At 39.9% G+C, this 288,358-nt stretch overlaps 2 protein-coding genes and 1 long non-coding RNA gene across 5 annotated transcripts; all 3 read right to left on the bottom strand.

Moving 5' to 3' along the window:
• Nucleotides 1-53,182: 53,182 nt before the first annotated feature.
• MRPS28 (mitochondrial ribosomal protein S28) lies at nt 53,183-160,150 on the bottom strand. Its single transcript, XM_078072287.1, has 3 exons — nt 159,898-160,150; nt 138,195-138,376; nt 53,183-53,473 (listed from the first exon to the last, which is right to left on the bottom strand). The coding sequence occupies exons 1-3, from the start codon at nt 160,111-160,113 to the stop codon at nt 53,308-53,310; spliced, it is 564 nt and encodes a 187-aa protein (XP_077928413.1). The 5' UTR covers nt 160,114-160,150; the 3' UTR covers nt 53,183-53,307.
• A 3,239-nt stretch (nt 160,151-163,389) lies between these two features.
• Nucleotides 163,390-270,064, bottom strand: TPD52 (tumor protein D52). Of its 3 annotated transcripts, XM_036097092.2 has the most exons (8): nt 269,589-270,064; nt 188,678-188,793; nt 182,570-182,718; nt 180,925-181,026; nt 179,831-179,857; nt 171,377-171,418; nt 169,842-169,890; nt 163,390-166,151 (listed from the first exon to the last, which is right to left on the bottom strand). In XM_036097092.2, exons 1-8 carry the CDS (start codon nt 269,605-269,607, stop codon nt 166,038-166,040), a joined length of 618 nt encoding a protein of 205 aa, XP_035952985.1. In that variant the 5' UTR covers nt 269,608-270,064; the 3' UTR covers nt 163,390-166,037. The 3 variants fall into 3 exon arrangements, with proteins under 3 accessions (XP_035952985.1, XP_077928411.1, XP_077928412.1); XM_078072285.1 differs by lacking the exon at nt 179,831-179,857; XM_078072286.1 differs by lacking the exons at nt 171,377-171,418; nt 179,831-179,857.
• Nucleotides 242,025-246,344, bottom strand: LOC118538841 (uncharacterized). The gene is made up of 2 exons (XR_013447505.1): nt 246,058-246,344; nt 242,025-242,512 (listed from the first exon to the last, which is right to left on the bottom strand). It is a non-coding gene; the product is annotated as an uncharacterized LOC118538841 (long non-coding RNA).
• Nucleotides 270,065-288,358: the final 18,294 nt, after the last annotated feature.

Raw genomic sequence — 288,358 nt, 5'->3', positions numbered from 1 at the left:
TCTTGGCTATTGTGAATAATGCCGTGATGAACATAGGTGTGTAAATATCTCTTTGAGATCCTGCTTTGAGTTCTTCTGGATATATACCCAGAAATGGGATTGCTGGATCTTATGGTAATTCTATTTTTAATTTTTTTTGTGGAACCTCCATACTATTTTCCATAGTGGCTGCAACATCTTATGCTCTCACTAATAGTGCACGAGGATTCCAACTTTTCCACATCCTCATCAACACTTGTTATTTCTTGTTCTTTTTTTTTTTTAAGCAGGTTCCACACGCAGCATGGCACCCAACTCAGGGCGTGAACTCACGACCCTGAGATCAAGACCTGAGCTGAGATTAAGAGTCGGACGCTGAATGGACTGAGCTACCCAGGCACCCCTATTTTCTGTTTTTTTGTGTGTGTTTTTTTTTATAGTGGCCATGCTGATGGGTGTGAGGTGCTATCTCTGTGGTTTTGATTAGGATACTCTATTTCATGTGAGGAAGCTGAAGCCCTCATTGGGCAGGCAAGTGGGATTTTCTTTCTGGTTACTAAGTCTAGGATTTGAACTTCTATACTGGAAAGTATGCCAGCCTAAGTAAAGCCCATCCTGGGCTTCTCAGGGTAGGAGCCGCATTGCAGGGAGTACTTCAAGCCATAAAAGAAACGTGGAATCTCTTCCAGTCCATCAGTTTTAGTCAACGATAAGTAAGTTAAAGCATTGTTTTTATATTAAAACAAACATAGATATATTCTGAAACATATTATGAAATATATGGGCATTTTTTAAAGATAAAGCCCAGGACCATACGGAACTTTCCCACCTGCAGTGGGATGCTTTAAGCCATACCCACCACCACCCTGGGAGGTGTAAACTCTCTCTTCTCTGCCACTAGATGACTGTGGTGGAAAGATTTGAAAAGCACTAGCATAGTCCATAGGGTACCATGAGCATGTTTTCCTTTTCTTATTTAGTTATGGAATTCAGGGGGCTTGGCAAAAACATTAGAGAACATCTCAACCCCCGCTGTCATTTTACAAATGAGGAAACAGAGGCCTCATCCCCACAGCAGTGATTCTGCGTTCTCCAAACACAGTATCTGTGCCTGATCACAGCTTAGAGGATGGAAGGGACTGAGAGAAAACGATCACAGGCGTAGAGGGACCACAGATGTACTCACACTCAACTCAGTTATGCAGAGAAAATTAGTTCATTTTTTGCTCTGTATTTGATTTAATTTGGCCTGATCTATCAGCCAAGAAGTGAAAGACAGTAAGTAAATCTCTGTTTTAAACTTTTAATCCCAAGCCATGCACTCAAACAGGTCTTCACGAGATGCTCAGTCTCTCCCTTTCTATTTCTCCTCCCTCGCTCCTCTCCAGAAGGGCAGCTAGGTGTTCCGAGTGGCCCAATGACCTCATAGAGGCAGGATGACTGGGTCTTAGGACTGGCCTGCTGTTCTCTGGACCAGCTGCAGAGTGGCTCTTCTGAACTCCGCCGGGGAATCTTTGGCTTGAGTGGTTCCTGAGCATTCAGCTGGTGTCTGTTGCTGACATCCTGCAGCTGATAAACTTGCAGTCTATTCTTTGTCAGCTCAGTCAGAGTGTGGGGCCCCCTCCCTGCTGACTTGGCCTCCCCTTGGCTTTCACTGGTGATCGACCCCTCTGAGTTTCTGCCCCATCCTCCATCTGGTCTTCGAGCCGTGCAGCCGCTAGCCCCACCCAGTCTTTGCTGCAAGGCCACCTCACCCTCTCATAGCAGGCCCGGTGTAGCCTCCCTGACTCTCGACATCCAGGTCCTGTGCAAGCCAAGGGCAGCTCCAGGGTGTACTGCACATTCTAACCACGCTGCTCTATCAGTTCTGTTTCTCTGGAGAACCCTGACTCACACAGAAGCCTACTAAATCTTACTTGATCTGGAAAAGCAGAAAAGTTCTAGGTCAAGTAAACAAAAGTCTAACCTGAATCAAAAAAACAGAGAGTCACAGCCCCTCAATCAATCCCCAGACTTGAAGCTAGTATATAGATGCAAAATCCCCTGAATGAAGGCGAGGTCAGGGCCCCTTAAAAAAGGACCCCAATCTACTGCTAAAAATGTATACCATTAATGTTTCTCCCAGCCTTCCCCAAAGGGATCTATGGCCTTTTACCAGGGTTACTGTGCATTGAGGGAAGGGAAATAATCAGAACTTCCAGAAACTACTGAACGCTGGCTCTGAACTTTACAGAGTTCCAGGAGACCCAAAATGTTGCTGTGGTCTATTGGTCAGAATAAAAGCTTAGGGAGGTCAGATGATCAATGGAGTCTGTCTCACAGTGGACCCAGTGGGTCCCCAAAGCCATCCTGGGTCATTTCCTGAGTTCTGGAATATATAATTGGGATAGACCTACTTGGCAGCTAGCAGAATCCCCACACTGGCCCCCTGACCTGTGAAGGGGACTGTGGGAAATGCCAAGCAGAAGCCATTAGAACTGCCTCTACCTAAGAAAACAGTAAACCAAAAGCTACACCACACTCCTGGAAGGATTGTAGACGTTAGTGCCACCAGCAAGGATCTGAAAGACACAGAGGCAGTGACTCCCCCCATATCCCCATTCAACTCACCCACTGACCTATGCAGAAGACGGATGGATCATGGACAGTAACAATCAATTATCATAAGCTTAACCAGGTGATGACTCCAATTGCAGCTGCTATAATGGATGTGGTTTACCTACTTGAGCAAATTAACACATTAAAAAACTTTCTAGTATGCAGCTATGGAGCTGGCAAATGTCTTTTTCTCCATACCTGTCCGTAAGGCCCACCAGAAGCAGTTTCCGTTCAGCTGGCGAGGCCAGCAATACACCTTCATTGTCCTACCTCAGGGGTATGTCAACTCTCCAGCCCTATGCCATAATTTAGTTCACAGGGATCTTGATTGCCTTGCCTTTCCACAGGATACCACACTGGTTCATCACATTGATGAAATTATGCTGATTGGACCTAGTGAGCAAGCAGGAGCAACTACTCTAGACTTCTTGGAGAGACATCTGCATGTCAGAGGGTGGGAATTAAATTAGACAAAAGTTCAGATGCCTTCTACCTCAGTGAAATTCCTAGGGGTCCAGTGGTGTGGGGCACATCAAGATATCCCTTCTAAGATGAAGGCTAAGTTGTTGTATCGAGCCCATCTTACAATCACCTAGCAGGCCATCTTCCTCATTTGGTTGTGTAACTCCAGCCCATCTACTGGGTGACCCAAAAGGGTGCTAGTTTTGAGTGGGGCCCAGAACAAGGGAAGGCTCTAAAAGGTCCGCACTGCTGCACCAGCTGCTCTGCTACATGGGCCATATGATCCAGCCGAACCAAGTGGCCGTGGCAGATAGGGATGCTGTGTAGGGCCTTTGGCCGGCCCCCATAGGAAATTCAGTGCAGGCCCTTAGGATTTTGCAGCAAAGCCCCGCCATCATCTACAGATAATTAGTCTTTTTTTGAGAAACAGATCTTGGCCTGCTCCTGGGCCTACATAGAGACTGAACACTTACCCATGGGCTTCAAGGTTACCAGGCAACCTGAGCTGCTCATCATGAACTGGGTGTTATCTGACCCATTAAGCCATAAAGTTGGGCACGCACAGCAGCACTTGATCATCAAATGGAAGTGGTATATACATACATACATATATATATATATATATATATATATATATATATATATATATAGGGCCTGAGCAGGCCCGCAAAGCACAAGTAAGTTACATGAAGAAGTGGCTCAAATACCTAAGTCCCCACTCCTGTTACACTATCTTCTCTCTCCCAGCCTATACCTGTGGTTTCATAGGGGATTCAGTTCACAGGGAAGTGACAGAAGAAAAGACTCGGCCCAGCTTACAGATGGTTCTGCATCATATGCAGGCACCACCCAAAAGTGGAGGGCTATAGCGCTACAGCCCTTCTCTGGGACATCCTTGAAGGACAGTGGTGAAAGTAAATTCTCCCAGTGGGCAGAACTTCAAGCAGTGGCCCTGGGTGTTCACTCTGCTTGGAAGGAGAAATGACCAGATGTTACATACTGATCGGTGGGCTGTGGCCAATGCTTTGGCTGGGGGATGGTCAGGGACTTGGAAGGAGCATGAGTGGAAAATTTGTGACAAGGAAATTTGAGGAAGAAGTATGTGGACAGACCTCTCTGGACAAAAAAAACAACAAAAACATGAAGATGTCTGTGTCCTATGTGAATTTTCATTAATGGTGACCTCAGTAGAGGAGAATTTCAATAATAAAGTGGACAGGATGACACATTCTGTGTATATCAGTTAGCCTCTTTCCCCAACCTTCCTGTCATTGCCCAATGGGCTCATGAACAAAGTGGCCGTGGTGACAGGGATGGAAGTTATACAATGGCTCGGCTGCATGGACTTCTACTCATCAAGGCTGGTCTGGCTGTAGCTACTGCTGACTGCCCAATTTGCTAGCAGCAGAGACCAACACCGAGTCCTCGATATGACACCATTCCCTGGGGTGATCAGCCAGCTAGCTGGTGGCAGGTTGATTATACTGGACCACCTCCATCATGGAAGGGTAATATTTTGTTCTTACTGGAATAGACATTCCAGATATGGATTTGTCTTCCCTGCACACAATGCTTCTGCCAAAACTACCATCTGTAGACTTACAAAATGCTTTATCCACCATCATGGTATTCCATGCAGTATCACTTCTGATCAAGGAACCCACTTCATAGGAAATGAATTGAGGCAATGGCCCAAGCTCATGGAATTCATTGTTCTTATCATGTTCCCCACCATCCTGAGGCATCTAACCCGACAGAACAATGGACCGGCCTTCTGAAGTCTCAGTTATAGCACCTGTTAGGTGGTAATAACTTTCAGGCCTGGGGCAAGGTTCCCCAGCAGGGTATGCTCAGAATTAGCATCCAATATACTGTTCTGTCCCATTGCCAGGGTTCATGGGTCCAAGAACAAAGGGGTGGAAATGGTAGTTGTATCACTTACTATTACCCTAGTGACCCACCAGCAAGATGTTTGCTACCTGTTCCCACAATCTTATGCTCTGCTGGCCTAAGGGTTTTAGTTCTAAGAGGAGAATGCTTTCACCAGGAAACGGAGCAATGATTTTATTGAACTGGAAGTGAAGACTGCTGTCCACCATTTTGCACTCTGCATGCCTCTGAACAACAGCAAAGAAGGGAGTCACTGTGCTGCTGGGGTGATTGATCCTGACCACCAAGGGGAAATTGGAGCACTATTCCACACTGGAGGAAAGGAAGAGTATGTGTCTAGAATACAAGAGATCTCCTGGGAAATCTCTTAATATTATGATGCCCTGTGATTAAAGTCAATGGAAACTATAATAATCCAATCCACACAGGACTACTAATGGCCTAGAGCCTTTAGGAATAAAGGTTTGAGTCATTCTACCATGTAAAGAACTATGATCAACTGAGGTGCTTACTGAAGGCAAAGAGAATATAGAATGGGTAGTAGAAGAAGATAGTTATAAATACCAGCTACAGCTTTGTGGCCAGTTACAAAATTGAGGACTATAATTTGCATGGGTATTTCCTTCTTGTGTTGTTATGAATAATATCTTTGGGGTTTTTTCTCTCTCTTTTATCCCCTATCATGTAACATAAGATGTATTAACTTTATATGATAGTATTTAAGTATCGTTAACTTTATGTCATAGTATTTAAGTTATGGGATATAAGGAGAAGAATAAACATCACTCAAGGACTTTACCTCCTCTTTTGAGGAAGAAGTTAGTACATTTTCAGTTGTATGTAGGATAGTTGTGTCATGTTAGGCAGAATTATGATGGTATTGTCTTTACTTGAAGACTAAATATGGTTTGAGAAGATGCATATGGGTGCCAAGAGCTGCACTTGACTGGACTACGAGGGTGCCCAGGTAGTTGATCAAACATTATTCTGAATGTTTCGGGGAGGGTGTTTATGGATGAGATTAACATTTAATCAGTAGATTGGGTAAAGCAAATTGTTCTTCCTAAAGTGGGTGGCCTCATCTAATCCATTGAAGGCCTGCATAGAACAAAAAGGACAATTCTCCCAAGTAAGAGCGAATTCTTCCTGCCTTACAGCTTTTGGATTGGAACCCCAGGTTTATTCCTGCTTGAACTTGAACTGTAATATTGACTCTTCCTGGGTCTTGAGCCTGCTGGCTTTCAAACTGGGACTACACCATCTGCTCTCCTGGTTCTCAGTCCTTCAGATTTGGACTAGAACTAAACCACTGTCTCTCCTGGGTCTCCCACTTGCTGACTCACCTTGCAGATTCTGGGGCTTAAAGCCTCTATAATTGTGTGAGCCGATTCCTTATGATAGATAGATAGATAGATAGATAGATAGATAGATAGATAGATAGATTATAACAGATCATTTTTGTTTCTCTGGATAACCTAATAGAAGAACCTAGAACAATCCTCCTTTCCTCTTGGTTGTAAAGTGTGTGGTTGAGGATTCACCTTAATCTACCTACCTGGCTTGGTTTCTAAAGGGTTGGGAAGCTATCAGATAGTGGGAAATGCAGAGAGGGAAATCGAGATGCATCAATTTAATATTTGTAAAAATGTTTCCCTTGTAGGTAGATGAGTTGACAGCAGTGAATGGCCACACTGTAAATGACCCATATAAATCTCCATTAGAAACAGATTTGCTTCAAAATGCTTCCAAGTTATCAAAATTACTCAGTATTTCTGGAGATCAGCTCTTTCCTTCACTTAGCTTCTCTCTGTGCAAGACCATATCATCTGAATCAAAGTTTGAAGTACTTGGCATGTCAAAGGATTTTTTTTTAAATGTGTGAATGAAAGTTAATTTCTCCTTCTTCCTTATTGAAAGAAGAGCCCTGGAGGTAATAGCTCTTGATCCCCATCCCAGGAATGGGGGGAAGGGAAATGTCCCCCAATATCACACCATCATTCAAAATTTAGAGGACAAGTTGTCCAATGGATAGGTTGATGGACCCTGGGCCCACCTCAAAAGGTGCCCCCAGGAGGGGCAGCACCTCTGACAGAGTGAATGAATGTCTGGGAACCCAACACTGAGCTCCCTGGCTTTGGGGGCTGTGGTTAATATCTGAGACTCTTAGTTGGCCCCACACTAGAGGAGTCACCTTCCTTTGAGAAGATGAAGGGGCTTCAGTAATGAACTTTTCTTCAGCAAACATGTTAAGCTACAGATTGGAGGCTCTTCCCTATCTCTTCCCTGGCTTGTATAAGCTCTAAGAAACTTGTATGATCTCAGGAGAGAGGAATTGAGAACCCTGAAACAATAACTGAAACTGGAGGTATGTCCAACTAGATTGTTGAGGGCTAAACGTCATTTAATGTATTTATAAAAATAAATGTGACATTTCTTGAGTCTCAGGGTCATGGAACAGTTTTTATCCATTACATTCATAGAAGAAGTCTTGCAAAGTCATAGAAACAAATCATCATTAATCATATAATTGATGGTTAACTTTATTGTTTTGTTGTTATTGTTGTCTTCTTAAAGATTTATTTATTTATTTTTAGAAAAAGAGAGAGAGTGTGCGGCCAGGGGGAGGAGCAGAGGAAGAGAATCTCAAGTGGACTCTCTGCTCAGCATGGAGCCTGACACAGGGCTTGATCCTATAACCCATGAGATCATGACCTGAGCCGAAACCAAGAGTCAGAAGCTCAACCAACTGAGCCACCCAGCTGCCCCATCTTTATTGTTTTTTTTTTTTAAATCACTGCATCTGTGATGGATCTCTCTGAGCTAAGCTTAAATTCTATGTCTAATGGCAATGCTAGGTGTACAAAGACCATTAATAAACTCAATCTTCGTGATGACTTGGTCTACGCATTGCAACATGCCATAATTGTTGAGCAGGGGTTCTGCCTTTCAATGTCATTTTGTCTTCACTCTCCATTCTTCCCTCCCTCTGTTTTTTAAAATTTGCCAAACATTTCCTGGTTGCCTTCTATGTACTAGATTTTGAAAATAAAAATAAAATAGGAAATCCCTGGTCTTGAGGACCTTACAGACCAGAGGCATAGAGGAAAAAGAACTGAGAATGTGCTAAATGCTCTGTAGATGGGTCAGGACACCGCGACAGCACAGCGGAGCAGCCCCTTAGCCCAGCCTTTTATCTCCATTCTTCAAAATAAAGACAGTAATATTTTCCAGCCAACAAAATCGTAAGACAAACTTGGTGAATGCTCTAGAAGCAGAAATTAGATTAGTGAATCGCATCAGAGAACTACTATGCCCTAATTAATACAAGATTGCTCCATGCTAGAAATATAGGCAGAATAATTTGGTAGTGGCCTTAAAAAGTGAGTATTGACATTATTTTAAATTTCAGTGACCAGGGATTTAAGATTCCATAGAGGATGACCACGACACTCGCAACAGGACTTTGGTCGCAAACCAGTCATTGTTGGAATTTAGAATCCCTTAACATTGTCACAGGTGTGGTTTGAAAGAAATTACATGCTGCCCCCCAGCCCCAAGTAGAGAATAGGAGAGAGGATTTGTGATTCCTGTCTCTACCTCCTATGCCCCTGCCTCTAGCCTTCCTCTAGGGCAAAGAGGAGGGGAGAAAGGAGAGTCCTCCCATGATCACACTTCTGTGATTACAGGAAGTATGGCCAGGTGGATCTCAGATTTGTATTTCTCATCTCAAATGTTATGTTTCCAAGAGACCTTTGAGGCCTAGTATCTGAAACTTGTCACGCAGTGGGTATGGACCTGTTTGAACTGTAATATCCACGTCTTTTTAAATTTTAAACTGAGTCATAGTCACCAAAGACTATTTTTTTTTAAGATTTTATTTATTTGTCAGGGAGAGAGAGAGAGAGCACAGGCAGAGGGAGAAGCAGGCTCCCCGCCGAGCAAGGAGCCCAATGCCGGACTCGATTCCAGGACTCAGGGATCATGACCTGAGCTGAAGGCAGACGCTTAACTGACTGAGCCACCCAGGCGTCCCAAGACTATTTTAATTATACAGCTAAACTCCCTCTAAAATCCACATAAGTTTTACATACAACACACACACACACACACAGAAAGAATTAAGCCTGAACGTTAGTTTTGTAAAAAGAAAAGAAAAACAACAAAAGGAAAATTAAGTAGGAGGTTATTAAGAAAATATCTTCATGTGTAAATATTTTGATTTTGTATAATTTGGCACTAGTTTCTACATCCCTCTTCCAGGGCACTTGTCTTGTTTTAATGCCTTTTTATGGAAAGTTGAATTGTTAAACGCATCTTTCAAACACCAAAACTTCTTTGAAATGTTTACATCATTGGCAAGTGGATTTTTGGCACATTATCTAATATGAATTCTTTGCTTTCAAAAAGTCGATAGTACTGATAAAACAGTGTTGGATTATTTGGTTGATTAACCTGCATAATAAAAAACCATTAAGTAGAAGGAAAAAGATAAGGCACAGTTTGCCATCATTCAAATGGTTATTCTTGCTCAAAATTTCAGACAAAGGCATAAACCATAGTAGGTAATTGAGAGCAAAACATCTTTATGTAGACTTTATTATTATTGCCGAGCAGAAAACCTCAGGGGCGGAGGTGGGGAATGGATTTTCAAAATGTGTCTGTTGACTAAAGCCTGAAATGTGGTGAAACTTTGGAAGTGACAATAAAATCCAGGTGCCATCATGAATTATACGTGGTGATCACAACTGAATCAAAATCATACAGAGCACACCCCTAATAAATAAAAATTTCAAATTAAAAAAAAAATCAGGCAAGGAGCACGTGTGTCCAAGTGTCACTGTTGGGCTATAATAGTGCCATGCCATCTTCATGTCTCTTTTTCCTCTCGAATTGAGACCCATAAACAAATCGGATTTGGATTTTGTCTGTCTGTGCTTTCATTTGGACAACAGGATGTAGGGAGAAACCAGGAGTCAGTATAGGCAGAAAACGGGGAGAGAAGACAAGAAGCAGCAGCAAGGGCGCCCCTGCCAAATCCTGTCAATGATGTACGGGCTGTCCGCAGTGGGTCACCGAGCACGGCCCCTCCCTCGGCTTCTGCAGGCTCCCTTCCCGGTGGACAGCCAGGCCAGCTGTCTAGGCAGCAGGAAGAGCCCTCCTTTCCCAAGCCCAGACCTGTGGGAAAATCTTCACTGGCCAGTAATTGATTCCACCCTGCCGGCTCCATTACTCCGCGCTCCAGTCAAACTGGCAGCAAGCTGGGGAAGGGAGCCCACTGAAGGGGTGAGGGGGTGGGAGCCAAGGTTATCAGGCCCCCCTGCAATTAACACTAATCTGAAAATTGGCCTCTGACAGCAAAGCCCTGCACCTGACAGCTAATTACTTATGTCAGACTGATGTGCACTTCATATGGAAAGGTTATTTATCAGAGACCAGGGTTTTCTTCTCCTCCCTCTGATCCTTTTTTTTTTTTTTCTGTTTGTCTTAGTTGAAAACAGTGGGGAATTGTTCCTGGTTGCTTAGATCCCAGAAACTGTGAAAGTTCTCATACCTCGAAAGGTTCCTAAATATCCTTTCTAAGACCCAGTGCCGGTGTTGTGTGCTGCAGACCAGAGAAAGACAAAGAAATCGCAGAGGCTGGGGCTTACCACCTTGTATAAATGTAGCCAAAATGACGGAGTGAAGCGAAATCCAAACAACCAAGGTAGGTGCGAGAAGGGATTCAAGAAGGGCAAACCAGCTTCATTCATCTCACTCTCAAAAAGCCAGTCCACAATGGGGAAGGTCAGTACATGGACTCAAAAGCCTACTGCCTTAAATTATTTTAAAATATTTTCTCTAATATTCATGTATCTCTATAGTAAGTGACCCACACAGGTATATTGTCTTTAAGTTGGTGACTGGATCTGCCTTGCCAATAATAAAAGTGGTTACTAATGGGGGAGAGGGGTTTATATAGCACTTTCCCTTTCTACTTTCTACTTTCAGTCAACAAACATGTTTTGAGCACCTTTTTTTTTCTTACAGAGAGTGCGTGCGAGCATGTGCACATGCACATGAGTGGGAGGTGGGGGCAGGGGCAGAGGGAGAGGGAGGGAGAGAGAATCTTAAGCAGGTTCCACGCCCAGCACAGAGCCTGATGCAGGACTCTACCTTAAGACCCTGAGATCATGACCTGAGCCAATATCAAGAGTCAACGCTTGGGCGCCTGGGTGGCTCAGTTGGTTAAGCGACTGCCTTCGGCTCAGGTCATGATCCTGGAGTCCCGGGATCGAGTCCCGCATCGGGCTCCCTGCTCGGCAGGAAGTCTGCTTCTCCCTCTGACCCTCCTCCCTCTCATGCTCTCTGTCTCTCATTCTCTCTCTCTCAAATAAATAAATAAAATCTTAAAAAAAAAAAAAAAAAAAGAGTCAACGCTTAACCGACTGAGCCACCCAAGCACCCCTTGAGCACCTTTTTTTAATGTTAGGCACTGTGCTGGGTTCTGGACATATGAGACAGACACATTTCTTGCTCTTAGAAAGCTCTTAGAAAGTGTAAGGAAGTTACAGTGTAGCATGCTACACGTTAGGTATGATGAAATACAAGATCTCACCTGAAGGAGGACCTAACCTACATTTGTGTGGCATAGAAAGTGATCTCCAGGCCGAGATCTGAATAACCAGGATGTAGACAGGCACAGAAGGGAGTGTGTGGTGGTAGACGATCAAAAAGATAAAGGAAATGTCATATACTCCAAACCTGATGTGGGAGAGAATTTAGCAGGGTTGAAGCCTAGAGTAGGCTGACATTTAAGGCTGATGGTTAATTCATCCCAAGGTTTTCTAAGTAAAAAGTATAAGGCGTCTAGTTTAATGGACATTTCACTATTCATCCTTGCTATCTCTTTCATCCAGTGGGGATTTACTCTACGTACCTAAGTACTGGGCAAGGCCATGTCAGGGAAACTGCCAGGGAAAGCAATATGGTTATTAGGTATGAGAGCAGCAGTCGGAAGACCTGGGACAGTAGACAAGGACAGTTACATGCCCACCAACTACCTATCTCTCCAAGGCGACTCCCTCTCCCCCATCACATGTGAGTCTGGGTTTTCATAAGGATTAACTTATTTATACAAGAAATGTTGAGTGTGTCCTCCGTGCCAGGTGATGGGGGACACCAAGGATACTGAAGTGAACAAGGCAGGCATGGCCCCTGTCTTTGAAGAGCTAGCATATTCTAAGAAGACAGATGTGAAACAGATTGTTATATAAAAAAAAATCAATTAATGTCCTGGGCAGTAAGTGCTAAAAAATTAGGAAGTGCCGTGTCAAAAATCATCTGCAATGAAACTGTTTGGAAACTATACGTAATGACTGAAATGAAAGATATTGCCATTAAGAGATCTGTGACATGAAGTCCTGGAGAAAAGACAGGGAAGAAGGGCACATGCGCTGAGTTCTCGCTGCCTGTCTGGTACTGGGCATACTGGGCTAGCGCGTTACACGTACCCTGTCGATGGTTTCTCATAACGAACTTAGGAGGGCGTCACCATTGCCCCTATTTTGCCAACGAAGTTACTGAGATGCTAGAGAGTTAAAAATAACTCACTAAAGAGGGGAATGGTAAGGCCTGGGCGGAGTGTGACACCATCCCTCCATCTCTACCCACCAGGAATGCAACCCCATCAGCAAGTCCTTGGACTTCATTCTCCAGGACTGGGGACCTGGTTCCCACCGGGCATAGGACCAGAGCCAACCTGACCAGAACATTCCGAGGCTCCTGCAGACTACCTTCTCAGTAAAAGTTATCGGCTTGTCTCATTTTTGAAAGAATAGTTACACTTTCCCAGGCATGATACCCTTTTCCTAAGACCTGGTAGACGTTGTAACACAAATGTAATTTCTTTCTTAATCTTTCCACCGCATCTACTACCAGGCCTTTTAAGAAATGTGATATTCAGTATAGAAAAACTCATCAAACTTATGGTTTCCAAAGGCAGAGAAATTGCTATCAAAGCAGAAAGGCAGGGCTATTCAGTGTTTCTGAAAACAGGAAATCAGAGGAATAGACGGAAAAGAAAAAAGACCTTGCCAACAGAGGTACCGTCATCCGAGTGTTAGTCATCCCGCACACGGTGGATTTCAGACGAGCCCCCAGTGGCCGAATGATTACTGTACAGGCAGCACGCCTGGTTATCAGTTAGAGAGCACTGCAGTTTGCACATTCACGGCCGAGTCTCTGGGCTCCGGCACAAAATAACTTTGCTTTCAATAAGTGATGAACAGAGAAGCACCAGTCCAGCTCAGACACAAAAAACCTGATGAAAGCAAGCAACCTCACACTCTGCATTATGCCCCACGGTCCCTGGTTCTGAAATTTTCTCAGGACACAAAGCCCACAGCTCCAACTCAAGTGACCCCTGAGCTGGGGCTCTTGTCAAAATGATGTCAGCAGCAGCTTCTGGAAACCTCAGAAGCTGTGATGTCTGTCCTTAACAGATCATTATGTTTGGGCTTCCCAATCGCCCACTTGGAGGACAGAAAGAGAACACTAACCAGAGTGACCAGGCTGTGGCCTGCACTTGGCCCCCTGCTCCCGGCTGGAGGCCACCTCCCCACGTAGGCTTTTTTTAGGCACACTGATGGAAACAGTCTGATAGTCTCTTGGCCCCAAGCGAGGTCTCCATTCCACCGCTCCTGCTATCTGGTTAGCAAGAAACCCAAGCGTGTGACACATTCACATCCACTTGTGTTTCCTAAATGCTTCTCCAGTCAGTGTTAAAAATGTTTACATCTTATCAAAGTCCTGTTTTTCCTTCATCTGTCTCTCTTTCACAGTGTCTTTTTTTTTTTTTCTTTCAGTAAAATGAAACACCTCTGGTGCCAAGAGCAAGCATGAATTTTTTTTTTTTTTAAAGCTTTGCTTTGTTTCTACGGAATGACCTCATGCCGATTTGCTTATAAATGGTGGGATTGTATGATTTCTGATTAAAGAGTCTATGCCATCTGTTTTATAAATAAAGGATTCATGTTTTGGTTCTTCTCAGAACTTAAGAAAGAGTGCCTAACACTAGCTTCACTCCAAGCGAGGTGTTTCTTGCAAGCCAGCCCATGGAATGGCCACGGGCAAGAATGCCAATATGTCCACCTGGCTCCCTACCACAACCACCAATTTCCATTTCCTTCTGCTTACCGCTTACCACATATCCCAAAACCATATGTACGCCCAAGACCCCAAAATATTTCTGCATGAGGGGTTCCCTGCACAGCCCTCTGGATTGCTGGAAATCGGCCATCACTCTCAAAGCTTCCGAAGTCCCTGGACACCATAGCGTGCCCCTCCAAGCCGAGTGACACCTGCTCTCTGCCTGTCTGGATGGGTAAAAGCCTGCTGCGAGATCACTGGCACAGTGGAAGACCCCCGGAGAACTCCCTTAACCAAATGGTAGGCAGGTGGGCACCAAGGCCATCGCTCCAGGGGCTGACTTGGAGCGCTATATTCAAAATCATAATCCTAAAAAAAAAAAGTATTTTGGCAGCCCAATATACAAACTCTCATCAAGCTTAATAGAGAATGATTATAGAGACAGGCTTTACTTCAATTCTCATTTGGCCATATTCTGATGTCTTTAGGGCCTATTTGGGACCCACGGACAACATGCATATTGTTTCACCTGGATCTGCCTTTTTAAAACTGGATTAAGTGCACCAAGAAGCTAACTTAGATCAAGATTTTCTTCGGCATGATGATGGTTTTAAAAGATAATAAGAAGAACTGTGGCTCTAGCTTATATGATGCCTATTCCCACAAAGAGAAATGCACGTCTTTCATAATGGTTATCTGGCACTAACTGATATGCAAACCCCCCCTTGCACCGCCCCCCCCCCCCCAGGGCACAGAGTTGTGTGCTACACAGCTGTGAGCCATCAGACATTAATGTGGACTTAATTTGAACTGGTGCTGAAGGTAGTGGGCCCAGCTCAAATTAGACATGTGGTGGGCGTTTAACTACGATATTACCAATTCCCATTCTGACATCTGACAGCCCTTAATAATTAACTGCATGTAAATGGTCAAACCCTCCCTCCCTGTTGGACCAGTCTCCGGCTATACCGGCCTCTGCATTGTAATTGCAAGTTGGGGCTGTCAATGGCACTTGAGACAAATCATAGGCAAAAGATCAGACAGCTTCAGGAGTCCTGTGCTCTCTGATCTATCTGCCTTTTAATTGGACTGGACGGCCTTCCCAGTAGCTCCCATATGCCGCCTCCTTAGAAAGACACAATATTCTCTCTGGATAAGAGGGAAATTGATTGTGCTTTGAGACTTAATTGGAGGCTTTGGGGAAGCATGCTTTTGCGGTGGGACTGTCAGGTTTCCCCTAAAACACACTGATGCATGCGTGATGCCCCCAACTCACACGTCACTTCTCCTCTTCCGAATCTGCATCCTTGTACGACTTTTCTTTCTTCTCCTTCTAAAATACCTTATTCAGATTTGAGCCCCAGACAGACAGGCTGAAATTCCTTTGGGTCCCCCATCGTAAAAAGATTGGAGCTCTCTGACAATCTAAGCGAAATGTTGCAAGATAGAGGCTATTAAGCCCAGAACCATATACCCATCATCTCTTTTAAAATTAGTATCAAATTGAAACTTAGAAGCCCATGAGCAAAACATTCTACTACTTCTACTCAGCCAAGCTAAAGTCCTAAAACTGCATTTGTCTTTGTTGGACGATACAAAGATTCAATTGATTATTTAGGAAGAGTATGACCGTCCACAAAAAACATCATGTTAGGAAAAAAAAAAAAAAAAACAGATCATGTTAGTAAAGAAAACCTTGAATGTTGATGGGTATAGCACACCTACGGGAACTAAAGACACAATTACGTTTATAATTTAGTTATGTGTGATGTGGATAGAAATAGAAATGAATTTTACTTTTGCGTTATGGATGAAAAAAGAATTTACTAAGCAAATGAATGATATAAAACTGATCAGAGAATTTGTAAGACAAGTAAAAGCATGAAATTCTCAATGCTGTGAACTTCTTTCATGTGCCATTTAAGTACCATTGATATGCTGATTATGAAGTTTGTTCTCCTTTTAGTAAAATAGATCCCCTAAGAACTTGTCCTAAACAGTATTTTATTACTCTAGTTGGATACTCTTCAAAGCATTAAATTTGCACTTTTTTTTTTTTTTTTTAAGATTCTACAATTGCGACTGGATTTGCCCAGGTTAGGCTGAGGCAGTCAGGTCTTACAGTGAGGCTAGGGGGTATCGCGCCAGTTGCTACTGAGTATAGTGAGCAGACTGATACTGGGCGTTAAGTAGTAAATAAGTAAACAATTAATGGGACTGCCAGGCTCTGCCTGTGTTCTTCATCCTATATTCACCCCTCGGGCTGAGTAAGCACACTTGAAGTATCAGCCCACTTACATCCTAATGGAATAAAAATGAGCTCAGAGGGAACAGGAGTAAGAAACAAAAATACATTAAAGAGAGAGAGAATAAAGAGAGACACGTCCTTTAAAAACCATCATGCGTATTTGTATAGAGAATGTGCGAAGCAAACAGATGTGAGAGCCCTTGGAACTTAAAATACGGTTGTGTCTTGGTCACTTCTCTGTCACAGAAGAAGAATAAGCCCTTTTCAAAGCCTGGTCTGAAGGAAGGGCTAACATCAAACAGCCCCAGAATAACCAGGAGATTAAAGCCTGAAGCTATTCAACTTCCTGCCTTGTAACCAACTAATCTACTTAGAGTTGGACGAAGATGAGGGGCACCATTGTACCAGAACTACTTTCCAGGTCAGATGCAGCAGCGTGGCATATTGAAAGGAGCCAGAACCAGGAGTAAAAGGACTTAAGCTGCTGTCCACCCGACGCCTGCCCTGGTGGCCCCGGGCAGGTTCATACATGTCCCTTTGCCGGGGTTCACGGGCTGGCCCCCCCCCCCCAGCTGTGCACCTGGGAATAGCCTCAGACCCAGGGAGAAGCACAGGAAACGCTTTCTGGCAGAGGAAGACATCGGCTCCTGGCAAGCCAGTTCTCGGACTGTTCTCCAGACCATTGGCGCAGGCTGGGGCCCCTCTAACATTTGTGTGTTCACCGACCCTTCCCTGTTCCCCAGACTCCATCTGTAACTGCTAGTTTCTAAGCACTCCCATGTCTTGCCAGCTCCTGGGTCTGGCTCTCCCTTATTCCATTCCCAGCCTAGCCTTGGCAGTCCCTTGGTCCCAGCCTCTGGTATCTGCCACAATTCAGGGTCCTGGCATGGCAGCCGTACTTTAACTAGAAACCTAAAAGTATTTTTGAAAATGACTGTGAGCTGATATGAAAGAGTAGAGCCAGTTCCACAAACCAGCAGTGCTGACCCACAGACCTGGCATCCTGTTATTTGATGAAACGTAGGAGAAAACTTGGCAGAAGTTTTTTAAGACTGCTCCTGCCCACCCCCCCACCCCCCACCCCGCCAAGAAAAAGTCAGGGATGTTTACCAGTCAGGCTTATAGTCATATATTTATATATATACAGTTGACCAGCTTGTAAAATTGAGAATATTGTTAATATTTTTTAAAATATTTATTTATTTTATAGAGAGAGAGCACATGCGTGCAAGCAGGGGGAGGGGGGCAGAGGGAGAAGGAGAGAAGCAGACTCCCCACTGAGCAGGGAGCCCAAGGTGGGGCTCGATGCCACGACCCTGAGATCATGACCTGAGCTGAAATCAAGAGTCAGACGCTCAACCGACTGAGCCACCCAGTCGTCCCGGGAATACTGTTAATATTTAAACTAAAAAAAATGAAGTGTCTATAAATATTGGCCTTGCAGTACCCCAACTATTCACCATATCATGAGAAGTAAATTATTATAATGTACTCAGACGTAATCAAAAGGTACCGTAGCAGTCTATTTAATGAAAAAATGTTGATGAGTTATAAAAGCAAATATATCATCAAAATCTATGGGATACTATTCTAAGGTAGCTCAACATTGAAATAGAACCATAAGAATTATATTATGCTTTCTGGATATATTTTACAGTTAAAACATCCTGACCAATCTGTCCTTCCTCCATCCCCCAACTGAATTCCATTCAGGGTGATAATGTTATTTCCCTAAGAATAGAAGAAAATAACTTGGACAATAATACAGAGATTACAACTACTTACTGGACAGCATTTAGCACAAAACTATTCATTAAATCCTGTTGAATTATAAATGGATGAATGAATGAATGTAAATCCAACTGTTGTGATTGTTGCTAAAAAAATTCTAAACCAGTATCTGGTCTTTTTTTTTTTTTTTTTTTTTTTAAGTCTGGTAGCTCAGAAGACTTTCCTCACTCTAAGGTGGCATTTAAATGACAGTCCAGAAATGATTTTCAAAGTGAAAAGAAACATATGATTCAGGTTCCTTTAAAAAGTCAAACTAGTTTGACCAGGTTGGTTTTTCTCTTCCTGTGCACTTGACCCCTGCCCTTCTTGGCTGCTGGAACTGATTAAGAGGTGTGAGCAATCCCACCATCCCACCCTAGCTGCTGTTTGTTCCCAGCGATGAACCCCAAGGCGGCCACTCTTTCTCTAGGCAACCAAACTCACAAAGAACACAAGGAGGCAAACTCTTCATTACAATACACTCCATACCTACAGAAGGCTTCTCTTGAAAGTGTCTTTGGTGCTCTATTTGTATTTCGTTTTTTTAAAATTCGAGAGTCGGTGGCTCTAAGCAGAGACAATTAAGACCCCCCACCTTCCACCTTACTAGAGTCATTTGTAAACCCAAGAAAGCAAGGGGGAGCTCAGAGCATTTACTCATTTTATTGGGCACGCTAAACACAGACTGGTAGGGTGGGGCAGTGGAAAGAGGGCCTGAACCAGGCTGAGCAAGGACACCCCTAAGAAACTATTCCAACTCTCCATCGTCAGTGAGATTCGTGAGAAATGCGGACAGTTCCTGCTTTTTCACCAATTCCCATTTGCTGCTCTGTTTATTCTTTGCTACGTAGTAAGCAATTAGATTTCATGCCAAATAGTTTTTACTCATTAATTCAAAGGTTCTACCAATGTACAGATGGAAACATTGGTTTGAAATCCAGCTCTAAGATTTACTGGCTATGTGATCTTAGGTGAGTTAGAGCAGTTTACTCCATGCCTCAGTTTCTTCATCAATAAAATAGAGATAATACCTATGTAAAAGGGTTCGTAAGGATTAAATGAAAAAAAATGTATAGAAGGAGCAGATAGCAATGCTAGCACATAAATAGGCATTTAATAACTATTACCGCTACTAATATACTATTGCAAGTATACTAAAGGCCTCGAAAAGTCTCAAGCCCTAGACAACTGTAAAATACTATTGATAATCATATGCTTGGGTTTGGCGTGTAGGCAATGCAATTCTGAATTTAGAAACAAACATACAGGTAATAACATAGGCATAGGTAGAGAGATCAAGGCACCTGAATAGAGAGTCCTGAAATAGATCCACATATATATGGACAATTGATTTCCAAATTAAGGTGCCAAGTTAATCCAATGGGGAAAGTCTTTTTAATAAGTGTTGCTGGAATAGCTGAATATCCATAGGGAAAATAATAATATCTGTTTCATTCCATAAACAAAAATTAATTTAATAGACCTAACCATAAAACCTAGAACCATAAAGCATCTAGAAGAAAACATGGACTATCTTTACAACTCCGAGGTAGGCAAAAATTTCTTAGACTGCATATAAAAAGCATTGACTATAAAAAATGATAAATCAGGCTACATTGAAATTGAAATTTTCTGCACCATTAGGAAAATTAACAGACAAGCCACAGAATAGCAAAAGTAACTGTATACAGATATCTGATAAAAGACATATCTAGAATATATAATGAGCTCCTATAAATTAGCAATCTACTTTGAAAAGGGGTAAAAGACTTGAACAGACACTTCACAAAATAAGAAATATGACTGTCCAATAAGCACAAGTAAAAGTGCGTGTCAGTAGTCATCAGGGAAATGCAAATTTCACACCCAGTAAAGGCCAAAACAAAACAGGCTAACAATTCATGCGGTTGAGGCTGTAGAATACTGGAAACTCTCATGCATTGCTGGTGGGAATCAAAATGTTACAGCCACTTTGAAGAGCTGTTTAGAAGTTTATGACTTTAAAGTTACATCTACCTTATGTACTAGCAATTTCACTCTTAGGTATTTACCCAAGAGAAATGAAAACATATATCCACAAAAAAAGAGCTTTATTCATCATGGGCCTATCAACCCAAATGTCCATCGGCAGGACAATGGATAAATTGTGATATATTCATACAGTGGAATACCACTCACAAAAGAACAAACTACTGATACACACACAGTGTGGATGAATCTCAAAAACATCCTATGAAGGGAAAGAAGCCAGATACAAAGGCTGCATGCCATCTGATTCCATTTATATGAAATCCAAGAACAGGCAACACTGATCTATAGTGGCAAAAGTCAGAAAGCGGTGGTTTTGTTGGGAATGGGGGCATAGGGAAAGGCGGAAAAGGGGCAGGGGAACTTCTGGAATAATGGAAATGCTCTATATCTTGTTTTGAGTGGTGGTCACATGAGTGCACGCAACTGTCAAAACTCAAAGGATTGATCACTGAAGATCTCTATATGTTGATATCTGTTAAATCATACCTCATCCAAACATACATTCACACACAAGGCCAAGTGACAGTTGCTGACCTCACAGAGTTTGCACCCGTGCTGAGGACAAAAGGTATTGCCCCATTCAGATTATTAAAGAAATTAAATTACATTTATAAAGTATTTGTGAAGCCTAGTTCATTCAAACAGCATGTTGCATGACACACAACAAAATGTTTTCTGTGAAGCCAGGAAACTGTGTGATCTGGACGAGGCTTTAATGCATAAAAAACCTCTTTTGGCCTTCGTTCCTGCTAGTTCTTGTGGTTTACTGAAAAGGACTTGGCAAGTGCCTGTGAAGGGGGCCATTCTCTGGGCAAAAGAGCCCTAGGTTATTAAATTCTTCCTCCTCTGGCCTTGTTCACCTCTACTGTTTATTGTTTTGTCTTGTTTATCTGTGGCTGCCAGCCCAAGGCAGGCCCTTGTCCTCTGTGTACTCCCCACGGGGATTAGCCCTCACTCAACACTCGGTAATGTTTTCACTACTGATCCTAGAGTGGTCACAATATGGCTAATAAAAACAGCAACCCTCCCCAACGCTCCACACTCTTCGTCCTGGGGCCAGAAAGCAAAAATCCGAATAGTTTTTCTCTTCTTTCAGTTTCGTTCTTACGTTAGCTTTCTGTATTTGTATCTTAGGGCAATCCTGCTTTTTAATTTGTGATGTTCTAATTGATAGTGACATTGGCCAAAACTTAAACACCACTCAACAGAACCCATTCCCGGCTCCCTGGGTCAGTGGATGACGGGAAGTGTCCTGACATAGTTCAAACTACTGTGCGGGGTGCAGAAAGGGAGAAGCCAAGAACAAGTCCTTTATTTGGGGCATTGTTTCCATTTCTAAACCATCCTATCGGTGTCCTCTTTTCACTCACAAATGGAATATTGTTCCCTTTCTGTCTGCCAACAGACCCAGAGGGGAGAGGAGAGGGAGAGCTTAAGAAATGGAGCAGGGAAAGGGTTTATAAAATGGTTCATTTTATGCATAAAATACATAGAAACGAGAGAGGGGAAAAAGACCTGTTCAGTTACATTGTTCCTCCCTCATTTAGGGCAGATTAAATCGCGTGGAGCAGATGGAGAGAGTCTGCAAGGGAAGAGCTAACACTTAGACCTCCCCTCTAACCTTTGGTGCGTGCTCCCTGTTCAGTAAAAACACTTACCACATGTGATTAAAGGTAGACAACAACCTAATTGATAATCCCCTGGAAACACCATTTGTTCGGGTGCTGTTACCATCCACCCTGATTCCTTAAAACCAGTGGGGCCTTCCTACTGGGAGATCAGTGCTCTTCTTGCCTTCCATATTTCAGTCTTTTAGAGATGGAATCCTTCAAGCTTTTTAGCCATCTGACTTCCAAAATGTCCACATGCCATCCATGTGTCAGGATTCCTGATCAAGTATCACCTTGCTCAAGAATTCTTTGACTGCCCCTTTTGTCTCCACCTTTTTGCAAGTTCTCTTGCTTTCCTCTGTCATTGCATTTGTACTCCACTCTCTTAGAGCACTTAGCATGTTCAACCTTATCAATCACCTTTTCTTCCTGCAACTCTCAGTTGAAGGTATGACTTCTCAGTGAAGCATATATCACCTCTTCTAGGTAGACTCCCCATGATTTCATCATACTTCATGGGTACTTCCATAAAACAATTATTTTCTTATATTGTAGGTGCTTATTTGCTCCTCTGTCTCTGGGCTCCGGGAGAGCAGGAATGATGTCTCTGCCCCATTGCGTACCCGATACAATCCCTTACATGGAGTTTACAATAGATAACCACACACACACACCCACCCATTCATTGAATTTATCTTTTTGGAGGTCATCATGGACATTCTGTTTTGTTTTGCTTTTCATTAAAGTAGAGAAGTCAAAAACAATATTGAGTGAGTATAATAAAGCATAAACAAAAGGAGTACAAGAGTAGCAGCTGTAAAGAAAGTAGCAGTGGTAAGGGAGGGACGACTCTTTTGAGGAATTTGATTGTAAATAAATGGAGGTGGAAGAGGGAGGTGGAGGATGGAATTTGGATAAAAGTAAAGACTTGAGGGATTTTTGAGGACTGAGCATGTGTGTAGGCTATGAAGGGGGACCAGTAGAGAGAGAGAGACTGAAGATAAAAGAGAGAAGTCACAATGAAGAGATCAAAGTCTTAACCCAGACAGGAGGAGCTGGGATTAAGCTGGAGGGTAAATTTTGGAAAAGAATAAAATGCCACTTGTTCTGAGATAGTAGGAGGAAGGAGAAGATGAAGAAATGAAGAGGAAGAAAGAATATTAGTGAAAATACGACTGAGTGGAAATCAGAGCTTCACCTTAATATACTTTCTTAATAAGCAGTCTCTGCTGGAAGTAGAAAAGTCAAGGGAAGGCCTAAAAGGCTTAACGGGGGAGAGAGGTTTGGAGCAGCTAGCGGAGCGGAAAAGGATCGTGCAGAGGTTAAGTTACCTTGTGAGGTCCTGCCTGTGCCCCTTCTCAGCTGGACTCCCCCAGTCCATATTAACTAAGCAATCACAAATAAAGAACAAAACTAGCAAAAGAGACAACTTTAAGACCCAGAACCATAGATTCAGGTTGAACCAGTAATTATGAAAAAGTCACTATGAAGTTTCACTTATTCAGTTAGATTTCCTAAAATATAAGCAGCTCTCTGGGAGAAACTTTTAGAAGTTGTACTTCCAAATCAGTAACCTGATGACCTAAAATCCATTGAGGAAAATTTATCTAGCACTTCTGATACACTAGGTCCTGTGGGGGCCTAGGATAGAAGGTAGTCTCTATACTTCTTGAGTTATAGAGACCACTGGTGGCATACTGGAAGAGATCTCTTTCTGTTCACTCAACAAAATCTGCATGCTACGATATGCCAAGCATGTTGCCCTTGCTGCTGTAGACAGAGATAGTATGTGCCCTCACCATGAGTGAGTTTCTCTTAGATGAAACATATATTAAGCAAATACCAATCAATTATTTAATTATAAACTCATAAATGCAGAAAGAAAAAATTGAGTGCTAGGAAAGCATGTAACAGACCTAGCAAGGCAGTCAGAGAGATTCTTTCTCAGGAATTCAAGGACATAAAGGAATTATTGAAGCCAGATAGATAGTGAGAGAAGCCTCCCAGGCAGAGAGAAGTGCATGCTGAAGGCTCCGAAGCAGTAAAGAATGCGGCATTTGAGAAAACGAGCGGATACCAGAGTAGCTGGCATCCCCACAACAAGGACAATGACAGCAGGATGAGGACTGGCCTGATGCGGGGCTCTGTGAGTCACGTTAAGGGGTTTGGATTTTGTCTTAAGAGCAGCGAAAAGTCACTGATGGTTTTGAACAGATCAGACTGCACTTTGAAAAAGGAACTCTGCCTGCAGAGTGGAGAATGGATTTGAGAGGCAGTCAGGATTGGATGCTGGGAGACCGGTTGGGAGGCTGTTGTAGAAATTGGGCATGAGCAATGAGGGTGGCTTGGACTGGTTGTGGCCCTGGACATGGAGAGAAGCAGATGGGCTTGGGAGAGGTTTGGCAGGGAGACTGGCAGGATCAGATAATGGGCAGGACGGGGAGAGCAGGGAGAAGTGGTCACCAACAGGCAAGTGAGTGTACAACATGCCATTCACTAACACAGGAACACGGGAGGAGGACCTCCTTCTCCAGCCACGAAGTAGCTAAGCATGAATCCGAAAATCTTATCCCAGTTCCCCAATCCAGCCCTGCATAGCACAGTGAGGACCCTGCTCCCTGGGGTACAAACACCGACAGTAGCTGGGTTTGTGGTAATTAAAAGGTCAAGCCGTTTGGCTCATATGTGTACTCAAGGGCTACCTGGCAGGGCGTTAGTCTTTCTTTCCTTCCTTCTTTCCCTGGCTCATATCTCAGCCTGACAACAGAAACAAACAGGACTCTGTGATTTGATTTTTTTTTTTTTTTTGAGCTCCCAACAGCCATTTTACATAATCCTCAACAATAACCAGCCTTTGAGTGTCTAGGCACAGGCTGTACTCTGGGCTTGGAGACACTTATTGTCCACACTTCGATGAAAAGATAAGCATCTAGTCTATAGATAACGCATTAGGCAGCTCCCGCAGCATTAGGCAATGTGTTTTCCCTTCTACTTTTCTGTTCAGCCATGAAAAGTGCGGGCCTCAGGATTTGCCTGGGTTATCTTAATCCCTCTTCACCTACTGTAGCTGTTTACTCTTGGCGATGGGTTTGACACCTAACACAGTGTTAAAAGGAAAATGCAGGGATTCAAGATTCAAAGGAGGAGCAGCTCAGATTCTAGTCGTAAGGAGGAAGTCTTCCTGCTACTTGAAGAAGTCAGGGCGATGGCAAACTCTTCGCCAGCGCCCACCTACAGAATCAGCATAGCCTCACCTGCGAGCCTGAGACGCAGATAATGCTGTGTCCTTAAAGTGCCCCAAACCTAATGTTGGCCGTAGAATTCCAAGGGGAGATATAGTGAGAAGACTCTGCCCATGTTCTAGTCCTGGTTCTGGTAAGCCAAGTGACCTTGACCAAGTTGCTGGGCCATGGTTGTCTCATCTTTCCAAACATGGGATGAAATGGAGCGTACTGTCTCCTCTCAAAGTTTATCTCAAAGTTCGGCAAAGCTTTAATTCTTTTGGCAATCAAAATTACATGCAGATCAATGTGTTACTTTTGAGGGTTTCATTTTATGATCATTTCTTGCTTTCCAACTAAATTGCATAGACAGAAGGATTCATAAAATTTTCATGATGCAGAGCTCATGCAGAATGAGATGAGAAGGCAGGGATGTCTGCTTGTAGTTTATTATTTCTCTCTTGACAAAGATGAAGACTCCCCAAGAGCAGGGAGCCTGTCTTGTTCACCACTCCACAGTGCCTGTCCCATAGTAGTTTCTCAATAAACATTTGTTGACTGGAAGAGTGAATGTTTGGGAACAAACGCCGTACAGAGAGAACAGGACGCTTTCCTTCTCTCATCAAAGGCAAGGTTAGGCCTTCATGAAAACGGAAATTTCATCAAGAAGAAAATTCTTTATTTTCATGGGTAGCACAAGAGTCTGAGTAACAACGCCAGTTGCAGAACAGGAAGCAGTGTCTTGGTGTAGAGCTAGGCTTCTCAAACTGGGGTCCAAAGCAGCAGCAACATGTGAGAATTATGTGAAACCACAGGGTCTTTATGAATGTCAGTTTTACTGGATATTTTGATATTAGAACAAAAATGCATATGTTATGAAGCAGAATGCAAAACTATCATGACTGAAAAATATGAAGTGAGACTTACAGCTTTTGTTGAACAGTGCAGGGGAAATAGCAGCAGACTATAGCCAGAGACCCAAGTCCACTCCAGCAAGCCGGCTATTTGGCTTTACCTCTGCCCTCCATTTCCCTATTTAGGGGGAGGAGACTGGAGTAGATGGATGTTCCCTAATACCTCTTCTAGTCTTAACATGTTCTGATGATGATTCCACAGGGAAGGGACGCAAACTACTCTTAGACAGCTGTAGCTTCTGACATATGTTATCACTTCTCTGGTCTGCTCTCTGGTCTTGGCAATGACTTGTTTTAGCCTCAGGGGAATGTAGAAAATCTCTAAGACCACATACTCTGACATTGCATTTTCCATTCCCCCATCTTCACTCTCCCTTCCTCTCCTATCTTGATAGATGGATGGATGGATAGATAGATGATAGATAGATAGAAGATAGATGATAGATAGATAGATAGATAGATAGATAGATAGATAGATAGATAGATAGATAGATAGATAGATGATAGAATGCTTCTAGGAAAATGCTCCCAATAAAGCCAGCTAACTCCTCCAGCTACTACTTTGTCTTAAACCAATTTTCTCCCCTTACCAACACAGGTCTTGGGAAAACCAGTCTGCCTTTCTCTCCCTCCACACCATTCCCTTGCACCTTAACTGCTTTGTCTTGCACCCTTGCTGCTCAACAAAAGGTGACTTTCTTTTCTCAGAACAAACTGTAATCTTCTGGCTCCCGGAGGACTCACCCTTCTCCTCTCACTTGCCTGTTCAGAGCCCTGTGCAGATTACGCCCTGCATCAGCATTTGTGGAATTGAATTTTTGATTGCCCAAGAATTATTTTATACTTAATGTTATTGAAAGTAACCCTACTTCTCTTACTAAAAAGCTTCCTCTTCAGGACAGATAACCCTTTGTGGCCAAATTGAACTTACAATAAAGCAAAGATGGCTAAAACATAACAAAACTACTCCTCCCCCCCCCCCCCGCCCCCACCACCACCAAAGAAAAACTTTCTAAGGATGATAAACTTTCACAAATTCAGCTAATAGCTTTTCGGTATCCCAATATCTGTCTCTACCTGTCAAATCCTCACCATGTTTCAAGGCTCATCTCAAATGTCTGTTCTCACATAAAGCTTTTCTCGGCCATTGTTATGGGAAATGTTTGCTCTATCCACTCTACCCTAAGAGCTATATGTATTGTCATGACTTTTGTTTTTTTAGTATTTATCTCCCTCATGTAGTATTATAGATATTGATAATCCTACTCAAAAGTAAGCTCCCAACCAAACAAGAAATTCTATTTCAAAGGAGGCCTTTTAAAAGGTGTTTGTTCACGAGTGTGTTTTATGCCTCACTCCTGCAGTTTTAACCGTGAGACACCTTTTTAAATATAAAAATTACATTAAATAAAATTTGTAAGTTATTTTCTCCCACCACACACTGGAAGGAGAGAAATGTGGAAAGAAAAGGAGCCCTATTTATTTTTGAGGTATGAATAGTTAAAATGTTAGCTCACTGAAGAACAAACACTATTATCTGGAAAGAAATCATGGGGGAATGTAGTGGTTTTTTTTTGTTTTTTAAAAAAGGAAATTTGATACTATGTGTTAAGTGCTTCCTAATTTTCTTTTTCACAAACCTAAACTTTGTTATTACCTTATTGTACCTCTCAGAATTTCTCAAACCTCTAAACAAAGGAGTAGAAAGTACACAACTACAAAAGACTCCAAATCCTTTTTCTATGTCAGAATACAATACCAACCACTAGTCCAATTACATGGGACTATTCCTCTTTGAGTTGCAGAAAGAACACAGTCACGTTTCTTTACTTGCACTTACGTTCATCAGGCAAATCTGACTGCATTTTAAGCAATTTAGCAATAATAAATGAGAAGCAGACACCTGACTTAATTTCTGGATTGATCTTTACTTTGAAAAGTTTGGATCTTTGCTGAAAAAGGAGGAAAAAAAGAATTCCAAATTTCTGACACTTCACTGAAATTCAGAGTCTCAAAACATATTCCATAAATTTTAGATGCTTACAGACTGGTATGCATCCAGACCTTGGAATGAATAAGCCAGTACAAGCAATGGAATCTCATTCTTATGGTAAGGTAGATGGTCACTGGCTTTGGAAAACACAGACCTAAGTTTGAAGACTAAGTCCAACACTTCACTACCCAAGTGAACGAGGGCAAGTTACCTTATCTCTTTAAGCTTTAGCTTCATCTAAAAAAAAAAAAAAAAAGATAATAAATACCTTTCTCATTGGATTATTATGAATATTAACCAAGATAACTCAGGTGAGCACCTATAACAGGGCCGGTGTTCAACCCTTACCACATTAGCAAGGCAGAGAAATAGACTCAGCCATAGTTATTGGAGAAAGGAGATATTTTGAGTGTGTTTTGAAATAGACATCACCTGCTAAAGGGAAAGCACAAAATAATTTTTCAAGTGGCTACATATTGTGGTTTGCATCTATCTTTTCTTAAAGTAAGGAAACCTTTGGCATTAGCAAATCTATTAACATAGCTTTGTGATTATCACTCCAGGGCAAGCTTACAAGCTTTCTTTCCCTTCTAAATTAGACATCAGGTAAAAACAAAACAAAACAAAAACAATATTTCCAAATTCAAATATTAGAATCGATTTTAGAAACATCCATCAGCTATCCTTGCAACTGAACTCATCCAAATGAAATCTTAATCTCAAATTTCACTTCTGAAGCCATATTTCCATTCACAGAAATTCTTTTCCTCTTTGTATTGTTCAGGAATAACCAAGTTCTTCTGATCTTGTCTCCTTATTGTTGTGTTCTCTAGAGAAACCCAGATATGCTTTTTTCATATTTGTTGGAACATGATCAATCATGGTCTGATGTGCTCTACGCACCTCCAGTGTAACTTTCCAGGTAATTCTTGTGGCTAGTTCTTAATTTGCATTTCCCAGATGCTTTCTGTAGTTTTATCGAACTGCCTCCCAACCCTTAATGGCTTACACAGACAACTTGGTGACCCACATTTAACATGCCTAGACCTCATGGTCTTTAGCCAACCTCCTCTGGATTGAGATCTCACAAACTAAGCAAAACAAGGCTTTGATGCTTCTTGGATAGAGAACCAGAAGGAAAAATGATGTGAGCTGAATTATTTAGTAGATGATAATATTCCCTACAAACATCATTGAACCAATCACCCCATGTAGTCTGAAGTTTATCTGGAGGGCATCCACTGGAATAACATATAAACCTAAGGTACTATTAGTTTTTCGTATTGCAATGCTTCTTTTGTCTAACATTCTTGAAAAATGAGGAATTCTACTAATATATTTCACAACCAACTGAAGCTTATTCCTTTAAGTGCTAAAACTTTGTATTTTATATCAAAATCTTCATGAAAATTACGATCCACTTCCCTGCCTTTCTAAATAGAGTGCAATAGGCATCATTTCACCTTATCTTATTAAAGTTCATAATTGTTGTTATTTATACTGATACATACTGATGAACTCCAGATCTTTTGTGCTGAAAGGTTTGCTCACACTCACAAAGGGTCCAGATGAGTATTTGTGTTTTAAATTCTCTATCACTTCTTTTTGGGGTCTTAAACTTCCTTTCAGGATTCAGTTACAGTCAGTATCCCATCATCCCCATTCTGTTTATTGTGTGGTAGATAATCAAAAAACCAAGACCATCAGAATCATGCTTCAAGAGAAAGCAAATAGGCTCTGAGCGGAAGCCTATGTGAACCTCCTAATAATAAGGTATGTAACCTTTAGTGCATAGCCTTCTTGAGCTTTTCTTCTTTTTTTAATGCTTCCTAGTTTGATAGTTGTGTGTCCGAGAATTAAGGTTGGCATCATTGTTTGAATGAGGTGTTACTGCACCAGAGCATTTCCTTATAAAAGAACACAAGGTATTTAGTCCTCATCACCTCCAGCCAGTTTTTTGACAAGCCCTGCTTTCTTGCATTTATTATTGGGAACAGACCAGTGAAGCAATTTGTACAAGGCCGGGAACACTAGGGACAGAACTAGATACAGAAATTTTATCTTTTAACTTTTCTGATCAATTCAGTAAACTCAAAATAATTGATACGACTCACCTCAAATTTCAATTGAGTATTTTTGGTATGTCAAATGCTGTGGATAGAATGGTACCTGGTCATAACAATGCTATATTTAGTGATTTCCCTAAATGTTTACTTTTCATAAATGGCAAGGCTAACAGAGGCTTTACAGAAAAAGAGAGGATAGAGCTTTATCAGTCGAGTTGATGGACTGGATGCCTCATGGTGCCTGTTTCTGCCACTTGGGATTTAGGGATCTGAACCCAATTTAGACTTTTTAAAAGTGAGAGTTACTGCTAATCATGTGGCCCTCAAGAATATGTAATAAAGTCAAAGGAAGTATGTTTCTTGTCAGCTGCCTATAACTTCACCTGATACATAGAAGGCATTAGGTTGATTTATTTGATTTTTAGGAGGATAAAATCATCACAAAAATCAACAGTCCTGTTATTTTTTAAAATTTTTTTAAAGATTTTATTTATTCAGGGGCACCTGGATGGCTCAGCAGAGTAGGTTAAGAGTCTGCCTTCAGCTTAGGTCATGATCCTGGAGTCCGGGGATAGAGCCCCATATCGGGCTCCCTGCTCAGCAGGGATTATGCTTCTCCCTCTGCCCCTCACCCTGCTCGTGTTCTCTCTCTCACTTTAATAAAATCTTTGAAGAGATTTAATTTATTCGTTTGAGAGAGAGACAGAGAGCACACACATGAGTGCAAGAGAGAGCACAAGGTGAGAGGGAGGGGCAGAGGGAGAAGGAGAAGCAGGGAGCTGGATGCAGGGCTTGATCCCAGGACCCCGAGATCATAACCTGAGCTGAAAGCAGAGGCTTAACCAACTGAGCCACCCAAGCACCCCCAATAGCCCTTTTATTTATTTATTTAAATTCAATTAATTAACATATAATGTATTATTTGTTTCATGGGTGCAGGTCTGTGATTCATCAGTCTTATATAATACCCAGTGATACTTACAACCCATACCCTCCCCAATGTCCATCACCCAGTTACCCCATCCCTCCACCTCCAACAGCCCTTTTAGCCCAAATCTTTAGAACACAGTTTTTATTAGAAATGAAGCAGTATTAATGTAAGATTATTACAAATTTATCAGGCTCTGTGTGTGTGTGTGTGTGTGTGTGTGTGTGTGTGTGTATATATTTTTTTTTTTTTTTTTTTAAATGCAAGCACCAACCACATAGGCCACGACAGGAATATACACTAAAGACATTATCAGCCCAGAAGTTTCTTCCTTGCCCTTCACCACTCTGATCTGGGAGCTTTAGGTTCCAGGAGTAGAAAGGAAGCTGAAAGCAAGGTGACTACTGAGAGCTGTGTCAGAGATTCTCCCAGGCTGAGTGGAATGCTATCTGGATAAGAGGACCTCATTGTCCTCAGCCCCACACTAAAACTTTTAGTATTGGACAGAGGGAATCGGTGAACTCTTAGGAATAGTGTCCAGTGAACTGTTAGCTTCACTCAGTGCAATTATTTATCTCTTTACATTAAATTCTGCTCAAGTCTCTTACAATTATTTAAGCACAGACCTATTTATTTGGATATGGGCAAGCAAGCACAAAGACAAAGAAAAAAAAACCCCTTAATCTTCACTTTGATGCTCTTGATCATTCAGTGATGTCTTCTTAAAATTAATGTAGCACAGATAGAAACAAATGTGAAATATGGGGCGGCCGAGTTGAAACTGAGACGTTCCTTAAATCTGTCAAACTTTAGGGGTTTCCCAGCTTGGAATTTACCTGGCTTTACTAGTTTGGAAGGGGCTGACGTTTATTCTGAATCTAAATCCTACCCGCACGTCCCCAAACACACACGCATGCCCGCGGGCACACGCATTTACACATCGGTTATATAATGATGCCAAAACAGACAAGGAAGGGAAGTCAGGATTAACAGCCGCGAGAATGGTGATGATTACAACAAGCTCAGCAAGTTGTATTGACACAGCATTTTCCTTCAAGAACCGCAGAGCTCCACACAGATACTATCTCATAATCCTCGGTGGAGCTTTCTCAAAGCGGCTTTATCCAGGCTCTCTCAGTGCAGAAAGTGAGGCCCAGTGAGGAGAGCTGGTTAAGTCTGTGGTAAAGCTGGGAACATAACCCAGGGCTCCTGACGTCCAGGCCATTGTCACTTCCACGCAAGCACGCCACCTTCCTGGCAGGTGTCCGGTGAACAGGTTCACCGATCCGGTGACTAGGCGCCTTCTGCTTACGCGCACTGACCTGTGGAGTGCGGCATTTCCTTATCAATTTTCAAGTACAAATCAACGAAGCTAGGGGTTCAGATATCGTCTTCAAGTGGAGAAAACTGGCCACACGCAGACCGGGCGGTGGGGAGCCCGCCGGGAGGCTGCTGAGCTCCTGGGGAGGGGAGGACGTGGTCAAGTCTGGGGACTCCGGCGCCGGCCGAAATAGAAAACCAAGCCTCATTTGTTAAAAAAAAAAAAAAAAAAAAAAATTTTTTTTTTGGGTACTTTCATATGCTCGTGGCACATTCCTTAAGTAAGGAAGGAAAGGAAAGGAGAAAAGGAAGGAAGGAGGGAGGGAGGGAGGAAGGACGGAAAGAAGAGAGAAAGAGAGAGAGAGAAAGGAAAGAAAGAAAGAGAAAGGAGAAAAGGAAAGAAAGAAAGGAAAGAAAGAAAGGGAAGAAAGAAAGAAAGAGAAAGAAGAAAAGAAAGAAAGGAAAGAAAAAAAGAAAGAAAAGAAAAGAAAGAAAAGAAAGGAAAGAAAGAAAGAAGGAAAAGGAAAAGGAAAAAAGTCCTGCGAAACGCCCGGCGCTGGCACGTGGGAGCGCGGAGGGAGACAGTGCCCTTCCGCGGCGCAGCGAGCGTGCGGCCGGCGCTTCCCCGCGGCGTCAGGGCTGCCGGGGTGACGGCGCGGCTGTGCGGCCCTTGCGGCTGTTGCGGCGCACGCGGGACTCCCGCTGCCGGCAGCTCCCCTGACAGGGCCTCCTCCGCGTGCACCCTCCCCCGCCGCCGAGGGGCGGCGCGCCGCCGTAATTGGGCACAGGGGCCTTTTTCAGAGTCGCTCAGTCGGTAAATGAAACGTCAGCTCCCCTGTGATCCCGCGTGTGTGGGGCGGCGGCGGATGCCGAGCCGGGGCGCGAGGCCGGCCGGCCGCCGCTGCTCTTTCACAGCCCCGGGGCCTGCGCAGCCCGCGGGCCGCTGAGGGCCTCCGTGCCCGTCCTCGGGGCGCGCCCCCGCCGCCTCGGATCACCTCCCCGGGGCGCCCGAGCCACGCCACGGACTCCCGCCGTCTCTTGGCCGGGCGCAACTTGTCTGAAACCCAGAGGCCAAGATGAACCCCGGAGAGAGAACCGTAGAGGGGATCCCCACCCAGGCGTCTAAGTCAGCCTTCGGGAGATAATGACATGCATCGTCGCAGATGATTAGATTTTCGCTTTATAACGTGCACCTGGAGGGGGGAATTTTCACCCAATTCAATCAGATCCTCATCCCTTCCTCTGAATCATTCCATGGGAAGCTGGCCGAGCAGGAGCACGCGGATCAGCCTTCCAGCCTGCCCTGCCTAGACTGTGGCTCCCAGTTCAGGGATCAGCGAATGGCCAAGGACTTTCCAGTCTATCCGCGCACCAGCAAAATGGCTTCTTTCATCATCGCCCTCATTCCGCTTCAGGACAGGGAGCTTGAGCTCTTGGGAAAGACACGAGGTCCTTGCCCCTCTCAACGTCACTCACTCTTTGGGGCTCAGGGGGTCACGACTAATTGCTGTGTGGTATCTGGACTTGCTAACCTGTGTGATGACCTCGGCAACAGGGCATATAGCTGGTAGGCCTGAGTGAATCGGGGCTCCCATCCCAAATTGAGGCCCCAGACTCTGCTTCACCTAATAACGAGCACAGGGCAACACCTCTTACTTCGTACCCACCACGTGCGTTTATTATTACCTCATTTATTCCTCACAACAATCTATTTTATGGATGGTAAAGCGAGCTTCTGGAGGTTCCAAAGGTTGCCCCAGCTGCAGTTAGTAGGTGTCAAGTTTGACTCCGTGCTCAAAAGGGTTCCACAGACTTGGGCTGGATAAAGTAGAAGCAGTCTTGGATGTGGCAAAGCAGCAGGAGGACAGAAGGGGAAGCAAGAGGGGAGAGGGCGTTTTATTTTTTGTTAGATATTAGTTTAGAAACGCAGCTTGTAGAAGCAATATTCACGTTCTCACTAGAGGGACCCTGCATTAGCTTTTTCCTCTGAAGGATTCTCTCAAAGGCTTGAGATTTTAACCAGCATCCGAGGCGCTTCTGTTTCTTAAATATTCAACAGGGAAGATCCCTGCTTTCATTTTTCACCCAAGACTCAGATAAGCTAGTGAAAAGTGTGAAACTAGTTGTATTAGCTTGAGTGCCATAACAAAATACCATAGAACGGGTGGCTTAAACAACAGAAATTTACAGCTACGGAGCCTGGAAGAATCAGATCAGGATGCCGGCATAGTTGGGGTCTGGTGAGAACTCTCTTCCTGGCTTACTGACATCTCTCTTCTCCTTGTGTCCTTACAAAGGCAGAAGGAGAACTCTGTCATCCTCTTCTCATAAAGTCTTGTCAGATTAGGACCCCACCCTTATGACCTCATTTAACCTTACTTACCCTCTAAAGACCCTATCTCTAGGTACAGTCACCCTGGGGGTAAGAGCTTCAACATACGAATTGGCGGAGGGGAGACACAATTCAGTCCATAGCATTAGTAGTATTGGAAAGGCTAAAAATTCAGCACAGTTCCCAAATTCAAAGCTGTTGGTACCTTCAATAGCAACAAACAATTAGATATTGATTAATGCATTGATATTAATGGAAATGGGGTAGGAGTAACAAGGAGAGAACAAAAATCATGCCCTTGTTGCTGCCATAGAATAATTTTATATTTTAGAATGCATGACTCAGTATTCATTATTTTGCATATACCTTAATTGAGGCATGGTGCCATCTTCTGGGTCTGATACCATGAGACCATCTTCAGAATGGAATTGTATCGCAATGCCTTGGACACTTCAAAAATTAGAACTTCTTTCAGGAAAGTCAAAGAAGATCTACTTTATAGAGAACTGTATTTGAAAAAGTTTCTCTCATAACTAGAAGCAACTTATACAAATATTTTTACAAAGTTAATCATTTCTTTAAAAGAACAATTTTTGTTTAAGCCAATATATCAGAAGAATGCCGTTTTGGTATGCTTTTCATTTATTTGAAAAACAAGTCCAGGGAGTCCAGATTGATCAGGAACTTGATTACCTTTCTCTATATATGAAAGAATAATCCTACTGAGAAGGCTTATCTTGGTCAAATATAAGGACAACAGAGCCGTTATTTCCTATTCACTTTCTAGTAACATTTGTGTGGGTTTGGTTAATGGTGGTAAAGAGCTAGGAACTGAGGACTGCCAAGTTTTAATAAAATTCCTCTCTGACCTTCATGCCTTGAAAAGAAAAATGATGCACTAGACCCAGAGTGGCCATGCACAAGAAGAAATGACAACTATAGTACTGGCCTAAGGAATCGCCTCCTTCTGCCAATAAATCCTTTGGTCATTTACATCTTAGTATGAATTTGTTTTCCTTTTAAGTGATGGATTTACAAATCACTGTATGTTCTATAGTAGAGAGGGTTTCTTTCCACCATCCAGGGCCCCTCTGAAAACGGTCATTAGATCACTGGAAGGTTTGATGGGTTAGAGCAAGAGGTGAAAATAGGGATAATTCTGGTTGATTGTGCCAGGCTTCCTGGATAGCAACCATGGGGGTGGGGTGGGGAATTGATGGCAAGAGGATTAGGGCTTGAAAACTTCAGGACTGGAAGGCATTTACTGCCCAGTGGGAAGGGGAAATAAGATTTCAGCAGGTGGATAAGGAGCACAAAATGAATTGGAAACTAGATTTAATTTGCTGTAACCAGATTAGGTCTTGAGTGTGGGCAGCAATCTCATACAACAAACCTGAGATGTGGCCGACTCTTGGTAGGAAGGTTCATGTGGCCCACAGCACTATTAAGTCAGAAATAGAGGTCACTAAACTGCTATTACTATGCATGACTGAGAAAAATACTGCTCAGAAATAATTAAAACCCTGCATACTATATTATAACAATTCCACTTCCTGGGTCTCTGGGCTATCTATACCCTAGGTTTATACATTTATCTTTTGTCTCAATAGATAGGCCCTATTAAGCCACATTTATTTCTTTAAAGATTTTATTTATTTATTTGAGAGAGAACAGAGGGAGAAGCAGACGCCCTGCTGAGCCGGGAGCCCTATGCGAGACTCCATCCCAGGACCCCTGGGATCGTGACCTGAGGCGAAGATAGACGCTTAACCAACTGAGCCACCAAGGTGCCCCAAGCCACATTTATTACTGGGAAGCTTAGGCTCTATTTCTTGACCAGCAACTACAGATTAATTTTTTAAAATATTTTTATTGTGGTGAAAGATACATAACATCCTAGAATTTGCATTTTAACCATTTTTAAAGTGTACAGTTCAGTGGCATTAAGCACATTCATATTGTTGGGCAACTACCCACCATTCACCTCCAGAACTTCTTCAACCTCCCAAACTGAAACTCGTACCGCTTAAACAATAACTCCTCATTCTCCTCTTCCCAGGCCTCTGGTAACCGTTGGTTTACTTCCTGTGTCTATGTATTTTACAATTTCAGGTACCTCATATAGGGAAAATAATACAATATTGTCCTTTTGTGTCCGGCTGATTTCACTTGGCACAATGTCTTCAAGTTTCATCCATGTTGTAGCCTATGTCAGAATTTCCTTCCTTTTTTAAGACTATGTAATATTGTACCTATATACCACATTTTGTTTATCCATTCATCCATAGGTGGAAGTAAATTACCTTCTAACAGGCACACCAGTACTTACTAGTAAAAATGATACTGCCTTTCAGAATAGGGCACTTAGAAGATTATACACTTACTCAGGGATGACTTGTATTATGAGCTAAATTGTGTTTCCTCAAAATTCATATGTTGAAGCCCTGACTCCAAGTACCTCAGAATGTGACTGCATTTGGAGCTAGAGCTTTTCATGCGGTGATTAGGTTAAAATGAGGCTGTTAGGGTGGGCCCTAATCTAATCTGACTGCTGTCCTCGTAAGAATAAAATACTTGGACACACAGAGACTCCAGGGATGTCTCCGACCAGGGATGCAAGGGCCGAGGAAAGGCCCTGTGAGGACACAGCAAGAAGATGACCATCTGCAGGCCAAGGGACAGGTTTCAGGAGAAACCAACCCTGCCAACACCTTGATCTCAGACTTCTGACCTCCAGAAGTGTGGGAAAATAAATTTCTGTTGTTTAAGCCACCCAGCCTGTGATACTTTGTTATGGCAGCCTTAGCAAACTAACACAACTGGCTACAAAAAAAACCATTTTGGGTTTTATGGAATGGCCTCAGCATCAGTTTGAGGCCATGCACCCAAACCAGCCTCATTACTTTATAGTCACAAACAATATTACTCTGCTTGATCACTTGGGGGAGGGGGTGTTTCATCATATTTGGCTTTAAATGGCTTTTTGACTCTTTAACAAAAAATTAAGTCCTCTCTTAAAGGATAAAATTCCTTCTACTGAGGATATTCAAAAGAATGCTCTGCCAACCTTCAAGGAAATTCCTAAAGGAAATTGCTTTGAGCAACTGAAATAAGCATTTGTCTACCATGGAAACTTGCATCAAAGGATATACCACTCATTAAGATATGGATGTTGTTATATTTGCTAAAGAATCTGTCACTTGACTTTATATTTCTGTGTCTTCTATCTAAATATGAATGTGCATTTGGAACTTGCCTCACACTTTTTCTCCAAAAGCTCAAGCTCTTCAAATAGTTCCATGACCTCTTAAACCAAAGCTTCAGAGCCTTCTGTTTCCTTAATCCGCAGCTGGGTTGCTTTGATACTTTGGTCAAAAGGATCCAGCTTTCAATGGTCTCAGTTCACGGGTAAGCTCCAGTGTAGCCCTCTCTCCCCTGCCCTCAGAAGAAACAAGTGAAGGTGGGAGTCATGACGAAAACACTGAATGAAAAGGAGAAGAGAGCAAGTCCTAGGAAACTAGGCTTTTGTTTCTTGAGGGAAAATAACTGAGTTGGAATCGGAGACCTTGAGCCATTATATGCACCTAGCTTGGTGGAGACTTAACATTTGTCAGGCACTTTCCAAAAAGCTTTCAATTACATTCTCTTATACAGTTATTTTACTAGGAAAAAGGAGTATGGAATAGGAAGGTATCAATCTCTAAGTCTACTGAGGATCCTTGTCTACAAATATCCCATTGAAAAATTTTCAAAAATGATACCAACTAAGAATCATTTATTTTTCTAAAAAACAAAGTCCTATTTCTTGCTGGGCTGAGCTTTTGAGGATAGTGCCTTTGTCATCTTTACATAGTTAGCATAGCATCGGGCACCTCATGGCACTCCATAAATGTTGAATGAATGACCAATAGCCCTTCGGTAAGGTCTCAGTTTCTGTAATTCCAAAGTCCACTATCCTCTGCTGTGGTCCTTATTTCTGTCTCATTCCCACTTTATGGGCTCTCATTCTGTCATCTTCATGTGGAAACCCAAATTTATAGCAAAACTTTGGTCATGGGCAGAATAGCTTTTAGCTTCATTACAGCTCTGAATTTGAACTTGTAAGATTGGTTAGGGTTATGAAAAGTAAATGGATGCTATATAAGCCTGGGTCTGAGTCAGGTGGAAATGGACTTGGACTGAAGTTCTGTTGTCTTCTTGCTGACCATCTCTCATGCAGGTGAAGAACACTGTCTTGGCCAAAAGAATCCAGATTAATTTTTTGCTTCCTTAAATTTTTGAAGTCAAATGGCTTTAAGGTACTCCTTCAGACTTCAGATGGTTGATGAAATTAGATTAATGCATGAGAACTCCTACTGCATAATAACAATTCTTTTCATCAGAAAGAGATGAATGGACTAAAACACCCATTAAAAGAGCTACCTTTCTCTCTCACCGTCTTGGAGCTCAATGGCTGATGTGAAATTCAAAGAACTCATTCCACTGTTACCCCAAAACATGCCATATACAAAATGACTGTATGTGGACAGAGACGAAGAAAGATATCCCTATACAGTGAAACAAGTTTGAATTCCCCATTCTTAGGAAAATACGTTTCCAATGAACCCTCATTCTTTCAGCAGACCACCATGCAGCCTGGCAGGTGGAGGTGCTTCCTTTGTGAACACCAAAGCCCTAAGGAACTTCTTAACTGTGCCTGAACTTGACAATCATGCCTATTGTGAATGAACTTTCTTTCCTGAGGACCAAGGAATGCAATATGAACAATTTACCTTTTTTCTTCAGGAGCTATTTTATTCCTCATTAACGGCAAGAGAAAGGGCTTATAAGGGCCCTTGACATGTAAACGTCTAATTAGGAAACTTTCAAAGCTGACATCATCTAAAATGCTCACAATTTTTTTTTAAAAGAGAAGAAAAAGAAAAAAAGAATTTAGCATTATACTGCTAAAGAAGTCCTCCAATAAAACAAGCTTCTTATTTGTACATTCCACTTGAGCTAGGCTGAGCCCGTCGCTCTCATCTATTAAGTTAAATGTTCACATTCTCATTTAGAACAGTCCTGGGGCATGGAGTATATATTCACACTCTCACTGTTTTAACTTGGGTTTCCCTGAAGGAAGGGCTGATATCAGGGTTTGTGTGCAGAGGAGATCATTTGGCTAATCCTAGGGAGGAAAAGACAGACCAGGGAGAGTAGGACAGCAAAGGCGGGAAACATCCTACTATGGGAAGCAGGGGCTTGATTCCTCCCAAGGACCACCTGAGAAGCCCACTAAATGCCTTCCAGAATTGTCTTCTTGAAACCTAGGAAGCAAGTCCATATATCCATTGGCTCCCATCTTATTGGTCAAGGTCATCCTCAGGAGTGTTAACTTCCTGATCTATCCAGATGCTTGGGCCAAGCCAACACTCATCATATCTGTGGTGCCACAGGGTAGAAAGCACAAATATGTGATATATTATCTATTGCTGCATAATAGATAACCCCAAAGATTAGTGGCTTAAAACCACAAACAATTATTATTTCACAGTTTCTGTGAATCATCAGGGATATAGGAGCAGCTGGGTAGTTCTAGCTCAGGGTCACTCATGATGTGTCAGTCAAGATGTCAACCTGGGCTTCTGTCATCTGATGGCTTGACTGGGGATGGAGGAACTGCTTCCCGATGGTGCATTCACATGGCTGATAGCAGAACATCTCAGTTCTTTGCTGGCTGTTCACAGTAGGCTTTATTTACTCATCACATGGGCCTCCCCATAGGGCAGAGGTGCCTGTGTGTCTTTACAGCGTGGCAGCCAGCTTCTCCCAGAATGAGTGACCCAAGAGAGCAAGCAGAAGCCACAATGTCTTTTCTGTCCTAGCCAACAGTATCTATGCTATTGGTCACACAGACCAAGCTTGACACAATGTGGGGAGGGACTATATGAGAATGGAATACAAGAAAGTAGAGATAATTGGGGGCTATCGTATGGGCTGGCTATCATATATACCCATATGTGGGTAAGTGCTTAAGGGGCGCTGTCAGCACAAATTGTGCCAACACCCATACAGAAGCATCCGCCCCAACAACAGCTGCGATAATACACGAAGATGGAAGCCGTGGCAATCCAGACGCCTGGCTGAGCTGTGCCTACCGCATGCTTTTTACCATTCATACTCAATCATTCCCTTGGCTCCTCAAGTTCAACCCAGGAGGATGTTCAATTAAATGAGGATTTCAGAAAATACTGATGGGAAAAGTTAATCTAGAGTTCTAAAACACAAGTACAATAGATGGTATACAGCTTGGATTGATTAAATCATTTAGAAAGTTTATTTCTTGGTTGTCTTTCACCCCCAAGCCACAACAGACAGGCGACAGAAGCCAACACATGACTGTCTGCCTTTGAACAGGGGAACAGAACAGATCAGATGCCCCAGTTCTGTGGAACAGGACAAGATACAGCCCTAAGTGAAACTAATCTGTGTTAAACACAAATGTCAATCAAATGCATTCACCACAAGAAGATTCATTTTGCTTTAACTGCAGTTAATATTACAACAGACTTCTTTGGACTATAAGGGATGAAGAACACATTCCCCAAAGTCATGATTTATTAAAATACATGTGACAAGGGGCCCTTGGATGGCTCATTTGGTTGAGTGTCCAACTCTTGATTTTGGTGCGGGTTATGATCTCATAGGTTGTGGGATCGAGCCCTCCGTCAGGCTCCCTGTTCCGCAGGGAGTCTGTTTCTCTCCTCCCTCTCCCTCTGATCCTGTGCACTCTCTGTCTCTCTAAAATAAATAAATCTTTAAAAAATCTTTAAAAAAATAAAAAAGAAATAAAACACATGTAACAAAATGATTTGCATGGATATAGAAAAAAGCATTTCCAACCATAGAGTAAGCTAAAAAACCTTAAGTTGCAAGGACAACTAATTGCCCATCCAATATCCATACTCCCCTTTTTCCTTATTAACAGAAACCAATTTTGATGCCCTGCTTAAAAAACACTTTTCCTCTTCTCTGGCAACTCGGAGTGGCCATATGACACTCTTCTGACCAATACAATTCATGTGAAGTCTGTTGGAGTTCCAAGATTTTGCTTTCCTGATACACACATTACTCCTACCCCTGCCTGTAAAGTTGAGATAGTGACTGACACTGGAACCCAAGTAGCCACCTTGTAGTCGTGAGGGAAAGGCCTAGAAAATCACAGAGACCTTAGGCCACCAAAAGCCAGCCACTGGTTCGCTTTGTACTTGTGTGAGAAAAAGAAGCCACTCCATGGCTTTAGCCACTGTTATTGGCTTTTCTCTTACTTGCAGTTGAACTCAATCCCTAGTGAATACAGCTCACACAAATATTTTTGGATTATCCCTAACCAAGTGGTAATTTTATTGCACTGATTGTTAAATTTTCAAATTTTTCATTATCTTCAAAGAAGCAGTTTCAAAGTCACCAACTTTGTAAAACCATCATTGTTGGCTTAGCCCCATGATGGTCCTGACACCTCTGCATATTAGCATTTTCTTCAGTCCTTGCAACTGGACAAGTTATCACACACTTCTGGGGCTTCTCATATAGCAGTGCTTCTATCTAGATGTCTGCCCCTTCTTCCTATTCCCTATTTCCCCTCTCCCTGTCCCATCCCCAATTTCCCCTGATTCCTCCAATCTAAACCAAGTTACGTTTCCATGTAAACTGAGTTTTTCTTTCTGGAACTTACCAAATTTATGCTTATATATTTATTTTTGAGAGTAAGTGTACAATTATCCGTTTCCTCACTGAAGTGTAAGCTCAGGGAGACCAGGGCCGTGTTCCCCCTTGTAGTCCTCATCCCCAGAATAGTGCTAGATGAAATGTTATGTCCACAGTGTCTTTCAAGGAGCCCCTGGAAAGTCCATAGTGGAGAGCTCTAAGGACTTATAGAATTTTTAGACATTATCAGAGATGATCCCCATACTGGATTATGCTAATTTAAACACTTAAGCTTTTCTGCTTGTTTCTCATTTTTTAGGGAGTAGGAATGGGTCCAGGGATTGCAACCTCCCCCCTCGCAGTCCAGGCGAACTTTCACACTGTCAAGCCAAACAATAGAGTTTCCAGAATGATAGGCCAGGTTCTAATCCTTCTTAGTTGCCCTAAATGGAGGAAAATACTAACTGTCCACAGTTAAGAGGCGAGAAACTCTTAATGCCTTTTTTCTTTCTTTTTTTAAGGGCTCCATTTTGAAGAGGTAAATACAGACTGGAAAATATCTGTTTACACTCTGGTGGCAAAGCAGGCATCTGGAGAGCATTTAACTATGGTGATACTTTGCACCCAAGTAAAGGTTCTGTTTGTTACAATATGACACAAAGTTATTTGGCTTCTCAGAAAGGCGCCATTCTCCTTCTGAGTTCTATACAAAACGGAAGTCAAGATTTCAAGATAAGCTATTTTGAGAATATTAAACCAGGGACAAACCAAAATGAAAAGACCAGGACAAACTGGAAAGAAATCCAACAAGTCATAAGAAAACTTGAAAATATAATACTCGCTTGTAAAATATATTACCATTTGCTGCTTGTTCTATTTGTTTCCTTTAAGCACTTGTTTCCGTGGAAATGCCTGTAGTGAGTCCTGCCTACCCAGAAAGCTGGTTAAGCCAGACTGTCTGGGGCTTGAACGACATGGCGGCAGGAAGTGGGATAAGAGAGGTGGGGAGGTAGAGAGGGGTTGGCTGGAAGCATTTCCAAGCACAGTCTATACTGGGGGATTCTGCAGCCTCAGTAACATTAGGTCAGCCGGAGACAAGGGTTCTGTAATATCTGGGTGCCTATATATCCAGATTACTCAGGTCCCAAAGCAGTCAGGTAGAAGGGTTTCTATTGCACAAATATATCTCTGACTCGGCAGTGATTTAATTGAAAGTACAATTTTTGTAAGTTACTCATTTTCTACTGGAATTAGGATATAAATCCTTAAAAATTAATGTTTTAAATTACTAAATAAAATTAATATAAAAGTAGACTGAGAAAGGATACAAATGAACTTAACAACCTTTAGTCATTATTTGAGAGATACCCACGTTAAGGGTGGAGGGAATGTATCATATATATATATATATATATATATATATATATATATATATATAAAATTCCTGGTTTTTAATGTAACCTCAATACACTAAAAGTACTGTGAGAAAGTGTCATTTTTAAAATTCATAATACTTTTCCACGCCTTCTAAACAAGATCTTTGAAAGTTTACTAGTAAGTTATCTAACACAGAGGTAACTCATCGTAACTCACCAGGGGCGCCTGGGTGGTGCAGTCGGTTAAGCGTCTGACTCTTGGTTTCAGCTCAAGTCATGATCTCAGGGTTGTGAGGCCGAGCCCCAAGTTACTGAGATGCTCTCCCCTCTCTCTCTGACCTTCCCCCACTCATGCTCACTCTCTAAATAAATAAATAAGGAACTTTAAAAAAATAACTGACCAGAAAATATCACAAACATGGAATTAATAAATCTAAGATAGGGAATTACATACTTTTGTACTCTCTGTACCACCATAACAAGGGTAATAGGTTTAGAGCCAGAAAAAAGGTGTTACCTTTGCTAGAGACAGAAATATTATCTTTGAATGTTATTCTACTGGAAAAAAAATCATGGGGCCACAATATTCATCTGGAAGTGATGACTTATAATTAATGTCACTTTCAAGTCCACGAAAACAAGGTGTACTGGTGCCTTCACTTATCTATTCTTTGGGGAATCAGCCTCATAAAGCTGAACTGGAGGTCAGAAAAATGGGTAGCTTCCAGCATAGAGCTTACATTGGTGCTAATAAAGGATATATGACTGTTGAAAATGTTTTTTAAATCACTGTTGCTGTTTTAACTATAACTTAGAATGAACATCACAAAGAGCAGATCTACTTCTCTGTTCTTAAGTCCTAATAAGTAACTAAATGAACAAATTCCTAGAACTTTCCCATGAAAGTACACATAAGAGGGCTAGCGCCCAATGTTAGATGCTTGAGTCTAGCTGGGCCTTTGTCAGTTTCCATTGCTTGTGTTTTCATCTTTAGGTAAATAGAAATCTTTCACCTGTTATGTCACAGTTTAATCTGTGGGGCTTGGCCTAGAAGAAACAGATGGAAGTGATGGAAGTTTTACTGTGTGGACAATGTGATTATTCACTCTGTTTGAGTGACACTGTTTTGTGTATATACATGGAGAAAAGTTTAACAAGCCATCACTTACTATGAGAATGGGGGTGTATGAGTGGTTCTCAAACCAAAGAGCAGAGATTATCTCTTTGTGAGGACAAATTTGATTAAGAGGCACCCCTTGTCCACTTTCTGTGGTACTAGACAGGGAGCCAAATGTTTAGCTTCAATGTAGCCATCTTTCCAGCATCCTTGAGGAAAAAGCTGCCTGTCAACACTTGTGTAAACAATATCTATGAGTGATGGAAGGAAAAGAACTCAGAGGCAGGAAAGCAGTGGGCATTGAAAGTCTGTAAGACCTGCATGCAGTTCATGAAAGAACCAGAAGGCTAAAAAAGGAAAATGGAATTCTATGCCTTCCCTTCTTTGGTCTCCTCAAACTGCCCACAATCTTTAGACTCAAGAAATTCTTTCCTGGCTGCAGTGAATACTCCAGCGTTTGTACAAACAGAGAGATAAAAGAGCACAGTTAACATAAAATAATGAGGTCTCCTTTCGAGTTACACACACAGGCACCCCCTGTCCTGCCCTGGAGGTCAGCAAAATGCTAAACGTGGAGACACAGGCCCAGCCATCAGCTTTCTGCTCTAAAATGACCAGGAGATATGAACCAGACTAAGATGGGTACTTGAAATCTGTATGCATGAAATCTGTTCATGTAGCACCATCTTTTAATTTTTGTTCAAAGCTCTAAAACAAAGTGGTGAAACAATGATCATTTACTCAGAAATCATGGGGTGGCAGCAGAGGTGAGGAGTGGGTGTGAAGACTGGAAGAAAGGAAGAGAGAAATGGGAGGTCATCTAGAAGATTTGTGCCATCTCATTGCTAAAGATGTCTGCTTCCTACCTGAGGGAGAAGAATTTGCAAAACAATTAGTCTTTCTCTTACTGACAGATAATCTTGTACAATTATGGCCACTGAATCAAGCAAATTACTCTCAACAAATATTAATGAATATTTTCTCTGTATTTGACACTGTTTTGGGCACAGAAGATTAAAAAAAATGAGTAAAAAGCAATTCCTTTCTTGGAGATATTTACAATTGATTAGGAAAGTATAAATGACCCTCTAACAGATAAATCTACAGAGTACAAATTGGCTTCAAAGTAGAAATAATCAATGACTCCAACCATCCTTTCATCTACTTTTTTATTTAGATACTTAAGGTCAAGGAAATTGTATTAGGGCACTCTTAAAACTGATTTTAAAAACAGTCTATTTTCTTGTTTTCCCTTTCTTTCTAAAGCCTTTCATTTCAGTGATAAACTGAAAACAACTTTAAAAAAAATCTTTTTATTTATTTATTTGAGAGAGAGAGATAGTGAGATCAGGGAGGAGAGGGAGAAGCAGGCCCCCCGCTGAGCAGGGAGCCCAACACGGGACTCAATCCCAGGACCCCAGGATCATGACCTGAGCCGAAGTCAAACACCTAACCGACTGAGCCACCCAGGTGCCCCTGAAACAACTTTTAACATCTAAAACACAGCTGTAGTTCTGAAAATAATGGACAAAAGGCTCCGAAATAGAAAATAGATACCACAAAATTTATGCACACGTCTACAATTTTACACAGTTACTCCCAATCCTCTTCCAGACTACTGTAAGGCAAGCTTTTAAGTTAGGCACGGAAAAGCACACAGACACTAATAAAAGTGGCAGCTGACAGCAGAGAAAAGAGGTGGCAAAAATGTTTAAAGCCAACAGAAGAACTAAAAAAAGAATAGTTGTCGCGAGTCAATTAGTCTATGACCCCAAATTAGATTAACACCGATTAAGAGCCGCAAAGGAAGAATTAGAAGCAGGTATACCAACATAAGCCCAAAGTATCAGCTGATAAGCAAAAGGGAGGTAATGGGTAACAAGTTATAAAAAATTCAAAGAGCACCAAGTTCTGGGGCCATTCAGTAGGAGCGAGCGGCTCTACCCACCTTAAAAATCCCTAGGAAATCACATCATCATGAAATTGTTTTCCATAATGGTAGCCCTGAGTCATCAAGGAAGGCTTTAAATCCTGTTCGGTATTCTCTATTTTAAAAAGCAGGAAATGTTTTGGGGACAGGCAACTGAGTAATACATTTTAGAGTTTTATGGGCAAGATTTGGTTGGGTAGACATTTACATATTCCTTAGCAGCTGAAATCTCTCTGATTATGCAAGTGTGCAATGTTTGTTTGGTTTTTTTTTCAAGATTTTATTTATCTATTTGACAGAGAGAGACACAGCGAGAGAGGGAACACAAGCAGGGGGAGTGGGAGAGGGAGAAGCAGGCTTCCCACCGAGCAGGGAGCCCGATGAGGGGCTCGATCCCAGGACCCTGGGAAGCAGATGCTTAATGACTGAGCCACCCAGGCGCCCCTGTAATGTTTTTGATCAAGAAAATTTTTAAAGAATTTTCTCTGATAAATATTGACTGTGCTATATCATTAGAAAAATAGATTATATTTTCCATATAGCCCTATAATTATTTTTAAATACAAACCTGGCCTATACTGATAAGGATCACAAGATCCTGGACTTTTGGCAGGTACCATGATTAAATGAACTTTTAGGGGGTGGGAGGCAGTGCTGTGGTATGGGAGTGAGTGAGTTTTGCATGCAGGAGGGATGTAAATAGTTATGACCAAGAGGACAACTGTGATAGATTGAGTAACTCATTTCACTGCCCTGTAGTAGAACCCTTGCTATGATCTCAGGATGAATAAGGTATAGTACCCTTGCCACTGGGGAGCTCGTGGTTTATTTAGTTGATGTACATTGAAGATATATAAGTAAATTCAGGAAAGGTTTAGATTAATCTATGAATGGTAAATCCAGATTTGCATATTAAAAAAACCCCAGGGAGTTTGAAACAAATCCCCAAACTTCTGAAGCCAACATTAATGGAATACTATGAGACTTTGAAACCACAGGCTGGTAGACCATTGGGCTGACCCAGTATTACATTTCTTATATTCATATCATTTGGTTTTTAAAAATAAATACACATTTTAGTATAAATTCCTAAGGGAAACATGCAGTTTATTTGAAAAGACTGTGACTTTTCCCCATGTTTCTTTTAAACTAATTACAAAGAACTCAGAGATGCCCTGAGCCAAGGGATGTAGGAAATTCTGTGAATGAACATCACTTATTTTACATTCTCACACCTGCATTCTACATGTAGGAAATGGAAAAACGGGATTTTAAACATGGGATTTTAGCCTCCAGGTAAGGAACTGTATGGCTCCTGAAATCATCCTGGGGACAGATGAATCTTTAGAAACCAAAAAGTGGCTCAGATTACTACCATTTGCTTCACAAAATTGCCTGCTTGAACAAACAATCCAACTCTTTTACCATCCTCTATAAGTCTCAAATCATTATGGTTTGGAAACAATGCACATGAGACCGTGACAGCAATAATTACTTCGAATGAATGAATAAAAGAAAGCAAGATATTGTGTTTTTTCCAGGCAACATTTAAATGCAAAGTCTTTCATTTTAGATGCAGTAAATACCACAGAAGCCAGTGGATAAAGATGATGTCCCAACTCTCAAAACCATACCAAAAGGAGTGGGAATTCCACTCAGGCAGGCAGCTGAGACAAGGACTGTGGGTAAATGCTGCAAACTCATCATTGCTCAGAAATAATGGTATGTCTGAGTTATGGTACTGCCTAACTATCTTTTAGATATATTTAGTGATGCCTAATATATTAGTAAATTTCCGAACAGAACCACAAAATGGATGACAATTTAGGGTAATTCCATGCCTATAATTTTGTTTTTAAAAAAAAGTCTGGTCCATTAGTCACTTCTATCTTTGTTTAACACCTTTCCCTTTCCCATTCACCCTCTGGTGCAGGTGTTAATGAAATTTGAAATGACTAATGGACCAAAAAAAGTCCTGGAAAATCTATCAAATGGATATTATAATCAGCCTCCACACAATCTAACTTAAATGTTACTTGATAGGTGTAGAGCAAGAACTAGAAAAACCAGAAAAGACATTCCACAAAAAGCAAAAAGGAGAGCGATTATAAAGTTCAATTCTCTGGTAAACCAGAAATTAAAGACTTACTCACGTGAGGTGAATTAACATTACAATGGTTATCTTCTAAATAATTCTCTTAGCCTGCCTCAGGGAGGTAGGAAGTTACCGGTCATGGACGCTTACAGACCACTTGAGAAAAGGCTGTAATGGGCAAGGAAGACTCTACAGTTTCCATGGTTCTTACAGACACAGATACACATGTCTACAGACACAGAGCTCACCTCTAACAAAAGCTTTAGCTAATTAGATAAGGCTTGCTCATCCTTATAGGACCCTAGGTGCTGTTTTGGCTTTGTTTCTGCCCTCCTGCCTCAAGACAGAGATCAGCTTCTGCTTTCATCAGTGTTCCCTCAAGCATCTCTAGATGGCTCCAAGTCAAGGTCCAGAGAAAGTTAGGTGTTCTCTCTCCCCTCTGTAAGGTCCTGTTTGTAGGGCTGATTTCCTATTCCGATGCCATCTCCCTCCACATGAAAGACAGGGCCTGTCCTAGGGTCTGAGCAGGATTTGCATATTGGGACAAAACAGTAATCTTCACCTTTGTTGCAGAGAGATATATAGAGGCATGGGGTCATTATCTTATGTTCTCCAAACCCCTTGGCCTCCCCTGTGGTGTCTCGCCTCCTTCTTCCACCACAAAATCTCTGTGTAGTCAGTTCACACTAGCGTTAGCGAATGTCCAAGTCACCACATATTCTGCATACCGTTTCTATTGCTGTCTCCTTTCTCCCTAGCATCTCTCCATCTATATAGATTCTACGCAAAATGCTTTCCCCAGTATAGGCCAGGTTTAGAATTTAGAAAGAATTTCAGGGATATACAGAAAATATAATCTATTTTTCTAAGGATGTACCGTGGTTGGTATTTATTAGAGAAAATTCTTTAACATTTTATTGATCAGAGACATAAACTCTTGATTAATCATATTTCAGCTGCTCAGGAATATGTAAATAGCTACACAACCAAATCTTGCCTGAAAATCTATAAAACCTTGCCCCTTCACCTTTTATCCCTCACAGACCTTTCTCCCACAGTTGCACTTCCTACTCTTAGCCTTTGCTTCCCAGAGGACCGGAGCGGACACAAACGCTGAGATCATCACTGTTCATTTGTTTGGCATGATTAGTTGACTTATAAAAGGAGTATTGACTTGATTCAAATATTTACCTTACTTTAATATTAAAGGAACAAAGATTGTTCACTGAAAACAGATTTTCTTGGAAATCTCAACCTGGGTGATTTTAATTAGATGACTGATGTTTGGGGGGACTCTCTAGGTTAAGACCCTGATGGAGGTTTTCACCAAGGCTGCAAATGGAGAACATGCCACATAAAGTGAAGCAAGAAAGAATATTACAATATGGAGCAGAGGAAACTAGAGATACAATACAGGCTGCCAATAGGATCGTGGGGTCAAAGCATAGGAGTGATGTATAGCTTTGCCTGAGTCAGGCTGGGAAATCAGTGCCTGACATCAGACTTCTCATATATGCCTGGTGTATCCGTTTTCTAGGGCTGCCGTAACATATTGCCACAAATTGGGTGACCTAAAACAACAAAAATTCATTCTCTCACTGTTTGGGAGGCCAGAAGTCTGAAATCAAGGTGTCACTGGGTTGTTCCCTTTTTGGGACCTCAGAAGGAGAATCTGTTCTAGAATTTTCTCCTAGTTTCCAGTGGTTGCCAGCAATTCCTGGCATTCCTTAGCTTGTGGTAGCCTAACTACAATCTCTGCCTCAGTTGTCACATGACATTCTCCCTGTGTTTCTGTATCTCTGTGTCCAAATTTGCCTCTTCTTATAAGGACAACAGTCATATTACATTTAGGACCCACTTTAATCCAGCATGACCTCATCTTGATTACATCTGCAAACTATTTCAAAAAAGGTCACCTTCACAGATTGAGTGGACATGAATTGGGGGGAGGTACTATTCAACCCAGTATAGCTGGGAACTTGAGTGATTAAAAACTAGCCTTTAGATTGGTGTCATAAGAGATGAAAAGGCATTTTCACTGCTCTCTTTAACTCACAATCCATATCCGATGTTAGGAAATACCACTGTCTCTACCTTCAAAATATATCCAGATTGCAACCACTTTTCACTGCCTGCATTGCTACCACACTCATCCAAGCTGCCGTCACCTCTCATCTGGATTACCTGCAAGTCTCCTCATAAGTCTTGCTATTGCTGTTTGTCTTCAATCTACTCAGAAGGATCCTGCTATAATGTCAGAGTATATCCCTCCTCCACTCAGAATCCTTAAAGACCCTCCATCTCAGAGTAAAGGCCAAAGTCCATAGCAGGACCTACAAGGCCTCTCCTACTCTCCAGGTTCATCTCCTACTCCTCTTACTCTCAGCTACTAATGGCTTCCTCCCTGTTCCTTAAGCTGGGCAGGCACAGTCCTGCCTCAGGGCCTTTGCACTAGCCATTTCCTCTGTCAGAATACTCTTCCCCAGAGACTCATGTGCTAGCTCCCTCATTTCCTTCAGATATCATTCAAAAGTGAATTCCTGGAAACTATCTATGGTGACAGATATTAACTAGATTTATTGTGGTGATCATGTCACAACATATACAAATATCAAATCATTATATGTTGTGCATCTGACACTGATACAATGTTATGTGTCAATTATAACTCAATTAAAAAGACAAGTTTGGGGGCACCTGGGTGGCTCAGTCGTTAAGCGTCTGCCTTCGGCTCAGGTCATGATCCCAAGGTCCTGGGATCGAGCCCCACATCGGGCTCCCTGCTCCGCGGGAAGCCTGCTTCTCCCTCTCCCACTCCCCCTGCTGTGTTCCCTCTCTCGCTGTGTCTCTGTCAAATAAATAAATAAATCTTAAAAAAAAAAAAAAAAAAAAAGACAAGTTCGTAGAAGACCTTTTTTTTTTAAGATTTTATTTATTTATTTATTTGAGAGAGAGAGAGAGAGAGCACATGCAAGTATGGGGTGGGGCAAAGGGAGACAGAATCTCAAGCAGACTTCCCAATGAGCATGGAGCCTGATGCCTGGGCTCGATCCCAGCACCCCAAGACCACGACCTGAGCTGAAACCAAGAGAGTCAGATGCCCAACCGACTGAACCACCCAGCTGCCCCAAGGAGAGATTTTTCTAAATACTGTATCAGTGGAAAAATAAAAATTATACATTACAAAAAAGCAGATTCTTCTGTGAGGATTTCCACTGACACTACACTTAAATTTCAATCTGTCACTCTGACACCTCACAACCCGATTCCCTGCTTTACTTTTTTTAATTGAGATATAACTAACATATAACATTATATTAGTTTCAAGTGTATAGCATAATTAGATATTTCCTGCAAAATGATCACTACAATAAGTCTAGTTAACATCATCGCCATACATAGCTACAAAATTTTTTGTCTGTTATGAAAACTTTTGAGATCTACTCTCTTAGCAACTTTCAAATATACGATATTATTAACTATAGTCACCATGCTGTATATTACATCCTATGACTTATTTATTTTATAGCTGGAAGTGTGAAGTATGTATTTTTTAACCGCCTTCATTCTGCATACCCCACTTCTACCTCTGGCAACCACTAGTCTGTTCTCTGTATCCATGAGCTCTTTCTTTTTTTTTTCCTGATTCCACATGTAAGTGAGATAATATGCTATCTTATCTTTCTTCTTATTTCATTTAGCATAGTATCTCCAAGGTCCATCCATGTTGTCACAAATGTCAAAATTTCCTTTTTTATGGCTGAATTTTATATATACACACCACATTTTCTTCATCTATTCATCCACTGATGGACACTTATGTTGCTTCCACATCTTGGCTATTGAAAATAGTGTTGCAAAGAACATGTGGGTTCAGATATCTTTTCAAGTTAGTGTTTTGTTTTCTTCAGGTAAATACCCAAAAGTGAAATTGCTAGATCATATGGTATTTCCATTCGTAAATTTTTGAGGAAACTCCATACTGTTTTCCGTAGTGGTGGCAGCAATTTACATTCCCACCAACTGTGCAAGAAGGTTCCCTTTTCTCCACATCCTCACCAACACTGGTTATTTCTTCATGACCTCACTGTGGTTTAATTTGTATTTCTCTAATGATTAGTGATGTTGAGCATCTTCTCATGTACCTGTTGGCCAACTGTCTTCTTTGGAAGAATGTCTATTCAGGTCCTCTCCCTTCCCTGCTTTATTTTGTCCTTAGCACATATCACTGTCTAGCACACTATATATTTTACCCATTTATTTTCTGTGCCCCCAAGTCAAAGGGAAACTCCACAAAGCAGGCAATCTTGTCTACTCGGTTTACTGCTGTTTTGAACAGCGCCATGCACATAGCAAGCACTCAAAACATATTTATTGAATGACAGAATTTCTTAGAATAGTTTATATTACCCCAATCAAAGGAAAGAATGGGTGTAAAAGGGAGGGGAGGAGGGGAGAAACAGCTAAAGAAAACTCTAACGAGTAAGAGCTATAATTATAGCTTTCATTTATTATGTCTTCTTTCAATCATTTATTCACAATTTTCTAATTGCATTCTTGATGAGTATCTGGGTTCAACAAAAAAGGAGTGAATGCACTAAGCAAAGTTTGTTTCTTATTCACGATGCTCCTCTTTTGATTTTGCGTCTTTACTCTCCTGGACTCCTAAGAGAATTGCATCCGCTTCTAGTATAGTTGTATCTGTAGTCGCTCCCAGGAACCTAGATGTAAGTTCAAGATCTAATAGCCGCAGTCGGACTCTGGTTCCCTTCTGGTATTTCCTAAATAGTAAGAAAAACAATTCCATGAATTCTGCACATCACAATATGAACAACTAGTTTAAAGTAAAATTCAAATTCTAATTTTAATGTGGTGGCTCAAAATAAAGAAGTTAATACATCTTTCTTTTTTTTTTTAAACTTTATACCAGTATCTGAAAAATAGTTGTTTTTGACAGAAAAGTAATTTAGATGTATCAGAATTTTTATGTTAAGGTGCCTCTTAAAGATTTTTATAAGCAAAATAAAAACATAGTGCAAACCAAAATTCAAACAAGTCAATTCTTGAAATTGACATTTATTTTAACATGTCATTCATTTTTTAAAATCAGAGAGTGAAATCAAGGGGAAAAAAAGATTTTCAGATACATTTTTTTCTTCTAACGTTAAAAATCTTTTAAAGTAAAGGAAATTGTGCAAAAGCAAAATGGAAAAAAGTCAAAATGTGAAGCTTAGCGCTGGGGCTTGACCACACTGTAATTAGTGTAATGACAGCCATAACATGCACGATGGCCCCCTTTGGTCAATAAAATCATATTTTACAATACCAAATAAAAACCTAAACTCACTTGCCTTCTTCCCTGATCAAGTATTTTAAGAGTGCAATACCAACATTACGAAAAGGTGCAGGAGAATGAAAATATTGCTACTGATTGAAATCCAAAAATCTTTAGAGATCTAAATATACAGGTATATCTTGTTTCATTGTGCTTCCCTTTGCACTTTGCAGATACTATGTTTTTTACAAAGATTTGCGGCAACCCTGTGTAAAGGAATGTATTGCTGCCATTTTTTCAATAGCATTTGCTCGCTTTGTGTCTCTTTGTCGCATTTTGGTAATTTGCACAGTATTTCAAACTTTGTCACTGTTGTTATATTTGTTGTGGTTATCTGTGATCAGTGATTACAACTGGTTGAAAGCTCAGAAGATAGTTGCAGTTTTTAGCAATAAAGTATTTTTTAATTAAAGTATATGCAGCTAACCTTTCAGGACGGTTTGAACTGCACAGGTCGACTTATATGTGGATTTTTCCCAAGAAATACAGTACAGTACTGTAAATATATTTTCTATTCCTTATGATTTTTCTCAATCACATTTTGCTTTGTTTTTGTTTTTTTTTAGAGAGAAAGAGTAAGCACAAGCAGGGGAGGTGCAGAGGGAGAGGAAGAGAGAGAATCTTAAGCAGGCTCCATGCCCAGAACAGAGCCCGAGGTGGGGCTTGATCTCACGACCCTGAGATCATGACCTGACCTGAAACCAAGAGACAGACACTTAACTGACTGAGCCACCTAGGTGCCCCCAATAATATTTTCTTTTCTCCAGCTTATTTTAAGAATACAGTATATATAATACACATAACATACAAAATACATGTTAATTGACTATTTATATTATCAGTAAGACGTAAGACTTCCAGTCAAGAGTAGGCTATTGGTAGTTAAGTTTCTGGGAAGTCCAAAATTATACACAGATTTTCTACTGTATGGGGGCTAGCGCCCTTAACTACTTCATCGTTCAAGGGTGAATTGTACATTGCTTTTTTAGATACAATGCTTTTATTGCACGCTTAGTAGGCTAAAGTATAGTGTAAACATAACTTTTATATGCACTGGGAAACCAAAAAATTCATTTGGCTCACTTTATTGCAATATTTGCTTCATTGTGGTGGTCTGGAACCAAGCCTGCATTATCTCTGAGGTATGCCTGTACACTCTGAGTATTCTAAGTTAATTTTATTATTTATTTATTTATTTTAAGATTTTATTTATTTATTTGACAGAGACAGAGATAGCGAGAGCAGGAACACAAGCAGCGGGAATGGGAGAGGGAGAAGCAGGCTTCCCCCCGAGGAGGGAGCCCGATGTGGGACTTGATCCCAGGACCCTGGGATCATGACCTGAGCCAAAGGCAGACGCGTAACAATGTGAGCCACCCAGGCGTCCTAAGTTAATTTTAAAATTAAATAATTTTACATAAATGGAAAGTAAAGAAACAAAGTACGCCAAAAAAGTCACTGGAAAAGGAATTTTGTAGAACATATAACGAGTAGTCTCCACACGATGTTTAATTAGGTGTTCTGAATGAATTTATAAATGGTCCATTAGGTAAAAATGAAGGCTATTCAGTTTTTTTTTTTTAAAGATTTTATTTATTTATTTGACAGAGAGAGCATTTTTACTCTGTATTATTACAGTTACTTCCATGTGTTATCTCCTTTATCAGACTATAAGATCCTTAAGGGTGGGGATTTCATATCTGTCTCTTACAGTACCATGGCGACATTTCACATAATATAGCCTTCTGAACAGTGGTTTTCACACTTTCCAGTATATCAGAAACACCTGAGGTACTGGTTAAAAATGCAAATAGAGGGAAGCAACCCTGAGAGTGAGGTGGCAAATCTGAGGTGGAACTTAGGAATTTACCTTTCTCGCAAGCTTCTCAGGTGATTCTGACTCAGGCTCCTCTGGTCACCACTTGAAAAAAATCTGGCCTAGAATTATGTTTATTATATACAGTCAAGTGCAGGAGGACAGGACAGTCTACATAAATACAAAAGGCCAGTAAAATGAGGACCTGTGACAAAACTTTGTGACCACCATTAACAAGCTTCAAGAGTAACAGATGTTTTCCATAAGTGACGAAAGTCTTCTAGGGTAATTTAGACAGGTAAAAAAAAAAAAAAAAGAAAAGAAAAGAAAGAAAGAAAGAAAGAAAAAAAGAAAGTCAGGAATGTATCATGGAGAAATGCACCTAAAAAGAGTTCCCTGAACAAAGCCCACTGACGGCCTGGAGTGGGACTGCCTCCCCTGCACTCAAGACTGTCCGTTCTGGAAAATCCAGGACATGGAAAGGTCAGCATACTTCCCCAACAGAAATAGCAGCATACAATTAGTATGGAGTTTATCCTTACTTTAACTTTGAAACACTTTTTAAAGAAAAAAAAAGAAATAACTAATGTATTTCTGAGAACTCCATTTCTTCCAATGTAATTCGAGGTAAACCTTCAGTATTGTAGTCTTTGATAATCACTAATATTACTTAGTCTTCCCATTTGGGTTTCCATTGTGCCACATTACAATATTTAAAATGAATATGCCAGGGGCACCTGGGTGGCTCAGTCTGTTAAGCGTCTGGCTTCAGCTCAGGTCATGATCTCCAGGTCCTGGGATCCAGCCTCCAGTCAGGGAATCTGCTTCTCCCTCTCCCTATGCCCCTCCTGCCTGCTCGTGCTCTCTCTCTCTCAAATAAATAAAATCTTTAAAAAAAATAAACAAAAAAATAAAACGAATATGCCAGTAAACTCTTTTCTCAGATTGTTTACACAGCCTTTTTTTTAAAAATTTTTTTGAAGATTTTATTTATTTGACAGAGAGAGACACAGTGAGAGAGGGAACACAAGCAGGGGCAGTGGGAGAGGGACAAGCAGGCTTCCCGCTGAGCAGGGAGCCCAATGCAGGGCTCGATCCCAGGACCCTGGGATCATAACCTGAGCCAAAGGCAGACACTTAAGAGTAGCCACCAGGTGCCCCTACGCAGACTTTAAATGGTCACTTTATTCAAAGATTTTGGCCTAAGTATAAAAATCCAGAAAAGGCAATGTAGTGATTGAGAACATGGACTCTGGAGTCAGATAACTAGACATGTGAAGTTTTATCACTTATAGATATATAACTCTGAGCTACTTTATCTCTGTTTCAGTGTCCTCATTTGTAAAATGGGAACCCATGTCCTAGGTTCTTGTGAGCATGAAGTAAATTAACACATGCTGAGCCCTTATAAATGCTCATAAATGTTAGCTATCACCATCACTCACCAACCCCCCAGCACCATCATCATCAACACGAACCCAGTAAAAACTGATCCTCTATGTTGGACTGATGCAGAGTACAAGAGCACTTTCAGTTACAATGGAATCAATAAAAGATTCATACAGAAGGGAAATTTGGAGGTGGGTTTTCTTCCCATTATTTGCTTTGATTCAAATTTTACTTATTTTAATGGTATAAGCACTCTTCTTTTAAAATATAACAAAAATGTTCTACAAAAATGAAAACCATTTCTTTTGAAATGAATGTTGAATTTCCAATAAGGATGTGAGGCAAAATAGCTCCGAACAAAAGCAAATAAAATTCAGAGAACTACACACTGAACGGTCCTCATTTCCCAGCACTGACCACAACATAACTAAAAACAAGAAAACCACACATACTGTCAGTCACAAAAGGGTCACATTGATTTATCTACTCGTACTTTTTTCGGGAGGGGCTCAGGAAGATTGAGGGGCAGGAAAAGGTATCCCATTTTACCTATCTGCTATCCCTCTTGCTTCATTAACTTTTGGTGGAGTTAAACCTTTTATGAATCTATTTGTATTTTTAGCACATACCATTTCTTAGAAGAGGAAGACAACAATTTCTATAGATTCATTATTTGTTCCTCCAAGAAGCAATCTTTAGCTTCATTTTAAATTCAATAGTAGCCTTAACTTCTAACCTAATCAACCATCCCCTTTCATGACTTTTCTAAACCTGAATCTGTCTCCTCTGTCTTCTTTTTATAATGGAGTCTTATTATTCTTTTATCTAGTTCTTCCTCATTCTTTTGATTGTATCAATGGACTCTTCTATAAATTGCACAGATACCCATAACAAAATTTTGCTACAATGTGAAAGGGGTTCACAGATTACCTGAAGGCCAACCATGGACCTCTAAGATTAAGCAGCCCCGCTCTAGATTTTAAGTCTGTTTATCTTTCTTGAAGGACAAGAAATGGGTTCTCATTTTATTGACACATCATGGCCCTGTGATAATTACTTCTGTTTTATTTCCAAAGTGCTTCTTAAGGAAACCCAGGACTTTACTGCACAAGCTCATGGAGCTAATGCTCAAAGCCATACAAAGCCATACAGCTTTATTTTCTAATGGATATAAAAATCCATAATAGGGGCACCTGGGTGGCTCAGTCATTAGGTGTCTGCCTTTGGCTCAGGTCACGGTCCCAGGGTCCTGGGATGGAGCCCCACATCGGGCTCCCTGCTCGGCGGGAAGCCTGCTTCTCCCTCCTCCACTGCCCCTGCTTGTGTTCCCTCTCTCACTGTCTCTCTCTCTGTCAAATAAATAAATAAAATCTTAAAAAAAAAAAATCCATAATAAATGTAAAGAAAAAATTTTCTTTTATTATCCTTGGTCACTTAATAAAGTCTACCCTATTAGGAATGAATAAGGGCAGGTGTTCTAAAAGAAGAATTAGATGCAGAGCAGCATTATGTTTTCAAATTAAAAATATGGAAGAAGAAAGATAAATCAATAAAAAGTATCCAACAAAAAACAGGTTTAAGATGATTATCTTTTAAGAGGCTGGATGGACCCACTGTCTTGAATACTGGGCCCACCATAAAGCACAGGTTTTCTAAAATGTGTCGGCAATGCTTAGAGGTACTTTTTGGTTGTCACAATGATCAGGTTGACATTTAGTAGGGGGTGGGCGGAATGCAGACATTCTGTAATATACAGAACTCTCTGCACAACAGAGTCGTCCTGCATCTGTGCTAGACACTGATGTGGGTGGAAAACCTACTTATAATTATCTAAGCCTAGAACTATATCTGCTAAAGATAACAAGTTATTTTTTTAAATAAAAGTTTAAGTATACACTAAATTTCCAGAAGTGTGATTACTGTGTAAATGAAGAGAAGACTGACTTTGTTCAGAATGTTCAGTTTCAGAAAAATCACATCACCATAAACAACACCGCCATTTCATTTTTGTGTTTTGCTACATGTGGTAAGTGTATCTTCTTTGTAGTTTAACCTTTGGCCTACTCTTTGCATTGGGATATCAGTCCCCTCTATACCTGCCAGCTAAGATACATGATTTATGTTCTTATATTTCATTGAAATGGAACGATAAAAACTTAACAAAAATATCAATAATACCAAACACCACAGCCCAACATAACTTTTCGTGAAAACAGAAACACTTTAGATAAGGCTTGAGCACTTGAAATATGGCTAGTGTTGAGTGAGGAACTGAACTTTTAAATTATACTTAATTAATTTAAATTTAATTTAAAAAGCCACATCACAGTGCCGCTTCAGACCATTTCAAATTGACAAGTAAGCATACTTGTCCCACAATATATAAATATACATTGTGGCAGAAAGACTAGTTTTGCAGGCAAAATAGCATTCTGAAATAATTTGTTATAATAAATACCACTAATTAGATTCAGCAATAATAAAGTCAGATACCTGTTTGCCGTCACTAACCCCTCAAACATTTCTCTCCTTTCTGTTACCTTTTGTATTCTTCCTCAATTCCATGTGTGACATTGTACTAGACCCATAAGCAGCTCAACTGTCTTATTAGATATTTTGAGGTTATAGTTAAGTTCTCCATAAAGATAGCTTTCCCCATATTACAGGCATAAAATTAAGATACATGGAAGTAAAATCACTTGCCTAATGCTACAAAGTGGTATGAAAGGATTCACAGATTTTTTTTTTCCTCTTCCTTTTCTCAAGTTCTCAATTACCTGTGACTTCTGGCAAGAACTATAAACTTAATCCCTTTAGGGGTGGTAAGAATTTACCACTTCATATAAGCTTATAATGTCTTCCCTTTTAAATAAAACGTAGAACACACTGTTGTCATCTGACTCATTATTTTGACTGCTCCCCCATTAGAAAAATGATGACTTTCAGTGGTAACAAATAATAACATCAAAAAAAAAAAGAAATCTCTGTGGCTTCATGCAATTTTGTCTCTTTTTTTACTTTTTTTTTAATTAGGAAAAACATCCCAGATATTATTTTTCAGAAATCTTATATTTCATAATAAAACCACTGAATAATACTGCTGTCTTGAAAGGCAAATAGGATGTCTCCAATGAGCACATTCAAAATAAAAATAGCCTGTGTTTCTACTGCTTGGTGTGTTTCTTTCTTTTAACTTCAAGTGCTTGCCTCTGACTGATCTTTGTGAACTCCAGCCTAAATGGATTCAATCCCAGCCTTCACCATGACTGCTCTCTTCCACTGTGTGCTTTCTCAGACCATATGCTGTAGTAAATGAGCCTGCATGGCTGAGCTGTTTAGGAAAAGGGCAATTAAATCTGGTTTTGCATTTCTTTATTAAGGACATGCTTTAAAGACTTTCCTTTGGAGAGGTTTTTGACATTCTTTCCATAGACATTCTTTAACATCTGTCAGTGCATGCTAGTGATGGTTCTTACAGACTTAAAATAGAGAGAATCCCTGTGACTAGTTCTTTGATATAAATATATTAATAATACAAAACTGACAAATATAAGGCTTGGATTAAACCTCAGTATCTAAAGAGAATATTGTGAGGAATTCTGCCTTTGCTAGTCAATTTAGCTGTCTTGCTGTAATCATAATTCTCAGAGGTTTTTAAAAATAGTTCTTTTGAAATCATTAGACATCTATGTTTTTATTCCAATGAGTTAAAATAGTTTAGAACTTTTTCTGATTTTCATATAATTCTTCATTTAAAGTTTTAAAACTTTAGAAGTAAATTTTTTCTTTTCCTTTTTGAAAAGGAAAAGTTAAAATATTTCTACTGGTTCAATTAACACCTATTTGATTTTTTCTAATTTATACAAATGTTCACAGTAATATTGATCTATATGTGAAGCCAGCAACTTGTCCGTGTGCATGTGTGTGTGAGAGAGAGAGAGAGAGAGAGAGACAGAGAGAGAGCACATGTGGAAATGTGTGTACTTTGTTCTTCAAATGAACTTTGTGGACATCAATTTCCTATCTTTAAAAAGCACAGTGTTATGGGGCGCCTGGGTGGCTCAGTCGTTAAGCATCTGCCTTCGGCTCAGGTCATGATCCCAGGGTCCTGGGATCGAGTCCCGCATTGGGCTCCCCGCTCCGCGGGAAGCCTGCTTCTCCCTCCCCCACTCTCCCTGCTTGTGTTCCCTCTCTCGCTGTGTCTCTCTCTCTCTGTCAAATAAATAAATAAAAATCTTTAAAATAAATAAATAAATAAAATGAAAAGCAGTGTTAGAAAAGATCTAAGATCTTTTGCAGTTCTATGATTTTGTTCTTTTATACAATGTTAAGTATTTGAAAACTGATATAGTGTAAAATGACTTTAAGTGCAAAACATATATACAAAATGCAAGATTTTAATAATTTTTATTAGCTACGTAAAATATATAAAATGTTATTATAGCCTTAAATATTCAATTAACAAGTGAACCCTATGCAAACTACTTGGTGCATTCTGGATTTGTCTCACTTTTTCAAAATACCATCTGCCATGTTTCCCTGACCTATCTGGTCTATTGCTTCGTTCTGTCCAGTCTGTTAGATGTCCTTCAAGATTTTCTCACCACCATATTATCCATACTGTATTATCAAGCACAGTAGCTATGGTTAACAAAATGAAGGTAGTAAGTGTTCATAAAGTTCTACAGCTCTCCAATATTTCCACTCATTAAAATTTAAAATGCAGGAGCGCCTGGGTGGCTCAGTCGTTAAGCATCTGCCTTCGGCTCAGGTCATGATCCCGGGGTCCTGGGATCGAGCCCTGCATCGGACTCCCTGCTCCGCGGGAAGCCTGCTTCTCCCTCTCCCACTCCCCCTGCTTGTGTTCCCTCTCTTGCTGTGTCTCTCTCTGTCAAAAAAAAAAAAAAAAAAAAAAATGTAAAATGCAGCACAAATCTTAAGTTCTAATTTATTATCCCAGGTCATCAGAAGATGTAAATGGGAAACAAAAATTATTATAACTAGAACTTCTGCTACCAAAAGCCCTTTGAAAAAACTAATGATTATCCCTTAAAAAAAAAAAAAACTAGAGAGCGAATGTGCTTATTTGCTAGGCCAAAATAAACAATGCAAATCAACTGGCAACTGGAAACCTACTTGCCATTGTGGCCAGAGCAACGGATAGTGTTCCTAATACCAAACTGCCCTCCAGTTGCAATCGTCCTAAATAAGGATTTTCATTTTTTTCTGTAATTCTAATATAAATGTATGATTTTGTTTTTCCCCTTAACCAAGTTCTTTTTAACCTTTACTATGCTAGCCAGTATTCTGTGTCACCATAAACAGAAGTTTTGTTTCATTCAAGCATTGATTTATTTTATGAAATGTGAAAACGAAACATCTTTAAATTATAATTACTTTTTAATAATGTGGAATATGCATACAATGTAATATATTGGATATAGAATCAATAATCTTTTCTCAGAGCTACAAAATAAGATGTATCAAGATTTGAGACACCTGAGATATGCTGATGACTCACGCTGGGATCAAACCTGGAGCAAGTATTTTGACAGCGAAGCAAAAAGGGATACATTTTGGGGTATATAATTTTTAAGCAAATATATGTATTTATTGCCAGAGAAGAGTTTTGTCTGTGTAGAACAGAGGAAGGAGTATGAGCTTTCTATAGTTATAGAAAGATCTAGGTTTGACTGTGATTGAGTACAAGAAACTTACCTTGAATGGACTGTTAATTTATCTGTAAAAGGAGGTTAATATATACCACCTGGCAAGGTTGATGTGAAGCTTCATGCATTATAAGGTATGGAATGTGCCTGGCACATAATACATACTCAATAAATACTAGCCATTATGAAATTCACCACATTCATACTTCTATAAAGTATAACAGACAACTGAAAGGATAATAACGTCAAATATGGATGTATAGAAGACACCAGAACACTGTTCAAATGAACAAGTCTAGTAGCAATCTTCAATGTATATAAAAGAAACAAAAGGAACATAAAACTCATTGAAGGCATTCTTCTGAGTCTGAATTTGGAGCTGAGGGAAGGGGCTAATAAAATCCAGAAATTACTTTACAATTTATAGGGACAGATTTGTTGACTCTACAGGGAGTCAGAACTGGAAGGCATAACAGAATTGCTCCTGGAAGCTTTTTACAATTTTTTCCCTTTTCTTCTCTTTTCTTTTTTCTTTTCTTAAGAGTACTTATGCCAGGGGTCCAACCCAGACCTACCCCATCAAAATCAATGGGGTAGAGCTGGAGATACATGTACATTTGGGAAAAAGCTCTTCAAAATGTGCTTGGTCCCTGACCTTGTTCAAAAAGCATTGGTTAATGTGTTCATAAGTTAGATTCTCTGAGTCTTTGTCTCAATCAAATTCCAAATGAATCGTTCATGGTAGTTTCTGGGCCAAGCTGAATCTTGCCCAATTCAAGCTTTAATTTCCTAACAAGTGCATGCAGTACAGATATTATGTAGAAGGTCAAAATTAGAACTGCACTTTTAAATGTCAAATATAAGATGAGCAAAGTTGTTTTGCCATTATGAATACTGAAGAGATTAATATGTATTTTCATCTAAGCAAAGGGCTGAATCATCTTATGTTAGCTATATAAGATTTACTGCAGTTTAGGATATATTTTCATGACCAAAAGATTTTCAAAATCACTTCCACAGTGCTTGAAAATCTAACACTTACTAACATATACAACAAGAGTAAATTTAGCTCAAAAATTACCTTATGGCAGGGGTTATCTCCTCATTACCTCAGCTCTAAAACATCTTTGATTATTTCCTCCACTGGTAGAACCTCTGTCTCCAGATTCCTAATTCTCTGCACTTTTGACTACATTAAGAGAAGAGAAGACTTCTAAATTCATTGTACCAACCCATTTTCAGAGTTTCCTTTTTTCTTTTAATCTTGTTTCTATCTCTCTAAATTAATTACTTATTAAATAAGTATTGTTGAATTTTCAACAAATACCTACTCAACATCTTTATGAGGTAAGGGGATACCAACAAGAAAGAGAGAAACTATCCTGTCCCCTCCCAACCCACAGAGTCAAAAACAGAGTGAAGAGCTATATTCCACTTTGGCGGGACATAGAACTACTTTAGCAGGTTGGTCCTGACTTCTATGCCCTTTCAACAAGAGATGAGACTATCAGATGCCTTTTGGAAAGCCAAATACTTAAAAGATAATTATTGCAGTAGCTTATGTGGGCTGGCAAGGGTGAGAGAGGAAAATCTTTTATAAAAGAATTGGACCCATACTGCAAATTTCACGCAATCCAGAGTGTTTTTAATTTTTAAACAGTCTCCGGTGTAGGCCAAGAACCAGTGTCGATGAGGAGAGAAGATGGAAGGGGGAGGAGGAGGGAGAGTAGAAGGTGCAGGGGGTGGGACATAAAACTCCTATCACAGACCAATACTGAAGTTAGGTTGGTTTTAAAAAGACCCTCAGACTTGGAATAGAGCTTGTGACTTGACACTGATAAGCCTTGGTTGATATTTGCCCTTCACACCTCCAAATCTGGGCATATTTATTAAACACTCTAGTTCATGCCCTTTAATTAAAAACTGAGGTCACAGAAGCTTAGAGAAGTTAGAAATTAGAAGTAAAAAATAAAACTAACTTTAGTTTAAAGGCATTTCAAGTGATAAGGTGGTTTTAGATTAAGTTCAAGCTCAATAAAAGTCAACAATGTGGCTTTGCTTCCCCCAAAAGTTAATGGAATTTTCAGCAGAATTAGTACAAATATATATTCCACATAATAATCCCAATCTCCTTTCACTTCTCTGACCATATCTAGAGAATTGTCATCTATCTGGGTAACACAATCATAGGGTCTTGTTATTTGAGGTCTATCCCGAAGAAGACAGTAAAATAATGTTATGTTGAATGATGAATTAAGGGAAGGAAAACATGTAGCAGGTTGAACAAAAGAAAACAAAAGAAGAGAAAGGACCTTATTACATGATGAGTGAAGAATCTGAAAGGCTTTAATATTAAAGAGGTCACAATATTTATTTCGTGCATCTATTTTGTGTACCTCCAAAAAAGAGAAATAAGAAAAATGGGTAGAAATTATAGGAATGGCCAACTTAGCACACTTCAGTTTACTATGAGGAAGAACTTCTAACAGAGTTGGCCGGAAAGAGAATCAGTTGTTTTGTGTATTAATGGAGGAAATCACAGGGAATTTTTTTCCTTCTGATTTAAGTTGTTTCTGAGAACATTGGTATCTCTAGAGTGATTTTGCTCTAAATGCTAACAGAGTAAAATACTGTCGACTCAAAAATCTTGGAATGGAATTCTGCAAAAAAAAAAAGAAATATTACATAGTTCAGAGTCTCTGAATCAAAATCAAAGCACCTATTTATGATTAAAATTATAAATAAAAGCTTTTTTGTTTGCTTTTGCTTTTATTTAGTAGGAGGCTGTGGTTAATTCCTTGGGGTTAGGTAATGATATTATTTTAAAGTTATTACTACCCAGAACACAACATTCAAAACATACTAAAATTCCAAAAGAACAGTGTTAGGTTAGCATTTTGACTAACATAAGTATCTCTAAATAAATTCTTATGCTTTTAAGGTAAAGCAAAGCAAGATAGAATAGTGACTTAATTTTTCCCTTTACAATAAAAAGGGATTAGTGGTCCTTAATAAGAAATTCTTAACTTCGGGGCGTCTGGGTAGCTCAGTCGTTAAGCGTCTGCCTTTGGCTCAGGTCATGATCCCAGAGTCCTGGGATCGAGCCCGCATCAGGCTCCCTGCTTGGCGGGAAGCTTGCTTCTCCGAGCTCTCCCACTCCCCCTGCTTGTGTTCCCTCTCTCTCTGTCAAATAAATAAATGAAATCTTAAAAAAAAGAAAAAAAAAAAAAAAAGAAATTCCTAACTTTGACAAGTACTCAGTTCCCCTCTCAAATTCTATTTACCTGCATCTAGATTCCCTTGCCCATGTAAATGCACTTCCTAAATCAGTGCCTACAAAATGGGAGAAAAAAAATCTCAAGATCCTGGAGCTTTTTAACTTGCCAAGAAAACGTGAATGAGCAGCTAAATTCTGTTCAGAGAACAAATGCCACGTCATATTAATAGCTAAAGAAAGCCATAGTTTATTGGTTTACTGACTAGATAACTAAAACCCTGGATAACAAACTGACAGCGTTTAAGAACAATTCTGTTTCCCAATTTTCTCATTTTATGTGAACAATTCTATGATCATTATGCAATCTTGGGCAAGGCTACTTCTTTTGTGAAATGGGAATCACCAGATTACCTACCCTACTAGGATTTCTGGTGAGACTGTGCAAGAGAATATGTCCTCACATGGCCCTTCCTCAGTGCACACGTAGCAAGTATAACTAGCAAGTAAAACTAGCTACTTTCTGTCACAATTAATGTAGGCCTGGCTTTAAGGTTTACTGTGGCTGGCAAATTGATGTGTCAGGAGGTTGACGCCTGTTGGGGACGGAGAGCAGTTGACAAAAAGTTTCCAAAGATGCCCTGTTCATAGAAATTGGATTTAACTTTTGATGGATGTCAATCAGCTAATCTACCAGATAGGCAATAGCAGCTGGACTTCTGAGGAAGTGTGTTTCTAGACCCTAGAGGGCCTCTCTGTTGAGAGCAGGACCCATGTGACTAAGCATATGGGAACAGAGTATGAGCGCTGAGGGAGATGGGCCTGGCATGACTGCTTGCTCTGGATCTGGTGCTCCAACCTGTCAATTTTTCACTGGTTTATTCATTCAACAAGTATTTCTTAAAAGCCCATCTGTGGCAGGTACTCTTCTAGGTGCTGGAGTAACCAGTGTTTAAGACAGGGTTCCAGCACTCACAGAGTTTACACTGTGGTAGGGAGAAAAGGACAATGAACAAACCAGATAGGAGTAAGTGCTGTATAGAAAATGAAAATAAGGTGATATGATGGAGAGGGATGACGTTAGCCTGGGTGGTGAAGGAAGGGATCTCTGAAGAAGTGACATGTAAATGGATCCCTGAATGACAAAAGAGTCAGCTGTGTAAAGATGGGGGTAGAGCATTTCAGGCAGAGGCAGAGTTAGTTCAAAGGCTCAAAGGTAAGACAAAGCTGGCATGATTGAAGAAGCAAGAGAAAACCAGCGTGGCTGGAGAGCCCTGGGTGACAGGGAGACGGGCAGGAGCCAGAGGCAGAGAGGAAGGCAGGAGAAAGGCCAGATAGTGCTTCATATGCCAATGTAAAAGGTTTGGGGTTTATTTTAGATGCTCACGAAGAGCCCGAGTAGAAGCGGAATGCATGATTAGATTTCTTTTTAAGACCACTCTGGCTGCTCTTGGGAAAATGAATTGTAGGGGACAGGGATGGAAAGACGCTGGGTGGGGAGGGCTCAAGGGCTAATCAGGAACTTATCCACAGGCAAATGCATTGCAGGGGGATCTAGGCTGTGCTGGCATACCAAATTGCAGACTTACAACAACCAGATCTAGCTCTATCGATAATACTGTCTGTCTTGGTTATAAGTCATTCAGGATCACAGTAGAGCTGCGCTGATTCTTTAATACACTGCTTGTATTCTTCTTAGTTTAACAAACAATTTAGGCAGGTGCACGACCATCTATTTCCTATCATAATTGGCATAGGCCTGGCTGTACGGTTCTCTGGGGCAGGCCAACTGACTTGGCAATAGAGTTGGATCCTTATGAAGACAGACAGCAGTTGACAGCTTTCAAAGATGTGCAGTGGGATCTAGGGATGCAGGACTTTCAAAATTTTCTAAAGCAGTATTTACTCTTGCACTTACTCATTTATATATGTGTGTCTTAGTCTGCCTGGGCTGCTATAAGAAAATACCACAGGATGGGTGTCTTAAACATCAGACATTTACTTTCTCACAGTTCTGGAAGCTAGAAGTCCAAGATCAAGGTTCTGGTTAATTTGGCTTCTGGAAGAGACTGTGCTCCCAGCTTGCAGACTGCTGCCTTCTCACTATGTCCTCACATGGCCCTTCCTCAGTGCACACATAGCAAGAGAGCGCTCATGTGTCTCTTCCCCCTTTTACAAGGACACCAATCCCATTGGATTAGGATCCCACCTTAATGATCTCACTTACCCTTTATTACCTCCTTATAGGTCCTATTGCCAAATATAGTCGCATTAAGGGTTAGGGCTTCAACATATAAACTTTGGGGGAACACAATTCAGTCCATAACAATGTGTTATTGTCATATGAATTCCTATTTGTATGAGTACATGCAAATATCAATTTGAAACATATATTTGTTATAATTATGTACCACACAGATACTCAGGATATGAAGAATAAGTGTGATCTTAAGGAGTTTAGGAGTCTAGCAGGAGAGACAAACAACTACAACAAAATATGGAATACTACACTAGAAGTATATGTAAATACAAATAGTTCTATTAAGGAAAAAATGTCAGGGAGCCCTAGGGAGAATAACTGGTATTTATATTAAATTTTATAGAGTAAGTGGAAATTCACCAGTGAGGCAGACAAGAAAATCAAGACCTACCTCAAAACCCAATTTCTTTTTTATTTTTTAAAGATTTTTATTTATTTGAGAGAGAGAGAGAGAGAGAGAGCATGAGCAGGGGGGAGGGGCAGAGGGAGAGGGAGAAGCAGGCTTCCCGCTGAGCTAGGAGCCTGATGTAGGACTCAATCCCAGGACCCTGGGATCATGACCCGAGCCTAAGGCAGTCACTTAACCGACTGAGCCGCCCAGGTGCCCTCAAAACCCAATTTCTATGAAAAAGGTCTCCCTCTGACTACCTTAGCCTGAAAATATATATCCTTTTACTGAGTTTCAAGAATTATTGTTGACATAGTTCATTTGGCCATTTAAGTAGTGCTCAGAGGTATGACTTCTACTATTGAACTATTTAAATCTTTCATTACCAACAACTTTGAATGAGTGCATGCCTTGTTTTCTAACTAGAATGTAGGTTTCTTCAAGGTAAGGATCATATCTGATGAATCCTTCAACAGAGTAGGAGCCTAGATAATAAATGTTGCTTTGATTTGATGAGACTAAAGGATACAGAAGAGAGCTTAAATGTGAGAATCGGAGCTTCATAATCAATTAGGTTCTGACTCCTCACTAATGAAGAGAATAATACTGGTTAATTTCTCTGGGTCTCACTTTTTTCTGGCTCTTACAAGCTCTAAACCTCCATGAACATATTAGTTCAAACTCTTATTCAACAACCCCATCTAATTAGGGGTGATTGTAAAGGTTCCAGTCTCTACTACTTTTGATAGTCTCCTTTCTTGTTCAGACTTTATATAACAACTAAAAGGCCATAAAAATTCATTCAATATTATATTTAACATAAAAGGGGGAGAGGGAGGGCAACTAAAAACAATTCAATGATCAATCCTTAAAGTTTAAATCTGAACCTTAAAATACAGTTAAAATCTTTGTTAACATCTAGTACAGCACAGCTAATTGTTCTACTTCAAGAAAATTACAGGGAAGACTAGGACAGGTAACACTGGCAAGCAAATTAAAAAATACTAACTTTTGCTTTCTAGTGATTAGATTTAAACATATGGTTTAAACATTTCACAATACAGTATTTATATATAAACAAAAAATACTCCAATGCTAATGTAAAACATTTAAGTTTTGCACCTTCTATTTTGTAACAAAACCTTATCCTAAAAGAACAAGTGGGCTAAGAAGAAGCAATTCAATTAAAAAGTATTTTCTCCAACAATTCTGAAATAGACTAGTTTAGTAATTGTAAAAATGAAAGAAATTAAAAAAAAGAAATAGTTCCATTTGAAAAGTGGTTACAGTTCTAACTTTATAGTGGCAAACTCCTTTGTTAGATCACATTAAATAAATTGGTTGTTAAAAACTCGTGCTAGCAACAAGTAATTCTGATGTCCAAGCATGGGACAAGCTCCATGGCCACAAAACGATGCCAGTTCTACCTTTTAAATAGAGTTTGCCAAGAGGAGTGTGTTACTAGCCAGGCTTGGGTGAAACAATCCGCTGCCCACAAAGCTACTTTAATGTACTGTCTCTATTGAAAATCACAGCAATCCAACAATACATGACGATACTTTCCCATCACTGCAGCAATTCCCACCACAGGCAACACTTTGTCTCCAACAAAGAGGGCTCACATTCTATGTCTGCAAAAACCCCAGTCCTGACTAGTACTGTATGGCTGCCAAGAGGAACATCTGTGTGCTCCACAGTACACAGCGCTGGCTCTTTTTTCTCTGTTTTCTTCTTTTTTATTTCCTAGACAATAAACTTTGTGATTGCTTGGTAAGGAAATTGTCTTTCATTCCTTTCCTCTTCCTTTTATTTATTTGTTTGTTTGTTTGTTTAACATGACAGGCAAACAACTACATCTGCCATCTATTATTACTTTGAGTCCAAATCCTGAACACATAGTAAAGTTAATTTGTTTTCTGACTTCATTTGATCTTAGACTTGTGATCCTCTGAAAATTGCTGACTTTAAAGCTGAGATCCCTAATAAAAAGCCACTCAATTCTCAGAATATTCTAGAACTTTATTTATATTTAGAAAGTCATAAATTGAAATAAAATACAAAAGAACGGCAATATAGTCTCAAGAATAAAAAACGTGTAAACTACACATTCCCTATAGAAAACTTACAATATAAGCTATTAGTTCCATAAGAATATTACATTTTGGTATTTTATACCACAAAAGACTTCTGTTATGTTTACCTTTACCTCAAATCAATATTTGGGCTTAAAGAAGTAAAAAAAAAAAAAAAAAATTAAGGCACACCAAGACATAAATGAACACAGAATATAATTAGCAATTTCCCAGAGATAAAGGACATGTTAGGGCCCCAACTTCTATCTGCTCCCCAAACAAAAGAAAAAAAATGCTCAATTTTATTATTAATCAAATGGATGCAAATTAAATCTAGATACTTTTGCTATTGATATGATTAATATTTGAAAACAGAATACCTATGTTTGCAAAGGAACAGACTAGCTGGGATTTTAAACCAGTACTACCTTGTTGGGATTTTAAACCAGTACTACTACCTTTCTAGAGGGCAATTCGGCAAGATGAGTGTTTATACCAGTTGGCCCAGAATTTTACTTTTAGGATTTTAACCAAAACAAGTGAGAAGAGATGGGCATCAAGATGTTTACTATAGCTTAAGAACAAACAATTTAGAAAGAGCCAAGTATCTAACCATAGCAGATTTGTTCAATAAATAAGGATACATCTCTACAAGGAATACTATACAACCAAGAAAAAATATAGTTTAAGAAACTATATGATAAAAATATTTTTACTATATAGTTAATAAATGAAAATAGGTTATAAAATATGAGATATGATGGTAACCCACCTTTTAAAAAATATGCTTGCTACGACGCCTGGATGGTTCAGTCGGTTAAGCATCTGACTCTTAATTTCAGCTCAGGTCATGATCTCAGGGGTCGTAAGACAGAGCCCCGTATCAGGCTCCATGCTCAGCAGGGAGTCTGTTTGAGATTCTCTCCCTCTCCCCTACCCCTCCCCTCACTCACAAAAATAAATTAATTAATTAAAAAATCTTTTAAAAAATATCCTTGCCCAGAAAAAATTAAAATGTTAATAATAGTATTATTTCATGGTGATATGACAAATTTCTCTATTTTGTAATAAATATGCTCTTAGTTTCAGAACCAGTGAAAAGCCCCTAAATTACTGCCTTCTTAAATGATGCCAAAATTTAAATTATTATCATTAATAATAATGGAAATAAAGGGTAACTCATTTCTTCTTAAAGATATATTATACATTTGGGGCGCTTGGGTGGCTCAGTCGGTTAAGCATCTGCCTTCAGCTCGGGTCATAATCCCAGGGTCCTGGGATGGAGCCCTGTGTCAGGCTCCCTGGTCAGTGGGGAGCCTGCTTATCCCCTTCCCTCTGCCCCTCCCCCCAATTCGTGCGTGCGCACACTTTCTCTCTCTCAAAATAAATAAATAAAATCTTTTTTTAAAAAGATACCTTATGTGTTTTCAAAACCTGTTCCACTGAAAATCATATAAAACTTCACATGAAAGGTATAGCAAGAGACAAGTAGGAAGAGGGAATTAGTACTTAAGGGACTGGGAATGGAAAAATCTCATAGTTTATCATTTTAAGTAGTAGTGGACAATCACAAAATTATAGTTCAGAAAGTTTAATGAAGATAGAGCTGACTTACACTACTTTACATAGCCTGAAAGACCAGTCCATGTGACGTGCATCTCTCAGTTTTAGTAGACTGAAAAAACATCAACAACAGATAACTATAATTTGTGTGTGTCATTACTGATAGAAATGGAGTAAGTGGAAAATAATGAAATTTTTTATTTCTTAAATCAAAGATAATATAGAGTGTATTTTTACCTTTCATAGTTTGATAGTGCCTTACACTATAAAACTGGGTTAGAAAGGAAATCACTTTCTGCTTTTTTTTTTTTTTTTTTTTTAAAGGTATTCTCTAATACTTTACATTTAATATGCTTACTCTCCTCTGACATCTTGCATAGGAGCCAGGAAGCTACAAAGAGAAGATCTAATGAGTTCTGAAACCATGTAAAATGTGGACTTAATCCCTTGATTTATATTGTTCTTTTTCCATGACACATTTTGTAAACTAGTATTAAAGCACATAGCTGTTTGTGATTCTGCTAACCTGTCCATGTATTTCTTTTGGAAAAAAATAAAATAATTTTTTTAAAATGGCCAAAAAAAGTGTTTCCAAAGCAGCTATTAAATAAATGAGAGAGATAGAGCTGTACTCTATTAAGTGATACTGATTTACTACATGGTGTTTAAAAACCATCACCGGAGGGACGCCTGGGTGGTTCAGTCAGTTAAGCATCCGACTCGTGATTTTGGCTCAGTTCATGATATCAGGGTCCTGAGATAGAGCCCTTGTCAGGTTCCATGCTCAGCAGGGAGCCTGCTTGAGATTCTCTCCCTCTCCCTCTGCCCTTGCCCCACTGGCACTCTCTCTCAGGAAAAAAAAAAAAAAATTAAAAACCATCACCAAAAAAGCAATGAAAAAAAAGTACCTGGTTTGTGATCTGGATTTCTCCTCACTGTATACAAGCAGAGTTCATGTTATATTTTTCTTTCTTTTTTTTTTTTTTTAAAGATTTTATTTATTTATTTGACAGACACAGCGAGAGAGGGAACACAAGCAGGGGGAGCGAAGGGGCAGAAGCAAGCTTCCCACGGAGCAGGGAGCCCGATGCGGGGCTCGATCCCAGGACCCTGGGATCATGACCTGAGCCAAAGGCAGACACTTAACCGACTGCACCACCCAGTCGCCCCTATTCATGTTATATTTTTAAAGTATTCTTATTATAGAAGCCAATTAATCTGTTTTCTGTATTCAGTAGTATACCACCAAATCATGTTCATAAATAAAGGCAAACTAGACAAATGAAGACCTGTCAACAAATAATACAACTTTTAAGAACATATAGACTCCTTCTGATTTAATTACTAAATAAACGTACTGTGGGGAAATGCCTATCAAGTGAAATGTAATGCCACATTACCAAGACAAGGGGGGGGATATGCCATAGATACACACATGCCTTCACTGAACACTGAACTTTTTTTTAATGGAGCTTTATTTACCTCCTACTATTTACATGTTATTTCACTTATCTCACACAAACAACTTTCAAGATAGATGTTACTATCACAATTCTCCAAGTGAAAAAACTTTCCCAAAGTCATACAGATAAAAAATAGCACAGCTCAAGATTCAAACCCTGATCTCTCTGATTCCAATCTGTGTTCTTTTCACTGTGTTAATGGGTCAAGAGAAGTAAAATGATTGAATGCTAACATTATGTGACACGTTATGGGTTGAAGTTTTAGCAGTGAATGCCACCAGATTACAAATACTCTATTTGTTGCCAGTGTTTCCTCTCTCCCCAAAGACACTGGTAAAGTCCATTTGTTCAGACAAGTTAAATCCAAACTAAAGTGTTTGACTGAGAAAACTGGTAGAGGGGAATGGGGAAAAAAAAAAGAAGAGAGTGAGAGAGAGGGAGGCAAGCCATAAGAGACTCTACTGAGAGGTGATAGAAGGAGGTGGGTGGGGGATGGGCCGAATGGGTGATGGGTATTAAGGAGGGCAGTCGTTGTGATGAGCACTGGGTATTGTATATAAGTGATGAATCACTAAATTCTACTCTTGAAGCCAGTATTACACTGTATGCTAACCAAGTAGAATTTAAATATAAACTTAAAAATTTTTTTTCATAAAAATTTAATGAGGAGAATTGATAGGAAACTGGACAATTTTTTTTTTTTTTTTTTTTTTGCAAATCTGTCAAAAAGGTACATTAATTGACTGTCAAGTTATGACCTAATTGATTTCTAGAGAAGCTGGACTATCAGTTCAGTGATATAAATGGGTTTTCTGTTCGGGGAACTCTGATACAATCACACACATAAATTAAAAAAGAAACAAAATAGTGTTTATACGCATTTACAAATATTAAGTGAAGCCAAACATTTAACATAAAATCTATGAGTGGAGGACTCTTTGGATATGCCGAGCCAGCTATGAGAGTGGGGAGGAGCGTGCTGAGGTGTTCTGTGTTGACTGCTCTGACTTTCCGTTTCTATCCACATGTACTAGCAATCACAGTTTCAGAGACACTTACTGAAAGATCAGGGCAGAGTTTCTCTACAAATTCCTAAGAATGGATTCGTTTACCTCACCTGATTTCACTCATGACTTTCATCCTTCCCTTCAAGAAAATTTTGTTCAGACTGAAAAAAAAAAATCTTTTGTGGTCACACCTCATCCTTACACATTTGGAAGCAGGACACACTCCTTTGACAAAGTTGTTGCTGGCTGAGCGACATATTGATTACTTAAGTATCATCATGATGCAGTCATGCAATCAAACATTTCATATGTCATCAATCAGCCCATTATTTTATTGATCCTTTTGCCTACATGATGGTTTTAACGCAAAAAGTTTACCTAATCAGAGATACACATACTTACTTGCCCTTTTAGGTCGCTGTGACCATAACTGCACGTAAAAATTTATTGTGCATGCAATAAATTATTTTTGTAATAAAAATAAACAAAAAATCAGCCTAGGTTCCATCATCATTAAGAAACTGTTACTAAGTATTCTTTTAAGGAAATTCCTTTTAAGGAGGACACCTTTTAGTTTTCTGGTCTCTTTCCACAATGTTATCAATTCCTCCTGCCATGCTGGAACCTGCCTCAATTTCCCACATGGCTTTTTTTTTTTTAGTGTTCCATGATTCATTGTTTGCGTGTAACACCCAGTGCCCCATTCAGCACGTGCCCTCTTTAATACCCATCACCAGGCTAACTCATCCCCCCACCCACTCCCCTCTAGAACCCTCAGTTGTTTCTCAGAGTCCATAGTCTCTCATGGTTCGTCTCCCCCTCCAATTTCCCCCCCTTCATTTTTCCCTTCCTGCTATCTTCTTTTTTTCTTTTTTTAACATAAAATGTATTATTTTTTCAGAGGTACAGGTCTGTGATTCCCACATAGTTTTTAGAAGTACTCCTCTTTGTTGGGAAACCAAATAATCTTATTAAGAAATACATGTTAATGAGGGTTGATAAAGCTCTTTAAAAAAGGGCCAGAAACATCAATTCTTAATTTTTAGCAAGTACTTGAAGTAGTTGGGGGATGTACTGAAGGCTGATTTCGGGGCCTCATCCGCAGAGACTCTGATTCTTTACATTTGGAGTGAGATTAATGGATTACATATCAAGCAGAAATGTCTGGTAAGAAGATACCAGGTTCTAATTCAGAGGTTCTGTGGCCACTGTTTTTAGAACGCCACATTATTTTCAGATTCTTTCCTCTGTTTTGGAAAGCTGTCATTACAGGAGTCTTACTCTAGACAAACTACTTCTAAGGTTTCTCTTACATAGTATGCTTTTGACCTCAGTCTTGCAGGATGGTTCTATACTACAAAATTCTGAAAGAACAACAGACAAGTGATTAAGAAGTCCTGCCTTTATTTCACAGCAAAAGCATCTATACAGCAGAGCCTTTCTTTCTTCACCATCTCCAAAGTTGCGTGTAGTTTTCCCACAGTATCGGATTGCTGGTCTAGGTACACACACAACCTAGGTGATAATTCACTTAGATTTAAACTACTTTCTTCAAAGCCGACTTTCCCAAACAATGCATCATCTACATTTTAAATGCTAGGTGAAATTCTACCACCACTCTCAAAAAAAGGGGACAAGGAGGTGCATTGTATTGGACAAAAGAAATGGAGGAAAGTATTGACAGTACAAGCAATCTATAGTACCCTTGGGTAGAAAGAATTGTTGAAAAGAGTTTTCTCACACATGAAAAGGCAATGAAGCTCACAACATTGATTATATTTCATGATTTTTTGGACCTAGTATTGAAATACCTGAAACGAAGCCATCGTTTGTAAATAGGTATAATCCCTTCTTCCTACTAATAGACAAATCAGTGATATAAACCTATGCTTAAAAATAAAATTTAAATTTTAAATCAGATTAGCGAGATGCTAGTCCCAAGATGCTAGAAAAAAAATACGTCTTTGAGAAAAAGTGAGACATATAATCTTTGGTAGTTAATTTATAAATTTAATCATTTAGAGAAATACATGAAAGGGGTGCCTGGGTGGCTCAGTCGGATGAGCCTCAGACTCTTGATTTCAGCTCAGGTCATGATCTCAGGGTTGTGAGATCGAGCCCCATGTCAGGCTCCACATCAGGCTCCATGCTCAGAACGGAGACTGCCAGAGATTCTCTCTCTCCCTCTGCCGCTCCCCTGCTCACACTAACGAACTAACTAACTAACTAACTAACTAACTAAATAAATAAATAAATAAATAAAATCTTAAAGTAATACATGAAAATCCTCAAATCTTCTAGTCCTTCCTCAATCCCAAATGAGGCAGTATAACATCTTGATCCATTACTCCCTCTATTCTTTCAGATCACCAGTTGAAAAAAGATGCTCAAATAGTACAAAGCTGTAACTACTATTCTATTTTCTTTGTGTATAACACATTGTGTTTGTATAAACTTAAAGCCAGAGATCTTCAACATTCACTTCCCCACACTACACAACTGTTAAGAAAGACATCTGTGGAACAAAACAAACTAAATGTAGTCTAAAAATTACATTCTTGAGGCTCTCTGAGAAGTCACCTAGTCAAACCTCCTGCCCTTAGTCCTCCTAAATCAACATGCTGCTTATAATGAAACACAGCTCTTCCAAGATTTTAGACTCAACTTTTTAAGTCAAATTAGCTAGCATGATTTTGAAAGGTTTGGTTTTAAGTGTTAAAAAATTAAGTTCAGGGGAGCCTTGGTGGCTCAGATGGTTAAGCGTCTGCCTTCAGCTCAGGTCATGATCCCAGGTCCTGGGATTGAGTCCCATGTCAGACTCCCAGCTCAGCAGGGAGTCTGCTTCTCCCTCTGCCTCTCTCCCCTGCTCATGCTTTCTCTGCCTCTCTCTCTCTCAAGTGAATAAATAAAATCTTAAAAAAAAAAAAAAAGTTAAATTCATTACGAAAGGTAAGTCTCTTGGAATGAAAGAGAAAACTGTTTCAACAATTTAATCAGATCTAAAGAGAAGGTAGATATGTATATCTTCCATTTTATTATTCAGCATAATTTATGACTTGAATATTATAAATTAGAGAGAAAGAGATTAAGATGAAAAACATTTTTCATGTTCATGCTCATGCTAATTACTCTGACCAGCTGCTATGGAAGAAGGCAAAGCATATGGGGTGCCTGGGTGGCTCAGTTGGTTAAGCATCCAACTCTTGGTTTTGGCTCAGGTCATGATCTCAGGGTTGGGAGATCAAGCCCCGAGTGGGATGGGCTCCACACTCTCAGTGCAGAGTCTGCTTGAAATTTTCTCTCCCTTTGTCCCTTCCCCTGTGTGCATGCATTCTATAAATAAATAAATAAATAAATAAATAAAAATTTTTAAAAAGAAGGTAAAGCATAGTATGTGCATTTAACTTATTTTAATGTGGTCAGCTGGCAAGGAAATTTGTTGAGGACGTTAATAAGTAAGCTAAATCGGATAAATCACCTGGAGATCTAAGACTCAACTAGTGCACACAGCTTCCTACTGAGGTGACAAGAGATCTGAGCACAGTGAACTTAAAATTGCAGGGTAAAAACTAGAACATATTTGAGTTGCTTGAGGAGGTTCAGGGACTATATTTTAATTCCACAGAAGTGGGTAAATAGATGGCAACAGAGTCCACACTGACTCCCTGGCCGATCCAGGCTGCACACTCAAGGAAGTGTGGTGGGAAAGGGTGGAAATAAAGTCACATTTTCAAGAGATTCACAAGTTGTCAATAGCAGGAACAGTGCTTTATACTTACCTCAGGATAGCTCAGTTTCAAGAACTGACTATGCTCAAATTAAAGACATGACTGACATCTCTGGGATTTTGAGGATGAGGACGCGTCTCAAAATCCCAGAATTATCCCCAAATTTCTGGCTAAATGAGCAACTGCAGGCAATGTCTGCATCCATCTGGTTCTGTAACACTAGTTTCTCTCATGAAATTTCTGTCAACAAAGCTGAGAGGACCAGTCCTGGAAGCCTAAAGTCAGAGCTGTTACAAGGTCAATGTGAATTTACCCAACAGTTCTCAAGTGTGTTCCCGGACTTCATCAAAACTGATCTCTGGACAACACTAGACCAGTATTTGTGCACTTTTATCATTTAAAGTTAATTAAATTGGTCTTTTAAAATATTAAAAAATTAATAAATATTCTTAAATTTTCTAATAAGGTATTATAGCCATAGTTAATATATGAAAAACCCGTCATATGCTGTCCATAGATAAAAGGTTTGACTGTGTAGCCCACTTTTGAATAAAACAAACAAAAAACCCACAGTTGTATGTCCCAGTCCTAAATTAGTCAGGAAGGGGAGATTTTGAAAAAAAGAGAAAGAAGAGAGAAAGAGAGAAAGAGAGAAAGAAAGAAAAGGAAAGAGAAAGAGAAAGAAAAGAAAAGAAAAAAAAAAGAAAAGGCTACCAGGAAACTCAATTAAAACTACTTCAATATCCTTCCATTAATTACCTATATTTTTAGGAGGAATCAATAGCCCCATTTCATTTGAACTGGCCAAGATCTACGATTAAAAGACTTCCCCCACCAATTGTCTTTTTCATACTTCTGTTAAATTTTGTTGCTAATACCAAGTGCTATTTCCCCAGCTGTGAAGTCAGACCAGCAGCTGCCTTAGCAAACCACGCCAACACTACACCAGTACATAAAGACAGCTGCCTTGCCTGTCCTTACAGATGAAAAAAGAGTGCTAAAGGCCTAGAAAAATCTCCAGTACTGGCAATGGCTGTGAAGGCAGCTGTGTGCCTGTCATACTGTTATAGAGTGTGCTATGTGACAATAGATATAAGAAATGAAGAAAAAAATAAATACAACTAATTTTTACGGATAACACATATTTCCAAATTATTTTATTTATGGGCTATGACATTATTTTTGACAATTTTATTTTTAGATTCCTCAGCATTCTATGCACAGAAGCAAAACCTTACTATTTATAAACACTTATATAAGTCCTAATTTCTACTTTAACAAACTAAGCAATAAAGCATCTTGAAGATTTGTATCCAAAATTTTAAGTTACTAACAGCAATTGATTTTTCTAACATTAGTATTGTTATAAAGCTTCAAAAATCTGAGAATCATACCAAGATACAACAGAATTTGAGGCTGGCAATGATCTGGTGGGAACTAACATTTCCAAGAAAGACTGTTTTGTTTCATTAAAATGGACCTCTTTCCATACATTCAGAATGGATTAAAAGCCTACATAAAGTTTGTAGGCAGAGCTGATATTTGTATTTCTCTTTTAGGAAATATTTTTACTTAAAAAAATACTGACTATACTTGATCATGATGTCTGCAACTTACTTTGACATATTAAAATATATACATTTCAGAGGGTGGTCAATTGTAGTCATAATAAAAATCCATATTCTAGGGGTGGCTACTATAAGTGCCTCTGTTGTCTATATTTATGTAGACAACTGAACCTTGGCTAATTACTACATTAAATGTCAGAGAAGGTCTCATTGGTGAAAACAGTGGGCTATAACTAGCATGAATATTAAAAATAGGGCCCCATTTTTTAAATAAAAAGCATTTGCAAAATATGGACTGGCTAAACAGTATTTTAACAACTTGCCCCAGCCTTTCATAAAAAAAGCATAGGAATTCACTGGAGCATGGATACTTTTCCCTTATGGATGATGCCCCCCTTTAAATTAAATACTTCTCTATCCAGCCATGAATGTGGAGGATTCTATTTGCCAGTTGCTGGTATGAAGAGAGCAGAATTTTCCCTTATGTGACCCCTTTCTGCCATGTTGGTCAAAGCCTCTCTGAGGACTCAGAGATGGGGTTTCCTCAGGTTCCAAAAACTGCCTTGTGCCTGCTTGTTAATATTTAGTTAATAAATCTCTATGTATGTGTCCATATGTGCAACAGAATTTGTCTGATACTTGCTTTTAGAATTTGTCTTGAGATTTTGCTAAAAACAGGGCATGACCACACTGGCTTAGGTCAGTGTGGAACAGTAGTAAGATATGTATTAAACACTTAAAAATAATCCTATTTAAAGCCACGATCTTGCCAAACACAAAATTTCAAATCAACATATGACTATTACTATCAAAGCACATTTATTAATAATATAGTTAGATTGATCTGCATAAGAACATATGACTTTACACCAAAATGTATAAAGCATAGTAAGTTTCAATGGAGCCAGTATGTAATTTTGCAAAGTCTAGCATCCTGGTCACGTGGAAGGCCATTCAGAGATCTGTTATAGCTTATTAGGGAAAAGAATACACACACACACACACACACACACACACACGAACTGATAGAGCCTGGCCAATAAAGCAATATATTTTATAAATATTAGAGAGAACTGAGAAGAATAAACAGCCCTTAAAAGAACACCTAACTATATGTAGGAAACTTGGTATACAATAGAGAAAGCATTTTGGGGCACCTGGGTGGCTCAATCAGTTGGGCATCTGACTCTTGATTTCAGCTCCGGTCATGAGCTCAGGGTCGTGGGATTGAGCCCCGCATCAGGCTCCGTGCTCGGAGCAGAGTCTGCTTGAGATTCTCTCTCTCCTTCTGCTCCTCCCCCCACTCACACTCTCCCCTTCTCTCTAAATGAATGAATAAATAAATTCTTAAAAAAAAATAGAGAAAGCATTTTACATTTGTGAAAGAAAGAATGGGCTATTCAATGAATCATACTAGGAAAATTGGCTATATATCTGGAAAAAAAAATTAGATCCCTATGTCAAACCATACATAAAAATAAGTTACCTAATGGGTACAGGGTTTCCTTTGGGGTGATGAAAACTTTTGGAATTAGACAGTGGTAATGGTTGCATAACACTGTAAATATATTAAATGCCATTAAATTGTATACTTTATAATGATTAAAATGTTAAATTCTATTTTTTATTACAATAAGAAAAATAAGTTGCAGATATATTACAAAATGAAAAATCAAGCTTTGAATATAATAAACACAAGGGAAATATCTGTTTGACCTCGGGGTAGGAAAGGCTTTTCCAGATAAGACACAAAATACTGTTATTCCAGCTGCATAACAAAATTACCCTAAAACTCAGTGACTTCAAAGAACAACAATCATTCATTTTGTTCAAGAATCTGAAATATGGGCAAGGCTCAGCACGGACAGCTCATCTCTGCTCCATGCCATGTCGCTGGGATGGTCTGACCGGAACTAGAGAATCCATTTCCAGGGTGGCTCACTCATGTAGATGGCAAGTTAGTACTGGCTGTTGGTTGTTGTCTACGTGAACCTTTCTGCAGGGTTTGGGCTCCCTCACAGTATGATGGCTATATTCTAAAAACATCCTAAGAGACAGGAAGTGGAAAAGGCCGGTTTCTTAAAGCCTGGGCCCCCACATCTGGCACAGTGTCACCTCTGCTATATTCTATTATTCAAGGAATCATTTAGCCCAGATTTAGGGGAGATACAGACTCTCTTGATGGAGGAATGTCAAAGGGTTTGGGGGCCATGTTTTAAGACTACACAGCAACTCATAAAGGAAAAGATAGCACAGCTGACTATATCAAAATTTAAAACCCCTGCATGACAAGTTACTGTGAAAAAGGTAAAATATGAGATAAACTGAAAAGAGGGAATTTGTAACACATATAGGAAAGAATTAATATGCAGAATACACAAAGAACTATAAATCAGTGAGAAAAAGGTAAACTATCAAATAAAAAATGCATGAAGACTATGAACAGTCAATTCATGGGAGAGGGACCTCAACAGCCAACAGACATGAAAAAGATGTTTAATATCACTTTATAGAGATTAGGAAAAAGCAGATCAAAATATCCCACATTAGACTGTCAAAATAAAGTCTAAAAATTTCCTCAAGTTTGGTGAGTACGTGAGAAAATGTGGACCACCATAAACTCTGGGTGTAAAATGGAGTAAAAACATTAGAGTGCAATTTGGCAGTATCTAATAAAATAGAATATGTATACACAGTCTTCAACCCAACATTTAAGTTTCCAGGTAATAACAGGCAACAAATGCATTTGTCCCTGGAGACATGTATAAAGAATGCTAATGTTCATAATGTTCATAAATAATTAAAAATTAGAAACCACCTAAAGGTTCATCAATAGGGAAAAGTATAAATAATAACTGGGATATATTTATAGAATGGAATTTATATTGCAGTTAAAATGAATGAACTAGATCTCAATGTAGATTCTTAGATTTCAAAAACATGTTGATCAAAATGTTACAAAGTGACACAAAATTAAACACAAACAAAAACACATATAAAGCAATATGTATTTTTTATTTTTATTTTTTTTAAAAAGATTTTATTTATTTATTTGACAGAGAGAGAGATAGCGAGAGCAGGAACGCAAGCAGGGGGAGTGGGAGAGGGAGAAGCAGGCTTCCCGCCGAGCAGGGAGCCCGATGTGGGACTCGATCCCAGGACCCTGGGATCATGACCTGAGCCGAAGGCAGACGCTTAACGACTGAGCCACCCAGGCGCCTGCAATATGTATTTTTTATGGTTATGTATACACATAGCAAAAATATAAGAACCTGAAGTATATGCTACATATTCAAGATGGTAGCCGCCTCTGGAGAGAAAGGTAAATATAAATAGTACAGGGAAGCTGAACAAAGTAAAGATACCAGAGAAAACTAGCTGTTCATCAAAGATTTGTATGCCCTCTTCATAAGTTGTTGCCAGGAGGCCAAGGATTTTATTTCCAAGCACCCTTACATCTAGATGTGGTCCTGTGACTTTTCCTCACTAATGGAATATGAACAGAAATGAGGCACTGTCACATGAAGACCAAGGACCTTAAACAGTGGGAGCGCCTTCCACAATCTCTCTTTGCTTTTCCATCTGCTTATTATGCATGAGCACTATGACCTTGGAAACCATGTGCTGAAGGTGGTAGAGTCCTAAAATGGAAAGAGTCTGGCTCTTTATATCCCCACATGAAATGCCAGCTACCAACCAGGAATAGTTACATGGCAATGCTTATGTGAGTGAGAAATAGTGGTAGGCCAGTAGAATTCTGGGATTTGTTTCAGTTTAGCTTCACCCAACTATATAAAAGGGGATTTCCATTTTTTTTAATCTACTGATACCTGTTTCTTTGATTAAAAGGAAGTCTGAAGTAAAATCACCACCACCACCACCACCACCAAAATGTCAGAGTCTGTTAATTCTAGGTGGTGGACATTCAGGCAGCTGTTATACTATTTTCTGTAGTTTTGCAATTAAAAAGAAATTTTATTAAGAAAGATTCAAGAGAGTTGGCCATTCCTCTAATATTTTATAGGAACACTGTATTTTTATTGCAGTTTACATTTCCAGTGTGGCATACTCCTATAAGTTATGTTCTCTGCTGAGGCTACCCCAGTTTTCCCCAGATTGTACATATTGCTTTCATGTCAAGGATTCAACTCAATGAAAATGTGTAGCTCCAGAGCTTTCCTCCTTTACTTCCATGTTTATCTGAATAAATGTAAAAACCACATTAATTGTTAAAATAATGAGTGACTTAACATTTTTCCAAACTACATAGAAGAAACTATATGGTCTAAAATGCTATGAGAGAATAAAAGAAAAAGCAAGTCCATGCATGTAATCCTGTGCAAACTAGAAGAAAAATAGCTAACATTTAATATATGCCAAGTGCTATTACAAGTCAATATTTTTAGTATTAACTCATTAAGTCCTTAAAACAACTCCACAAAGTACATTACTGTAAAGCCCCATTTTACAATGAGAGTGAAAGACAGTAGATGAGAAATCTTCCTAAAACTACTAAACCTAATTTGTGTTAGGGACCAATCCAAAAAGGTCTAACAATTTCAAGACCAAATTTCACTTAAAGATTCTTAAGATGGAAATCTAAAAACCCTCCTTGACCCTAATGTTCCATTTTAAACACCAATTCCATTGCTTACTATTTTCTAAATATTTCATGAACTCATTCTTTCCTTTACATCCCAATGTTACTGCTCAAAGCTAAATCATCCAAATATCACACCTTGACAATGGCAATAATCTGTTACCTCACTTTTGGGCTCATCTCATTCTTCTTCCACCTGAAAATTACCACCTAGATCTGTTACTTAAGTAATCTGTATAAAATGCTTACCAGTGGGATATAACCATATTCTATTACCTTACTTCTCAGGCTTGTTTTGAGACTTAGAGCTACTTAACACATATAACAGAGTGCTTGGCAAACTGTAGAAACTCAAAAAATGTCAATGTCTTTGAAAAGCAAGAATTACCAACCCTATTTTATAGAGGAGCTAAGCAGTCCAGAGAAGTTAAATAATTGAACTGAAATAACTTGATAAGTGGCAGAACCAGGTTTGAACCCAGGTCTGTCTAGCTCCCAAACGTATGTATTTCCATTATAACCTCACTGCTTCCTAAATACTTCTTCCCAAATTAAAATTTCAAAAATAAATTTCACTGTAACTTGAGGAGGTAATGAAAATCATGCTGTTATATTTCTTTTCACATTTAGCAAGAGAGAGAAGCTTTTTAATAATAAGAAGTGCCATTCTGGCCAATGTATTTAGAAAACAGAAATAAAAAGCATAAAAATTAGGAAGGGGGGAGATATGTTTTGTTCACAGATGATGGTGGCCCTGGGAAATCCAAAATAATCAAAACAATAAGTAATACAAACTATAAATTTAGGAACGCAATTAGATACAAAATTAATACAAAATCAAGCAGTCTTCATAATATGCAAACAAAAATTAGAATAAGACATCACTGGCAATAATAACAACAAAAAGATAAAATACCTGGGAATAAACATAAAACACGTACAAGATCTCTGTAAAAACCAAGCAGCAGACTCTGGAATGAACTTGTTTTAAAAAAATTATTTTTGGATTGCTACCATTTTGTTAAGGGTTTTTGCATCCAAGTTCATGAGCGATATTAGTCTGTAGTTCTCTTTTTTGGTGACACTTTTGTCTGATTTTGGTACCCGATACTTATTTTCTCTTATCATTATGAGTTGACAGAGAGTAGGAAATCAAACAGGGCAGGATAAGCTTGCTTGTGCTTGACAATCAGTAGCAGAGTAAAAAAATTACATCGATGAATCAATATAAAGTAGTAGTTTGGTTGAACTCTGGAAGCAAAAACAAACCCCTAAATTTTAATACAGATCCTGTCACCACAATTGTATTTTATTAAATATTATCCTTGAATTCCACCTTCTCAGGTATCTCTTAAGATCAGATATTATATAGTATAATAATATGTGTATTATAGTTCTTGTCATAATATATTTACATAAGGGCTAGTTCACAATAATTGTTGTTCTCCTCAAATGACAAAACAATCATTTTTTATGGCTCTCATTTTGTTGATGGGAAAATGATTTGTCAACAAACACCAAGTCTCTGGGATGGGAGGGAGGCTGACTTAATGGAATCACCAACTAAAAATAAAATACTGGATATGATCATAAAATTTGATTAGCGTTTCCTTATTTCATCTTCTTGATCTCATTCTTCTACCCCAAGGGTACAACTATAAAAGTTTTCATACTTCATACATTCTTTCAAACAATACTTTTATATTATCAATAAAACATTTGCTTACTTAATTTTTTGGTGGTGATCTTCATTTTTAAGGAGCTTGAATTAAACAAAGTCCCTGGTCTTCAACATATTTCTCTGGCAGCCTTTCTCAACTGGGGTTCACCAGATAATTAAGCCCTACAGAAAATGACTTCAATGACTTTCTTCTCAATTCTCCCAAGGATGATAAGAATAAGAAGTTAATTCATTATATAAAATGTGTTAGGACATTAGGGCATAATTCTCTAGCAAAACCTTTACTGAAAAAAGTTACCTGGTAATTCTTTCAAAATGACCTAGGTAATATAGTAATAAGATTTATCTATAAACTGTAATATATGTAACAATTATTAAATGTCTTAGATATATGAGTGAAAATAAGAATAATTTCACAAAAATCTAAAAGCATCTTTACTAATATAGTTAGAATAAATGTCTTATGCTATCTGAAGTAAAATTTTGAGTGTAGGGGCTTTTCCTTATCAGACTAAATGACAAGTGCTAACCAATGTTAAATAAATAAATCCTTGCCGCTAACCATCCTGGAGTATCCAATGTGAATTCAGACATCTGCCCTTGTGAGTTGTACTTTGGGGCTAATATTCCAAACCACTGCATTTTCTCTGGTCATGGCATCTTACAGCAGACACTGTTGATTCCCAACTTATTACCTACTCTTCTCTCTCACTTCCATTTCTTCCTTTCTGACAAAGCCCCATTTTGAATGTTCAGGAAGCCACCCTGATATTTGTCAGGGTGGCTGGCTATAGTCCCAATCCCAAGGAGATCTTAGCTTAGTAAGAGTATGACCTTAGTAAGTATGATACTTAATAAATTGAGTATGACCAGTGCAGTCACTCAGGGCCTCATGCACCAAAAGGCTCTGTGCTTGGGGTTTAATGCTCTGTGGTTGCTGACCTGAAATTCTTAAGAACTTTATCTTTGCATTTGTGTTTTATAAGTGAAATATGATGGAACAATGGTGCATGGACTGGAGCCCTGGCTTACATGTGGTCCTCAGCTACCTTCTTCCATCCCAAGATGGGTGGGGAAAGCCCATGTTTCACTGTCACCCACAGTCCATAATGGGGGCCTGAGCACATGCGTAGACTGGACACCTACTCTTAAGAATCTCAGTGCAGGGACGCCTGGGTGGCTCAGTCGGTTAAGCGTCTGCCTTCGGCTCAGGTCATGATCCCAGGGTCCTGGGATCGAGTCCCGCATCGGGCTCCCTGCTCCGCGGGGAGTCTGCTTCTCCCTCTGCCTCTGTCTCTCTCTCTGTCTCTGATGAATAAATAAATAAAATCTTAAAAAAAAAAAAAAAAAAAGAATCTCAGTGCAAGGAGAGTAGGTGGTCATTCCTACCTCAAGCTGATGGTGCCACGTCCCGTGGGTTAACTGGCTGGCACCTCCCACTCATGCACAATAGAGGTATCTCTGTGCATCCTGGCAGGCAGGCAGCAATCCCTCATGGTTGCCCTCCACTGTGTGGACTGGGGTGGTGGGCTCAAGGGAAGAGTAGATTAATTTCCCTACCCCCTGGCTTGGGCACCACATTTTCAGTTTGCACTGAACCCTGTTAAGTTTGCAGTGAGCCTTAGAAGATAGTGTCTGAATCAGTCATGGTGGTCTCTCCCCGAGTCCATGACTGTTTTATACCTAGGCATGTGATGAAATTTTGGCCATAATATATGAAAAAATATCTGCAGGGGAAGTTCTAGGAAAGTTTTCTTACGCTTAAAGAAGACACAAGAAAGAGAGGCCTGCTTTTCTGCATCTGTAAGCTGTCAATTCTGGATGTGATGCCTGACATCCACTGCCACTTTGTAACCGTAAGAGATCAAGCCTGAGTATGACCTGTCTGGGTAGGAGGGCCTGGTTAGACCAGAGTTACAAAGAGGAGGACCTAGGGCTCTTTTCACAACTAAATTACTGCCCCATCTCTGGATTCTTTGTTATGTTGGTTAATAAATTCCCTTATTGTTTAAGATAGTTAAAGTGAGGTTTTCTGTTAATTGCAGCTGAAAGCATTGTAAATGCTGAAAACACCCTGATACATATGATAATATACTTTTAATAGTAATACAGATTTCAAAAGAACCTAGCTTATCAACTTTGGAAAATAACTGTCCATCCCTTTGACATGTTCCCAGCCTCCCTTTCCCCAAGTGAATTTTATATATTACATAGCCCACATTTTAAAATCAAACCATTTAAAAATACCTACTTTCAAAACGTGTTAAGATTATTTTCAGCAGTTTCTAAGATCACAGATAAAATTTTATTCATTCAAATTGGGATATATTATCATGATGGACTTAACATGGAATATTAGAAAGAAAACTACATTTTTAGTAAGCCTACTTTCTTTCTCTTCCTACCCAGCCTTCTAATATCCAGCTCATCATCAATGAGCTACATACCATATAAATGGAGAATAGGAACAAACATATTTCCATTGGAAACAGAAATGTCATCACACTCTACTTGGCAAGAGAATGACATGAAATAGTTTTCATGTACAGGTAGAAATGTTTTTCCTATGGAATATTCTGGTGTCAAGATTCAAAGGGGCTGGGGAGTGCCTGGGTGGCTCAGTTGGTTGGGTGCCCAACTCTTGATTTCCGCTCAGGTCAGAATCTCTGGTTGTGAGATCCAGCCCCGCGTTGGGTTCTGCACTCCACAAGGAGTCTGTTTGAGATTCTCTCTCTCCCCCTCCCTCGCACAACTGCGTTCTCCATCTCTCTCTCGCAAAATAAATAAATAAAACCTTAAAAAATACAATAAAAAAGATCCAAATGGGCTGGAACCTCATCACCACATGGCAAAATAACCATCACAGAAAGTGCACCAACAAAGACATCCCAGTTCTCACTAGTGGATTTCTTCCTACCTCCTCCATGGGGAGTTTCTCTGCTATAAGAACCAGCTGTTCAATACAATGATAGGGCCTCTCTTGAGAGCTGACTAGTTCTGGAAGGCAAATTATCTATTCCCAGATAATAATAAAGAGAAGACTGAATAGTAACAGTTACAATTAGATAAAATTGATAAACCTGTTAGGTAAAGCACACAAGAGCAGGCCAGGGACAAAAATTTCATTGGATTTGGGGGGGGGGGCATTATAACCTCTTGCGAAAAAACAAAACCAGTTAAAACACATGATTACAGCTTTCTACGAGATAACTTCTGGTAGTGAGAAAATTATTAAACATTCTTCAGAAGCCATGGAGCTGAAGTCAGTGCACTGACTAACAGAGCAGCTGTCGGTGCAAAGGGGGTTCCTGTTGTAAGCCTGTTCTGACCTCAGATTCAAGCCTGAGAACCTGTCAGAAAGGTGCTCTCACAGTAGAAGACAACAAACAGCAGCTGCTTGCACTCGCGGGCTGCAGCCGTTTCCCTCCCTTGTCAAAAACACAGCGCCCCTCTGGTTGTGGATTCATGATACAAGGCGTTTGCGCAGTCCTCGCTGCTGCGGAGGACAGTGAGTTTTCAATCCCGTCGGTACGCTGCTCCCAAGGGCAGGGTGTCTACCAGACTCTCTTCGGGATCTGGAGCTGCATCTGTCTGTACAGATGCATGTAGTTCCAGCTATAGAGTAGTTAGCAGTAAGAGAACTATCCTTTCCCAGGAGGTTAGATCTCATTTACACAACTGAAACAAAAATGACTTTTAAAATTCCTTTTAGGACAACTGAGGAAAGAAATGAAATAAAAAAGGTTGACGGAGAGGTCAGTCATATACTATAGAGAGCCAGACAGACTGATACATATAAAGAGACAGATATCAATTTAGAGAAGCATGACAGAGACATGCTGATACGTCCTTTTAATTTGGGATGGTCATTTGTGTAACAGTGCTATATGTTGAGTATGTTCTCCCCAGTGGCAACATTTCCAATGGTTTCTCTCTGATACGTCCCTTTTATACTTGCCAGTTTAAGGTGAGAAAGTCATGATGAAGAATAATGGAATTAACATGCTTGTGAATTCTTCTTGATACGACTACACAAACCCTTTACAATGCCTGACCCAGAATGGCCGCTCCACGGGTCTCTTTCCCAGGTTTCACTACTACCCGCCCTGCCCCCCCCAAAGTGGTCATTTCTCTCATCTTGTAGGCAATAATACTATTAAAAATACCTGTGGCTTTACTTCTTCTACACTGATTGGTGTTACATATAGTAGATGGTTAGTTTTATGTGTCAATCTGGCCAGCCTCTAGGACCCAGTTATTTAATCAAACACTAATCTAGGTGTTGCTGTGAAAGTATTGTGTAGAGACTGGGTTAGCCGCCAGTTTATAATTACCCTCAAAAATGTGAGGGGGCCTCATCTAATCAGTTGAAGAGCTTAAGAGCAAACCCTGAGATTGTCTGAAGAAGAAATTCTGCCTCAAGACCAAGATAAAGTAAGCTAGAGAAAAAAATGTAATTAAGAAAATCATAAGGAAAAGACATATATGATGTCTTTTGCAGCATCAACTCCTGCATCAGTTTTCAGCCTGCTGACCTGCTCTGCGTATTTTAGACATGCCAGTCTCCACAACTGTGTGGGCCAATTCCTTTAAAGAAATCATCTACAGCTATATCTGTATCTCCAATTGGTTCTTTTTCTCTGGGGAAGCCTGACTCATAGAGATGGTAACACCAACTTCTATTTTGTGAGTGGAAAACCTAAATTTCCAATCTATGATGGGTATCCTGTCAGGGCTGGGATACTGATTCCAGATGCTATAAGAGACTCAGGGGCATACAGGCTCCGGTCTCATGGGGACTAAGTTCACTATCTTAAGGTTTGATGAAGGTTTGAACCTTTCATGCCTGACCGGCAGCTTTCCTTACTGTGCCATCTCAGCTGGATTCCCCCTGGCTGGAAAACTGCAGAGAAGGGCCTTTCCTTTCCCTTTTCCTCCATATCCTTTGCTATATCTGATTCTAATTAAAGCTAAAAAAGTATATATCATATACATATGATATATACATATACATATGATATATATAAATATTATATATCAGATATAAAAATATAGATATTTAAATAATAAAAATTATATATAATTATATATAAATATATAAAAATAATATGTAAATACTAAATATATATCATATATATTTTTAAATTTAACTATATATTAAATAAACATAGTTATATATAATATACACTTGACCCCTTGAACACCACCAGTTTAAATTGTGTGGGTCCACTTATATGTGGATTATTTTGATAAATACAGTATAGTATTGTATATGTCTTTTCTCTTCCTTACGATTTTTTTCTTAATTACATTTTTCTCTAGCTTACTTTATTGTAGTAATACAGTACATAATACATGTAACATACAAAATATGTGTTAATTGACTGTTTATGTTATAGCAAGGCTTCCAGTGAACAATAGGTTATTCGTAAAGTTTTTGGGGAGTCAAAAGTTACACACGAATTTTTAGCTGCATAGGGGTTTGTGCCCCTACTCCTGCGCTGTTTCAGGAGTCAACTGTATATATTTTTTATACTTTAATTTTTAAAAATACACACACATACAAAGCGTGGTACTTTTCTTTCTTGAAAATACAACAGGAAGATATATGCAGCAAAACCTTGATTATATCAAAAACTTAGAGGATGGGGCCCCAGTTAACTGAATATCCTGGGTTACTGGAAATGTCTACTTTCTTTGTTGGACATATTTAAAAACAGAAAAGGAGGAGGGAAAAGCAAATAGTAAAATGTTGATTTAAACAGAAATATATGAGTAATTACATGAAATGTAAAAGGTACAATTAAAAGTCAAAGATTGGCAGACTGGATAAACAAAGCCCAAGGAAATGCTGCTAAAAGAGTAATACTTTAAATAAATATAAGACACAGAAAGGTTGAAAGTAAAACCATGGGAAATGATATACCACATGAATTTTGACTAAAATAAAGCTGGTGTAGCATATTGATAAAAGACAAAATACACTTCAAGGTATGAAGCATGAGTAGAGATAAAAATGTTTCATAATAACAAGTAGACCAATTCTACCAGAAAGATAAAAATGTTCTAAATTTTTAGGCACTTAAAAATATAGCCTCAAACTAATGTAAATCAAAAACTGACACAGGGCGCCTGGGTGGCTCAGTTGGTTAAGCGACTGCCTTTGGCTCAGGTCATGATCCTGGAGTCCCGGGATCGAGTCCCGCATCGGGCTCCCTGCTCGGCAGGGAGTCTGCTTCTCCCTCTGACCCTCCCCGCTCTCATGTGCTCTCTCTCATTCTCTCTCTCTCAAATAAATAAAATCTTTAAAAAAAAAAAAAAACTGACACAAATAAAAAGAGAAATGGGCAAATATACAAACACAGTAGCTACTTTATCAGTACCTAACATACCAAGCAACTTAAAATTAAGTAAGATTTTTTTTAAGGATTTGAAGATCTAACCACAATAAACAATATTTTACCAATTGACATATGCAAGCCACTGTACCCAACGAGTTAAGAATACACATCTATTTTTCAAATGTACATGAAACATTTTCCAAAGCTGACCACATGCTAGGCTATAAAGTAAGTTTCAACCAATACAACTACAATATTTAAGATACTAGGGTACTGGTGCAAGGACATATAAACAGACCAATAGTACAGAATAGAGAATCCAGAAACAGACCCACTCACCTACAGCATTTAATTTCTGAAAAAGGCAACATGCATAGAATAGAGAAAGGAAAGTGTTTTTAAAAATGGTTCTGGGGGGGCGCCTGGGTGGCTCAGTTGTTAAGCGTCTGACTTCGGCTCAGGTCATGATCCCAGGGTCCTGGAATCGAGCCCCACATCGGGCTCCCTGCTTAGCGGGAAGCCTGCTTCTCCCTCTCCCACTCCCCCTGCTTATGTTCCCTCTCTCGCTGTGTCTCTCTCTGTCAAATAAATAAATAAAATCTTAAAAAAAAAAAAAAAATGGTTCTGGGGTGGGGTGCCTGGGTGGCTCAGTTGTTAAGCGTCTGCCTTCGGCTCAGGTCATGATTCCAGGATCCTGGGATCTAGCCCCACATCGGGCTCCCTGCTCCATGGGAAGCCAGCTTCTCCCTCTCCCACTCCCCCTGCTTCTGTTCCCTCTCTCGCTGTGTCTCTCTCTGTCAAATAAATACATTAAAAAAAAGAAAAGTCTTAAAAAAAGAAATGATTCTGGATAACTGGGTAATCATATAAAAAAATAAAATTTGACTTCTACCTCACACCATACTAAAATCAATCCCAGGTGGATTTTAGAGCTATATGTAAACGGTTAAACAAGGAAACTTCTAGAATATATAATAGGATCTTATCTTTCATAGTAAGGAAGGATTCTTAAACTGAAAACAAAGATTACTGCATAAGAAGATGAATACATTGAACTACTATCTCTATTTACCAAGATGCTGTTAAAAGAGTGAACAGGAGAGCCACAGATCTTTTCAACCTATATAACCAACAAAGGGCTGATATCCAGAATATACAAAGAAATCCTACAAATTATTTTTTTCAAAATGACAGAAAATCCTATAGAAGAATAGGCAAGTGACTTAAGTGTCACACACACATATACACAAAAAGAATTTCAAAATAGCCAATAAATATATGGAAAGTTCTCAACCTCGAGGAAATACAAATTAAAACTAAAATGAAATAACACTACCATCCACCAGAGTGGCTAAAATTTTAAAGACTGGTAATAACAACTATGTGAAGTAACTGGGACTCGCATTCACTCCTGGTAGGAGTATAATTGTTATAGCCTTTTTAAAAAAAACATTTGGCATTATCTCCTAAAGTTGAATATATACATACCCTATGATGCAGCAATTTTACTCCTATGTGTGTGTGCGCAGGTACATTAAAAAACATGTACAACTTTAACAGCAATAATAATCAAAATAAGAAATAACCCAAATGTTCATCAATAAGTTATGGTATATTCATACACTAGTATACTATCCAGTAACAAAAATGAATATACTACTGTCATGCACAGCAACATGGCTCATCTCAATAGGCTAGCAAAATAATCTAGATATAAAAAACACCTACTATATGATTCCACTTAAATAAAGTTAAACACTAGCCAAATTAATCTATGTTATTAGATGTCAGGATAAGGAAGATTTTTGCAAAGGAGAAAAGAGGTAGTGACTGGAAGGGGGACACATGCAAGTCATGTGAGGTACTAGTAATTTCCTATTTTTTTAAATGGGTGGTGGTAACATATGTGTGTTCACTGTGGGATAATTTGTTAAGCTAGATACTTAGGATTGGTACACTTTTCTGTATATATGATATTCTTCAATTAAAATGTTCAAGAAAAGAAAAAAAAAGAAAGAAGAAGAAGAAGAAGAAGAAGAAGAAGAAGAAGAAGAAGAAGAAGAAGAACTGCCAACCAAAACTAATAACTACTCTGACCAAGCAATTTATCAATGAAAAACCAGCAAGCAGCTCTCACTCCAGGTTCCTTACATGGTGATAGTCGCTGGACCTAAAGTCATTTCAAAGGCTTCCTCTGACACAGGCATAGCAGGTGATACTGGATGTTGGCTGGGCCCTCAGCTGGGGCTGTCACCCAGAATACCTATATTTGGCCTCTCCATGTGGTCTGGGATTCCTCACAGCAAGGTGGCTAAATCACAAAAGACAAAAAGCTAGGTGAAGGCCGCACTGCCTTATGACCTGGCCTCAGAAATCATGTCACTTCCTTAGTCACCTCCACTGCATTCTGTTTGTGAAGAGTAAAGCAAGCCTATTCAAAAGGAAGGAAATTAGACTCCACCTGTAGATGGGAGGAGCATCAAAGAATTTGTGGACATGTTTTAAAATCACCAGTCTGATGCCGCTCACAAATTATTCACATTCCTCTCAAAGCAGAATGCACTCATTCCCTCTTCCAAGATCTTCGCAAAGTCTCATTTTTATAATCATGGCACCAGACTATGGTTCAAGGTCCAAGACCTTATCATCAAAATCAAGTCCAGGTGCAGATGAGGCTCCCTGAGTATAGTTCCATGGGAACGGATCCTTTATTACTATTCCTCTTGATATGAAGATCTATAAACTAAAAAACCATATGCCTGCATACATAAACACCCAGCATACAATGGTGGGACAGGCATAGGATAACTGCCAAAGACACTCCGTTCTACAAAGGGGGAACCAGGAGGCACATAGCAGATTCTAGTCCACAACAACTCTGAAATCCAGCCAATGTTGCCAGTTGCTTGCTCAGGACTTGGTCTTACTGTCTGGGAATGAATGACTCTCTAGGGCTTTCCTCTGCCCTAGGGGTTCTTGGTTTCATCCTATGAATTATGCTTCCTTGTTCAAAAAGTGTAGCCTGCATTTACAGCTGAGCAGTAGTTCTCTCGGCCTGCTTCCTCTCTTCAGAAATTCAGGGATTCAAATACATCTTCATTTTAGACTATTTCTGTACCTTTTAGTCAAAGCTGACAGTGCCTTCTTCAGTACAATTCTCTTAAAAACTCTGTGAGTTTTCTATGAGTCATATTAGGGGCTCACTCCATTATACCAAAGTTAACACCCACAAATCTTGTTGAGATTAGCCCTTCTCTACCTTTACAACTGCTATGGAAAAATGTCCTTGAAAATATTAGAAGCTCTATTTAATCTCTAATGAAAGACAATCTATGAGGCACACCCTTAAGATTTTTAAGAGGGCCCTTTTGAAAAAGTCTGTAAGACACCGCCTTAAATCATTCTGAGGTCTTGACAAAGGGTTTCACAGTGACACCTTTAACTTCATCTTTAGACCATGTTTTCCTGAGAGCACCCTTGGATTTCATCTTTGCCCATAGCCATTTCTTAATTTTAGAATCATCTACCATCCACAGAGGCTTGGAATGAGAAAATAAATTTATATTTGAACCCAGGAAGTCCTAGCTGATTTATATTTAACATCTTGTTTTTTTAGTTCATCTCTTTTCTCTCCTCATTTTATTACAGATAGGGTAGAAGAAGCCAGGTGGCACTTGTCACCTCTGCCTGGAAATCTCCTTAGCAAGATCATCTGATTCAGTAGGTACGTTTTCTACTTTCCATATTATTGCTGATAATTATGTTGCTAAGCTTTCCTCTAATGTATAACAAATTCCTCCTTCCCTTCAACTTCCAAAAACATTTAAGCCTTCCTGATGCCCTTTGGGCTTCTGCTAACATATCAAGGTCCTTACAGCTTGTCCACTGCCTGGTTCCAAAGCCAAAGCCATATTTCTAGGTTACTTTTATAGCGGCATTCCACTTCCAGGTACTCAAATCTGTGCCAGTTCTATTGGTATATAAGAAACCACTCTAAAACTTAGTGGCTTAGAATAAAAACAATCATACAGTTTATAAACCTATGATTTCAATCAAATTTCAAAACAAATGTTTTGGTTGAAATATTTGTTTTATGTGTAAAGCTGACATTCCATAAATAAGGATGACAATTTTTTAGTACTTCTTAGTTATCACTGGACAGTATTAAAAATATATTTCTGAAAATTAAGAGTAGCTAACATTTACTGAGTGCTACTAAGCCTTTCAGCCTCCAATTTTCCAAAGGCAAGCAACATGGGTCAATGTTGCTGGAATGGGACTCAAGAGTTCTACATTTCAGTCCTGGTTTTACCTCATATTATCTGACTTTTGACAAAGTTTAGTTTCGTCATTTAAAAAATAAAAGGCTGTACTGAATACTTCCTAATTTCTTTTCTATGCTTACATTTGGTACTTATAAATTAATTAGATTAAATAATAATTAAACAGTTCTCACAGCTGTTCCATAATGAATTTAGCAAAGGCCTGTGCTTGCCTTCCTGGACAGCTCCCCTCTTGCCGCAGCTCCTGTCACATGAATCCTGAGCTCAGAGGTGACCTGGGCTACCTGCAATTCTTGAACGGTCTGGGCTTGTTTTGTTTGTTTTCATCTGGCCCCTATGCCTTGGCATAATCTATTCATCTCTCTACCTAGAGGGTCTTTTCTCTCTGGCACATTCTCTTTTCCCTTCAACTTAGACCAAAGTCCTCAAAGAATCTCAAAAAAACACCTTAAGGTAGAGCACAGCACTTTCTTTCCCCATCCCCCAAATGCTAGTCAGCTATAAAAGAAGAGCCATATCTTTACAACATCAAGTCTGATACTGCCACACTTTGTGGCATGCTTTTGCTTTTGTCCGTCCACTCTATTAATGATGAGACACTAGAGGGCAGGAACTATACTCTGGTCATCTCTGTACCTTCAACATCTAGAACAGTATCTGACATAGACTAGAAAACCAACAAATATTTGCTAAATAAATGCATTTTAACTCTCCTAATAATGTAGCCCAAGAAGCCACAAAGGCTATTAAACAGTCAACTTCCAGGACTATACAGATTAACGCAGTTATATTGTGTGTACTATTGTAAGATATTAAAATCAAGCTAGGCTAATGGTTTAGTTCACATATAACATATTTACTACTCTCAAGTAGGGTACACTTTGGGAGAGGTTATACATTTTGCAGATATTTTCAGAACAGCATTCCACTTTCAGGTACTAAAATCCATGCCAGTCACCTATCACCTATATAAGAAACCACTCCAAAACTTGGCGGCTTAAGACAAAAACAAGCATATAGTTTATAAATCTATGATTCTAATCAAATTTCAAAACAAAAGTTTATAAGCATAGAATATTAATAATTTTTAAAAATTATTAACTGAAAGTTCTTCCCATTACTACAACTTTTTAAAACTCTTTATTGAGATATAATTCACATATCATAAAATTTACCCATTTAAAACATATAATTCAGTGATTTAGTATATTCACAGAGTTATAACATTATTACCAAATCTAATTTTAGAACATTTTCATCATCCCAAAGAGAAGCCCTGTACCCGTAACAGTCTCTCCCCATTTCCCTCTTTGCTGGCCCCCTAGCAATGACAAATCTATTTTCAGTCTCTATAAGTTACCTATTCTGGACATTTCATAAAAATGAAATCACATAATATATAGTCTTTGAAGACTGGCTTCTTTCATTTAGCATAATGTTTTCAGGGTTCAGTCATATTATATTACAACTTCTTTATCTTTTGCAATGTTTTCAAAAGTAAGAGCTAAAAGAGAAATAGGTTACCTTCATTTTTGAAAATCTCCCCCAGTTAGTGAAGGAGAAAATGTTGAGATTCAGAGGAACTCAAGAACTGTTTTAAAAATAATTTTTAAGAACTGGACCACTTTTGGGGTGACTTGCTGGCTGGCTCAGTTGGTAGAATGTGCAACTCTTGATCTCAGGGGTGTGAGTTTGAGCCCCATGTTGGGTGCAGAGATTACTTAAAAATAAAATCTTAGAAAAAAAAAACAACTCGATCACTTTCTTACCAAATGCAAAAATAAATTAAAGACCTAAATGTTAAGACCTGAAACCATAAAATTTCTAAACGAAAACATAGGCAGTAAACTCATGGATGTCAGCCTCAGCGATATTTTTCTGGATATGTCTCCCCAGGCAAGGGAAACAAAAACAAAAATAAATAATTGGAACTACTGTAAACTAAAAGGCTTTTGCACAGCAAAGGAAACCATCAACAAAACAAAAAGGCAACCTAATGAAGGGAAAAGATATTTGTAAATGATCTATCTGATAAGGGGATTAATATCCAAAATATATAAAGAACTCATACAACTCAACACCAAAAAACATATAATTTGATTAAAAATGGGCAGAGGACCTGAATAAACATTTCTCCAAAGAAGACATACAGAAGACATGTGTACCACAGACACGTGAAAAGATGTTCAACATCAATAATCATGAGGGAAATGTAAATCAAAACCACAAAGAGATATTACCTCGCACCAGTCAGAATGGCTAGTACCAAAGACAATAAGTAACAAGTGTTGACATGGATGAGGAGAAAAGGAAACCCTTATTTTGTTGTTAAGTTACCAGCTTTACTGTTGGTAAAAATGTAAATTGGTACAGCTACTATGGAAAACAGCATGGAGGTTCCTTAAAAACTAAAAATAGAAGTACCATACAATCCAGTAATTCCACTTCTAGGTGTTTACCTGAAAACAACAGAAACACTAATTTAAAAAGATATATATGCCCCTATGTTTATTGCAGTATTATTTACAACAGCCAAGATACGGAAGCAACCTAAGGGTCCAGTGATAGATGAATGGATAAAGAAGATGTGGTATAAATACACAATGGAATATTAGTCAGCGACAAAAAAGAATGAGATCTTGCCATTTGTAACTTGTAACAACATGGATAAACCTAGAGGGTACTATGCTAAATGAAGTAAGTCAGACAAAGAAAGGCAAATATCAAATGATTTCACTTACATGTGGAATCTAAAAAGTAAAACTAACAACAAAATAGAAACAGACTCATAAATCAGAGAACAAACTGGTAGTTGCTGTGGGGGGGGTAAGGGAGATATGTGAAATAGGTGAAGGAGATTAAGAGGTACAAACTTCTAGTCACAAAATAAATAAGTCTTAGAAATAAAAAGTACAGGATGGAGAATGTAGTCAACACTGTAAAAACTTTGTATGGTGACAGATGGTGACTACACTTACCATGATGAGCATTTTGTAATGTACATGACTGTCAAATCCTGTTGTACACCTGACACTAATGCAATATTATATGTTAACAATACTTCAATAAAAATCAAAATTGTTTAATAAAAATAAAAATAATTTGTATTGCTAACTAATTTTACTTGTTACACCAAACAGTTTTTAAAAGACATTTACTGAGAAAGAGTCACTAACTGATTCAGTTGAGTTTTTCTTGAATGAGAAAAGGGAGGCTGGAGACTTTGCTGATGAGCGTATATCAACACAAACTGATTTAGAGAATGACAGGTGCCCTGTTATTCTACCTACTCTGTCCACACAGCTAAAATAATAACAAATGCCATGTGTGCTCTACACCACAGACACTGGATTCTGTTAGTATACAGAATCAGGTGAATTTTTCTTAGATCTTATAAGAAATGTTACATTTAACCCCCAAGGGCCTACCAAAACTAGTTTGGATTTGCTCAGCTCACTTGACTCAAGCAAATTACACAACTGAAGTTAATAAGGGTTCACTCTGAGTCTTAATACCAACACTGCCTTCAGCATAAACACGGGGTTACAATCTGGTTTTGGAGACTTATGTGAGTTAAGGAAATAATACAAGTTGTCTACAAATGAGTACCAAAATAAATGCATGGTATGAACAACAGCAATATGCACTTTAGCAACTGCAGCTACAAAACAGACTTTAAAATGAAATGCTTTTCTATTTTCACACGTAGGCATATAAAACATCAGAATGTACAGGATCATGTTATTTTAATGCAACAAAGCTTACTGAACTAAGAACATTCTATTGTTAAGTTGACTTTAATTGTAGCAGTAAATCAGCTCCAAAATACTGTTATTAATTTTCTTATGGTAGTGAAATAGTACTATATTAGGTAATGCTTCAAAAATCAGGTCACTGGATAAGTGCTAGAAATCTTTGTTCTACAAAGGCTATAAAACATGAAAAAAAATTATTATTCTCAGGGAGATATTCCACCTATTTTTAAGAGTTATGGGAAAATTGGCTTTTCTAAATAAAAAGACTACTGAAGCTTTTTCTAAGAACTACAAGATTTTGTTGCATATACATAGTCTTTTAAAGTTGGATTTCATCCTGGAAGATTAAATAGTACACCTCTAAATAAATGGGACAGATGGAGGTTTCTAATACAAAATGGTTCCCTCTATCTGAAATAATTTTATCCAGAAAAACTTTTCAGCAGATATAAATTCAAGCCCGTTTACAGGAAGGGGTTTTGGTTTACAGGTTACTATAGAAGCTTTATTCCTAAAAACTTGAGTTATGAACCATCCAAATAGGAAATCAATTTATTTTACCTAGTAAGACACGTAGAAAATATTGAATTACAATCCTTGACCTTTTGGATTTGTAAACTTCACAAAACTAGTGTATATATGTTTTAAAAAGAATGTATTTATAATGTTTTATTTCAAAGGCTCCTAATCTTATGACCAATATTAATTTTATCGATAATAGCAACAATAAAATCATAGTACTTTCCTTTCATGAAAAAACACGGAGTCTAAACGTTGACTGATTGAAACTTCTCGACATTGCCAAATCTCCCCATGGATCCTTCCCAAACTTCAAATCCTGACAACATCCTGCTTTACAGGGAACACTGCTTTCCACACGGTGCAGTCTCAGAGAGACGACAGGGCTTTCCTCAGTGGGTTTAAACTAGCCCTTCCTGAATGGAGCAAAGCATTGAGCAGTGAATCACTACAGAAGTCGTGCTTGATGACAGGTACTCCTGCCTCCTTTTTAAAGAGACAAATACAATAGGGAAGCTGGATGGGAAAATGCCTGGCTGCTTTGTCCCTTGTCTGGACAGCCTCTCACTTTCCCACAACAGGTAGGCACAAGCACAGACTGCGGCTGAATGCTCCAGACCTTGCCAAGATGCTGAAACCCACTGGTTTCTGTGGTTGTCCCATTTTCTACTGATCCTGGCTCTTTGCCAGAGCCTAATTAAGCCACTGAAAATGCCGGATGGTTAACCCTCTCTGCACTACACCCACCTATAATTATTTGCAAAGCACTCCGATATGCTTTCACTTTTACCAAAGATAAAGATATGTACCAGACTGTACCAATGTACAATGTACAATGCTGGGGAGAGAGTGCGTGCAGGTACCCAGAGTCCAGGACTTGCTACCAGTACTTACTGTAAAAGATGAGAAACCCAATACCTGAAGCTAGCGTTCAGAAAACCACTCTAAAATATATGTGCACTTTGGTTTTATTTATTAGGGTTTGGAATAAAGTGCAAAAGAATTCTATATTTTAATCATGTTTAATCTTAGAGAAGTAATTTTCCATTAAGAAAAAGAAACCAAGTATTTGATCCCAATGTCTGTGGTGAATCCTTTTTACCATATGAACAAAACATTCTAGAGCTTTTGAAATTCCCAGAGCCGCTGCTGTTCATTAAAAAAAGAAAGCACCCTTTTAAGATGTAGGTGCTTTATCTTTTTTACAAAATGAAAAGATCAAACATAAAACCTTATTTGTAAGCAAAGCAATAGTGTCTCTGGGTCTCTTGCTAAGATCAACAGCAAAGAGGATGAATGAGGGGAAGCAGTGACAATGGTCAAAATGGGTGAAAGGAAGCTCTCTGTTGAGGCCAGCCTTCCCTGATTGCAATCTTCAGACCCAAGGCCCATAACTCTGTTTAACTACTATATCCTGAATAAAAAGTTAATTTTGCTCTAGTGAGAAGCAAGTAAAGTTACAGAAGAGGAACGCCAAGTAAGCTAATTGAGCCCATATGATCTGATATCAGGGAAGACCTGTATTTGAAGATAATTTAAGAATTTATAAACTGGATTTAGGAGAAACGCAGGAAACTGATTGGTCAGGCTAATTATTTTCTCTCTTTGATAACAGGGTATCCACTATATACACAACACATAGTTAAGTAGTTCCTTCTCATTCTAGATTCTCGAGCAACAGACATCTGCTACAGATGTTCAGCTTTCATCTTCCTGTCAACAGTGAGACAATTTTAAATGGACCAAAGTGACAAGAGTCTCTTTTTAGCTATCCCATGCCAAATTCATATTCACATTTTATCCCAATAGCTTTTTCCCCTTCTTCTTGTGCTTCGATTACGTGTACTTGCAATTCCTATTATTTTGTAGGAAGCCACACCAAAGTTGCCTGCTCTCCCTAATAACTATGGTGGATACATAGGAATATTCCTATCTGATGAAGACAGAAAATTTCACACCTATGCAACACCACAGGATGGCCAAAACAAAAGAGATGCTTAATTAATTGCTGGCCAAGGGCCACATTCTTTCCAAATCAAGGCTTCTGCAAGATGGCATATGGTTTGTTATTACTCACAAATATGAAAAGCCTTTTGAAGTGATTATACTTGGTATCTGTTAAAATAATTCTGTGTATGAAACAGCAGCATGAAAAACTGAAAAAAAAAAAAAACCTATTTGTAAAAAAGATTTCATTATAAAAATTTGAAATAGTTTTCACTTCTAAGGGTTAAGACAATGACTGGCACGCATTTTAGTAAATATTTTAATTCCACATAAGTTTCCATGTAGAAGATGCCAAATTTACTTAGGAACACTAAAATAAAACATTTTTTAATTGGAGGTAAAACATATTTAGTATTTGATTTTTTATTATATTACTTATTCCTTTAAATCTAATCACTATGCCTTTTTTTTCCCCAAAAAATTGTGCTCGTGGTGAGGATGGTAAAAAAAAGAAGGCATTTAATCTGAGTTCCCTGAGGGTAAGGGTTTTCTATTATTTATCATTGTATCTCCAGGACCTAGGATGCAGGAGGTGATGATCAACTGTCGTGTCGTCCTCTGAATAATACCACAAGCTCACAAAGAGCCCAGCGCAACCAGCCCTAGCAAACTCTGAGCGGCACACGGCAAGAAGGCATGAGCTGAGCCCAGTTTACCAGACTCTGACTCAAAACTCGGCATGATCCGGGCACTCAGGCATCCTGAATGATTGCTCACCAAGGTCCCTGTGGGATTTGTAACTATCCACTTAATGAGCTACTGCAGCAAAACCTGAAGAGATAGAAAGTGCCAAAACATAAAAACCTTGAAGTTACAAGGTCTTAAAATTGTTTTCCTTGATCTCCTGCATCAGATCCACTCCTGATATACCTCATAATGCTACTAGTGACAGTGAATTAGAAAAACTAAGGCAACAGACTTTATTTTTAAACTGCACCCAATACCTAGCACACACTCTATCACCTACCAGTATTTTAATAAATTTTTTTAAAACAAAGGGTGGAGGTGAACGAAAATATATGAATAGCGTGCTCTAGTGGTAAATGGATTTTCATGGCTGATGGGAACATATTTCTAAACATTTTGTTCTTCTACTAATAGAAAAGTAGTGCTTCTCCAGGACTGATTTATTCCTAACTTTTGCTCTTTAGAATACTGAAACTAGGGGCGCCTGGGTGGCTCAGTCGTTAAGCATCTGCCTTCGGCTCAGGTCATGATCCCAGGGTCCTGGGATCAAGCCCCATATCAGGCTCTCTGCTCCGCGGGAAGCCTGCTTCTCCCTCTCCCACTCCCCCTGCTTGTGTTCACTCTCTCGCTGTGTCTCTGTCAAATAAATAAATAAAATCTTAAAAAAAAAATTAGAATACTGAAACTAGAAAGGATAGGCTTTATCAGCATAATCACTAGCCATAAGGCTCAACTCACTCCAGTGTACTTGTCATGACTGGGAACCATGGATCTCTTGCAAATACCATCCCGGGCTGGGGGAGCAGAGCAATGAAACACAATGGGTAAAATCAGTAGGTGAGCAAGCAAAATGAAGTTATGAGAGGCAAACTTTTCAAAGTGACTTAGTATGATGATGAGATCGTATAGGATGGAGACATAAAAGTTATCTTTACTTACACTCCTTAAAAACTAAAACTGAACGAAGATGACCCAATCTGGAGTCATGGGAAAGCACTGTGTTATCAAAGGAAAATAGATGCCAACAGCTGTGGCAGAGGCTATTTTAAAGTATCACCTTGTTGATCTTCTAGTCCTCCTAATCCATGATCTATCTTCAGTTAAAAATCATTAATGTCCAGCATCTAAGAACCTAGGCACAGGACAGAAAAACCACGCGTATTTCTTTCCTATGGGGTGGTGACCAGATGTCAGGAGCTGCAGCTGTGACTATATAATTACCTGTTTGCATTACCGTAGACCACAGTTTAGATTTAATAGGTCAGATGACAATGCAGCAAAACGCATTTAGCCTATGATTACCCCTTTTCAAACATTCTCTCACTCGCAACTTCGACCCTGGGAACATAGCAAGCACAGACTTAGGTCAATAAGAAACACTGGCCAGCACAATAGGCCTTGCCTCCAACAGCGCTGTTGACAGACACCAGCACAAAGGAAATGAATAGAGTCCCCCTCGGTTCTCACACAGAGCGAAGAATGACTCAGTGTGCTGCTGCTGTGGGGCTCTGTTTGTACAGTGTGTACAGCTTTTGTCCTCAGCCACTGTTCACAGCTCAACGGGGGCTCAAGAGCCAGGAAGTGAAGGCGGAAGAATGCTCCACGCTCTTCCCTGTGGCCAGCACTTGTATCCATATGCACATGACAGGTCAAGTGAGAACTGGAAAGTCACTAGATAAAACTCCTCCTATCCCGGCTTCCATGAGTAAAGTGATTTCTGAGTTAAAATACAAAGAAGGCATTATTTAGAGTGTCTAGAATAGTCATCATTAATCTGATACTAATACAGCTATCGATTGAATTATTGTTTGGCTTTTTCTTTTCTGTCATTTTTATCCTTCAAAGGCTTCATTAAGTGCAGGGAGACATCAGGACTGGGTTAAAGTAGGGAACTCAAGTAATATAGATCAGCACTCTGTTAACAGAGACCACTGTAACAGGGCCAGAAAGCAGGTGAAAAGGCGAGATCCAGGCAGGGTGTCCAGAGCATTAGCAAGACTAGCAGTGGCATTTCACTCCTTGTATATATAAATATCATATTGTCCCAAGTAGATACACAGCTCTCTTTATGCCTACTTCCCAAGGTAATGGGGGTATAACAACAAAGAACCGAACCCAGGGATAAAACAGAATTCTAAGACAATTCAGTGGAGACCATGAACAGACAGCTTCCATAGGTTTAAGACTGGTCTGCTTGATACTGGCCAAGGAAACCTAGCTAGCCAGAGCAAGGGACAAGCTCCAGGGCTGAGTGAAATGTCACTGCCCTAAGCCAAAACACGTTGGCAGAACTGCATCTGCATTTAAGGGGACATGCTTTGGAATTAGAGTGTGTTCAAATTCTAGTTCTGCCAATTACTGCTTTGTGACTTTCTATTACCCCTTGATATCTTAATATCTGTATCTGTAAAATGGGATGTCCACCCATTTCTTTACTTAAAAAATAATTATTGAGATGATAACGGGACCCATTTCACTAGTTGCTGTGAAGAGAAAATAAGTTAATACATGCAAGATACCTAGAAGAGGACCTGGTACCATGTAAACGTTCGATAAATATTGCCTATAGTGAGCATGAGCCCCAACTGCTATTAGCACCACTACAACAATCTTACAAGTACTACTAAAACTGCAAACACCAACACCACTCCCATAGTGAGGTAACTGCTATATTCATGACTCTACATGAAAAGTCTTACCAGATGATTGAGATCACTGATCCTTGAGTCCCTGACATTGTCCCCTTTACCCAGAGGTTGTTTTTAGTTGTCTCTAGTAAACCGATAAATTCAAGCTTTATGGATGCTATACATGTAACACATATAGGACAAACCTATTAATATTAAAACTTCTAAAAATGTAGATGATTGGAATTTTCCCCCAAATCTATTATCAGTGTACAGCCCAATGATTATTATAAGAGGAGAAAACAAGAGCAAACAGTTGCTTGCTATTCCAGGGGCAAGATATTCTTCTAAGTGATTTACATAAGGCACTATTATTTTTACAGTGACGAAACTGAAAGACACGGCATTAAGCAACTCACTTAAGATTACACTGTTATATAAGCAAACCCAGGCAATTTGACTTCTGATCTTGTGTTCATAAACACTACACTACACTGTCTCATTAATATTCTTATGAGAGCAGCTCTAACAACTTGCTAAGTAGTACTATCATTCTTACAGTTAGCAAAGAACTCACTTTCTTAGAATGTTCTGGCATAGAGTCAAGCCATATATCCACAACAGCCTCATAAATAATGTGCTGTGAATTAGAATATGCTTAAGGTATATCCTTTTATCACTTCTGAAGAACAGGCAGTTGCTGACCACAGCCAGGCTAATAGGAGTCAAAAGTAAAATGCTTTGTTTAATTGCTTTCATAATTCTTTATCACCACACAACCATAATTAGTTTCATGCTTATGAATTTAATCTTATATGTTAATTATATCTGCAGTGATTCTGAGAATGCAAAGAAGTTAATTAATGAAAAAAAAACTACCTTGAGGATAGATGCTTTAAGCATATAAGTGATTACTTAAAAGAAAAAAAAAAGTCCCCGTTCCAATAACTTTTAGAATGCCTCCCCATGTTTAAATCTCTCATGGTATTGGTCAATGGAACATCAATACCAAGCAAGAACCATGTTAGAAGTTGAAGTAAAATTTTGTGCTTATTTAAAAGTTCATTCCATGTGGCTCTGATTTAATATATTCTTAAAATCGAAACCTATAAACATATACAAATATTCGTGAATGGTCTCCATTACAATTAAATTACAAATAAAGGTAACGGACTTCCATACCTAGCAGTATGTTACATCAAGTAAACTGACCAAAGCTTCTGCTAAAAAGAAATAAACATAGTGGTTTAAATACCAAAAAACATTTTATTTAATTGTATCATTGAGTCGGTAATTTAGAATTGATTATAGAAAGGCAGAAAACGAAAAGAGAGCTGGAACTCAAAGAATAAACAGACGACTTGAAGTCAGGTTTCATAAAACGTGAGCTTCTTTCAACATTTCTTTGGTACAAAGGGTCACTGGAGAAAATTACCCAGAAGATAGGAAAATCCTAAACTTGTATGAAAGTGGTGAGATAGCCTCATTACAAACAGTAAAAATTGAAAGACAAGACAAACCCACCATCAAAATTGTTTTGTAAATGGAATAAGTTACAGAAATTGACCAGACACAACTTAAAAACGAAGTTTTCACAAATTTCAAAAATTGGTGTTACCTCCTGTGATCACAGTATAATGATGCTAAAAATTAACAATAAAAAAACCTCACTTGTTTGGAAATTTTATATCTGTTTCTATATCACCTATGAGTCAAAGAAGAAATAATGGAATTTAGAAAATAGCATGAAAAAGTACATGAAAAATATGTAACTTAGCAAAGTAGCTCAAATGTACTATGTAATAGCCTAATACACACTAGCAGAGCACTTTGAATTCTTGTGACTTATTTAATAGCCTGCAGTTTGGCTTTAGTTCTCTTATTGTCTAAAAAGAATACTTGGTTAGCACAGTATAATCATGTATGCTATGTATAAAAATGTGACCAATTATTTTTTCATTATAATAAATTCTATTCTTTTTTTTAATTTAAATTCAATTCACCAACATATAGTACATCATTAGTTTTTGATATAATGTTCAATGCTCTACTCTATCTCACTTTCTATTTATTAAGAAACTTCCTCGGGGCGCCTGGGTGGCTCAGTCGGTTAAGCGTCTGCCTTCGGTTCAGGTCATGATCCCAGGACCAGCCTGGACGGGCTGCCTGCTCAGCAGGGAGTCTGCTTCTCCCTCTCCCCCTGCACTCCCCCAGCTTATGCTCTCTCTCTCAAATAAATAAATAAAATCTTTTTTTTTTTTAAAAGAACCTTCTTCAACTAGGCTCTCCCAAAGTATAATTTGTTTAAGTTTGGCATCTTAAAATTTTCTATCTTGAAGGTATGCATTTATGATTTTTTTACTCCAATGTACATACTCTTTTCTAAATATTGCTGAGCAATTACACAGATGCATTTAAAAGCAATTTTGATTCCTGAATGCTTCAGACTGAATGTTATCCCTTCAAAATTTATATGTTAAATCCTAACGCCCAAAGGTGATGGCAATAGGAGGTGGGGCCTTTGGGAGGTGATTAGGTTATAGTGTAGAACCTCAAGAAGGAGATTACTGACCTTATAAAAGAAACCCCAAAGAGCTCCCTTGCCCCTTCAGCCATGTGAGAATACAGCAAAAGACAGCCATCTCTGAACCAGGAAGAGGGCCCTCACTAGATACCAAATCTGCTAGCACTTAGATCACGGGACTTCCCTGCCTCCAGAACTGTGAGAAATAAATGTTTTATTTAAGCCACCCAGTCTGTGGTATTTTTGTTAGAGTAGTCCCAATGGACTAAGACACTGAATAAGTTCCAATTTCTCTATATTCACAAACTGGCTACAATACTTGGCAAGAATCATTTGAAAATAAGAAGGAAAAGAACAGGGGTGCCTGGGTAGCTCAGTCGATTAAGCGTCCTACTCTTGATTTCAGCTCAGGTCATCATCTCAGGGTCCTGAGACCGAGCTACTCGCCAGGCTCTGTGATGGGCATGGAGACTGCTTAAGATTCTCTCTCTCTCTCTCTCCCTCTGCCCACCCCCTAAAATAAAAAATTTTTTTTAATTTTTAAAACAGAAGGAAAAGAACAGTAAAATTCAGAATGCTGAATTAAGTTTTAGAGACATACCAGATATGTACCTGAATTAAAAAATTTGTGTTGGAATGCATACCAATGCATTTCCCACTCTAAAGTGCTCATTCTGATAATGTTCAATCCAAACACTTAAACTGGACTAATAATATGAAGGCCTGATCTTCATACATGAGTGCCTTAAGAAACCCTAAAGCAGATTCAACAAGGGCTGGGCCCAGAAACTGAGAAGCCATGAGAGACTTGGACAGTGATCACTCTCTCTCCTGATTCTCACCTCTCTTTGCTCCACATGTCTGCATAATTCTTTCTTTGAATCAGCTTTCTCTGTTCTCCAGTCTGCATGGCATATAGTACGGCTGCTCAAAGCCCTTGATTTTACATGGTAAAGCCCCACATGTAAGAGACTAATTATCTTTCTCTTGTTGCCAATTCCAAACTCCAAACTCCAGAGGAAGAAACTTGGATTGGTTCCAGCCTGGGATACCTACTCTGGTCTAAATCAGATGGAAAAGGCCACATGGTTTCAACATGGCTGCTCACAGACCACTGCTTGGGTGGTCAGGAGGTAGCTAAAGGTGCTGTTATATACTGGCAACTGCAAAGGGCACTCAGCATGAGCAAGAAACAGGTGCTATACCCCCAAGATGCTGCCAATTCTTCCTCTCTACCTTCTCTACATTTGGCTAGGACAGAGAGCTGAAAGAACTGCTAAGCCTCTTCTCCCTGCAGCCTTTACTAATGTCCTGAGTTTTTATTTCCTATACTAAACATTGTGCTTTCGCCTCAATTCATATAATTTGATACATATTATCTACAATATCATGACTGTGCAGATTTAAATGAGCAAAAGTTAGTATGGCAAAATGATTTTGCTCATCTCTCAGGTAAAGAATGATTATCCACCCATTTGCTCAGCCTATAAATCCTAACATTATCCTTTCTCTCTTTTCTATCTCCTTCCTGCTTCACTATCACTTCTTTCTCTGAAACATCCTCTTAATCAGTCCCCTCAATTTTATCAATACCATAATCTTAATTCAAGATCTTATTATCTTTTCTGAATTTTTAGTATAGCTTCCTAATTGATCTTCCTGCTTCTAAAACTCCAATTAGCTTTGATAATTTCCATTTTAAAGCAAAATCCTATCCTTGTCATGCCCCTGTTTATAAGTCTCTCCTGGTTCCTCACAGCCTATAGCAGAGCTCCTAAGCATGCCTATCCATCAGAGCCACCCAGATTCCTAGTCCTCATCCTAAACTTTCTGAATCAGAGTCTCCTAGAATGGGGCTTAGGAATTTGCCTTTTTAATGAACTCCCCACTTGGTTCTGAGGTAACCAGCCCCACATCAATCTCTGGATTTGTGTCATGGAACTGCTCTATAATATAAAGTCCAGCCCCCGAATAGAACAAAAGTCAATTCACAATCTGATTCCAACCTATCCCCTTCTCTTCTCATCCCTTGCAATTCTCCCTTCCTGGCCTTTCTCTCAAAATACAACCCTTTCACGCTGCCAGCTATCCATATATCTGCCGCCTTCTCCTCTTCTCTCCTTTGGGAACTTCTACTACTCATTTTTCAGGAATCAGCTCAAATGTGACCAGCTCTGTGAAGCCTTCCTTGACTACCTCTAACATTTATTCATTCTTGATTATTGGGGTTAAGAGGTAGTCTAGTGTGATGGTTAAGGGTACAGGCTCTACAACCAGACTGCGAATGTCTGAATCCAGGCTCTGCAAATTACTAATGAGCAAGTGAGAAACATGTGGCCCGAGACAAGTTATTCAACCTCTGTGTGCCTTCAGTTGCCCTCACTGTAAAACAGGAATAAAAACAGTGTGTGTCCAACATAATTGTGAGGGTTAATGAGTTAATTCATGTAAAGCAGTTGCCTGGATTGTAGCAATTGGTCATTAAATATTAGCTTCCTGTTTAAAACTTATTCCTATTTCTTAGACTATGAACCAGGCTTTTATATTAAGCCAATCAATTTAAGAATTTTTTTTCTTGGTTGTGGTACAAAACTAAAAGAAAAAAAGTAATTTATATATAAGTTTCAATATAACTTCTTTTCATTTACTTCTCATAAGGTAACTAAGGATGATGTACTAAACCTATTTAAGAAAAAAAAAGTTCTTTATATGGGAAATCTTTTGAAGTCATTCACTAGGGAAGCCGAAACAACTTCGGAATCTTAGATATCTATTTGAATTTCAAAAAAGAAAGGAAATATTGACCCTAGCTTTGGGCCATTATTTTCTAAATGTATAGAAAAAGAACTGAAAGATCTGGAATGAAATCTTACAGAACAAAATTTCCAAAAACCAAACTTTTAGCCAAAAACATATTTCAAGAAATCCTGTAATTTTCAAAATAACAAGAAAGAGTACAAAAACTATTTATGAAGCCTGCTTTTTCTTTAATTACCAAAGTAATACTTGACATGGAAAGCACAGAATGATAGAAAAATTTGATTGTCTACAAATAAGAAAAACAAATTACAGTTGTGCAAGGTGAGAAGTAATCAGGAAAGCTAATTTTGTGCTCAGATGCAAAATGAGCATCTTCTGTAACGTTACATCATTACTAGATGCATTCCTATCTATTTTTCTTATTATGCCTCTAAAATACCAGTTGGGAAAGGGTAGAAACAAAATACCAGTTAAGAAAGGGTAGAAACAAAATAGAGTGAAATTAGCTCTTATGCAGAACCCATTCATTCCTTCAATAAATATTTATGGAGCACCTACTATTACACATGCTTGGATACAGCAGTAAACAAAAGAGCCAGGCATGTGTGAGGCATTCCTATGCTGCTTATCATGGGAACAACCGCTATCTTCCAACAAGGCCAGCAACATTTTGCATACCTTATACACTGCCATAAGTCACCATTAGTGACTCCAGGAGAGAAAACTTATCTTGTTCCCAGACCTCCAGATCATGGGTTTTAACGTAGGTTCATGGGTCCCTAACTGTTAATGGGTGTGTTGGGGGAATCTGTGAATCCCCTAATACTAAATGCAAAACGTATGCATGGACATACATTTATAAATCTTCCTAGACAGACAATGTGCCTCAATGCACTCTCAAGTGGGCCTATTACCTCAAAGAGCAAAAACATAAGTTCTAGGTGTAGGAAAATTCCCCAAATCTGTCCTATTGAAAAGGCTGCGGCCATATATCAACACTAAGAACACTTGGCAAATTCCTCCTCTGACATTTTACAGTACAACGTTCAACAAAGTTATCACTGACAAGTTGTGCTTGCCCCTCTAAAGCCTGCCCTTTAATGTTTTGAGTACCAACAATCTAGTCAGTTTCTTAGACAAAGACTTCTTCCAAAAAAATTGTTTACAGAACTTGGGCTCCAGCAACTCTTGCAATATAATTCTTGTGTATAACTGCACCACAGAAAAATAACTCCTTAATTTGTGGTTAGAATAACCACTGCAGAACAACCTATAGTGGGTGGCATGAAACTATCACAATTATAAAGTAACCAAGCAAATAATATACTATGTCTATAACAGATAAAATGTTATAAATCCAAAACATACATTGCTATAAATAAAGTCTGGTTATTTGCTGGGATACTCTGACTAACATCCGAGCGACAAGGGCTACTCTTAGCATGTTTTATGAAGAAGTAACTAAAGCTATTATACAGTAGACTCAGTGGCACCACATGTATTGTTTGGGCTAAAAAATGAGGTAAACTGCACTGTATAGTAATGTTGGGAAAACGCTGCCTTTAATATAAACAAACAATGGACTTTCCTTTAGAAGCCATGATAAGGGAGAGGAGGAGAGCAGGATTAGTCCTACTAAACCAGCATGCCTGCAATTTGGGAAACCATTGAATAAGAGCAATCAGTGTGTGTAAGTGCGTATTTGTTGACAGCTATAATCAGATCATTTCCCCCCAAATTAAAATCAGAGCTTTTAGAATTGGGAAGGCTCTAAAAATCAACAAGAAAACAGGATGAGAACCACAGAGAGTACATGACTTGCTCAAGTTCACAAAGCAGAACAAAGAAACTGTGTCTTTTGACTCCCTGATGTTGCCATTCTTGTACAGAAAAGTTCTTCTTTTAGTTCCAGTTTTGTTTTGTTTTTTTAAGTAATCTCTACACCTAAGTGGGGCTTGAACTCAGACCCTGAGATCAACAGTTACATGCTCTACCAACTGAGCCAGCCGGGCACCCCCAAAAGTCTTTTAAAAATTAAAATATAATTCACATACCATAAAATTCACCCACTTGAAGTAAGCACTTCAGTGGCTTTCAGTACACTCACTAAAGAGCTGTGCATCCATATCACAGTGAAATTTTTAACATTTTCATTGCTCCAAAAAGAAAGTCGGTATCTCTTAGTCATCACTCCCTTAAGCCCCTCTCCTCATCCTCCCACCCCTAAGCAACCAACTAGTCTACTTTCCGCCTCTAAAAATTAGCCTATGCTGGGACATTTCATATACATGGAATCATGCAATATTTGATCTTTTGTGACTGGCTTCTTTCACTTGGCATAATGTTTTCAAGGTTCAGCCATGTTATATCGTGATGTATCAGTACTTCATTACTTTTTATGACTGAATAATATTCCATTTTATGGACCCATACATATATATCAGTTCATCAGTTGGTAGACATTTGGGTTGTTTCCACCTTTTGGCTATTATGAATAACCTTGTTTTGTTTCTTTTGTTATATACTTAGGAGTGGAATTGCCAGGTCATATGGTAACTCTAAGTATTTAAGGAATTGCCAATCTATTTTCCATAGTGGCTGAACCATTTTACATTCCCACCATTCAAAAAGTTCTTGTTTTAAAACCACAACAGGGGCGCGTGGCTGGCTCAGTCAGTAGAGCATGCAACACTTCATGTAGGGGTTGTTAAGTTTGAGCCTCACATTGGGTGTAGAGATCACTTAAAATAAAATCTTTAAAAAAATCATAACAATCAATCAGATCATAAATACAAACTCCTTGTTTTCTGCTAATAGGCAACTGAAGAAAAAATCAATGTTTTTTAAAAAACCACACACTATTAGTACATGAAATTCAGATGCAGAGTTCAGACAGAAAGATAGCTTTAAAAGGGTTACCATGTAGTAAATATTCCCTTTATTATTTAAGCCATATGAAAATGTTATACATGGGCTACAGATATATGGCAAACATTCTAAAATATCGGAAAATCTTAAACATGAATAAAATAGAACAAATTGAATTTTCTCAAAACTAAATTAGAATTTATCTAATTAGGTAATATCTACATACTTTCATTCATTAGAAAGAAAAAATTGTATTTAAGAGGGAAAATTGATGGGTGCTCAACAGTGCAAAGTAAATGCAATACGCTGATTTGGAAAAGAAAATGAAAGCTAGCTTCTACAACTATTTTGTAAAGATAATAAAGAGTTATTGTCCCAATGGATTTGTGGTAAGCCATTTGGGAACAACAACTTTATAAACTATGCTGTAAACTATATATTCTGGACAGTAAGGGGCTTTGCTTCTATCTACTGGGTGTGCTTCAGGAAGGCTAGGGCAACTTAGCATCTAGGAGTACTAAGTATGAGGCAGAGATTGGAGGATACTTTGGTCAAGCATCACTAACCCCCATCGGTGTTTCTGCCAAGCACAGACCAGGACTTTGGTAACGGCAGCAGGCAGATGAATGGCGAAGAGGAAGGGTAACAGAGCAGAAAGAGAGGGTGAAGATCCTCAGAAGATACAGGGAGCTGGTACATAGAAATCTGAACTTTCATCACATTCCAGCACCAGCCATTTTGTCCTTTCTTGTCAGCAGTGGTTACAATCTTCCATAATTGCCTCTGGCCTCACCATTACAATCTCTGAACAACAGCGGCTACCCAAGTAAGAAACAGTTTGTATCATAACCCAGCTCCCTCACAGAGATCCCTTTCCACACACATATTCACACAACTAAAATAAGTTTCCCAAAAGCAATAGTTTTGCTCTGTATAGTGCATTCTAATATTTCCTAATCTATTTTACTAAAAAAAAAAAAAACAAAAAAAACAAAAAAGCAAAGAATGACCCAATACATGTGATATAGTTTATCAAGGACAGTATCTCAAAAAAAAGACCAAAACAAAACAAAATGATAAAAGGTTTCCCCCCACTACACTATGCAAAAATTTGCCTTACACCATTTCACTTTTACCAAAGACCTACATTAGTACCTGCTTTCAGTAACTAAAAGAAATCTGAAGATTTTAGGGGCACCTGGGTGGCTCGGTCGATTAAGCGTCTGCCTTCTGCTCAGGTCATGATCCTGGAGTCCTGGGATCAAGTCCAGCATCGGGCTCCCTGCTCAGCGGGGAGTCTGCTTCTCCCTCTGCCCCTCCCCCTGCTCAGGCTCTCCCTCTCTCTCAAATGACTGAATGAAATCTTAAAAAAAAAAAAAGAAACCTGAAGATTTTCAGTTTTATGAAATGGTAATTGCTTCCTCACTTGATGCCATCTTAGCTTACAACAGGTTTCAAAGAAACAATCTGCATTTGGGTAGCAGGGAGAAACATGTAATATAGTCAAGACTAACTTTGCATACTGGCAGACAATGACAACTATGTCACAAGTGTCACCTGGCCAAACAGTGACTTCAAGGAGACAAGAGATTAACATGCAAAGAAATATGTATCTTAGGAACAATGAAAGAAGGTAATAAGAGTTCAGTGAATATTTGCAATTATTGTGATGGGCTGGGGGGGTAGATGACTTACTACAAAATAAATTTCAAATAGCTTAAAATAAGTTAAAACTGCAATATAAAACTATAAAATACTAGAAGGAAACATGCCAATATTCCCATGGAGGCAATGGACTAAGTATGACAACCAAACTAGAAACTGTAAAAGGAAAAAAAATACATAAAATGAATTATATAATAAAAGAAAAACTTTGTATGGCCAAAGTAACCAACAATAAACTGAAAGTAAATAATTTCAATCATAACAAAAAGGGGTATAAATTAATAAAGTGATAAATCCAAAAGGTTAATGAGCAACTGGAACGAGCTAATAAAACCAGAATATAAAATTCACTTCAGAATTTAAAAATGGCAAGACGTTCATCATTGCCTCAAAAATGCAAATTAAAACAATGACATAATATTTTTGTCTATTAGACTGACAAACATAAAAAATAAAATAGCACCTAGTATTAAAAAGAGAAATAGTTACTTCATGGCAAATTGGAAATATGCATAGATTTTTAAATAAGGTATTTCCTGTCTAGTTCTCTATTCCAAAGAATTTAATAAAAAAAAAAAAATCAGATAATGATACCAAGGTTTAAGAACAGAATTGTCACTGAAGTATTATTTATGAAAACAGTAAAAACTGAAAACAACATCAATATATATAGATAGGGGACTAGTTAAATAATTTATAGTAATGGAAACCTATGTAGTCTTTAACAATTTTAGGACATATTTACAGATCTATTGGGGGAACGTAGTTATAAAATGGTATTCAAAACTAAGATTTTTCGGGATGCCTGGGTGCCTCAGTCGTTAAGCATCTGCCTTCGGCTCAGGTCATGATCCCGGGGTCCTGGGATCGAGCCCCGCATCGGACCCCCTCTCCGCGGGAAGCCTGCGTCTCCCTCTCCCACTCCCCCTGCTTGTGTTCCCTCTCTTGCTGTGTGTCTCTCTCTCTCAAATAAATAAATAAATAATCTTTAAAAAAAAAAAAAAGATCTTTTATGAACTTTTTTACATAGATATTAAAATGTTTTCACAAGGTGATCTTTGTTTTCTTCCATTAGTTTATCTTAATTTGTATTTTGCAAGAAGCGTGAATTACTTCTATAATAAACAGTATTTTTAAAATAAAAAGATGAAGGGTGCCTGGGTGGCTCAGTCTGTTAAGCTGCTGACTCTTGATTTGGGCTCAGATCACAATCTCAGAGTTGTGAGACTGAGTTCTGAGTCAGCTCCATGCTCAGCAAGAAGTCTGCTTGATATTCTTTCCCCTTCTCCCTCCCCCTCTGCTCCCTCTCTCAAATAAATAAATAAATAAAATCTTAAAAAAAAAATCAAGCTCATGTACATTTATCAGGAAGACTTATAATCCCAACAAATAACCTAAGTAAAGAAACTGACAATTAAAAAAAAAATACTATTAATAAACATATAAAGTGTTCAATCTGTTTACATAAGACTGAAAAATATCAATAACCTTTAATCACAGTTATTCCACTTAATCTTTTACAAAAAGATAATCCTAGAAATCTTATCCATGAAGATGTCCATAGCTGTGTCACTTATAAGAGATAAAAAGAGAAGAAACAACCTAAATATTTAATAAACAAACACTTAAAGAAATTGTCTTATATTCAGTGAGATACAAAAGCATCCTTTCCAGTGAAAAATGCCAGGCTATAAAATTGAGGAACTCATGATTCAAAATTCTATAAGAGAGTATGATTAAAACCATATACAAACAAAACAAAAATCCACATCTACATGAAATGACTGGAAGGATTGGTGGACCTATGAAGGTTTTTGTTTTAGAGTTTCAGTATTGTTTTAATTGAGATAATTGAAATATAACATATTAGTTTCAGGTGCACAACATAATGATTCAATATTTATATATTGCAAAATGATCATCACAATAAGTCTAGTTAACATCCATCACCACACATACAAAACTGGGCCTATGAAATTTTAAAATCATCTTACTTAGCGGATTTCCCACAGATTTTTGATTTTTGTGTGTGTGTGTTTTTTTCTTAATGAGACTGTGTTACTTTTACAAGTTGAAGCAAAAAGAAAAAAATTAATAACAGAAATACCAACATAATATAATTTTAGCAATTTGACTTGATCACTGAAGAATATTAGCTTTGACACTGTATTGATTAATATATAGAATAAGTAAGTGAATTAACGTTTCAATCTAAAATTAAGAAACTGGGGGTGCCTGGCTGGCTCAGTTGGTGGAGTGTGAGACTCTTGATCTTGGGGTTGTGAGTTCAAGCCCCATGTTTGGTGTAGAGATTGCTTAAAAATAAAATCTTAAAAATAAAATGAAGAAACCAATAGAATTAATTGGGTTTGGTTTGGTTAATAGTGTATCTTTGTAATAAACAAAAGAGCATACAGTAAAATTAGAACAAAAACTTGCATAAATTAAAACTAATGCATTTTTCAGTAAGACAAAATTTTAATATAAAAGAATACAGTATTTGTATTTAATGATATTTACAATGATAAATGTATAAATACTTCTTTAAACTTTCCTTTTTCTTATAAAAATGCAACTAGAAATATTTTGCTTGGTTAATTATCCAATTAAAAAAATGAACCTGAAAATAGAGCTCTACACACTGAACTGTAGATAGACATATCACCATGCCATTAGTTAAAAAGACATATTTTGAAATTCAGACTAGAAAGGTCAAACAAGTAACAGTCCATCTGTTTTATTAGTCAATGACAGTTCATGGTTGACAATGATATGGCTGAATTTAGCTTAACTTAGATAAATATTACTTGATAACATCTCTGGTAAAATGATTTGGTAGGAAAAAAATCAGAAAATTGTGGCCTAAGATAAACTATGACTTACAGTTAACTATGTTTCTTAATTATTTTACAAAAGATTATTGCAACAAAAAGTTGTTGAAATGTAAAAAGTGATACGTAGAGGTATATTGCATTTGATAAACACGTCATTTAAATATTTTAAAAGTAACAGAAAGATCTGTCTTAAGTGGAGACTGTTCAAGATTTCAGGCTCACAATGAGCTGTGGAACAGGTCTGGCTCCAATCCAAACTCTGCTGTGTACCTGCTTATTGACTCTACCTAAGTTTCATACTTCTCTAGGCCTCAGTCCTCTTGCCTACAAAATGTAGATATAATGTTGCCTAGCTCAGAATGGTACTCTATCTTACCCCTTTTTCCTCTACAAAATTCAGTGTAATTTACCTCAAATATAAACAAGACAAAATAAAAGAGTAAGCAATGGTTATGTCTCTGAGGACTGAAAAGAGAATTTGAATTATGTCCTTAATTTCACCCACTCTTCACCCCACCCCCATCTCTGAAAAAAACAAAAAAATTAAATAAATAAATATGCAGTTTCCAAGAATTGTGACATAATTTTATTTTCCAGAAAATGAAATCAGTGGATAACCACCCCTTAGGAAATGAGCATAGAACAAACTCATTTACCATGAGTTAAAACATAATAATTAGAACGGAAAGAGGCAAAAACTTATTACTTTAATTATGTATTATGGCTTTTCTTTTTACTATAGAAAGTTGAAAAATGTTATCAGAAATCCCCCAAAACAAACATATCTTAGTAGTTATTTCTAATATACAAAGCATTCAGTCACTAATTTTTATTTTGTTTTATATTTTTATTTGAAGATAGGGAGAGACACATAACCTATAACTTCAAAATTCAGCCAGCCTAAAGAGGTAAATAATTTTTATTCTGAAAAATACAAAATTTTAAGAAGAAAAACCGTACCTATATAGATGTTGGATAATGTTTATTCAAAATGTTTGCAATATATGTGTCTTGATTTTTTTTGAGGGGCAGAATTGGAGAAACAGGCCTCTGAAGTGCAGTATAGCTAGATCTGTAGCTCAGTTCTGCCGCTCAACAGCTGGAGCTCAGGCAAAGGAGCCGAGCCCACGGGCTTAGGTAACAGGAGAGTTACTCCCCCCTTCTCCCCGCAGCACTACACTATGAAAAGATTAAATGCTTGTTTTCAGAGCTTTCCCTGCAGCTAGGGAGGGGGCCAACTTACACAGGTCTGATCAAAGAAAGGTTGGCTGAAGTCTGGAAGAGATTTCTAAAAAAGCTTTTGTTTTCCTGATAAAAAAGAGAAGCTAACAGTCCCACCCCATTCTCTTCCTTCTCTTGAATACAGATCTGTTATCCAGCAGCCTTACTGCACCCATGATTCAGGAAGCGTGGAGCCCGTGCGGTGCTGATGTGTTCAAGTCGCTGAAGCAACCTCCAAAGCCATCAACATCCAGAATTCTTAAACAAGAAAAGTAAGTGTCTATATGTTTAAGCCACAGGCTGTCAGGTTTTCTGCTATGTGCAGCTGACACAAGTCCAAGTGATTTGGAAAGTCACTTAAACTCTGAGGCTCACTTTCCTCATTTGTAATGCAGGTGTAATGCTATGTATGTATAGTATCTGTCTGATATGTAGAAAAGGTTCAATAATGTCAGCTGCTGATGAGGAGGAGGATGATGATGAAGACGATGACAACTTCATTTAGTTCTCATACCAACCATTTGAGGAAAGTCCTATCAATTCATTCACCCATTTTAAAGACACGAAAATTGAGACTCCAAAAAGTTAAGCAACTTGCCCAAGATCACACAATTAATAAGTAATATGGCCAGGATTCAAATGCAGGAATTCTTATTTCAAGGCCAATGAGGTTAAACCACAAAGACATTTAGAAGTGCCTAAACATGGCAAGAGCTAACAGCTGATAATTATTGGCTAAAATGATTGATTATGATAATATTAGACAACTATGAAGATAAGAACAGATATCTACTAATTTCTAATTCTGGAAAATAATAAATGCTCATTGAATTCAACATTAGTTTTATTTTTCTTCCTAACAGTTCTTGGTACTTTACTCAAACAGGAATACTTACACCTCCTTGATGAATGTAATTTTGTTCCTTTGTTAACACCAATGGAAAACTAAGAACAGTACATCTCAACCAATAATTGCAACACCCTTCTGTTAGCTAAATGCTTAATATTTATGGCAAATTTATCATCTGCAGGGCACTCTGCCAGACACTTAAAAATTATTTTTGCCAGAAGATATAGCATATGTTTGTTTTGTTAAAGTGACTTAAGATTCCTTTGGAGAGAGAATTTTGTAACAGTTCTAAAAATTAGGAAGTGGCTGCTACTATAATCAGCCATCACCATCACCACCATCATCACCATTACTAACATATATAGAACTTAGATCACAAATTAGCATATGCTAAGCTTTAATTCTGGAACATTTTCCTTCAAACTTCAGATGTTTCCTTCACTGAAACAAATGAAACAAAGAACTTAAAAAATTCATGATGAAGGTACAGTACTTGAAAAACAAGCTAAATTCAAAATTAAAGTTTCTAAATAAATTACATTCAGGAAACAGGCAGGCTAAAATATTTGCAATTGCAATTAGGAAAAGACATTTAGTTTCTGGATTAGACTGTGAGATTTAAAGAGTTCACGTTTAGCTGTTAACTTTCAAAACCAGTTTGGCACATCATATCATCCCAATAAATAAAAAGTAAATGTAGTGTAAAGGCCAAAACAAAATGGATGGTGAGTAAAACAAAAGTTCTGAGGTAAGGTTAACTCAAGCAAAAATGCTGAGTCTCAAGATATATACATTCACAGCAATATATTCCTGAAGCCAAATAACTTCAAATCATATATTCCACACTGAAAGAGGGATAGTTCTCTCTACTACATGCCATAACAAGTAACTGATAATTCCATTTTCAAAAAAAAGTACTGTATATAAAGAAAAATGCTTTAAAGGATAATACATCCAGGAAAGAGTCGTTGCTTAATAAATTCAAAAATGACACAGTCAGTAGCATACAATCCACATGAACATTATAATGTGCTCAATCAGTACTAATTAAGGATTTAATTATACCTATTTAATACTAATTTGCATTTTAAAAAAGAAGACAAAGTATTCTATTTTAGGTCCAAAATTAAGGTTCTGAATTAAAACTTTAAAAGAAATTTAACTGTAGTATATTTATGGAAATATCTTTCCTTAAGAATTAAAACAAGCTAAAAAAAAAAAAAAAGATGTGTTGGCATCCTAAAAAAAAAAAAAAAAGAAAGAATTAAAACAAGCTAAAAACAAAAGCATTATATTTTCAAGTATGGGACTATGTTGAACCTGAATTCCTAATTTACTCACAATTAAAATAAAAGAAAAAGGGATACTTATAAATGGAGACATTTATAAGGGTCACTTATAGGCATATAAAGTGTTTTTCAATGATGATATAGAATTAGAACCACGGCCTCTTGACCTCCACCCCTACATTCTTCCTGATATTTGCCCTGCTCAACTTCCCTGCACATGCCCAAAACTACTATATCTCCTCCTTACCATCTTTCTTCCCTAAAATTTTATAAAGCACTTTTAGAGGGATGTATAAAAAGAACAGGGAAATAGAAGGATCACCAAGAATATGAAGGTATATGGCAGTTTCAGAAAAGGGAAGAGCCACTGGTGTTGACTGAGAGCTTGAGCAAACTGTTGGACAGATGCCTGGGGCATTGCCAAATTTAAAAGGGTGTTTCCATTTAGTAGGATGGTGAGGACCAGCCAGGTGGGCTGACCTGAGGTATGAATGGAAATCTGGAAAACAGGGAGGAATAGAACAATAGTCTGAAGGGGGAAACAAGGTAAAACTGTTTCAAATTTTATTAAGTTCTCTAGAAAAGATAATTTAAGGTAAAGAATAGGAAATCGAGGGATATTAAGTTGAATCAGATATTCAACTTTTTTACTTAAAAAAAATAGTAATTTCATAGGGATTAAACTAATGTATGAACCTGATTTCAATAAAGAAGGAGATAAGGTTATCTGCTAAGGAGGTGGAGGAGAGGAACAAGAGGCCAAGAGTGAAGAAGGTAAAGTAATAAGAAATCTTCTAAAAGTGAGTGAAAGAATTCTGAGAACTCTGGTCGAAGTTGAATAATACGAACTTCTAACCTGGCAAGGTTATGCTACTTCTCCAGGATCTCATCTGTTACTGCTAAATCCGTATTCCATTTTCAGAAGTAAAGCTGTTTCAGTTCTAAAACGATGTCTGAACCTGAACACTACAAGGTTTCTTCAAATCAGTCCCTCTTCCTTAATGTGGCACTAACTCAAATCTGCACTGATGCTGTTGCCTTTGTTTTTGGGGTTTTTTGTTTTGTTTTGTTTTTGCTAATAGAAACAGAAGATATAGAAACTTACAGTCCAGTATGAACTTGCTAATTCCAGGTCTACTGTTTCTCTACAGCCTAATTTTTCATCAATCCAATCCCACATGGCCAAATATCTACAGAAAACCCACAACATGTTTTTTGGTTGTTTTTTTTTTTAAGATTTTATTTATTTATTTGACAGAGAGAGACACAGCGAGAGAGGGAACACAAGCAGGGGGAGTGGGAGAAGGAGAAGCAGGCTTCCCGCGGAGCAGGGAGTCCGATGCGGGGCTCGATTCCAGGACCCTGGGATCATGACCTGACCTGAAGGCAGCTGAAGGCAGATGCTTAGCGACTGAGCCACCCAGGCACCCCACTACAACATGTTTAAAACAGAGCTCCATATCCTGTCCTGTGAACAGCAACTCTGCCTAACTTCCTATTGCTGTGACCTCTATTTATCTAGTCCCTCAGGCTGGAAACCTCAAGCACCAGTCATTTCTGTGAACAGTTCCTCCTAGTTTTCCTTTCCCATCTCTCCTCACTCTGGGCCAGCCCCTGCCTGGACTACCATGACAGTCTAGAACTGTCCTTGCTGCGTCCATTCCATCTTACACCTCACTGTGGGTGTCATCACACAAAAATACCACTTCCCAAATGCCACTCTGCTATCTTTCCATTGTCCTAAGTTCTTAGCCTGAAATCCAGAGTTTTCTATAAGGATCCTTGCCTGTGTATCAGAGCAAGTATTTCATTACCCCCCTAAAACTTTACCAAGCCATGGGCTCCTGACCACTGTGGTGATTTTAAATATGTACACATATTTTGTACACAATTCCCTCTAAAAGGTGGAGACTAATTCCCTTCCCCTTGAGTGTGGGCAAGGTTTGGAATAGAATAGAATAAGGCAGAAGTGACAATGCATGACTAAGTTATAAGAGGCATCACAACCACCTCAACCTTTCTTAAATTATTCACTCTGGGGGAAGCTAACTACTATGTTGTGAAGACACTCAAGCAGCCCAATGGAGGGGTCCATGGGATGAGAAACTAAGGCCTCCTGCCCACAGCCAGCACTAACTTGCCAGGCACATGAGGGAGCCGCCTTGGAATCATATCCTCCAGCCTCAGTCAAGCCTTCAGATGACTGCAGCACTAGCCAATATCTTGTCTGAACTTCATGAGAAACTCTGAGCCATACTGTTCAGCTAAAACTCTTCTGGATTCCTGCCCCACAGCAATTGTGTGAGAGAATAAATTTTTATCGTTTAAGCCACTCAGTTTTGGAGTAACACGTTACATAGGTAGAGATAACTAACACGATCTCGCCAAGCTCATTCTCAATTCCATGCCATTACTCATGCTTTTCCCCCACAGATGTCCTTTTACTATCCATCTCCTAACACCCCTCCCCCTATCCTTCAGAATCTAGCTAAAGTTTCCTCTCTTTGAGAAGGCCCTTTTTTAAATGAAACCATTTCAACTTTTATTTCTCCAGCTTCTCCTCTGATTTCTGTGCTCGACCCCATCATTCATGTAGGCATTTATCCCTGTATTCCTCTGTGTTACTGTGCTCTATGCACCCTTCCTCCTAAAGACATCATAACAGTGCATTTAAACTGCATTCAGCACACTGTAATTAAGATACTCGATAAATATTTGCTGAGAAAATTAACAAATCATACACACACACACACACACACACACGGGAAGTGTATTTGATCAGTATAAAGTAGTGGTTAACAATATGGAGCTACACTGTCTCAGGTCTGCTTACTTACTAGCTGCTACCCTTGGGGAAATGACTTAAAATCTCTGTAGCCTGTGTTTCTTCAGTGTTTTTTAAATGAAGATTCTAATAGTATCTACCATAGAGTAATAAAAAGATTAAAGAAAATAATACATACAAAACTCAGTAATGTGCTAGCATAGAGTGCTTAACAAATGTTAGCTATTATTGAATGAACCTGATTTCAGACAGAATATGTGTAAATTATAAATTATGATCCCAGAAGTGTTCTAAGCTCATGAAACACATGTAGTCAGGCTTTTGAATAGCATTAGACTTAATAACAACAACAAAACCAAGCTGACAGATAAAGAGAACAGATTGGTGTTTGCCAGAGAACAGATATCTTATTATTAACCACAAATTACAGAATACATACTGAAATCCCGGGTCCCTGAGAGTTTCTAGATGTTATAAAGTGGCAACCTAAATTAATACAAAATTCTACAAACTAAAGTAGAACTTATACTTTCTATTTAAGATAGCTTTTAATTTTTCTAAAGTCTATTCTTAAGTCAATAGAACTACAGCCTGAACCAATTGTAGGGAGTGCAGCCTTGACTTTTTCTCCTCTTCATCCTATTAAGGTATTAACTTCAAAGCTTTTGTGGGAACACTTAATTGCTTACATTCCTTAATAAGCAGCCACCATAGTAGTTTCCAGATTCACTTTTAACCTTTACAGTCCCGGGAAAGCATATATGGCAAACTTATTAGACATTTAATTTACACAATCTCTAGACTAATACATATGTGAATATGCTATACAAAGCAAATCAATTTTATACATCAATCAAGATAGAATCTAATAGAACAAATCAATCCAATAGAACACCGCTATGCCATATATCTGAGGGGGGTAAAAAGAACCTCTAATGCTCTTCATTAAAAACATTTTTTTTTTTACTGAGGTATAACTGACATATATAACATATCAATTTCAGGGGTACAACATAATGATTTGATATTCGTATATATTGTGAAATGATCACCACGGTAAGTCTAGTTAACGTCGTCACCATACATAGTTATGCAAGACGTTTTTTTCCTTGATGAGAACTTTTAAGATCTACTCTTAGCAACTTTCAAATATGCAATACAGTATTATTAACTATAGTCACCATGCAATACATCACATCCCCATGACTTATATTTATAACTGAAATTTGTACCTTTTGACCCCCCATCACCCATTTTGCCCACCCCCTACCCCCTACCTCTGGCAAACACCAATCTGTTCTCTTTATCTGTCAGCTTGGTTTTGTTGTTGTTATTAAGTCTAATGCTATTCAAAAGCCTGACTACATGTGTTTCATGAACTTAGAACACTTCTGGGATCATAATTTATAATTTACACATATTCTTAAGGCTTCTTACTAAAAAGTTAAATATAATAGATGCTCTTTTATCCTAAAAAAAAATAAGCAGAGCTCTGTTAAGAAAATATGATAGAATGATTTTCAATCACAAATCTATTTCAAAATGTTCATACTTTTTAATTGTGTACCATGTCCTCTGGAATAAAGAGAACCACTTAATTCAAAATCTTATTTTCTCTTTTCCCCCACCAACACATCTTGAAAACTTCAGTCTTTGAAACGTTCAATATCCATCCCACTCTTTATTTGACCCTATATATCATACAACCTGAAATAGAAACAAAGACTGGGAAATTAGCTCGTTTTTTCTACCTTAATGTCAAACAAAAGTACAAATAATATTCAGTGCACATGCTAGTTACCTTAGAACTGCCAATCATGCTTGTTTTGAAACTCTTCGATTTTCAGAACTGTCAATCATGTGTGTTTTGATAGGGATGCCAGTGTAGAAATAATGCTTTAAAAGACGTGATCTTCATTAACACATTAATAAATAAATAGACTTCATCTGTAAAACTGGACTTTAGGATTTTACAGAAATATATACAATTCTTAAAAAATCAAAATTAAAATATAATAATGAAATAAGATTTAGAGAATTTGGCTCTTTAACCAAAAATATAAACATGGCTTAACCACAAGGATTTTATATTTCAATAAAAAGAGAAATGTTCCTTAACTGATACTTATCAGAAGTAGTATGACTATGAATGGGAATGAGAGAATCAAAACTGACCTAAATCTGGGCATTTTAATTTTAATTTTTCAAGCAGACAAAAATATCAATATAATCCATTCCCCTTCTACCTACCCAAAACAACCAGACTTACTAACCACCTAGTCATTCATGTCTTAAATCAAACACCATTCAAAACTTCTACTTCACTATCCATACTTAGTCATCAAGACCTGTTTCTTCTATCTCCTAAATTGCTAATGAAAGTCTCCTCTCCTGACCCTCAGACTTAATTAACATTCTCATCACTTCTTTCCAGAAGCTTCTTTATTGGCTTAACTCATTTCATTCTTCCAATATATGTTCCACACCAATGCCAGAATGATCTCATTGAAACACAAACCCAGTCCATGTTTTAATGGCTCTTTATCACTTTCAGAATAAAGCCCCAATTTTTTAAAATGATATATAAATTCCTTGAAGATCTGCCTCCTGCCCAACTCCCCACTCTCTCATCATTTCTCAACTTAAGCCAACTAATCCCCTTGAGTTCCCGGAAAAGCCAGGCTCTCTCTCACTTAAAACTTTTCCAAGTGCAGCCATTTTTTGCACTTTGTATCTCCTACCCTCGGTCCTTTACAACTCAATTCAATTGCTAGTTCCTCTGGGAAACCTTCTCTGACAACCTAACAGAATCACTGATCCCCTCTTCTCCATTCCTGTAGGATACAGTAAACAGAACTTACACAGCGTAATATATATCGATTTACTTCTCTATCCCCCTGACTGAATCATCAACTCCCTGAAAGCAGGCACTGTCTTTAATCTGAACAACAGCATTAAACACAGAGGTGACACATGATAGCTGCTCGTTAAATGTTTGCTGACTCAGTGAAAAACTGCACCATGACCTAGTTTATTTAAAAATAAAATGAATTGATAAAGAAGATGTGATATATATGGAATATTATTCAGCCATAAAAAACGAAATCTTGCCATTTGCAACAACACAGATGGAGCAAAAGGGCATTATGATAGGCAAAATAAGTCAGAGAAAGACAAACACCATATGATTTCACTCATATGTGGAATTTAAGTAACAAATGAGCACAGGAAAAAAAAGAGAGAGAGAGAGGGAGAGAAAGAAACCAAAAAACAGACTCTTAACTATAGAGAACAAACTGATGGTTACCAGAGGGGAGGTGGGTGGGAGGATGGGTGAAATAGGTGATGGGGATTAAGGAGGGCACTATGATGAGCACTGGGTGATGTATGGAATTGCTGAATCATTATATTGTACACCTGAAACTAACATATCACTGTATGTTAACTATACTGGAATCAAAATAAAAACTTAATTAAAAAATAATAAAAATAATAAAATCATCAGCTTAATTCTTGAGACTGATAAAATGTACTACAGGTACAATCCAAGCAATCAAACTCACCAATGCTATATAAAACAATACTTTGGGGGCGCCTGGGTGGCTCAGTCGTTAAGCGTCTGCCTTCGGCTCAGGTCATGATCCCAGCGTCCTGGGATCGAGCCCCGCATCGGGCTCCCTGCTCCGCAGGAAGCCTGCTTCTCCCTCTCCCACTCCCCCTGCTTGTGTTCCTTCTCTCGCTGTGTCTCTCTCTGTCAAATAAATAAATAAAATCTTAAAAAAAAATAAAACAATACTTTGGGTTTAATAATGTTCTTAAGGAATTTACCCATTTACTTACAAATTTACTGTAAGAATTGATACCATCTCAAACAGTATTTGAGGTCCAATAATCCCATCTTATTTTCACTAGTGTTCCTACTGGAGGTGTTAAAGTCTCAACCACAATAAATACTCATGTCCAAGACACTCAGCATGTTGACTAGTTCAACAAACACTGTCCTGAGATGTGACAATCCCTATCAAAGGCATCAGTGAACAGGCCATCAACACAGACAAGACCCCAACCTAGTTACACTTCATTTATCAGGAAGTTACTTATCTGGTGACATCAAGTCTCCACAGAACTCAATGAGAACTAAGCAGAGGAGTTTAGAAGCTGTCAAAATACATGTTGAAGTCCATGTACTGGAAGTACATACACTTTACTTATAGAAGAGGCTGAGCGGTCATACTCAAATACTAACTGCTCTTATTTTAAGCACAATGAATTTGGTGGGCAATTTCCTGGGCATCAGAATATTAGAAGAAGAAAATTAAAAAGTTCAAAAAAAGCTAAAAATGGAGACACAGGTGCAACAGCAGAGAAAGAATAATGACATCTAAAGGCAAAACACAAAAACTACAAAAATTGGAGGGTTGTGTAGCTAAAAAGCAATAATTCTATATATTTGAATTATGATACAACACAGAAATTAATGTTTATAATTATGACCTTGGTTCGTCAAAAACAAAGACCAAAAAAACAGGTTAAACTACTTTAAGTCTGACAAGGTTCAAGGAAAGTAGATGACGTATTTTATAAAAAGAAGCAAAGAATTAAAAATTGAGTATTACATGTAAAGAGTCAACTTTCTACAATTTGAAGAATAAACTTTTTTGAAATAAAGCATTCCCAAGCCAGGTGACTCTAAGTTATGAATCACTGTCAAACATTAACCAGCTCCTGTGACTACAGGTCTCACCATAATTACATTACACATCCATTCTGAAACAAAGCCTGGACCCACTGGTCATTAGCTTATCAGTGGTGACACTATCCAAACATATTAGATCATGGACACCACAACCAAGGATATGATAACAGGCTACCTACCATTCTTTAACAGACCTCCGTAGAGCCTTCCCACCACACTGTCTTCAGGGTCCCTGGTATAAAAACTGGCTCATATGTGAGACCATTTTAGGAGGGTCCTATGATACTTAGTAACTGTATGTTGTGGGATCTAGAGAGCAGAACAGCAGAGTGAAAAGAACATTCCAGGGCTGTGTTGGAATACACACAGCCTAAGGTTTGAATCCCTGCCTTATTAATTACCAGCTGTGTCACTGCAGCACAGTATGCTTGGAGACTCACTTCCTTCATTTAGAAAATGGAGAAAATATCTCCTCCTTTTTTTTTAAATTTAAATTCAATTAGCCAACATACAGTACATCATTAGTTTCTGATGTAGAGTTCAGTAATTTATCAGTTGCATATAACACCTAGTGCTCATCACATCATGTGCCCTCCTTAATGCCTGTTACCCAGTTACCCCATCCCCCCACCCACCTCCCCTTCAGCAACTCTTAGTTTGTTTCCAGGGGTCCAGAGTCTCTCATGGTTTGTCTCCCTCTCTGATTTCTTCCTATTCAGTTTTCCCTCCCTTCCCCTATGATCCTCTACGCTATTATTTTCCACATACGAGTGAAACCATATGATAATTGTCTTTCTCTGATTGACTTAATTCTCTCAGCATAATACCCTCCAGTTCCATCCATGTCAATGTAAATGGTAAGATTTCATCCTTTTTGATGGCTGTGTAATATTCCAGTGTGTGTGTGTGTGTGTGTGTGTGTGTGTGTGTGTGTGTGTGTGCGTGTGTGTGTATACCACACCTTCTTTATCCAGCTACTGTGGACACCACTGCTATGAACATTAAGGGGCACTGGATCACCACATTTGCATCTTTGGGGTAAATACCTAGCACAATTGCTGGGTCATAGGGTAGCTCTATTTTTAACTTCCTAAGAAACCTCCATACTGTTTTCCAGAGTGGCCATCAGACAATACATATAGAGTGCAAATGTAGGTTTTCAAAAAACTAGCTATTATGTTTATCAGATGGGAATATGGAAAGGGAACAATTTTAATTCACACTAGGACAAATCTTGTGAAATTGTGTGCTGTGTTAATAACAGAAGAAAAAAATGTCTAAAGAAAGGGCAGGCAGGTTTCACATGATAGGAAAGTGCTTTATATTTTTAAGTCACAGTAGAAGCCCTCTGACTTGTAGGTTGGCTCATGGAAAAGTAGGTTAAAGTGAGAATCCATTAAAAAAGCATACATATACACTGTGAAGACATTAGTTTAGCAATTAATGCAAATATTCTGATAGAGGTCCAGGCCTTCTCGCTGAGGAGAGGTCCACTCACTGGAGCTCTGCACTGATTTCTTTATATAAGCAATACCCTTACTACAATGTCTGGGATTGCCAGAATCAGTCACTTTAAAGCCAAACAGGAACAGAAAGGTATTTGGAAAGCAATTCCTTCCAGATTTTTATGATTCCCCCTCCCCATCTTTATGGTTTACTTGCCCAAACTAATTCAATAGTAGTTCCTTTAACAACAACGACAAAAAATCTCTTCTTTATGAAGGTCTTTCCAAAATATTAAAATTAGCTTTCTTAAGAACAAAAACACTTTCCATACTCATATTTTATGAATTTATACAATAATCAAAAAATTACTTACCAATAATATAAATAGATTTTGGAACAAACACAACTAACTAGCTTTAACTAAAGATATAGCTGAACTGGAAGAAGCAAAAGTACCAGACATAGTAGAAGACCACCAATTTCTAATTTTCCAGTTAATGTTGGTATCAGTCAGTGGGTTTTAGAGAACAGAATGTTGATTAATTTAGCAAGTCAGTTAATTCAATGATAATTGCCAAAGAAGTTAATGCCTGCGAGTCATTCATTCTAATTTGTCATAATCTGATTTCTGATTTCAAGTCACAATCTGACATGAAAGAGAAACAATATAATGGTTAAAACTTTTAAGGTTGGTATTGTTAGAATTAGGCCACCCACACTCCAAAATCTCTGAATTTACTTATTTCTATTTTGCAACTCAGTCTAAGTAGATCACAATACTTCTATTCATGCTTTAATACCATAGCTTATACTCTGAATGTTACTATTAATATAATGTCTTTCTAGAATTAGTTTTCTTTTAAAAGTGTTTTTCAAACTTTTTTTTGTGTGTGTGGTAGAAATAGTACCATTTCCCCCCTACACTTTTTTTTTAAAGATTTATTTATTCATTTGAGAGAGCGAGCACGCGAGTGTGTGAGCGGACTGGGCGGGGGGGGGGGAGGAAGAGAGAATCTCCAGCAGACTGAGCATGGCGCCCAAGGTGGGGCTCGATCTCAGGACTCTGAGATCATGACCTGAGCCAAAATCAAGAGTCAGATATTTACTGACTGAGCCACCCAGGTGCCCCCCGACTCTTTAAACAAAATGTTCCCAGAATTATAATATATAAAATAATGAGGGTAGAGCCACTCTGAAAGTAAGGTCGAACTTCCCAGCTACCCCCAGAACAGTCTCTGAAGCCTTTCTGCAGAACTCAAGAGCTTCTTGGGACAAAGGCTGAAAAGTGTTCCTTTAAACTATAATCAGGGATGCCTGGCTGGCTCAGTCAGTAGAGCATGTGACTCTTGATCTGAAGGTCGTGAGTTCAAGCCCCATGTTGGGCACAGAGCAAGCTATAATCAAAAACAAATATTAAAACAAAAAAGTTATAGAACTTATTAAAAGGATATTACTTAGCTAATTAGAATATTCAGTTAACCAAAATAATTTCTGATTCTTATCAGCTGCTCTAAGTTTGAAACTATAGTAAAAGCAATAATGAAAGAAACAAGTGTTGGCGAGGATGTGGAGCAAAAGGAACCTCGTGCACTGTTGGAGGGAATGCAAACTGGTGCAGCCACTGTGGAAGATAGTATGGAGGTTCCTCAAAAAGTTCAAAATAAAACTACCCTATGATCTAGTAATTGTACTCCTGGGTATTTACCCCCAAACACAAAAACACTAACTCAAAGGGATATATGCAGCCCTATGTTTATTGCAGTATTGCAACAGCCAAATTATAGGAGCAGCCCAAGTGTCCACTGATAGATGAATGGATAAAGAAGATATGGTATATACATATACAGTGGAATATTATTCAGCCATAAAAAAGAACGAAATCTTGCAATTTGCAACAACATGGATAGAGCTAGAGAGTATAATGCTAAGTGAAATAAGTCACTCAGAGAAAGACAAATACCATGATTTGACCCATGTGGAATTTAAGAAACAAATGAGCAAAAGGAAAAAAAGAGAGAGAAGAGACAAACCAAGAAACAGACTCTTCACTATAGAGAACAAACGGATGGTTACCAGAGGGGAGGAGGCGGCGGGGAGGATGGGTGAAACAGGTGATGGGGATTAAAGATTACACTTACCATGATGAGCACTGAGTAATGTAGAGAATCACTGAATCACTATATTGTACACCTAAAACTAATATAACACTGTATGTTAACTATACTGGAATTAAAATAAAAACTTAATAAAAAATCTTAAAAATAATGAAAAAATTAAAATATTTTGCTAAACTGCGTATTTTATTAAATTTGAGTTATTTTTCTTTGCATTTAATTAATTTAAACTGTCCTAAAGTAGAAGAGATTCAATGACACAAAAGTCAAACTGAAGAGAAAAAAAAGTGGTTCTCAAAAGGGATTAAAAAAGCAGGTCAGGTTGATGAATGATGAACAAATTATGTAAATATCTACATCTTATTTGTAGTCTCTTAAGTAAATGTATCAAAGCAAGAAGTTCTGCCATTATTCAGTTACCCTCCTAAAATCTACTCAGAGGCAGCCTGACATCAAAGAGGTAGAGAGCAAACATGTGTCCAGCCCAAAAAGCTGTTCTATCTAGTCATATAATCTAAATTTGTAAGTATGAAAAGGGAATGAGCAGAGACCTAGCTGGATCTCATTACTTTCTCATTCGGTATTATCATCTTCCTGTCACCTAGAAAGATAACAGGTAAGATCTAAATAAAATTATTTCCCACCTACAATTTGTCCTGGATACAGGTAGAAAAGCAAAGTAACTGAAACAGTATTTATGCTGATCTGACACTTTTCTATAATTCTTTCCTTTTTGGGGGGGCGGGGTGAGAGGGAGAAGGGGCAGAGGGAGAGGGAGAGAGAATCTAAAGCAGGCTCCATGCACAGCGTGGAGCTCGATGCAGGGCTCAATCTCACAACCCTGAGATCATGACCTGAGCCGAAATCAAAAGTCGGACACTTAACCAACTGATCCACCCAGGCGCCTCAATACTTTCAAAGCATAAGTGACAGGTAGCTATAAGAGACCTAGGGAAGGGTTTTGGAAATAACCTAAGCATTTCCACATATAGAAATCAAGAAATTTAATAAATGTTCTGTGAAAAGTATAAACCTTCTTTCCATGATGAATTAAAAACTGGACAACAAAGGATTTGCTCAGACAGAACGTTTCTCCCCAGAAAACAATGTATGCAGATATAGAGCTATAATTGTTACCTACATAGCCATTAGGGTATGTATACACATAGACAGGAAGGGAATGAAAGTCACCAAACTATTCAGTTCAATTCTTGGCTAAAGTGAACTACTCCCCTTAGCACATTATTAGAAATAACATGACCGGTCTTGTAGGACCAGAGATGAATAGAACTTAAGCCTTGACTCTTGTTTATTATTAAAAGAAAAAGAAAAGCACTCTGAGGGTATTTCAGACTTTCAACAATACAAGTAGAAGTCAAAGCCCTTTCCTAACTACTATTATCTTCTACCCGCCATTTTGTCACCATAGTATCCCTTTTTACTCATGTAATTACCAATTTTTAAAATTGATTTGTGTACTTTTTTACTATATATTCTCTTTCCCTCCAGTAGAAGTTGTTGCCCCAACTTCATGAGAGCAGACGAAGAGCTAGTCTGACTAGTTTACCAGCCCCTACGACAGTGCCTGCCAAACTGAAGAGGTCCAGTAAATATTTAGTGAATGAATCAATGAATGGATGAACAAACAAACAAATCAACTCCTGCACCAGTAAGACTGCCCCCTCTTCATGATCCTCAGTCATGAATGTACTGATTCTGAGTGATTTGGAAGGTGAAGTGGGAGTCTCTGGTGAGAATGATTGGATCCTAGGCAGTCAGATGGAAGCAGTAGTTGAAAGGTTAACTGTTGCAAGTAACTACAAAACAAAGAGATGCAGGCATTTAACTCTGCTAAGTACATAAAGAAAGACTCTAATACAGTGACTGCTCCACAGGCTAGACAATTTACTTGCAAAATTATTATGAGCCATCCGTCTGACCCCAAACAAACAATTGTTAAACAGATCGCTTCGCTGGCAGGAATGCATGTGGAGGGGAGGTTGCTTCAAGCACATAGTAACTTCTGTAACAGAACATGTGCTTCTACGGTATTAGTTGTCAATGAAAAATTAAGACAATAAATGTTGCAACAAATTCGAGTATTTAACCATTTAAAGCTATACTATACATAAAATAAATTCAAACCATATTATGGCACTTACTAAAGAAATATCTAGTCACGAACACTGGTACTTAAAATTCTGTGATGCAGTAAGTATGGCCTGAGAATCAAATCAGACATTCTAGTCTCTAAGGCATTCTGTAATATTATGCTCAAACATATAACATAATGACAAAACTAATGTTTTAAAATTGTAATGAAATGGTGAAAAAGAACAGCATACATAAAAGAATATCCACAAAGAAATAAATACCCATGAAATAAATATCATAAAATTCCTTCCACAAACATAAGGAAACGTGTATACTACATTTGCAACTTGTAATAAATCTGACTGAGCAGGTGAAATATTCATAATTCAGCAGAGTTATCTGTAAAATGTATTTTTTGTAAAGTTAATACCTGATGTTCTGGCTGCAAGTTAGGTCAGCTTGTAAAAATAAAGATGGCCATTGCACCTGGGTAGCACCCATGGGAGCATGACGAAAAGCTTATCCATTGCAAGGTGGAGATAAGAAGATTTCTTTGCATAAAATAAAACAGTACTTCATTTTTAAATATAGAAAATGATATATTTTTCTATTAATGAGAAATGATCTGCCACAGCCACTACTGACAGTACCCAAGAGCTTAGGATGCCTCTCTTGAAGGATAACTTTAGGACCGCAAAGCTTCATAGTTGCCTCCTGCATAAACCCTCCTCAATAGGAATTCTTGAGGAATGTCATCATTAGTTCACAAAAATCCAAATCACGAGGATTTCAAGAATAGTAATAATAGTAGCATGTGTTTATTATATGCCAGTCACTAATCTTTAACTTTACATAACTTTACATACATTATCTGATTTAATCCCTTCAATGACCCATTACACAATAGATAGACAATGTTAATATCTGCATTGACAGACTTACTCTACTTAGAAATTTCTTGAGTTCTTACTATTTTTGACTAAGCGTGTATGTTATTTGATATATCAAGACAGGCTATCTTGAGCCATTACCTCTCAATGCCAGGTAGCATAAGCAGCCCGTTTTCTTCCCCAGGTATGACCTGGTTCATGGCACTTACCTTGCAAGACACTGTCTAGCTTGTGATTATCCGAGGTAGAGGTGTGCTGGAGCCAGACTGCACCACCTTGCGGGAGCTGACTGTGTACACATATTCCCAACTCTGCATTCAGGGACATTACATTGGTAACTTAAGATTGGCCATGGCGGGAGTATTTTAGACTACAGAAATTGTCAAATCAGGGCCTTTTTTATTGGAGAACTAGTTATTAAATATTCCCATGCCACTGATCTAAGGAAATTTGTACTAAGTTTGTCAGGTCCAATTCAGATTCAGGAAGAATGAGTTCATGTCTTCCAATCATTTGAGTCCAGTTATCAACTGGACCTCTAGATATCCAGAACTCTCAGCAGAGAGGCAACCCATTTTCATAACTGCTCTCTTAGATCTAGAGCAGATTCTTTCCCTATTCATTTCTACAATATGACTCATTCTTAAACATCACAAACTTCTTAATCACTGTAATTCATCCTAAGATGCCACTGAGTACTAGATTCACCATTACTTTATGTACTATTAAGAATAAAAAACATGGCCAATTAAATCGACATAACATCAACTCTAAGATACATCCTGGTATCAGAAATACTGAAATTTTTTAAATGGGCACATTAAAAACTGATGGGAAAAAATCATTTCTATACTGCTTACTATTGTTTTCCAATCCCAGAATCTTAGTTCCATATCTCCTTTCACTCTTGATATTCTACTCCTAGCTCTCCCACCTTAATGGTTTCCCCAGTGCATACTTATACTCAAAAATATCTTTATTTATAGGCTATAAACAGAATGAATTCTGTTCTATAATAGGAAAAATTATAATCCCGAGAGTAGATACAAAATAAAAAAAGAAAATGATAAAGCATCGGAATTTGGTAGCAGGAGAAGAAAGGAGCATGAAGAAGTAGAAAGGGAGGCTTCTCTGAAAAGCAGAAGACTGTGGAACAGAGGAAGAGGCAAAACAGGTTATATGTAAAATGCCCTGAGTAGCATGTATTACTATAAAGCTGGTTTTAATTTTATGGTGGGGAATAGTTTATTACCAGGATGAACATCAAAATCTTCCCCAAAAGTGCTCTCACTGCTTTGAGAAGATATGAATCTAGCCTAATGTGACTAAAATGACATGACCATGAATCCCACCTAACTTCCCTAACTAGCATAATGAAGAGAAATAAAACATATTTTGTCTTTTAGCAAATCACCAATTAAAGTTCAATTATACTTTTGAGGTATCTCAACTTTTATCAACACTCTTAAAACATGTGGAAATGATTCTACTTACTCTCCATCCACTTCTGGTCTTCTACATACACAATGAAACTTGCCACCAAAATCTATATAAAGATCATTCTCTACAATATGGAAGATTCGTCCAATGACTAGTTTATCCTTGGCAGGTCCCATCTGTGTAAGAGGAGAATGTCTCAGCATAGATGCAAAGGATTCCACATTTTTTGGAGAGCCCTAAAAAAAAAGGAGAGATTTATATGTATATTATTCAAGATAAAGGTATAATATGACAGATACGATAAAATCTTAACAGGGGAAATTTTTTAAAGTGAATGTGCTGTATATTTATATTTTGTGGCAATATGAAAAAAATATTTAAATGGAATTTTGCTTTAAAAAACTAGATATACTCTTCAACCTCCTCTTCCTCCCTTTCCTTCTTGAAGAGGAAACCAAGAAAAGTGCTTAGTGATGCTGATATGGTGGCTCAGAGTAGAATCTGGAATGTGAGCAAAGTAAGGAGCATCCTTAGACAAAACCTCCTACCATGGGGACAGAGGGAGGTCAGAGTCTGAGCATGTGAGTAGGGCAGCCAAGAAAGTGATTAACTTTATTCCTAATACTGATCATCTGGGGGGAAAAAAAAGCCTTCAAATTCAAGTTTAGTGGGAGTGACTAAACAGTATGGAGGTTCCTCAAAAAATGAAAAATAGAATTACCATATGATTCAGTAATCCCACTATTGGGTATTTAACCAAAGAAAATGAAAACTAATTTGCAAAGATACATGCACCCCTAAGTTTACTCTAGCATTATTTCCAAGAGCCAAAGTGTGAAAGCAACCCAAGTGTCCAGTGACAGATGAATGGATAAAGAAGATGTGGTATAAATACACAATGGAATATTACTCAGCCACAAAAAAGAATGAGATCTTGCCACTTGCAACAACATGGCTGGAACCTAGAGATATAATGCTAAATGAAATAAGTCAGATGGAGAAAAACAATTATTAGATAATTTCACTCAAATGTGGAATTTAGTGATTTCACTCACATGTGAAATTTAAGAAACAAAACAAACAAATGAACAAATAAAGAGACAAACGAAAAACCAGACTCTAATAAAGAGAACAAACTAGTGGTTTCCAGAGGGAAAAGTGGGGGGCTGGGGGACGAGTGAAATTGATAAAGGGGATTAAGAGTACACTTATCGTGTGAGCATTAATGTATAGAATTGCTGAATCATATCATATATCCGAACTAATACTATATGTTAATTATACTTTAATAAAAAATAGCCCAATAAGAGGTTTTTTTTTTTAATTTAAATACAGATTAAAATAAAAGTGATTAAGGATCCTTCAATTACCAGGGTGAACATGAGTTCTTGTTATATAATATTTTTAAACAGTTTTGTCATAATTTTCTTCTTTTTCTTGTTTTGTGCTGCTCATTTCCTAGGAGTCTTTTTACATACTGAATTTACTTGAGGTATGACTGAATATATAATGCAGGCTCCTTACTTCTTTTTTTCTTTAACTTACAAATTTTTTCCCAAACACACGTTTTTTCAGAAATCCATGAGTACAGACTTGCACCTTTTACTCATCTTTAATTTGGGTCTGGTGTGGTATGTGCATTCTTTGGGTCAAACTAAGGGAAGTACTAAGTTTCTGTTTGTGAGAGCTAATTACAGAAGAATACTAACAATTTAATCTACCTACATCCTGTATTTGGAATAAGTTTTACATCTGTTATTTCAGGGAGAATTATTAAGAGTCTGATAGTATGCTTACTTTACAAACTATAAAACCATATTTATGACTCATTTTTAATACATGTAGTACTCCAACCATTACAAACTCAGATGCCAGGCTGGGTGGGGACTTGGTGAGCAGAAGAATATGTGCTAGTCTAAAAGGTACAGCCACTACTCAGCTCCAGCTGCAGCTGCAAATCAAGTCCAGTGTTGCCACATCTTTTGATTCTCCAAGAAAAGCCAGAAATCCATGTATTAACGTAAAATCCCCAATTTTTCCATGTTTATAAAAAAAAAAAAAAAAGCCTTTTATTTTATCAGTCTGGTAAAATACACTTTGGCCCAAAGACCAAAAGCTTATGACCTTTGCCTCAAGGTAAAGAAAGTCAAAGGAAAAGAGAGTCAAAACATTTGGCTGATGCCAAGTCCCTTAGATGCGGGAAGGAGGGTATGGCGATGGATTTGTTTCAGTGAGTTGAAACACACTGGGAAGGAATCCTGAGCGCCTGAGTGTCCATCTAAACCAAAAACAAGTCAGTAGATCTAGATGCCAAATAGAGCTGAAAAGGTAGCCAGGAATATTATGCTTTGAGCCATACTACTAGTTTTATAACTGCACAGAGTATAATATTAAAGGTCCTTAAACAAGCACCTCGAAAAAATAGTTCTTTCTTGTACAGAGCCAAGGATGAAGCACACTCTATGCAGACACAGGCTATGAGTTGCCCTCTAGAGGCAGCGCAAAGAGTCAGACCAACCCAGCGGTGCCAAGAGCGGCTACTGTGACACTCCATTCATAACAGCTGCCCCCAGAGCAGGTGGAAAAAGCACCGCTCAAAGGCAGAGTATCAGCTTCTGGGTCTCATCCTGCTTGCAGTCAAAGAGGGTCCTTCCCCCCTCTTCCTAGGACCTGCTTTCCCATTACCCCACCCCCATGGTTGACAGCTCCTCCTACCTCTCTCTCCTTCCTTTTCCTCCTTCTCTTCTTCTCCCCCCACCACCTTTGGAAGACTTTCAGTTGAAGCCATGGTCTAATTAAAACAGCCTTAGATGACAGGAAGGTCCAGTAGTAAATCTAATAGTTAAACATTTATTGAAAATAACTTAGCCATCACTAGGGCCTGTTCCTAAAATAACATAATCTCCTTTATAACTGTGAAGAGATGTTTGGGCTAAGATTAGTACGACAGTAAAAGGTATATTTCCTCCTAAGTTTTAGGAAATAATTAAGTGTTAACAACTAATTATTTAATAAGATCTCTTAAGACTTTTTAGTAAATCTGTTGTAAAATATTTATATTATAAATTTCATAAAATTATGAAATTATTTTTATATTGAAGTACAATCAACTTATAATATGATGATATTATAACAGTTACAGGTATACAACATAATGATTTGATATTTGTATACACCGTGAAATGATCACCACAATAAGCCTGGTTAACATCCATCACCATATATACTTACAAAAAATTTTTTTCTTGTGATGAGAACTTTTAATATCTGGTCTCTCAGCAACTTTAAAATATACAACACAGTATAATTAAGTATAGTCACCATGCTGCATTCCCTTGACCTATTGTGTAAGTTTGTAGCTTCTGACCCCATTCACTCCCCCACCCCCATCCCACCTCTGGCAACCCCCTAATCTGTTCTCTGTATCTATGAGCTTTTTTTCTTATGAGCTTTGTTTTTGTTGTTTGTTTGTTCAGATTCCACATATAAGTGAGATCATACGTATTTGTCCTCCTCTGTCTGACTTATTTCACTTAGCATAATACCCTCAAGGTCCATCAATGTTGTTGCAAATGGCAAGATTTCCTTCTTTTTCATGACTGAACAATACTCCATTTATACATATATATATGTGTGTATATATGAATTGCTGGGTCATATGGTAGTTCTATTCTTAATTTTTTTTCAAAACCTCTGTACTGTTTTCCACAGTGGCTGTAGCAATTTACATTTCCACCAACAATGTACCGGGTTCCCTTTTCTCTACATCCTCACCAATACTTGTTATTTCTTGTCTTTTTGATAATAGCTATTTTAACAGGTAAGGCGATATCTCACTGTGGTTTTGCTTTGTATTTCCCTTATAACTGATGATGTTGAGCATCTTTTATATACTTGTGGCTCATCCATATGTCTTCTTTAGAAAAACGTCTACTTAGAATTTCTGTCCATTTTTGCTTTTTTTTGCTATTGAGTTATATGAGTTCTTTATATATTTTGAATATTAGCCTCTTATCAGATATATGACTTAAATATTTTCTCCCATTCAGTAGGATGCCTTTCATTTTGCTGATGGTTTCCTTCCTTTGCTATAAGAAACTTTTCAGTTTGATGTAGTCTCACTTATTTTTGCTTTTGCTGTTTTTGCTTTTGGTGTCAAATTAAAAAAATCATCACCAAGACCTATGTCAAGGTCCCTACTACCTATGTTTTCTTCCAGGAGATTTATGGGTTTAGGTCTTATGTTCAAGTCTTCAATCCATCTTGAGTTACCTTTTTGTGTATGCTGAAAGACAGTGGTCGAGTTTCACTCTTTTGCATGTGGCTATACAGTTTTCCCATCACCATTTCTTAGAGACTATCCTTCCCCTTGTATATTTTTGGCTCCTTATCATAAATTAACTGAACATGTATGTGTGGGTTTATTTCTAGCTCTCTATTCTGTTCCATTGGTCTATGTGTCTGTTTTTATGCCAATAACATACTGTTTTGATTACTACAGCTTTGTAATATAGTTTGAAATCAAAGATTGTGGTGTCTCCAGGTTTGTTCTTTTTTTCCAAGACTGCTTTGGCTATTCATGGTATGAATAATTATATTTTAAAAGAGATTTTAAATTCAAATAGTAATAGAATGCTATTGTTTTTTGTTCCATTATTTTTGCCTACACTTTGTTACATTTTACAATGGAAGTCAATGTATTTTCAGTGAGTAAAACAGTTCTACCACAAGCATAAGACCCCTAGATTAACACCTGAATTTGCTTTTAAATTGTACACTTACTATTCTGTTTGGAAGCTTTGTCAAGTAATCAGACAAAGCTCTCCTTCAAAAATCATAATCTAGAACCATTTCTGAATTCCTCATTTACTTGTCAATGTCTAAAAACAGTAACTGTAGCAACTCCCTCAACCCACTTTGACAACATTCTTAGCTCATCTTACGCTGATGCAGACAGCAGAGACGGTAGGTCCCCTGTCACCCGCTGGCCATACCATGGCGCTTAGTGTCCAACCCTGGTTACGGACAATGTTTCTATAAAGCTCAGCCACAGAGTTATCATCGCCACAGCAGGTACCTTAGAGTTGACTGCTTCCTTTAAGAATTAGTCACAGGGCTCAGATTTCCTAAGTATTCCTGTTATTCTACTGTACCATTTTTTCCCTTTGAGGCCTAAAAGTTGAACAGGACTGTCCAGGTAGAATGGGGGAAGATGAAGGGATTACAAATATAGCGAACAGTATCACTTTAATTTATTCATTTATCAAATGTGTTCAGTATTGAGTGCTTGTCATGTACCAGGCTCTAGTCGAACCTTGATATAAAAATATGTGAAATGGTAGGGAAATACAGAGTTAAACCAACATGACAACAGAGATTAGAGTCCAAAAAGTTGCTGTAAACAACTGCTACCCTCACAAAGGTGTAAAGAGTCTTGTACCATAGGCTAAATGGAGTCAGATTCAAAAGAGGTGTGTCATTAATGGAGTAACAGTACTTGCTCCTTGTTTTTTAAAAAAAAAACTTTGACAGCAGTATGCAAGATGGACCAGAGAGAGTGGAAAAAATGAAAAGAGAACTGTTGAGAGGCTCCTCCAATTAGCTAGGACAGAGATGATAAAGGGCTTACGCTGAAGCAGTGGCCATAGAAATATAGCAGAAGGAATAAAGAGCTATTTACTGGGGCGCCTGGGTGGCTCAGTTGATTAAGCGACTGCCTTTGGCTCAGGTCATGATCCTGGAGTCCCAGGATCGAGTCCAGCATTAGGCTCCCTGCAGGGAGTCTGCTTCTCCCTTTAACCCTCCCCTCTCTCGTGCTCTCTCTCTCTCTCAAATAAATAAATAAAATCTTTTTTTTTTTTTTTTAAAGATTTTATTTATTTATTTGAGAGAGAGAGAACGAGAGACAGAGAGCATGAGAGGGAGGAGGGTCAGAGGGAGAAGCAGACTCCCCGCCGAGCAGGGAGCCTGATGTGGGACTCGATCCCGGGACTCCAGGACTATGACCTGAGCCGAAGGCAGTCGCTTAACCAACTGAGCCACCCAGGCGCCCAAAAGAAATAACTGCACATATTTATATACATACTAACATAAATTTACATGTTTATTGTGATATTATATAAAGATACAAGTTCTTCAAAATAAATATATCAGATGCTAACTGCAATAATTTCTAGATAGGACTAAGTTTTCTTTATATTACTTATTACAGAAAATCTAGAACAAAGTCTATGTATTACTTTAAAGTTTCAATGTACATTAAATACATATAACTTTCATGCATATGAGGACATTCAATATATAGCTTGGAATTAGAGGCTATCAGCGCCAAAAGAAACATGAACTATCAACTACTAGTCCAACTGCCTCACTTTACATGTGAGTACCATACCTGCTATTCAAAACTACGTAATATGGCTAAACAGTGATTCTTAAATGCAAGTTGCTTCAGAAGATGGAAAGTAGATAGAAACATTATTTTAAGACTTGAAGGAAACATACGGCAGAAAAACAGAAATACTCAGGAAACCTCAGTTCTATGACCAACTCTGCCATTAAATAGCTAAAAAATCTTGAATAAGTCACTTAAGTCTTAACTTTGTCTTCTTATTTGTAAAAGAAAAAAATTGGATTGGATACCTACAAATTTTAGTAATAGGAATTCTTAAATATTCTAAAATGTAAAAAGGATTTTATAAATAAACATTATAAATGGAAGACAATTTCCTAGTAAATATTGGAACATATGCTCAACAATTTCTTAGTGAAGGGGCATGATAAGAAAAAAAAGTTTAGCAATCTCTATAATAGAGGTATATCATAGTAGCAGGAGAATAATTATGCTAGATAGGGAGAAACAGAATTACAAGAGGAGGCTGGATAATCAGTTAGTGGCTGTCTGTCCCTCCCTCTGAGATGAGCTTGAGCCACACCCTCACAGATGCTGGGGAGGGAAGTGGAGAAAAAGACACAACCTGGGACCCAAAGGATGCCTTAAAGGTTTCTAGTAAGACAGAGGTTGTCTGACCAAAAGATAAGGCATGCAGGTATACAAATGGAACTGTACTTCCAACCATTCTGGAATATGGGACACTTCTAAAACTGAATTAAATGCCATCTTCTAAGATCCTAATTAACACAGTACTATACAGTTTCTTTCTTTTAATTGAAGTATAATTAACATACAGTGCTATATTAGTTCCAGGTGCACCATGTAATGATTCAACAATTCTATACATTACTCAGTGTGCATCACAGTAAGTGCACTCTTAATCCCACATATCTATTTCCCCCACCCCCACCCACTTCCCTTTTGGCAACCACCAGTTTGTTCTCTGTATTTAAGAGTCTGGGTTTGTTTGGGGGTTTTTTGTCTCTTTTTTCTTTGTTCATTTGTTTTGTTTCTTAAATTCCATATGAGTGAAATCATATGGTATTTGTCTTTCTCTGATTTATTTCACTTAGCATTACATCTTCTAGTTCTAGTATTATGCAATTTCTTTAATAACAGTCATCACATTTAAAATCAATTGTTAAATGTTTGTCCTCTTTGCTGTACTTCAAGATGGAAAAGGAGATATCTGTCTTGTTCACTACTAAAAAAGTTTACATAAATATATTATCTTAGTTCTGGAAGACAAATAAATAGGATGGATGTATTTCCTGACTATTCTTAAAAGAACCTTCTGAAATCAATCTTCATCCTATCCATGGCACCATCCCTTTCTGTTACCCAAGTTCCAATGTTTAACAAACTCAATAGTCAAAACATGTTTTCAGGGATCTGCTATAAAATGCACTGCTATCTACTTTTACTTTTTATTCTAACCCTGCACAACAAAAACACAGGGACAACAAATAAATAAAGTCCAGAAGAACTGCCCAGGACAGGAATTGGCTCATAAATAGGCACTCAAAAAGTCCCTAGGGTAAGGCTGTGAACTCAAGGAGATGAGAGACTACCAAAATGGTTCCACAGGAATACAACTGTAAGAAGGGTTGTCTAAATTAATTCTGAGCTATCTGGGGTTGGTTCTCTTGATTCAATCTAAAGGCATTAGTGATCCCATTTCCACAATAAGGGACACTGTTCCTCCATGGTGTACACTGGCAAAGCAGTTTCTTAAATTAACATCTGTAGACACCTATAACCAAGTGGCTATAGAAGGCAAGGCTTTGTCATGGGAAGTAACTTCTGCCTCCTATCAATTAGGGTAAAATACAAAAGTATAAAGTGTGCTGTTAAGTGAACTGGAAAATGATAACCTCAGGGCTTTAAATTCCCAGCTAAAGGTTAACATAAGGGATCTGAAAGCATCTATAACTGTCCTAAAAGAAATCTTTATCTCCTTTAGCCTCAGGCCCGAGATTTTAAAAAAAAACAAAACAAAACCACAAAGTCTAATTCTGCTGATGGCTGAATGACAAAGCAAACTGAGTTCCCAATTTCACAGATTCTCTAGTGTTAAAATTGGGGCATTGATTAGGAAGGTAGTGGTGAATCCTGAAAATCAGAATGGGAATATGGGCAGATGCTGAAGAACCTGCAGACCCTAAGCCCCTAAACTCTGCCAAGTATCCTTTGCTGGTAGAAGAAGCCCTTCCATCCCAATCTGAGGAGGTTAGTCTTCCCTTTCCTGAATTACCTGCAATGGTCTACCCTGAGGTAGTTGCAAGGGCTCATTGATCCTCCTAAGCACCCATCTCTCCCACTTCTCATTGCTTGTAGACCTGCACTGTTCGATACGGTATTCGCTAGACACATGTAGCTATTCAAATTTAATTAAAATTAAATAAAATTTAAAATTCAGTTCCTAAATTGCACTAGCCACATTTCAAATGCTCAACAGCCATATGCAAACAGCCCAGATAGTATAGGAGATTTCCATCATTACAGAAAATTCTATTGGATAGCACTAGATCTATCACCAAATTCACCTCTCAGCAGACCCCAAGGGGTGAGATACAAAGTATAGTCCATGAAGAGGTACAGTACACACCAAAAGAACTGCATGATTTTGTTAATTTATATCAATATAAACTAAGAATCTGTAGGGGAATGGATCCTAAGGGTACTGAGTCAGAATGAAGGGAAGACAGTATTGCCTTGGGCCAAATTTACTAGTATGGGCTTACTCAGCAGAGATTCAGATACAATAAGTTAGCTTCAGAGGCTAGGCATGGCTTTTAATAGTTTACTTGGCTGGCTGAATCAAACCTGAACCCAAAGACAGACTACACTATATGAAGTTGAAATACCAGAACTTCCTTAGTATATCACAGAGGAAGGTATCCAAATGCTTGGAGAAAATAATAGAATGTTGAAGTGGATTTATCATTTATGACCTTTTCACCTAGCCCTTACTGTGGTCCCTAGCAGGATCTATAAGATACTCAGTTCACCGAAGCTAAGGGGTGAGGGGAGCACCAGCTTTTCTGAATTGTTGTGTGGTGACTATTCTCCGCATTAGGACTGATTGGTGGGAACTGCTTCCAATAACAGCTCTCTGAATTCAGTGGAGATAATGAGATCATGGTTTTCCAGAAGTCAGGTCAGCACTTACCAGTCAATAATATGATGGGCATGGTTATCATTATTCGAGAGCGCCTCAACAGTAATCAAAACAGTCTGACTTGAAGAGCTCTTTGGTGTTGGCTGATTGATTAAGGTGTCCCAGAAATGAAATAGATGGGAAAACTCTATAGTTCTAATGAACAGAAGTCTGGCCTACATCACCACAACTGACTGTCAGGGCCACTCAGCAAATTCCCAAACCTGAACAAATTCCCAGACACTGAGTCCTCTGAATGAAGAGAAGATCATGTCCCGTTGAGGAAGGATCCTGCTACATAGTTAAAAAAAAATTTTTTTATTAACATATAATGTATTATTTGTTTCAGGGGTACAGGTCTCTGATTCATCAGTCTTACACAATTCACAACACATAGCTAAAAATTTATACTGCCAATCTTCCTACTAGCTTTCCTAAAGAGAATGATGACTATTTACCAGGGTGTCCACTGGGGAAGGAGAAATAATCACACTTTCCAAGGATTACATGAACTGACATAACTCTTCAGACTCAATTTGCTTCCAGTCAGAATAGAGGCTTATGGTGGGGGTCACATGATTAATGGGAGTTTTAGCTCAGGCCCATCCCCTGAACTCACTGTGGTTATCTCTCCAGTTCTAGAATGCATAATGGGAATAGAATTACTCAGCAACTGGCAGAATGCCCACCTTAGTTCCTTAATCTGTGGAGTGAGGGCTATTAAGGTAGGAAAGGAGAGGTGGAAAATACTAGAACTTCCCCTGCCTACAGAACAAGTAAATTGAAGGCAATACTACATTCCTGGAGGCACTGCAACGATTAGTGCCAAGGACCTAGAAGATGCAGGGTGGTGATTTCTACCACATCCCCACTTAACTTGCCTATGTGGCCCTAAAGAAAACAAATGGATCCTAGATAATGACAATTTTTTATCACAAACTTAATCAAGTGGTAAGTCCCACTGCAGCTGTTGTTCCAGATGTGGTTTCATGGCTGGAGCAAATCAAATATCCCCCAGCACCTGGTATGCGCTAACTGATCTGACAAATGCTTTCTTTTTCTAGATCTGCTAGTAAAGACTATATACCTCAGAGTTATACCAATTCACCAGTTCTGTGTCATAAACTGGTCGACAAGGACTTTGCCATTTCATTCCACAGGATATCATGTTGGTCTATTACACATACTTATTGGCCCCGGAAGCAGAAAGTTGCAACTATTCTAGACACATGTATTCCAGAGGGTGGGAAATAAATCTCACAAAAATGCTGGGCCTTGGTGAAATTCCTAGGAGGCCAGTGGTCTGGGACATGTCGAGATGTGCATTTTTTCCACTAAGAACAATGCACAGTACTTACTAGGTCTCTTTGAATTTTGGAGGCAATAAAATACCTTATTTGGACATTCTTCTCCAACTCTTTAAGTAACCCAAAAAGCTGCCTGTTTTGAGGGGGCCCAGAATAAGACAAAGTTCTGCAACAGGTCCAGACTACCAAGCAAGCTACTCTACCACTTGGGCTTTATGACCTGGCAGATGTGGTAGTATTTCAAGTATCTGTAGCAGAAAAAGATGTAGAATGGAGACTTTGACAGACCTCACTAGGTGAATCATAATGCAGAGCTAGAGTGGTCCTGAAGGACAGTGGTAAAAGAATAGCCTCCCAATGGGCAGAACTTTGAGCAGTGCACGTGATCGCTTTGCCTGGAAGGAAAGACAGCCTAAGGTACGGGTCTATATTAATTTGTGTAAAGTGACTAATGATTTTGCTGGATGGTCAGGGATTTAGAAGGCACATGATTGAGAAATAGATGACAAGACAAGGTCTGGGAAAGAGATATGTGGATAGACCTCTCTTGAATAGGCAGAGTGAGAAAATAAATCAGTCACATGTAAATCATTTCTTTAGCAAGAAGGAATCTTAATAATCAGGGGATGATAACCAGTCCTGTGGATGTCATCCTCTTTCCCCAGCTATTTCTGTCCCCCACAAATGGGTTCAAGAACAAAGCTGCTACAACAGCAGGGATGTGCTTCTGTCTTAGTGGTAGAAAGGGTATCTCAACACGTCCCAGACTGTTAGCCAATGAAAAATTTCACCAAGGTGGCAGGTCCCTGAATTTCTGTGGAATGGAGGTTATGCATGGATTCAGAAACATTGACTTCTACTCACCCATGTTGATCTGGCTACAGCCACTGCTAAATGACCAATCTGCCAACAGCAGAGACCAAAAATAAGCTTCCAATATAGCATCATTCCCTGAAATGATCAGATGGCTACCTGGTAGCAGGTTACACTGGGCCATTCTATATAGAAAGGAAAGTGATGTAGTATCACCAGAATAAACACTTACTCTAAATATGGATCTGCCTTTCTACCCACAAAACTTCTTTCAAAACCACCATAAACTAAGAGAATCTCTTATTCATTGTCATGGTATTCCACACTTCTAACCAAAGAAATCATTTTACAGGAAATGATGTGTGATAATGGGCTCATCTTTATGGAATTCACTGGTCTTACCAGTGCTGGGCCTGACAGACTATGAAATAATCCTTTTTCTAAAAAAAATAAATAAACTTTCTATTTGAGATCATTGTAAATTCCCATGTAATTAAAAGAAATAATACACAGAGATCCCTTCCATCCTTTACCCAGTTCTCTCAAGGCTAACATCTAAGACCAGGTAAGATACCACAACCAAGAAACTGACAATTAATGCAATCCACCAACAGTATTCAAATTTTACCAGTTTTATATGCAATTACTTGTATGTGTATTTAGTTCTACACAATTTTATCATATGTGAAGACTCATGTATTCACCACCACAGTCACATTACAGGCAGTTCCATCACTGCAAGGATCCCTCGTGTTGCCCTTTTGTACCTCCCCATCTTTCTTCTAACCTCCACCCCTATCTCTAACTCTTAGCAACCACTGATCTCTTCTCCATCTCAATAATTTTGTCATTTCAAGAATGTTATGAACAGACTTACACTATATAACCCTTTGGAACTGGCTTTTTTCACTCAGCATAACACCCCTGAGAGTCATTTAAGTTGTTATGTGTATCAATCGTTTGTTTCTTTTTACTTCTAAGTAGTATTCCATGGTATGGATGTACCACAGTTTGCTTTAATCGTTCAACAGCTGAAGAACATATGGGCTGTTTCCAGTTTTTGGCTATTACAAATAAAGCTGCTAAAGACATTTATGTACAGGTTTTTATATGAATATGAGTTTTCACCTCTCTGGGATAAATACTCTGTGCACTTGTGTACACGTATCTCTTTTGGTAGAACCCAACCATCTCAATTTGGGTAACTGGCCAAAGAGGAGCTGCTGAACTGCTGACTCCAAGAATGGAAGTCTACCACTCATCTGCCAGTGGCCAAGAGCAGAGTGCTTTAAAAAGCAAGGCAAGGGGCACCTGGGTGGATCAGTCGGTTGGGCATCTGCCTTTGGCTTGGGTCATGGTCCCAGGGTCCTGGGATCAAGCCCCACATCGGGCTCCCTGCTTAGCGGGGAGTCTGCTTCTCCCTCTCCTCTCTGCTTATGCTCTCTTTCACTATCTCTGTCTCTCTCTCTCAAATAAATAAAATCTTAAAAAAATAACAAAATAAAAAGGCAAAACCCAAACGAATCAACTATTTAATTTTATTCCCAAATCCCTACAAACCAGGCTCCACTCAACTGTGATAGTTTATTTCCTTTATTATTTAATGCCAACAGATAAAAACAAACTTAAGGGAACATAATCATGTTATAAAAATTATTATTAATATAGGGGCGCCTGGCTGGCTCAGTTGGTAGAGCATGTGACTCTTGATCTTGGGGTTGTGAGTTCCAGCCCCATGTTGGGTGTAGAAATTACTTAAAATAAAAAAACTCTTTGGGGCACCTGGGTGGCTCAGTCGGTTAAGTGTCCAACTCTTGATCCCAGCTCAGGTCTCGATCTCAGGGTCCTGAGTTCAAGCCCCACATTGGGCTCCACACTGGCTGTGGAACTACTTTAAAAAAAAAAAAAGGAGAAAAAAGGTCTTTTTTTTTTTTTTTAAAGATTTTATTTGTTTGACAGAGAGAGACACAGTGAGAGAGGGAACACAAGCAGGGGGAGTGGGAGAGGGAGAAGTAGGCTTCCTGCCAAGCAGGGAGCCCGATGTGGGACTTGATCCCAGGATTCTGAGATCATGACCTGAGCCGAAGGCAGACGCTTAAGGACTGAGCCACCCAGGTGCCCCCACGGAGAAAAAAATCTTAAAGAATGCTTTAAAACATTTTTAAAAATTATTATTATATAATTAAAAGAGCAAATTTTAATATAATCTTTAAAAGAAAAATAAAACCCAAACACCTTAAAAGAACAGAGATTTCTGAGCCTAGGTGAGAGTTAATAAAGATACACAAAGTTAATGCTGATTTGGGAAGTCATAAAAGACTCTCATAGGGTATGATCAGATCATATGACCACCCATGAAACAAAATACATACAGGATATAATATATTTATCTTTTCTTTTAGGAACTGTATAGTATTAATTATAAGTATATTATAGGTGTTGACTTTTCCCTAGACATTTATACCTACCTCAATTCACTCTTCCATTGTTTTTATATTAACTGGTAATTTTCTCTAAATATGCTTTGAAAATGTTAGACTCCACTGTGAAACTAAACATTTCAAAAGATTTTTCTTACTAACTCAGGATAACTCACCTAGAATTTCATAATGTAAAAACCAGCTGGCCCCACAGCTAAAACCATAAATATTTTTCAACATTCCTTTCCATAATTATTTTTAAAACATTGGTATAATTCTTAAAGTTGTCAATATAAAACAGAAGAAAACAAAAGTTTAAATAAAATACAGAACATTGCTACTATATGAATATAGTAGGCTTAAAACTTACACTAAAAATAAGCATTTTTTCCTTGATATTAAGACAAATCCTTTAAATAAGCTATATTTTGGGATTTCCCAATATTCTGAAAGAACAAAATATCTGATTTATATCCAGCATCTTGAAATAAAAAATATCAATAAGAAATATTCATGAAAAAGTGAAAAATAACATTTTTTAAAATCTGCATGAAACGTAATATATTGCTAAAATAAAACTATAAACTGTCTTATAACATCAGTATTCTACATAAATAAACTAAAATAGTAAAATGTTATTCTTTACCTTAAAAGAATAAAATGTTCTACTGTGTGGTCTCGAAAACTCTTGCAAACCATTTTTCAATGAGCTGCAAGTCATATGCTACCCTCTACCGTTAAGATACAGTATTAGTCACAAAGCAGAAAACCAAATATTTGCTCAACTATTGCCACCTGGTGGCTATAAGATAGGTCATCTGCTATTGCAGAGCTTCCAATTGGCTTAACAGATTCTACAAATCTCTACTGTCTAAGAGACATAAGAGCATCAGAGGTTTTAAAGTACTTCTTTAAAAAAAAGAGGAAAAAGTATCTAAGTTAAAAAAATATACTTAGCAAACATTTACCTGGTCCTCTATACATAAGAATGTGTTATGTTGGTTACAAAAATGAAAGGAATTGGTCCCTACCCTCAAAAACCAAACAAATAAAAAACTAATTGAAGAGATAGCGGCACAAACCAGTATTAAAGGTAATAAACCAAAGAAAAACAGAAATGGATAAGTGAGCATGGGATGAGTATGGCACCTACAAACCCCCATACCGAACAATGGCATTTCAGGTCATTTAAATTTGAGATCCCTTTAGCTAGTAGCTTCAGTGAAATCTTAGGATAAGTATTTCATGACGAACTGCCCTTGATAAAATTCCTGTCTGCAGGGGAAGATTCCTTTTGAGGATAACTTGCGTAGCTCTTACTGAGTATCACTTACTTCTGAGGTGCCCATACACATACCGAAGTTGGCACTCTAAGGATAAGAATGAAATCAATGGGTAAAACTTCAACCTATATTGTTGACTATGCATATATATTGTTAAATCTAATAATAGGCCACCCAAGATATTATAACTGTGTAAGTTTAATTCCAATATAAATCAACAAATATATATTCAACTCCTAACTTATGTAAAGGGTGAATAAAAAATGATCCCTGATCTCCAGGAACTACAATCTAAAAAACAGGCTAGAACAAGTTCTTAAATGACTTCAGTATAACCTAAGAGTTGTGTGTGTACCATAAAGGGAATATAAAACAAAGCTCCAGGACTTTCAAAAGGAGTTTCGTCTGGTTGATGAGAGAATAAACAGCAATGGAAGAGGTGATTTTTATAATGGAATTTGAAGGCAGGGAAGCTAATTCCAGGGGGAAAAGCAAAGACAAAGAAACAATGATTTGTTTGGGCAACAGCGAAATATTTATTTTCACACAGAAAAATTTTTGAGCAGAAACCATATATAAATGAAAATTACATAGAACCCCAATATATATGACATGACTGTAGTATTTTGTTAGGATAAGTCTATTTTATGGTTCAAATTGATAGCATTTACTTATTATGAAGTCAAAAAATGTGAACATGCAGTTATTTTGATAAAAAGCACAAGTTGATATCAGTGGTGAGGAATAACAACCCCAGGTCCCACTTTCGGAATAACAACCCTAGTTCCCAATTTCTGTATTTTGTTTTGAGGGCTCAATATCAAGAAATACCCCACATGAGGAAAAAAAAAATATCCCACATGGATAGAGGTGAGTAAACAGGCATTGTCATGCACTCCAAGTGGGAGTGTGGTACAAACAGGTTTTCTTTATCAAAACTCAAACCATCTATACACTTTGACCCAGCATATAACCCATAAGTATGCAAAAAATAAGTAAATGCTCACTGTAGCACTGCCTGTATTAAAAAGAAAAAAAAAAAAGAACAAAACAGAAAACAACCTAAAGTTCATTAATGAAGGCCTGGTTAAATAAATTATGCTACACCCATACCATGGAATACCAAGCAATTTTTTTTCAATGAGGTATATACACATTATACATATGCAATAAGGAAAAATATTCAAAGTTATACTTAACCTGAAAACAGCAATTTTCAGCACAGCAACTAAACTATACTGAGTGCTTATTAAGCATCAGGCACTTGTGCTAAGTGTTTAAATAATAAATTCATTTAATCTCATAATAACTTCATGACAAAGAATTTTTACAAAAAAGGAAACAAAGATATACAGATATTAAGTAATTTCCCAAGAAAACACAGCTAGTAAATGACAGAAGAACCAGGATTCAAACTGAGACTATCTGAATCTAGAGCTTACACACTTAAACAGTAATAATATAATTCAAAACAGTACCAACCAATTTGTGTTTGGGTGTAGAGATTACTTAAAAATAAAATCTTTCAGGCACGTCTGGGTGCCTCATTTGGTTAAGTGTCTGACTTTGGCTCAGGTCATGATCTCAGGGTCCTGGGATCAAGCCCCATGACAGGATCTGAGCTCAGCAGGGAGTCTGCTTCTCCCTCTTCCTCTGCCCCTCCCTCTGCTCATTTCTCTGTCTCAAATAAATAAAATCTTTAAAAATCATATCAAAACAAATCAAATCTTTAGGGGCACCTGGGTGGCTCAGTCAGTTAAGTGTCCAACTCTTGATTTTGGCTCAGGTCATGATCTCTGGGTCATGAGATCTTGCCCCATGTTGGGCTCTGCACTGGGCAAAGCCTGATTAAATTCTCTCTCCCTCTCCCTTTACCCCTCCCCTGTTTTCTCTTTCTCTCTCTCTCTCTCTCAAAAAACAAAAAATAACCATCACCACTACCACCAACAAAAAATACACTCTCAAGTTATTCCCTATGATCTCCTTATTTGCTGCAAATAAAGTTTCTTTTGTGTAACAACTCCAAACAAAACAAAACAAAACCAAAACCAAATCAAACAAACACATTCTCCAGCCTGGAAAGCAAGGAAAAGGAAAGGGGGGGCTTTTACATTTCCCATTATAATCTTCAATGCTATTTGAATTTCCTTTTTAAAGTAAGCAAATATTTTTATACTTTTTCAAAAATTTTGACCATATGACAACAGTGAACTTGATTCATCTTGCAAACTAAGGATACTCTCCAATTAATTGGATCCAGAAACTTCAAAAAGTGAAAGTTTCTTCACAAAGTTGAATCTCTTTCAACACCTCACAACTGCTCATATTCATCATCATAAATATGTCAGAAAAGCACTAAAAACTTCCAATAGCACTAAAATTAAAACTAATGTGGTATTTTCAGTTTCATTACCCTTAAAATTGTTTTGCTCATTATTCTGGATAAGCACACCTAACTGATATGCTGAAACCTATACTATTCTTAGCTATACAACTGTTTTTGAGCAATAACACACAGATCTCAACTCAAAGACAACACAGCAAAATTAATAACACAGGAAACAACAAATGTTGGCGAGGATGTAGAGAAAAAGGAACCCTCCTACACTGTTAGTGGGGATGCAAACTGGTGCAGCCACTCTGGAAAACAGAATGGAGGTCCCTCAAAAACTTAAAAATAGAACTACCCTATGATCTAGCAATTGCACTACTAGGTCTTTACCCAAAGGATACAAAAATACAGATTGGAAGGGGTACATGCACCCCGATGTTTGTAGCAGCATTATCAATGATAACCAAGCCATTGAAAGAGCCCAAATCCATAGACTGATGAATGGATAAAGAAGATGTGGTATATGTGTACAATGGAATATTACTCAGCATTCAAAAACAATGAAATCTTGCCATTTGCAAGGACATGGATGGAGCTAGAGCGTATTATGCTAAGCGAAGTCAGTCAGTCAGAGAAAAACAAATACCATGATTTCACTCATATGTGGAATTTAGGCAACAAAACAGATGAACGTGTGGGAAGGAAAGAAAAAAAGAGGAGAGAGGGGAAGGCAAATCCTAACAGACTCCTGACAATAGAGAACTGAGGGTTGATATAGGGAGGTGAGTGGGGAATGGGTTAAATGGGTGATGGGTATTAAGGAGGGCACCTGTTATGATGTAAGTGATGAATCACTAAATTCTACTCCTGAAAGCAACATGCTAACTAACTAGAATTTAAATAAAAATTTAGAAGGAAAACAAACAAAGACAGCCCAGGATAATGAAGTTCAAATATGCACTATGTGTACTATTCATTCATTCACCCATTTGGCAAACATTTATTAGTGCCCATTTATTACATCAAGCACTGTGCTAGGTGCTGGGGATATAACAGAACAAGACAAACCAGGTTTCTATCCTCTGAAATTTATATTCTAGTGGGGAAAAAAGCCAGGAAAAGCTTTATTCTGAAGTATGCACACGTTTCTCTGAAACGACAAGCTCACATACTAATGATTACAAATGACCTTAAATTAGGATTAAACAGAATGGCATGTGCATATTTTTTTAATTAAAGTTTAATTATTATTAATTATTTAGGAAAGCAGTGGATTTCATTCAAAGAACTATGCAATCCTGGAAGCATCTCTCTCTGTGAAACTATTCTCAGAAGGCAGGAGGTTGGAGGAGAAATGGCTGAGGCCACACAAAACTAAAATGTACTAAGTTAAAGCTTACTCTGCAGCAGTCACTGGACTGAGAGCATTTCAAATGTATCATTTCATGCAAACTCCACCATAACCCCAGTTAGAGTATTATGCCCACTTTGAGATAAGAAAGCAAACTAAGACAGACTAAGTAACTTGCCCAAAGTTAACTAGTAAGATGGTTGCACCAGTCTCTGAATCCTGGCCTTCTGAAATGGAACCTAAACTCTATAATCTCTGCACTGGACTGGGTCCTGAATGGCAGCAGGCTGATGATGGAGAGATGTGCATTTAATCTTGTAGGCAGTGGGAAGGAGGGCTTACAAGATTCTCAAGCAAAGCAAAAAGAGCATCTCATTAAGTCTGATTACAGAGGCCAACTTTAGGAAGATAACTCTGTCCACTGTGTATAATGACCTAGATCAGGGAGTCAGTGGCATCAATGAGTAAAGGGATCCACATACCTGGAAATGTTCGGAAGCTAAGAGCTCTTAGAATGGAGACTACAACCCAGCCTCCTGATACCCTCCTCTCCAGGGAATTTTCCTTCCTTCCATTAAACCGAAATATTGAAAAATTTTGAATAATATGTGAACCACATGTCACAACCACATTTTTTTAAAAATAGACTCCATGCCCATCGTGGAGCCCAGCTTGGGGCTCAAACTCACTCTGAGATCATGACCTGAGCTGAGATCAAGAGTCGGGACACTTAACCGACTGAACCACATAGGCACCCCACAATCAAACATTTAACCTCCATCTAGTAGAATAATGTTTTCTAAACTGTGTTAGGCAGAGGACAACTGCTCAGAGAGACTGTATTCAGCCTGAGCTGGACTGAACAATTTTAATAGATGTGCTGGGACTTCCAAGAAACACTCCAGCCTCCTCTTGGAAAAACCAAAGAGAAAGGAAGGCAATGGAATCCTGATCAGGCTCAAATACCTTGGTTGTTTCCTTCAGTAAACAAACATTGCTTACCATGTGAAACCCCCAAGTATGATCACCACATGGCATTTCAAACACTCTACCTATGATGTTATAATTTCACACTTGCCACAATTAACTCAGCAGATGAGAATTATTTTCTGGTAGTTTCTGAATGTGTTTGGAATGTGGTGATAAGACATGCAGGAAGGGGTGTAAGTGAGAAATGTTGGAAGATGAGAAATAAGAAATCCCTTACCTATAAAAATATTTTGGGGAAGGGAAATGTGAATTATATTTATACTTTTCCTACTTTACTGCACTTAATCCTCAAAGCCATCCACCAAGGACGGATTTAAATCCATCCATTAGTCAGTTTCAGGTCAGTCACCGGCATCCTTTTAGGACTTTATGACTTCTCCAGGTATGGTAGACAAAAATGCCCCCCCCCCCATATGTCCACATCCTAATCCCTGAAATTTGTGATTATGTTACCTTCCACAGCAAAGGAAAATTAAATTGCAGATGGAATTAAGGTTGCTAATCAGTTAACCTTCAAACAGGGAGATTACCCTGCATTATCTGGGTGAGTCCAAAGTAATCACAAGAGTCTAGTAACTATGAGAAGGACTCAATCTACTGTTGCGGGCTTTGAAAATGATAGAAGGGGGGGCAGTAAGTCAAGGAATGCAAGCATCCTCTACAAGCTGGAAAGGCAAAGAAACCGATCCCACCCAGAACATACAGAGAGGAACAAAACCGTTCCAACACCTTGATTTTAGCCCAGTGAGACATCAATCGACTTCTCACCTACAGTACTAAAAATAATAAATCTGTGTTGTCTTAAACCACTAAATTTGTGGTAACTTGTTATGGGAGCAAACAGAAACCTAATACAGCAGGCTTCTTCTAATCCTTGGATTTTAGAAAAATTTTGTCAATAATAACTATTAACAAATACTTACTAAATTCCAGGTAGTTTTCTATAATCCAGGACACTACCAGTCTGTGAACTGTTGGGGGCTGGTCTCCAAAGAAATAAGTACAGAAATTGAGAGTGTTTATTTTTATATAATTTAACATTGCCAGACATCCAATTTCATGTCTGCTGAATCTAATAAAAAAATGTGACTCGTATTTATGTCTATTTGTTCCATTTCACTTATCTATTTTATCCTATTTTACAAAGTATTGCCTGAGACATGTGAAACTTTGTCATTTCCAGAAAAGGAAAGCAAAGCACTGACAGGTTAAACGCTTGCTCAAGTTCAGAGAGACAGTAATTCTCTTTCACCTATTCACTGGATTAACAAATATTTATAAAAAGCGCTGCACGCCAGACACCAAGCTCCACGCTGGAACTTCTGTGTATAAAGAAGTAGACGGCAGAGCGCCCAGCCTTCCCCGGTGGGAGTCCAATTCCTCTCTGAGACCCAGGAGTCGCCCTAGACCGCCTCACTGGCAGCGCTCCCTGCTGGTTTCCCGTCCAGGACTCACCCAGGAAGATGTGCGCAAAGGAGTGTGGACAAAGCAAGTCCAGCACGTAAGTGCCGCACAGAAGTACAACAAATGGAGAAAAACACCAACCACTAGCTCTGCGGACTAGCCCGCGGCAAGGCCAAGACACACCCCTGATCCTAGCCCCACCCGTAGGCCAGGCTCCGCCCCAACTCCCACTCCACCCACCACGCCGGGGCACCCCTCAAACCCCAGCCCCGTTCACCGCGTCTCTGGCGAGCTCCCGCCACTCACTGTCTTCTGCCCGAGCTCCGCCTTCCGCCACAGCTTCGAATGCCGCTCCAAAGCGCTCGCGAAGCCGCCTTGGCCCATTTTAGGCTCTGTGGAGTCGGAACTCTCACTCCCGGAGCTACTCTCAGTGCCTGCGCCTCGACAGGGCCGAGAGAAGAGAAACACTCGCAGGAGATGGCTCTCGGCAGTTACGGCACGGGTCCGACACAGCGCCGCCATGACGGCTCCGCAACCTCTGACCTTGGACCTCTCCGCAAGCGCGCAGGCCACGGGGCGGAGCAACGGATGGTCCACCCACTTGCCGAGCACTGGCGACCCAGGAGTGCAGTGTAGTTGGTGCAGGGGACGGGGGTAGGGAGAGATGGTTAAACTGAAATCGGTGAATTAAATCGTTGGTGCCTAGGGGTCCCCTACAGGCAGCGATCTGCTAGGTTTTTCGTGGAAAGTGTTTTTGACTTGCAGGAATTTCGTTCCTCGGAGCATCGCTTGGCCCTTGTCCTGCCGCAAATTCTAGTAATGCGACACTTGCTAGCCCCCCGCCTGGGTTTTTACCCCAGATGGCCGCAAGATTTGTTTTTCGGGTCTCTGCTCAAATATGAGGCTCTCCGTGATTACCTTATTTAGAATTGGAACCCCAAACACACTATGGGAGTCCCCGGGTTTTCTTTGTACCATTTAGCATTCTTTTTTTTTTTTTTTTTTAAGATTTTATTTATTTATTCATGAGAGACAGAGAGAGAGAGAGGCAGATGGAGAAGCAGACTTCCCGCGGAGCAGGGAGCCTGATGCGGGACTCGATCCCAGGACTCTGGGATCATGACCTGAGCCGAAGGCAGACGCTTAACCATCTGAGCCACCCAGGCGCCCATTTAGCATTCTTAACATTGCTATATAGTTTACTTTTAATGTTGTTTTGCGTCTGCTCTCCCGAATTTGTAAACTCCTTGCTGTTGGATCCCTGACGCCGGACACACAGTGGAGTTCAATGAATGTGTGTGAAATCCTGGCTCCAAGTTTGTCTTTTTTCGCCTCTTCTGAGGTCGGTCCACTGATGTTCAAAAGTTAATCTTTCTGAGACGTTTTTGTCACCTGTAGATAGCTACAATTCCTTCTAAGTAATTACATTTCGGAATGTGCCTAAGAAGACACCACCAGAGACCCCCACCTTCACTATTTTCTCCCTTTTCCTCATCAATGTTAATTCCGAGAATTTGCCTACCCTTTCAAAACCAAGCCTAACTTTAAAAATGTTCACAAACTAAGCTGTCCATCGATCTTCTATCAGTTTTATATTAATCCACAGCAAGCCCCTTTACAGTTCATTTGCAAGTACTTTGATGGAAGGAATTTTTATGTATGACCACAGCCCTTATTTTAGTAGTATCTGACTACAGATTTTGTGTCTTTCTGATGTTCTCATCAATTGCATGGTTAGTACACAGAAAACTAGAAGTGCATTAACCTTGGAATGGTGCATAATTGTATGAATCACATACATTACTACTAGCCAACTGTAGGGTAATCGTTACAAATTCAGTAGGGGGCTTAAGATAAGATTCTACTCCAGGGTGTTCTTTCTTGGCACTTAAGCTGTTTATTTCATTTGACCATTAATGAAGTCTTACCTGAGATATTTTTGCCTTGTTATCTGTGGCTATTGCTACTTATACTTCCCTTCAGGAAAAAGTGGTAAATTTGTAAAGAGCATTGGCCAGTGACTTCATGAACCCCTTAGTTCTAGTTGACTGTAATCCTGATCTCAGGCAAACCAATTTAATGTTGATTTGGCTTCCTCACTTGTAAAGCCAAGCCATTAGCCCCCCTGCTAAATTTTAAGTGCTTTGTAAATTTAACTAAATCAATAGCTACAGAACAAATGGGATTACTAAAGTCCCAGCTCTAAAATTCAATAGATATATTCATGTCCTACCTTAGTCAAATGATAAATTCCTTGAGGATTATGACAGTGGACATTTTGGGACAAATCCTGAGGTTTTTAATGTATAAAAGTTTGTATCAACTGACTTCAAGTTATGCTTAGTTCTTTTCCTTGGGTAGAACATTAGAAGTAGGAAATGAGAGGGACTGTAAAGGACTGGGCAAATCAACAAGGAGATATCTACACTTTGTCCTAGCCTATACGAACACCAACTCTAACCATCAGTTCTTGATGGCACCTGAGGGATTCTGATCCTGCTCTACTCCTTGCACTACACCTTCCTTCTTGTTTTATTAAAAATACAATCCTCTTTTTTTCCCCTGTAGCTTGCAAATTGTTAGTACACTCTGTAAAAATATTAGTAATGGTGGATGGCAAGGAAAGTGAACAGAATATAGTTCAAGTCCTGGCTCCACCTGTGATGGTTGTTAATCTCATTTATAAAATGGTTACACTGCCACAACCTTGAGCAAAGACTTAAGAGAAATGAGTCAAAATGCCCAACACTTACTGAAAGCTTAATAAATAGTGGCTATTAATGTCTGTGTGGAGGTGACCAGGAAGTGATTAGAAATTCCTATCTTAAAGCTTACATAAAAACCTAGAAAAAAGGATAGGACTAGTGATACACTGGGGAGAGAATAGTATTACTCTAAAGATACTCATCTCTATGGCTGAAATGACTAAGATCATTAAGGAGATCATGTGTGCAAGATCAATAGGGACAGGCAGTAACATTTAAGGAGTTGGAAGAAGAGAGTATCAGAAAATAGTCCAAGTGGAAAATAAGAATAGAGAATTGATCCTAGAAACCAAGAAGACCAAAGCATGTTGACATGGAGAATGTTAAAGCAAAAGATCATACCCACTTATAAATATTCCAACAACAAAATTGTGTTACGTTTTTACTGTATGCTAGGAAAACCACCAAATTAAAAGAATCACACTACCAACCAACCTTACTCCGTAATCAAAATTGTATATGAGAGTTGGCAAGAAATTTAGTCACCAAGTAGCATTTATGTAAGTATGAAATCCTGGCTGGTGATAGGTACATGCAGGCCCTGCCCTCTGAAGGCTTATAAACTAAGAGTTCTTTCCACTCATTCTGATTTTGGTTCATTTTGATTTCAGAGTCTGAATAATATGGAAATTATCTGTATAAGGTATGCAGGTTTACTTAAAAGTGATACTGTTTTATATTAACTCTAACCCAACACAGTCTCTATAATTAATCCAATTACAATGGGACAGTCCCAAATTAATCGTCAAATGTTTCTTCGCTATGGGCAAAAAAATCTGATTTTTCATCGGAGTCTTAAGAGCTATAAAGAAACACATGTGAGTTGACAGGACCTTATGTAGCATCTCCTCTATATACATCAAGCGAACAGTCACTTATAGTCAACATTTAACTTTTTCAGTTTTGATACACTAATTCCATATTGCTACTTATGGGGGTTTTTCCATATCTAGGATATGAAGTGTCTGGAGAGAAGTTGTAATAATGGACTCACCTCTTTCCTTGACACATAATACATACAAAAGAACCCATACCCAAATTACAGAATTTTTATTGTTTTCAAATACTATACAAAAAAAAAAAAATACAGTGTGCATTTAATGATAAACACATCCAGAAACCGTGATTCCAAATTAAAGGTGTTTTTTTTTTCTTCTCTATTTCAGTAGTTTGAATTACTAAAAGAATAATCCAGTGAATTCTCTCTTCCAATGATTACTTTGACCTCATAAGCATGAGAATTCTTGCTTTATTTTCCACAAACTCCATAAATTGAAGACAATCCTTTGTAAAAAGGGATTAATTTCAGGGATTATTTCCTTCTGTCACACTTCTTGTTCACTTAAACATCTGAGATTTCACTCTCAAGTTACTGTTTTCTTACAGTGTCAAACACAAAATTCAATAGAGTGACCAGGAACTCTCTGGTATTTTTAATAATCACTATGTTCCAAATTTCTTAAATATCTGTGAATTCATATTCAATCTTCCACAAAGACTATTTTGAATAATATTTCTAAGTCCATATGTTTGTTTTTCTAAATTCAATCTCTCACTACTTTTTACTACTACTTTTAAGATGCAGAGTACTTTGCAAAAGATTAAATCATTTAAAATTAAGTATAGGTAGATATCTGGAAAAGCAATTCTCCCAATTTCTTTCACGACCATCACCAATACTCACATACTCCCATCCCATTTTCCACTCCTTATTCTATCATTTCTCATTATAAAGTAGAGATCTGAATATATTTCACTCAGCTAAAATTGAAAGATAGTAACAGGGCAGGACACCCAAGAAACAATGTGATGAAAAGATTAAAAAAAAAAATGAAAGACTAGTTGGAAAAAAATAATTTAACAGTTATGATGAGTAACCACAGTATTTCTATAAAAAGACAAATTTTTACAGATCCAGTCCTCCAGGACAGTGCTTCAACAACTGGGGCAACTGCCTTAAAGCCTCATCAAGGAAATAATTTATATGTTAGTCTGACACCATTAAGTAGTGATTTAAAGCAGATAGTAAAAAAAAAAAAAAAAAAATGTTTTTTTTGCATAGACACCAGTTGATTATTTAATACAAGCTGTTTCCAGACCATTGGTCTCACAATAAATATTGAGACCTATACTACTGATAGACAGAATTTATTAGGCTTTTCACATTTAATAGAGCATATTTTCAGTTGCATCTAAAGTGCTATAACAAAAGCTCTAGCAATCAAGAATGGCAGCATGTTACTCATAACAATCAACACTTGTGGCTTTTCAAATTTGGTTTTCATAAGATAATTTATCCTGAAGTTAAATCTAGTCATGCTTTAAAAAAAAAAAATGCCTCAGGTCACTCCAAGCTTGGCAATTAACATTTGGCATAAACAATACTAAAACAATCACAACTTGATAAATAACAAATACAACATTATAGGCCATAACCATACACAGAATAATGAAAAGGTAATAGTGATGAATAAGTAGCTATTAGAAGAGAGTACCTTGGCCTCCATGCAGATAATTCTAGAGGCTTTGGTTCATTCAGCCCTGCCATTTTTTCAAAGTAGGGGGGCAACGTTTACATCATTTTAGAATTTCTAACACAATGAAAACAAATAAGTAGAAAACAATGAGTTGATTTTCATTAATGCATTAAATCCTCAGGAGTTACCTACCACCAACCCCTTAGTATAAAATCTTTTCAAGTTAAATTAGTCATACAATTTCGTGTGCTTATTTTTAAATGGTGCTAAATGAATTAAATGAAGACAGCAACGTCTCCCCTAATGTGATTGATCTTAGCATTTTTACAGCTACTGAGATCTAAAAAACGTTCAGGCTTTTGAATGGAACAGGTGATGAGAGTGTTCATATTTCAACCTGCTGGTAATTACAATATGCCTGATTCAAAATGTTATTTTGCAACTTACTCTGAAACTAGAAATTCAGTCTCATGAAAAGTAAGTTGAGAGAAGTGGCATAATAACAAATATACTGAAATGGTTACTGTCGCAAATGGTGACAAGGATGTGAGGGTTCCACTCTCAAGTTACCTAGGACTCTGAACCACCTCACACGCTGTCACTTACCAAACTAACAAATTGGATGTAGAGCTGATTTATTTAGTCTGCTGTCTTCAGACACAAAAGATATACCTTCTATCAGAACAATGCTTATTCAAAAATATTTTTTGTGGCTGGTCGTTCTTCCCTCGGAGGTAAAGAAAATTATGCCAAAACTTTTAATAACCAGGATTCAGGAAATTTTAAAGAAAATTTTAGTTAGCAATCAAATACACAGAGGTTCAAGAAGGAAACAAGAAAATCATATTGAAGACAAAGATCAAAGTGGTATCCCAGATCCAGAGCAATTTTGTAAAGTAGGAAAGCAATTATGATAACCTGAAGCTTCTGAGATCATTCTAATGAGGATCCCCAGGGATTACCTGTGTTTTTATAATGGTGTTTCCTAAATCAGGGCCCTTAAATGCACATTAAAGGGTGTTTCCCAGGAACAGAAGTGAAGATACTTTTATTTTGTTCAACCCACAAACTATTTGGTCAAATGAATATGTAAAGCTAATTAAAAGCACATCTGGTGGAAATTCACGGCAACGAATGTTGACAAGATGTGCTTGGATCTTGCTTGCAGCATCTGGCAGTGGGTAGCAGAACAAAGGTAAGGACCTCATGGGCTCGCCTGCGTCTGTTCTGGAAGAGGCTCCGGGGCACTGGCATTTGCAGTTGAATTCAAGACTTCTCCAAAATCCCCGCCAGCCGGCTTGGTTCCCCCTACTTTAGACTTTAAAAAGAGTTCAAAAAGGACAAGACATCATGAAACATAAACTCAGCTGACTCTGCAAAAAAGTAACTCAAATTTTACTTTGAAGAACAAATCGATCCGAACCTAATAGCCCAGTGACGATCATATATGTACAGAATTCAGTACTGTTGCAGTGTTTGGTGCAGTTTAATAGAAAACCGTGCGGGCTCCTCTGCGGAAATATTCAGATTGGTAGATTCTACCCCTCCTCTTTTTTTCCCATCTGCTCATAGTTCTTCCCAGAAAAATTTGTCCAAAAAACTTTTTAAGACCTATTATTCTAAAATATCTATTGGAAGTCTCTTTATATTTGGGTAACACTTTGTATTCCATCAGATTGTTCACTCAGCTACACGCATTCAAGAAATATTGAATACGACAAAGGAAAGAATTATATCTATTTTTCCCAGTTACAGTGTAAATTTCTTAACCCGCTGCTACTTAAAGTGTGGTGCAAGGACCCCCAGACGGACTCAGCATCACCTGGGAGTTTGTTAGACATGTAGGATCAGACCAACTTCCCCATGCCCATCTACAGAGGTCTCCAGGGGTTTCCTAGACAAGTTATAGTTTGTGAAGCACTACTCCAAATCTGGCCTGAAATTTTGTCAATAAACACCTGTCTGCATGAATAGGTCTGCCTTATATTTGTATCATACTTTATGCTTTTCAAAACCCTTATTATTTCACTTCATCCTTAATAACACTGACATATCTATGCTCTCTCTGTTACATCTCCTTACTGACCAACAGGAGAGCTAACATTAGGAAACCAGTCAGTAACCCACAATGCAACTCACAGTAGGTTTAACTTGATGCTCGTAGTTCAATCTTAACTGACTAGCCACAGACACATTATCAGTTGGAATTTAGTTGAAATTTTTTGTCACTCGCTTTGGTTTCCCATCCGAATCTTTGAATTGTTTGGGAAATCTGCATGACTTGTGTCTACTGTATATTTATTAAATTTATTAAAACACATGTCTTAATTAGAGGAAAATATTAAGACCCTTGCAATTCAACATGTCTAACGTTGAACTCCTCCCACAACTGGTCTCTTCTCTATTAAGACTTTATTTTTTTTTTAAGATTTTATTTATTTATTTGACAGAGAAAGAGATAGCGAGAGCATTAACACAAGCAGGGGGAGTGGGAGAGGGAGAAGCAGGCTTCCCACCGAGCAGGGAGCCCGATGTGGGGCTCGATCCCAGGACCCTGGGATCATGACCTGAGCCGAAGGCAGACGCTTAACGACTGAGCCACCCAGGCACCCCTTCTTTAAGACTTTAAATGGCTGTAGCACCTACCTAGTTGGCCCAGTCAGATACCTGGGAGTCATCCTTGATCCTTCCCCATCTTGTGCCACATCCAATCAATCACTGACTTTTGGGCTGTCGTTTCTAAATTCTAAATCTCTCTCCAAACATTCCCCTCAACCTAAAAGCCTCCATTTATATTATTGTGTCCTGTGAGAAGCCCTCTCCCACCTTCCCTCCTAGGCTAGGTCAGACATTCCTGGCACTGGTCCCCACTGCATCCCAGAGTTTCCCAGTCATGGCACCTTACCTCACTTTATTTTCATTGGCCATTAAACTGTCTACACATCTTGCAGAAAGGGTCTCTGTCTCTTGATTACTGTGGTATCTCCAGGGCCTACCCCTGGCACATGGCAAATGCTCAATAATCAGATCAATGAATCAATCCAAAATCTAAACCTAAAAGTACACGTAGACCTGATGTTTAATTGAATATAAATGTAATTTAGCAAAATTATATCCCAAGTGTACAACTATATTTTACAGTCCTTTGGGAGGGTATCTGTTTCATAAACTTTACTTTTAAAAACTGTAAGTTTTGGGGCACCTGGGTGGCTCAGTCATTAAGCATCTGCCTTCGGCTCAGGTCAGGATCCCAGCATCCTGGGATCGAGCCCCGCATCGGGCTCCCTGCTTGGCAGGCCTGCTTGTCCCTCTCCTCCTGCTTATATTCCCTCTCTCACTGTCTCTCTCTCTGTCAAGTAAATAAATAAAATCTTTAAAAAGAAAAATTACAAGTTTTTATCTGAATGGCACCTAGTCATGTTTCAAAAGCCAAGTTTCACCACAATTTATAGAATCTATACTCAGAGGGAGAATATATAGTAAATGACCAGGACGTTTCTCTTCATCTTCAGTGTCAAAAGAATACAGTTGTCTGGTTTTCCAACCAATCATTTCAAAAACTAATGCTTAAGGCAGATTTCAAGGAGAGCCTTACGATAGACCTCAAATAGTGAGAACTGAATTACAGTAAGCCTTGACTTCTACAATGTACAGTTTGTTTTCAAATACATGACTAGGCATTAAAAAGAATAAAGCAGGTCTCATACAGACCTAGAAGAATGACTAGGATATATTTTTTGCTCATCAAATATGTATTAAGTAGCTTCAATGTGACAAGGACTATTCTAGGCCCTTGAGAAGCATCAGTGAGTAAAAAGAACAGGTCCCCATGTCTGTAGGATCATAGAGCACGTATGCTAGTGGGTCTGAATGAACAAGTTATAGGACTGTGTGTGCAGTGTGATTCCTTTCTGAAAAAATGTTTATACATTTATGTATTAAGACAAAAGGTATGTATTCGTGTTTGTGCAAGAAAAAAGCTCCAGGTCATGGGACAGTGTTTGGTTTTCTTTCTTTCTTTCCATAATCATCCCCTGCTTCTGCAATTTAAGAAAGACACATTTAGAAATAAGTGACTCAGTTACAGTTCTGAAAGACTAAATCTGAGTATTTGTTTTTAAGCAGATTTATATAAAGCTTTTAAGATAATGCTTTTAATCCTTAAAAACATCTGTAGTACTTATCAGATTTAGTTTAAGAAGAAAGGAAATACTGGCTTTGCACAAACTCTGTAGAGAAGGCTGGGCAGTGGATGGGAACTAGACAACCTTTCTGGTCACTTGTGATCCTAAGAGTTGATGATTTTATAATTTTGAGTATAATCTTGAAAAAAATACAATTTACAAATTAATAAAGCTAGTCGTGGAAAAATGCCCACCTTCACTGAAATCAAAGCCATCAAAAAATAAAACCATAAATCATCAATAATGATCACCATGGCATCATCATCATCATCTTAAATGTTTGAACAAACATCTTAAAGGACTGAACAAACAATACCTGTCATAGGGTACATGCAAGCAACCATTAAATATAATTTTGAGGAAGAATATTTAATGGCATAGGAAAATGTATATGTTGTATTTGGTTAATTCTTTCTTAAAGCACAAAGGTGTAGTCCTACTACATACATATCACTGACTCTAGGTGGTATGACCAATGTTTCTGTGTGTTATTTTTTGTGCTTTTATAATGTTCTTGTTAATGTTCTACAGTAAAATTTATATTAAATTTTATCTGGTTATAGAGGTATTTGAGTCGCACACAGTTCTCAAGTACTATACTGCTTTTGAAATTATACATTTCCTTTCAGCATTTAGCATCTGCCATGCTACAACATACACTCAAAAAACTGATTAAAAGAGAATATATCATTCATAATAATGTAGAGAATAAAGTTATTAAAGCTCTTTAAATACTTTTAGAAAGAAAGAATAATGAGAATAATTTACCCACAGCAAAAAAATTTAAGGTACCAAGTAAGACATCACTATTCACCTCTACTTGCCTTTAAGTTTTCAACCTTTTCTTCAAATGATTTGAAAGTTGGGGAGTTTCTATGGAGAGAAAGAAAAAGAGTTATGTTACAAACACTTAACAAAAACTCACCAGTTTTGCAAACATCATTAGCTGACTGTACTCCTTTTCGCCATTATTCTCAATCAACGAAGAGACATATTTAACTGTACGTATGTGTGCAGGCGTACACACAAATCTGCATTATTAGGTAAGATGATCAATTTCTGGTCTAAGATTTCTACAACAATGCTTTCAGTTCCACAAACAGCCTGTCTCAGACATACGGGATAACAGAGTCAAGTACATGTGTGAGGAGAGAGAACAAGGGCAGGTAAAACATCCGTTCTGTCACTTCAACCATCTAGTCGTGCCACTTTAATTTTGGTGAAGGTACTAGACTCTAAAAGTCAAGTTTAAATTCCCATGTTGCCTGGCAAGAGTCCTACACGAACCCACATCCCCAAACAGGACAAGCAGACCATGTAACGTTCCAAAACAGGGATCCTGGTTCCCAGGGAGCAGCATTAGAGCCAAGGAAAGAGAGACCAAAAGGAAGGGAGACACGAAGAAAGGTGGTTTTGTCTGCATCACAAAGCTGCCCCAGCTGACAGAGCACTCTGAGCCCAGGCGAAGCCTCTCCCACGCCTTCACATTCATCCATATTAATTAAGGAAGATCATAGCACCTATGTTGTTCACATCTGGGTTTCCAAAACTACTAGACTATCCACCTGACCTCGAATATCCTTCCTATTACCTAGATGAAAAAGGTGAAGAAGGGAACAAGGGGTCTCCTCCCTCCCACAGTGGTGATGGGCAGCCAGCCGCAAGGGGTGGGGCCCCAGATGCATCAGTAGCTCCTGGGAAGCTGTCGGCAATGCAAGTTCTCAGGTCCCACCTCAGGCCTACAGAAATCAGAAACCAGAGGTGGGGCCCAGCAAGCAGGGGGTTTAACAAGCTCTCCAGATAGTTCTGATGTATACTGAAGGTTAAGCCAAGCATATATTGTTAAAAATTCTCTGCCTCTCTAGAGAGGTTAAATGCGGTAATAACATACACCACTTGCACGTGTTTCCTGATGAAAGCGGACTGTGGAATTAAATCACAGTTGGCTCCAAATGTCACAACGGGATGAGGGAAGTAGAAATGGAAGAAAAGTGGAGCAACTAAAGCTAATGCAGACAGGTGTGGTGGGACACCTTTTACACAAGCTGGGCGAAAGCAGCTTTATTAGATGAGTCGTGTTCACTTTTCCAATGAAGCAGATTAAAGATATGAAACAATTTTATGGGTTTACAAAATGCAATAGAGATAATTCTTTTTTTTTTTAATCACATATCTTTAATGGATCTCTTGCACCCATCTTAACATCATAGGAAGAGCGGCTGAATACTGACACAGAGTGGATGCGCAGCTTACTTAGAGCAGAACCCCAGGTCCCTACTTCAGAACAGTTCAAGCTAAACATCTAAATAAAGAATAAGAAAGCATAAGATCAACTACATTTTGTAAAAATATACTTTACCTCATAGCAGGCATGCTAATTGAATGTTGAATGGAGCGGATACTAAGAGGCAGCATTAAAAAGAGATAGACATGAAGTTAGTACAGTGATTAGACGTTATAAAACCTTGCTTTCTAGGAGCTTATTCTTTGGGCACCATGAAGACTTAATCTACTTTTTGAGGTGGAGGGGATCAAAGTTATTCCAACATAATTTATTTTTATTCATGAGCCAATTTTAAAATTTTTTTATTTTTTTCTTTTAGTTCATTTATATAATCTCTACACCCAACGTGGGCTTGAACTCATGACCCCAAGATCAAGAGTCACATGCTCCACCGACTGAGCCAGCCAGGCATCCCCTTCATGAGCCAATTTAACCCACGTAGTTAATGGAACTAATAATTCACCCTTGCATTTTATAGCACTTTGAACACTCTACAGTGCTTTCCCCTGTGTCTGTAGGGCTTCTAGCACCAAGGCTCAGAAGTTAAATGATTCACCCGAGGTCACAGCAGAATCCAGAATGGAACCTGGGTCTTTGGGACTCCTAATTCAATGTTCACCGCCTCCCCTCAAAAAACAAAACAGACACACAGGCACACACACGCACAAGTGAGGCCAGTGAAGGGCTCCAGCAGCTGCCTTTCTCCCACAGATTTGTGATCAGACCAAAATAAATCACCTATTTGACAACTTCAAGTGAGATTCATAGATCACACCTTAGGAGTAGTATCAGTTTTCTAATAAGAGACACTTGTACTTCATCCCAATTAACTAAATGTTCTTAATGCTCATTCAAATAACATTTGGCCCTTTGTTTTACTGGGACCAACTTCTTTCTCTAGGGCAAGCAGTTCACCGACCATTCAGGTTCAAGGCTATCTACTCTCAGCCATCTCCCATAGAGACCGCCTCACAAGATGAAAGCACTTTAATTTGGGGGCTCACAAAGTCACTGTAAATTGATGATAATGGTTGCTGTCCTTGAAATATTCTGATGACTGACAGAGCGTTTTTGGTAGGAAATCTTTCCTTCGGTCAGGCTGGACAGTCCAAGGTGTTCTCAATTATATTTGAGTATTGCGCGTGTGATTTAGTTTTCTCAAAAAAATCTGTTGTTACAAATGACAATGTGTTTCAAGAGAAGCTCCCCCAATCTAGTTTTGCACTAATATGTAATGACATGGGAGTATGATCTTGATATAAATCAAAATATGCTGGCAGTTCATATAGTCAAGATAATTGGTAAAATATTTGGATATCTTCATACTTAATGTCATGCATGACACATGCAAAGATCCATATTGCTCACCATTCTCTCTATACTATAAGAGTGGTAGATACCTTGGGTATAAGACTATTCTAGGAGGAATTTGCTAAGTCTTTTCCTGCTTGATCTATTGCAGTGGGCCGGATCCATATTTGAAGGATAGAGATGAATAAAAATCATCCTTCTTAGTTTATAATTCTAATTGTATTAATTACAGTAGTTTACAAGAGTTTAGACCCTTCCAAAAAGTCTGTCTGCATAATCACATTTCCACAGCCACTTTCATCATCATCAGTGATAATAACTGGATCAGTAGAGCTCCAACCACCACAACTAACCTCCTGCTCATCTATAAATTGTTTGGACTGAATGAAAAGAAAAAGAAAAAAAAAAAGAGGACAATTAAGGTTCTTATCCTGGGATTTTGTAATTAGGACACTAAGCCACTGGTCAGTTAGCGGCTAAGTACAAGAGCTTAAAAAGTTATGTAGGCTTAAATGTTGAGGAAGACCTTTTTTGGGACCAGGAAGGGCAAAGCTGCAAGGAAGCAGAGGAAGCCAGTTCCCAAAGAAAGGACTGAATAGAAGTACAGAGAGAGGTAGAGGAAAGGAAGGAGAGACGACCACATGGGGGGTGGGGGGGACAGGGTCGGGGAGGAACAGTGGTTTTCTTGGTTTCTGGAAGCGACCTTGATTTCTACCAGCTTTCCAATCAGCACGGCGAGTCTGGGTGGATCCAGGGTTCGCTTCCTTTCCTTCCTTGGATTCCCAAAGAACTCTCTTTCTGTGCACCACATTCCCCTTCTTAGGTCAGCTAATTTACACAATATTTTGTTCCTCATAACCAAGACTCTTCACAAGAACATTCATTTTGGCAGAAATTACCAAATTCTGGCAAAAGAAGGAGAGTTATGGCTGAATGTGTGATAAACTGCTTGTTCATGGGACTCACAGACTGAATTCAACAGTATCAACAAAATGAAGAAAAAGGTAGAGAAAGGGCAAATTTCAGAAATCCATAGTTAATTTCTAGCCACTGTCCCTAAGCACCCACGAAAAAGCTCATTCTTCCAATGGCCATTTGGGGAGCTCTGTGCCCCTGAACCAGCATACAAGCTAGTTGTTAAGACGGAACGGGGTCAAAGGCAAAGTGGAAGAAATCATAAAGTGCATTCTAAATGCATCAAGTTGACCGTAGTAAATTCAACATCCGGGGCACAAGTTACTTCAGGATTATTCTATAGAAGAAATCAGCCCTGGGGTTATAAAGGTTGAATAACGGAATTGTAAACGTCACCTGGAATTATCAGGGGATGGAGAATGTAAACAAGAAGGCAGTGGAGAGCTATGCATGAGTTTAATCAAAGGGTCTCCGCCAATTCGGTAAGAGATAGATGGTAGTGGAACATCAATGCAAGGAGACGTCAAGAAGAAAGGGGAAACCGACAAATAAGGTAAATAGGAGAAAACAGTAATATTGGAAATACAGATAATATTTTAGATGTTTGATTTTACAGAAAACCAAGTCAGAAGCTGATAATTTGGGGCACTTAAGTCATTAAGCATCTCACAGGCCCCAATGATTCCTGCAACGTGACTTAAAGAAGAATGTTAAAAATGATCACTCTGAGAAGTCTAAGAAACAATGTAGCATCTCTTGTAAAGGACTTTAGGGTCCTACTTGCCAGTGCTGAACTTCAGTTAGCAGCAAAGACAAAGTGAAGAATACACACACTTAATGTTTACGTGGGAATATATAAGGAAAAGCAAGGAAGTGATAACGATAAGCTGTTTATTTTGGGATAAATCACTGAGTTGAATTTGGTTGTGAGCACTTTTCTATGTGTTTTATATTTCACAGTAAGATTCAAAATACACTCACTGAACAGAGAACAAAATCAAATTAATACAGATGCATACAAAGCGCGGGTCTCCCTGCATCTGAGGTAGCCATTTCAGTAGGGAGAACAAGGAGTTCCTAGCAATGTCAAGTCCATCCAGTTATTCGAACTTCTCTATAATCCATATTTAGATGAAATTCCATTTCGTTGGTGACTAGTTTGTAATTCAACTATAGGGCGGCTGTTCTTGCACTTCTAGCTTCCCTATGGAAAGTTACACAAAGCTTCAACTTGCCTCAACTTACCTAACTTCTCCAATTTCACTGAAGTTTAAATATAATACGGAAAACTTCAGAAGCAAAAAGCCATGTTGCTGTTGGACCAGAACCGTCTCTAATAGATACATCGTGAGAATTAGTTAAAACTATACAGCAAATTTTGTTAAAATTTTTCCAGCTTGGTTGGTAACCCTTAAATATAGTATCGAAAGTAGGAATGTAAATCTGGGTTCCTCAAAACACTGACCAAAAAAGAAACCACTCACTAAATGCTTCTCTACCTTATATTTCCTCTTACTTTAGAAAAGTTATTCTTTTTAAACGCTGAATTGATTTTTTTATATTTTCCTTGTTTCTTTCACATTTACTTGATCTCGTCACCCCTAATCACTATAAAGGAGGAGGCATGAAAGGAGGAAGGAGGAGGAGGGAAGGAATAGGTAGGACACAGAGAAAGGAGGGGAAGGGTGAACGGCAAGCTTGCTTACGATGTGCCAGGCGCTCTATCTGTGTATTATTATTCCGTTTTGCCCTCACAGTAATTTCTTGACTGAAAGTAATAAACCAAAGTAACTGCCGGGCAGTGCCTAGAGAAGCATATTCTTCAACTACCATTGCTTTGGGGAGGCAAAACAATGCAGAGAAGAAGAATGCAGGCTCCAGAACTAGGGGGTTGCGTGGGTTCAAATCTCAGCCTTCAGCCACTTAGCTGTGTGACCTTGGGGACGTCACTTAATCTCTCTGTGGCTCGGTTTCTTCATCTGCACAATCAAAAAAACTAACAGCACCTACTTCAGAGGGACTATACAGAGCCTTGCCTGGAACATAATTTTTCACCATTATTAGTACTACTACGGATGACTTCAATGGAAACACATACTAACATTTATTTCACATTATATTCTTTTAATTTTTTTTATTATTTTTTATTATTTTTTAATTTTTTTTTAAGATTTTATTTATTTGCGAGAGAGAGAATGAGAGACAGAGAGCATGAGAGGGAGGAGGGTCAGAGGGAGAAGCAGACTCCCCGCTGAGCAGGGAGCCCGATGCGGGACTCGATCCCGGGCTCCAGGATCACGACCTGAGCCGAAGGCAGTCGCTTAACCAACTGAGCCACCCAGGCACCCTAGATTATATTCTTTAAAGCTTTCACATTGCACCCAGTTGTTACTTCACTGGCAACTCGAACCACACAGTCCAGACGAGAGGCTGGCACATGGTTAGCATTCAAACAAATACTTCTGAATGGAAGAATGAATGAATGAACAACTGTGGTAACTAAAATTAGGAAATATGGGCATGAGAGGTAGAAAAGTTCAATAAAGCTTCCCAAATTCTGATCAAGAGGTACTCTCTGAAAGAGAAGACGTCATTTCTTTTCCCATTAAGTGGTGGAAATTTTCAGCAAAAGAGAATTGTCTGGAGTAACTTTAATGAGCCCAAAACAAACAAAAAAATATGTAGAGGTTTATATGAAGAGATAAACACATAAAAAGGAGAAACTTCCTTTGGAAATAAAAGCAAAGTTAATAAGCACTTCCTCCTAAATATGTCAAAGGTACTTGACGAACGAGGCTGCTGAATGATTACACTAAAACTGAGGTTTAACGCTGGCACCAAGGAAAATGAAAAGGCTCTTTCTCTTTCAAAGTTTCTCTCAAAAAATTAAAGGCATGAGTCAATGCTCAGCATGTATGTGTAGAAAATAAGCAAACAGGAGAGGGGTGGATATGAACAGACTACCTGGTGGGGGGGGGAAGCTGGCTGTCCCCAAAGGGCCTCCCAGGATATTCTCATTACGCTGACCCATGTCTGGCCCCCAGACACCTAACTCTCAGGGTATTCAAAACAGATCTGTCTGTCTCTCTTGTTTCCTCTGCTTCCTCCTCACACACCCACTTGAGGTGTTAGACAAATATCTAAATCCCAAGTGCCAATTTATTAATTGACAATGTGGCATAAAAACTGTTGCTGAGTCTAATAATTCACGTCAGCAAATCATCCACAGTCCTGTCAGAGAGTGAAATCATTGCCTCAAGCCTGCTGGGTAAGCATGGACTCAAAACAAAGGATAGTTGACAGGATTAACCAACTATTTCAAGCACTTGGCAAAAGCCTCTCGCATCCCTCTCCATGGGAGCAAAGGCCTTGCTGGGACTGAAACCCTCAAAATCTACTGTCCAAGCTCCCTCTCCTTGGACAGTTTCTGGGGCCAGTATTTGCTCCCTTGACTCAATGATCTAAAAGATGTGGTCTTTCTTTATATAGGTTTTCTATTATGTATGTTTTTATGTATTTCTATTATCTATGTTTTCATATATTTGTATGATATATGAATACATTAAATCAAATTACGATCGGGGCTTCTTGGCCTAGAAATGATTTAAGTGTCTTTAGCCAACTTTTAATCTGTGAGAATTATAAAATTTAGCTTTCAGAAGATAATCTCATGTCTCTGATTTCCAAGTTTTAATCAAAAGCCTTACTTTAACCTCCTTACTTTAACCCTTGCCCCTGGCCCCGTCCTAAGAGAATTATTCTACACAACCCTGGAAGGAGCCCTACACCCTTTCCCACATGAACAACTCCCTGGTAGGTAGATGAGCACATGGACAAAAACCTGATTGGGTGACAGATGCAGGGAGGGTTAATCAGATTAAAACAGCCCGCCAACAATCTCATAAAAACCCCTAGACTTAGAAACGCCAACAGCAACCCTCTCAGGTGCCCTCCCTCTTCTTCGGGAGCTTTGTACTATCCCTCAATAAACTTAACTATCACTCAATAAACTTTGCTTTGGTGCCCACCACTCTTCGTCTGGTCTACCTCTTCATTCTTCAAAGCGGCGTGACCAAGAACCATGGGCACTGAAGGAAAAGAAATCCTGAAACATTATTAGAAAACAGGACTACAGGGACACCTGGGTGGCTCAGTCGGTTAAGGACCTGCCTTCGGCTCAGGTCATGATCCCAGGGTCCTGGGAGCAAGGAGCCTGCCACTCCCCCTGCTTATGCTCTCTCTCTCTCTCTGTCAAATAAATAAATAATAAAAATCTTTAAAAAAAATAAGAGAAAGAAACAGGACTAAAAATGGTAGAGTATAATCTCAGTTATATATATATATATATATTTTAAAGATTTATTTCTTTATTTTGGGCGGGGAGGGCAGAGAGAGAGAATCCTCTAGCAGACTCCCCACTGAGCATGGAGCCAACTTCGGGCTCAATCCCAGGATCCATGACCTGAGCCGAAACCAAGAGTCTGATGCTTAACCAACTGACCCGCCCAGGTGCCCCTCAATTATATTTTTTAAATGAAATGAAAAAATGACTGCCTAAAGGAGCTAGAAAAGATCGGCAATACTCAATCTGTTCTGGTCAATTAATAAGACAGCACATATTGAGCCATCTTATGTACCTTTGCTTAATCTTCTTAAAGATATACAGCAAGAACAGGGACACGTACTGATGAATCATTCCTCAATAGCACTTACATAAATATTCTTTTTTTTTTTTTTTTAAAGATTTTATTTATTTATTTGAGACAGAGAGAATGAGAGAGAGAGAGAGAGAGCACATGAGAGGGGGGAGGGTCAGAGGGAGAAGCAGGCTCCCTGCCGAGCAGGGAGCCCGATGCGGGACTCGATCCAGGGACTCCAGGATCATGACCTGAGCCGAAGGCAGTCGCTTAACCAACTGAGCCACTCAGGCGCCCTACATAAATATTCTTATATTTTTGTTTCTATCACATCCAACATTGTTTTACATAATCCAGTGTTAAGAGGGCTCTTCCAACTTCACCCACTCCAGGTCCCCACTTCCTTCCCCCACTCCATCTGCTCTAAGATTTTAAGGTCTTTCCATACAAGAACCATATCTGATTTATGGTTATATTCTTTGGACCTGTCCACAAAATGCAGTCTGACGTGAGCAGGATGGACTGTGTGACTGAATATCTATTCACTCAACTCAAACAACCTTAGATAACATGGTCTTAACAGCTGCCTAGAGTACATGGGACATTTTTAATTGAATACCAAAGATACAGAATCCCCTCCTATTGCTGATTTTATTTTTTTTTAAAGCACAGTTTTAACTTTAAATAATTCAGCACTTAGAGTTGATTTCCTCTGACTTCCAGGGCCAAGTGTCACTAGGACAGAAAAACCTCAGTTCTAAGTACATGTTTCCTTACTTAAGACAGACTATAGCTAGTGACTGCTTGAGAAGACAGTTTGCGTTTGCGGGAACAGAGATGGAGACTACCATGTTGCCTTTCCTGCTTACGCCTAAAGTCCTTCCTCCAACTTTGTTTTCTCTATTAATTGGATAAAACAGTCTGTATGGGAGACAGAGAAGAGGTCTGTTTAACATCACAAAGACTCCTTCTATAATTATAGCATGGTTTGGGCTGACATCTTTTTAATGTGCTTTTTTTCAGCCTAGATTATTTTTCCTTTTGCAACCGTGAAATTTCCTTACATGTATAAAGAATATAACTAGTGTAAAGAAATTAAAAAATAGTAAAAACTATAAGCTAGTAAAACAAGTATTGAAAAGTTGTATATTTTATCTTATGTATATTTTACCACAATAAAACTAATATTCAGAGTAACCTGTATAAGTCGGGAGACTAACATCATGAGACAGTACATATGCAGTCTATTACAGATACTTAATGGGCCCCACGTGAAGGAGAATTCCAACATCCTTACAAAAACACCAAAGAAATTAAAGCATCAAAAACAAAGTCAGACATTAAAAGGGAGGAATTCTGTATGCCATGGTTAAGCTGCTTCTTTTTACCAAAAAAAAAAAAAAAAAAAAGGTAAGAAATGTCAAAATCATTTCCATATCCCTGAACCACAGTGTCAAATTATTCTTTTAATTTTATCCGTTACCCATGGGATACAAGAAACCCTCCCTTAAAAATAGGTATGCACTAGAGAAAAAGATACTCCAAATGCAAGAAGAAGTATGTAGTAGACAAACACAACCATTGAACGCGGCATAATAATCTAATTAAGCACACTTGTTGTCTTAGACACCGGCTAAGCTGCAGGGATGGTTCAAGCTCTCCTTACCTAAAGGAATGTGAAAAGGCTTGCAATCTGCAAGAAGCCACAGTAAGCATTAAAAAAGAAAGGAAGTTCTGGTAAATCTAAAACAATGAAATAACCTACTTTTTTAAAAGTTGTGTAAGGTTTTAACTGGACTCTAAAGTGCTATACAATCAAGCTGGCATAAAAAGAAATGAGAGCACCAACGAGATGTATATAAATTGTCAAAAGAATCCCAGTGAGCTATGTTTATTACACAATGCTTAAAATGATGCTAGTCCAGATATAATAAGCAAGCCATTTGGTTTTTTGGTACAGAGTAAATAATACACTGATTGCCAAACTTATTCAACCAATCATTCCCCACAAACGAAAACACAAAGTCATGCAATCTGAGGGTTTTGTTGGTAAAACAAAAAAACTTTCATGCCAACAGAAGCACAGCAAATTTAAACCATGTTTGTCACTTTCAGAGCTATTCTAATCAACATGGGGAGTGCTGCAGGAGGGGGGACACACAAAAACACTGTGGTTTTATCGAAATTGCCACAAAAATTCTGCAGACTAATCTACAATATAAATGCAAAATGAAAAGCAAAGCTCAATAACAAGATCTGGGCCTAAGCATGGATGTAGGGAGAGCTTACAAATTAGTACACATCAGTACACAGATAAGCATGTCATAATCACACCACGGTGTAACAATGTCCCACAAAACTGAAGGCAGGTCTCAGTCCAAGCGTGCAGTCAGTGCTCCTGGACGTGTCCCCAGCAGGACAACAGGCTCGGCCCACAACCACAAACTTGCAACTACGAGAGACATACTTACCCTGCATGATCAGGAAGGACTAAAAGGACAGAAGTACACAACCAGAATTTTCCAACAACCTTAAATGTATTCGTAAGATGATTATTTTGAATGCTATGCCTAAAAGTTGGAAGGCTACACCTAAAATAATTTAGGCAATATTTCAGGTCTGGTTTGAAGGAGTGGGCTCCCTCACTAGAAAAGAGGAGAATCCAGCATTATCCACAGCCCAAGACGGGAAATAAATGCAACCACAACATACTTTAATTTGCCTCAGCTACTTAATAAGCAAGGAGAAATGAGGACATACTTTACATCTTCCAGCTTTTTGGTGATGACTGATCCAACAGATGAGAAAGCAGCTGATGCCTTCTGTCCAGCCTGAGATAAGGTTTCAGATGTCTTTTTGTATCTACATTGAATTATAAAAGAACAAAGAAAAGTTAAGCTAACCTTTTCTAATAGCAGTTATTTAAAGCACAATCACCAGCTCTTGGAAAGCTCTCAAAAATTAAACAAATCTTTTTTTAGAACATCCAAACTCCTTCACAATCACCAGGTGGGCATCATCAACTCACCTGCTCCTTACCCCTCATTCGGGTGCTGTCTTCAGCAGTGCCCTAGGATGGCCACATAGACAGATGCCTATAAAGGCAGGGCCAAGGAAATCAGGGTACAGGGCAAAAACAGTCACAGAGAAAAGATGAAAAGGAGCCAGAGGCTGAAAGAAATTATACCTCTTACTCTTTTCCACTGAAGCCAAACAAAACAAAAATGAAATCAAATTCCTCACATGCCTTTTATAACTTTATCTCCTAAAAAGGGACCAGAAGCAAGGTAAGGCTCATGTGCACCTTATTATTCAAATAAATTATATGGACTATAAAGAATTTTTTTTTTTTTGGCATGTCTGCAGAGCTACCAAATAAGGACTTGTAGACTCTTGGCAGAGTACGTATAAGGTGCGACACTCAAAATGACTTGAGTGTGATATTTGCTAGGACATAAAGCTAGCATTTACCACCTCCCTCTCCGCATCTACCCAGGAATTAGTGAAGGGAAAATAAAAACAAACGAATATGGTAGCCACAAAGAGGTTAAGATCCTCACGTTATAGAAAGGAATGCTCAGGCATTTTTACTTATCCCATCAAGATGAAACACTAAAAACAAAAAGTTTATGGTGATACACAGTCAAAGAATAGTTTCCTGGACTTCTGCGGGTAGAAAGTGGCTCAAAGGGAATGGACACCCTAGTGCTGTCCTGTCAGGATGCCATCAGCCTCACTGCTGCTGGTCACCAGCTCAGCACCGGGGACTAAAGATACAGATGATAAAGAACACACTTCAGAATCTGTTCCTAGAAGCTTGCTCCTCCTGGTGCTGGGAAACAAAACTGCATCGTGATAATGCCCTATCAAAATCTGTGTAATCAAAAAGACAAGAAGATTAAGGGGCTTCTGCCACCAGCACCTATGAGAGGCGATGAGCCAAGAGTCTTATGCTACGTATAGAGCAGATGAAGAAAGACTTGGCTCTGTACTTGGTCAACCCGGAGTTCGAATCCTGCCCCCCACATTTTTGAGTTTTGTGACCTCAAACCTTACCTGATCCTGTTTCCTTATCTCAGGCTACCTCACCTCCCACCCTATTCGGTCATTTTGAGGACTACGTGACACATTTTTGGCAAGTCAATATACAACACTGTTGGAACTTATTTGTTATTACTTCAACTCACAGACGAGGCTGGGTTTTCTTTCTATCCCCTAGAACAGTGTGGAAGACCACAGTTAGAGAAGAGTCAGGTACACTTGAGGACTGGGCGGGGAGAGCCCTGTGTAGTACAAAGAAAAGTTGCAGGAGCATCCTCATCCCCTTTCAATTCTCCTGCCCAGACAAAAGGAGCAAAAGTGTCCTTTACATTCTCTAGAAAAAGGTATGATCAAGGGAACGTACGCAGATGTTGCTGTCACATCCTGCCAGCCTTTGGCAATGTTCTGTTTTAGTTCCTGTAGTGAATTGATCCCAAGTTTCCGTTTGATCTCTGCTAGATGCTTCTCTTTTGCTGCTAACACTTGAGACAGAGTCTGGATTTCTTCTTCTACCTATGAGGAAGGGGGTGGGGTAAAAATACAGCAAGAGTCATTCAATAAGTGAAGATTATTAATGCCAAACTGTGCTCAAAATTCTAGAGTCGTTTAAAAACATTTTTTGATTCATTTATCTGTCTCTTTAAAAACAACATATAGCGGGGCGCCTGGGTGGCTCAGAGGGTTAAGCATCTGCTTTCAGCTCAGGTCATGATCTCCAAGTCCTGGGATCGAACCCCATGTCAGGCTCCCAGCTCAGTAGGGGGTCTGCTTCTCCCTCTCCCTCTCCCTCTGCCTCTCCCCTTGCTTGTGCTTTTTCTCTCTCAAATGAATAAATAAAATCTTTAAAAAAACAAAAACAAAAAACCAACATATAGCATGTTGTTAAGTAAACTGGTTACATGGCGATCTCTCCTATAGAGCTTCTCTTTTCTCTCCTTCTGTTTTTTTTTTAATCTTTTTTTTTTTTTTTTGGAGAGAGAGAGCATGCAAGTGGGGGGAGAGGGGCGGAGGGAGAGAGAGAATCTCAAGCAGGCTCCATACCCAGTGCAGAGCCTGACATGGGGCTCCATCTCACGACCCTGAGATCATTACCTGAGCTGAAATCAAGAGTCTTTTCTCTTCTTTTTATTTCTATCTTGAGTTGTCCTCAGGCTTCTCCTCTCTCTCTATACTTCCTTACTCTGCTATCTCATGGAAGCTTAGGGCTCAAACCTCCACACAGATAATATTCAAATTATTCTAACATCCACTCTTCTGACCCCTGGTCTGCATTTCCAGGTGGACTTCCACTTGAATGCCCACAGAACTCATATTTGTGTACCAAATCAAACCACTCTCCCCTAAAACATGCACAGCCAAGCCAAATCGAAATCCAACCTTCCTGTACATTTCATATGAGTTTACACTGGAAATGTCTGTCCCAGGGCCGGCCAAAGCCACAGCCATAAATAAACCAAACTGTCTCCCCCAGAGAGCCCCACAGAAGTCCCGCATGGACCCCCTGATGCTGACCGACCAGCCTTAGCTGGAGGTTAGAGAGGTAAGCCCCTGACCCAAGGACAGCCACCCAATCGAGTGGCTACCACCCAGTGATGTGCCTGCTGTGAAAAGATGCTCCACTAACCATGGTCTCTCTCATTCAGGAATCCAGTTTGAGAAACTGAGATAACACTGGGAGTAGAAGCTAGAAAGACTTGGATAAAGAAGCCCTAAAGCACAGGTAGGGCACAGTGAGATGAGGAGATATGAAAGCTTAAAAATATTTGAGGAGGCCAAAACTCTAAGCAGAAGCTAGGGAGAACAGAAAATGACTTAGAGAGCAGAAGAAAAGCCCGAGTCAGAAAAACAGAGGGCAAGAGGCAGACCCACCAGGAGAAAGAGAGCTCACTCGGAAGAGACCTTCTGTCCCAGGAAGTTGAAAAAGTGGGACGGTCATTAATATTCAAGACCCTTAAGAAAGATGGCTTCTCTTGGCTTGTTGCAAAGCCATATTCTCAGCCTCGATCTCACACTTCTATGATTCCAAAGACAGCATGGCCTTTGAAAACAATATATAGTGGGGGCGCCTGGTTGGCTCAGTCGGTTAAGTGTCCAACTCTTGGTTTCGGCTTAGGTCATGCATGATCTCAGGGTCCTGATATCGAGCCCCAACGTTGACAAGAGTTTGCTTGTCCCTCTCTCTCTGCTCCTTCCCTCCCCGAATAAATAATTAAAAAAAAATAAAATAAATAAAAACAACATATAGCGTTGTTAAATAAACTGTTTTCACTGCTGATTAAATCTTTACAGAACACAAAATGAAGAAAAATAGTACTCAACAAAAGGAGAGAAGAATAAATCAAATGTGAAGTGGCTAGCAAAACTAACATAGTTGTTTTTTTTTTTAAGATTTTTTTATTTATTTGAGAGCATGAGAGAGACAGAGAGAGAGAGAGGGAGAGGGAGAGAGAGAGAGAGTGTGCACAAGCAGAGGGGAGGGGCAGAGGGAGAGGGAGAAGCAGGCTCCCAGCTGAGCAGGGAACTGGATGATGCGGGGCCTGATGCAGGGCCTGATGTGGAGCCCGATTCCAGGACCCTGGGATCATGACCTGAGCCAAAGGCAGACGCTTAACCAACTGAGCCACCCAGGCGCCCCAACAAACAGTTTTTAAGAGGGCATTAATTAGAAGGTAGGTCCAGTACAAAAATAACCCTCTGTGCTTGTCAGACAGGACCTCTCATTCTGTACCAGTTTTGGAAGTCACATTTAAGTGGAATATGAAAAGAAAAAGGCAATAATGAATGAATGAGGTTCAAAATCAAGTAAATTAAATGATTTGCCCTAAGTCTTCAAACTAATAATGTAGGAAGCAGAATTTCAAGCCCAGGTCTTCAGGCTCCACTTCTCAGTTTACTGGCTAATTCTCTTTGCACACTATTAGCTTTCCATTATCTCCTTCTCTATCCCAACTCCAACTTTTCATATACTCCAAAGAACAGACTTAAAAGATAAATACCCCTTGACACTTCCCTGAAGTTTCCTTTCCCTAATGACAGATGAAGAGAAAGACCACTATAAATCTTACTGAACAATACAGGGCGCCTGGGTGGCTCAGTCGTTAAGCGACTGCCTTCGGCTCAGGTCATGATCCCAGGGTCCTGGGATGGAGTCCCACATCGGGCTCCCTGCTCTGCGGGGAATCTGCTTCTCCCTCTCCCACTCCCCCTGCTTGTGTTCCCTCTCTCGCTGTGTCTCTCTCTGTCAAATAAATAAATAAAATCTTTAAAAAAAAAAAAAAAAAATCTTACTGAACAATACAGGAGCCAGTGCATTCCCCACCTGTGTTGGTTAGATCGTGCAGCCAACATACCCAGCTCAACACATCAGAGCTGTCATTCTTTAATTCAACATACATATTACATATTATACATATAAAATATACGTATTTTAAAAATAGGAAAAATATATATATATAAAAGAATGACCTTTAAAGCACAAAGAATATATCTGATAAGGATCTAGTATCCATAACATATGGATAAAATACTTAGGAATAAATGTAAGGAAATATAAGACTTGTACACTGAAAACTACAAAACACAGCTAAAAGCAAAATTAAAGACATCTTAAATAAATGGAAAGATATTCCATGTTCAATGATTGGAAGACTTCATATTGCTAAGATGCTAATACTCCCCTACATCAACCTACAGATTCAATAAAAGCCTTATCAAAATCCCAAGGGCACATTTCGTGGGTAGAAAAGTAGATTCCAAAATTCGTAAGAAATTGCAAAGGACCCTAAATAACAATTTTGAAAAAGAATAAATTTCAAAATTACTACAAAGCTATGGTAATCAAAATGCTGTGGTACTCTCAGAAGGATAAACACAGAGATGAATGTAATAGAACTGTAGGTCCAGAAGTAAACCTTTACATCAATGGCAATTGATTTTTCACAAGGATGCCAAGAGCATTCATTGAAGGTAGTATCTTCAACAAAGGGCACTGGGAAAACTAAATATTTACATGCAAAAGAAAAAAGCTGGACCTCTACCACAAACCATAAATAAAAATTAACTTGAAATAGATCAAAGGCTTAAATATAAGAGCTAAAAATCTTAGAAGAAAACATAGGGGTAAATCTTCATGCTCTGAGCTTTGGAAATGGGATTCTTGGATATAACACGAAGAGCACCAGCAACTAAAGAAAAATTAGATTTCATCAAAACTTAAAACTTACATGCATTAAGACACTATGAAGAAAGTGAAAAAACAACATACAGAATAGAATATTTGCTAATCATGTATCTGATAAGGGTCTAATATCCAGAATATGTAAAGAGCTCTTATATCTCAACAAGAACAACAACAACAGAAAACAAACAAAAACAATTAAAAGAAGGGGCGCCTGGGTGGCTCAGTCGTTAAGCATCTGCCTTTGGCTCACATCATGATCCCAGGGTCCTGGAATTGAGCCCATGTCAGGCTCTCTGCTCAGGGGGAGGCCTGCTTCCCCCTCTCCCACTCCCCCTGCTTCTGTTCCCTCTCTCACTGTCTCTCTCTCTCTGTCAAAATAAATAAATAAAATCTTTAAAAAAAAATAAACAGGGCGCCTGGGTGGCTCAGTTGGTTAAGCGACTGCCTTCGGCTCAGGTCATGATCCTGGAGTCCCTGGATCGAGTCCCGCATCGGGCTCCCTGCTCGGCAGGGAGTCTGCTTCTCCCTCTGACCCTCCCCCCTCTCATGTGCTTGCTCTCTCTCATTCTCTCTCTCTCAAATAAATAAATTAAAAAAAATAAAAATAAAAAAAAAATAAAATAAAAAATAAAAAAAAATAAAACAATTAAAAGAAAAACTGGGCAAAGGCTTTGAATAGACATTTCTCTAAAGAAGACGACAATGGCTAATAAGCACGTGAAGGCTCAATATCACTGGTCATTAGGGAAATACAAATCAAAACTATAATGACATACCACTTAACACTCACTAGGATGGTCATAATCAGAAAGACAGAAAATAACAAATGTTGGCAAATATGTAGAGAAATTGCTGACTGGGATGAAAAATGGTGTCCTTGCTCTGGGAAATAGTTTGGTGGTTCCCCAAAAAAGTTAAACATGGAATTACCATTTGGTGCAGCAATTCCAGTTCTAGGTATATACCCAAAGGAACTAAAAATAGGTATTCAAACAAATACTTTTTTTATACAAATGTTCCTAGCTCAGTATCTACAACAGTAAAAATGTAGAAACCACCCAAACATCAACACACAGATAAACAAAATATGATAGATACATATAATGGACTATCATTCAACCCTAAGAAATAATAAAGTACCAGGGGCTCCTGGGTTGCTCGGTCGGTTGAGCATCCATCCAGCTTTTGATTTAGGCTCAGGTCATGATCTCAGGGTCGTGGGATCAAGCCCTGCATAGGGCTCCGGGTGCAGCACAGAGTCTGCTTGTCCCTCTCCCTCCCCTTCTGCCCCTCCCCCTAGATCATGTTTGCACATGTGCTCTCTCTCAAATAAATTAATAAAATCTTTAAAAAACATAGTAAAGTACCAATACACAATACATGCTATAAGAATGAACCTCAAAAACACTACACCAAGTGAGGGCGCCTGGGTGGCTCAGTTGGTTAAGCGACTGCCTTCAGCTCAGGTCATGATCCTGGAGTCCCTGGATCGAGTCCCGCATCGGGCTCCCTGCTCGGCAGGGAGTCTACTTCTCCCTCTGACCCTCCTCCCTCTCATGCTCTCTGTCTCTCATTCTCTCTCAAATAAATAAATAAAATCTTTAAAAAAAAAAAAAAAAAAACACTACACCAAGTGAAAGAGGCCACATACAAAAAGTAACATATACGATTCCTTTTAAATAAAATATCCAGAGTAAGTAAAGCCATAGAGACAAGGCATAAAGCAGGTTATTGCTGCCAGGGGATGAGGGAAGGGCGAATGAGGATGCCAGTTTAATGAGTGTGGGTCTCCCTTGGGTGTGATGGAAACTACACAGAGGTGACAGCAGCAGAAGACTGAAAGTGCCCACTGCCATGGAGTTGTGCACTTTTAAATGGTTAATTTCAAGAAAAAGAGAGAAAGGAAGGGAGGGAAAGAAGGTTCCAAGTGCCCACCTATATCCACAACACAGCAAAGGGGAGAACAAAGCCACTGATGCAGCTGAAAAGCCAAGTGCATTAGACCTAGTGCAGCCCCTCAGGTGATATTCACTAGGGCTCCTCTCATCCGTTTCCTCCTTCACATCCTACTTCTCAGACCCACTTCACCCCTTAGATACCTTTTTTCATATAAAAAGAAACTGATTATCACGCTCTTCTATTTCTTCTCCCCCACTCCAGACCTCTAGGACAAGTAAATATATGTTGCTTTCTCTCCCCTGGAACAGAGGATGAGATGTTACCATGTGCTTTAGAAACACAAATGGCATTGTACGTGCAAAGCATGAAGTTCCAAAAGGAATGCTTCTTTACCTTTGCAAGTTCTCTTCTTAGCTCTTCTTGCTCCTCCTCTGACAGGGTCTCTGTGGCACTGATCGTAGCGGCAACATCTTCTCCTTCCTCGGGTACTGGGTCTGTTCTCAGCAGACCTTGTTGGGGATTAAAAAAAAAAAAGTCGGTAAGGTATGAAAGCTAAGTAAAATTCTCCTTTAGGCTCCTCCCCCACCCCAGCGAGAATAAAAACCAATTAGACTGGACCCACACATCAACCTTCTGTACCTTCAAATGACCTGGCTCTTCCTGCAAAGGACAAAACAAAAGTCTCAGCTACCACTAAAAACCACCCAATTATACTCTGCCAAAATATGAATTTAGAAAAGAGAGCATTCGCATAGCTTGTTCTTTTGCTCAGTCACAATATAGTTACTGCAAAGTAGAAGAGTTAAGAGGCCAAGAGTGGGATCTTGCCAAGGCTTTAAATGCTACACCCTAGTAAATCAGCATGACTAATAATTCACACTAACAAGGGGTTTGTAAATGTCTCTAGCTTCCTCTGCTAATCAAATCCAGCATTTAATCTCAGTCAAGAGCTGAACAAACTCAATACCTACAGAAATTTTATTAAAAAAAAAAAAAAGAAATTGTACTACATTTCTTTCCATTGTTAGTGGAGGTAGGAAACTCTCGTAGCTTAAAAAAAACAAAAACAAAACAAAACAAAAAAACTATGTATCTCATCCAGATAACCCTGAAAAGTTGTAATGTATACAGAAATGACCAACAGCAACACAGAAGTTTTCCACATTATTTAAGATCAACTAGGCACAGCCACTCCCCTGGAATAGAGCCAACCACCATGAGTCCTTCACCCTGAAGAACTTGGTACTTCTCGAGTGGCCAAGGAGGCATTTGGCCCTCAACGACTCTCTTCTCTGCTGCCTAACCACCCACGCACAAGGCTAGGGTGAAGTCAACAAGCACCCCCCAAAACCTTGGGTGCAAAATTTAAGATGGCACCAAAAACTCGATATAAATAATTTTAATACTTCAATGCAATTTTTTTTAAAAAATCAAAGTTAATTCAAAGAATCTATAATGAACAAAATATCAAAATTTTAAATAGGTTCAGTATCAATGACTTTTCCTTCTGCCTCAGGCTCCAAAACGGCTTTGCACAGTACCATTCCCGATCTTGTCTCTGTTTAAAAGTTTAGTATTTTGTTTATCATGTTTTCATTTTGATTTTTCTGAAAATTGCATTAACATACTATTGGTCTTGACTGCAGAGCATCTGGGTGCCCCCTTAAATTTTACAGCTCAGGCAGGTGGCTGCTGGCCTCACTTGCCTTATCCTAGTCATAGTCCTGCCCATGCATCCCCCTGTCACAGAGGTCTGCGTTTTCACAGTCTCCTCTGGCAACAGATTTTTGGCGTAGGGAACCAGAGAAAGGGCTCTCCTTTTCCTGCTCTTTGCCTCTTTCTGCCACTGGGCGTTACAGCAATCGCAGACCCCCACCACCCCCACGTCCATTTCTGAGAAGCGCTAGTTCAGCCATAGCAGGGACATGGCATCCCGCCCAGATCAAAACGCCAGGCAGCGGAAGACAGACTTCACAGGCAGGTGGAAAGGCAGGAGGGAGAATAACCACGCTGTTCGACAAGCAGCCAGCGCCACGGCAAACCCAAAGGAAGTATATGAATCCATGACACAACCTGTATGCCCACTGTGTAAAAGGTACGAAGCCACCTGTTACGGGGTCTACCGCATATTAACCGCTAATGGCACCTAATAATTATAACAGCATGAGCGTAACAGTACCAAAACAGTGCCTACCTGAAAGGCGTTTACAGAACTGTTAAAGGAATAAAAGTAGTACAAATAAGACAATTCAAAAACAAACCGGAGTGGGAAACAGAATATGATTAAGGCTTCTAATGCACAGACAGTATGTGACGGGTACAATCGGTAGATGGAAAAGCTCAATGAGTAATTGCTTCTGTAGGCCCCCTCTAAAATATCTTCAGACTGCCCAAGTAAGACTTCTGTCTTAGAGACAGAACAGAAATCTGATTATGTCACTCTCCAGCTTACAATCCTTTAGTGGTGGGTTCCCTGTTGTTTTCCAGACAAAATTCAACCCCGTCGTTTAGCACACAGGCCTTACTGGGCCCTGGTTTCTGCCACTGGAAACCTCATACTCCAACCCCAGCCAAATTGAACTGTGGATAAGGTATGTACTGTCAGAAATCACTGAGAAGGGCCCATGTATGCTTGCAAATGCATCCCCTATGCCAGATCATGTGACGAGAGAGTATGAGACTGAGGATGGGAGAGGAGTATATGGTAGCAATCATATAAGACAATATAGGAAGAACCACAACAGAGTTAATTATAAATATTCTTTATTTTATTTTTAAGGTTTTGTTCAGACTTAAGTCTCCAACCAGAACAGGACTCAAAAAAAAAAAAAAAAAAAAAAAATCCAACAAAACTCTGGTGCTAAACCATGCCTTATAATACAAAGGCTCTTTCATGCTTTTTAATAAATGCTAGTTTGCGAATCTGCTTAAGCAGAAAAATGTAATATCTAATTACTAATAGCACTTTATTGCACAGCTGCCCAATTCCAGAAAGAATCTAGGGGGATTCTGATACTATTCAAGTATTTAGTTAGGCTACCAGGGCACATAAATTTCTCAGAAAAGGGGATCATGTAGTTGTCCACAGTTGGCTTCAGGACTTCCAAGATGACCTTGAGATTTTATATTCAGAATCATTAGTAACTTAGTAATTACAGGTTCTGTTTTTCCCATATTAGCCTGTAGGTGGCAGCAAATTATCAACGTTCAAATTTTAAGGTGTGGTTTGTTTAAGGGTAATCAAACGGAGGGTTGGGGGATGTAAAATGAAGAACACAAAGGAAGAACAGAAAGGCAGATACCAAAATCACTGGCAAAACATGACAGTCACGACTTAGGAAAATTATTAATAACCACAGCCACCACCACAGAGTGCATTCTATGTATATTCAAATCAGAACTAAGTGGTCCAAATACATGGTATCATTTACATCCACCACTTCTGTGATGCGGAGATCTACCAGTTCCGAGGAAACGAAGCTTACAGAGGTTAAGCAACTTGCCCATGGTAACACACCTGAATGCATAGTGGGGTTACAATTTTGAACCTAGACAGCTCGATCTGAAAGTATAGGCTTAAAATCATTATCTCCAAAGGACAAATGAAGACAAGAGTAGGGGGCTGAAGCTCAGACTTGTAAGAGATCTAGAAGCAATAGTAATTAAGACTCTGTACAAAGGAAAAGAACCTGGCAGAGTAGGTCAAAAGCAATCTCTTCACTTCCAAATGTATAGTTTCTCCAAACTTGGAGCCCTAGAAGTTTTTCTAGATATTATCCAATTTCCCCCTATGTTCAGGAAGAGTGTAATATTTATTGTAGAGGCAGAGTGTGGCTTTGGGGAGAAAAAAAATATTAACTTCTCATTCACAAGTTGGGAAGCAGGAGCATTTTAACATATAATTACTTAAACCATAAGTACGCCAAAAAAATTCTTATTCGATCATTAATTTTAATAGTTCTCCTCAGAATCTGATAGAAAACTGTTTTTAAAAGATGGCAAAGAGGAACAACATATGATTAATATTTATTGAGGTCTAATCGACCAACCAGGGAGATTCACATTATCTCATTCTGAAAAAAAACATCCTGATGAAAGGAGTACAATTTATCTCCACTAGGAAAGAGAGACCCTCTGAGGTTAGTAATCTGCCCAGAATCACAGGTGAGATTAAAATGCAGGTTTTTCGGACTCCAAACTCTTGCTCCTTCACAAATAGTTTTTCTTAGAGAAATTCCAGGGAGCAGGGAGGACGAAGGGCAAGCTGGAAGCAGAGGGCTGGGGAGGGACTTCCAACGTCCCCCGAGGGTGTAAGAACCCATGTGGATTCCTGGCTGAAAGTCACGGATGCGCCTGGGTGGCTCAGTCGTTAAGCGTCTGCCTTCAGCTCAGGTCATGATCCCAGGGTCCTGGGATCAAGCCCCACATTGGGCTCCCTGCTCCGTAGGAAGCCTGCTTCTCCCTCTACCAGTCCCCCTGCTTGTGTTCCCTCTCTTGCTATGTCTCTGTCAAATAAATAAAATCTTAAAAAAAAAAAAAAAAGAATTAAAAAAAAAAGTCACGGATACAACTGTAGAGCCCAAGTGACAGAAAACTGGGGATAATTTGTTCCTTCTGGTTGTTCCTATTTTAGCCACCTCCATAATTCCTGTAGTTGTGCAAAGAGTTTGCCTGTCTCCCCTCTCAAGAGTTACGTAGCAGAGAGAACCTGGAGCCCATTGACCGACAGGCAAATGGCTAGGTGCCCAGGTGAGAGTCCCACTGCCAGGGGAGTGACAGGGAAGATGAACAGAGACCGGGGGATCACGCCCCATCAATCCTAAGACACAATTTTTTCCTTTATATTTACAACTTTGAACTCGAGATGCACTGAACAGGCAATCGGTTAAGCAGTCCTTGTGGCATAGTTGTTTGTCACCTACTGTAAATGTGCTCCAAAATTTGCAAAATGGGTGTCAGGGACTGAGAACATCACAGACCTCTCTTTCAAGAAAGTCTGCATCACAACACTGTGTGGGAGGAAAATAAAGCAAGACATGGATTATTCCCAGTTGCAAAGCAATTCCAGTAAGTTAGGAAATGCACGGGAAGGTGTTTCAGGAAAACTGTAAGTTGGTTTACTCTAAACAATATGCACAGGAGTGTTATGATCAACATATACGTCTGAATAAACCAAAAAGAATGTTAATAAGCATAAAAAAATTTAAGTAAAATTAAAGCAATGTCTCTTAATCTTTTAACTTGCAGCAATTTCTCCCCTTAATGAACAAATACTATAACGGTACATCTTAAAATCCACAGTGTCTTGGAAGAGATGAAATATAATACTCTACACTTCTGAGAACTTATTAGTAATGTGAGGAAAACGAAATGCTTGGGTCTTTGGCTGCAGTGGAAATGTGTGTGATGAGCAAGCATGGTGGGGAAGAGCAAGGAAGAATGGAAAAAGATTTCAGTCTTGAATATGTCCCTAAGTCCAGACTATAAAGTCCTGAAGTCAACATCCTTGTCTTTTCATCTTGGTACTCATGGTGCCAAGAACAGAGTAAATGTTAATGCTCTTTTTGAACTGATTTACTGGTTAAAGATTTATTCAAATGAAGTTCCTCTTTACTTTCCCACGCATACCCCCCTATTCGACATATACTCCCAAAAATTTCAACCAGAAAAAGCAGCAAAAAAGCCTTTTTTAAATACAAATTTTGAACCTACAATTAAAATTAAGGCATGATTTTGACTTTGGTGAGTACCTTTCTGTTCAGGTGATATGGATGCAGTCCAGGCCACTGCACCCTGGAGCAGGCACCCAAACATTTCCCTTCGGTTCACCTTTGACCTTGTACCCAGTTAAGACCAACTGCTTCTCCTCAAGACTTTCTACAACTATCATTTAAAAACTTTTTAGCCATTTTCATATAATGATCTGAAAAAATTTTGCATCATGTTATTTAAATACTTTATTCAATAAGATGAGGACATTGGGGTCGGGGCTTTTTTTAAAGAGTAGATAAAGCATGAACTTTGAAATTAGATGGCTCTGTAGGTTGACTTGTGTCCCCCCAAAAGATACATTTCATTTCCTAACCCCCAGGACCTGCAAATGTGTTTTCACTTGGAAACAGGTTTTTGCAAATATAGCCAAGATGAAATCACAGTAATTTAAGGTGGGTCCTAATCCAATGTGTCCTTATAAGAAGAAGGAAATTTAGACACAGAAACCCAGAGAGAACAACACGGAAACATACAGGCACACAGAGGCCCGGGGACCACTCCCCGTGATAATGGAGGCCGACTGGAGGGACACAGCTGCAAGGCACAGAACGCCAGGATTGCCAGCAACCACCAGGAGCTAGGATGAGGCAAGGAAGGATTTCCCTACAGAAGGAGCACCGCTGACACCTTCATTTTGGACTTCCAGCCTCCAGAACAGAGACAGAACACGTATCTGTTGTTTTAAGTCACTCAATTTGGAGCACTTTGTCATGGCAGCCCTAGGAAACCAGCCTTCCCCCCCAAAAAAAAACATTACATATTTAAAAAACAACACGCACGCAATACCACCTGGCTCTCCAGGTTTTTGTAAGAACAGTGTAAAGAATTATGAACAGGGAGAGTGGGCAGATAGTAGATGTTCAGTAAGGATGTGCTATTGTCCCACTTTTCCATGTGCTACAAGTCGGCCCAGTTATTCCTGTCTCCTCTTCCATGAAGCATGGCTCACAGGTCCCCTCATTTCCCGTCTCTCTTTAACCCCGGTCACCTGGCATCCGCCTCTCCTCTGCATCTTCAACATGACAGCTGTCAATCATGACGTCATTTGACATCTCCAAGGCATCAGCACTGAACCCTGGTCTGGAATCTCCTCTCCTGTGATACCTCCCCAGATTTCTCTTACCCCTGAGATATGGCTTCATCTCACTCTCCCAGGCATCTACTTCATGCCTCCCCTCCAAACTCACCACTCCTGCCTTGATTCGGGCTCTTGCAATTTCTTGCTCAGATTCTTGCCCCTAAAGCTCCCTAATGGTGTCTGTCCCTCCAATCCATTCACTACCCTGCCACCAGAGTGAACTTCTAAGGTATGACTCTGACCACGGCACTCCCTTGCCTTAAATCCTTCTAGGGCTTCCCACTTCCCAGTAAAGCTCTTGCTCTTGACAATGTGGAGCCCACCTACTCCATCTCCCACTACTACCCTTACCGCCCAACACACTCACTACATCTTCCAACCTGCAGTTCCTACGAAGACATGCTTTTTTTTTAAAGTAAGGTATTAATTCAAAAAGGAAAATAAAGTGCCTCCCATACATTTTTTGCCCATTTTATTTTTTGTGTGGTTAAATACACAACATAAAAGTTGCCATCCTGACATTGGGGAGGGTATGTGCTATGGTGAGCGCTGTGAATTGTGTAAGACTGTTGAATCACAGACCTGTACCTCTGAAACAAATAATACATTATATGTTAAAAAAAAAAAAGAAGAAGAAGAAGAAGATATTAGGAAGGGAAAAATGAAGGGGGGGAAATTGGAGGGGGAGACGAACCATGAGAGACTATGGACTCGGGAGAAACAAACTGAGGGTTCCAGAGGGGAGGGGGTGGGGGGATGGGTTAGCCTGGTGATGGGTATTGAGGAGGGCACATTCTGCATGGAGCACTGGGTGTTATACACAAACAATGAATCATGGATTACTACATCAAAAACTAATGATATAATGTATGGGGATTAACATATTAAAATAAAATTTAAAAAATAAAAGTTGCCATCCTAACCCATTTTTAAGCATACAATTCAGTGGTATGAACGACATTCACAATGTTGTACAACAACCTCCACCATCTCTTTCCAAATCATGCTCTTTTTTTTTTTTTTTTAAGTGTCTTTGCACATGTTATTTTCTCTTCTGGAAACCCCCTGCTTATTTCCAAATCCCATTCATTTCAATAAATCAGTTTTAAGTGTCTCCTGCTCTTGGAGGCTTTCCCTGGACCCCGTGCCCAGGCCCTGCTCTGGGTGTAACACTCTGTAACATCTACTGTACTTAGTACACAGCCTGCGGGCACCTGGGTGGCTCAGTCGTTAAGCATCTGCCTTCAGCTCAGGTCATGATCCCAGGGTCCTGGGATCGAGCCCCGCATCGGGCTCCCTGCTCCACGGGAGGCCTGCTTCTCCCTCTCCCACTCCCCCTGCTTGTGTTCCCTCTCTCGCTGTGTCTCTCTCTGTCAAATAAATAAATAAAATCTTTAAAAAAAAAAGAACACAGCCTGCTGGGCTGGGCGACATCTGACCTTAGCACTGTGTTCCGATCCCGCAACTTTAGCCCAGCGAGGTATCTGGTACAGATGCTCATTAGCCCTCTCTGAATAAATCAATTACAGGAAGGTACACAGCTGAGTTAGAGAGATAAGAACTCGGTCTCCCTTCACTGTCTACCTTGTATCTCGAGCTTTTTATATCTCACTCTCACTTCACTGCTTTCACCTACACACGTTTTTCTATTTAAAACAGACAGAAAACTTAAAAAGAATTTTTTTAATAAAATAAAAAAATAGGGGCGCCTGGGTGGCTCAGTTGGTTAAGCGACTGCCTTCGGCTCAGGTCATGATCCTGGAGTCCCGGGATCGAGTCCCGCATCGGGCTCCCTGCTGTCAGCAGGGAGTCTGCTTCTCCCTCTGACCCTCCCCCCTCATGCTCTCTCTCTCTATCTCATTCTCTCTCTCAAATAAATAAATAAAATCTTTAAAAATAAAAAAATAAAAATAAAAAAATAAAACACATGAAATGACATTTTTCTAAAGAAATACAACTTCTGTCTCATACATAATCTACACAAAGATTGTTACATTTGGAGGTCATATACCTTCACGTTACAAAGTGTGTTCACAGCCAAAAGCACCATGCTTTTATAGGGGGGGTTATGGGGGGGGGCACTAGTGATATTACAGAGGGAAGAATATGATGTCAGCTGCTCCCAAGATATGCAGTTAGGAGGGAAGAAGTTGCAGAGGAGGAGTCTAAGACACCTGCTATTTAGTTAACACTGGGCTTAAATAGCAGAGAATTTGGTAGAGTGTAATTGAGCCCTACAAGCTTCTCTAGGAAATAAAACTGTATACACCTCTCTCACAGAATCTTTAAAGAGGCAACAATGGCTTTAGGACCAGGGTAGGAATAAGAAACTTCAGTCTCTAAGGACTGTTTTACTTAAGCACAAGCAAGAGGAAATGTGTGCCTTTTTAAACCTAGAGACACAAAAAGAGATACAACATATAGTTCGAAATGTCTTTAGTGGTACTGACCAAAAAGGTCAGAAGACAAAGATATTTTTCCTAGTATAAGTCTGTGGTTGGGGCTCCTACTCTCTGGATCTTCTCCGTTTCTGAATGTAATAAAATCCCAGCAGAGTCAGGGGAATATTTGGAGGTCCCCACAACAAAGTAAGATCCTAAACAAGCGAGACCCTTCTCTCTTTTAAGACATTCTAAAAACGGGCGCCTGGGTGGCTCAGTTCGTTAAGCGACTGCCTTCAGCTCAGGTCATGATCCTGGAGTCCCTGGATTGAGTACCGCATCGAGTCCTGCATCGAGTCCCACGGCTCCCTGCTCGGCAGGGAGTCTGCTTCTCCCTCTGACCCTCCCCCCTCTCATGTGCTCGCTCTCTCTCATTCTCTCTCAAATAAATAAATAAAATCTTTAAAAAAAAAAAAAAAAAAAGAGAAATTCTAAAAACAAAGGATCTACTTAACACAGGGCTTCTCAACCACAGCATGAGGGGCATTTTGAGCAGGTTAATTCTTTGTGGTGGGGGCTGTCCTGTACATCATCCCACGTGTCATGGGGGCATGCCCCCCTTCCTCCCCAAAGCCAACTGCAATTGTGACAACCAGAATCATCTCCGAATCAGCTTGGCTCTAGCCGCAGCCAGAATGCCTGCAGGGGGCAAAACTGCCCTAGGTTGAAAACCACTGACTTAAGGCAAGGGAGTATCTGACACCTGCTATTTGACACAGATTATCTTCAGAAGAAAGAGATGCAGTAGCACAGGCCATGAAAACTTTATATTTCTTAAGGATATAATTTTCCCATATTCACCCGTAGTGATAACAATACAACAGTAGGAGAGAAAAAAGGAGTCAAGTAATTGTCATCCATCAAGGCGGCAAGGAGCAAAAAGCTGAGGAAACTTGACCCACTCCATCTGGGGAAAGAACCAGAACCCAGGAGATTATGTGGGCAGCATCAGGGCCACTGAAGAGGAATGGAAGTAGGCTGAGGGGGGTAGGTGGGCAGCACTAGGGCCAAAAGGGAAAGAAAACTGGGACCCAGATGGGCCTAGAGCGCTCTGGAGGCTCACCTCTGAAAGCAGGGCCCTGAACAGAGGTCAACCTCCTACCCAAAAAGGTCACCCTCTCAAAACTTCATCAAAAAGAATGGAGGAGGAAGGAAAGATCACAAAGGCAGAACACATCAGTATTTTCAAATGTTTTACTCACCTCCTCCAGAAATTCCTAAACTGACCCTTAAATCTCTTCCATCTTAAAAAAAGGGGGGGGGAGGACCTTCAGTTGATAACTTCAGAACCATCTGTCCTCCCAACCCCAATCAAGTGTAAGAGAAACTAGGGCACTCCACAAAAGAGAGATCAAAGGTCAGCCATGGAGAAATTTGGGGATCCCCAGGGAGGAAGTCACTTCCATTCTTAAATTTCCTCTGCAGGAATAAGGAAGTTCCTCATAACTTGGATTCTGCTCTGATTTTTATTTTGTAAACCATACATTTGCTATTTAAGACCTTCACAATTAATTACGCATAACTTTCGAGAAGTAATAATGACTTCCCTAAAAAGAAATCAGAATGACAACAGAGTAGAAACCAAAAAGGGTAATAAAACAGAATGAAAAGCAGGACTCTGAGCTAAGAGAACTCCAGTTTGATTTTTTTCAGTGTTTTTAAAGTTTCAAATATGACAGCATAAAACTAAAATGTCAGATTTTTAAATGGCTCCTGTTCCTATTTCCTGAAGTCACCAGAAATAACCAAAGGTGTTTTATACAACAGGGCTGCATCTTTCCGTACATTAAAAAAAATGTTAAGAGGAAGAGTGGTTCTACATAAATAGGGCTTGGGAAATTATCTTTGTAGGTGCTCACGAAGGGAAGAGAAAGCACGACAAAGGACACTAGCTGAGAGACCTGTGCTGTGCTGACCGGCAAGGGCAAAGACGGAATGGACGTACACGTCCAAGAATCCACACACATATACTACCCCCCACGGTAAAGCCTGTGACGGAGGAAAGATTACACCTGGAATGATGAACCTGTTCTGTAATACCCATCACCAAAGAGGCCAAGAGAGTGTGATCAAAAAAAACAAAAAAAACGCTGGCTTGAGGACCGACGGATGGAGTGTGAGACCCAGAGGGGGCTAACTGAGCTTTGTGATGTGGGGGCTTCACCACACCTCTCTTGGCCTCAATGTTCACACCTGGAAAACGAACTAGAGTGTGAATTAGTCCTTGTCAGTTTCATTTCATTCACTCACTCACTCACTCCTTCATTCATCATGTATTTGTTGAGCCACAGATGTCAAGCACTATTTCAGGTGGTAGGGAAGAACCGTGATCAAAAAAGACTAACATCCCTAAGGGAACTTACATCCCAGATTCTGAAAATTTTAAGTCAGTTTTTCAAACCATGGGCTGTGAAACCCACTTAGCGGTACCAAATGAGCATTTTAAAAAGAACAAATGGAACAGTGTAAGATATCAGAGTACATCACAAAGAGGCAAGCAAGATAAGTTCTGTTTTCACAGAATTCTGCTTCAGTTATTGATATTTGTATTGATGAGGGTTTTGGGTGGGTCAAGACGTATAAGGTGCTCTGAATGTGGGTTGGTTGTATCAAAGAGTTTAAAAATCCCTAATAAAAGACCTCTCTTTGTTCCAGCCACTGGCCCTCATTCTCTCCTTCACTCAGACTGCTTCGTAGGAACATCCTGCCCACAGATTAAATCTCATTACTTTCTCATTTGCCCCATGATGGCCTGGATAAATATCAAAGAATATGTTTTTCAGATCAGTGTTCCCAACCCTTCTGAGTAGGATTCCTTTTAACATCAGTCCCTTTTGTGCAATACTTGTCAGCTGATTAAGAAAATGAACAGTGGGGTGGCTGGATAGCTCAGTCCGTTAGCAGTCGACTCTTGATTTCAGCTCAGATCGTGATCTCAGGGTTGTGAGATTGAGCCCTGCAAAGAGTTCTGCGCTTAGTGCAGAGTCTGCATGGAATTCTCCCTCCCTCTCCCTCTGCTCCCCCCAACCCCAGCTCGCTAGCTCTAAAATAAATCTTTTTTTAAAAAAAGAGGAAAAAAGAAAATGCATAGTGACCAAAAGCCACATGAACTTTTAAATGTATTTATAATGTATCTGTCCTAAGAGCTCCTATTTAGAAATACAAAGAGTACAAACGCACCCAAGACATAGTATTCCCTCCATCTACACCTCATGCTTGATGTTCAAACAGATTGGCAGGTTTCTTGTGCCAAGGGGTCCAGGGCACAGAGCCTGCTGATTACTGTTCTAGATCCTCTTTTATTTGGTTATTTTAGAATCACCATGTTCTTACTAAATGACTGCTTTGAGTGGTTTCTGTTTAATGCTCCCTCCCCCTCCTTTTTTCCAATTAAAGCAAACTGCTAAACTTGAGCACTAGTGGGTACATGAGTTTGTTTTTAGTATTTGTTGTTCACTTGCCTTTTTTTTTAATAATTTTGTTTTTAATATCATGAGCCCAGACTCCTACAGATTGCTACTAGGAATTGGAAAGACAATTGTTTGAAATTTGCCTGGAGACATCTTCAACTTTCCCAACTGTTTTATTTTTAACAGAAAACATCCAAAGGCAGCAATTATTGCAGCTGGGAAAAGTGAAAGGAGGTGAAAAGAGATACAAGGAGAATAGAAGAGATCTAGAACAAGCTAGGTAAATCCTTCCACGAATCTCAAACCCTCACACACTGATCACCAAGATCTACCTGAAGTGACAGAACTGCGGCCTCTGCTTCCATGGTCCCTTGTCACCTGGGTTTTACTCTGTCATCCAGCTCCAACTCCCTACTGTGTGTTGTTTTTTTTTTTAAAGATTGATTGATTGATTTCAGAGAGAGAGAGAAAGAGCGCGAGCACACACAAGCAGGGGGAGCGGCAGGCAGAGGGAGAAGCAGGCTCCCCCCTGAGCAAGGAGCCTGATGCCGGGCTCAATCCCAGACTCTGGGATCCTGACCTGAGCAGAAGGCAGCCCCTTAACCGACTGAGCCAGCCAGGCGCGCCGCCCCCCGCCCCCCCCCCTCCCCGGCCCCGTGTGTTGCTCTTGAGGCATTTTCTATATGTAGAATTTAGAAGTTAGAATGGATGATGTCATCCTTTTAGGGGCCAGGCATAGGGGAGATCCCCTATATTACAGAGGTCCAAGGTGGGACCCGGGGACAGGGGAAGGGCAGCAGGGGACAAGCCTTCCCGGCAGACCTCTAACGGCTGCCTCCCAGTCCCCACTTCTAGAAACCAGCTCTAACCTGGTATCTTCAACATTTTTCCCTGCCAGGAAATCCAAACTATACCCCAAAGGTAGCCACGGCTGCAACCAAAGGTTAGAGGAACGTAGCTTCAGCACACTCTCTACTGTCAGCAAGTATACAACCGAAAATACACGCAGGTTTCCTGCTATATCCTTTACCGATTCCTTCTCAATTACCCACCTTGTAAACCTAAAAAGAGCACACTGTAACCTATTCTTCATTAATAAGGAAAAAATTAACTTCTAGGAAAATCTGCTTACTCCTGGCAAGTTAGAGAGCAGGTCATCTAGGGGTCTCCAGGCTTTCGCCGTAGAATGAGAGAACGGGCCTGGACGATGTGCTCAGGCTGCTTCCAGCCTCCTACTGCCTTGTGCAGAGAAACTGAGACACTCCCTGCCGGTACCCGGGCTTCAGAAGGAGGTCATACTGGCCCCTGTGAAGGAATGACTGCTTCCCAAGGTACAGCAACACTGAGCTCTTTTTTTTTTTTTTTTAAAGATTCTATTTATTTATTTGAGAGAGAGTGAGAGAGAGAGCACGAGAAGGGGGAGGGTCAGAGGGAGAAGCAGACTCCCCACTGAGCAGGGAGCCGGATGCGGGACTCCATCCTGAGACTCCAGGATCATGACAGGAGATGAAGGTAGTTGCTCAACCGACTGAGCCACCTAGGCGCCGAGTTCTTCTATTTAAAAACAAAATCTCTTGCTTAAGTATTTCTGTCTGTCTGCTACGCTCAGGATTCCAGAACAAAATCCAGGACGTCCACTAGTAGGGCCTTAAATGTCGTCAGGGCTTTAGATGCCTAAGCCTCATTTTAACAAAGACAAAACTGGGGCAGGGGGGGGCTTAATAAATTACACATAGAAGGCAACAAGCAAAGACCTTCAGATTCTCCTTTTGTGATTTATCAGCTCAATGAACTCAAAGTGATCAGAAGAACTCCAGTGTTCATATCAAGAGTACCACCTTTAAAATCAAAGTTCCTGTTTTATGTATAAATAAACATATTCTAAATATTGAACGAGCCATCTCTCTCTGCTTCGATTCTGCCAACAGCTTTGTTTCACTAGTTTCAACACAGAAACACCGTGACACTAATAATTTTAAAGCCAAGCAAACCCCGGGTTGTGCCCAAGTTTTGTTACAGCAAATTTAACCTTAGAAAATTAATAGTTACCACATTTCTGAAGAGTAGGTGATCCGGATGGAGACGAATTTCCACTAGGAGACAAGTAAAGATAGTTTTTGTTCACTCCTGTGTCAAAATCAAATGGGGACTGGTAATCTTCATAAAAATCCATCTCTCTACAATCCATTCCAGACAAATGGGAGACGCATCGTTTTAAAACCGTCTGGTATCCTTCAGTTGAGTGCCACTCTGGTCATAGTCCCATGCAACCCCAGGGCTTGAAGATCCTGGCTTCCTGGCCCAGGAGTGATATTTCTTTCTCAGAGCCTTCACACCCTTAGGACAAGCAAGCCTGTTTAATAAATGACTTATCTGGAGCAACCTTAGGGCTCTATTCACCACCTTTTGTCAATTTCGGTCAACAGTGGAGCGACCCGCGCAGGGGCGCGGAGCTTTCTTTGGTAAACAAAGGAGGGCCAGGTTCTGCAGGATCTCCCAAATGTACAAACAGTTCAAGCAAATGTCAGACGCTGCCACAATTACAAGAAACCACAATTTTTTTTTAAACCAATCAGCTGACCACAACTACACCAGGGCAGACTTAATCTTCTAGGACAAGGAAGGATTACCAGTCAGTAATCTCCTACAAAAGCCATCTGGGTGATACTTTTTTCCACCCCGGATTACAACAGAGCCCTAAAAGCCAAGCTTCCTGGTTTAACGATCAGCTTTGTAAGTACAACTTCCTATAGAAATAAAGCTGTATTTCCATTATTACTTTATCTAAAGTAATGTCTGGCTTAGTGTAACAAAAATTTCAGTCTGTCCTCCCACCCTCCCTCCTCTTCTTTTCTTTCCTTTTCCGTTCCTGGAAAGATGGCGCTTTAGTGACATATACTGCCAAGAGAAGAGTCAACTATGAAGGGAAAGCTCCCAGGGATTCTGGCCCTTCCTGGTTTAAGGCCACGCCCCTGCAGGTCTGCAAGGAACCTGTGTGCAAACACTCAGGAGCAACATACTGCCCTTCGCAGAGCGCGCCCTGCTGAGTGCCTGGGTCTCAGGGATCTTGGAAGCAAAATTTCTAAGTCACCAAATTTGCCTTCTTTGACACAAGTCTATTACAGATCCTTTCTATGTTAACCATGGCCTTTGCTCAAGGGATAGCACTGGAAGGTTCTGCTGCTGTTGAATGAATGGCTCATTTATTAAAGAGGTAAAAATAAAGGCAACCCCCTCTCCTAGGTGGGCAATGGTCTATCACCGCATAACAAAAAAAGGCGGTATTCTACCTTTGCAAATTGACCTGATAAAAATATACTCTCCCTGGGACGCCTGGGTGGCTCAGCCAGTTAAGTATCCGACTTCTGCTCAGGTCAGGATCCCAGGATCCTGGGATCAAGTCCAGCATCAGGCTCCTTGCTCAGAAGGGATCTGCTTCTCCCTCTGCCTGGTGCTCCCCCTGCTCACACACATGCTCTCTCTCCCCAATAAATAAATAAAATCTTTCAAAAAATATGTATATAATCCCCCTGGATTGGAAGCAAATATAAAGCCTAAAATATTTTAGGCATTAAAAAAACAATTGTGTCTAGTGTATACATATTTGCACCAGGATAGTCTATATTCATCTCAACTTATGATTCATTTTCCATTTTTTTCTCATGTTGTACTCTATTTTTGGCAAGCCTTTATCTTATTTAAGTTTTTAAAAGTTTATTTTCAACAAAAATCTGCCTTTTTCTTCTAAAATTTACCAAAATTTGAACAACTATAAATGCTGTTAAGTTAGAAACAGAATATAATGGTTTTATTATTATTTTAAAAAAATGAATTGTCTGGCTTCTTGAAATCCAAGGTATTTCTTATCTCAATGGGATGGGCATCACGTCTCTGGCTTAGAGTGTGGGTGATGGGGCCTCTGGCCCTCTCAATATTCTCTGCATTTGGTCACTAAGTAACTGGCAGAAAAAACAGTTCTCCCTCTCAATGCTTATTCTTTCTCCTGGAGCCACAAGTATTAGAAAGCGTTAGGGACTGAATGTTTGCATCTCCTCAAAATTCATGGGCTGAATCCCTCACCTCAAGTGATGGTAGGTAGTAGGAGGTGGGACCTTTGGGCGGTGATTAGCTTCAGATGAGGCCAGGAGGAGGATGCCCCAGGAGGCGATTAGCGTCCTTGTAAGAAGAGAGCTAGCTCTAGCTCTCTCTCAACCACCACGTGAGGACACAAGATGACAGCACGTGCCAACCAGAAAAAGGGCTCTCACCAGGAATCTAATCAACTGGCACCTTGATCTTGAACTTCCCGGTCTCCAGAACTGTGAGAAATAAACGTCTGCTGGTATAAGCCACCAGTCTACAGTAATTTATTATAGCAGCCCAAACTAAGACAAAAATTTAATACAGACACACATACAATGCAAGCCAAGCCACCTCCACACTTCTCACTATCCCTCCAAGATCACACGTCCTTGACCTTCAGTGATCACATTCATGTTACGCCCTCTGTCTGAGATGCTGCCTTTTTTCTGCCTGCTAACATCATTCATCCTTCAAGACTCAGGCAGAAATGCCACCTTTTCTCAGAAGCCCTCCCAGTTTCTGTCCCTGCTCCCCAGCACTCGTTCCAGCAACAGCACACAGACGGTGACATGTCCCTTTGACAGTCCCCCTGTGCCTCCTCATCCTCCCCTTCAGGGCAGGCACTGCATTTTCTATTGTGATGCCTACCCTGAAGTTTGGGCTCTCATCAATGTGGACTGAAGAAAGCTAATAATGGCTCATGCGGACTCTGCATACTGTATTTATAAATATGAGGATTTAGAGTTTATGTGAATTTACCCTACGTGCTTAGGTACAATCTTGGTACATCCTTTTCTCTGAGCCTGCTGGAGTTCTCCAGTCAGATCCCAGTCACGGCATTCTAGCATGTAAGAAAAGTGGGAACGGAAGACAAGAGGTGGGAAAAGCACAGGATATGTGAACGGTATGGCAAAAATTCAGTTGACTCAAGATTCATGTACCAAGTAGAAGGAAGTTGTAAGACATAAAAGATGGAAAGGCAGCTTGAGGACAAACCATTAAAGACCTTGAGTGACAACTTTTATACTTCATAGAACATGCAAAAAAAAAAAAAAAACGCTGAGGGTCACTGTGAGCAAGGTCGAGACAGGATAAAAAGTTTTACGAAGATGACTCTGGAAATGGTGAACAGGGTGCACGCAGGTAGAGGCTGAAAGGGAGAGGACTCAGCGTCTCCCTGCACAGCCCAAACAAGGAGGAGGGAAGCCTTCGTATCGGTGACTACTCTTCATTTCCTGCTGGGGCTATTGGCCCAAGGAAGGAAAAGCCAGGTGAGATTTGGTTCTGTCCTGCTGGACATTTCCACTGGGTATTCGAGAACTTCAAAATCAACAAGCCTAAGACTGAATTCACCAGTTTTCCTCACCATATTCCCACCTCTAAATGCGCCATCCCGAGTCCCCCGGCCTGACCTCACAGCATCACGCCAAGTATTCCTGCCCTATAAGGAGGCACCGCCAGGAGCTGTTCATCCAACTCGCACTGTCTGCCTTCTTCCTGCTTTCCCTCTTTCCTTCTCTCACCGACCACACCCTACTGCAGACCTACCTGGGGTGTTCTGGTAGACACCAGCCACCATTGTGGGGAAGACAGGTCTGCAGCGCTTTCTCTTGAGGAATTTCATGTCTCCTGCTCCATAGTTCCCACCTACTCCCTGGTTTAAGCTTGGGCTTGGGCTTCCGATCTGGCCCAGGCAGATACCCAGGCCCCTTGTTTACAGGGACTGGCCTAAGGGTAGATATCTGACCCAAACAGTGCCAACAACAGGTCTTCCCTGAGGTTGCCTGGATGAGTAATGGACAAAAGTGACAATTCCTGTAACCTGAGCTATCGGATGCCTGTTGGGAGGGGCCAAGGGTCTCCTCTCCTCATGCCTACAGGGGAGAGAAACACTGCTGAGTCTGGGAAGAGAGGAAAGGAGAAACGAAACAAGGGATGGAGAAGCAGCATCTGAGCCCCCTCACCCAGTTACCTTGGGCTTCTCACGAAACCAACACATTTCTATTCTGCTTCACTTACGGTTGGATTTGGAAAGAGTCCCACAATACCTACTTTCCAACCATTTCCCACTATGGCCCCACCATGTTTCAGCCGAACTTGGTTTTCCTGTTTCTGGAAAACATCCCAAGCTTGGTTTAGGCAATTTTCTCAAACTAGAACGTCTTTTCTCTATATTTTTATACCTGTCAAATTCCTACCCACTAATCAAGCTCAATTTGTAAGTCACGTGTGAGCGGTATATGTATGAGGAATGTTCATTTTAGTGCTACCTAAAATGGGAAAAAAAATAAATACAAATGCCTACTAACACTGAATTATTTAAATGCTAAATTTAATTCATATAATAGGAACTTATCCAAACAACATGAGGATGTAGAAATGTATAGGTTTTATAAGAAAAGATATTTTTGATACATTCAGTAAATAAATCAGGTTCCAAAACTGTTGGTACTGTATGGTCCATAACTGTGTAATAATCGGAGAGCAAAAAAACCGAAAGAAAATGAGCAGAAGAAACCTATCCTATGACCCCAGAAAAGTGTTTATGCGCTGTAGTAGCAGCAGAGGGAGCCCATGGGCGGCTCAGAAGTTAATTTAGTGCAGCCAGTAAAATGCATACTACAGAACAATAACCCATTAGATGACTCATGTTATTGCAAACAGAAATGGAGTAAGTAAAAATGACTATAAAGAATATTAAATTTCTACCTGCCTATTAACACTTCACTCAAATATGTCTGGGTAGGTTCTCCCTAATTTTAAGAGATAGTTAAGAGAGAGCCTGATGTAAAAGCTGCACGATACATACAACAATTCACTTGGAGGGGCCTTGAAGGGCACACAGACAGATGATGTCATTACCAGTAAGAGAGGCAGGCCACTGATACCGGGCACTGTGGACATGTCACAGTGACACAGCACACGGCTGGAAGGAGCTCCAGCTGGCCAAATAAACAACAATTTCATCACCAATAGAATTAAAGATAGCAGTAGAGGGGTGGCTGGGTGGCTCAGTCGTTAAGCGTCTGCCTGCGGCTCAGGTCATGATCCCGGGATCCTGGGATCGAGCCCCGCATCAGGCTCCCTGCTCTGCAGAAAGCCTGCTTCTCCCTCTCCACTCTCCCTGCTTGTGTTCCCTCTCTCTCTGTCTCTCTCTCTGTCAAAGAAATAAATAAAATCTTGAAAAAAAAAAATTATAAAAAAAAAAAAAAGATAGCAGTAGATTATAAATCACTGAAAAGAGGAATCCAGGAGTCCATATGTGATGCTTAACTTTGTGTGTCATTCAGACTGGGCCACAAAATGCCCAGAAATTTGGTTAAACATTATTGTAGGTGTATCTGCAAGGGTGTTTGTGGATGGTAGAAACTGAGTAAAGCAGACTGCCCTCCCCAATATGGATGTGCCTCATCCAGTCTGTTGAAGGCCTGCCCCAAAAGGAAAAAAGAAATTCTATGAAGGACATTACTGGGTCAGTTAGAAAAACTGGAATACAAAGGCAGGTTAGATCAAAGCATTATATCAATATCAAATTTACTGAAGTTGAAACTGTCCTGGGGTTATGTAAGAGAGTATCTCTATTCTTAGGAAATACAAACCGAAAAGACTTAGGAGTAAAGGGCCATGATGTATGCAACTTCCTCTCAAATGATTTAGAAACTATTATGTGTGTGTACACATACATACGCAAACACACCACAAAGAATGATAAAGCAGATGGGGTAAAATGTTAGCAGTGAATGAATAATACCATTCTTATTCTTGCAACCTTTCTGCAGCTTTGAAAACAAAATTTTTTTTAATGACTGAGAAGAACTCTGCATAGGATTAAACAGCCTTGAGGGGGCTGGAGCAGAAAGGAGCAGGACCCTTCTCACGACCATGTAAGGGCAAGGTGGCATAACGGGACTTGCTTATGGTCACAGATTAGATATCCAGGCCCATCCTGGTTTCTGGCCACTTCGGAGAACTGGAAGGACACTCTCCCATGCAATACGAAATACAAAGTCTCACCGCCGCATCCTCTGTAGGTCACATCTTTCCTGAGGAAGGCCAGGAGGACCTTGCTCCACAGTCAGGATTGAGAGGAGGGAGATCACAGGGAGGGGAAGGAGTGTCAGTGAACAACACCACCTTCATTCCCCCCCTAGCGCCACCGAAGCAAACCTGGACCCCAGAACACTCATAAAGAGTACCATGAACCAAGACCAAAAAAAGTCCTCAGTTTTGTATGTAAAACTCCATTTAAAATCACAAGGGTAGATGTTCCGTTATTTACATACTTTCTGAAGTAAGCCTCAAAACCTCTGTGAGGTGGGTGTTATGGACTATGCCCATTTTTCTGATGGGAAACAAAGCAAAGAGAGTTTTGTAAACATCCATACCCACATAAAACTACCTGATGAAGTCGCTGGAATTGAGAAACAGGTGATGTGCCTCCAAAGCCTGTGTCCTTTCTGCAGCAGGAGAAAGCTGGTTAAGAACCAGATGATGAGGGCGCCTGGGTGGCTCAGTTGGTTAAGCGACTGCCTTCGGCTCAGGTCATGATCCTGGAGTCCCTGGATCGAGTCCCGCATCGGGCTCCCTGCTCGGCAGGGAGTCTGCTTCTCCCTCTGACCCTCCCCCCTCTCATGTACTCGCTCTCTCTCTCATTCTCTCTCTCTCAAATAAATAAATAAAATCTTTAAAAAAAATAAATAAATAAATAAATAAATAAATAAATAAAAAAAAGAACCAGATGATGAGCCAGGACATCGCATTCAAATGACCTGAGGATCTAATTACCAGGCAGAAGTCTGTGTCACTAACAAGCTCCAGGTGATGGAGGCTGCTAGCCCGTGCGATATGAGAAATATGTATTTGGTCGTTCACATGACCAAGTAGGTGTATCTGGTCTTCAGCCACAGTTCCTGAAAATGCTTCAGACAGAGCCATAAAGGTGAAATGGATATCTCTCGTTATTAAGGAAGGTGACTGAGGACCCCACCCAAGGGGAGCTGGCTAGTTGCCAAAAGGACCAACCATGGGATTAGAGGGTTGGAACTTTCAGTCCCGCCCGCACCCCACACACGCCCACTGGGGAGTGCGGAGGAGCTGGAGGTTGAATCCGATAGGGCAGCCTTACTCAATCTTGATTATGCAAAGAAGCCTCCATAAAAACCCAGAAAGCTTCCAGGCTGGTGAACACATGGATTTGAGGACAGCGCCACATTCTGAGAGAGCGTGGAAGCTCCACGCCCTTCTCACATACCTCACCCTATTTATCTCATCATCTAGCTAGTGATTCATATCCTTTATTGTATCCTTTAATATTGTATCCTTTCATAAACTAGTAAATGTGTTTCCCTATGTTTTGTAAGCTGCTCTAGCATGTTACTCAAACCTAAGGAGAAGGCAAACAGAACCTCCAATGTGTAGCCAGGTCAGAAGCACAGGAAACAGCCTGGGGCTTGCAACTGGCATCTAAAGTTGGGGGGGGGGGAGGGGCGTTACTGGAATGACAGTATCTCTGGGTAGACAGCATCAGAACTGACTTGAACTCTTGGATACCCTGCTGGTGTGTCTGAGAACTGCTTGGTGCTGTGTGTGGGGAACCTAACCCACACACTGGAATAGGGTCTGAGAACCCAAAAGGAGCACAGGACCACACCTGGAGTAACAGTGATGGAGGACCTTAAACGGCAGGCTGAGGAATGTGAACATGATTTTTTATAACAATAAAACTATCGATTTGCATTTATTTCATCCTTATAGCAACATGGGGTAGGTGATCTCCCATTTCCAGATGAGCGAATGTAGGGAACTGAGAAATGAAAGACAGTGCCCAAAAGTCTCCTAGCAGTAATGCTCCTTATACTGCATCAAAGCAATGGGGAACCATCTCAAGTTATTAGCAATGGGAGGGAGAGGGTCAGAGCTGTACTTTAGAAGATCATTCCTGCCTCCGTATGAAGATGGATTACAGAGGGGAGAAAGGAAATCAGTGAGACCATCAGCAGCACCAAGGGTGTTAGGAACTGAAGTGTGTCCCACACAAATTTCATCATGTTCAAGCCCTAATCTCTAATGTGACTGTATCTTGGATATAGAGCCTTTAAGGAACTAATTAAGGTTAAATGAAGTCATAGGGCCCTAATCCAATAGGAAGAGTATCCTTATAAGAGGCCAGACACCAGGAAAGCTCATATGCACACAGGAAAGGCCATATAAGGCCACAGCAAGAAGACAGCCATCTGTGAGCCCCAGAGAGAGACCTCACCAGAAATCAACTTTGCTGGCACCTTCATCTTGGACTTCCAGTCTCCAGTGAGAAAATAAATTTCTGTTGTTTAAGCCACCCAGTCGGAGGTAATCTGCTATGGCAGCCTGAACAAATACAAAGAGTATGTTCCTGGGAACAACAGTGGGAACAGAAAAGGAAAGACATATTGCAAGACGCCACAGAGGGATCATCAACAGATGCTGCAATCCAACTGGATGCCTGGGGTGCAAGGGAAAAGACCAAACTCTGTGACTCCCCAGCAGGAGTTGTGGAAGTTGGGGGCTACATTAAGAGGATGACAAAAGAGGAGCCATGGAAGGAGGGTGGGGAGGCTCTAGTTGACCAGAGAATGAGTTCCATTTTGGCAGCTTTGGTTTATAATGCTCAGGAGATTTCTGAAGGTAAACCATTAGACTCTGGGGCTCAGAAAAAGGTTAGGCCTAAAGAGATCCATGTGGGAATCCCCAAGACTGTCAAGGAAAAGCCCAAAGAGAAGAGCAGTCCTATGAAAGAAAGAAAAAAGGCCGGAACACCTGCAAGTAGAAAGCAGGTCAAAGAGACTGCAAAGGGCAAGAAATGCCCTTTGATGATGGTGATGGTGATGGTGATGGTGATGATGATGATGGTGATGATGATGACGATGGCGATGGTGATGGTGACGATGACGATGGTGATGATGATGGTGATGGTGATGGTGATGGTGATGATGATGATGATGATAATGATGGCAGAAACGACAGTTATGACTCATCCCTAGAAAACTTTTACTATGTGCCAGACATTCTTCTTTGCCCTTCATACCAACCCTATGATGCAGGGGTTTTTTCTTGACTCCTATTTTACAGATGAGAAAACTAAGGCACACGGAAGTTAATTAACTCCCCCAGGCACATAGCGAGTCAATGGAGAAGGCTGGTTTCGAACTTGGGTAGTCTGGCTCAAATGCTCTGCAGAAGCAAAAAACATGGAAGAAAAACCCAAGCGACCAATATCACAGAGACAACAGGAGGAAAGAAAGTGGACAAGACCAAATGCTAGAGACTTACAAAGAAGCCACCGGACCTGGTGTCCTGGTGATTTTTCAAGGAAATTTTAGCCAGAGTGATGGTGCCAGACAGATAAGGGAAGTAGAGGCCAGAGGAGGGAAAAGAAGGGTAGAACTCCGCGAAGACAAGGGAGGGCCTGTGTGTTCGTAGCGTTTGTGGTGGAGACACAGAAGGCAGCTCAGGGACCCATCCCCAGGGAAGGAGGGGCCTTCAATTCTAAACAGAATCATTCTGACTTTCTTTTACAAATGCTAGCCCTGGGTGGGGGGGGGGGGTGTCAGCCCTCAGATGAGAAACCACAAGAGAATTTTAGGAAATACTCCGCTATGGAAATGCCATTACTCTCCCCCTACTTTACTTTTTGACCCCAGGAGGAGAAAAGTCTGTTGCAGCACAGTACAAGAAAACACTATCCTCCATGGCACCCCATCTCCAGAGTAAAAAGGCATAAATTAGCAAACATATCCAAATTATTGAGACCTAAATGCAAATACTCTAAGTGATAAATGGGTTCCAATAAAGTACAAATCCATGTTCTTGACCCACTGACTTGCAAAGAAATTATCATGTGGCAGGAGCTAATATTCTAGGTGAACATTTTTCTGCTCTCTCAAAATAACTGAAATTGAAGTTCATGTCCAACAGACAAGCCAGGGACCTTTTTTTCTCCCTAAGAAATGTTTTTTGACATATTAAAAGAGCAAGAGTTACACTTATAATGACAGTGAGACTTCATTTCCTCTCTCAACCTATTTCCACACATATGTTTTGGGTGAGCCCTTCACTGAGAACACCACAACCTGTTGAGAAATCTCAAGAATGCCTGAATTTTCTATCACCAAGGAGTCAGAAACTGGACTCCTAAATGTACAAAAAGGTCTCAACTCTTTCAAGGAGGTCATCTCTCATCCATTCAGGACGTGTTGCTGCCACTACTGTTCTCAGACTGAAGAGGTTTCATGAGTAGCACACCAGAAAACAATACAAAATAGTTCAACATGCTTCACGTACCGAGATAATTCATTTCTAACTGCAGACTCCTCACTTTATAAATAGTTTGAGTTAAAGTTTGATGGCCCCTCACAATGATGAGTGGTGTCTAGGTTTATGGGCTCAGGTAAAAAGGTCTCTATCCAGTGCCTCTCAAACTTTAATATGTTCACAAACTACCTGGGGAGTATGTTAAACTACAGATTCTGACTTAGGAGGTCCGGGTGGGGCCTGAGACTCTGCCCTATGGATAACCTCAGGTGTTTACTGAAGCTTGCTTTAAACAGCAGCTGCTAAGTTGGCCTTAGAATAAAAGACTGGACAAATTCTAAATACTTGTCACTCTACATGGCCCTAGCACTTTCCAAATACACATTTTGGAAATATAACAGACTTTGTCGCCAAAGGGGTTTTGCTTTTTGGTGTTGATTTCTGTTTTCCTGCTCTTCTACCAGTGCACAAAGCAAGCAGGTTCAGACAGAAGACAGAATTGGCTATGTCACCGACAGGGTGTACACCTGCCGGGCCTTTTCAAGAGGATAATTACTTCTTGAGTCTGGAATTACGATAGTATAACCAGCCTAGAAAAATGGCTCTGTAATAAGGGAAGGAAAGGCCATTCCATCTATGAGTAAGTACTAAGGATGTATTTAAGAGCACAGTGGTCTCCATAGTCAGAGTACTGGAAGATAAAGAGGTTTTGCACCCAAGCTAAATGTTTCCAATTTGCTGACAGAGTTTAAAGAGAGCTCTGTTGGGGTCTATAAACACAACCGACGGTCAGAACCCTAAAAGAAATAAATGAACTGATGGATCAAATTTTAATTTGGAAAAACTTCCACAGTGCTTACACGGCTATTTTCAGCAACTGGAGGCTCAAATGAAACAGTTCTCCTTAAGGGAATGAGAGTTGCTTCAGAACAGCACGCACTTACTGAAAATTAATATCTGAGTATGAACTTCAATCATCTGCAAGCTGAGGCATACCAAACATGCTCAAAATATCCTATCGCCAAGCCAGACATTTAGGCAGCCGAGCTTGCTTCTAACTTTAATAGGTTAATTAGGTATATCTGATGGATCAACCATTATAAAAGCACCCGGGGAAAAAAAAAGCACACAGCATAAATATTGCCCATTTTTTCCTAAATTTTACTAAGAAATAGTCTTATGCTAAAATGTATAACATTTCTTTCTTTTTTTTTTTTTAAGATTTTATTTATTTATTTGACAGAGAGAGAGATAGCGAGAGCAGGAACACAAGCAGGGGGAGTGGGAGAGGGAGAAGCAGGCCTCCTGCTGAGCAGGGAGCCCGATGCGGGCTCCATCCCAGGACCCTGGGATCATGGCCTGAGCCAAAGGCAGATGCTTAATCGACTGAGCCACCCAGGTGCCCCAATGTATAGCATTTCTATCTGAACTTGCTACTCTGGTTAAGAAAAGCCATCTCTATTTACAAATTTCACTTTTTGCCACTACTGGTAAGTGGTATTTTCCTTTTTTAAAGACAATAGTAGAATACCAATGCTACAAGTAAATTCAAGGAGAGCCCATTATCTTAAAACCAAATCAGTAGCTGGAAGGCTTCTAAAGCAAGTCGGTCTTCTGATACAAGACTAGGGGCCAACCAGGGATTTTTTTTAAAGTATCTCACTTAATAACAACTTTACTTATTGTTGTTAAGGCTTCTTACTGACTTTTCTCAGTTTTAGAAAAAGTCATTACCAAGCAGGTATTTATCAAAACAGCACACAGTTTTATTTATTCCAATAAGCTGTCTCAGTGGTAAAAGGATAGGGTAACTCAAGGTGCAATGGGAAAGGAGCATAGAGTAGAAAAATGCTTTCCTGAGAAGTATCCAGAACTATGAAATCATGCAATTTCTGTTCTATTGTCCCTGAAAGATCCAAAATAAAGAGCTATGTGTCTGATTCAATAATTGTACTTAATACGGGTAAGACCGCTGACTAATCACTGAACAAATTTCCTTATTCCTGCACACATAGATAGACTACATTTCCCAACTTCGCCTACCATTAGATGTGGCTGTGTGACTCAGCTCCAGCCAAATGAAAATGATATTTATCTAATATGAGGGAGATATAAAATTGTTGATAGCTACCGAGATTTGGAGGTCCTTACTGCAGCAAAATTTAGAGGAAGCTGACTGATAGAAATACTTTGCCAAATAGAGCTTCAGATGGATTTTTGAAGTTCCTCTTTTAAAATGACTGTATCCCTGGATGAAAAAGTTTTGGAAAACAGTGTGATGGTTGCACAGCAATATGAATGTAATTAGTGCTGTAGAACTGTACACTTAAAAATGGTTAATAGAGGGCGCCTGGGTAGCTCGGTTGGTTAAGCGTCTGCCTTCAGCTCAGGTCATGATCCCAGGGTCCTGGGATCGAGTCCCGAGTCGGGCTCCCTGCTCAGCGGGAGGCTGCTTCTCTCTCTGCCCCTCCCCCCTTATTCTCTCTCTCTCTCGTGCAAAAATAAATAAAAATACTTTTTAAAAAATGGTTAACAGAAATCACAAATTTTGTGTTAGATATAGATTTTACAATAAAAAAAAAGATCATATAATTTTAAGGGGTGAGACAGTCATTCACACTTCAAATTACTACCAGAAAGACTAAAATAAGAAGTCTGAATTGGAGCAACTGGGGGAGATAGGAGCACAGCAACCACAAGTGAGGAGTATCTGCTCTTAAACATTTTAAATATTCTTTCCTGAGAACACAGTCAAGACCTCTGTGTCCACACTTGTTCAGAAAATGTTTCCAGTGAAAAATAAGAAGCCCCTGGCAGAGGTGGACTGGTTAGGCTGGCACAGCAGGGAGGCCATGGTCAGTGAGAGAACAGTCCCCAGGGAACAGGAGCGCACCATCGCCAGGCCAATAACCTATTTCAGACCCTGCAATCATGTTCCCTGGTATGTACCTGGATGAGTTGAAACCTTAGGTCCACACAAAAACCTGCACACAGATGTTTATAGAAGCTTTATTCATAATGGCCCAAAACCGTAAGGAGTCAAGATGTCCATCAGTAGGTGAGTGGATAAACTGGTACATCTAGACACTGGAATATTACGCAGCACTAAAAAGAAATGAGGGGCGCCTGGGTGGCTTAGTCGGTTAAGTGTCTGCCTTCAGCTCAGGTCATGATCCCAGAGTCCTGGGATCGAGCCCCACGTCCAGCTCCCTGCTCGGCGGAGAGCCTGCTTCTCCCTCTCCCTCTGCCTACTTGTGCTCTCTATCTCTCTGTCAAATAAATAAATAAAATCTTAAAAAAAATAATAAAAAATAAAAAATAAAAATAAAAATAAATGAGCTGTTAAGCCATGAGAAGACATGGAAGAACCTTCAAGGCATATTGCTCAGTGAAAAGATCCAGCCTGAAGAAGACTGCACACTGTATGGTTCCAACTGTAACACATTCTGGAAAAGCCAGAACGAGGGACCCACTAAGAAGATCAGTGGCTTCCAGGGGTTCCGGAGGAGGCGGGGATAAACAGGCAGAGCACAGAGGATTTGCAGGGCACTGAAACCGCTCTGTACGATACTGTAACGGTGGATACGTGACTTTAGGCATTTGTCCAAACCCGCTGAACTGTACGACACGAAGAGTGAGCCCTAATGTAAACTAGGGACTTCAGTTCATTATAATGTACCAATATTGGTTAATCAATTAGAACATGCACCACACAAATGCAAGATGTTAATAATAAGGGAAACGGGAAGGGAGGGTGGATATGGGAACTCTCTGTACTATCTGCTCAATTTCTGTAAACCTACTACTGCACTAAAAAATCATCTATTAATTTAAATTTTAAAAAAACATGTTTCACCTACTCTGTTATTCTGCCCAGGGGAAAAGACCCAGGGCACTGAAACTCACCTGCTTGGACTGTTATCAAGGCTTTGTAAGTCTCTGAAGGACCACCACACAAAGCACACTTATATATAGTTTCCAGGGCAGGGCTGCGCTCATGATAAAAGAAATGACTTAAAAGCTCCATTATTAATGCAAAGTAAACAACTAAACAAGCAGTCTAGTTAAATTTCTCTCATGTATTTAAAAAACAAAAACAACAACAAAAACATAGTGATTTGAATATCGGCTTCTTAGCCAAAGCTGCTACAAATTTATGGAGTACTTTCACCATCAAAGAATCCCCCACCACAGGTGAAGGCGGCTCGCAAACTGGCTAGTGGTCTAACATCTTTCTAAAACTAAACAGAGGGGCGCCTGGGTGGCTCAGTCGTTAAGCGTCTGCCTTCGGCTCAGGTCATGATCCCAGGGTCCTGGGATCGAGCCCCGCATTGGGCTCCCTGCTCCGCGGGAAGCCTGCTTCTCCCTCTCCCACTCCCCCTGCTTGTGTTCCCTGCTTGTGTTCCCTCTCTCGCTGTGTCTCTCTCTGTCAAATAAATAAAATATTTTAAAAAATAAATAAAAATAAACAGAAACTGACAATCTATTCAATACAGAAGTAGGGCACCAAGTTTGAGGCCTATACCTGATCCTCAGAGTCTTTTTTTCTTGGCAAAATTCAGTGAAAACAGCCTAGCAAGATGGCAGACCCATCACAGCCCAATGGTACAATTAACATTGGCAGCCCTTGTTGCTTTCTGTGGGTTTCTAAGGAGGCAAGCGAGGCCCCAATATCTCCATTAAGTAGGGTTCTAAACATTTAACCAGCATGTTGATCAAAACAGAGAGCAATTCAAATTTAGATTCTCCTCCATAAGAGGATTTGATTCAGAGAGATAATCCTAGGGAGAAAGCTGGCCTCCGAATTTTGAGAAGTAGGAATCAAAGGCAGTCACTGTACAGGGGCACGATGACACACAGACACGAGCTCCGAAAGACCAGACACCATGGTAACACTTGTCTTAACAGGAAGATGACTGCTTTAAATAAGCTGATCCGAACCCTAACGATTTTTCTCTGCCACATTCTCTTACTTTTCAACAAAAACAGAAACACTGTTCCAACTGACTTCTCTTTAGATTTACTCTGCTGCTTAAGAACTAGCAGAGGGAGAAAAGCAAGAAGACAATGTGATGCCTTCAACACTTTCAGCTAAAAACCAATGGAGTTTTTACAACAGAAACCAGAAGCCACTTTATGGAGAAACTACCTACATCAGGGCTCCTTCTGGCCGCTGGGTAAAGGACGGTTTCACCATGCAGCACCTTGGAAATGGGTAAGAGTCACCTCGTTCCGGCCGGCTAGCCAGCGGTCTACTGAGTGCTGTGCTGAGTACCACAGTGATATACTTTCTATTCTATATATCTTAGCACCAGAAAGCCAATCAACAACATACTTAGTGGGGAGAAAGGGAGAAAGCACAGATGATCTAGATAACAAAGCAACACAAAATAGAAGTAAATTAGGCAACCACGTGAAATATGTGTGTGTGAATGTATGTATGACAGCTGAGGGGCTCCAGGATGTTGGGAATAAAGGCGCAAAACTCAGAACTTCAGACTACAAATTATCTAAGGCTTTTTAAACAAATTATTCCAAAATTCAGGAGCTTAAAACATCAACCATTCATTATGTCACAGTTTGGGAAGGCCGGGTATCAGGGAGCAGCTTAGCTGGGTGCTTCTAACTCAGGGGGTCTCATGACATCACGGGCAAGGCATTGGCCAGGCTGCAACCTCCGAGGTCCTTACTGAGAGGTAAGCTTCCAAGTTCTCTCCCGTAGCTGCTGGGGGTCCCACATGGACCCCTCCAGAGAGCCACTCACAACATGGCAGCTAGCTGCCCCTAGAGCAAGAGATGGAGAAAGATTGAGAGAGAGAGAGAAAGAAGCCAGTCTTTTACAACCGAATCTTAGAAGGACATCACATATCATCATTTCTGCCATATGCTAAACCTGGTACCATCTGGGAGATGACTCTACGAACATTGAATACCAGGCTCACCGGAAACCATCATGGAGGCTGGCTACCACACAGGGCGTGCTAGTTTTACCACCTCAGTCATGAGCTGTGATGTGCAAAACTTGCAAACAGAAAAGCTTCTAGCACATCTTGTAAAGACAAAATTTTCTTCAATTCTCAATCATGTAGAATGATGCAACTCACCTACCACAAATACAGCATGCCCAATGAGGTTTATCTCCAGTACGGCAGCGGGGAGGTATGCGCACAAATGCATCTGAGTGTAAAGTATACATTTGCAAAGAAAAAGGCTGAGTAACTAGAAGATGATGTTATGGAAGGTGCAAGTGCTCTGAAATCAGGCAGAGTGGGGACATCAATGACAATTCCATGGCTCACTGGCTGTCTCACCTTTGGCAAGTTTCTTCATCAGTGTAAGCCTCAGTTTTTCTCGCCTGTAAAAGTGGGCTAATATCTACCTCTCTCCACAGGGATGTTGCAAATAGCCTAGAACATGCTTAGCATAGGCACCCCGTAAATAATAGCATTTGTTGCTAATAAACCACTCTATCTAGAAAATTAAAACATTAATTGACTCATATTCTAACAAAAATCACCACACATTATTACTATAGCTTTGGAAGTATTAACATTATATCCTGTAGAACATAGGCAAATGAGCCACACAAGGTGACTACTGAAAATGAAGATTACTGGCCTCACCTTCAGAGATTATAATTCGGTAAAAACAAAAACAACTGTATCTAAAACTAAATGCTTACAATGTGACAAACAGTGTTCTAAACGCTTCACATAAATTAATGTATTTGATCCTCATAGCACTATGAAATAGATACTATCATTACCATGATCATTATTCCCATTTTACAGATGAGGAAACTGAGGCACAGAAAGGTTATATATCTTGCCCAAGAACACTCGCCAAGTAAGAAACAGATTTAAGATTTGAACCCAAACAGACGGTCTCAAGCTTGTGTTCTTAACCATTATCCTGTTCTACCTCCAAGATCAGTCTAGGCAGGGCCCGCCCACCTACATTTTTAACTTGTATCCCAAGTGATTCTGATATAGTTAGTTCATGAATACACTTAAGAAACACTGGGCTACTAGTAATAAAGAGTAACAGTTTAGAAACTGTATCTCTCCTAAACCTAAAAAAAGAACAAAGTAAAGCTTATCAGGCTAGTTAACTACTGGACTTCTTTGCTTTCCACTTCCAACTGAAGCATCGAATCAGTTCATACAGGTGGTCTTCCTGCCTCCAGACTCTCCACCCCCTCTCTCCATTCAGTGCCAAAGAACCTGGCTTCCCAGACTGTTCTCGTTAATGTAGTACCAGATTCTATCATGTGCCACCTTCTCACTGAAGCCTACCTTGACTACCCATTTAAAATCACAACTATGCTCTTTCCCACCCCTCCCCACACACACACTTAACAACTCTCCTTGATTCTGCTCTATTTGATGCTTCAATAACAAACATTAACTAAACTATAGAAAATACATACTATGCATAAGGATTATTGATTCTCTTTCTCCACTAGAATGTAAGTTACACAGGAGGAATTTTTTTTTTTTTCCTTGTTTGGTTTATTTTGCACAGTGATATATCCCTAAGTGCTTAGAACAGTTCCTGACACAAATGAATATTTATTAAATGAATGTCTGACTCTAAACCTTTCAGTAGCTCCCCACTGGCTATCAAATAAAGTCCAAGCATCCTCTCAAGAATTCTGGACACTAACTGACCTTTCCCCATCCTTAATCCTCTTATATCAGACCCAGAAATCCAGGGAATCAGCATTTGTCTTTGTTCTTTTGTTGTCTTTGTTCAAATACCCCTCCCTCCAGGAATGCCTAGCCCTATACTACAACACCTTCATCCATCAACATCACACGTATTTCGGCCATTCTCCAAGGCTTCTGAAGTGGTGTCTTTTTCAAATATTTCCCTGAATTCATGGTATAACAAGGTCCATTCCAAGGAGACAATTTCTGGATATTCTATTAATCTACCTGCAGAGAAGAGACCTATGGACTAATTCCCAGACTATGTCCCAACACCACAACCTGATTATCTGGCTGATCCTATTTTTCCTATTCTCTATGAATTTTTACAATAAAAGCCATCAACTGAGGTAAACCAAGCATATATGTTTCTTTAAGCCTAACAGAGCCTAATAACACAGGAGGCAGCAATGGACAGTAGTTAGGAACATGAACTCGACACAAGCCACAGCCAGAAAGGAAAAGCTAGATAAATCTAACCACATAAAAATATAAAAATTCAACTGAGGGTTCTAGAGGGGAGGGGGTTGGGAGGATGGGTTAGCCTGGTGATGGGTATTGAGGAGGGCACGTTCTGCATGGAGCACTGGGTGTTGTGCACAAACAATGAATCATGGAACACTATATCTAAAACTAATGATGTAATGTATGGGGATTAACATAACAATAAAAAAAATTAAAAAAAAAATTTATGTTCACACACACACAAAAAAAAAAAAATATAAAAATTCTACAAAACAAAAATATCCAACGAGGTTAAAAGAAACCATAAACAGGGAAAACATATTTAGAAGACATATGACAAAGTCTAATTTCCTTAATATAACAAAACATTTGTTAAGATCAATAACCCAATAAAAAAGAGTAATGGATATAAAATTAGTTCTAGATAAATATAAATAGCCAATATATGAAAAAATCTTTAATCTCATTAATGAGTGTAAATCAAAGTAAGACAAAAATGTTCACAAATCATAGGGGCAAATATAAAAGAGTTACATTATTCTCAGTGCTGGCAAGATTCAAAACAACTCTCATACACACTGGTGTAAACTCAGGGAGATTTGTTAATAACTACTAATATTGATCATAACAAACACGACATCCTTTTTACCTAACATATCAACTACTAAAAATTTCCCCTCAGACACACAGTATCACCAAAAATACACCAAAATATATTTAAAAAATACTACCTGATGCATTATTTATAAATGTTATTGGTCATAAATAGTTTAATTATGGAATACTATGTGGTTGTTAAAAAATTAGCTCAATCATTTTAAATTTCTAAAACATAAAGCTTTAAAAAGCTTGCTTAAAAAGCAAGGCAGAACTAAAATGAGGAATGAAAGAAGGTCATTATTACCAACAATAAAAATAAAAAGGATTATAAAGGATACTACGAACAATTATATACCAACAAATTAGAGAACTTAGATGAAATGAACAAATACCTGGAAAGACTCCAAATCCTCAAACTGATTTAAGAATAAATAGAAAATGTGAAAAAGAACTCTAACAAGTAAAGAGATTGAATTAGTAAACAAAATACTACCCCCAAGGAAAACTCCAGGCCCAGATGGCTTCGCTGGTGAACTGTACCAAATATTTAAAGAACTCATACCAATTCTTTATAAACTTTTCTTAAAAAAAAAAAAAAACCTGAAGAAGAAGACACACTATCCAATTCGTTCTATGAGGCCAGTATTACTCCAATACCAAAATCAGACAAGATATCACCAAAAAATTACAGATTAATATCTCTAGAATAAATATGACACAAAAATCCTCAATAAAATACTAGTAAACCATACCTAGCAACATACAAAAGGAATTATTTAACATTAACAAGCAGGGTTTATTCCAGGAATGCAAGGTTGGCTGAACATCCAAAAATCAATATAATATTATTATGCCAACAGTAAAAAGCCTAAAAAACATATATTCATCACAACAGACACAAGAAATACAGAAAAAGCATTTGATAAGATTCATCACCCTTTTATAAAAAAAAAACACTAGGAATATAAGAGAACGTCAACCTGATAAAGAGTACCTATGAAAAAAACACAGCTCCCTCTCCCACTCCCCCTGCTTGTGTTCCCTCTCTTGCTATATCTCTCTGTCGAATAAATAAATAAAATCTTAAAAAAATAAATAAAAAATAAAAACCACAGCTAACATCTTACTTATCGGTGAAAAACTGAATGGTTTCCCCCTAAGATCAGGAACCAGATAGGATGTCCACTCTCACTACTTCTATTCAAAATTCTACTGTAAGTTCTGGCCAGGACACTTAAGCAAGAAAATGAAATAAAGGACATCCATCTTGAAAATGAAGTAAAACTATCTATATTCACAGATGACATGATCTCGACTAAGCAACTGCCTATAAAACCATTAAAACGCTTAAGTGAGTTCAGGGGCACCTGGGTGGCTCAGTCGTTAAGCATCTGCCTTCAGCTCAGGTCATGGTCCCAGGGTCCTGGGATTGAGCCCCACATTGGGCTCCCTGCTCGGCGAGAAGCCTGCTTCTCCCTCTCCCACTCCGCCTGCTTGTGCTCTCTCTCTCTGTGTCTCTCTCTGTCAAATAAATAAAATATTTAACAACAAAAAAAAACGCTTAAATGAGTTCAGTAACTTTGCAGGATACAAGATCAATATACAAAAATTATCACATTTATATAATTATAGTAAATAATCTGAAAATGAAATTAAGAAAAAAAAGTTGCATTTAATTATAGCAGCAGAGGGCACCTGGCTGGCTCAGTCAGAAGAGCATGCAACTCTTTATCTCGGGCTTGTGAGTTTGAGTCCCATGTTGGGTGTAGAGATCACTAAAAAAAATAAAACTATTTTTTAAAGATTTTATTTATTTGAGAGAGAGAGAGAGAGAGCAGGGCAAGGGGCAGAGGGAGAGGGAGAAGCAGACTCCCCGCTGAGCAGAGAGTCTGACATGGGGCTTGATCCTGGGACTCCGGGACCATGACTTGATCCAAAGGCAGATGTTTGACCAACTGAGCCACCCAGGTACCCCCAAAAAATAAATAAACTTAAAAAAAAAAAAAGAATGCCACTTAAAAAAAATATCAGCAGAAATAATAAATTTAACAAATGAAGTATAGAACTTACACTCTAAGAACAAAAATTTATTGAAAGAAATTAAAGCCAGTCTAAATAAATGGGAAGATAGCCCATATTCATGGGTCAAAAGATTTAATATTGTTAAGGGAGTGATATTCCCCCCATATCAATCTACGGATTCCATACAATCCTATCAAAATCACAGGGAAATGCAAGGCACCTATAATAGCCAAAACAATCTTGAAAAAGAAGAATAAGTTGGAAAACTCACACTTTCCAATTTCAAAACTTACTACAAACATAAGGACAGTGTATTAGCCTGCTAAGGCTGTGTGACATACTAAGAAATATATATTTGGTCTCTACCCTCAGTTCTTGCCACAGAGCTCCTAAAACCCTTGTAATTTCCTGAGTGATGGGGAGTGATAGGAGCATCTTACAATCTTTTCATCAAATGGTACTGGGACTACTAGATACCCACATATAGAGGAATGAAGATGGACTTTACCTCAAACTACACACTTAGAATAAAAGACTTAAATATAAGAGCTTAAACTATAAAACTCTTAGAAGAAACATAGACATAAATCTACAGGGCCTTGGATTAGGCAATGGTTTCTTAGATACGACACAGAAGTGCAAGTAAAAAAACAAAAGATAAACCCAAATAAAAAATAAAAACTTTTATGCTTCAAGAACACTATTATGTAAGTGAAAATCCAACCCACAGAATGGGAAGAAATATTTAAAAATCATGTATCTGATAAAGGATTTGTACCTAGAATATATAAAAATCTCTCACAACTCAATGAGAAGACAACCCAATTTAAAAAATGGACAACGGAGCTGAATAAACATTTTTCCAAAGAAGATATACAAATAGCCAGTAAGTACAGAAAAAGGTAGTCAACACCATTAGCCACCAGTGAAATGAAAATTAAAACCACAGTGAGATACCACTTCAAACCTACTAGAATGACTATAATCAAAAAGACAATACTAAGTAGTGTTGGTGAGGATATGGAGAACCAGATTCTTCATACATTGCTGGTAGGAATGTAAAACAGTGCAGTCACTTAAGAAGACAGTCTAGCAGTTTCTCAAATGTTAAACAGTGAGTTACCAGATGACTCAGCAATTGCACTCCTAGGTATATCCCCAAAAGAAATGAAAACATACATTCACATAAATATACAGGAGTACTCAAAATAGCCAAAAGTGGAACTAGCCCAAATGCTCATTAACTGATGAATGGATAAATAAAATGCGGTATATCCCTACAATGGAATATTATTTGACAATAAAGAAATTCAGTACTGATACATGCTATATCATGGATGCATCTTGAAAACAGGCTAAGGGAAAGAGACCAGTGACAAAAGACCACATATGTATAAATTCATTTTTATGAAATGTCCAGAACAGGCAAATCTGTAGGAAGTAGGTTACTGTCTGCCTATGGCTGGGGCAGGAGGGGTGAAGAGTGACTACTGGGTAGGAGGTCTATTGTAGGTTGATGTTCTAAAACTGATTGTGTTAGAGACTGCACAAGTATGTACTAAAAAACACTGAACTGTATACTAAATGAGTGAGTTGTATGGTATAAGAATTTTATCCCAATAACGCTGTTATATTTTTTAAAAAGCAAGGTAAAGAATAATATATAGTACATATAGTATGACCCCATTTGTACACATTTTTACCCATGGATAAGTGTGTGTGCTGGAACAGGGATAGAAGTTTTCTGGAGAAAAAAAGTCAAGAAATACAACAATAATTAACAATGGGAAGGGAATTATGATGAATGAACTAAAGAAAGGAGAATTTCAATTTTCATTTTATCCCTTGCTGTTCATTTAAAATTTGCTTTACACCATATAAAAGAAAATGTAAACTTTTTAAAATTAAAAGAGTATGAGTTTTGTATTGTACTTAAAACCACACAGTATGGGCATAAGAATCAACAGATCAATGAAACAAACTGAAGTCCAGAAATATATCTCTGTACACAAAGGAATTTAACATAGGACAAGAGTATAGCAGAGAAAAGATAAACTGTTCCTTAACTCACACCAGAAATTCCAGATGAAATATGCCCAATAAAAATGTTAGAAAAACTGTAGGGGGTAGCACTCTACCCTGTAAGTATAGACTACTTCAGTAGTAAGTGATGGCTTCTCTAAGATACAAAATCCAAGAGTTACTAAAAGACGGCAAATTTGGTTACATACAAATTTAAACTCTGTTATGATAAAAGATAATATTAGCTAAAAGACAAGTCATAGCCTGCAAGAAAATATTTACAATAGATGGAAGTTTACATACTTTGCACATACATATAGTAAGAATTCAGTTGATGGTACCTTAACATAATAAAATTAAAATTAATTAAAAATTTTAACAAAATGGATGGGTTGAACTACAGGTTCATTGTTAAAGTTATTGATGGGACTTAAATACAATATATGTATACAAGTTAAGTGCAGCTGTAATCTTAAAAATGGTTTGTATTTTTACCAACACTGTCATCTGACCCTCTTCAGTGAGCAATATAAAACAATGTTTATTACAATCATTTCAGCTAAACAAAATCTAAGAGAAATATTTTTCAGTAAGCAGGTTTTCTTCAATTATCATATGCCTCACAATACAAAGATATACTCATGTGGTGTTAAAAACAAAAAAATCTGCACTAAAATAAACATTCAAATTTATATTGGTTTTCTCCTCCACTATCCACACAAATTTATGAATATATCCAGCTAAGTACGAGATCATTACCAAGATGACTAAGATCAACATTCTTCTATTTCCCACTAAAAACAAATAATCAATTTAAAACAAGTGCTATTTGGGGCGCCTTAGCGGTTCAGTCGGTCAAGCATCCGACTCTTGGTTTCAGCTCAGGTCATGATTTCAAGGTCGTGAGATCGAGCCCCAAGTCTGGCTCCACACTGGGCATGGAGCCTGCTTGAGATTCCCACTCACCCTCTCCCTCTGCCCCTCTCCTGCACTCATTCTCTTTCTCTCTCTCATAAATGAATGAATGAATGAATGAATACTAAGTGTTATTTAAAGTGAACAGAGAAAAACTACCACCCTTCACAGCCCCAGAAAAGGCAAGGCATGACAGGAGTCCCGAGAGAGAGCTTCTCCTCTTATTCAATTCAATTCAAAGATTACAGTCACACAGAGTGGAGGTTTTGACTGAATGTTTTTATAATGAGCTCTCAGAAAGTCTTAGGTTTACTCTTATTTAACGCCGTCATTAATCCTCATAAACACCTTACTGCAAAAACTAACAAAAACACTGTTTAAGTAGCCAACTCCAAACAGACCAGCCAAACTAATCCCCTGAAACTTCAGGAACCACAGGGAAAAATGTAATTGTAATAATCTCCCCCTCCCCCAACTCCGTATGTTTGTTGCAAGGAATTCCTATGGGGATTACATCTGCAGTATAAATCCCTGATTTTAATTTCAAAGCACACCAAGCCCAGACCGAACCACGCTGCCTTAAAGACACTAAGGGTGCACTGGCTGATCACTTCTTGTCTCCTTGCAGACAGGCAGCCTGGTTTGCAGACAAGGCTCCAGTCTGACTTCATCCTTTTTTTTTTTATTCATTTGGAAGATTTTCATTGGTTTCCAGCTGAGTTCATAGAGCTATGGGTAATAAAACACAGTAGAAGGTTTTCTTTTCAATTATTAATAATTATATAATAATAAAGGAATTAGGTTTATCATTGTTGTTATTTTCTACTTTACATATTCCCCTTGTGCTTTCAATACACTATCCCATGTAAGGCTTCAAAAAAAAAAAAAAAACCCTAGCCAATGATGTTTTATCATCATTACCATCTTATAGATGGGAAAACTGAAAATCAAATAAATTACTTCGCTGAAATCTCATGAGAGTTCTCTCATCCGACTAGGAATCAGGTCTGGCACCATGACTAGGGCTTTCTCTAACTGCAACTCAATGCGTCTCAAAATGAAACAGAAAACAAGATTAAACCTCTAGCAGCACACAGGGGAATAAGCACTGAATCAGAAGCAGGGTCGGGGCTGAATGAATGGCAATAAACAAGGACATGACAGCTCTAAGAACAGTAAGTGAATTTGCTAGATCAGAAAGTAAGGTTTAGGGACCCTTTGGACTTTTGCCGAAGGCCAGTGAAGAGCAGGAACAGAGGACAGGATTAAAAGGAAAGCAAGCACATCTGGTGGTCAGGAACACCAATAAGGTCTTCTGGGCAGGAGGGCACCAGCTGAGACTCCAGACAAATAGATGGGGAAATGAGGAGAAAGGAGAGAAAGGAGATGAGGAGAAAGGAGATAAGGGGAAAGGAGAGAAATGCTGGTAATGTCCAGGTAGAGAGGTGACAATTCAGATCTGCATCTTAGATGAGTCCCTCTGGTGACTACGGAGAAGTTTGAGAGGGACAAGCCGAGAGACAGGGAGACCAGTCAGGAGACCCTGCAGCATCCACATGAGGATGGGGTCCTGAGCTAGGGAGTACTCCGGTGGTCTGTGAGAGAGAAAAAGATATATGTTGAGAAATATTAAGACATAAAATTTGCAGCCCTTATTAGATGACTGCATGAAGAGGGGGGAAAAGGAAAAAAAGATGACTCTCAGATTTCTAACACAGAAAACTGGGTGGGGCCCCTGGGTGGCTCAGTTGGTTAAGCGACTGCCTTCGGCTCAGGTCATGATCCTGGAGTCTCAGGATCGAGTCCCGCATCGGGCTTCCTGCTCAGCAGGGAGTCTGCTTCTCCTTCTGACCCTCCCCCCTCTCATGTGCTCTCTCTCTCTTTCTCATTCTCTCTCTCAAATAAATAAATAAAATCTTTAAAAAAAAAAAAGAAAGAAAATTGGGTGGATGGTGGCGCCAAGAGAACACAGGAGGTTAAACAGCTTTGAAGAAAAACAAATTCCATTTTGGTCAAGTTCATGGGTTATCCAAGTAGATATGCTGCTTGGGAAGGCGGAAACAAGATTCTGATACTGATGGGAATAACCAAGAAATCATTAGCACATTAAGCTGAACACTTAAGACACGTAAGTTCTCTGAGGAAGAATATGCGAAGTGGCAGGGAACAGTTACCTTTTTTTTTAAGTTATTTAAATTCCAGTTAGTTAACGTACAGTGTAATATTAGTTCAGGTGTACAATATGGTGATTCAACGCTTCCACACATCACCCAGTGCTCAATCACCACAAGTGCTCTCCTTAGTCCCCATCATCTGTTTAACCCATTCCCCCACCCACCACCTCTCCAGTAACCATCAGTTTGTTCTCTATAGCTAAGAGTCTGTTTCTTGATTTGCCTCTCCCTCCCTCCTTCCCCCCCCCCCCCGCCACCCCTCTCTTCCCTTTGCTCATTTGTTTTGGGGAAACAGGCACCTTTAAGAGATGGACAGAGAACCTAGAGTTTTTAAGCATTGGTCAAAGAGGTATAAGGAGGAACACGGGAAAGGTTCAAAACCTGGAAAGAATGGGAAATAGAGTTTCACAACAAGGAATGGGCAACAGCACCCAAAATGCAACAGAAATACCCAGTAAAATAAGGAAGGAGAAATCAGTGGCAGGCAGGTGGTGACTGGTGACATCAGCAACAGCACTTCAGTGAAGGGGTGAAAGGAGGAAGCCTCATTACATGGGCCGAACATGACCAAAAGGTGAGGGAGTGAAGACTACAAGACATGCCCACTCTGGACAATCATGCAGGAGATGGGGAGGCATCTAGATAATCCTCGAGAGGAACCTATGAGCAAAGAAGGGGTACAGGCATGTTTCACAGGCTAAGGCAAAGGTTCTCAATGTCAGTCATTTGTAAAAGCTCCCCTGGTGACCCTAAGGTGCAACTGTGTTAAGAACCCTGGACTCATGGAGTACCTGGGGGGCTCATTCAGTTGAGTGTCCAACTCTTGGTTTCAGCTCAGGTCATGCTGTCAGGGTTGTGAGATCAAGACCCAAGTAGGGTTCCACATTTGTGCAGAGTCTGCATGAGATTCTCTCTCTCCCTCTGCCCCTCCCCCCACTCGCACTCATTCTCTCTCGGATAAATAAAATCTTAAAAAAAAAAAAGAACTACTGGACTCAGAGGTAACAGTTTATGAAGAATGGAAGAACAAAGACTCAAGAAAGAGGCTGAAGTGGAAAAAGAATCTGGAAGAGTACGGAGTCCCAGGTAGAGATGAAGATGCAAATCTAGTAGAATTGGAAGGGAGACATAATATCAGTGTTTCTTTTTCCAAGTGTTTTTTTTTTTTTAAGATTTTATTTATTTATTTGACAGAGAGAGACATGGCAAGAGAAGGAACACAAGCAGGGGGAGTGGGAGAGGGAGAAGCAGGCTTCCCGCCAAGCAGAGAGCCTGATGCGGGGCTCGATCCCAGGACCCTGGGATCATGACCTGAGCCGAAGGCAGATGCTTAACGACTGAACCACCCAGGTGCCCCATCCAAGTGGTTATTAATAAGTAGGCCAAAAGTTCTATGAAATTTTGGTTTAAAAAAAAATTACTGCATTTCATCTAATCTCAGATACTATGGTACCTATTCCAATTTTAGATTCAATAAAATACAGTATTTTTGTAAGTGTTCATTTCTTTTTAAAGATTTTATTTATTTATTTGACAGAGAGAGAGAGAGAAAGATCAGGAGCAGGGGGAGCGGCCAGCAGAGGGAGAGGCAGACTCCCTGCTGAGCAGGGAGCCCAACGCAGGGATCAATCCCAGGATCCTGGGATCAAGACCTGAGCCAAAGGCAGATGCTTAACCAACTGAGCCACCAAAGTGCTCCGTAAGTTTTCATTTCCATTACCTCATCCCAATAGCATCAACACCACATCCAATTTGAGTTTCAGGTCCTAAAGACTGCTTAATAATTGAAATTTAAATATGAAATATGACAATCAGCAACCGAAGTATAAAATTTTTAAAGATAAACTGTTAAACATCACCAATCTCTAAGGTGATCCAGCAAAGTTCTACATAAAACCACTGCTGGCCCTAGGCTCTATCAGTTGAGTTAACAAATCCTTTCTCAGAACCACCATCCCCAGTCCCGTGAGTATGTAAGAAGGAAAAGAGCACTCTAAAATGCCAAATTTATTATTATTTCAGGTTTTATTCTTCTCTTCCAAAGGGAAAGTTTTTTTTTTCTTTGTTTTTGTTTTTATCTTTAAAAAAAAAAGGGGGGGGGGGACCTGGGTGGCCCAGTCGGTTAAGCAGCTGCCTTCAGCTCAGGTCATGATCCCAGGGTTCTGGGATCTTGTGATCTCTGATGCTCTTTCATATCCCCACCAGTGCAAGTAAAGATACCAGATGAAAGGAGCCTGGCTTCCCAAGTTTCCAACTTAATACAAAGCTGCCAAGGAGTACCACCCAACCAAAGACACCACACACTGAACCATTCTGTGAGTGAGAATTAAAATTTTATTATGTGAAACCACTAAAATTTTGAGCTTGTTACAGGAGTTAGCTTGTAAACTGTAACCTGACAAATAGAGGTCACACCAATACATCGTATAAAAATATAAAGATAAATACTAAACCTTTTTCTCTCTCAGAAGTGGGACTAAAGATCAGGGAAGTAGGTAAGGGTGCTTTTGCTTTTCCCTTTATATTTCTCTGTGCTGATTGTTTTACATTGATTAAAAAAGAGTTCATGAAACCAGATAGCTGTTGAAATGTCAAAGGTTATCTTAAACAGACTGCCACCTGTCCACAGTATTACAGACTGCCTGATATCCCTGTAGCAACAGAAGAGGGGCGCCGGGACTCTTGATTTCAGCCCAGGTCATGATCTCAGCATCATGAAACTGAGCCCCACATCAGGCTCTGCACACATTGTGGAGTCGGCTTGAGATTCTCTCTCTCTCTCTCTCTGTGCCCCTCCCCCGCTTGTGCACACGAGCTCGCATGCTCTCAAATAAGTAAATAAAATTTAAAAAAACAAACAGAAGAAACAGTTATCTCATTTATAACGCCCTACATTTCAGCCTTTATTTCCCTTGAAATTTCTTCATTTTGGACATATTCGCTTAAGCTAATCTTTTATGAATTTTAAGATTCATAAAATGAAATTTTTTAATTTAGCTTTCTTTATTTTTACCTTTAATATTCTAATACTTATCTTTATGCAAAGAAGGAAAAGACATATCATGACTTAAAATGACAAATTCCGTTTTCAATAAAATATTTGTGAACTAGGAGGACATTCCGATTCTTCTATTTTACATGAATAGATAATAACTTATTGAATGTTTTACTTTTTCTCTCAAAACTTGCAATAATTTTTAAAACATTCACCTTTTCATCTTTCATGTTTTCTAAATTTCTCCAGATCATTTTTCCATCTGGATTTTTTGGGAAGGAGAGAGGACAGAATACTACCAGAATGACTTCATCCTTTGTAGTGTTATGTTCCAACTATAAAAAATATAAATTATAGGACCTTTATAAAACTTTACTTTTTTTAAAGATTTTATTTATTTGTCAGAGAGAGCACAAAAGCAGAGGGGAGGGGCAGAGGGAGAGGGAGAAGCACTCCCCACTCAGCAAGGAGCCCAATGCGGGACTCCATCCCAGGACCCTGGGATCATGACCTGAGCCGAAGGCAGACGCTTAACCAACTTAACCACCCAGGTGTCCACTTTATAAAATTTTAAACCTTTGAGGCTTCCTTTAATGTCCTGTAACTAGCAAGTAAATTTTGGTTGATATGTTCCTTCATTTATATTTTGTAATTAAAATGTATAAATAAGATCCCTGCTTGACACTTCCTCATTCTCATCTCCTTATTTATCTTAAATATACATGAGTTTATTACTAGTGAAAAGTTCTTGATTGTTCCTACTACTCCTATCTGCTTGCCTCAGAACATGAACTTTAAAAAAAAGAACAATTTTTAAATAATTGCTATTATTTTAAAAATCAAACCACACACAAAATATTACATAAATTTTTCATTGGAGTATGTAATTTGTATTTAAAAAATTTAAGTTATATTAAATATTATTATTTTAAAAGTTATATATCCACTAAATTTACATGAAATTCACATATAAGCATTACAAAATCTATTGAGGCACCAATATGAACAAATTACTGTGCACTACAAACAGAATGCCAAACAGAAATGTCAACATTGGAATTTGTTGGGTGAGATATACCTAAGTGCTCACAGGTTTTCTTTGCTCTTGTACTCTATCTTTATGTTTTTCATGTTATTGTTTTATTTTTCCCTAAGGAACCACAATTTATGTTCCCTGGTTTGTCCAGCTGATTTTAGCTAGAGTTGGAAGTGGCAGAAATTCCCCTATATCTCTCGAATCCCAATTCTCTTGCTATATTTCTAAATGTTTACCCCGGATGAGAATGGCCGGCTCATACATGCTCTGAAGAGGCAAACAGATTCAGCTTTAAAGGCAAAAAGCTGAGGAGCTCACACCTGATTGGCTCAAATTTGGGTGAAAGGAGGTAAGAGCATCTGTTGAGAGGAAGAGGGAAAGACTAAATATGGGGCTTGAAAAAGTTATATAAGTTTGGCATAGACACTATGAGAAGGAAGGATAAGGGCAAGAACTGACACAAAGTAAAGCACAGAAGGTCTGTATTACAGGCTCATGAAACCACTTTTAAAAAACTTCTAACTCATTCTGCAATGCTGAGTTGCAAACAAAAGCCAAATCATGTCACTGCACAGCTTAAAACTCTATAAGGGCTCCCCACCACTCTTAGGAACAAGGTTACTCCTTTAATGTGGTACATAAGACCCTTAGCCCATTATATTCCTCTGGCTTCTGCATATCAATCCCAGCACTTTCTACATGCTAACCATCCAGGTTGGTGAGCAGTTTTCCAAAGAGCTACTAACCTTCAGGACTTTACACATGCTGTTCCTTCCAGAGCACTCTTCTTGCCTATAGCAGGGATTTTTAGTTACTCCCTTAGGTTGAGATGGATGATATGAAGGCTAGAAATCACAAGAAGATACTAGAAAAAAAACTGCAAGTTTATAGCTTGAAGTAACATTCTATGGTATGAGTCAAACATTAAAATGTAGAGTGACCAGATGGACTGTTCAGAGATGTCTAACTGAGGCTAGTTGAACCTTGCCTGCCCTCAAGATAGTTCGACCTTGGGGCGCCTGGGTGGCTCAGTTGTTAAGCGTCTGCCTTCGGCTCAGGTCGTGATCCTGGGGTCCTGGGATCGAGCCCCGCATGGGGCTCCCTGCTCAGCGGGAGGCCTGCTTCTCTCTCTCCCACTCCCCCTGCTTGTATTCCTGCTCTCGCTATCTCTCTCTGTGTCAAATAAATAAATAAAATCTTAAAAAAAAAAAAAAAGATAGTTCGACCTTAATCCAATCCACTGGAAATATTTTCTTCCCAACAACAGTCTTCAATTCACTACAGTTTCAACTAAAGGATAGGAAATAAATATCTGATTCCATGATTCTGTTAACCAAAAAAAGAACCATTTTATCATGTTTAAACTATGTTCACCATCAAAATAAATGAGTATTCAATCTAAGTACTAAAAAAAAAAATTTTTTTTTAAAGAGATTGGGGGTGCCTGGCTGGCTCAGTTGGTAGAGCATGCAACTCTTGATCTCAGGGTCATGAGTTCAAGCCCCACAATGGGCCCAGAACCTACTTAAAAATAAACAAATAAAAGTTTGGTTTTTTTTTTAAGTCTAACTTTCAAAGAAAGAACGAACGAACGGACGGACGAAAGGGAGAGAGGGGGAAGGAGGGAGGGAGGGATTGAGGAAGAAAGTATTTTCCCAAAACCTCTCCCAGAGTTTTCCCAAGTCCCTAGTGGTTTTTTTTTTTTTTCCTTTCCACTCACATACACAGTGTCTTCCGGAAACTGTTGAAGGTGGTGAGGGAAAAGGAGTGATACTTTTAGGAGTCAATGACCGAATGGCATTTAAATCCATTTAGGGAAGGATCACCTAAAGAAAAAGTATAAATAGAAAGGAGAGGAAGGCCAAGAAGAAAGCTTAGTGTTAAAATAATAAGGAAGACTCAGCAGACCCACTGAGATATCCAAAATGGCTTCTTACTAGAGGAGAAACAGGTGACTGACCAGCCCAATGATTCCATTCTGCCCAACTGTTATGTTTCCCTTGGTATTACTAAATTTTTATTCTGATAAATCTGCTTTGTTAATCCCAGTATACATTTTTCACAGCAAAATACCTAGCACAAATGCTAACTGGTACACTAAGGAAGACAGGCTCTTTTAAGTGCTAATCTGATATTAGCTAATATCCAGGTGAAATCCTCTTTTGTCATCAAAAGATCAGGAGGTCTCCAAAATCCTCCATTCCTACTACTCCGGGGCCAGACTCTAGCTGAATTTTCCAGAGTTAATAGCTGGTACTATCAACAAATAGCTTTTGTAGCAAGAGTCCTTGGACCACTGTTCTCTCTAAAATAAATGAATAAATCTTTTTTAAAAAAAAAGGAAAAAGAAAAAAAGGTGGGGGTGAGGGCGCGCCTGGGTGGCTCAGTCGGTTAAGCCTCAGGCTCTTGATTTTTGCTCAGGTCATGATCTCACGGGTCGTGGAATGACCCCCAATCAGCGAGGAGTCTGCTTGAAGATTCTCTCCCTCTGTGCCCCCTCCCACTGATTCACACATGCTTTCCTCTCTAAAATAAATAAATCTTCAAAAACAAAACAAAACAAAACAAAACAAAACAAAGAGTCCTTGGACCACTGTTAAACTGTTCATTTTTTTCCAGCCCCACAAAACAGTGCTGACATTTGGCCACATCCAATTTTCCTTGGGACCAGGTACCCTTCAGTGCCGCCTATGAGAAGACTTAACCCAGAGCGACCAGGTCCTCCGTGGCCACTCACAGCCATACATCCCCTTCCAGCTACTCCATGGGGCATCCACCTATCCCAGATGGCATAAGAGTAGAGACGGATGGGAAAAGCTTTTGTCTGGGGAGAGGCTTTGTGTAAACAGGCAATCCAGCATCCTAGTTAAGAACAGAGCTGTCAGGTCAGAAAAACCAGGAATGCTAACCTGGCTCTGCCACTTACTAGATGTGTGAAATTCTACAACTTAAACACTCTGAACCTCAAGTTCCTCATGAATAAAATTGCACTAAGAATCTACCGCATATGGTTGTTGTGAGGATCAAATCTTTCCATGTTTGCAAGTCATTCCGTGCATGGTACATGTTCCGTAATTGATCCTTGGAGCTATGATGGCTACTGTTGTGAGGATTCAGGTTCCTATGGGCAAACTGATCTGTAAACCAACCTCCACACTGACACCATACAATGGCCAGGGGCCACAGACTAGTGCTGCTTGGGCGGACAAGACACCATGGTGAGGATGGGAGAGGTGCCAAGAGGGAAGGGGAGTTATGAAGTCTCAAAGTTTTTAAGGACAGGATTTGAAAGGAGATACTCTTTTGCTGTTCTCTGCCACCCCCTACTGATTCAGAGCAACAAGCACAGGTCTCCTGCTTCAGTAACTCTGAGGGAACAGGGAGCTTAAGGAGATACAGTGCCACTTGAGGAAGTCCTCTAGCAACGGAACTTAACAATGGGCTGGAAGAAAAGAGGCGTGAAACATAACCTGGCAATTAGTTACCCTGAGTAACTAATTAGTTACCAGTGGTCCCATGCCACTTTTGAGTTACTTTATAGGTGTTCAGATTCTAGCAATTCAACCAGCCATACATATGCCCTTTGATGCTCATGGGAAAAGAAGATATATTCATTCATAAAGATAAATTCAAATCTTAGCTGCAGCACCTACTGGTAGCTATGTGACTTTGGACAGATCACCTGATCTCTCCGGTCCTTTTTTCCTATATTTGTAAAACTGAGGTAAGCACATATACCTTGTATAGGTACTACAAGGAATAAACCGGACATTTAAAAGCACCAGTCCCTGACGCTCAATGTTTGTTTCCTTCACTTTTCTTCAGTAAACTATAGGTCTCTCTTCCTAAATCACTGCAGATGTTATCTTCGGGTACAGCACACTCTGGCAAACAAAGACTTTACACCCTGTGTCTGAGCCTGAGAGGTTCCAGGGACGGCTGCAAGGAGCACTGGGGCCAACCCCGGGTAACCCATGTGTGACTCCCTGGTGGATGCCAACCTCCCTCAAAGTCAAATGGAAACCGAATTTTACTTCTTCCCTCCAAAACCATATATTCTTTCTTCTATTCATTTGTGTTCCCTCTGACTTTTTTTTTTTTTTTTTTAAGATTTATTTATTTGGGAGAGAGAGCGGGAGGAGGAGCAGAGGCCTAGAATCCCAAGCAAACTCCCTGCTAAGCGCAGAGCCTGATGCGGGGATAAATCTCACGCCCCCGAGATTATGACCTGACAGAAACCAAGAGTCGGACGCTCAACCAACTGAACCACCCAGGAGCCCCCTTCCTGACTTCTTATTAATCGTACCACCACTTTCTCTAGTCACAGGCTTAAAATTAAAACTTCCATACTTTTTACTTCTTTCTATCCATCTACCAATTCAGCCAGAATCCTTCAGGCTCCTTTGGGCCCATTTCTTCCTTCCATCCCTCCTACCACACCTTAGCCCTAGTCCTCTTCACCTCCTCAATTGTAAATGAATTATCTATAGAAACTGTCTCAATTTTCCAACCTGGAGTCCAGGAACTTGACAATACTACTGATGTTTATAAAAAGAAATGGACATCGGTACATTCGGGGGAACCTGGGCAATGAGGGGGAACAACAGCTAAAACACAGCAAAGAAGAACAACACGACCACTGTTATTTTTTTAGGACTTAAGTCTCTGTTATCTTGTATCAGCACAAGAGGATGAATACACAGGGGTCTGGAAGTTATGGTTGGACTTGAGATCGGTAAAGTCATCCAAATATAAAAAATAACAAATGAAAACTGTCTCCCTATACATAGTATTCCATACAGTTGACGACACAGTAGACACATATGAACCCTAATCCATGGTCACAATTATTTCAAGAATAGTAACGGTAGCTGTTAACTGTGGATTTACTATGTACCAGGCACTGTGCTCTGTGATACACAGGTATTCTCTCCCTTGGTCCTTACCACAACCCATGGAAGACATTCTGGCTTCTGTCTTTCTGCCTCTCTTGATGCCACAGAGGGTTGTCCTGAAAACAAGCAGATGCACACTGGCATTCACACAGGCAGGAACTGAGGCCTCCGGCCAACAACTGTATGAGTGAGCCATCTTGAAAATGAACCCTTTGGTCCATTCAGCCTTCCAATGGCTACCGCAATCCTCAACTTCACCACATCTCATGAGAGCCCTAGGCCACACCACCCAGAGAAGCTGCTCCAAGATTCCCGACTTATTCTTCACATAATAAACGTTTGTTATTTTAAGCTGGTAAGTTTTGAGGAAATGTGTCATACAACAATAGAGAACAATACAACTGCCCAATCCAGAAACCACAGACACAGGAAGCCTGAAGGTCCTCCACATGAAGAAGCTGGAGAACAACGGGGATGCCTGGAAAGAGAATGAATTCCCCTTTAGCAGACACAGACAAGTGTAGGGAGAAGAAGCATCGGAGAGATTACAGCAGGGATGTATGTATGGTACCTTTAAGTAACTTCCAACCACCACATCCGACAAATGTAATTGTTCTAAAGTTCTCCTCAATCTAGATATAGATATACAGATATATATAGATATATGTATATACTGGTCTCAAAAAAGCCAGAATGGAAGAGTTGATAAACTATAAACAGATAGTTGATAAACTGACTAAAATGTATCCAAAGCCTCCTCATTAGAACTTTGGAAATAATTCAGTATTTTGATAGAGAAAAGTGGTGACACAGGAAGCTTCCCTGAACATTTTCATTTCTACCTCCTACTCTCCCAGACCGCTTGGCTCACCTTCCCAGCTGATACCCAACAAATGTTTATCTCAGTGAACCACCCTCCGTCAGTCCTCTCATCCTACCTGGCCCTAAGAAGAGTTCTAGTACAGCTCAAATGAAGAGAAAGCTGTAGTATCATCTATCTGTTCCCCCGACCGAAACTGAGAAACGAACTCCTAGGGCACTGACTTTTCAACATTCCTAATGTTTACACCAGAAACACACACACACACAATTTACAATTAAAACTGAATTTTCAGCAAACAATGCTCACCATTATAGTGTGCGTGCATAGCATTTTGGTATTATTCTATTTCATTTTTTTTTTAAATAACAGCTGGTTAGAATCCACGACCCAATAATGGGTCCCAAAATATAGTTTGAAAATACATCCTAAGACATACTCCTGAAATCCTACTTAGAGACAAAAAAAAAAAAAAAAAAAAAAGACCAAAATAATAAATTCCCCTCAATCTTATGTAAATAAGATTTTCATTTCCCCACATGTATAAAATATGCATTAAGGCTTAGGTTTCAACCTAGTCCAGGATGGCCTCAGGCAGTTTCTATTCAAATATGGATAATTACCCAGGCCCTAAAATTCCTCCAGTCCTACAGCTAATGACTGGAAAATCCACAAACAACCTTCACTAGAATCCCCTTCTCACTCTTACCAAGTCTGCCTCAAAGGCAAATTTTCAACCTTGTCAAATTTTTTAAAAGGAAGTTAAGAAGGCCGCAAAATAAAACATCAGCAAAAATCTAGATTTGCCTGGACAGAGACCTATAACACATTTTTTTGTACTTCCACAAAATTAACCACTGGTTGCAGTTAAAAAGAGTAAAATCAATCTACGGAGACAGAAAGTAGATTAGCGGTGGCCTAAGGGTGGGAATGCAGAGTGACTGCAAACAGGCACAGGGCTAATGGAAATATTCCAAAACTGGATGATGGTGGTAGTGTCACAACTCTGTAAGTTTACTAAAAATTGAATTGTACACTTTAAATAACTGAATTTCAAGGTAATTTGTACAGCAATTATTTATTGCAAATTATATCTCAGTAAAGCTGTTTTTATTTTTATTTTTTTATTTTTTCAAGATTTTATTTATTTATTTGGCGGGGGGGCAGAAGCAGCGGGGAGAGGCAGAGGGAGAGGGAGAAGCAAACTCCCTGCTGAGCAGGGAGCCAGCCATGGGGCTGGATCCCAGAGTCCTAGGATCATGCATGACCTGAGCCCAAGGCAGAGGCTTAACCAACTGAGCCACCCAGGTGCCCCAGGTTTTTTTTGTTTTGTTTTGTTTTAATTAATAAAGCTGTTTTTTTAAAAAAAGAAAGATTTATCCATCTGTGTTAGATGAGGAAAAACATCCAAGAAGAAGATACATGTTAGATAAAACAATCAAAGTGCAGAATAATGTGTATGCCATGTTCCCATTTGCATTTTTAAATGGTTATACATTTACCATTACCTACACTTCTTAAAGGACATCCAAGGAGCTTGATCATAACAGGTGTCTCTGAGAAATGAGTCAAGGGGGAAGAAATTTGATTTTTTTTTTCTTTTCAAGAAATTTGATTTTAACTGCATTCCCTTTTGTATTGTTTGAATTCTTTTGCCTTGAGCATATGAAAATAAGTTGGTTAGGAGCCCTCAGAAGGAGGACCCTCACAGTAGTTAATTACGGTGCTAGTTAATACTGTCTTTTGAGGAAGAGGCTAGCACTGTCCTTCAGAATTTAAATATTTCTCAGAAGACAATGTTAAAAAGGTGACGGTCTTAAACAATAAGATACCTAAAGTGACAGAAATCTACCCTGAAACCTCAGTGCACAAAACCCAACAGGAAGATAATTTGAATGACCTTTAAGGAGCAAAATGTGGTTTCTTAAGTTTTAGTAGTCAGCTTCTGCAGGTGCTGGAACAAAATGGAGTGGTTTCTGCTTCACAATTATACATCTGAAAGGTATTCAATACATTCTGACCAAACACAAGACCACATGCATCTAGAAAATCGAAAATATACTCAACAAAATTTATTAAAAGTAAAAAGAATACACAAGTGAAAAAACTAGAAATGAACCCAAAGGGCCACTGAACACCATACTCCCAAAGTTTGTAACCAGATCTCTGGTAGCTGCCCAGATCCCGGCCTGACTTCTGCCTTCTTGCCTCACCTCATCTCTTGGCTTTTGTTCATCTAAGTACCTGATCGAGCTCTTCACCTTGCTACTCAAGGACACAGACACTCCGAAAATTAAGAATCTGTGGCTCCCTGAATCCCCCTCTGCCCCACTTTCCCAAAATGCAGCCATCCTCTGGCCTCAAGCCCACTCCGTCATCACAGGGCTTCCTGATTCCGAAGGCCAAGGTCACCAGAATTTGGACCACAAAATACTAGCATTCCCAACTTCACACCCAAGACACATCTAACCTGCATCCAAGATTACTTGTGGCCCCTCCCACCCAGATCCTCACTTGCTTGTGGAGCATCTTCTTCTTCCTCCCTCCGAAGCCATGCCTGACAAACATCCACCAGCAGGGCCAATCTTGCCACAAGCCCCTCAACTACCAACCAAACCCCCCCTCTGCCCCTCCCTGCAGAGCTCGCCCCCTGGAGTTTTACCCCCACCACTACGGCCCCTTTTTCTATCCTCATCTCATGGTGCTACTTGGATGATCTCAACTACACTATTCAACATTCAGTCACCTATATGTACACACCTGCTCTGTCCGGGACACTGGCAGGGAGGGAGGAAATGATGGAATTTTTGTAGACAACATTTAAGGACAGTGTTTTGTTTTTTAATAGCAGCTTCACTGACACAAACTTCGCATACAATAAAAACCACGCTTTTTAACATTTTTCATATACTCACAGTTGTGAAACCATTACTACAATTTAATTTTAGAACTTTTCATTGCCCCAAAAGAAGTCTCATACCTATTAGCATCTAGAGTAGTGTTTTTGTGGAAAGGAGTTTCAGACTTGCAAACTTTTAGAACATTTAAAGTGATAAGGCGCTCATGTTATCCAAACACTGTACAGTATGTGATCTAGATTAATATAGTTAATAATTACCCACTGTTGGGGCCCCGCAGTTTAAAGGACAGAGGTAAAGTTTTCCCTTGGGGGAAAAATTCAGCACAACTATTAAAATAACAAGCAACAATAAAGAGCAGTTTGTATCTGGAAAGCGCCTCATGGCTTTTAAATGCACTCAAATACAATGGCTTTTTTCTAAGCCTCTAGATGGGCATACAGAGCATTTACAAGAAGGAGCCTGAAGTTCAGCGACACGTGCCCGACCCACCCAGTCACCTAGGCGGGTCCCCCAGCCCAGCTCTTCTGACCCTCCGTCTTTTTCCCGGACCCACACTTTCTCACTATTCCATCACGGGAGAAGTGCACAAGCAGCTCGATGAGAAGGCTGTGTGTTACCATGAAGCAATTCCAAATTCATATCTGAATGGAAAAAGAAAAGAAAAGAAGCCTATTTATGTTCTCCACACAACAAAACATGCCTTTGTTTTACGCGAAGGCCCTGGAGATTCTGTCAGCACTGGTCCAGCTGTGACACACACACACTGGTTCAGCCGCCTGTGTAAATGTTCTTTGTTTAGTGGAGAGAACGTGAGCCCTCTCTAAACCCAAATCCTAGGTTCCCCTGAGGTCACCCTCAGAGTCGGTAACGGAACCTGACTGATGAAGTACCTGTGCCTCGCTCAACGGTTGCGAAGACAGGTTAGAGTTAGAAAATTTTAATTAAAATGAGGTAAGTTCTAATTACTTAACAGTTGTCTCCAGAATAACATCGTTTCTTATTCACCAAGCGCTTATTATAGCCTGAACCGTTGGGAACACCCGGCTCCACCTTGTTAACCAGAGAGAACAGCCCACCTTTTCCGGGAACATTAACTCTTTTTTTCAGACAATAAGGTAGTATTTAGTGGGTTTACTCATTAGTCACTAAGCCTTTAATGGCCTTGAAGAGATTAACGAATTCTGAAAAGTAATCTATTGTGGGTAACAATGGTGAAGGTTTCCCTATGGTTACAGAAAACCACCACAGTGCAGGACACAGAACACTGATGCTCAGTTAGATACACCACACACCCACACACCCACACACACACACTGATGCTCAGTTAGATACACCACACACACACACACACACACACACACACCCACACACACACACACACACTGATGCTCAGTTAGATACACCACACACCCACACACCCACACACCCACACACACACACACACACAAACACTGATGCTCAGTTAGATACACCACACACCCACACACCCACACACACACAAACATTGATGCTCAGTTAGATACACCACACACCACACACACACACACACACACACACAAACACTGATGCTCAGTTAGATACACCACACACACACACACACACACACACACACTGATGCTCAGTTAGATACACCACACACCCACACACCCACACACACACACACACACAAACACTGATGCTCAGTTAGATACACCACACACCCACACCCACACACACACACACACACTGATGCTCAGTTAGATACACCACACACACACACACACACACACACACACACAATTCCCCACAGGTACTCTATTTTTATACGCACTGGTTACATATGGTAACAAATTTTATACGACATAAATGAAATGGTTAGTGCTCCATGTTCGAAGAAATTAAACATTTCTATCATCCGCCATTCTTCCTCAAAAATAGAAAAAAGCTGGAGGGGCCAACACTATCAAACCAACTAGTGAAATTTCCTCAAATTTAACCTTAAAATCCAGTATTCATTACAGGTTCTCTCATCCTGGCAGGAAGAATAAACCAATAAAGAGATTAACAGCAGTCCACAGCATTATAAGGCGCCGATGAACCACACCACCTCACCTCAATGTGAGCAACACCTGGACCATTTCCTTCAAACACAAACCCCACCTCCCCAACAAATCTGACTCTGCTTGCCGGCTAGCAATAACCTCTGAACGCTCTACTTATAACTCATACCTCTGTACGCATTTTGCCTTCCACCTGGGATCATACTTACGTACAAAATATAACTCCTACTAGACTAAGCTGTTTGAAGGTTAATTCCACATCACATTCAATCTCATGGAATTCACACCACATCAACATCAACTTCACTCCCAGATATCACTCCTCACTGCCTAAGTTCCAGGTACAGAGGCTCTGCACCTCTCCACACATTACACACCAGGTCACCTCTATGGTGACCCACAAGATGGCCTCCAAGAGGCTTCACTGCTGGAAGTCACACACTGTACCCGGGACGATCTGTACGACCAATAAAATACAGCTCTTGGGTTCTCTCTCTGTAGGATCGATGAAAATTAGGTCATTGGCAGCCTTATGGAAAGGCCCATGGAGTAAGAAACTGATACCTCCTGCCAAAGACTACCCAAGCCAAGCTTTGAGATGCCTAAAGCTCCAGCCAACGGCTTTACTGCAAACTCCTGAGAGACCCTGGGCCAGAACTATGTAGCTAGCCAGTCTCAGATTCCTGGCCTTCAGAAACTGTGTAAGGTAACAAATGTTTGTTTGTTTTTTAAGCTGCTAAGTTTTAGGATAATATGTTAGGCAACAAAAAAATACATATGAATTTGTTACCATATGTAAGGCAATCTCCATATCACCTTTATCTAGAATATTCTTTCCTAAGCTGACCTATCAAAATTCTAAAGGTTGAGATCCAGTGGGGCTTATCTTTTGTGAAAATGCTTTGGATTCTCCCTCACCGGAATTACTTACTCCTTTCCCTTAATTCAAATTGTGTGAGTCACTTTAACAATGAGGTCAGTCCGTCTTATGGTACAGTGAAGGCTCACAGGCTTGCATCCCAGACAAGCCATTAGCTCCCCAAGGCACAGATGAGGTCTCCATCTTCTCATTAACACCAGTCTGGCCTAGTCAAATCAAGGATTCTCAGCCATCCCACATCTGTGTACAGAAAAAACTAGGGAGTGATATTACTGGCCATTAGTTAGGGTTGGGCTGATCCCCAGTAATAAAAACTTGATTAACTGTGGAGAGGGCCTGCTGTAGTCAGGGACCGCGTTTGGAAAATGGGGAGAGTCAGAGAAAGAGGAAAAAGGAAAAAAAAAAAAAAAACAAAAACAGACTGGTCCCGGGCAGAACTCAACTTGTCCTACCTTTCCCTACCCCTACACTTTCTCTTATAACCCCACCAGAAGAGAATGGAGAAGGAGGAATAATTGACGGAAACATGCGTTTACACATTCACAGAGGAAGTGAGATAAAGCAGGTGGTTCAGGAGTCAACAGAACACCACTCCCCAAGTCAGCTGCAATGACTCCCAGCAGCTGATGGCAGTGGTCACAGAGCACGAACTGATCTGGGTTGCATCTTGATTCCACATTTAGGAACCATAAGACCAAGGAAGGAAGCATCCACTTCTTGGGCCTTCACATTTCCCACCTGCAAATTACTGTAACTTACTAAGGCAGCTTTTGAAAGGACTAAATGAGACAATCTACAAGTTCATGTGAAACATCTAGAAGGCTGCTTGTTATCTCATTCCCTTCTCTTCCCCTCACCGGAGCCAGCCTTCAGGAGCTGTGCCCCAAATAGGAGGGTCTAAACCCTAACACGAGGACCCAAAGTCAAGTCATCTCTATTTTCCTTTGTTGCTATAATTCCCCAAAGAGGCTCTAGGTAGGGCACCTGGGTGGCTCAGTCAGTTAAGCAGCCAACTCTAGGTTTCAGCAGGTCATGATCTCGGGATCCTGGGATCCAGGCCCACATCAGGCTCCACACTCAAGAGGGGAATCTGCCTGAGGATTCTACCCATCCCCCCACCAGCTCCATCTGCCCCTCCCCCTGCTCACACTCTCTCTCTAAAATAAATAAATCTTAAAAAAAAAAAAAAAGAGGCTCTAGGGTTGGAAAGACAACCTTCAAATTCACTTATATACCATATACAGCTCCAATTTAAAAGTTTGGTTACTTTGGGGACTCCTGCGTGGCTCAGTTGGTTAAGCGTCTGCCCTCAGCTCAGTTCATGATCTCAGGGTCCTAGGATTGAGCCCCACATCGGGCTCCCTGCTCGGCGGGGAGTCTGCTTCTCCCTCTGCCTCTTCCCCCTGGCTTGTTCTCTCAAATAAATAAATTAAGTCTAAAAAAAAAAAAAAAGGTTTGGTTATTTTTTTGGAACACACATTTTCCCTTTGAACTCATTAAAACTTAGCAACAGGCCACCCATAAGCACAGTCCAGGCTAATTCTTTTTTTCGGCTTCATAATTAGCAATGTCTGCCACATTAAAAACAACCAACAGGGCGCCTGGGTGGCTCAGTTGGTTAAGCGACTGCCTTCAGCTCAGGTCATGATCCTAGGGTCCTGGGATCGAGTCCCACATCGGGCTCCCGGCTCAGCGGGGAGCCTGCTTCTCCCTCTGACCCTCTCCTCTCTCATGCTGTTTCTCTCTCGCTCGCTCTCCAATAAATAAATAAATAAAATCTTAAAAAAATAAAAAATAAAAACAACCAACAGATCAATCAACCAAAAATTATCATTTCTAGAATTTATAGGTATCACAAAAACCTACTCTAGGGACTAAGAGTATATAAAGATTAATAAACCTACTGAGGATTGGATAGTTCCACTTTCAACATGAAGTACACGTGTTAAATGTTTATTAAGATTCTAATACATTCCACCGTATTAAGCACCAGAGCAGACAAAAAACAAAACACTTTTCAAAAAAATGTTATTTATGCTCTCATTCATGAAACATACATATTAAATTTTTGAACAATCATAAAAGTCACAGTTTATTTGCAGACTACTCTGTAAGGTGAATTCCATGGAAAAGACTCCAATATTTAAGTTATATATAACAAATTCTGTAATTAGCTTTAAAGAAACAAGTTCAAGGAACGGTCAGAACCAACCAGGTCATTTATGCTTCTTCAAATGAAAATAATCCTTGTCAGGCAAACGTTTTGTGTAATATTTTGTCCTTTTCTCTATTATGAAGAATATCATGATAACAATACAAATAATTAGTAACTAAATTACATCCTAATTTTACCAACATACAAGGCTAGGATTCTGCAACATGGAAGCCAAATTCCAAGTATAATAAGGACTTTAAAAAATACTGAACAGTAAAAAACAGCAGACATTTTACAATATGGGAAACCATAAAGAAACTGATCAATACTCATCAGAACCAACAGGGCCCTTCAAGCTCACTGAGGTTCAATGACCTTCCACTCCTGCTCCCCTTCCTGAAAGGTCTGCAGTGTCCTTGTCACACAGCTGAGACCAGCACGAGCTTTTCCATAGCAACTGCAGCAAGCCCCTTAGCACTAGGAAAAGCCTCAGATGCCTCCCCTTATATTAAATATTTATTAGGTTTCAAGATAGTGGTCTTGGGGGGAAGTTTATGGGATGCACACATGGTTTAGAGCCTATTGCCCTTTCTTCAAAATACCTTTTCTATCAGGTTCTCTGAAATAAACCCACAACTGGTTCCTTGAGGCTGTGGAACTGCCTTCCACATGGTGTTCAGTGCCCGTTTTAATCAAACCGAAGGGTTTTCAATTTTTTTAGGTCATCTCAATCCCTTCAGCATCTCATCCAATAAGTCGTAACAGAAAAAAAAAAAAATCTAATAAAGCACTATTATCTATTTAAAACCTAATAAGCCCCTTAGATCTTGGTTGTTTGGAAAGAATTAACACTGTAATGACTTACTCTGTGGGTTACTTTTTAATTTGTTTCCACACATCACATGAGGTTCCAAATGTACAACTGCCTCAGGCTCTGCTGAAGTTCTCCTAGAGGAGGAGGACGAGGTTCACTCTATTCTGGGGGAGCCCTGCTGTTAAAATCAGCACAAATGTTGTTATCATTTATTGGGTATTTTCACATCCCAGAACAGAAAAGCACAAAAGTAATAGATACTCGGGTGTCCTCACAACAGAGTTTCTTGGCTTTAAAAGGAGATGCTCCCAAGAAGCTCAGAGATACAACAGCAACCTTGTTTAAGCACAGCTTGTAGCCAAAAGTGACCGATCTAAGTAGATTTGGACGGCAAGTGATCTCTGAGCACACATGGCAGTTGTCATCACACAAATCTGAACACATTTTCAACGCAAAGCAGTTTGCATGGTATAGATGAAGCAGGACTCTCCGGGAGCTGCTGAAACGCAAGAACTCCTTCCTCCGCTTCTTTTTATCTAGAACCTCGCTCAATGTCTGGCACCCAGCACGTGCTCAAAGACTGGGGACAAGGGACCAAGGATCTTAAGAATTTTTCTCCTTCAGGAGAGCTGCCCAGTAGAGGACCACCCCCACGTCCAGCAGTCACTTTGGGGAGCACCATCAGCAGCATGGGAAACTAGGAAAACCTCACGCATGCATCACATTTTTTTACTCAAGAAATGGCAGGTCCCTCTCTCTCTCTCTCTCTATATATATATATACTAGGATCACTCCAGACTAATCAATATTTTCAACTGCCAGAGACAAAGGAGAAAAAACAATTTTTTTTGAAACTGAACTTAAAAGTAAATGTCCTTTACTCTCACATTATGTCCTCCCTGATTTGAGAGGGGGTGTTAAAAATCGCACATTTATAAAAAAGATGGTGGGGCTTTATGTTGGTTGATTTTAATGATTTGGCAAAACAAGGAACTGACAACTCAGCGTGAGCTCCCCACCCCTAATTTTAATTTTACCCATCTATGAAATCAAACGTATTAGCAATGGTAGTGCTGAGATGTAACACCCACTTACCCTGCCACCACCTAACTATGACTGCAGCCCCACCTGACACCTGCCAGACTCACGCAACACATATCACTGCCCAGGGCAAAACAGGAAAAGAGGAATAACTGGTTTAGAAAGTGGAGGACGCAAGAAATGCTACATTTGGTTATCAATATGCAGAGTCTGACAGGAGGGAAGAACATCCAGAATGGAGAAGTCTAACAACGACTTCACATAAAAAGACACCTTTGGACTTATATCCTCTAGACACTTGATGTAAGTGAGCCGTTGTTACTGAGGGCAATTCTTAATCCATCGAGTGTACTGAGAGCGGAAAAAACAGTTGAGTATCAGTTTTAGGAAGTCTACAAAAAATGAAAAAAGATTGGCCAGCAGCCCAAAGCCCATTTCAGGCTGAATTTCCAAAGAGCCCAATCAGCACATTTTTACAACTTTCCTAGCAACTCTGGTTTAGGCCCAGCTTAGGAGGATAATAAAACAAATTACTCAGGGCTAGGTGTTAATGTGGTGAACATCATAAAGAGTCAGGGTGACATTATCAATCAGAACAAAATTAAAATAAAATATATACATACTCAGCAATTTCACTTCTCCATATTACCCTAGGCCAACATGCTTGCCTAAAGGAGGAATAAACAAAGATATTCAGTGCAGCATTTATTTATAACAGTTTTAAAAAATACTGTAAAGAACCAAAATGCCCATTAACAGAATTTAAATTAAAGCATATTTATACTCTGAAACACTATGCAGCAGTTAAAAAGAATGAAATGATCACGGGGTGCCTGGGTGGCTCAGTCGGTTAAGCGTCCAACTCTTGATTTCAGCTCAGGTCATGATCCCAGGATCGTGAGATTGAGCCCCACATAGGGCTCTGCACTGAGCTGAGCATGGAACCTGCTTAAGATTCTCTCTCTCCCTCTCCCTCTGCCCCGTCCTCCTCCCCAGCTCTCTCAAAAAAAAAAAGAAAAAAAAAAAAAATCACTATTTGAAAGCTCTCCATAAGACAGCCAGATGAAAAATATAGAAGTGCATATAGTATGAGAGTATTTGCCTTTTTGAAAGTCACACATAGGCAAAAATCAATTCTAGGAGTGCTCCCAATGTGTGGTCCCGGAACCAGAGCGTTGACATCACCTGGGAACCTGCTAAAAATGCAAATTCTCAGGCCCCACCCCAGACCACTGAATCAGCCATCTGCGTAAAGCAGTATGTTTGAACAAGCCCTTGGATGCAAGCAAAAGCTTGAGAACTGCTGGTCTACACAGACCTGTATTCAGCTCCCTAAAAAAAGGATAGGACTCTCACCAACTGAGGTCTCTGAGCAAATATCTTTATCTATATTCTCTCCCTCTCCTCCCTGCCTTTTTTTGACAAGGAGAGTGTATTCATGCATCGCTCTCATAAATTAAAAGTAACTTTTTTTAGATACTACAGATACTAGGAGGGGACTTGAGGAATGGTTAGCCATGCAATTACGGTAGAGGAAAAGCTGATGGAATAGGAGAATGGAGGTTCCCTGTGAGCTACTGAAAGGCTGGAGGTCACAAAAATCATGAAAAACAAGCCAAGGAGGAATTTTACTTCAGAACTCTCACTAGTGTCTCAGTGAGTTCAGCTGATCTCAGCGCGTGCGCAACAGTTGTCTCCTGTACGCTGGACAGCCACCTACCAAAGAGTAAGAAAACAATAATGCAGACATTGTTTTGGAAAAGCTAAAGTGTCACAAAGTCTTTTGTTGTCCTGTTTTGTTGATTCCTTAGCCCTACACGCTGCAGGGGCCAATGCTGCTCCCAGCCCACACTGTCATCTTATATTTGCTGGGGCTGTTTGCCTGGACAGCAGGGAAAAGGAGACAGAAAAGAGGGCTTTGAAATCTAAGTAACAAATGTTAGGGACAAATGATAGTAGCCACTATCCCTCGAAGCCTTGACATCTCCTTTCCAGGTTGCGGGGCCTAGAAATGCATAAACTCTCTCTCTCTCTCTCTCTCTCTCACACACACACACACACCTGTATTTTATTTCTCATTAACTTCACAGAAGTAAAATCAACCATTACTGCCAATATTTATGAACATAAACGCACAAAGGTAGTCTGGAATCCACTTTAAAATAAGGTAATGGAAACCTGTAATATAAAAATAGGATTAGCTATACTTAATTTTCAGCTGAGAGATGTCCGTAAGAGATAACCTTTTAATCTCCCTATTATTGCTACAAGTCATGTTCCAAACTAGGAATAAAAATATGTGGTATTTTATAAAGAATTATGAATTTTCCACTTCTAAATTTTTTAAGTGAGAATACAGCTGATCTGATGTCTAAAATGCAGGCCTCACCCTTGACACACATCCTAGAACAGCTTAAAAAGCCAACATCTAAAACAGCCTAGATATCCTTACCTTAACTTTGCGATAAGAGATCAAGTAGAAGTTTCACTCTCTATAACAAGTACTCTTCAGTTTCACTGAAGAGAAAAAGCAAAATAAGAGTACATTCTCACTCCTGGGTTTTGGGACATCAGCTTCTTCAGTTTCAAGCTTTATTCTCTTGGATAATGCAAGGTCATCACAACCCACTTGTTCTTTGACACAAGCAGAACCCCATGCTCCAAGTGACTGCAGGCCTACAAAGAAACAGCCGTGTGCCATTCAATTATCTGGGCCATGCTTCTCCATGGTACAGAGAAAAATCATCTCTTTTTAGCCTGAAAGCAAGCACAGTTTTCCTTCTCATCTCCCACCATTCAGCCAATTTTTCTTCCTTTAACAAGACCAAATTTTTAGCTACATCCATTTAAGAAGCTTGTGTCCTTTACCTAGAGAAGATGAAACAAAAAGTTATAGCCTCATATAACAGAAATATCCAGTTTTTTAAAAAGAAAAGATTTAACACTACATCAAAAGTAATAAAGAAAAACATGATTTACCTCTAAAGAGAACAGATTTAAAACTTGAGAAAAAGACCACAGTGTAAGGTGTAAGTTACATGAAGAGATCATTTTGTAACATGCCCCCACTGTAACAGATCTATTCCTAAATGAGTTAGGAAGCCAGTTAAAAGCCAGACGGGGTAGAATGGCCTTCAAGGCCTGAGCACTGACCGATAAGCAGCCTGCAATATAAACAAGAGCCCTGCACCTCTCTGTTACTTCGACAACAGAATGCTGCAACCCTGGGAGGCCTCTCCCTTCCTGGGGCACCTTCTAGAACAGACATTCCTGAATACTCAGGAACCTGCCTCTACCTCCCCCACGGCTGCACACCTCAGAAGCAGGTCAATCCTGAACATGTTTTTCCTTCCCCACTCCCCGCTCCAGCTCCACCCGGAGATGAGGGGCCAGCCTTGACCTTGGGGGGGGGAGGAGGGCGGGAGGACCAGGCCAGCCTGCAACAGTGACTGACAGAATCACGCGGGCGGAAGCCAACCGCCCCTGGGCTGCCATGAAGCCACCAAAGGCAGCTGCAGCTCCCGGTCCAGGTCCGAAATGCTCCCTTCCTCAACACCCACCCCCCCCCTCCAACACCAACTGCATTTAATATCCAAAACTGTGACTGGCAAATCCAGCTTTAAAGAAGATCTCTTCTGTGAAAGAAGTCAGGCACAAGCAGGTCTCGGGTTCCCTTTGAACAGAGGAAACTTGATATCCTGAAGGCCTGCCAAAGAAAGCAGCCTGTGTTTCGAGTCCATGCTTGTGATTAAGAACCTGAATAGTGACTGGACAGGGTGTGTGCAGGGGAGAGGGGGGAGGGCAAGCGGACAAATGTTAGTGAATACAGGAAATGAGGTCTGTACTTGGGTTTTTACTTTCATTAAAATGTGCTTATGTTTCCCATAGTATATGTGTCCCTTAATTAACAGGTATTTTCAAAGAAAGGATGATGCTGGGACACAGACAAATCAATGTGGGAGAAGGGCGCTGAAGATGACAGGGGTCTCTAGGCCTTTTTACTTAAAAGAAATGTTTTACTGCTTTGCTTTTACACATTTTCACCCACTAAGATGATGTTTAATTTACGGGGGAAAAAATGGTGAAGAATTACTGCAAAGCGCAGGAAAAGACCAAACACACTAAGTACAGCTGCTTGAACCTCAAGATGCCAGGTCACAGCAGGAAGTGAATGACAGCCGTAGCTGCTTCCCAATGAGCCCCAGGGGGGCTGCCCACTGGCTTCTGCTGGAAGGGAAAAACTAATTCCTCAAAAGGTGTTCCAGTTTCCCCAGGCAGGCCAGACAGGGGTGAGGGGAGTGCTTCGTTTCCAGCACTTCCACATCCAGCGTGGCCTTCTCCCCAGAACAGCAATCGCAAGACTGTAACTACAGACCCAAAGGCTCTGCTGGACTGGCATCCAAACATTTCACTCATCCGTGGTGAGCACAAAGATTCGCAGGCACAATTCCATACGTTGCAGACCTGGGATTATTAAATAAATCTGCATTTTAGCAAAGGTATGTTTGTAACAAATCCATTTAAGATAAGGTCTCTCCGGGCACCTGGGTGGCTCAGTGGGTTAGGCGTCCGACTCTTGGTTTCGGCTCAGGTCATGGTCTCAGGGTCCTGGGATGGAGGCCTGGATCGGGCTCCCCACTCAGCGAGGAGTCTGCTTGAGATGCTCTTTCCCCTTCTCCCCTCCCAGGAGTGCACACACACTCTCTCAAAGTAAATAAATTAATTAAAGTAAAATAAAATAAGGTCTTTCTACATGATTGAGAGGTGGTGAAATATTGTAAACTATAGGATATTGGGTAGTTCTTTAAGCCCCCCACACTTCACACTCCCTCACTGGTAAGATGGGAAAGGAAGAGTACATCTGAGCAGAGCTAAAGGGAGGCTCAAATAAGGCATTTGCTGCCCTGACTTGCTTGGCTGGGGCCAGGACCAGGGGTGCACTGAATAGATTGTGAGCATCACTGCCAAATAAAATTCCTCCTTCCCACTCGATACAGGTTGAAAAGAACTAAGAATTTCAAATTCTTCCAAAGCTAAAAGGCCCAAACCATCCCCATCTCACCTTCTGCGTCCTTCCAATCACCTTTCCGACCTCTAAAGAAAAGGGCAGAACTACCACATTCTCTGTGGTGGGGCGCACCGTGAAGGGCCCAGTAACATTTTTCTTTTGTTCAGCATAGAAAATACAGATGTGAGGTAGTGGTATTAATCGGAAAATGAACACACATTAAAAACTCCCCAATGGGGCACCTGGGGGGCTCAGTCGGTTGAGTATCCCGGCTCCTGATCTCAGCTCAGGTCTTGATCTCAGGGTCATGAGTTCAAGTCCCACACTGGGCTCCACGCTGGGTATGGAGCCTACTTAAAAAATTCCCCAAAACTGCCTGTTATTGCCAAAAGCAAAAGGGTGACTGGGTGAACAGGACCCGGGGTCAAGAGAAGCAGGAGAGTTCTCAGAGTGCCTGGGGGCTCCTGTTACAGTGCCACGTGGGCAAACGTGGGTGAAAGCCCCCCGGAGCCCAGATGGGAGGGGCCACCCACCCCACAGCCTCTTCCTCAGCTCAGGGAGCTGGAGCACTTGCTGGTGGCCAACATGTCCCATGTCTGGTGGCCAGTCCAAGGTGGAAGTGACAATGTGACAAATGTCCATACCCTGGAATGGCACAGGATTAGAACCGCAACTGAACAACCACTTCCCTCAATTCCTTTAATTGATAAAGAAAAATCAAAAGTTCCTCTTCATCTTCCAGTAAATTTTAAAAATTATGCAGCTTCTAAGTGTTTCTGCTATGCTGAGCATCCATACAGAGACCCAAAGAGTTAAAAAGTGTGAGTTTTGAAAAGTCCCAATTAATGATTTGAAATTTTTTCTAAGCTTTGAATCATTACACATGCCAAAAAGAGAGAAAGACCTATAAGTTAACGTCACAAAAGCAATGAAATTAATTAATAATAAATGAACAAACTAGGAAATCTGTTTCTCGGGGGTTTTTTATTTCCACAGAAAAAAGTTAACACTAATAGGAAACATAAAATATCTTGAATAAATCCCTTAAGTAAAAGCAAAATAAAAAGAACAAGAACAAAAAAATTCTTGTGTTCCAATTTATGGCCCTAAATGGGGAAAGATAAAAAGAGAAGACGAAAATGGAAATTCGGTGGAGAAGAAAGACAGGAAAAGAGAGAAAAGCTAAAGGGCGGGGGAAGAGCAAAGCTGGATGACAGACCCACAGAAAAATGCAGCATGCCAAGAGAAAACTGAGAGGAGCTGAAAGACAGATGTGTGATTTGAGGTTTATGCTTCACTTTGGATTTTAGGGAATTATCAAAGTTATCCAGTGCACTTTGAAAAGTTGGTTGTTTCAGCAGAGTTCACTGCTTTTCAAACTTAACAGCTACAGTTGCCATTATAAATAGAAAAATCAGACTAGGAAAACGTCATCAGACCAACTGCAGTGACCACAGCCCCAGCAAGAGGCAAACCAGCAAAACAGCAAGACTCCCAGGGCTGGAGTCCCTTCTGGAGGTTAAAAAGAGGAAGTTTGAGAATGGATTATAATTTTGGGAAAAATAAAAGCCCCTAAACCAAGAGAAACCTGTTATGTTATCTTTACTATTAGTCCAAATTTTCATTTAATCCCTGAAGCAATGAGCAATCCATTTAAAAATCACCTGAAGAACCGATTGAAAGGTATGGTTTCCCTTCCAACAATGATCCGAGAGAAATAGCTGATGGACTCCAGTTTGGGACCTGCCACTCTGGACTGAAAATCGTTTCTTAAGAAAACCTGGGTGAGAATATTTGACAAATCCAGACATGCTGCACACATGAATCCCACAGCCGAGACACTCCATGACTAAAGTGAGCACTCACAACTTCAGGTTTGCCCTGAGAAATCACCAGTTTAAAAAAAATCATCATCATCATCATCATCATCATCACAGCTTCACTAGGATTTGGCTCAAATGTCACCTCTAGGCAAAATTGCTTCTCTGGCTCTCAAACCACCCAGAGAATGTGTAATACTACACTTTCATTTTGCAAATATTTAATAAGTACTTCTTCTCTGCAAGGCTGTTACCATTAAAGTGAATTATTGCTCACAGACTTGAGCTCCTTGAAGGTCAAACTCTAGGATATGACTATTAAAATACACTTTGCATTAAAAGCATCTTAACTAAAACCAGTGATATACAGAGTAACAGCTAAGCCAGTTCCTCTCCCCCGCCTCTGGTTTCTTCCCCCTTTCTACAAATGCGCACAAAGGTCAAGCTACCACCCACCCCCTCTGCACTCAAAAACAAAAACCAACACTCAATACAGGCAAGCAAAGCCCACCCCACCCCACCCCACGGAGCCTGAATCTCTCAGCATTACCTACCATGGGTACTCAAGCACCGGCCAATATCTACTCTTTCCGCCCAATCCCCTTGGCCTCTCCACAGCCCTTGAAAGTTGAACTCCCTGTGGCTTAACTTGCACCTTCCTCTCCCGGCCCTGAAATGTTCAACATCCAAGTTCTGCTCTCCTTTTACTCCACATTTTTTTCCTGGGCCATCTCAGCAACTTAATAGCTTCCAATATCACATGTCTCCCAAACCTCGATATCCTGCCCCGCTCCTTCTCTTAGAGATCCGTATTTCACTCCCGAACCTACCCACATAAATATCCCAGGAGAACTGGGTAGTGGTTTTAAAACATGTGCACACAGTCACGGACACTCTTCCCACCAAAAGTGGAGTCTCACCTCCCTCTCCTTGAATATGGGTTGGCCTTCGAGGCACATTTCTAACAGAATGAGGAGGAGGTGATGCCCGAGGCTAAGTCATAAAAAGCCACACAGCTTCTGCCTGCCTCTCTCTTAGGAGTCACACCTTGGGAGCCCTTAGGCAACACGTAAGAAGGCAGGGTCTACGGCACAGCCTCCGGCGAAAAGCAATGCTCAACGCAGGCAAGCAAATAACGATCAAACGGGTTTTTTTTTTCTGGAGACCATGCAGATAGAGACGGATGTTGAGGAGCCCCCACTGCTTGGGTCTTCCCAGTACAACTGCCCCTCATGGGAGTGAGTAAGTCTTCAGATGATCCCCGCCTCATACTTCAAGCCACCCTGGCTGAGGCTGAGCAGAGACAAGCTGTCCCCACCAAGCCCTGCCCAAATGACAGATCTATGACCATAATAAAGGCTGTTATTTTAAACCACTAGGTTGGGTTTTTTTTAAGGTTTTTTTTTTTTTTTTAAGATTTTATTTATTTGACAAAGAGAGACATAGCGAGAGAGGGAACACAAGCAGGGGGAGTAGGAGAGGGAGAAGCAGGCTTTCCTGCGGAGCAGGGAGCCCGATGTGGGGCTCCATCCCAGGGTCCTGGGATCACGACCTGAGCCAAAGGTAGACGCTTAACGACTGAGCCACCCAGGCGCCCCTTTTTTTAAGGTTTTATTTATTTATTTTTGTGAGAGAGAGCACAAGTACACAAGCGGGGCAGGGGGGCGGCAGAGGGAGAAGCAGGCCTCTCGCCGAGCAGGGAGCCCAAGGCGGGACTTGATCCCAGGACCCCGGGCTCATGACCTGAGCCGAAAGCAAACGTTCAACCGACTGAGCCACCCAGGCACCCCTAAACCACTAGGTTTTAACATGATTTGTTATACAGCTCTGGACAACTGGAAAGACCTCAATGTGACATACCCCAAACTAAATTCATTATCTCCCTCCCTCATCTGCTCTTCTTTCTAGATTTTCTACCCCAGTTCCTTTTCCATGCAATCTGAAAGTCCTTCTCTACTCTACCCTCAGATCCCCCCCACCCCTGGCATCTGACACACTGTAACCCAGTGGTCTCTCAGGAATCCAGCACCCCACCTCCTGTGTGAAAATTAATAAAGGGAAACCTCACTAAAATGGAGTTGGGAGGGTTGGGGCAAGGGGAGCTCTCTTGCCCTACCACTCTCGTAGTTAATTGCAGACCCAACAGGAAGAGACAGGACCTTGCACACAGATACTACTTTACTATCCCAGCAGTAAGAAGGAAGGCTTCCTCCTGCCCCAACAGCCCAGCCAATGAGAGACAGGCCCAGCTCAGCCAATGAAAAGCCACTATAACTTAGAACTCCCAGTTTAGGGGCACACAGGTGGCTCAGTCTGTTGAGCATCGGACTCTTGGCTTCAGCTCAGGTCACGATCTCAGGGTGGTGGGATGGAGCCCGGTACAGGACTCTGTGCTCAGGGCAGAGTCTGTTTGAGATTCTTTCCCCTCCCTCTCCCTCTGCTTCTCCCCCTGCTCCCGCGCATGCTCTCTCTCTCTAAAATAAATAAATAAAATCTTAAAAAAAAGGAACTCCCAGTTTACTCCAATAGACTTTTTCTTTATGACAGTCTTCCCAGCTTCCCACTTTCTTCTACAAGAGTATTCTTCTTCTTTGTTTGGTGGACTTGCCTGGGGTTTTGCCATAGTTTGCCTGTCCTGGATTGCAATTCTCTGTTATTCCCAAATAAACCCATCTTTTGCTGGTAAAATAACTGGCAGTCTTATTTCTTAAGGTTAACACTGGCTAGGAATACAGTGACACCCTTCACCTGGTTTGCTAGTACCTTCTATTCAACTGCCAAAATAATATTCTAAAACTGAACTCCCGCACACCTAACCACCAACTAATTGCCTACAGAATACAGTCCTGATTCCTGATCCCTGATCCTGACACACAAGACTGTTCACACCACCGCCCCTCCCCCACCTGGGTGACTACCCGAGACTCTGGATCCAGGGAATTCTGAGGATTCACAAACACCTTTTTGCCCTTTCATGCCACAGCACCTTTGCACATGTTGACTCTCCTCCGTAAATTCCCTTCTTCATCCTTCTTTCTCTCCCTGCTTACAAAGAATCCTGCTTAGCCTTCAAGTCCAAGTTCAAAGGTTATGTACTTTGAGAATCTTTTCTGATGACCCAACCGGACTTGCTCACTTCCTCCGCCATCAGTTATGCAACCCCTTACAACACCCATTTCACTACAGTGACCTAGTCTCTGTTCCTCCGGTCTGGCCTGTGAGCCTGAGGGTAGGCATCCTATCAGGTTTGCCCCCAAATAAATTAAATGTTTAATTTGAACTGGAAACCACTAAGTGAGCCTTTTACAGAAATATCTAATATTCAGTTTCAGAATCAATACTATTCAGTACCTGAGCTGGTCACAGATTTTAACTTAATTTTCTAAGATACTTGGAGTATTATCAGGAGATGTAGTGACCTATCCAGTGTCTCATAACCAGAAAATGATGAAGCCAAATTTTGAACCCAGATATAACTTCAAGTCCAGCACTCTTTGCCCTAAACATTTACAATCAGTGCTTCGGCACAAGGACAGACACACGGCCATATTCTGGCAAAGATACACCCTTTAGCGCCCCACTCCCATGGCAGCTCCCACAGCACACTGCTCTTTTGAACCACCCCTTTGAAAGAAAAAAGGAGACTGCATATAACTTTTAGGTAGTATAGTATGTTGTGTAAGGACATGCATTCTATAGCCAAATATCCCAAATTTAAGACCAAGATGTGTCTGTATCAAAGCTCTGTGCCCCTGGAGAATTTCTTCTTCTATCCCTTTACACCTTGTTTCTTCATGTGTAAAGCACGGATATTAAGAGCACTGCTCATGGGTTTCTTGGGAAGGTATTAGAAAAATGAAACATGAAAAGCATTTAGAACATAACCTGGCACATAAAATACACTCAGCAAACCCTGTCGCTGGTATCAGGAGGAGTAGGAGGAGTATTTCTTAACAGTGACCCAGTAAAAACCCCAGCTGGAAAACTTAGGTAATTATAATGCAGGGCTGAAGCTGTGTCCCTTCAGATTCCAATTTTAATTAGTTGGAAAAAAAAAAACCATTTTTAAGAAGTATGAAGTATCCCCAGGGCTTTAAACTGGTTAACAAATGTAGCTTCAATTTTCCTGGGGCTCCCGGTGCTTGTCTTAGAGACAAGAGGTGTGGGACGCAGTTCTTGTACCACTCACCACATCTGGCACATTTTGTACGGGGAAGTCGTGATCAATCAGCTTCTGTTTCCTCGTGTATATAACAAACATGATACCAGTCCTATCACCCAGCAGCATTAAAGGCTCAAATGAAATAACGTGTAGAAAAATTAATAAGAGTTTTGCAAAAGCCAGGTGGTGGCATCACCATCATCACCAACATCATTCTGAGTTCTAATAAGGTGATATACCAACAGTGATATACTCACTCAACACCAAAACAACAGGCTGGTCATCCTTCTGCTAAGTGCCTCAACGGCCAAGATGTTTGCATTTTTCTGCATTTTTTTTTTCCAGAATTCTCATTCCGGTTAACGAGTAGCATGTACTTTCCACCACTGTCAACATACCCCTTGCCCTTCTCAACTGTATCCAAAGAGAACTTCTAAAGTGTATTGAGACCATCCATGCCTCCTGAGCTCAGGATACAGTCAAAGCAAATCACTAACTTTGGTAGAACAACATAGGAAATGCACTTATGAAAGTACTTATCGAGCACTACCTCCAACATACTTTAGAGAACAGAACTGTAATCCCCACTGCCTCTTCCTCTACCTGTACGTGTATACACACAGTCCACATAACACTTCAGAAGTAAAGTACCAATTTGGCTTCTCTTTACAGATTTTCAGTGATTTTACATAAAACTATAAGCACATTTGGAACATATATTCTTGTCTTCCTGCCAAACCATTATCCTTCCCTAGTTCTTACCCATTCTATCTAATCCCATCTGACTATCTATGCTAGAAATCTTTCCGATTAATTATGTACAATACGACAAACATTTATGGAGCGCCTGCTACGTACACAACTGACTGAGTGCTAGGAATACAAATTTAAGAACATTCTTCTGTTCTAGTGACACTTTATTTCTAGCCAAGTACAGGTCCCAGTGGGTTGGATAAACTACTATCTTTATTCCTATAGCCCTGTTGATTGCACCATATGTTCCTTTTCACACTACAATGCTTCCAACAATGCTCAGAATACAATGGGTGAAGTTTGATCCTATATTTTTTTTTTTTAAAGATTTTATTTATTTGACAGAGACACAGCGAGAGAGGGAACACAAGCAGGGAAGGGAGTGGGAGAGGGAGAAGCAGGCTTCCTGCTGAGCAGGGAGCCTGATGTGGGGCTCAATTCCCAGGACCCCGGGATCATGACCTGAGACGCTTAACGACTGAGCCACCCAGGCGCCCCTGATATAATTTTTTAAACTGACATTTATGTTTGCATAGCTGTAACGTGAAATACACCATGCCTATAAGCCCAGGCATGTAAATTAACAGTCCTGCCTAAAACCACTATTTTTAGTACTGACTGATTACAAAAGTGTCTTAAGAGAGAAGACTTAAAGACACAGAGAAGGAAGAACTGAAAGCTACTCAGAGCCATGCAAATTACTCCAAAAAAAATGTCACCTAGAAAATATTTGCTCTTAATACTGTATTTTGTTAGTAAAAACAACATTATGAAGGTCCAATATAACCAAAATGAAAATAAAAACAGGAAAAATAAGTATTTGCCACAAAACACAAAGGTTTAATAAGAGCATGAGGCGGGGATGATGAGAAGGCCAAGACACACCAAGATCCCAAGTGTAAAAACAATCTCAAGAGGGGAAGAAAAATGGCTAATAATATATATAGCCTCTCTAGTAAATGGAGAAATTTTAAATGAAAAGAGATGGCATTCTCCCCCACAAAGTTCATAATATTTTTTTTGTTAAGGCAATGACGTCTGTGCAGCAAAGGAAACAACTTACAAGAGTGAAAAGGCAACCTACTGAATGGGAGAAATTATGTGCAAACCATATAAAGAACTCCTACAACTTGACAACAATAACAAAAACAAATAATCCAATCCATAATGGGCAAAGGACTTCAACAGACATTTCTCTAGAGAAGACATACAGATGGCCAACAAGCATATAAAAACATACTCTAGGGGCACCTGGGTGGCTCACTCGTTAAGCATCTGCCTTCAGCTCGGGTCATGATTCCAGGGTCTTGGGACAGAGTCCCAAGTCAGGCTCCCTGCTCAGTGGGAAACCTGCTTCTTCCTCTCCCTCTCCCCCTGCTTATGTTCCCTCTCTCGCTGTGTCCCTCTCTGCCAAATAAATAAATACAATCTTAAAAAAAAAAAAATACTCTACATCACTCATCATCAGGGAAATGCAAATCAAAACCACAATGAGCTATCACCTCACACCCATTAGGACAGCCACTATAAAAAAAAAAAGTAATTAATTAATTAAATAAAAATGAAAACAAAAAAACAATAACAAGTGTTGCTGAGGATGCAGAGAAATAAGAACCCTTTCAACCTCCCCTGTCCATTTTTTGCTCCCCTCCTCATGCCTTCCCTTTTCCCTTTAAAACAACTGTTGGTGGGAAGCACCTCGGCGGTTCAGTCAGTTGAGCAACCAACTCTTGGTTTCAGCTCAGATCACGATCTAAGGGTTGTGAGATCAATCCTTGCATCAGCTCCCTGCAGGGTGTGGAGCCTGCTTAAGATACTCTCTCTCTCTCTCCATCTGCCCCTCCTACCCCTCCCTCAGAAAGGAAGGAAGGAAGGAAGAAAGAAGAAAGGAAAGAAAAGAAAGAAAGAAAGAAAGAAAGAAAGAAAGAAAGAAAGAAAGAAAGAAAGAAAGAAAGAAAGAAAAGAAAGAAAGAAAGAAAGAAAGAAAGAAAGAAAGAAAGAAAGAAAGAAAGAAAGAAAGAAAGGCAGGGAGAGAGAGAAAGAGAAAGGGAGGGAGAGAAATGGGGGATAGGGATGGGAACAGGGAGGTAGAGAAGGAGAGGGAGAAAAGCTATGCCAACAGGATTTCTGTTGAATTTTCATCCAAATTGATTCTAATATTCCTTTGGAAATGAAATCTGGCAAGAATAGCTAGGAAAAAAAATCTAACAATAAAAAGAAAAATAGAGGGGCGCCTGGCTGGCTCAGTTGGTGGAGCATGTGATTCTTGATCTCAGGGTCATGAGTTCAAGCTCCATGATGGGCATGGGACCTACTTAAAAGAAAGAAAGAAAGAAAAATAGAGTAATCAGGGGAGACAAGCCCTTCCAGGTATTTTTACATATTATTAAGCTACAATAACTTAGTTTAGTTGCTGGGAATGCACAGATAGATCAATGGAAAAGAAAACAGAAATTTAGTATATGACAACAGCAGTATTTCAAATCAGTAGAGGAATAATCCATTATTCAGTGACTGGTATTGGGCCACTGAGTAGCCAATGGGGGGGGGGGGTAAGATTCATACCTCGCACTTTTTATCAAAATAAACTCCAGATGGATGAAAGATTTAAATGTAAAAAATAAAACCATAAAAACAGAAACTCAAAGTGAGGATGGCATTTCTAGGAATGATTCAAAAGCTAGAAGCTAAAAATGAAAACAGCCATCCATTAGTATTTCTACTTGGAAAAAAAATCACTATCAAGTCAAAAGAGTGAAGACAAATGAGGAAAAAAATACATTAGCAATTCATATCACGGACAGAGGGCTACATTCTGCAAATCGAGGGAAAAAAGTACAAAACAGAAATTGGGCAAAGTATATGATCTGACATTTCACAGAAAATGAAATATAAATCTTAAACTTACCAAACCACCTTCATATTAAAATATATATATAATAAAACATATGCTTAGGAACCCCTCTTCTCGGTATAGGATAAGCAGAGAGGAAAAAGTGTGACAACACCCAGGCCGAATTATGGAGGGAAGCAGATGCCCACACATCGCTGGTGGAGTAGAACTGGCAGAACGTCTCCCAAGCAGGATTTCGCACTATCCAAACTGAACAGTCATATTCTTCTAAGAATCCTTCCTACAGACATACTGGTACGTTTATCAAATGACTTGCATACAAATGTATTTGCTGCAGATTTGTTTTAGAAGCAACATATCAGGGGAAACCTAAATGGCCATCAAAAAGGGAACAAATCAAATATCACCTTTTATGATACATAACATGGTACACCTACAAACAGCCATTAAAAATGAAGCAGCTCGGGGCGCCTGGGTGGCTCAGTCCTTAAGCGTCTGCCTTCGGCTCAGGTCATGGTCCCAGGGTCCTGGGATCGAGCCCCACGTCGGGCTCCTGCTCAGCGGGGAGCCTGCTTCTCCCTCTCCCACTCCCCCTGTTTGTATTCCCTCTATTGCTGTCTCTCTCTGTCAAATAAATAAATTAAAAAAAATTAAAAAAAAAAAAATGAAGCAGCTCTATACAACATTATGTTGAATAATCTCATATACTGTATTTAAGTGGAGGAAGTCAGGTGCTAAAGGCTTTGTATGCTACAGTTTATATAATATATCCACACACATATATATTCAAATATAAGTGCACGGATACCTACATGCATAGAATCTCTCTCGGTGGAAAGAGTAGAAACTGCTACAAGGGTAGCACTGCTATCCAAGGGAAACAGTCCTCCCCCCCCCCCCCCCCCCCCCCGGGGAGACAGGAATGGGAGGAAGATTTACATTTTGCAATCTTTTAGTCCATTTGAATTTTGATCATATGCATTAACTACCTGGTCACAGTAGTCAAAATGATATTGGAGAAGTATATTTTTAAAATATATTGAGGCTTTTTGTTTTGTTTTGTTTTTCAAAAGGAGTTATAAGGGGCACCTGGCACCAGTCGGAAGAGCATGCTACTCGATCTCTGGGTCATGAGTTCGAGCCCCATGTAGGGTGTAGAGATCATTTAAATAAATAAAAAAAAAACTTTAAAAAAATTTAAAAAGGAGTTATAATATGAAATATTCAATAAAAGATTATTTTATGACTTGTTTAAAAGGATAGATACATATATGGATGGGTATAAACCTATATGCTAATAATTTTTCAGAGTAGGATTATGGGTGATTTTTTCTTTTTCTCTGTATTTTCTGATTTTTCTAAAATGAACAACGATTCACAGCTAACAAAAAGTATTTTTAATTTAAACATTTTTTTAACTTCAACTAAACATTAAATCATTTGATCCCTTGGTTATTTTTCTAATAAAAATACATTGCTAAGATTATGGTTTCTCTACCATATGCAAATAAAATTTGGGAGAGACTTTAACAGTCAACAATTAAAACAGAAATAATGGACCCCAAAGGAAAATAAAATAATCTTAGCCTACAATAAAAGGATTAGAAGCACATAAATTCAGGGGATTTTGCTGTTCTTTTTGGTTTCAAACTGAGAGTATATTTGCTTTTACTGTGCGCATGGATTATTCTGCTTTGAGATCCTGCTAAAAGATCACAACCCCTCCTACCGCTCAGCTTGTGCCCTAGAGACCAGGCAGGCTGCCGCATAAAAATAAATACAGGAAGTGAATTCCAACAACAAAGACATTAGCACCATATGGAAAGCAAGACTTGACCAAAGAAACCCACAACTGGGGTGGGTCAAACCCTGGGATCTGTGAGCAGACCCTCCATACTGTTATCCATTCATCTCTACCTTTGTTTTACTTTTAAAAAAGTGACATCTCACAGTTCTATTATTTCGAAGGCATAATTACAATGCTGAAATTACAGTGACATAGCATTGTGTTACTTTTCTTGCAGCCTTCTCCTCTCCCGGGTTTTTGGCTGCATTTTTGGCTGCAGCAGCCTTCCCTCTGTCCCTGACAAAAAAGTTTTGGGGTGTGTGTGTGTGTGTGTGTGTGTGTGTGTGTGTGTATTCAAACACAGATAAAATGCACTAACGGTTAAGGGGACTGCCACTTCAATATGGTGTTAAACTACAGGTTACTACTAACATAAGACACTACTCAAGTATAAATATTGATTCAGCACCATAATAGGCAGCCAGGAGGTTTTTTTACACAATGTACGCTCTAGTTAGCATGCCACACTACACTTTCAAAGTAGGAAGCACCAGACACATTCAATGTGCTATGCTGGGTTTCTGGGTAAAAACTCTTGAGAGGTACTACACAGTTTATGGTATGTTTTTATTTATTTATTTTTATTTTTATTTTTTTAAGGTATGTTTTAAATCAATTACTGTGGACTGAGCTCTCAATATAAACAGAGTATCGTGGGGCGCCTGGGTGGCTCAGTTGGTTAAGCGACTGCCTTCGGCTCAGGTCATGATCCTGGAGTCCCGGGGTCAAGTCCCACATGGGGCTCCCTGCTTGGCGGGGAGTCTGCTTCTCCCTCTGCCCTTCCCCCCTCTCATGCTCTCTCTCTCTAATAAATAAATAAATAAATAAATCTTTAAAAAAATAAATAAATAAACAGAGTATCGTGTAGAAAGTCTGGGTACAGGAGAAGTGGGGGAAAACAAGAATCTGAGCCAGATACTGAAGAGTATTAGAATACATCATATAAAACACAAGGAAAACTGTTCTAAAACTTTATAGCTCTGTTAAATAAAAAAAGTAGCAAAGGATAGATTTTGATGACTTCATATAAGATACAAGGAGACATTTTCAATAAAGAAATGCAGTTAAGACAAGAGGTAGGGTATTTAATTTTACATATAGAATTGTACGGTTTTTTTTTTCCTTAGGGGACAGACAGATGCAACTCCATGCATAATAAAAAGTAAGTCAAACAAATCCTAAAATGTTCTTATGTGGCTTTAAGTGCTTTACAAAAATCACAATTCAAGAGACAATCACAGAGTTTCATAAGCCTTCTTTCAGCCAACATTGTTTGGTAGTGAACATGCAGTTTTACAATCCCAACTTCCTCTTCCTTTAAGCCAGAAGTCTCACTATGGATTCAATGAAGACTGAGCCATCCACTCTGCTAGTTCTAAGACCTTAGATGTAAACTTACCCTCCAAGTCCAGCAAGACCTTATTAACAACTTTCTCTGCCTAAGCACAGAGTTCTGCTCCTTTAAAATACTGAGGGAAGGGGCGCCTGGGTGGCTCAGTCGTTAAGTGTCTGCCTTCAGCTCAGGTCATGGTCCCAGGGTCCTGGGATCCAGCCCTGCATCGGGCTCCCTGCTCCACGGGGAGTCTGCTTCTCCCTCTCCCACTCCCCCTGCTTGTGTTCCCTCTCTCACTGTGTCTCTCTCTGTCAAATAAATAAATAAAATCTTTAAAAAAAAAATTAAATAAAAAAAAATACTGAGGGGAAAAAAATAGGAGTAAGTGGGAACCAAGGGAGGACATCAGAGGTTCCAACAGCCGGAAGGTGCTCTTGGTCACTTTTCCTTTCCATCTCTGGCAGTCCACAAACATTTCTGAGCATCTTCTTTGTGCCATGGGAACATAAAGGTGAAAATGCAAAAGAGATAGGCAGATGGAACCAAAAGTGTAAGGAAAGGCCACGTGGCTGCAACACAGCAAAGCTGAGTGAGCCAGCTGACCTTCCCAAGGCAGGTGACTCATCTTTCATTCTGAGCTGAGTCTCCAGACTCCCCACTTTAAGAGGATGGACTTCCCTTGCCCTCGAGGAATAACAATTAAAAACAAGAACGAACACGACTACCAAGGAAAACATCTGAAAGTTAGAAACAGAAAGACTCCTCTTGTAAGCCAAAGAACTTATAAAATGTCTTAGCCACATACATGAAAAACTAGTCCTACAAAAACCACACAAGGTGCCATCAGCACAGAGGTACTAATGACTGTGATTCTCACCAGCCAAACTAGAATACCAAATCTAATAAAATTAGTCACTCCATTCACCTAGTCAAACAGCTATTTAATCTAGTTTGACAAGTACCAAACACAGCTACTCTAAAAACACCATTATGTTAAATATGACAATGTAAGGCAGATACAAATATGCATGTTTACATGTTTGACACCCCGGACACACTCATTAAAAGACAGAATAATACTGGCTTACATGGTGGCTCCTAGGCCTTCTCCTAAAAATACATTTAAGATCTGAGATGAGCTTTCTGACTCAAACATTTAAATATCTACCATGTTCAAATCACCATGTTACCCAACCGTGGACAAAGATGAAGTACATGCTTCTAACCTCAATAAGCTTAAAGTCTAAACAACATGGGGGCATATAATATAGAAATATATTACTTATTGTACATATATACATTACAATCTAATTACATATTGTATATAATGTTTACAGTATAAGCACTTATATGTTAAGTGTGGATCAATTTGAGGGGTGGGGAGAAAGGAAGGGCTGGAAGGTTCCAAAGATCCCTACAACTTATCAAAAGTAAAATACAAAATAATATATATGGAATATGGTTTCATTTACATAAAAAGTACGCATAAAGGCAAATGCAAAGAGTAGTAAGCAAAAATTAAAACTGTTGTGTTTGAATTCAAAATATAAGCAATTCCTATCCCCACTTCCTAAAATTTACCTTAATACTGTTAACTTTTTTTTTAACCACTTATGTATCTTTTAAAAAGCGACCACGCGGGGCACCTGGGTGGCTCAGTCGATTAAGGGTCTGCCTTCAGATCAGGTCATGATCCCAGGGTACTGGGATGGAGCCCCGAGTCCAGCCCAGCATAGGTCTCCCTGCTCAGAGGGAGTCTGCTTCTCCCTCTCCCTCTGCCGCTCCCCACCCCCCCATCATGAGCGTGCCCCCCTCAAATAAATAAAATCTTTAAAAAAAAAAATAAAAAGCGTGCCACGCAACTGTATTACAGTTACTGGGTTATTATCACAAAGATGAAGCAATATATTTAAATATTTAAGCCATGCCCTCCTGTTTACATCTCTCTTAATAATTCTAGGGGCGCCTGGGTGGCTCAGTCATTAAGCGTCTGCCTTCGGCTCAGGTCGTGATCCCACCCCGCACAGGGCTGCGGGAAGCCTGCTTCTCCCTCTCCCACTCCCCCTGCTTGTGTTCCCTCTCTCGCTGTGTCTCTCTCTGTCAAATAAATAAATAAAATCTTAAAAAAATAATAATTCTAGTGGAGACAATCTGACTTGAGATACTGTTTTCAGAAACAAATGCATCCAAAGCAGTAGTAATGAGACTATGGGGTTTCATCTTGATGAGTAAAAGACGACCCTTACTATGAAAAGCTCCCTTCCCCCAAAATAAACCCACAGACACCAGAACATAATTTAGGGACACCTCTCATGTTACATATATACGCCCAAAACCATCGCCATAGGATCAGACGCCACCAAAAATCCTAACCACGTTAACTAGAAGAGGGCAGAAAGTCTCAATATTGGAAGGGAGGGTGGGGGCGTAGTCATGTTCCCATCCTGAGTGGCGAAACGACCCACTGTCGTCAGTTCCTCAGTTTCCACCAGTTACAGGAGCTGGCTGTACAGTATTCCCTTCGCGCTGCCTTCTACCCAAAGCGCATCACGGTCCACAGCCCCAGCTCCGCGAGCCTGCTGCCAGCCCCTCCGCCGCCACCCAGAACCTTCCTTCCTTCTCTCCCTCCCCACCCCCTTCTCTGTCTCTTTCCCTCTGTCTCTCGGTCTCTCTGTCTGCACGTCTCTCTCTCTCTCTCCTCTTTCTCTCTCTTACACACACACACACACACACACACACACACACACACACACAGTCGCGCGCGCGCGCGCACACGCGGCCCCATCAGCCCGCTCCGCCCGCCAGAGCCGCTCCCTGCGGCTCGGCCCCACCAGGATGCCAGAACCCGATCCGGAAGATGCAACTTGAGGAAGGCTCGCCTCCCGCTGGGGCGCCGGCCGGGGACGCGGTGCACCTGTTCGGGCGCCGGGCCGCGTGCAGCCCGGCGCCGCGCCCGACCCCGCGCCCGCGCCCACCCCGGAGACGCCGCGCCGGCGCTCCCGGCGCCCTCACCTTGCTCGCCGCGGTCCATGTCTCCCGCCCGCCGCCTCGCGTCCTCTGCGCCTCCGCCGCCTGCAGCCCGTCCCGCTCGGATCGCACGCACGCCCGCCGCTCCGCACCGCGCCGCGCTCCTCCTCGCCTCCGCCCGCGACTCCCGCGAAGTCCCCTCCCCCGGAGGCGTCGGGCGCGGCGGCGCCGCCCGCCCTCGGCGGGGAGCGCTTTCCCGGGGCGTCACCCAACCACCTGACCCGGCCGACCTGTGCGCTCGGCCACGTCGGCGCGGCGGGCGGCGCCCGGCTAGGAGGGCTGGGCGGGCCGGCTCGCACCCGGCGGAACTCCGGCGCCGGGAGGGAAGAGCAGGGTGGCTAGGAGGTGGAATCGAGCATGGAGGCTGCGTGCAGACCGCTCGCGAAGCCGGCTGGCGTTGGCGTCCCACTCTCAAGTTATTTATAATATCAAAAGTTCCCTCTGAGGCATGGAAGATGCCCTTTCTCTGCCTCCGCAAGCACCTGCTCTTGTGTACTTACTGAGTAGAAAACGCAGGAAGGTTACTTAGAAATGCCAATGGCTCTTTCTTCGCTTAGAGTCTTCGTAGTCTCCTACTGCCGAAAACAACATCCTCTGATATCTTCAATAACTAGCAAAACAAGCAAAGAGGGGGAGATTACAAAGAATCTCTCTTTTCACAGACATTGCGGGTTTTTCGGTGACAAATTAGGAATGTATTTTGAGGCTTCATAGTCACTGATCAACAAATAGTTCGAAGTTCCCGGAATAATACTTTTAATTATTATCATCTGCACTCTGTCTTCAAAGTGGTTTTTGCATTTACTCGTTTCCCATAGAACCACTTTGAATATGTCGTTCTGAGGTGGTACGTCAATTTCATAAGCCATCTAGGTCTGCGAGTGAAGCAACCTTCCGTTTGTGTCATGTACCTGGAGACTCTGGCTTGACCTTCATCTTTCAACATAGTATAGTACTCCACACGCACTAGGCTTTTATTAATATACTTTAAAATTATCCATAGGTACCTGAAGCGACTCCACGTCTCCTCCATGCCATTGCACTGTAAGCGAGGTGTAGCTCCTTGCCTGCGTCTCCAACGTCTTCTCGGTGAAGTTTATTCTGTGTACCCCAACCAGAGGAGATCTCTCCTCTTTGATTTCTCCTACTCCCACTGCGCTTGGCCTTCTCCCTGGTGGCACTGACCTAGCATTCATCTCTCCAGCCAGCCTGCTACGGCCATAGCTTTACGTGTTTCATGGCCCTAAGTTAGAACCTAGTAGCTTATAAGCTAGAGGAGGTCAAGGATCATTTTGCTCACCTTTTCATCCCTTTCATTAGACCATGCATTTAATAAACATTTTAAGTATAGCTTTCAGGTTTAAATTTTAAAACAAGTTATATTGGATCCACTAACAATCTAGTGTTTGTAACAAAGAGGTACAATGATAGGCTTTTTTTTAAGTGATTTTTTAAATGTAAATTTAAAAAAAAATTTTAAGTGATTTTTTAAATGTAAGGTAAATTTTGGCATTGGCAGAAAATTCTACAATCTGGTAAAGAATTTTTTACTAACTGCTGTTTAGATCTCTTGTACAGAGATAAAAATCTGGAGAGAGAAACTCTCAACGTATAGACTAACTTGTGGACACATAAACAGCCCTTGAAAATTGTGTTGTTGAAAACAGTATTTATTCTATTTGTATCTATTTAATATGCTAGATGACTTTAATTGTATGTTGGAAGAAAAAAATGCCCTGGTTTCTTTTTGAAGAATTTATATGCTTGTTCACATCTGTGGCAGAGATGGCTAATAACCTACCCAATATCCAGTTTTCCCATGTTCCTTCCTAAAAACCCAAATATTGTTTGGGATAGCAATGTGTCCAGCTGAAACCTCACTGGTCACTTCAGGCTCCCTTGCAGCTGGGCATGCCTCTCTGACACATTAGTGACCAATGAGATATGAGCCAGGTTTGCTAGCTGGAACCTTCAAGAAATCATTTTAAAAGAAGACAGACTTGTCTTCTTTTGTTCTTCACCCTCCCCCTTCCCACCTAGAAGGGCAGCAGCCATCTTGCAAGCATGCGGAAGAAAGCCGCAAGCAAGGATGGCAGAGTAGAAAGGCAGAAAGAACCCGGGTCTTCAGTGGCATTGTGGAGCTTCTTACAGGAATAAAATAAATGCCTGAGTTTTTAAAGCCATTATAGTTAGTTTCCTGTTACATGGAGCCAAAAGCAATCTTAACTGATGCAATGTGCCATTTAAAAATCCCTGTCTGGCCTGCACCAACATAGGTGGGTTCATGCAATCCTGAGCCTTAGGCAAATATTAACTTAATTTTCTGTATGAGGTTAAATAAGCACTGTTCACACCATAAACAACCCAGCACATGATATTTCCACATAAGCCTGCTTTTCTCTTGTGTCTTCCTTCTACTTAATTTTTTTTTCCCTGACAAACAGAATCTGCACTTATAACTCACACTGTGTTACGTCTGATGTAAACAGAGCTTATGTTTTAGCACTCTCAGGAATCTCTGGAGATTAGCTAGCACTTAAACAGAGCACCTGGGTGCATTTAGCTGAATCATCCCTTAAAAGTCTCACTCAATACAGGAGAGAGACACTAGATTTAGTTTGTAGTGCTGTTGTTAATGGTGACATGGATTTTTTTTTTCAAATATCCATCCACTGGTGAAATTTATACAAGGAAACTTCCCCAAAAGCAGATGAATGAAGCAAATGAAAATATTGGAAAGGATAGAAATTTATACAAGGAAACTTCCCCAAAAGCAGATGAATGAAGCAAATGAAAATATTGGAAAGGATGAAAACTTCTACACTCTGTCCTCATTGACCTCATTCCCCATCAGATAGCCAGCAGAAAGCACACAAAATGTATGGGTGGTCAGATGCTCTCTGTAGACCCACTCTTCTCATTTGTGGGGCCTGGAACAAGGGTACAAATGGAGGGCCCTGGCTTTCTCTTTGGGCTCTGTCTTTTCACCTAGGGTTCTGTCCTATATCCATATGGGCCTGGCATGCTTCTCTGTATGAGCAGCTTAACCACATATCTCTTCTTTATCCACCCTTTCCCATCAGCCACCCCATGGTCATACCTCTGGACTAGGGTTGCACTCAAAAAGACTCTCTTGGGGAAAAGGCCAAAGGCCCGGAAAACATAGGTTGTGTTTTTTTTTTTAAGATTTCTTTTTTTTAATTTATTTATTTGACAGAGAGAGAGATAGTGAGAGAGGGAACAGAAGCAGGGGGAGTGCGAGAGGGAGAAGCAGGCTTCCTGCCAAGCAGGGAGCCCGATGAGGAGCTCTATCCCAGGACCCCAGGATCATGACCCAAGCCGAAGGCAGACGCTCAACGATTGAGCCACCCAGGCGCCCTGAAAACATAGGTTTAGATGGGAGATTTTGGAGCTGCAGGTACACAGTGCATGGTCTATAAACAGGGTGCAGGAATGGATGGGTATGTCCACTTGGTGCCAAGGACTCCTCACCCTGAGCTGGGACACTGGTGGGCAGTCTCTAAAGCCCGGGGCCCAGTAAGGGAGTCCCCAATAGCTTGGATCTAGAGTTGCCAGGTAAGATATGGGACACCCAGTTCAATTTGAATCTCAGATAAACAACAAGTAATTGTTAGTATAAGTATATCCCCTATAATACTTGCAACATGCTTATACTAAAATAAACTATTCATTATTTATCTGAAATTCTTCATGGGGGCCTTTTATTTGCCAACTCTCTCAATCCAAAGTGTTCCTAAGGGCAATTCTGGCTCCCGGATTAGTCAAATAACTGAAGGCATGTGAAGGCATATGACACCACAACTTTGAAAAAAGTGATCATATTCCAGCAGAAAGAGAGACTCTTAATGCTTGAACTGTGCAAGTAGACTAGATACATATACTGGGGGAGGGTTTGGAAGCCCAAGAAACCAAAAACAAGTTTTGGAGAAATATTGATTTAATGTCTGGTAATTAATACTTAATTGCTTAAGAAAATATCGTGACCATCTATATTCTCAGCCATGTAAAAGACAGACTGTGAGTATGAAATAAACACCTTTTAAAATGTGTAAAAATGGGGGCGCCTGGGTGGCTCAGTCGATTAAGCGTCTGCCTTTGTCTCAGGTCATGATCCCAGGGTCCTGGGATCAAGCCCCGCATCGGGCTCCCTGCTCGGCTGGAAGCCTGCTTCTCGCTCTCCCTCCACCTGATGCTCTCCCTGCTTATGCTCGCTCTCCCTCTGTCAAATAAATAAAATCTTTTTTAAAAAATAAATAAGTAAAATAAAATGTGTAAAAGTGATATTGGCAGGAAAGAGTACTTCATACTAATGGAAGGTAGATGTGTAAATCCCTGAATGTTAACAGAAAGTGATCTCACTTTATTGATTTGGGCTATGTTAAGAAAAGCCATAGACCACTTAATCTTCCTTGTATTTTTTTTAAGTCATTTTGAACTCTGTGTGTTTATCAAATTACATCATGGGAGCTGGGTGGGGAGGGAAGAACAGGGGGAGCCATAGTTCTTTTTGCCCTGGACTCTCCACCATCACTGTTCTCAAATATTTCCATCTATCCTTTAGACTATTGTATGGTATAAACCGTATCAATTATATGTAGATCCAATAATGAAGTGACTAACATTTGTACATTTTTCAACTGGCATCTGACTCAATGACCCGCAGGCCATTTCATCCCTGCAAGGATGGTTAGTTTTCCAGAGCACCAGTGCCCCTCTCCTAAATGGTATAGGCTAGAATGGCAAGTGCCCAAGGTCAGGGCCAAGGAACAGAAGTCTGTGTCACTTTCACCAAAAATACAACTCTGCAAGGCCAGATACAACTCAGAACACCTGAGTGGATTTAGCTGAACTCTCACTTAAAAGTAATCACTTAAAACCATCACCATTCTGGGCTTCTCAGGCTCACTAGTCACACCTCTAAAATTAGGAGGCACGCATTGGGAGAAAGATGGCACATTGCGCACATTCGTTCCCTTTAAAATTTTATTTTATTGAGATATAATTCACCTACCATAAAGTTCGCCCTTTTAAAGTACATAATTCAGTGGTCTGCATGAACATTCATTCATTCTTACTTCCTCCCCATGCTACTAAAATTACAATAAAGAGATAAATCCACAAGGACAAAGAGGAGTTGAGAGGCTACATCGTGATAACTGATCTTGCAGATCTGAGAAAGTCGGTTGCTAAGCTCGCAGTAGGGAAAGCCAGGAAGAACCTAATTCTACTACAGAACTTCCAAACCCTCAAGACTTGACACCAGGTATCTGTGGATACAGAAAGTGAGGTTCCAACCAGGAAGATTGGTTGAAAGTCTACCTAAAAAGGAATTAGGTTGGGGCACCTGGGTGGCTCAGTCGGTTAAGTGTCTGCCTTCAGCTCAGGTCATGATCCCAGGGTCCTGGGATTGAGCCCCACACCAGGCTCCCTGCTCAGTGGGGAGCCTGCTTCTCCCTCTCCCTCTGCCTGCCGCTCCCCCTGCTTGTGCTCTCTCTGTCAAATAAATAAATAAAATCTTTAAAAATAAATAAATAAATAAAATAAAAATAAAAAGGAATTAGGTTTCAATTCCCTCCCTAGCTCTACACAGAAGACTGAGGTGATTTCTCTAGGGAAGGAAACTGGACAATCTCTTAGTACAGGACAGTAAGTACATTTGAAGGTAACTTCCTATTGCAAGGAGAGAAATTCATTAGCTGTTTATATTATGAATGGTAAGGTTTCCCATCTTCCCCTTCCTTGTTTCCCAGAATGTGGACAGCCAGGCCTATAAAAGCAGGAATACCTAGAAAGCAGGGGACTGAAAGATCCATCTCTCAAGAATGTGACCAACCCAAGAAAAACAAAACAAAACTAAAATGTTGATATTGAAAAAGCCAGATCACCTTACCCTCAAACCCAGGACCTACAAGTCTTGTTCAGGAACCCGGAGAGACCGATCAGCTACTTAAATCCCAATAGCAGGCAGCCCCAAACCAAGAGATAGTTTCACAATGGAAGATAGGGACCAAAATAAACACAACAAAAAGGCAACTTACAAGAAACAAACTACACAGGGAGAAGAAAACAAACATTTTTTTTTTCTTAACTATCATTATTACATTCAGAGAGAGAAGTAAAGATATCCCAAACATGAAACAAAAATTTGCTAACAAAAAAGAACAGGTGCACCTGGGTGACTCAGTAGCTTAAGTGTCTGCCTTCGGCTCAGGTCATGATCCCAGGGCCCTGGGATCGAGTCCCACATCAGGCTCCCTGTTCAGGGAGAAGCCTGCTTCTCCCTCTCCCCCTTCATTTTGAGCTCTCTCTAGCTATCTCTCTCTCTCTCTCTCAAATAAATAAATAAAAGCCTGCCCTTTTCCTCCCCGACTGCGTGAAGCTTGGCTGCCATCATGAACGACACAGTAACTATCCGGACCAGGAAGTTCATGACCAACTGACTACTTCAGCAGAAACAGATGGTCAATTATGTCCTTCACCCTGGAAAGACAACAGTACCTAAGACAGAAATTCGGGAAAAACTAGCCAAAATGTACAAGACCACACCAGATGTCATATTTGTATTTGGATTCAGAACCCATTTTGTTAGTGGCAAGACAATTGGCTTTGGCATGATTTATGATTCTTGGATTATGCGAAGAAAAATGAACCCAAACATAGACTTGCAAACATGACCTGTATGAGAAGAAAAAGATGTCAAGAAAACAGCGAAAGGAATGCAAGAACAGAATGAAGAAAGTCAGGGGGACTGCAAAAGCCAACATTGGTGCTGGCAAAAAGTGAGCTGGAGATTGGACAACAGAAGAAGTAAACATGCTGCAGTGGCTTTATCTGTGGTGATTGTGCAGATTTTTCATGAGGTGATTAATAAACTAAGAATGTTAAATAAATAACCTTAAAAAAAGAACAAAGAGTTCCTAGAAATTAAATATATTATAGTGGACATTGAAACTCCTGTGCTAGGCGGAATAAGGATTCTCAAAGATGTCGACATCCTAAACCTAAACAAAAGCTAGGGATTAAGGTTAGGGATTTTGAGATGGGGAGATTTTTCTGGATTATTAGGTGGGGCCAATCTAGTTACATGAGCTCTTAAAAGCTGGGAACTTTTCCAGCAGGAGACTGAGAGATGCCATGATAGAAGGAGAGGCAGGAGAGATTAGAAGCATGGGAAAGATTCCATTCTGGCTTTGAAGTTGCTGGCTTTGAAGATGAAGGAAAGGGGCCATGAACCAAGAAACGCAGGTAGCATCTAGAAGCTGGAAAAGCCCTTAACTGATAGCCATCCAGAAAATGCAGACCTCAGTTCTACAATCTCAATGAAACTGAATTCTGCCAACAACCTGAATAAGCAAAGAAGGATTCTTCCCAAGAGCCTCCAGAAAAGAACATAGCCCTCCAGATATCTTGACTTTAGTTCAGTAAGACTCATGTTAGACTTCATTTTTTTTTCTTAAAGATTTTTATTTATTTATTTGACAGAGAGAGAGAGAGAGCAGGAACACAAGCAGGGGGGAGTGGGAGAGGGAGAAAGCTTCCTGCTGAGTGGAGAGCCCGATGAGGGGCTCGATCCCAGGACCCAGGGATCATGACCCAAGCCGTAGGCAGACGATTAACGACTGAGCCACCCAGGCACCCCTCATGTTAGACTTCCGATCCTCATAAATGTATGATACATTTGTGTTAAGTCTCTCCATGGAATATAAAGTCAAGTGAATTTCCTAGAAAATAGAACAAAAAACAAACAGCTGGAAAATAGAGGAGAAAATATAAGAAAATTAAAAGTTTGATTCCAGCAAGCCAATATCCAAAAAAAAAAAAAAAGAGAGAGAGAGAGAGAAAGAGAGAGAGAGAGGAAACAGAAGGAAATCACCAGGAAAATAATTCAAGGAACTTCTCCAAGCAGAAGGACGTGATTTTCTGATTTGAAGGGCTCACTGAGGGCCCAGAACATGGCACATATTTATGAAATACAGAGCACTGAAGACAAAGATCCTACAATTTCCAGAGATGAAAAAAAAATTGGGTCACTTTTAAAGTAAAAAGAATAAGGATGATTTTTGACTTCTAAGCAGGATGAGAGGACAACGAAGACTTACCCTTCATTTACTGAAGACTCGTTGCTTCTGTGAACAATCAGTGCCATGTTTCCAATGGTGGGAACTGTACAAATAAAAAAGACTGTAAGAAGCATATCACCAACTCTGGCAAAAATTATTAATAATACCACCTCTGCCCTTGATGCAATACAGATCAGTCATAACTCTTCAGCACAAATGGAGAGAGACGATACCCTAACTCTAGATTCCCTGTTGTGCAGGCATGGGGTCATTTGTATTATCATTAATACTTCTTGCTGCACTCGGGTCAATAAAGCAGGCAAGATAAATAGACTATGCATCCTGTGAAGGAATAAAGCAACTTGGCTTTCTAAGATGGATCCTCAAGGCCTATGGGATTTATTCTCTTGTCTTGGGTTGGGCAATTGGGGTTCCTGGTATTGAAGCATCTTACAAGTAGTAATAACTGTTCTTGTTTTTGTCAGAGTGGTCATGATATTAATCCACCATATTTTCTCATGTTTTAAACGCATCTTCTCAGTCACTCTCTTGCCAGATGATCTCTCAATACACTAGGCTATGGACACAAGTGGACAACTCTCTCCTGGAGATGGGGTAAAGATCTGGATCTCAAGCATTCCCTGAGTTGGTTAACTTCTCAAAACTGAGAGAATGACCAAAAGAGGGGCCTGAGAGGCTGAGTATAGAAATGGGGAGGTGGTCAGATTATTTATGACAATAGAATTCTGAACCACACCAGTTCAGGAAACCAAATCACAATCCCTGCAGCAAACAACACAAGAACAGTTAGAATTTGATCAATGACTGCCAGCTTCCCTATTTTTTTGTCCCTGTTTCCAATGCAGTACCAATCAGAGAAAGCCAAATATGCTGACCATATCAATTATGTGATGAAAATCTTTCCGTTGTGTGACTACACATGGCTTTTAACGTTTAAACCATACTTCTTAGTGTATCTTGTAGGTTTCAACTGTATTCATCACTTCTCTTCTAATTGCAAGTGATAGAAGCCCAACTCAAGGGATGCCTGGGTGTCTCAGTCAGTTGGGTTTCCACCTCTCGATTTTGGCTCAGGTCATGATCTCAGGGTCATGAGATGGAGCCCTGTGTCGGGCTCCCTGCCCAGAGGTGAGTCTGCTTGGGGTTCTTTCCCTCTCCTCCCTCTCTCCCTTCTTGCTCTCTCTTTCTCTCTAGAATAAATAAATAAATCTTAAAAAAAAAAAAAAAGAAACCCAACTCAAAGTAGCTTAAGTAAAAAATGTAATTACTGGTTCACATAACTGGAAATAATAGGAGTGAAGTAGAATTCGGGCATAATTGAGTCCTGATCAAGTTAATGAGCTTTGGGCATGGTTCAAGGTAGGGAAAAGAAGCTAATGTGATCTTCTGGGTAGGATCCTTTGCGCTACTCAACATATTGTGTTTTCCAGTGACACTGTGCAATCGATATGGGTATTTCACATGCTTGTACTATGAATGATCATAAATTCAGGGAGATTATCTTCGCAGGTAAAAGCCAGATGTAGTCGTTCCCTTGGAACCCCGCAACCCTAATAACAACCTTCTGCCATACGTCTCTTTGATGATTTCACCAATGGGAGCCTTTGACAAAGGGAGGCAGCCTCTTTGTGAAGATACCCCTTCGGTCTTGGAATTATTGTCCCTCTGACTAGAAGCAACTAGAAGCAATTATTTGGCTCCTATAGAAACTGAATACCTGACCTATCGAGGCCTTGGGACTCTCCCCCTGATATCTTCTCATTTTGAGGAGGGTCAACATGGACTTGATGACTAACAATTAGGAAGGACCCAACAAGCCTCACTGATGAAATGCAAATGGTGTATTCAGTATGCAGCCTGGCTAGCCCTAGTAGTATCTGGACCTTACGCAACAAAAGTGGTAGCTATCTCTTTGGATTGACATGGCTTAGATCATAAAGCTAATGACCACTTATTTGAGAACACTGCTCATCATGTCCCCCTATATTAGACATGTGGACCAGAGTAGGGACGTAAAGGGTCTCTGTAAGTTTTGAAAAATTTACTTGTAATGAGGAAGGCTATGCATATGTGGGGGTAAGAGATCTGTGGGAAATCTCTGTACCTTCTTCTCAATTTTGCTATGAACCCAAAACAAAATACTCTTGTCCTTCTTGCATCTGCTCCTTCTGGATAAGAGGTCTAAATACAAGTAGAGGATGATTTAATAAAGGCAAATTTGTAGCTGCTAGAATGGAGCACGTTGATTTTTTGGCAGTGGAAGGAACATCTTAAGATCCAAGGGGCATAGGAGAGATAGGACATTAATGGTTTTTATGATTTAGAACTGCACTGGAGCCTTCCTCACAAAACTGCTCCCAAACCTTTGCAGGTGTCTTAAATTTAACTGTTGAGTCTAACATCCTCCCCCAGACAGCTCTGACCACTATTTGGGCACCATTCCCTTTAATCGTGTCAAGAAGTCTGTTAGAAACAGCAGAGGATAGCCTTGGTTTCTATACCTCCCAGGCAAGAAAACCCTGTCAACACCTCTGGATGTCTTCTTCACTCCCACTTCTATAGTCATCACTCCATCATTCAGTGCGGCAGAAGAATGCCACTCGACTGGTCATATGAACAAACTGAACAGGCTGGACTGACTGCTCTTAGGTCATCCCTCCAGAAATAATGCCTAGACTGAACTGAACTGGGAACCCTGAAGCCCATCAGACAGTTGGGAGGCCACACTGGCTGCCCTGTCAACCTGGGCTCCCTGACTCTGTTGGTCCCACTTAGGGGTCTCAACAATTACACACAACACTTTCAGGGTGCCTGGGTGGCTCAGTCGTTAACTGTCTGCCTTCGGCTCAGGTCATGATCCCAGGGTCCTGGGATCGAGTCCCACATTGGGCTCTCTGCTCAGTGGGAAGTCTGCTTCTCCCTTCCCTCTGTAACCCCCTCCCCCTGCCCCACTCGTTCTCTCTCTCAAGCGCACACACTCTCTCTCTCTCAAATGAATGAATAAAAGCTTTTTAAAAAGTTAGAGTAAAAAAAAATTAGACACAACACTTTCTTTCCAGGGGCACCCTGTGTGCCCCGGGACTGTGCTTCCTATATGGAAACTAGAAGTTAACTTGCTTCTCTTCAAAAAACTTGTTGACTTGCACATTAACCATAAGAGACCTATAAGTATTTAAGGAAACACCATAAGTAGATCATGTAGCCCTCAGACAACAGCAGAGATCTCTCCAAAATGAAGTTTTGTTACTTCAGGAAAATTCCCGGAGAGTTAACAGACTTATCATTGAAATTAGAAAAGTAATTCAAAATTTGTCCTTGACTCTAGCTGAAGTGATCCCGACACCACCTTGAGCCTGGAAAGCATTCAGGTTATCTTCAATTTATTGGCCAGGGTTGTCATGGATGAATTGCCCCAGATGTCTTTTTTGTAGATCAAGGCAGAATCTGTATGGTGTCTAATACTGCACCTGTATTAATACCTCAGGCCAAGTGAAAAAATCAATACAGAAACTAAAGGACAAAGCCATAAAGCTATGTAAGATACACCCTGATGGCTTTTGGAATTTGTTCAGCTAGTTGTATCCAGGATCTTAGGGGTATGATTGTGGTCAATACTGCAGATTGGCCCCATCCAGTTGCAACTGGAATGCTGTGAATTGTAGCCTTAGTTAAAAGCTGTGTGAGACAGGGCACCTGGGTGGCTCAGTTGGTTGAGCAACTGCCTTTGGCTCAGGTCATGATCCCAGGGTCCTGGGATCGAGTCCCACATCGGGCTTCCTGCTCAGCGGGGAGTCTCCTTCTCCCTCTGGCCCTCTTCCCTCTCGTGCTCTCTGTCTCTCATTCTCTCTCCCTCAAATAAATAAATAAAATCTAAAAAAAAAAAAAAACTGTGTGGGAGAAATTAAATGGAGTCAGGGGGCGCCTGGCTGGCTCATTCAGTAGAATGTGTGACTCTTGATCTCGGGGTTATAAGTTCAAGCCCCATGACGGGTGTGGAGATTACTTAAAAATAAAATCTTCATTGAGGCGCCTGGGTGGCTTGGTCAGTTAGGTATCCGATTCTTGATTTCAGCTCAGGTCATGATCTCAGGGTCGTGAGATCAAGCCCCAAGTCAGGCTCTGTGTCAGGCTCAGGGTCAGGCTCTGTGTCAGGCTCCACACTTAGCGGGGAGTCTGCTTCTTCCTTCTCCCTCTCCCTCTGCCCCTCCCCCTGCTTGTGCTCTCTCGCTAAAATAAATAAATAAATAAATAAATAAATAAATAAATAAATAAATAAAATCTTCAAAAAAATAAAAACAAATGGCTTCAGCCCTCACCGCTGTGAGTGTGATGAATCAGAGTGGCCGACAGAGTGGCATACTCATCGGACGCTTTTCCGTGAGTCCCTCACGTTTCTGCATATCTTGTTCCACACTGTCCTGTAAAAGATGATGGTATAGTGAGCACTCTTGGAAGACAGAGAGATTTTCCTCTGAAGCAAAGGGCAGGTTCACTGACAGCCTTGTAAGATAGATAGTATTTCCTTGAAGGCAAAGTCAGGCAAGGTTACTGCCCACGTAGGATTTGGGTGCCCCGGACTCAGGTTTCTTCTCCTGTAATGCCACCCGCCGCACGTGCGGGACTCTACATCATCTGCTGGGCGTCCGGACTCAGGCGGCTGCCACTGCGGAAAAGAAGTAAATGTCAGTGCCGCGGCTACTGTTTCTCTATGAATAATAAAGCCCTTGGTCTCTGATCCAGGAATATTGTAAGAACATCCACAAAACTGACTGACTAATTTGCTAGCTTGTAAGCAGGAGAAAGTCTCACACTTTTCACAGTTCTTACTACCATATTATCAAAATTCTAGGTTTCCTTCTCCTGTATTCAATAATGATTCTCAAGGAAATTGTCAGTAGTAAGAAAGGAACGATTTATCTACTGGACTAGAAGAGCCAAAAGGGCATCCAAGGGGGGATAACCAAGGAAAAGCTGGAGATGGTGGTATTTGCTGTAGGAGTGATCCTCAAGACATAGATTTGGTAAAGGGTGCCCTGAAGAACACACAACATAAGTGATGTGCCTGGCCAGCTCACATCTTCTCACAAAAGTCAATTTTGTCCATATCTTCCTAATTCTGTGTTCAGGGCCTTCATCTTGGTAGCTTGAAGTTGGCCATATGAGAGTATTAATGCCATGGAAATTAGCAAATGCTACAAACCAAAGCTTTCCCTCCCACTCCTGTGAGACCTAGTTGTTATCAGCATGCCTCAGACTATGGTATAGCTGATAAACAATGGGGGGCAGATTCCTTAATCTATTTTCTTCTTCTGTGAAATGTGGAGAATAATTTGCCCATATCATGGGATTGCTTACGAGGATTGAATGAGGGAAAACATGTAGAATAGCATTGGTATATATTGTATTTGATAGAATCTAAGATGCTACCAAATTAAAGATGCAACTTAATTATGTCATTCAGCCAAGATAGAAAAAACACTGCTAATTACACTATGATTTTTACCATATGATTGTAAGACATGTCTCAATTTCAGTAACGGTAAAATGTGAAAAAATGTCTGTCTTAGAATGAATGAAATACAGTAGCTTGTTTATAAAATGCTTCACTAATGGTATATCATGACTGTGACTAGCTAAAATGTGTGGGTAGGGGCACCTGGGTAGCCCAGTCGGTTGAGCCTCCAACTCTTGGTTTCAGTTCAGGTCGTGATCTCAGGGTCGTGGGACCGAGCTCAGAGTGGAGTTTGCTTGGGATTCTCTCTCTCCCTCTCCTTCTGCTCCCCACCTCAAATAAATAAATATCTAACATAATAAATAAATAAACAATAAATAAATAAAATGTGTGTGTATCTGCCTTATTCTACCATTTTAGTCATTAATTTATTCAAAAGTTCTAAAAATAAAATTGCTGAGAAATCAGATAGTTTGTATTAATGAACGCACAACATATAAGTAGGAGGGGAGGTGGAGAATTTATTTTTCAAAGTAAAACCAAACACAACATTTAACGAATTTTGAATTTCAAAATAGTTTATTTTTATTTTTTTTTTTAAGTTTTTTTTTATTTATTTGATAGAGAGAGACACAGCGAGAGAGGGAACACAAGCAGGGGGAGTGGGAGTGGGAGAAGCAGGCTTCCCGCGGAGCAGGGAGCCCGATGCGGGGCTCGATCCCAGGACCCAGGGATCATGACCTGAGCCGAAGGCAGATGCTTAACGACTGAGCCACCCAGGCACCCCTCAAAATAGTTTTTTTTTAAAGATTTTATTTATTTTAGAGAGAGAGAAAGAGAGAGTGCAAGGGGGGTGGGGCAGAGAGAATCTCAAGCTGACTCTGCACTGAACGCAGAACCACGAAGGGCTCGCTTTCACGACCTTGAGATAAGACCTGAGCCAAAATCATGAGTTGGAGGCTTAACAGACTGAGCCACCCAGGTGCCCCTCAAAATAGTTTATTTTTTTAAAGAAGATTTAAACATGCAAGAAACACCAGTGGGACCATACAATAATACTTACAATCATAAATAAGTGAACGCAAAATTAGGAGTCCTCTGAACAATTTTTCCGCATTTTAGAACAGCATGTAAACTTATATGAAAATGAGGGGAGTACTAAGTATATTTATTTGACTAATTATGCACATCCTGAGAAAAGGATAGGGAACTGGTAAATAATTACAAAGGATGGGAATTGTCTAAAGTGTAATTATCTCAGGTCTGTGGGAATGAATTTGTATTGTATAAAGAAAAGTTCCTGGAAACAAATGAATCAGGCAACCAAGCTTGGAGAGAGAAGAGAGACTACTCTGCACAGGAGAACTTCAAAGAGAAATATTGGTTATTTTCTTTTTTACACCATTGCAACTGAAAATAAGCTATAAGAGCCTACCATAATTATGTGAAGAATTTACAGCTATTACACAGAATACAGAGTTTCAAGCAGGCTATAAAAATACAATGACTTTCAGCAAAACTTTACTCCAAACTCCATAGAAGTAATCTCCAATTCCCTCTGTGGAAGCTTAATGTGCAGCATAAGGAGATCTGGCTTTTGACCTCAGTACAACTCCAGAGCTCAGCACACTGTTTCCGGACTCATGGCCTAAATGCATGCTTGCCGGCTGACCACAGCCGGGGAGGGCTGCTCAAAGTAGTTTGCAAATCACTTTTCAGACCGTGATGGGAAGGACACTCCCAAAGACCAGTGCAATGGACATGGCATGAAATTCTCAATCAGGAGACATATTTCTGGTATGTCATTTAAACATGTGCCTTGGGCAAAGCAGCCTGTCACGCTCAGAGTTCTTATCCAAAGGAAATAGTAAAACTTGCCCTTAAAGAATCATGAGACTCCTGAAAGAATCTACATGTATTTTTTAAAGTCTTTTTAAGTTGTAAAAATGAATTATTATTACTACCACCACTACTACTCTTGTTCGCCTGCAGAGATGGCAAAGGGGCAATCACCGTACCACTGTATTATGAACTTGGGACAGGATTCCACACAAATGAGTAGTAAGTAACTATGTGATAAGGAAGGTGTATTAAGATGTCTTCTTAGCCCAAACAAGCATTTCAAGGTAGGAATATCACTTTTTTGGTATTATAAAGTCTAAAAGAATGCTAGAAAATTCAGGGGCTTTTAATTCAGACAGACTGGGACTTGAATCTGGATTTAACATCTTACTAGCTGTGTGATAGTGGGCAGTTTACTTAACCTCTCTGAGTTTAGGGAGCCCCACCTCCCAGGCTTGTGGCCATTCCGTTGTGTAAAGTGCCAACCCAGCTCAATAAATTCTAGCTTCCTCTCTCTGCTCTTAAATACTTTGTCTTTTTTCCTTACATTTAGCAAGGAGCTCTGGAAGAACTCAATGGCGTTATGGGTGATGCTTTATAGACTGATAACAGCAGTTACTCTATTCTTTCTATATACCAGGCACTGTGTTGAGTCTTCCCATAGCTGTTTTCATTTAATCCTTACACAACCCTATCAGGAAGGTACTAATGTACTGTATTAGTTTACTGTTACTGTAACAAATAACCAGAATTTCAGTGGCTTACAGCAACAAAAATTTATTCTCTCACGGTTCTGAAAATCAGAAGTCTAAAATGGGTCTGCAGGGGCTGTGTTCCTTCTGGAGACCCTAGGGGAGACTTCACATGCGTGCCTTTTCCAGCTTCTGGAGAATACTCACTTTCCTTGGCTCGAGGCCCCTGCCTCCATCTGACCTCTGCTTCTGCTGTCACTTTGCTCACTTTCCTGTCCCCCTCTTTCCTGTGAAGGACCCTAGTGATTACATTGCACCCACCTGGATAACCTCCCCCTCTCAAGATCCTTAGTCACAACCGCAAAGTCCTGTTTGCTGGGTAAGGTCACATCCTCGCAGGTTGTTGGGATTAGGAAGTGGACCTCTTGGAGGGGCCATCATTCTGTCTACCACACATGCCTGTTTAACAAATGAGGGAGCGGAGGCTTCTCGGCTTGTGCATTTCATGACCAGAACCCAGGTTCTGAGTCTTGACCGCAATCTCCACCTTGACTGTGTACCCAGAAGCAATGTGGCCATTTGGTACCAGCAGGTGTGTTTCATTTTAGGCGTGGTTATGACATTGATTGTGGTGACAGCATTTGATAATAAGGATCAGAAGTGAGTTAATTTTGTGCATTGTCTTGAGCCCAGAAGCCATATTTATGATCTACCATCTCACTGATCACCTTCAAGAAAAATTTAGTACAGAGCGCCTGGGTGGCTCAGTAGGTTAAGCATCTGCCTTGGGCTCAGGTCGGGATCTCAGGGTCCTGGGATTGGGCCCCACATCGGGCTCCCTGCTCAGTGGGGAGTCTACTTCTCCCTCTCCCTCTGAACGTGCTCTCTCACTCTCTCTGGAATAAATAAATAAAATCTTTAAAAAAAAAGAAAAATGTAGTACCTAACTGGCATTGTACCAGTCGTTCAGAGAATTAAACAAAGCCCAGAGCATTTTGTCCCTCAGGGAATTTCCAAGACCAACAGTATAAAAGCACAAAAGTGTATGTGTCAGACTGAAGCCCAGTGGGGATTGCTGCACCCACTGGGAACAATACTTAACACATTCAGTAAATACGGAATTTTTTTTAAAGATTTTATTTATTTGACAGAGAGAGAGAGAGCGCAAGAGAGTGCACAAGCGGGGGGCGCCTGCAGAGGCGGAGGCAGAAGCAGGGAGAAGCTCCCCGCTGAGCAGAGAGCCTGACATGGGCCACCATCCCAGGACCCTGAGATCAGGACCTGAGTTGAAGGCAGACACTTAACCGACTGAGCCACCCAGGTGTCCCTAAATATGGAATTCTTTTGTGAGTCTTTTGTAATGGAGTTGTTGACTTACTCCAGTTACTCTATCATATTTACTATTAGCTCATAAAAATATTGATTGGGGTTGAAACTTTGCTTTAAATTTTTAAAGTTTGGAGGTTCAGCCTACTTACAGGAATTCCAGCAATACTAACTGCTGTGGATATGAGTTCTGCTCAAACAAATCATCCAGGTTTTCCTCACTAAAAATTGATGAAAACGTTTCACTAAGATGGGAATTTAGAGGGACACATAAACAAGTCCCCCAATAATGAGTATGCTAAGTCCTTTAAACATTACCTCCTCTCATTGCTTGCTTTGCCGGATTTTAGAGCAGCTTTCTTTCTGGTAAAAATGCTGATGCTATTTATATCTTATGTGGAGGAAACCTGGAGAGAAAAGGAAGAAACACAGGGATTTGAGGTTTCAGCAACTGCCGGATCTCAAGAAAAGGAAAGAAGCTGAGAAAGGGAAAGGAGAGAGAAAAGGAAAAAGGACACCGGGAGAAGGGGCCTACGGGTGGAAAGGAGCAGAAGCAAGTCCCACAGAACAGCAGTCACTGCCAGTTTCCATGGGTATGAATGAAAGGATCACAATTTCAATCCTCTGTTGAACACTTCTGATTTTTTTTTTTTAATTTAAAAGGAGCAAACACGAGACATTTGTAGGTGATCAGGTCCCTAGGGCTGTTTGTCACTGCTCACACGAGGCAACTGACCTCTCATCTCAGGCTGCTCTCGGCAACTAAAGTTAGATGAGAATATTCTTGGAAGGAGAGATGGAAGAAAAGAAAGGAGGAAGTGAGAGAAGGGGGAAGAGAGGAAGAGAGGGAAGAAAGGACTTGGCCTTGCTGGGGCCACTGGTCGGGTGCTGAGCTGGCAAGTGGCCTCCGACCTTTGAGAACAACTCGAATCACTGCTCCCACGCCAGTTTCAGGAATGTTCAGATTGCACATGCATCTTCAAAAACGCACGAAGTACATGCAGATGTGGATGAAAATGTGTCTGTTTGACCTGGGGCTCCGAAACCACGTGTCACTCAAGGAATCAGGAAACTGAACCCCAGACCAGGGAGAGGAACTGACCCTCCAGAAGCACCATGAGTTCCTGTCAAAGTCAGTGGTTGGCAGGGAGGCTGGGGGTGGGGGGTGGGGGGGTGGGATGGGGAGGCCAGGGGCGAGGATCTGGAAAAACACCACATCTCAGGGCCGGAATGGGTCAGGGAAAGCCATGTGTGGGAAAGAGAAAGTACTTGATCCTGTACAGGACATATAATGAGGCCATTATTTGTTTATCTGGTTGAATCTGAAGCTTCTCTCTCTCT

The sequence above is a fragment of the Halichoerus grypus genome, chromosome 5, assembly GCF_964656455.1.
Source record: "Halichoerus grypus chromosome 5, mHalGry1.hap1.1, whole genome shotgun sequence".
Classification (NCBI taxonomy): Eukaryota; Metazoa; Chordata; class Mammalia; order Carnivora; family Phocidae; genus Halichoerus; species Halichoerus grypus.
This window is presented reverse-complemented; position numbering and strand designations above follow the sequence as displayed.

Bases quoted from the DNA above. Each gene is read 5' to 3' on its own strand.
- TPD52 (XM_036097092.2), bottom strand. The intron at 181,027-182,569 runs GTACGTTCCCTT...AATTCAATGTAG, and splicing joins GATGTGACAGCAACATCTGC to ATACAAAAAGACATCTGAAA. The intron at 166,152-169,841 runs GCAAGTAGAGGT...CTCTTTTTAAAG, and splicing joins AAAAGGTTGAAAACTTAAAG to TCTAAAGTAGGGGGAACCAA.
- MRPS28 (XM_078072287.1), bottom strand. From the start codon at position 160,113: ATGGCGGCGCTGTGTCGGACCCGTGCCGTAACTGCCGAGAGCCATCTC. The intron at 138,377-159,897 runs GTGAGTGGCGGG...CTTTTTTTTTAG, and splicing joins CGGAGCTCGGGCAGAAGACA to GGCTCTCCAAAAAATGTGGA. The intron at 53,474-138,194 runs GTAAGTAGAATC...CTTACTATTTAG, and splicing joins AGACCAGAAGTGGATGGAGA to GAAATACCAGAAGGGAACCA.